Below are 288358 nucleotides of genomic sequence, written 5' to 3'. Positions count from 1 at the left end.
TGATGACAGTCAGCCATTGTCTGGCCAGGGCAGTGTACAGGACGAGGTAGCGGGCGAACAGGAGGAGGAGGAGGACGAGGAGGATGATGGGGATGATTATATTTTTAATGAGGAAGCTTTTCCGGGGCCACTGGAAATTGTTGGCGCGGCAAGGCCGGGTTCTGGTTTTTGGAGGGACACAAGTGACGTGGATTTGCCTGAAACTGCCCCTCAACCAAGCACAACCGCAGATTTGAGAACTGGAACTTTGGCCCACATGGCGGATTATGCCTTACGTATCCTCAAAAGGGACACACGCATTACTAAAATGATGAACGATGACGATTACTGGTTGGCCTGCCTCCTTGATCCTCGCTATAAAGGCAAATTGCAAAATATTATGCCACATGAGAACTTGGAAATAATATTAGCAACCAAACAATCAACTCTTGTTGACCGTTTGCTTCTGGCATTCCCTGCACACAGCGCCGGTGATCGTTCTCACACGAGCTGCAGGGGGCAGCAGACCAGAGGAGTTAGAGGGGCAGAAGTCAGAAGTGGCGTTGGCCAGAGGGGTTTTCAGACCAGGTTGTGGAGTGATTTTGCTATGACCGCAGACAGGACAGGTACTGCAGCATCAATTCAAAGTGACAGGAGACAACATTTGTCCAGTATGGTTACAAACTAATTTTCATCCCTTATCGACGTTCTCCCTCAACCGTCATTCCCATTTGATTACTGGGCATCCAAATTAGACACCTGTCCAGAATTGGCAGAATATGCATTGCAGGAGCTTGCTTGCCCGGCAGCTAGTGTCCTATCAGAAAGAGTATTCAGTGCTGCAGGTTCAATACTAACAGAAAAAAGGACTCGTCTAGCTACCCAAAATGTAGATGATCTAACCTTCATTAACCCCTTAGTGACAGAGCCAATTTGGTACTTAATGACCGAGCCAATTTTTGCAATTCTGACCACTGTCACTTTATGAGGTTATAACTCTGGAACGCTTCAATGGATCCCGCTGATTCTGAGATTGTTTTTTCGTGACATATTGTACTTCATGTTAGTGGTAACATTTCTTCGATATTACTTGCGATTATTTATGAAAAAAACGGAAATATGGCGAAAATTTTTAAAATTTTGCAATTTTCAAACTTTGTATTTTTATGCCCTTAAATCAGAGAGATATGTCACGAAAAATAGTTAATAAATAACATTTCCCACATGTCTACTTTACATCAGCACAATTTTGGAAACAAAATTTTTTTTTGTTAGGGAGTTATAAGGGTTAAAAGTTGACCAGCAATTTCTCATTTTTACAACACCATTTTTTTTTAGGGACCACATCACATTTGAAGTCATTTTGAGGGGTCTATATGATAGAAAATAATGAAGTGTGACACCATTCTAAAAACTGCACCCCTCAAGGTTCTCAAAACCACATTCAAGAAGTTTATTAACCCTTTACGTGCTTCACAGGAACTGAAACAATGTGGAAGGAAAAAATGAACATTTAACTTTTTTTTTGCAAACATCTTAATTCAGAACCATTTTTTTTATTTTCACAAGTGTAAAAACAGAAATGTAACCATAAATTTTGTTATGCAATTTCTCCTGAATACTCCAATACCCCATATGTGGGGGTAAACCACTGTTAGGGCGCACCGCAGAACTTAGAAGTGAAGGAGCGCCGTTTTACTTTTTCAATGTTGAATTGGCTGGAATTGAGATTGGATGCCATGTCGCGTTTGGAGAGCCCCTGATGTGCCTAAACAGTGGAAACCCCCAACAAGTGACACCATTTTGGAAACTAGACCCCTTAAGGAACTTATCTAGATGTGTGGTGAGCACTTTGAACCCCCAAGTGCTTCACAGAAGTTTATAACGTAGAGCCGTGAAAATAAAAAAATCGCTTTTGTTTACACAAAAATGATCTTTTTGCCCACAAATTCTTATTTTCACAAGGGTAACAGGAGAAATTAGACCACAAAAGTTGTTGTGCGATTTCTCCTGAATACGTCGATACCCCATATGTGAGGGTAAACCACTGTTTGGGCGCACCGCAGAGCTTGGAAGTGAAGGAGCGCCGTTTTACTTTTTCAATGTAGAATTGGCTGGAATTGAGATTGGACGCCATGTCGCGTTTGGAGAGCCCCTGATGTGCCTAAACAGTGGAAACCCCCCACAAGTGACACCATTTTGGAAACTAGACCCCTTAAGGAACTTATCTAGATGTGTGGCGAGCACTTTGAACCCCCATGTGCTTCACAGAAGTTTATAATGTAGAGCCGTGAAAAAAAAAAATCGCATTTTTTCTACAAAAATGATCTTTTTGCCCACAAATTTTTATTTTCACAAGGGTAACAGGAGAAATTAGACCACAAAAGTTGTTGTGCAATTTCTCCTGAGTACGCTGATACCCAATATGTGGGGGTAAACCACTGTTAGGGCGCACCGCAGAGCTTGGAAGAGAAGGAGTGCCGTTTTACTTTTTCAATGTAGAATTGGCTGGAATTGAGATCGGACGCCATGTCGCGTTTGGAGAGCCCCTGATGTGCCTAAACAGTAGAAATCCCCCACAAGTGACCCCATTTTGGAAACTAGACCCCCCATGGAACTTATCTAGATGTGTGGTGAGAACCTTGAATGCCCAAGTGCTTCACAGAAGTTTATAATGCAGAGCCGTGAAAATAAAAAATATTTTTTTTTTCCACAAAAAAGATATTGTAGCCCCCAAGTTTTTATTTTTACAAGGGTAACAAGAGAAATTGGACCCCAAAAGTTGTTGTCCAATTTGTCTTGAGTATGCTGGTACCCCATATGTGGGGGTAAACCACTGTTTGGGCGCACGGCAGAGCTCGGAAGGAAGGAGCGCCGTTTTGGAATGCAGACTTTGATAGAATGGTCTGCGGGTATTATGTTGCATTTGCAGAGCCCCTGATGTACCTAACCAGTAGAAACCCTCCACAAGTGACCCCATTTTGGAAACTAGACCCCCAAGGAACTTATCTAGATGTGTGGTGAGAACTTTGAATGCCCAAGTGCTTCACAGAAGTTTAGAATGCAGAGTCGTGAAAATAAAAAATATTTTTTTTTTCACAAAAAAGATTTTGTAGCCCCCAAGTTTTTATTTTCACAAGGGTAACAGGAGAAATTGGACTGCAATAGTTGTTGTCCAATTTATCCCGAGTACGCTGATGTGCCATATGTGGGGGTAAACCACTGTTTGGGCGCACGGCAGAGCTCGGAAGGGAAGGAGCGCCTTTTTGGAATGCAGACTTTGATAGAATGGTCTGTGGGCATTATGTTGCGATTGCAGAGCCCCTGATATACCTAAACTGTAGTAACCCCCCACAAGTGACCCCATTTTGGAAACTAGACCCCCCAAGGAACTTATCTAGATGTGTGGTGAGAACTTTGAATGCCCAAGTGCTTCACAGAAGTTTAGAATGCAGAGTCGTGAAAATAAAAAATATTTTTTTTTTTCACAAAAAAGATTTTGTAGCCCCCAAGTTTTTATTTTAACAAGGGTAACAAGAGAAATTGGACCCCAGAAGTTGTTGTCCAATTTATCCCGAGTACGCTGATGCTCCATATGTGGGGGTAACCCACTGTTTGGGCGCACGGCAGAGCTCAGAAGGGTGGGAGCACCATTTGACTTTTTGAGCGCAAAATTGGCTGTCGTGTTTGGAGACCCCCTGATGTACCTAAACAGTGGAAACCCCCCAATTCTAGCTCCAACCCCTAACCCTAATCCCAACCTGATCCATAATCCTAATCACTAACCCTAACCATAATCACAACCCTTACCCCAAAACAACCCTAATGTCAACCCTAACCATAACCCTAATCAAAACCCTAAATCCAACACACCCCTAATCCTAATCTCAACCCTAACCTCAAACCTAACCCTAATCCCAATACACCCCTAATCACAACCCTAACCTTAACCCTAATCCCAAACCTAACCCTAATCCCAAGCGTAACCCTAATGCCAACCCTAACCCTAATACCAACCCTAATCCAAACCCTAAACCTAATCCCAGCTCTAACCCTAACTTTAGCCCCAACCCTAGCCCTAACTTTAGCCCCAACCCTAACCCTAGCCCTAAGGCTACTTTCACACTTGCGTTGTTTGGCATTCCGTCGCAATCCGTCGTTTTGGACAAGAAACGGATCCTGCAAATGTGCCCGCAAGATGCGTTTTTTGCCCATAGTATTGCCGACGGATCGTGACGGATGGCCACACGTCGCGTCCGTCGTGCACTGGATCAGTTGTGTTTTGGCGGAGCGTCGGCACAAAAAAACGTTCAATGAAACGTTTTTTTGTACGTCGCATCCGCCATTTCTGACCGCGCATGCGTGGCCGTAACTCCGCCCCCTGCTCCCCAGGACATAGATTGGGCAGCGGATGCGTTGAAAAACTACAGCTGCTGCCCACGTTGTGCACAATTTTCACAACGTGCGTCGGTATGTCGGGCCGACGCATTGCGACGGCCCCGTACCGACGTAAGTGTGAAAGAAGCCTAACCCTAAATTTAGCCCCAACCCTAACCCTAAATTTAGCCCCAACCCTAACCCTAAATTTAGCCCCAACCCTAGCCCTAACCCTAGCCCTAACCCTACCCCTAACCCTAGCCCTACCCCTAACCTAACCCTACCCCTAACCTAACCCTACCCCTAACCCTAACCTAACCCTACCCCTAACCTAACCCTACCCCTAACCTAACCCTAGCCGTAACCCTACCCCTAACCCTAACCTAACCCTACCCCTAACCTAACCCTAGCCGTAACCCTACCCCTAACCTAACCCTAGCCCTAACCCTACCCCTACCCTAACCCTACCCCTAACCCTACCCCTACCCCTAACCCTACCCTAACCCTAGCACTAACCCTACCCCTACCCTAACCCTAACCCTACCCCTAACCCTAACCCTACCTCTAACCTAACCCTAGCCCTAACCCTAACCCTACCCCTAACCCTACCCCTAACCCTAACCCTACCCCTAACCCTACCCCTAACCCTACCCCTAACCCTAACCCTAATTTTAGCCCTAACCGCTGTTCTCCTGCCGGCCGGCAGATGGAGACAGATGACGGGCGCACTGGGCATGCGTCCGCCATGTTCTTCTGCCGGCGGCCAGGAGGAGCAGCAAGAGGATCCAGGGACCTAGGTGAGTATGCTAGGGTCCCCGAATCCCCCTATTTCTCTGTCCTCTGATGTGCGATCACATCAGAGGACAGAGAATTACACTTTACTTTTTTTTTTTTTTTTTTTTTTTTTTTGCGGTCGCCGGTAAACAGTTAATTACCGGCGATCGCAAAACAGGGGTCGCTAAAACCGACCCCCGATCATGCTCTTTGGGGTCTCGGCTACCCCAGGCAGCCGAGACCCCAAAGATTCTCCCGGTGCCGGCCGGCGGGCGCACTGCGCATGCGCCCGCCATTTTGAAGATGGCGGCGCCCACCGGGAGACACGAGGAGCATCGGGGGAGCTAGGTGAGTATTGGGGGGCCACCTGGGACCCCTTTTCTCTGTCCTCCGATGTGCGATCACATCGGAGGACAGAGAAATTAAAAAGAGATCGCTTTTTTTTTTTTTTTTTTTTTTTTTTGCGATCGCCGGTAAACGGTTAATTACCGGCGATCGCAAATGCGGGGAGGGTTAAAAACCCCCCGAATCATGTTCTCTGGGGTCTCGGCTACCCTCGGCAGCCGAGACCCCGGAGAAAATCGGCCTGTGGGGGGCGCTATACACTTTTTCCACAGCGCCGTTAATTAACGGCGCTGTGGTTTAAGTACCCTTAGCGGCCGCCGTTAAAAGGCGTATCGGCGGTCGCTAAGGGGTTAAAATGAACCACAACTGGATTTCGAAATCTTTTGCCCCACCTTGCCCGGCTGACACCTAGCTTTCCTATGAAAAGGTCTTGCCTGTGGACTATTCTGAATGACTTTTCCAATCTCGTAATTTTCTGCACCTGATTGTCCAGCATACGACATGTTTACACCTCACTAAATGGCCAAACTCCCCACACGGGGCCGTGGTATCGCCACTTGGCGCCAGCACCCGTGAGAGTGCTGTTTGTCTGAAGAGGTGGGTGTGCCCGCTTTTGGTCGACGGCACTGCCACTGGGTCCCTCATAGTACAATAAAGTGTCTCTGGCGGTGGTGGTGCGCACCCAACGTCAGACACACCGTTGTAATATGAGGGGCCCTGGGCCTGTAACGCCGGCCACAAGACAGTTCCCCCCCCCCAGCTCAAACAGTGCTCTAACACTTGCAAAATTATCTCTCACAGCTCTACCAATGTTTAGTCTATGCGCTGACATCCTTCAGTGCCTGGCACTGACAATACCATTGTATTGACATTTTTGTTATGTTAGGCCTTCGAAGACTGTCTGCGGTCCCTCCTTCCACTAGGCCTCCACTGACCATTGTACTGCTGCCCGTGTACCCCTGGAACCAATTTTAAATTGCCAACAGCCCTATTTTTTATGTTAGGCCTTCGAAGCCTGTCTGCAGTCCCTCCTTCCACTAGGCCTCCACTGACCATTGTACTGCTGCCCTTGTACCACTGGAACCAATTTTAAATTGCCAACAGCCCTATTTTTTTATGTTAGGCCTTCGAAGCCTGTCTGCGGTCCCTCCTTCCACTAGGCCTCCACTGACCATTGTACTGCTGCCCGTGTACCCCTGGAACCAATTTTAAATTGCCAACAGCCCTATTTTTTTATGTTAGGCCTTCGAAGCCTGTCTGCGGTCCTTCCTTCCACTAGGCCTCCACTGACCATTGTACTGCTGCCCTTGTACCACTGGAACCAATTTTAAATTGCCAACAGCCCTATTTTTTTATGTTAGGCCTTCGAAGCCTGTCTGCGGTCCCTCCTTCCACTAAGCCTCCACTGACCACACCACTGCTGCCCGTGTACCCCTGGAACTAATTTAAAATTGCCGACAGCCAGCCCAATTTTATTATGTTAGGCCTTTGAAGCCTGTCTGCGGTCCGTTCTTTCTACTACTACTACACCGACCAGGCCACTGCTGCCCGTGTTCCCCTGGAACCAATTTAAAATTGCCTACAGCCATCTGTTATTATGTTAGGCCTTCGATGCCTGTTTGCGGTCACTCCTTCCACTAGGCCTCCACTGACCACACCACTGCTGCCCGTGTACCCCTGGAACCAATTTAAAATTGCCTACAGCCAGCCCAATTTTTTTATTTTAGGCCTTCGATGCCTGTCTGCGGTCCGTTCTTTCTACTACTACTACACTGACCAGGCCACTGCTGCCCGTGTTCCCCTGGAACCAATTTAAAATTGCCTACAGCCATGTGTTATTATGTTAGGCCTTCGATGCCTGTTTGCGGTCACTCCTTCCACTAGGCCTCCACTGACCACACCACTGCTGCCCGTGTACCCCTGGAACCAATTTAAAATTGCCTACAGCCAGCCTAATTTTATTATGTTAGGCCTTCGAAGCCTGTCTGCGGTCCGTTCTTTCTACTACTACTACACTGACCAGGCCACTGCTGCCCGTGTTCCCCTGGAACCAATTTAAAATTGCCTACAGCCATGTGTTATTATTTTAGGCCTTCGATGCCTGTCTGCGGTCACTCCTTCCACTAGGCCTCCACTGACCACACCACTGCTGCCCGTGTACCCCTGGAACCAATTTAAAATTGCCGACAGCCAGCCCAATTTTATTATGTTAGGCCTTTGAAGCCTGTCTGCGGTCCGTTCTTTCTACTACTACTACACTGACCAGGCCACTGCTGCCCGTGTTCCCCTGGAACCAATTTAAAATTGCCTACAGCCATCTGTTATTATGTTAGGCCTTCGATGCCTGTTTGCGGTCACTCCTTCCACTAGGCCTCCACTGACCACACCACTGCTGCCCGTGTACCCCTGGAACCAATTTAAAATTGCCTACAGCCAGCCCAATTTTTTTATTTTAGGCCTTCGATGCCTGTCTGCGGTCCGTTCTTTCTACTACTACACTGACCAGGCCACTGCTGCCCGTGTTCCCCTGGAACCAATTTAAAATTGCCTATAGCCATCTGTTATTATGTTAGGCCTTCGATGCCTGTCTGCGGTCACTCCTTCCACTAGGCCTCCACTGACCACACCACTGCTGCCCGTGTACCCCTGGAACCAATTTAAAATTGCCTACAGCCAGCCCAATTTTATTATGTTAGGCCTTCGAAACCTGTCTGCGGTCCGTTCTTTCTACTACTACTACACTGACCAGGCCACTGCTGCCCGTGTTCCCCTGGAACCAATTTAAAATTGCCTACAGCCATGTGTTATTATGTTAGGCATTCGATGCCTGTCTGCGGTCACTCCTTCCACTAGGCCTCCACTGACCACACCACTGCTGCCCGTGTACCCCTGGAACCAATTTAAAATTGCCTACAGCCATCTGTTATTATGTTAGGCCTTCGATGCCTGTCTGCGGTCAATCCTTCCACTAGGCCTCCACTGACCACACCACTGCTGCCCGTGTACCCCTGGAACCAATTTAAAATTGCCTACAGCCATCTGTTATTATGTTAGGCCTTCGATGCCTGTCTGCGGTCAATCCTTCCACTAGGCCTCCACTGACCACACCACTGCTGCCCGTGTACCCCTGGAACCAATTTAAAATTGCCTACAGCCATCTGTTATTATGTTAGGCCTTCGATGCCTGTCTGCGGTCACTCCTTCCACTAGGCCTCCACTGACCACACCACTGCTGCCCGTGTACCCCTGGAACCAATTTAAAATTGCCTACAGCCATCTGTTATTATGTTAGGCCTTCGATGCCTGTCTGCGGTCAATCCTTCCACTAGGCCTCCACTGACCACACCACTGCTGCCCGTGTACCCCTGGAACCAATTTAAAATTGCCTACAGCCATCTGTTATTATGTTAGGCCTTCGAAGCCTGTCTGCGGTCCTTCCTTCCAATAGTTCTCCACTGACCAGACCAATGCTGGCCGTGTACACCTGGAACCCAGCTGAAAGTGCATGTAGCCTCCTTTTTTTCTTTGTTTTATATTTAGAAAGCCCAGATGAACTACGCTGTGCAACGGTTCAAGCTACCCAGTCGACATTTCTTTTGCGAGAAAAGCCATCCCAGCCCTCCAGCGGCATGAAAAAGTCTGCATTGTCATAGCACTCAGGCAATCAAACAGTAGAAAGGTGCACCTGACAAGAGACGCATGGACCAGTAGGCATGTCCACAAAAAGTTACGTGTCCATTACGGCGCACTGGGTTAATGTGTTGGATGCATGGTCCACAGGGGACAGCCTACAAAGTCTGTCTGCAGTCCCTAATTCCAATTTTCCTCCGCTGACCACACCACTGCTGCCCGTGTACCCCTGGAACCAATTTTACAGTGTCTACAGCCTAATTTTGTTATGTTAGGCCTACTACGCCTGTCTGCGGTCCCTCTTTCCAATACTCGTCCACTGACCACACCACTGCTGCCCGTGGACCCCTGGAACCTATTTTTAATTGCATAGAGCATCCTTTTTTTAATAGTAGGCGTACAAAGTCTGTCTGCGGTCCACTATTGAAATTGTCCTCCACTGCCCAGAGCACTGCTGCTTGTGTACCCCTGTAACTTTTTTAAGCTGCAGTGAGCCACATTTTTGGTTTAAGTCCTACTACCTGTGTCTGTCTGCGCCACTCAATTCAGCTGTGTTCCTTTGAAAAAAGCTGAGCGTCAATAGTCTTGTTTTCAGCCTCTAGGAATTTTAAAACTGCATTGGGGGTACAACTTTGGTAGGGCCTACTAACGGTGTCTGCCTCCCCAAGGTGTGCCCCAGGTTTCCTCGCCATTGCTTCGATCTTAATGCTCTCGTTTAGTAGTTGTTGGAAACTACACTGCATTAGGCCTACAAATTGGGTATGGGGTGTAGAGAGATGGTGTGTTCCACTCCAAGGTGTTCCCCAGATTTCCTCTCCATTGTTTCGATCTTCATGCTCTCGTTTAGTAGTTGTTGGAAACTACACTGCATTAGGCCTACAAATTGGGTATGGGGTGTAGAGAGATGGTGTGTTCCACTCCAAGGTGTTCCCCAGGTTTCCTCGCCAATGCTTCGATCTTCATGCTCTCGTTTAGTAGTTGTTGGAAACTACACTGCATTAGGCCTACAAATTGGGTATGGGGTGTAGAGAGATGGTGTGTTCCACTCCAAGGTGTTCCCCAGGTTTCCTCTCCATTGTTTCGATCTTCATGCTCTCGTTTAGTAGTTGTTGGAAACTACACTGCATTAGGCCTACAAATTGGGTATGGGGTGTAGAGAGATGGTGTGTTACACTCCAAGGTGTTCCCAGGTTTCCTCTCCATTGCTTCGATCTTCATGCTCTCGTTTACTAGTTGTTGGAAACTACACTGCATTAGGCCTACAAATTGGGTATGGGGTGTAGAGAGATGGTGTGTTCCACTCCAAGGTGTTCCCCAGGTTTCCTCGCCAATGCTTCGATCTTCATGCTCTCGTTTAGTAGTTGTTGGAAACTACACTGCATTAGGCCTACAAATTGGGTATGGGGTGTAGAGAGATGGTGTGTTCCACTCCAAGGTGTTCCCCAGGTTTCCTCGCCAATGCTTCGATCTTCATGCTCTCGTTTAGTAGTTGTTGGAAACTGCACTGCATTAGGCCTACAAATTGGGTATGGGGTGTAGAGAGATGGTGTGTTCCACTCCAAGGTGTTCTCCAGGTTGCCTTTCCTGAGCTTCGATCTTCCGGCTCTCGTTTAGTAGTTGTTGGAAACTACACTGCATTAGGCCTACAAATTGGGTATGGGGTGTAGAGAGATGGTGTGTTCCACTCCAAGGTGTTCCCCAGGTTTCCTGTCCATTGCTTCGATCTTAATGCTCTCGTTTAGTAGTTGTTGGAAACTACACTGCATTAGGCCTACAAATTGGGTATGGGGTGTAGAGAGATGGTGTGTTCCACTCCAAGGTGTTCCCCAGGTTTCGTCCACATTGCTTCGGTCTTCCGACTCTCGTTTAGTAGCTGTAGAAAACTACACTGCATTAGGCCTACAAATTGGGTATGGGGTGTAGAGAGACGGTGTGTTACACTCCAAGGTGTTCCCCAGGTTTCGTCCACATTGCTTCGATCTTCCGACTCTCGTTTACTAGTTGTTGAAAACTACACTGCATTAGGCCTACAAATTGGGTATGGGGTGTAGAGAGATGGTGTGTTACACTCCAAGGTGTTCTCCAGGTTGCCTTTCCTGAACTTCTATCTTCAGGCTCTCATTAAATTGTGGTTAAATGGAACAACTGCATTTGGCGTACTAGTTGGTTTGGGGCCTACTATCGGTGTCTGCCACTCCTTGCTGTTCTCTTGGTTTCCTGTCCTGAAATTCCATTTTCAGGCTCTCGTTAAGTAGTTGTTAATGTTAGACTGCATTTGGCCTACTAGTTGGGTTGGGGCCTACTATCGGTGTCTGCCACTCCTTGCTGTTCTCCTCCACTGAACAAAGCTGTGCCGCCTGTTTACTACGGTTGCCAATTTTGAACTGCATTTCGACTACTTACTGATTTGGGCCTACTCTCTGTGTCAGCCTCTCATTCCAGTTGTCCTACACTGCAATGCCCCCTGGTTAGTCCTGTGTTACCAATTTTGAACTGCATTTAGCCAACTTTATTCTTTGGGCCTATATCTGTGTTTCCTCCTCATCCTGCTCATTGCCCAGCCAGTGATAGATGAGTCTGCTGGTACATTGACCCATAACGCAAAATTCCCCGTGCACGCTACACAGCAAGATTGTGACCCTGCTGAAAGTCAGGTTCCTCTTCCCGCATACCATACCACCTTACAAGGGGACAAAGAGGAAGGTGAAGATGAAAGTGCAGGTTCCTTCATCAGGTGGGGGGAGGAATACTAGTTGGCGACGTCACTGGCACAGGGCCTCTCATAGTACGCAAAAGTGTTGCTGCCGGTGGGAGGCGCCCCCGCCGTGCAAACACACCGCTGTACTTTGAGGGGCCCTGTGCCAGTGCCAATGCCAACGAGTGGGCCCCCCCTGCTTGCTCAGGATCACAGCACTTGCAAAGTTGAAATACTTACCTCTCCCTGCTCCACTGCCGTGACGTGGTCCAGATTTACTGGGCCCACTAATTACTTGAACCAGCCCTACCCCCCACAACTTTAGCCAAATGAACCCCAATTTCAAATGCCTTCCAATTATTATAAGCTAAATTACGATTGACAAGCTTCTGTAACAAGAATGGATGTTTTTGCCATTAAAATGGGCAGTGTAGGTGTTTTCCTGGCCTCCACTCACTGCCGACTATGCTCCCCCATTGACTTGCATTGGGTTTCGTGTTTCGGGCGATACCCGACTTTTCGCCATAATCGGCCGATTCCACTCGACTCGACTTCTAAGATAGTCTTCTAAAAAGGTCAAGGTCGCTCAACCCTACAGAATGGTGTTCCAGGTCCTTCGTGCGAATTCCTTGTTTGTGAAGGGGTCAAAGTGTCTCTTTGGAGTTCAGGAGGTTTCATTTTTGAGGTTCATTTTTTCCCCTTCTACTATCGAGATGGACCCTGTTAAAGTCCAGGCCATTTACGATTGGACTCAGCCGACATCTGTGAAGAGCCTGCAAAAGTTCCTGGGCTTTGCTAATTTTTATCGGCGCTTCATCGCTAATTTTTCTAGTGTTGCTAAACCATTGACTGATTTGACCAAGAAGGGTGCTGATGTGGTCAATTGGTCTTCTGCAGCTGTAGAGGCTTTTCAGGAGTTGAAGCGTCGTTTTTCTTCTGCCCCTGTGTTGTGCCAGCCAGATGTTTCGCTCCCGTTTCAGGTTGAGGTTGATGCTTCTGAGATTGGAGCAGGGGCTGTTTTGTCGCAAAGAAGTTCTGATGGCTCGGTGATGAAGCCATGTGCTTTCTTTTCTAGAAAGTTTTCGCCTGCTGAGCACAATTATGATGTTGGTAATCGAGAGTTGTTGGCCATGAAGTGGGCATTCGAGGAGTGGCGACATTGGCTTGAAGGAGCCAAGCATCGCGTGGTGGTCTTGACAGATTACAAGAATTTGACTTATCTTGAGTCTGCCAAACGGTTGAATCCGAGACAGGCTCGATGGTCGTTATTTTTCTCCCGTTTTGATTTTGTGGTTTCGTACCTTCCAGGCTCTAAGAATGTGAAGGCTGATGCCCTGTCAAGGAGTTTTGTGCCTGACTCTCCGGGTTTTCCTGAGCCGGCGGGTATTCTCAAAGAGGGGGTAATTTTGTCTGCCATCTCCCCTGATTTGCGGCGGGTGCTGCAAAAATTTCAGGCTGATAGACCTGACCGTTGCCCAGCGGAGAGACTGTTTGTCCCTGATAGATGGACTAGTAGAGTTATCTCTGAGATTCATTGTTCAGTGTTGGCTGGGCATCCTGGAATCTTTGGTACCAGAGATTTGGTGGCTAGATCCTTTTGGTGGCCGTCTTTGTCACGGGATGTGCGTTCTTTTGTGCAGTCCTGTGGGACTTGTGCTCGGGCTAAGCCCTGCTGTTCTTGTGCCAGTGGGTTGCTTTTGCCCTTGCCACTCCCGAAGAGGCCCTGGACGCATATTTCTATGGATTTTATTTCGGATCTCCCCGTCTCTCAAAAGATGTCGGTCATTTGGGTGGTTTGTGATCGCTTTTCTAAGATGGTCCATTTGGTACCCTTGTCTAAATTGCCTTCCTCCTCTGATTTGGTGCCATTGTTTTTTCAGCATGTGGTTCGTTTACATGGTATCCCGGAGAACATCGTCTCGGACAGAGGTTCCCAGTTTGTTTCGAGGTTTTGGCGGTCCTTTTGTTCTAAGATGGGCATTGATTTGTCTTTTTCTTCGGCTTTCCATCCTCAGACAAATGGCCAAACTGAACGAACTAATCAGACTTTGGAGACATATCTGAGATGCTTTGTTTCTGCTGATCAGGATGATTGGGTGTCCTTCTTGCCTTTGGCTGAGTTCGCCCTTAATAATCGGGCCAGCTCGGCTACTTTGGTTTCGCCTTTTTTCTGTAATTCTGGTTTCCATCCTCGTTTCTCTTCAGGGCAGGTTGAGCCTTTGGACTGTCCTGGTGTGGATACGGTGGTGGACAGGTTGCAGCAGATTTGGACTCATGTGGTGGACAATTTGACATTGTCCCAGGAGAAGGCTCAACGTTTCGCTAACCGCCGGCGCTGTGTTGGTCCCCGACTTCGTGTTGGGGATTTGGTTTGGTTGTCATCTCATCATGTTCCTATGAAGGTTTCCTCTCCTAAGTTTAAGCCTCGTTTCATTGGTCCATATAAGATTTCTGAGGTTCTCAATCCTGTGTCATTTCGTTTGGCCCTTCCAGCTTCTTTTGCCATCCATAATGTGTTCCATAGGTCGTTATTGCAGAGATACGTGGCGCCTATGGTTCCCTCTGTTGATCCTCCTGCCCCGGTGTTGGTCGAGGGGGAGTTGGAGTATGTGGTGGAGAAGATTTTGGATTCTCGTATTTCGAGACGGAAACTCCAGTACCTGGTCAAGTGGAAGGGTTATGGTCAGGAAGATAATTCCTGGGTTTTTGCCTCTGATGTTCATGCTGCCGATCTGGTTCGTGCCTTTCATTTGGCTCATCCTGATCGGCCTGGGGGCTCTGGTGAGGGTTCGGTGACCCCTCCTCAAGGGGGGGGTACTGCTGTGAATTCTGTTTCCGAACTCCCTCCTGTGGTCATGAATGGTACTTCGGCGAGTTCTGTCCATGGACTCCCTCTGGTGGCTGTGAGTGGAGCTGCTGCTTCTGAGGTTCCTTCCACAGGTGACGTAGTTTATTCTTTGGCTGGCTGTTCTATTTAACTCCACTCAGATAGTTACTCCATGCCAGCTGTCAATGTTCTTGTACTGGTTCAGTTCACTCTTATAATAATAATCTTTATTTTTATATAGCGCTAACATATTCCGCAGCGCTTTACAGTTTGCACACATTATCATCACTGTCCACGATGGGGCTCACAATCTAGAATCCCTATCAGTATGTCTTTGGAATGTGGGAGGAAACCGGAGTGCCCGGAGGAAACCCACGCAAACACTGAGAGAACATACAAACTCTTGGATCTTTCTGGTGACCTGTCTACTCCAGCAGAAGCTAAGTCCCTGCTAGTTATTATTTGTTCGTTGTTTCCTTGTCCAGTTGGCTATCATGATTTTGCCTTGCTAGCTGGAAGCTCTGGGATGCAGAGTGGCACCTCCGCACCGTGAGTCGGTGCGGAGGTCTTTTTGCACACTCTGCGTGGTCTTTTGTAGTTTTTTGTGCTGACCGCAAAGATACCTTTCCTATCCTCAGTCTGTTTAGTAAGTCTGGCCTCCCTTTGCTGAAACCTGTTTCATTTCTGTGTTTGTGACTTTCATCTTAATTCACAGTCAACATATGTGGGGGGCTGCCTTTTCCTTTGGGGAATTTCTCTGAGGCAAGGTAGGCTTTATTTTCTATCTTTGGGGCTAGTTAGCTCTTAGGCTGTGAAGAGGCGTCTAGGTCGTGTTAGGTACGCTCCACGGCTATTTCTAGTTGTGTGATAGGATTAGGGGTTGCGTTCAGCAGAGCTCCCACTTCCCAGAGCTTGTCCTGTATGAGTTTAACCATCAGGTCGTTCCGGGTGCTCCTAACCACCAGGTCCCTAACAGGGGAGCTCCCTGAATACATATATACAATATACAGAGATACATGATAAGATCCTGTCTGCAGCCACCACTAGGGGGAGATCCCTGTATACAGAGAGACATGATAAAATCCTGTCTGCAATCACCAGTAGGGGGAGCTCCCTGTATACAGAGATACATGATAAGATCCTGTCTGTAGTCACCACTAGGGGGAGCTCCCTGTATTCAGAGATACATGATAAGATCCTGTCTGCAGCCACCACTAGGGGGAGCTCACTGTATACAGAGATACATGATAAAATCCTGTCTGCAGTCAAAAGTAGGGGGAGCTCCCTGTATACAGAGATACATGATAAGATCCTGTCTGTAGTCACCACTAGGGGGAGCTCCCTGTATTCAGAGATACATGATAAGATCCTGTCTGCAGCCACCACTAGGGGGAGCTCCCTATATACAGAGATACATGATAATATCCTGTCTGCAGTCACCACTAGGGGGAGCTCCCTGTATACAGAGATACATGATAAGATCCTGTCTGCAGTCACCACTAGGGGGAGCTCCCTGTATACAGAGATACATGATAAGATCCTGTCTGCAGCCACCATTAGGGGGAGCTCCCTGTATATAGAGATACATGATAAGATCCTGTCTGCAGTCACCACTAGGGGGAGCTCCCTGTATACAGAGATACATGATAAGATCCTGTCTGCAGTGACCACTAGGGGGAGCTCCCTGTATACAGAGATACATGATAAGATCCTGTCTGCAGTCACCACTAGAGGGAGCTCCTTGTACACAGAGATACATGATAAGATCCTGTCTGCAGTCACCACTAGCGGAAGCTCCCTGTACACAGAGATATATGATAAGATCCTGTCTGCAGTCACCACTAGGGGAAGCTCCCTGTACACAGAGATATATGATAAGATCCTGTCTACAGTCACCACTAGGGGGAGCTCCCTGTATACAGAGATACATGATAAGATCCTGTCTGCATTCACCACTAGAGGGAGCTCCCTGTATACAGAGATACATGATAAGATCCTGTCTGCAGCCACCAATAGGGGGAGCTCCCTGTATACAGAGATACATGATAAGATCCTGCCTGTAGTCACCAGTAGGGGGAGCTCCCTGTATACAGAGATACATAATAAGATCCTGTCTGCATCCACCACTAGGGGGAGCTCCCTGTACACAGAGATACATGATAAGATCCTCTCTGCATCCACCACTAGCGGGAGCTCCCTGTATACAGAGATACATGATAAGATCCTGTCTGCAGTTACCACTAGGGGGAGCTCCCTGTATACAGAGATACATGATAAGATCCTGTCTGCAGCCACCACTAGGGGGAGCTCCCTGTATACAGAGATAATTGATAAGATCCTGTCTGCAGCCACCACTAGGGGGAGCTCCCTGTATACAGAGATACATGATAAGATCCTGTCTGCAGCCACCACTAGGGGGAGCTCCCTGTATACAGAGATACATGATAAGATCCTCTCTGCAGCCACCACTAGGGGGAGCTCTCTGTAAACAGAGATACATGATAAGATCCTGTCTGCAGCCACCACTAGGGGAAGCTCCTTGTATACAGAGATACATGATAAGATCCTGTCTGCAGCCACCACTAGGGGAGCTCCCTGTATACAGAGAAACATGATAAGATCCTGTCTGCAGTCACCACTAGGGGAAGCTCCCTGTACACAGAGATACATGATAAGATCCTGTCTGCAGTCACCACTAGGGGGAGCTCCCTGTACACAGAGATACATGATAAGATTCTGTCGGCAGCCACCACTAGGGGGAGCTCCCTGTATACAGAGATGCATGATAAGATCCTGTCTGCAGTCACCACTAGAGGGAGCTCCTTGTATACAGAGATACATGATAAGATCCCGTCTGCAGTCACCACTAGGGGGAGCTCCCTGTATACAGAGATGCATGATAAGATCCTGTCTGCAGTCACCACTAGAGGGAGCTCCTTGTATACAGAGATACATGATAAGATCCCGTCTGCAGTCACCACTAGGGGGAGCTCCCTGTATACAGAGATACATGATAAGATCCCGTCTGCAGTCACCACTAGGGGGAGCTTCCTGTATACAGAGAAACATGATAAGATCCTGTCTGCAGTCACCACTAGGGGAAGCTCCCTGTACACAGAGATACATGATAAGATCCTGTCTGCAGCCACCACTAGGGGGAGCTCCCTGTATACAGAGAAACATGATAAGATCCTGTCTGCAGTCACCACTAGGGGAAGCTCCCTGTACACAGAGATACATGATAAGATCCTGTCTGCAGTCACCACTAGGGGGAGCTCCCTGTACACAGAGATACATGATAAGATTCTGTCGGCAGCCACCACTAGGGGGAGCTCCCTGTATACAGAGATGCATGATAAGATCCTGTCTGCAGTCACCACTAGAGGGAGCTCCTTGTATACAGAGATACATGATAAGATCCCGTCTGCAGTCACCACTAGGGGGAGCTCCCTGTATACAGAGATGCATGATAAGATCCTGTCTGCAGTCACCACTAGAGGGAGCTCCTTGTATACAGAGATACATGATAAGATCCCGTCTGCAGTCACCACTAGGGGGAGCTCCCTGTATACAGAGATACATGATAAGATCCCGTCTGCAGTCACCACTAGGGGGAGCTTCCTGTATACAGAGATACATGATAAGATCCTGTCTGCCGTCACCACTAGGGGGAGCTCCCTGTATACAGAGATACATGATAAGATCCTGTCTGCATTCACCACTAGAGGGAGCTCCCTGTATACAGAGATACATGATAAGATCCTGTCTGCAGCCACCAATAGGGGGAGCTCCCTTTATACAGAGATACATGATAAGATCCTGCCTGTAGTCACCAGTAGGGGGAGCTCCCTGTATACAGAGATACATAATAAGATCCTGTCTGCAGCCACCACTAGGGGGAGCTCCCTGTATACAAAGATACATGATAAGATCCTCTCTGCATCCACCACTAGGGGGAGCTCCCTGTACACAGAGATACATGATAAGATCCTGTCTGCAGCCACCACTAGGGGGAGCTCCCTGTATACAGAGATACATGATAAGATCCTGTCTGCAGCCACCACTAGGGGGAGCTCCCTGTATACAGAGATACATGATAAGATCCTGTCTGCAGCCACCACTAGGGGGAGCTCCCTGTATACAGAGATAATTGATAAGATCCTGTCTGCAGCCACCACTAGGGGGAGCTCCCTGTATACAGAGATACATGATAAGATCCTGTCTGCAGCCACCACTAGGGGGAGCTCCCTGTATACAGAGATACATGATAAGATCCTGTCTGCAGCCACCACTAGGGGGAGCTCCCTGTATACAGAGATACATGATAAGATCCTGTCTGCAGCCACCACTAGGGGGAGCTCCCTGTATACAGAGATAATTGATAAGATCCTGTCTGCAGCCACCACTAGGGGGAGCTCCCTGTATACAGAGATAATTGATAAGATCCTGTCTGCAGCCACCACTAGGGGGAGCTCCCTGTATACAGAGATACATGATAAGATCCTCTCTGCAGCCACCACTAGGGGGAGCTCTCTGTAAACAGAGATACATGATAAGATCCTGTCTGCAGCCACCACTAGGGGAAGCTCCTTGTATACAGAGATACATGATAAGATCCTGTCTGCAGCCACCACTAGGGGAGCTCCCTGTATACAGAGATTCATGATAAGATCCTGTCTGCAGCCACCACTAGGGGGAGCTCCCTGTATACAGAGAAACATGATAAGATCCTGTCTGCAGTCACCACTAGGGGAAGCTCCCTGTACACAGAGATACATGATAAGATCCTGTCTGCAGTCACCACTAGGGGGAGCTCCCTGTACACAGAGATACATGATAAGATTCTGTCGGCAGCCACCACTAGGGGGAGCTCCCTGTATACAGAGATGCATGATAAGATCCTGTCTGCAGTCACCACTAGAGGGAGCTCCTTGTATACAGAGATACATGATACGATCCCGTCTGCAGTCACCACTAGGGGGAGCTCCCTGTATACAGAGATACATGATAAGATCCCGTCTGCAGTCACCACTAGGGGGAGCTTCCTGTATACAGAGATACATGATAAGATCCTGTCTGCCGTCACCATTAGGGGGAGCTCCCTGTATACATATATATGTGATAAGATCCTGTCTGCAGTCACCACTAGAGGGAGCTCCCTGTATACAGAGATACATGATAAGATCCCATCTGCAGTCACCACTAGGGGGAGCTTCCTGTATACAGAGATACATGATAAGATCCTGTCTGCCGTCACCATTAGGGGGAGCTCCCTGTATACATATATATGTGATAATATCCTGTCTGCAGCCACCACTAGGGGGAGCTCCCTGTTTACAGAGATACATGATAAGATCCTGTCTGCAGCCACCAGTAGGAGGAGCTCCCTGTATACAGAGATACATGATAAGATCCTGTCTGCAGCCACCACTAGGGGGAGCTCCCTGTATACAGAGATACATGAGAAGATCCTGTCTGCAGTCACCACTAGGGGGACCTCCCTGTATACAGAGATGCATGATAAGATCCTGTCTGCAGCCACCACTAGGGGGAGCTCCCTGTATACAAAGATACATGATAAGATCCTCTCTGCATCCACCACTAGGGAGAGCTCCCTGTACACAGAGATACATGATAAGATCCTCTCTGCATCCACCACTAGCGGGAGCTCCCTGTATACAGAGATACATGATAAGATCCTGTCTGCAGTTACCACTAGGGGGAGCTCCCTGTATACAGAGATACATGAGAAGTTCCTGTCTGCAGTCACCACCAGGGGGAGCTCCCTGTATACAGAGATACATGATAAGATCCTCTCTGCATCCACCACTAGGGGGAGCTCCCTGTATACAGAGATGTATGATAAGATCCTCTCTGCATCCACCACTAGGGGGAGCTCCCTGTATACAGAGATACATGATAAGATCCTGTGTGCAGCCACCACTAGGGAGAGCTCCCTGTATACAGAGGTACATAAGATCCTGTCTGCAGCCACCACTAGGGGGAGCTCCCTGTATACAGGGATACATGATAAGATCCTGTCTGCAGCCACCACTAGGGGGAGCTCCCTGTAAACAGAGATACATGATAAGATCCTCTCTGCATCCACCACTAGGGGGAGCTCCCTGTATACAGAGATGCATGATAAGATCCTCTCTGCATCCAGCACTAGGGGGAGCTCCCTGTATACAGAGATACATGATAAGATCCTGTGTGCAGCCACCACTAGGGAAAGCTCCCTGTATACAGAGATACATGATAAGGTCCTGTCTGCAGCCACCACTAGGGGGAGCTCCCTGTATACAGGGATACATGATAAGATCCTGTCTGCAGCCACCACTAGGGGGAGCTCCCTGTACACAGAGATATATGATAAGATCCTGTCTGCAGCCACCACTAGGGGGAGCTCCCTGTATACAGAGATACATGATAAGATCCTGTCTGCAGTCACCACTAGGGGGAGCTCCTTGTATACAGAGATACATGATAAGATCCCGTCTGCAGTCACCACTAGGGGGAGCTCCCTGTATACAGAGATACATGATAAGATCCTGTCTGCAGCCACCACTAGGGGGATCTCCCTGTATACAGAGATACATGATAACATCCTGTCTGCAGTCACCACTAAGGGGAGCTCCCTGTATACAGAGATACATGATAAGATCCTCTCTGCATCCACCACTAGGGTGAGCTCCCTGTATACAGAGATGCATGATAAGATCCTCTCTGCATCCACCACTAGGGGGAGCTCCCTGTATACAGAGATACATGATAAGATCCTGTCTGCAGTCACCACTAGGGGGAGCTCCCTGTATACAGAGATACATGATAAGATCCTGTCTGCAGTCACCACTAGAGGGAGCTCCCTGTATACAGAGATACATGATAAGATCCCATCTGCAGTCACCACTAGGGGGAGCTCCCTGTATACAGAGATACATGATAAGATCCTGTCTGTAGTCACCACTAGGGGGAGCTCTCTGTATACAGAGATACATGATAAGATCCTGTCTGCAGCCACCACTAGGGGGAGCTCCCTGTATACAGAGATACATGATAACATCCTGTCTGCAGTCACCACTAGGGGGAGCTCCCTGTATACAGAGATACATGATAAGATCCTGTCTGCAGCCAGCACTAGGGGGAGCTCCCTGTATACAGAGATACATGATAACATCCTGTCTGCAGTCACCACTAGGGGGAGCTCCCTGTATACAGAGATACATGATAAGATCCTGTCTGTAGTCACCACTAGGGGGAGCTCCCTGTATACAGAGATACATGATAAGATCCTGTCTGCAGTCACCACTAGGGGGAGCTCCCTGTATACAGAGATACATGATAAGATCCTGTCTGCAGTCACCACTAGAGGGAGCTCCCTGTATACAGAGATACATGATAACATCCTGTCTGCAGTCACCACTAGGGGGAGCTCCCTGTATACAGAGATACATGATCAGATCCTGTCTGTAGTCACCACTAGGGGGAGCTCTCTGTATACAGAGATACATGATAAGATCCTGTCTGCAGCCACCACTATGGGGAGCTCCCTGTATACAGAGATACATGATAACATCCTGTCTGCAGTCACCACTAGGGGGAGCTCCCTGTATAAAGAGATACATGATAAGATCCTGTCTGTAGTCACCACTAGGGGGAGCTCTCTGTATACAGAGATACATGATAACATCCTGTCTGCAGTCACCACTAGGGGGAGCTCCCTGTATACAGAGATACATGATAAGATCCTGTCTGCAGCCACCACTAGGGGGAGCTCCCTGTATACACAGATACATGATAAGATCCTGTCTGCAGCCACCACTAGGGGGAGCTCCCTGTATACAGAGATACATGATAAGATCCTGTCTGCAGCCACCACTAGGGGGAGCTCCCTGTATACAGAGATACATGATAAGATCCTGTCTGCAGTCACCACTAGGGGGAGCTCCTTGTATACAGAGATACATGATAAGATCCCGTCTGCAGTCACCACTAGGGGGAGCTCCCTGTATACAGAGATACATGATAAGATCCTGTCTGCAGCCACCACTGGGGGGAGCTCCCTGTATACAGAGATACATGATAACATCCTGTCTGCAGTCACCACTAGGGGGAGCTCCCTGTATACATAGATACATGATAAGATCCTGTCTGCAGCCACCACTAGGGGGAGCTCCCTGTATACAGAGATACATGATAAGATCCTGTCTGCAGCCACCACTAGGGGGAGCTCCCTGTATACAGAGATACATGATAATATCCTGTCTGCAGCCACCACTAGGGGGAGCTCCTTGTATACAGAGATACATGATAAGATCCTGTCTGCAGTCACCACTATAGGGGGAGCTCCTTGTATACAGAGATACATGATAAGATCCCGTCTGCAGTCACCACTAGGGGGAGCTCCCTGTATACAGAGATACATGATAAGATCCTGTCTGCAGCCACCACTAGCGGGAGCTCCCTGTATACAGAGATACATGAGAAGATCCTGTCTGCAGCCACCACTAGGGAGAGCTCCCTGTATACAGAGATACATGATAACATCCTGTGTGCAGCCACCACTAGGGAGAGCTCCCTGTATACAGGGACACATGATAAGATCCTGTCTGCAGCCACCACTAGGGGGAGCTCCCTGTATACAGAGATACATGATAAGATCCTGTGTGCAGCCACCACTGGGGAGAGCTCCCTGTATACAGAGATACATGATAAGGTCCTGTCTGCAGCCACCACTAGGGGGAGCTCCCTGTATACAGGGACACATGATAAGATCCTGTCTGCAGCCACCACTAGGGGGAGCTCCCTGTACACAGAGATATATGATAAGATCCTGTCTGCAGCCACCACTAGGGGGAGCTCCCTGTATACAGAGATACATGATAAGATCCTGTCTGCAGTCACCACTATAGGGGGAGCTCCTTGTATACAGAGATACATGATAAGATCCCGTCTGCAGTCACCACTAGGGGGAGCTCCCTGTATACAGAGATACATGATAAGATCCTGTCTGCAGCCACCACTAGGAGGAGCCCCCTGTATACAGAGATACATGATAAAATCCTGTCTGCAGTCACCACTAGGGGAGCTCCCTGTATACAGAGATACATGATAAGATCCTGTCTGCAGCCACCACCAGGGGGAGCTCCCTGTATACAGAGATACATGATAAGATCCCCTCTGCAGCCACCACTAGGGGGAGCTCCCTGTATACAGAGAATACATGATAAGATCCTGTCTGCAGCCACCACTAGGGGGAGCTCCCTGCATACAGAGATACATGATAAGATCCTGTCTGCAGCCACCACTAGGGGGAGCTCCCTGTATACAGAGATACATGATAAGATCCTGTCTGCAGTCACCACTAGGGGGAGCTCCCTGTATACAGAGATACATGATAAGATCCTGTCTGCAGCCACCACTAGGGGGAGCTCCCTGTATACAGAGATACATGATAAGATCCTGTCTGCAGCCACCACTAGGGGGAGCTCCCTGTATACAGAGATACATGATAACATCCTGTCTGCAGTCACCACTAGGGGGAGCTCCCTGTGTACAGAGATACATGATAAGATCCTGTCTGCAGCCACCACTAGGGGGAGCTCCCTGTATACAAATACATGATAAGATCCCGTCTGCAGTCACCACTAGGGGGAGCTCCCTGTATACAGAGATACATGATAAGATCCTGTCTGCAGCCACCACTAGGGGGAGCTCCCTGTATAAAGAGATACATGATAAGATCCTGTCTGCAGCCACCACTAGGGGGAGCTCCTTGTATACAGAGATACTTGATAAGATCCTGTCTGCAGTCACCACTATAGGGGGAGCTCCTTGTATACAGAGATACATGATAAGATCCCGTCTGCAGTCACCACTAGGGGGAGCTCCCTGTATACAGAGATACATGATAAGATCCTGTCTGCAGCCACCACTAGCGGGAGCTCCCTGTATACAGAGATACATGAGAAGATCCTGTCTGCATCCACCACTAGGGGGAGCTCCCTGTATACAGAGATGCATGATAAGATCCTCTGTGCAGCCACCACTAGGGAGAGCTCCCTGTATACAGAGATACATGATAACATCCTGTGTGCAGCCACCACTAGGGAGAGCTCCCTGTATACAGAGATACATGATAAGGTCCTGTCTGCAGCCACCACTAGGGGGAGCTCCCTGTATACAGGGACACATGATAAGATCCTGTCTGCAGCCACCACTAGGGGGAGCTCCCTGTATACAGAGATACATGATAAGATCCTGTGTGCAGCCACCACTAGGGAGAGCTCCCTGTATACAGAGATACATGATAAGGTCCTGTCTGCAGCCACCACTAGGGGGAGCTCCCTGTATACAGGGACACATGATAAGATCCTGTCTGCAGCCACCACTAGGGGGAGCTCCCTGTACACAGAGATATATGATAAGATCCTGTCTGCAGCCACCACTAGGGGGAGCTCCCTGTATACAGAGATACATGATAAGATCCTGTCTGCAGTCACCACTATAGGGGGAGCTCCTTGTATACAGAGATACATGATAAGATGCCGTCTGCAGTCACCACTAGGGGGAGCTCCCTGTATACAGAGATACATGATAAGATCCTGTCTGCAGCCACCACTAGGGGGAGCTCCCTGTATACAGAGATACATGATAACATCCTGTCTGCAGTCACCACTAGGGAGAGCTCCCTGTATACAGAGATACATGGTAAGATCCTGTCTGCAGCCACCACTAGGGGGAGCTCCCTGTATACAGAGATACATGATAACATCCTGTCTGCAGTCACCACTAGGGGGAGCTCCCTGTATACAGAGATACATGATAAGATCCTGTCTGTAGTCACCACTAGGGGGAGTTCTCTGTATGCAGAGATACATGATAAGATCCTGTCTGCAGCCACCACTAGGGGGAGCTCCCTGTATACAGAGATACATGATAACATCCTGTCTGCAGTCACCACTAGGCGGAGCTCCCTGTATACAGAGATACATGATAAGATCCTGTCTGTAGTCACCACTAGGGGGAGCTCTCTGTATACAGAGATACATGATAAGATCCCGTCTGCAGTCACCACTAGGGGGAGCTCCCTGTATACAGAGATACATGATAACATCCTGTCTGCAGCCACCACTAAGGGGAGCTCCCTGAATACAGAGATACATGATAAGATCCTGTCTGTAGTCACCACTAGGGGGAGCTCTCTGTATACAGAGATGCATGATAAGATCCTGTCTGCAGCCACCACTAGGGGGAGCTCCCTGTATACAGAGATACATGATAACATCCTGTCTGCAGTCACCACTAGGGGGAGCTCCCTGTATACAGAGATACATGATAAGATCCTGTCTGTAGTCACCACCAGGGGGAGCTCTCTGTATACAGAGATATATGATAAGATCCCGTCTGCAGTCACCACTAGGGGGAGCTCCCTGTATACAGAGATACATGATAAGATCCTGTCTGCAGCCACCACTAGGGGGAGCTCCCTGTATACAGAGATACATGATAACATCCTGTCTGCAGTCACCACTAGGGGGAGCTCCCTGTATACAGAGATACATGATAAGATCCTGTCTGCAGCCACCACTAGGGGGAGCTCCCTGTATACAGAGATACATGATAACATCCTGTCTGCAGTCACCACTAGGGGGAGCTCCTTGTATTCAGAGATACATGATAAGATTCTGTCTGCAGCCACCACTAGGGGGAGCTCCCTGTATACAGAGATACATGATAACATCCTGTCTGCAGTCACCACTAGGGGGAGCTCCCTGTATACAGAGATACATGATAAGATCCTGTCTGCAGCCACCACTAGGGGGAGCTCCCTTTATACAGAGATACATGATAAGATCCTGTCTGCAGCCACCACTAGGGGAAGCTCCCTGTATACAGAGATACATGATAAGATCCTGTCTGCAGCCACCACTAGGGGGAGCTCCCTGTATACAGAGATACATGATAAGATCCTGTCTGCAGCCACCAGTAGGGGGAGCTCCTTGTATGCAGAGATACATGATAAGATCCTGTCTGCAGCCACCACTAGGGAGAGCTCCCTGTATACAGAGATACATGATAACATCTTGTCTGCAGTCACCACTAGGGGGAGCTCCCTGTATACAGAGATGCATGATAAGATCCTGTCTGCAGTCACCACTAGGGGGAGCTCCCTGTATACAGAGATACATGATAACATCCTGTCTGCAGTCACCACTAGGGGGAGTTCCCTGTATACAGAGATACATGATAAGATCCTGTCTGCAGCCACCACTAGGGGGAGCTCCCTGTATACAGAGATACATGATAAGATTCTGTCTGCAGCCACCACTAGGGGGATCTCCCTGTATACAGAGATACATGATAAGATCCTGTCTGCAGCCACCACTAGGGGGAGATCCCTGTATACAGAGATACATGATAAGATCCTGTCTGCAGTCACCACTAGGGGGAGCTCCTTGTATACAGAGATACATGATAAGATCCCGTCTGCAGTCACCACTAGGGGGAGCTCCCTGTATACAGAGATACATGATAAGATCCTGTCTGCAGCCACCACTAGGGGGAGCTCCCTGTATACAGAGATACATGATAACATCCTGTCTGCAGTCACCACTAGGGGGAGCTCCCTGTATACAGAGATACATGATAAGATCCTGTCTGCAGCCACCACTAGGGGGAGCTCCCTGTATACAGAGATACATGATAAGATCCTGTCTGCAGCCACCACTAGGGGGAGCTCCCTGTATACAGAGATACATGATAATATCCTGTCTGCAGCCACCACTAGGGGGAGCTCCTTGTATACAGAGATACATGATAACATCCTGTCTGCAGCCACCACTAGTGGGAGCTCCCTGTATACAGAGATACATGATTAGAAGTAAGACAGGCAATTAACAGTAAAAAGAAAGCATTTGCACTACTAAAGCAGGATGGCACCATTGAAGCTCTAAAAAACTATAGGGAGAAAAATACTTTATCTAAAAAACTAATTAAAGCTGCCAAAAAGGAAACAGAGAAGCACATTGCTAAGGAGAGTAAAACTAATCCCAAACTGTTCTTCAACTATATCAATAGTAAAAGAATAAAAACTGAAAATGTAGGCCCCTTAAAAAATAGTGAGGAAAGAATGGTTGTAGATGACGAGGAAAAAGCTAACATATTAAACACCTTCTTCTCCACGGTATTCACGGTGGAAAATGAAATGCTAGGTGAAATCCCAAGAAACAATGAAAACCCTATATTAAGGGTCACCAATCTAACCCAAGAAGAGGTGCGAAACCGGCTAAATAAGATTAAAATAGATAAATCTCCGGGTCCGGATGGCATACACCCACGAGTACTAAGAGAACTAAGTAATGTAATAGATAAACCATTATTTCTTATTTTTAGTGACTCTATAGCGACAGGGTCTGTTCCGCAGGACTGGCGCATAGCAAATGTGGTGCCAATATTCAAAAAGGGCTCTAAAAGTGAACCTGGAAATTATAGGCCAGTAAGTCTAACCTCTATTGTTGGTAAAATATTTGAAGGGTTTCTGAGGGATGTTATTCTGGATTATCTCAATGAGAATAACTGTTTAACTCCATATCAGCATGGGTTTATGAGAAATCGCTCCTGTCAAACCAATCTAATCAGTTTTTATGAAGAGGTAAGCTATAGACTGGACCACGGTGAGTCATTGGACGTGGTATATCTCGATTTTTCCAAAGCGTTTGATACCGTGCCGCACAAGAGGTTGGTACACAAAATGAGAATGCTTGGTCTGGGGGAAAATGTGTGTAAATGGGTTAGTAACTGGCTTAGTGATAGAAAGCAGAGGGTGGTTATAAATGGTATAGTCTCTAACTGGGTCGCTGTGACCAGTGGGGTACCGCAGGGGTCAGTATTGGGACCTGTTCTCTTCAACATATTCATTAATGATCTGGTAGAAGGTTTACACAGTAAAATATCGATATTTGCAGATGATACAAAACTATGTAAAGCAGTTAATACAAGAGAAGATAGTATTCTGCTACAGATGGATCTGGATAAGTTGGAAACTTGGGCTGAAAGGTGGCAGATGAGGTTTAACAATGATAAATGTAAGGTTATACACATGGGAAGAGGGAATCAATATCACCATTACACACTGAACGGGAAACCACTGGGTAAATCTGACAGGGAGAAGGACTTGGGGATCCTAGTTAATGATAAACTTACCTGGAGCAGCCAGTGCCAGGCAGCAGCTGCCAAGGCAAACAGGATCATGGGGTGCATTAAAAGAGGTCTGGATACACATGATGAGAGCATTATACTGCCTCTGTACAAATCCCTAGTTAGACCGCACATGGAGTACTGTGTCCAGTTTTGGGCACCGGTGCTCAGGAAGGATATAATGGAACTAGAGAGAGTACAAAGGAGGGCAACAAAATTAATAAAGGGGATGGGAGAACTACAATACCCAGATAGATTAGCGAAATTAGGATTATTTAGTCTAGAAAAAAGACGACTGAGGGGCGATCTAATAACCATGTATAAGTATATAAGGGGACAATACAAATATCTCGCTGAGGATCTGTTTATACCAAGGAAGGTGACGGGCACAAGGGGGCATTCTTTGCGTCTGGAGGAGAGAAGGTTTTTCCACCAACATAGAAGAGGATTCTTTACTGTTAGGGCAGTGAGAATCTGGAATTGCTTGCCTGAGGAGGTGGTGATGGCGAACTCAGTTGAGGGGTTCAAGAGAGGCCTGGATGTCTTCCTGGAGCAGAACAATATTGTATCATACAATTATTAGGTTCTGTAGAAGGACGTAGATCTGGGTATTTATTATGATGGAATATAGGCTGAACTGGATGGACAAATGTCTTTTTTCGGCCTTACTAACTATGTTACTATGTTACTATGTTACTATGATAACATCCTGTCTGCAGTCACCACTAGGGGGAGCTCCCTGTATACAGAGATACATGATAACATCCTGTCTGCAGTCACCACTAGGGGGAGCTCCCTGTATACAGAGAAACATGATAACATCCTGTCTGCAGTCACCACTAGGGGGAGCTCCCGGTATACAGAGATACATGATAACATCCTGTCTGCAGTCACCACTAGGGGGAGTTCCCTGTATACAGAGATACATGATAAGATCCTGTCTGCAGCCACCACCAGGGGGAGCTCCCTGTATACAGAGATACATGATAAGATCCTGTCTGCAGCCACCACTAGGGGGAGCTCCCAGTATACAGAGATACATGATAAGATCCTGTCTGCAGCCACCACTAGGGGGAGCTCCCTGTATACAGAGATACATGATAACATCCTGTCTGCAGTCACCACTAGGGGGAGCTCCCTGTATACAGAGATACATGATAAGATCCCGTCTGCAGTCACCACTAGGGGGAGCTCCCTGTATACAGAGATACATGATAAGATTCTGTCTGCAGCCACCACTAGGGGGAGCTCCCTGTATACAGAGATACAAGATAAGATTCTGTCTGCAGCCACCACTAGGGGGAGCTCCCTGTATACAGAGATACATGATAAGATCCTGTCTGCAGTCACCACTAGGGAGAGCTCCCTGTATACAGAGATACATGATAAGATCCTGTCTGCAGCCACCACTAGGGGGAGCTCCCTGTATACAGAGATACATGATAAGATCCTGTCTGCAGCCACCACTAGGGGGAGCTCCCTGTATACAGAGATACATGATAAGATTCTGTCTGCAGCCACCACTAGGGGGAGCTCCCTGTATACAGAGATACATGATAAGATCCTGTCTGCAGCCACCACTAGGGGGAGCCCCCTGTATACAGAGATACATGATAAGATCCTGTCTGCAGCCACCACTAGGGGGAGCTCCCTGTATACAGAGATACATGATAAGATCCTGTCTGCAGCCACCACTAGGGGGAGCTCCCTGTATACAGAAATACATGATAAGATCCTGTCTGCAGTCACCACTAGGGGGAGCTCCCTGTATACAGAGATACATGATAAGATCCTGTCTGCAGCCACCACTAGGGGGAGCTCCCTGCATACAGAGATACATGATAAGATCCTGTGTGCAGCCACCACTAGGGGGAGCTCCCTGTATACAGAGATACATGATAAGATCCTGTCTGCAGTCACCACTAGGGGGAGCTCCCTGTATACAGAGATACATGATAAGATCCTGTCTGCAGCCATCACTAGGGGGAGCTCCCTGTATACAGAGATACATGATAACATCCTGTCTGCAGTCACCACTAGGGGGAGCTCCCTGTATACAGAGATACATGATAAGATCCTGTCTGTAGTCACCACTAGGGGGAGCTCTCTGTATACAGAGATACATGATAAGATCCTGTCTGCAGCCACCACTAGGGGGAGCTCCCTGTATACAGATACATGATAAGATCCTGTCTGCAGCCACCACTAGGGGGAGCTCCCTGTATACAGAGATACATGATAAGATCCTGTCTGCAGTCACCACTAGGGGGAGCTCCCTGTATACAGGGATACATGATAAGATCCTGTCTGCAGCCACCACTAGGGGGAGCTCCCTGTACACAGAGATATATGATAAGATCCTGTCTGCAGCCACCACTAGGGGGAGCTCCCTGTATACAGAGATACATGATAAGATCCTGTCTGCAGTCACCACTAGGTGGAGCTCCTTGTATACAGAGATAAATGATAAGATCCCATCTGCAGTCACCACTAGGGGGAGCTCTCTGTATAAAGAGATACATGATAAGATCCTGTCTGCAGCCACCACTAGGGGGAGCTCCCTGTATACAGAGATACATGATAACATCCTGTCTGCAGTCACCACTAGGGGGAGCTCCCTGTATACAGAGATACATGATAAGATCCTGTCTGCAGCCACCACTAGGGGGAGCTCCCTGTATACAGAGATACATGATAACATCCTGTCTGCAGTCACCACTAGGGGGAGCTCCCTGTATACAGAGATACATGATAAGATCCTGTCTGTAGTCACCACTAGGGGGAGCTCTCTGTATACAGAGATACATGATAAGATCCTGTCTGCAGCCACCACTATGGGGAGCTCCCTGTATACAGAGATACATGATAACATCCTGTCTGCAGTCACCACTAGGGGGAGCTCCCTGTATACAGAGATACATGATAAGATCCTGTCTGTAGTCACCACTAGGGGGAGCTCTCTGTATACAGAGATACATGATAAGATCCCGTCTGCAGTCACCACTAGGGGGAGCTCCCTGTATACAGAGATACATGATAAGATCCTGTCTGCAGCCACCACTAGGGGGAGCTCCCTGTATACAGATACATGATAAGATCCTGTCTGCAGCCACCACTAGGGGGAGCTCCCTGTATACAGAGATACATGATAAGATCCTGTCTGCAGCCACCACTAGCGGGAGCTCCCTGTATACAGAGATACATGAGAAGATCCTGTCTGCATCCACCACTAGGGGGAGCTCCCTGTATACAGAGATGCATGATAAGATCCTCTGTGCAGCCACCACTAGGGAGAGCTCCCTGTATACAGAGAAACATGATAAGATCCTGTGTGCAGCCACCACTAGGGAGAGCTCCCTGTATACAGAGATACATGATAAGGTCCTGTCTGCAGCCACCACTAGGGGGAGCTCCCTGTATACAGGGACACATGATAAGATCCTGTCTGCAGCCACCACTAGGGGGAGCTCCCTGTATACAGAGATACATGATAAGATCCTGTGTGCAGCCACCACTAGGGAGAGCTCCCTGTATACAGAGATACATGATAAGGTCCTGTCTGCAGCCACCACTAGGGGGAGCTCCCTGTATACAGGGACACATGATAAGATCCTGTCTGCAGCCACCACTAGGGGGAGCTCCCTGTACACAGAGATATATGATAAGATCCTGTCTGCAGCCACCACTAGGGGGAGCTCCCTGTATACAGAGATACATGATAAGATCCTGTCTGCAGTCACCACTATAGGGGGAGCTCCTTGTATACAGAGATACATGATAAGATCCCGTCTGCAGTCACCACTAGGGGGAGCTCCCTGTATACAGAGATACATGATAAGATCCTGTCTGCAGCCACCACTAGGGGGAGCTCCCTGTATACAGAGATACATGATAACATCCTGTCTGCAGTCACCACTAGGGAGAGCTCCCTGTATACAGAGATACATGATAAGATCCTGTCTGCAGCCACCACTAGGGGGAGCTCCCTGTATACAGAGATACATGATAAGATCCTGTCTGCAGCCACCACTAGGGGGAGCTCCCTGTATACAGAGATACATGATAACATCCTGTCTGCAGTCACCACTAGGGGGAGCTCCCTGTATACAGAGATACATGATAAGATCCTGTCTGTAGTCACCACTAGGGGGAGCTCTCTGTATGCAGAGATACATGAGAAGATCCTGTCTGCAGCCACCACTAGGGGGAGCTCCCTGTATACAGAGATACATGATAACATCCTGTCTGCAGTCACCACTAGGGGGAGCTCCCTGTATACAGAGATACATGATAAGATCCTGTCTGTAGTCACCACTAGGGGGAGCTCTCTGTATACAGAGATACATGATAAGATCCCGTCTGCAGTCACCACTAGGGGGAGCTCCCTGTATACAGAGATACATGATAACATCCTGTCTGCAGCCACCACTAGGGGGAGCTCCCTGAATACAGAGATACATGATAAGATCCTGTCTGTAGTCACCACTAGGGGGAGCTCTCTGTATACAGAGATACATGATAAGATCCTGTCTGCAGCCACCACTAGGGGGAGCTCCCTGTATACAGAGATACATGATAAGATCCTGTCTGTAGTCACCACTAGGGGGAGCTCTCTGTATACAGAGATACATGATAACATCCTGTCTGCAGTCACCACTAGGGGGAGCTCCCTGTATACAGAGATACATGATAAGATCCTGTCTGTAGTCACCACCAGGGGGAGCTCTCTGTATACAGAGATATATGATAAGATCCCGTCTGCAGTCACCACTAGGGGGAGCTCCCTGTATACAGAGATACATGATAAGATCCTGTCTGCAGCCACCACTAGGGGGAGCTCCCTGTATACAGAGATACATGATAACATCCTGTCTGCAGTCACCACTAGGGGGAGCTCCCTGTATACAGAGATACATGATAAGATCCTGTCTGCAGCCACCACTAGGGGGAGCTCCCTGTATACAGAGATACATGATAACATCCTGTCTGCAGTCACCACTAGGGGGAGCTCCTTGTATTCAGAGATACATGATAAGATCCTGTCTGCAGCCACCACTAGGGGGAGCTCCCTGTATACAGAGATACATGATAACATCCTGTCTGCAGTCACCACTAGGGGGAGCTCCCTGTATACAGAGATACATGATAAGATCCTGTCTGCAGCCACCACTAGGGGGAGCTCCCTTTATACAGAGATACATGATAAGATCCTGTCTGCAGCCACCACTAGGGGGAGCTCCCTGTATACAGAGATACATGATAAGATCCTGTCTGTAGTCACCACTAGGGGGAGCTCTCTGTATACAGAGATACATGATAAGATCCCGTCTGCAGTCACCACTTGGGGGAGCTCTCTGTATACAGAGATACATGATAAGATCCCGTCTGCAGTCACCACTAGGGGGAGCTCCCTGTATACAGAGATACATGATAACATCCTGTCTGCAGCCACCACTAGGGGGAGCTCCCTGAATACAGAGATACATGATAAGATCCTGTCTGTAGTCACCACTAGGGGGAGCTCTCTGTATACAGAGATACATGATAAGATCCTGTCTGCAGCCACCACTAGGGGGAGCTCCCTGTATACAGAGATACATGATAAGATCCTGTCTGTAGTCACCACTAGGGGGAGCTCTCTGTATACAGAGATACATGATAACATCCTGTCTGCAGTCACCACTAGGGGGAGCTCCCTGTATACAGAGATACATGATAAGATCCTGTCTGTAGTCACCACCAGGGGGAGCTCTCTGTATACAGAGATATATGATAAGATCCCGTCTGCAGTCACCACTAGGGGGAGCTCCCTGTATACAGAGATACATGATAAGATCCTGTCTGCAGCCACCACTAGGGGGAGCTCCCTGTATACAGAGATACATGATAACATCCTGTCTGCAGTCACCACTAGGGGGAGCTCCCTGTATACAGAGATACATGATAAGATCCTGTCTGCAGCCACCACTAGGGGGAGCTCCCTGTATACAGAGATACATGATAACATCCTGTCTGCAGTCACCACTAGGGGGAGCTCCTTGTATTCAGAGATACATGATAAGATCCTGTCTGCAGCCACCACTAGGGGGAGCTCCCTGTATACAGAGATACATGATAACATCCTGTCTGCAGTCACCACTAGGGGGAGCTCCCTGTATACAGAGATACATGATAAGATCCTGTCTGCAGCCACCACTAGGGGGAGCTCCCTTTATACAGAGATACATGATAAGATCCTGTCTGCAGCCACCACTAGGGGGAGCTCCCTGTATACAGAGATACATGATAAGATCCTGTCTGCAGCCACCACTAGGGGGAGCTCCCTGTATACAGAGATACATGATAAGATCCTGTCTGCAGCCACCAGTAGGGGGAGCTCCTTGTATACAGAGATACATGATAAGATCCTGTCTGCAGCCACCACTAGGGAGAGCTCCCTGTATACAGAGATACATGATAACATCTTGTCTGCAGTCACCACTAGGGGGAGCTCCCTGTATACAGAGATGCATGATAAGATCCTGTCTGCAGCCACCACTAGGGGGAGCTCCCTGTATACAGAGATACATGACAACATCCTGTCTGCAGTCACCACTAGGGGGAGCTCCCTGTATACAGAGATACATGATAAGATCCTGTCTGCAGCCACCACTAGGGGGAGCTCCCTGTATTCAGAGATACATGATAAGATCCTGTCTGCAGCCACCACTAGGGGGAGCTCCCTGTATACAGAGATACATGATAAGATCCTGTCTGCAGCCACCACTAGGGGGAGCTCCCTGTATACAGAGATACATGATAAGATCCTGTCTGCAGTCACCACTAGGGGGAGCTCCTTGTATACAGAGATACATGATAAGATCCCGTCTGCAGTCACCACTAGGGGGAGCTCCCTGTATACAGAGATACATGATAAGATCCCGTCTGCAGCCACCACTAGGGGGAGCTCCCTTTATACAGAGATACATGATAACATCCTGTCTGCAGTCACCACTAGGGGGAGCTCCCTGTATACAGAGATACATGATAAGATCCTGTCTGCAGCCACCACTAGGGGGAGCTCCCTGTATACAGAGATACATGATAAGATCCTGTCTGCAGCCACCACTAGGGGGAGCTCCCTGTATACAGAGATACATGATAATATCCTGTCTGCAGCCACCACTAGGGGGAGCTCCTTGTATACAGAGATACATGATAAGATCCTGTCTGCAGTCACCACTATAGGGGGAGCTCCTTGTATACAGAGATACATGATAAGATCCCGTCTGCAGTCACCACTAGGGGGAGCTCCCTGTATACAGAGATACATAATAAGATCCTGTCTGCAGCCACCACTAGAGGGAGCTCCCTGTATACAGAGATACATGAGAAGATCCTGTCTGCATCCACCACTAGGGGAAGCTCCCTGTATACAGAGATGCATGATAAGATCCTCTGTGCAGCCACCACTAGGGAGAGCTCCCTGTATACAGAGATACATGATAACATCCTGTGTGCAGCCACCACTAGGGAGAGCTCCCTGTATACAGAGATACATGATAAGGTCCTGTCTGCAGCCACCACTAGGGGGAGCTCCCTGTATACAGGGACACATGATAAGATCCTGTCTGCATCCACCACTAGGGGGAGCTCCCTGTATACAGAGATACATGATAAGATCCTGTCTGTAGTCACCACTAGGGGGAGCTCCCTGTATACAGAGATACATGATAAGGTCCTGTCTGCAGCCACCACTAGGGGGAGCTCCCTGTATACAGGGACACATGATAAGATCCTGTCTGCAGCCACCACTAGGGGGAGCTCCCTGTATACAGAGATACATGATAACATCCTGTCTGCAGTCACCACTAGGGGGAGCTCCCTGTATACAGAGATACATGATAAGATCCTGTCTGCAGCCACCACTAGGGGGAGCTCCCTGTATACAGAGATACATGATAAGATCCTGTCTGCAGCCACCACTAGGGGGAGCTCCCTGTATACAGAGATACATGATAATATCCTGTCTGCAGCCACCACTAGGGGGAGCTCCTTGTATACAGAGATACATGATAAGATCCTGTCTGCAGTCACCACTATAGGGGGAGCTCCTTGTATACAGAGATACATGATAAGATCCCGTCTGCAGTCACCACTAGGGGGAGCTCCCTGTATACAGAGATACATGATAAGATCCTCTCTGCAGCCACCACTAGCGGGAGCTCCCTGTATACAGAGATACATGAGAAGATCCTGTCTGCATCCACCACTAGGGGGAGCTCCCTGTATACAGAGATGCATGATAAGATCCTCTGTGCAGCCACCACTAGGGAGAGCTCCCTGTATACAGAGATACATGATAACATCCTGTGTGCAGCCACCACTAGGGAGAGCTCCCTGTATACAGAGATACATGATAAGGTCCTGTCTGCAGCCACCACTAGGGGGAGCTCCCTGTATACAGGGACACATGATAAGATCCTGTCTGCAGCCACCACTAGGGGGAGCTCCCTGTACACAGAGATATATGATAAGATCCTGTCTGCAGCCACCACTAGGGGGAGCTCCCTGTATACAGAGATACATGATAAGATCCTGTCTGCAGTCACCACTAGGGGGAGCTCTCTGTATACAGAGATACATGATAAGATCCCGTCTGCAGTCACCACTAGGGGGAGCTCCCTGTATACAGAGATACATGATAACATCCTGTCTGCAGCCACCACTAGGGGGAGCTCCCTGAATACAGAGATACATGATAAGATCCTGTCTGTAGTCACCACTAGGGGGAGCTCTCTGTATACAGAGATACATGATAAGATCCTGTCTGCAGCCACCACTAGGGGGAGCTCCCTGTATACAGAGATACATGATAAGATCCTGTCTGTAGTCACCACTAGGGGGAGCTCTCTGTATACAGAGATACATGATAACATCCTGTCTGCAGTCACCACTAGGGGGAGCTCCCTGTATACAGAGATACATGATAAGATCCTGTCTGTAGTCACCACCAGGGGGAGCTCTCTGTATACAGAGATACATGATAAGATCCTGTCTGCAGCCACCACTAGGGGGAGCTCCCTGTATACAGAGATACATGATAACATCCTGTCTGCAGTCACCACTAGGGGGAGCTCCCTGTATACAGAGATACATGATAAGATCCTGTCTGCAGCCACCACTAGGGGGAGCTCCCTGTATACAGAGATACATGATAACATCCTGTCTGCAGTCACCACTAGGGGGAGCTCCTTGTATTCAGAGATACATGATAAGATCCTGTCTGCAGCCACCACTAGGGGGAGCTCCCTGTATACAGAGATACATGATAACATCCTGTCTGCAGTCACCACTAGGGGGAGCTCCCTGTATACAGAGATACATGATAAGATCCTGTCTGCAGCCACCACTAGGGGGAGCTCCCTTTATACAGAGATACATGATAAGATCCTGTCTGCAGCCACCACTAGGGGGAGCTCCCTGTATACAGAGATACATGATAAGATCCTGTCTGTAGTCACCACTAGGGGGAGCTCTCTGTATACAGAGATACATGATAAGATCCCGTCTGCAGTCACCACTAGGGGGAGCTCTCTGTATACAGAGATACATGATAAGATCCCGTCTGCAGTCACCACTAGGGGGAGCTCCCTGTATACAGAGATACATGATAACATCCTGTCTGCAGCCACCACTAGGGGGAGCTCCCTGAATACAGAGATACATGATAAGATCCTGTCTGTAGTCACCACTAGGGGGAGCTCTCTGTATACAGAGATACATGATAAGATCCTGTCTGCAGCCACCACTAGGGGGAGCTCCCTGTATACAGAGATACATGATAAGATCCTGTCTGTAGTCACCACTAGGGGGAGCTCTCTGTATACAGAGATACATGATAACATCCTGTCTGCAGTCACCACTAGGGGGAGCTCCCTGTATACAGAGATACATGATAAGATCCTGTCTGTAGTCACCACCAGGGGGAGCTCTCTGTATACAGAGATATATGATAAGATCCCGTCTGCAGTCACCACTAGGGGGAGCTCCCTGTATACAGAGATACATGATAAGATCCTGTCTGCAGCCACCACTAGGGGGAGCTCCCTGTATACAGAGATACATGATAACATCCTGTCTGCAGTCACCACTAGGGGGAGCTCCCTGTATACAGAGATACATGATAAGATCCTGTCTGCAGCCACCACTAGGGGGAGCTCCCTGTATACAGAGATACATGATAACATCCTGTCTGCAGTCACCACTAGGGGGAGCTCCTTGTATTCAGAGATACATGATAAGATCCTGTCTGCAGCCACCACTAGGGGGAGCTCCCTGTATACAGAGATACATGATAACATCCTGTCTGCAGTCACCACTAGGGGGAGCTCCCTGTATACAGAGATACATGATAAGATCCTGTCTGCAGCCACCACTAGGGGGAGCTCCCTTTATACAGAGATACATGATAAGATCCTGTCTGCAGCCACCACTAGGGGGAGCTCCCTGTATACAGAGATACATGATAAGATCCTGTCTGCAGCCACCACTAGGGGGAGCTCCCTGTATACAGAGATACATGATAAGATCCTGTCTGCAGCCACCAGTAGGGGGAGCTCCTTGTATACAGAGATACATGATAAGATCCTGTCTGCAGCCACCACTAGGGAGAGCTCCCTGTATACAGAGATACATGATAACATCTTGTCTGCAGTCACCACTAGGGGGAGCACCCTGTATACAGAGATGCATGATAAGATCCTGTCTGCAGCCACCACTAGGGGGAGCTCCCTGTATACAGAGATACATGACAACATCCTGTCTGCAGTCACCACTAGGGGGAGCTCCCTGTATACAGAGATACATGATAAGATCCTGTCTGCAGCCACCACTAGGGGGAGCTCCCTGTATTCAGAGATACATGATAAGATCCTGTCTGCAGCCACCACTAGGGGGAGCTCCCTGTATACAGAGATACATGATAAGATCCTGTCTGCAGCCACCACTAGGGGGAGCTCCCTGTATACAGAGATACATGATAAGATCCTGTCTGCAGTCACCACTAGGGGGAGCTCCTTGTATACAGAGATACATGATAAGATCCCGTCTGCAGTCACCACTAGGGGGAGCTCCCTGTATACAGAGATACATGATAAGATCCCGTCTGCAGCCACCACTAGGGGGAGCTCCCTTTATACAGAGATACATGATAACATCCTGTCTGCAGTCACCACTAGGGGGAGCTCCCTTTATACAGAGATACATGATAAGATCCTGTCTGCAGCCACCACTAGGGGGAGCTCCCTGTATACAGAGATACATGATAAGATCCTGTCTGCAGCCACCACTAGGGGGAGCTCCCTGTATACAGAGATACATGATAATATCCTGTCTGCAGCCACCACTAGGGGGAGCTCCTTGTATACAGAGATACATGATAAGATCCTGTCTGCAGTCACCACTATAGGGGGAGCTCCTTGTATACAGAGATACATGATAAGATCCCGTCTGCAGTCACCACTAGGGGGAGCTCCCTGTATACAGAGATACATGATAAGATCCTGTCTGCAGCCACCACTAGAGGGAGCTCCCTGTATACAGAGATACATGAGAAGATCCTGTCTGCATCCACCACTAGGGGAAGCTCCCTGTATACAGAGATGCATGATAAGATCCTCTGTGCAGCCACCACTAGGGAGAGCTCCCTGTATACAGAGATACATGATAACATCCTGTGTGCAGCCACCACTAGGGAGAGCTCCCTGTATACAGAGATACATGATAAGGTCCTGTCTGCAGCCACCACTAGGGGGAGCTCCCTGTATACAGGGACACATGATAAGATCCTGTCTGCAGCCACCACTAGGGGGAGCTCCCTGTATACAGAGATACATGATAAGATCCTGTCTGTAGTCACCACTAGGGGGAGCTCCCTGTATACAGAGATACATGATAAGGTCCTGTCTGCAGCCACCACTAGGGGGAGCTCCCTGTATACAGGGACACATGATAAGATCCTGTCTGCAGCCACCACTAGGGGGAGCTCCCTGTATACAGAGATACATGATAACATCCTGTCTGCAGTCACCACTAGGGGGAGCTCCCTGTATACAGAGATACATGATAAGATCCTGTCTGCAGCCACCACTAGGGGGAGCTCCCTGTATACAGAGATACATGATAAGATCCTGTCTGCAGCCACCACTAGGGGGAGCTCCCTGTATACAGAGATACATGATAATATCCTGTCTGCAGCCACCACTAGGGGGAGCTCCTTGTATACAGAGATACATGATAAGATCCTGTCTGCAGTCACCACTATAGGGGGAGCTCCTTGTATACAGAGATACATGATAAGATCCCGTCTGCAGTCACCACTAGGGGGAGCTCCCTGTATACAGAGATACATGATAAGATCCTCTCTGCAGCCACCACTAGCGGGAGCTCCCTGTATACAGAGATACATGAGAAGATCCTGTCTGCATCCACCACTAGGGGGAGCTCCCTGTATACAGAGATGCATGATAAGATCCTCTGTGCAGCCACCACTAGGGAGAGCTCCCTGTATACAGAGATACATGATAACATCCTGTGTGCAGCCACCACTAGGGAGAGCTCCCTGTATACAGAGATACATGATAAGGTCCTGTCTGCAGCCACCACTAGGGGGAGCTCCCTGTATACAGGGACACATGATAAGATCCTGTCTGCAGCCACCACTAGGGGGAGCTCCCTGTACACAGAGATATATGATAAGATCCTGTCTGCAGCCACCACTAGGGGGAGCTCCCTGTATACAGAGATACATGATAAGATCCTGTCTGCAGTCACCACTATAGGGGGAGCTTCTTGTATACAGAGATACATGATAAGATCCCGTCTGCAGTCACCACTAGGGGGAGCTCCCTGTATACAGAGATACATGATAAGATCCTGTCTGCAGCCACCACTAGGGGGAGCTCCCTGTATACAGAGATACATGATAACATCCTGTCTGCAGTCACCACTAGGGAGAGCTCCCTGTATACAGAGATACATGATAAGATCCTGTCTGCAGCCACCACTAGGGGGAGCTCCCTGTATACAGAGATACATGATACCATCCTGTCTGCAGTCACCACTAGGGGGAGCTCCCTGTATACAGAGATACATGATAAGATCCTCTGTGCAGCCACCACTAGGGAGAGCTCCCTGTATACAGAGATACATGATAACATCCTGTGTGCAGCCACCACTAGGGAGAGCTCCCTGTATACAGAGATACATGATAAGGTCCTGTCTGCAGCCACCACTAGGGGGAGCTCCCTGTATACAGGGACACATGATAAGATCCTGTCTGCAGCCACCACTAGGGGGAGCTCCCTGTATACAGAGATACATGATAAGATCCTGTCTGTAGTCACCACTAGGGGGAGCTCCCTGTATACAGAGATACATGATAAGGTCCTGTCTGCAGCCACCACTAGGGGGAGCTCCCTGTATACAGGGACACATGATAAGATCCTGTCTGCAGCCACCACTAGGGGGAGCTCCCTGTATACAGAGATACATGATAAGATCCTCTGTGCAGCCACCACTAGGGAGAGCTCCCTGTATACAGAGATACATGATAACATCCTGTGTGCAGCCACCACTAGGGAGAGCTCCCTGTATACAGAGATACATGATAAGGTCCTGTCTGCAGCCACCACTAGGGGGAGCTCCCTGTATACAGGGACACATGATAAGATCCTGTCTGCAGCCACCACTAGGGGGAGCTCCCTGTATACAGAGATACATGATAAGATCCTGTCTGTAGTCACCACTAGGGGGAACTCCCTGTATACAGAGATACATGATAAGGTCCTGTCTGCAGCCACCACTAGGGGGAGCTCCCTGTATACAGGGACACATGATAAGATCCTGTCTGCAGCCACCACTAGGGGGAGCTCCCTGTATACAGAGATACATGATAACATCCTGTCTGCAGTCACCACTAGGGGGAGCTCCCTGTATACAGAGATACATGATAAGATCCTGTCTGCAGCCACCACTAGGGGGAGCTCCCTGTATACAGAGATACATGATAAGATCCTGTCTGCAGCCACCACTAGGGGGAGCTCCCTGTATACAGAGATACATGATAATATCCTGTCTGCAGCCACCACTAGGGGGAGCTCCTTGTATACAGAGATACAGTGGGGCAAAAAAGTATTTAGTCAGTCAGCAATAGTGCAAGTTCCACCACTTAAAAAGATGAGAGGTGTCTGTAATTTACATCATAGGTAGACCTCAACTATGGGAGACAAACTGAGAAAAAAAAATCCAGAAAATCACATTGTCTGTTTTTTTAACATTTTTTTTGCATATTATGGTGGAAAATAAGTATTTGGTCAGAAACAAAATTTCATCTCAATACTTTATAATATATCCTTTGTTGGCAATGACAGAGGTCAAACGTTTTCTGTAAGTCTTCACAAGGTTGCCACACACTGTTGTTGGTATGTTGGCCCATTCCTCCATGCAGATCTCCTCTAGAGCAGTGATGTTTTTGGCTTTTCGCTTGGCAACACGGACTTTCAACTCCCTCCAAAGGTTTTCTATAGGGTTGAGATCTGGAGACTGGCTAGGCCACTCCAGGACCTTGAAATGCTTCTTACGAAGCCACTTCTTCGTTGCCCTGGCGGTGTGCTTTGGATCATTGTCATGTTGAAAGACCCAGCCACGTTTCATCTTCAATGCCCTTGCTGATGGAAGGAGGTTTGCACTCAAAATCTCACGATACATGGCCCCATTCATTCTTTCATGTACCCGGATCAGTCGTCCTGGCCCCTTTGCAGAGAAACAGCCCCAAAGCATGATGTTTCCACCACCATGCTTTACAGTAGGTATGGTGTTTGATGGATGCAACTCAGTATTCTTTTTCCTCCAAACACGACAAGTTGTGTTTCTACCAAACAGTTCCAGTTTGGTTTCATCAGACCATAGGACATTCTCCCAAAACTCCTCTGGATCATCCAAATGCTCTCTAGAAAACTTCAGACGGGCCCGGACATGTACTGGCTTAAGCAGTGGGACACGTCTGGCACTGCAGGATCTGAGTCCATGGTGGCGTAGTGTGTTACTTATGGTAGGCCTTGTTACATTGGTCCCAGGTCTCTGCAGTTCATTCACTAGGTCCCCCCGCATGGTTCTGGGATTTTTGCTCACCGTTCTTGTGATCATTCTGACCCCACGGGGTGGGATTTTGCGTGGAGCCCCAGATCGAGGGAGATTATCAGTGGTCTTGTATGTCTTCCATTTTCTAATTATTGCTCCCACTGTTGATTTCTTCACTCCAAGCTGGTTGGCTATTGCAGATTCAGTCTTCCCAGCCTGGTGCAGAGCTACAATTTTGTTTCTGGTGTCCTTTGACAGCTCTTTGGTCTTCACCATAGTGGAGTTTGGAGTCAGACTGTTTGAGGGTGTGCACAGGTGTCTTTTTATACTGATAACAAGTTTAAACAGGTGCCATTACTACAGGTAATGAGTGGAGGAAAGAGGAGACTCTTAAAGAAGAAGTTACAGGTCTGTGAGAGCCAGAAATCTTGATTGTTTGTTTCTGACCAAATACTTATTTTCCACCATAATATGCAAAAAAAATGATAAAAAAACAGACAATGTGATTTTCTGAATTTTTTTTTTCTCAGTTTGTCTCCCATAGTTGAGGTCTACCTATGATGTAAATTACAGACGCCTCTCATCTTTTTAAGTGGTGGAACTTGCACTATTGCTGACTGACTAAATACTTTTTTGCCCCACTGTACATGATAAGATCCTGTCTGCAGTCACCACTATAGGGGGAGCTCCTTGTATACAGAGATACATGATAAGATCCCGTCTGCAGTCACCACTAGGGGGAGCTCCCTGTATACAGAGATACATGATAAGATCCTCTCTGCAGCCACCACTAGCGGGAGCTCCCTGTATACAGAGATACATGAGAAGATCCTGTCTGCATCCACCACTAGGGGGAGCTCCCTGTATACAGAGATGCATGATAAGATCCTCTGTGCAGCCACCACTAGGGAGAGCTCCCTGTATACAGAGATACATGATAACATCCTGTGTGCAGCCACCACTAGGGAGAGCTCCCTGTATACAGAGATACATGATAAGGTCCTGTCTGCAGCCACCACTAGGGGGAGCTCCCTGTATACAGGGACACATGATAAGATCCTGTCTGCAGCCACCACTAGGGGGAGCTCCCTGTACACAGAGATATATGATAAGATCCTGTCTGCAGCCACCACTAGGGGGAGCTCCCTGTATACAGAGATACATGATAAGATCCTGTCTGCAGTCACCACTGTAGGGGGAGCTTCTTGTATACAGAGATACATGATAAGATCCCGTCTGCAGTCACCACTAGGGGGAGCTCCCTGTATACAGAGATACATGATAAGATCCTGTCTGCAGCCACCACTAGGGGGAGCTCCCTGTATACAGAGATACATGATAACATCCTGTCTGCAGTCACCACTAGGGAGAGCTCCCTGTATACAGAGATACATGATAAGATCCTGTCTGCAGCCACCACTAGGGGGAGCTCCCTGTATACAGAGATACATGATAACATCCTGTCTGCAGTCACCACTAGGGGGAGCTCCCTGTATACAGAGATACATGATAAGATCCTGTCTGTAGTCACCACTAGGGGGAGCTCTCTGTATGCAGAGATACATGATAAGATCCTGTCTGCAGCCACCACTAGGGGGAGCTCCCTGTATACAGAGATACATGATAACATCCTGTCTGCAGTCACCACTAGGGGGAGCTCCCTGTATACAGAGATACATGATAAGATCCCGTCTGCAGTCACCACTAGGGGGAGCTCCCTGTATACAGAGATACATGATAACATCCTGTCTGCAGCCACCACTAGGGGGAGCTCCCTGAATACAGAGATACATGATAAGATCCTGTCTGTAGTCACCACTAGGGGGAGCTCTCTGTATACAGAGATACATGATAAGATCCTGTCTGCAGCCACCACTAGGGGGAGCTCCCTGTATACAGAGATACATGATAACATCCTGTCTGCAGTCACCACTAGGGGGAGCTCCCTGTATACAGAGATACATGATAAGATCCTGTCTGCAGTCACCACTAGGGGGAGCTCCCTGTATACAGAGATACATGATAAGATCCTGTCTGCAGTCACCACTAGGGGGAGCTCCCTGTATACAGAGATACATGATAAGATTCTGTCTGCAGCCACCACTAGGGGGAGCTCCCTGTATACAGAGATACATGATAAGATCCTGTCTGCAGTCACCACTAGGGGGAGCTCCCTGTATACAGAGATACATGATAAGATCCTGTGCAGCCACCACTAGGTGGAGCTCCCTGTATACAGAGATACATGATAAGATCCTGTCTGCAGCCACCACTAGGGGGAGCTCCCTGTATACAGAGATACATGATAAGATCCTGTCTGCAGTCATCACTAGGGGGACCTCCCTGAATACAGAGATACATGATAAATTCCTGTCTGCAGTCACCACTAGGGGGAGCTCCCTGTATACAGAGATACATGATAAGATCCTGTGCAGCCACCACTAGGTGGAGCTCCCTGTATACAGAGATACATGATAAGATCCTGTCTGTAGTCATCAGTAGGGGGAGCTTCCTGTATACAGAGATACATGATAAGATCCTGTCTGCAGTCACCACTAGGGGGACATCCCTGAATACAGAGATACATGATAAGATCCTGTCTGCAGTCACCACTAGGGGGAGCTCCCTGTATACAGAGATACATGATAAGATCCTGTGCAGCCACCACTAGGGGGAGCTCCCTGTATACAGACATACATGATAAGATCCTGTCTGCAGCCACCACTAGGGGGAGCTCCCTGTATACAGAGATACATAAGATCCTGTCTGCGGCCACCACTAGGGGGAGCTCCCTGTATACAGAGATACATGATAAGATCCTATCTGCAGTCACCACTAGGGGGAGCTCCCTGTATACAGAGATACATGATAAGATCCTGTGCAGCCACCACTAGGTGGAGCTCCCTGTATACAGAGATACATGATAAGATCCTGTGCAGCCACCACTAGGTGGAGCTCCCTGTATACAGAGATACATGATAAGATCCTGTCTGCAGCCACCACTAGGGGGAGCTCCCTGTATACAGAGATATATAAGATCCTGTCTGCGGCCACCACTAGGGGGAGCTCCCTGTATACAGAGATACATGATAAGATCCTGTCTGCAGTCACCACTAGGGGGAGCTCCCTGTATACAGAGATACATGATAAGATCCTGTGCAGCCACCACTAGGGGGAGCTCCCTGCATACAGAGATACATGATAAGATCCTGTCTGCAGCCACCACTAGGGGGAGCTCCCTGTATACAGAGATACATGATAAAATCCTGTCTGCAGTCACCACTAGGGGGAGCTCCCTGTATACAGAGATACATGATAAGATTCTGTCTGCGGCCACCACTAGGGGGAGCTCCCTGTATACAGAGATACATAAGATCCTGTCTGCAGCCACCACTAGGGGAAGCTCCCTGTATACAGAGATACATAAGATCCTGTCTGCAGTCACCACTAGGTGGAGCTCCCTGTATTCAGAGATACATGATAAGATCCTGTCTGCAGCCACCACTAGGGGGAGCTCCCTGTATACAGAGATACATGATAATATTCTGTCTGCGGCCACCACTAGGGGGAGCTCCCTGTATACAGAGATACATAAGATCCTGTCTGCAGTCACCACTAGGTGGAGCTCCCTGTATTCAGAGATACATGATAAGATCCTGTCTGCAGCCACCACTAGGGGGAGCTCCCTGTATACAGAGATACATGATAAGATCCTGTCTGCAGCCACCACTAGGGGGAGCTCCCTGTATTCAGAGATACATGATAAGATCCTGTCTGCAGTCACCACTAGGGGGAGCTCCCTGTATACAGAGATACATGATAAGATCCTGTCTGTAGTCATCAGTAGGGGGAGCTCCCTGTATACAGAGATACATGATAAGATCCTGTGCAGCCACCACTAGGTGGAGCTCCCTGTATACAGAGATACATGATAAGATCCTGTCTGCAGCCACCACTAGGGGGAGCTCCCTGTATACAGAGATACATGATAAGATCCTGTCTGCAGTCACCACTAGGGGGACCTCTCTGAATACAGAGATACATGATAAGATCCTGTCTGCAGTCACCACTAGGGGGAGCTCCCTGTATACAGAGATACATGATAAGATCCTGTGCAGCCACCACTAGGTGGAGCTCCCTGTATACAGAGATACATGATAAGATCCTGTCTGTAGTCATCAGTAGGGGGAGCTTCCTGTATACAGAGATACATGATAAGATCCTGTCTGCAGTCACCACTAGGGGGACCTCCCTGAATACAGAGATACATGATAAGATCCTGTCTGCAGTCACCACTAGGGGGAGCTCCCTGTATACAGAGATACATGATAAGATCCTGTGCAGCCACCACTACGGGGCGCTCCCTGTATACAGAGATACATGATAAGATCCTGTCTGCAGCCACCACTAGGGGGAGCTCCCTGTATACAGAGATACATAAGATCCTGTCTGCAGCCACCACTAGGGGGAGCTCCCTGTATACAGAGATACATGATAAGATCCTATCTGCAGTCACCACTAGGGGGAGCTCCCTGTATACAGAGATACATGATAAGATCCTGTGCAGCCACCACTAGGTGGAGCTCCCTGTATACAGAGATACATGATAAGATCCTGTGCAGCCACCACTAGGTGGAGCTCCCTGTATACAGAGATACATGATAAGATCCTGTCTGCAGCCACCACTAGGGGGAGCTCCCTGAATACAGAGATACATGATAAGATCCTGTCTGCAGCCACCACTAGGGGGAGCTCCCGGTATACAGAGATACATGATAAGATCCTGTCTGCAGTCACCACTAGGGGGAGCTCCCTGTATACAGAGATACATGATAAGATCCTGTCTGCAGTCACCACTAGGGGGAGCTCCCTGTATACAGAGATACATGATAAGATCCTGTGCAGCCACCACTAGATGGAGCTCCCTGTATACAGAGATACATGATAAGATCCTGTCTGCAGTCACCACTAGGGGGAGCTCCCTGTATACAGAGATACATGATAAGATCCTGTGCAGCCACCACTAGATGGAGCTCCCTGTATACAGATACATGATAAGATACTGTCTGCAGTCACCACTAGGGGGAGCTCCCTGTATACAGAGATACATGATAAGATTCTGTCTGCAGCCACCACTAGGGGGAGCTCCCTGTATACAGAGATACATGATAAGATCCTGTCTGCAGTCACCACTAGGGGGAGCTCCCTGTATACAGAGATACATGATAAGATCCTGTGCAGCCACCACTAGATGGAGCTCCCTGTATACAGAGATACATGATAAGATTCTGTCTGCAGCCACCACTAGGGGGAGCTCCCTGTATACAGAGATACATGATAATATTCTGTCTGCGGCCACCACTAGGGGGAGCTCCCTGTATACAGAGATACATAAGATCCTGTCTGCAGTCACCACTAGGTGGAGCTCCCTGTATTCAGAGATACATGATAAGATCCTGTCTGCAGCCACCACTAGGGGGAGCTCCCTGTATACAGAGATACATGATAAGATCCTGTCTGCAGCCACCACTAGGGGGAGCTCCCTGTATTCAGAGATACATGATAAGATCCTGTCTGCAGTCACCACTAGGTGGAGCTCCCTGTATTCAGAGATACATGATAAGATCCTGTCTGCAGTCACCACTAGGGGGAGCTCCCTGTATACAGAGATACATGATAAGATCCTGTCTGCAGTCACCACTAGGGGGAGCTCTCTGTATACAGAGATACATGATAAGATCCTGTGCAGCCACCACTAGGTGGAGCTCCCTGTATACAGAGATACATGATAAGATCCTGTCTGCAGTCACCACTAGGGGGAGCTCTCTGTATACAGAGATACATGATAGGATCCTGTCTGCAGTCACCACTAGGGGGAGCTCCCTGTATACAGAGATACATGATAAGATCCTGTCTGCAGTCACCACTAGGGGGAGCTCTCTGTATACAGAGATACATGATAAGATCCTGTGCAGCCACCACTAGGGGGAGCTCCCTGTATACAGAGATACATGATAGGATCCTGTCTGCAGCCACCACTGGGGGGAGCTCCCTATATACAGAGATACATGATAGGATCCTGTCTGCAGCCACCACTAGGGGGAGTTCCCTGTATACAGAGATACATGATAAGATCCTGTCTGCAGCCATCACTAGGGGGAGCTCCCTGTATACTGAGATACATGATAAGATCCTGTCTGCAGCCACCACTAGGGGGAGCTCCCTGTATACAGAGATACATGATAAGATCCTGTCTGCAGCCACCACTAGGGGGAGCTCCCTGTATACAGAGATACATGATAAGATCCTGTCTGCAGTCACCACTAGGGGGAGCTCCCTGTATACAGAGATACATGATAATATTCTGTCTGCGGCCACCACTAGGGGGAGCTCCCTGTATACAGATATACATGATAAGATCCTGTCTGCAGCCACCACTAGGGGGAGCTCCCTGTATACAGAGATACATGATAAGATCCTGTCTGCAGCCACCACTAGGGGGAGCTCCCTGTATACAGAGATACATGATAAGATCTTGTCTGCAGCCACCACTAGGGGGAGCTCCCTGTATACAGAGATACATGATAAGATCCTGTCTGCAGTCACCGCTAGGGGGAACTCCCTGTATACAGAGATACATGATAAGATCCTGTCTGCAGCCACCACTAGGGGGAGCTCCCTCTATACAGAGATACATGATAAGATCCTGTCTGCAGCCACCACTAGGGGGAGCTCCCTGTATACAGAGATACATGATAAGATCCTGTCTGTAGTCACCACTAGGGGGAGCTCCCTGTATACAGAGACACATGATAAGATCCTGTCTGCAGCCACCACTAGGTGGAGCTCCCTGTATACAGAGATACATGATAAGATCCTGTCTGCAGCCACCACTAGGGGGAGCTCCCTGTATACAGAGATACATGATAAGATCCTGTCTGCAGCCACCACTAGGGGGAGCTCCCTGTATACAGAGATACATGATAAGATTCTGTCTGGAGACACCACTAGGGGGAGCTCCCTTTATTCAGAGATACATGATAAGATCCTGTCTGCAGCCACCACTAGGGGGAGCTCCCTGTATACAGAGATACATGATAAGATCCTGTCTGCAGTCACCACTAGGGGGAGCTCCCTGTATACAGACATACATGATAAGATCCTGTCTGCAGCCACCACTAGGGGGAGCTCCCTGTATACAGATACATGATAAGATTCTGTCTGCAGCCACCACTAGGGGGAGCTCCCTGTATACAGAGATACATGATAAGATTCTGTCTGGAGACACCACTAGGGGGAGCTCCCTGTATACAGAGATACATGATAAGATCCTGTCTGCGGTCACCACTAGGGGGAGCTCCCTGTATACAGAGATACATGATAAGATCCTGTCTGCAGCCACCACTAGGGGGAGCTCCCTGTATACAGAGATACGTGATAAGATCCTGTCTGCAGCCACCACTAGGGGGAGCTCCCTGTATACAGAGATACGTGATAAGATCCTGTCTGCAGCCACCACTAGGGGGAGCTCCCTGTATTCAGAGATACATGATAAGATCCTGTCTGCAGCCACCACTAGGGGGAGCTCCCTGTATACAGAGATACATGATAAGATCCTGTCTGCAGCCACCACTAGGGGGAGCTCCCTGTATTCAGAGATACATGATAAGATCCTGTCTGCAGTCACCACTAGGTGGAGCTCCCTGTATTCAGAGATACATGATAAGATCCTGTCTGCAGCCACCACTAGGGGGAGCTCCCTGTATACAGAGATACATGATAAGATCCTGTCTGCAGTCACCACTAGGGGGAGCTCCCTGTATACAGAGATACATGATAAGATCCTGTCTGCAGTCACCACTAGGGGGAGCTCTCTGTATACAGAGATACATGATAAGATCCTGTGCAGCCACCACTAGGTGGAGCTCCCTGTATACAGAGATACATGATAAGATCCTGTCTGCAGTCACCACTAGGGGGAGCTCTCTGTATACAGAGATACATGATAGGATCCTGTCTGCAGTCACCACTAGGGGGAGCTCCCTGTATACAGAGATACATGATAAGATCCTGTCTGCAGTCACCACTAGGGGGAGCTCTCTGTATACAGAGATACATGATAAGATCCTGTGCAGCCACCACTAGGGGGAGCTCTCTGTATACAGAGATACATGATAGGATCCTGTCTGCAGTCACCACTAGGGGGAGCTCCCTGTATACAGAGATACATGATAAGATCCTGTCTGCAGTCACCACTAGGGGGAGCTCCCTGTATACAGAGATACATGATAAGATTCTGTCTGGAGACACCACTAGGGGGAGCTCCCTGTATACAGAGATACATGATAAGATTCTGTCTGCAGCCACCACTAGGGGGAGCTCCCTGTATACAGAGATACATGATAAGATCCTGTCTGGAGACTCCACTAGGGGGAGCTCCCTTTATTCAGAGATACATGTTATTATGTAAGTCTACATCTTCACAACAGCGTCTCAGAATGAACAAGAAGCTGAGGTTTGGGTTCCACCTTACAACTTTTCTGTTCACCAAATGTGATGAATAGATTTGACATTAACCCTTTCACTGCCATAGGGCACCAGACATTAGCATCCTTGCACTCATTAGTCCTTGCACTGTTCCAGATCACTAGGGGGCCACACACTGACCCCTTCATTGATGTGTAGCCTCCGAATTCTCTGGTTTGTGCAGTTCACACCTCTTCCAAGTCTGAAGCCCACAGTATAAGTAGTAATGTTAGCGGCGCCCCCTGGTGGCTGCCGGCAGCACAGTCACACTTCAGTCTGCGCTGCTGCACAGAGCATGGACTTCTGGCTGCAGAAGAGGCACAAGGACCTGGAGAGCGGAGACATCGACCACCAGCACCATTATCTGCGGGGTCCTGCAGGCTGCGGAGCGGGGGGAGCAGGTGCAGGCGCTGGGGGGCAAGGAGGCGATCCGACAACACCACGGCTGCTGGGAGCGATAGACAATCCTATAGGGTCATTCAAAAATGCATCGTGCTGATATATAGGGGCATCGACTGTATTTATAGGGGGAGAAGAGAATTGGTGTTATATAGGGTCCTCAGTGCATATATGGGGGTCTGCATAGTGTTATATAGGGGTCTTCATAGTGTTATATAGGGGTCTTCATAGTGTTATATAGGGGTCTTCATAGTGTTATATAGGGGTCTGCATAGTGTTATATAGGGGTCTTCATAGTGTTATATAGGGGTCTGCATAGTGTTATATAGGGACTGGTGATACGTCTTTATAGTGCTAGATAGACAGTGACTGTGTATGGGGGATTGCAGGAGGTCAGGGCATTTTTGAGTACTTGGGGGTCTTTGCACTCTATATAGGGGTCTTTACACTCTATATAGGGGTCTTTACACTCTATATAGGGGTCTTTGCACTCTATATAGGGGTCTCTGCTGTGTGCATTGCCCCGTGCGCCCTATGAGGGGTCAGTAGTTTTATACCAGCGGTGATAGGCATACAGTGCAGTGTGGGGGTCTTCCCAATCTCTTCTGGGGGTGTCTGGCACACTGCAGCCGATCGCTGACGCCAGGATTTAAGGACCAAGGAATCACCGGACAATTCACACTCGGCGTCTCTAACAGGTGAGTGATAGCGACATTACATCCACTAATCATCATCACTGCCGGATACAGCAGAGCCGAGTGTGTGACACCGGGAGAATCGGGGTAAGTCTGAGCGCAGGCAATGTGCTAGATGTCATCTGCAGTCCCATGTAAGACCACAGATAACAGTGATAACTCTCTGAGCACAGATAATGTAGATGTCACCTGCAGTCCTATGTAACACCACAGATAACACAGTGATAACTCTCTGAGTACAGATAATGTAGTAGATGTCACCTGCAGTCCTATGTAACACCACAGATAACAGTGATAACTTTCTGAGTACAGATAATGTAGAGGTCACCTGCAGTCCTATGTAACACCACAGATAACACAGTGATAACTCTCTGAGTACAGATAATGTAGTAGATGTCACCTGCAGTCCCATGTAACACCACAGATAACACAGTGATAACTCTCTGAGTACAGATAATGTAGTAGATGTCACCTGCAGTCCTATGTAACACCACAGATAACAGTGATAACTTTCTGAGTACAGATAATGTAGAGGTCACCTGCAGTCCTATGTAACACCACAGATAACACAGTGATAACTCTCTGAGTACAGATAATGTAGTAGATGTCACCTGCAGTCCTATGTAACACCACAGATGACACAGTGATAACTCTCTGAGTACAGATAATGTAGTAGATGTCACCTGCAGTCCTATGTAACACCACAGATAACACAGTGATAACTCTCTGAGTACAGATAATGTAGTAGATGACATCTGCAGTCCTATGTAACACCACAGATAACACAGTGATAAGTCTCTGAGTACAGATAATGTAGTAGATGACACCTGCAGTCCTATGTAACACCACGGATAACACAGTGATAACTCTGAGTACACATAATGTAGTATATGTCACCTGCAGTCCTATGTAACACCACAGATAACACAGTGATAACTCTGAGTACAGATAATGTAGTAGATGTCACCTGCAGTCCTATGTAACACCACAGATAAGACAGTGATAACTCTCTGAGCACAGATAATGTAGTAGATGTGACCTGCAGTCCTATGTAACACCACAGATAACACAGCGATAACTCTCTGAGTACAGATAATGTAGTAGATGTCACCTGCAGTCCTATGTAACACCACAGGTAACAGTGATACCTCTCTGAGCACAGATAATGTAGTAGATGTAACCTGCAGTCCTATGTAACACCACATATAACACAGTGATAACTCTCTGAGTACAGATAATGTAGTAGATGTCCCCCGCAGTCCTATGTAACACCACAGATAACACAGTGATAACTCTGAGTACAGATAATGTAGTAGATGTCACATGCAGTCCTATGTAACACCACAGATAACACAGTGATAACTCTCTGAGCACAGATAATGTAGTAGATCTGACCTGCAGTCCTATGTAACACCACAGATAACACATTGATAACTCTCCGAGCACAGATAATGTAGTAGATCTGACCTGCAGTCCTATGTAACACCACAGATAACACAGTGATAACTCTCTGAGTACAGATAATGTAGTAGATGTCCCCCGCAGTCCTATGTAACACCACAGATAACACAGTGATAACTCTCTGAGCACAGATAATGTAGTAGATGTCACATGCAGTCCTATGTAACACCACAGATAACACAGTGATAACTCTCTGAGCACAGATAATGTAGTAGATCTGACCTGCAGTCCTATGTAACACCACAGATAACACAGTGATAACTCTCTGAGTACAGATAATGTAGTAGATGTCACCTGCAGTCCTATGTAACACCACAGATAACACAGTGATAACCCTCTGAGTACAGATAATGTAGTAGATGTCACCTGCAGTCCTATGTAACACCACAGATAGAACAGTGATAACTCTGAGTACAGATAATGTAGTAGATGTGACATGCAGTCCTATGTAACACCACAGATAACACATTGATAACTCTCCGAGCACAGATAATGTAGTAGATGTCACCTGCAGTCCTATGTAACACCACAGATAGCACAGTGATAACTCTGAGTACAGATAATGTAGTAGATGTCACATGCAGTCCTATGTAACACCACAGATAGCACAGTGATAACTCTCTTAGTACAGATAATGTAGATGTCACCTGCAGTCCTATGTAACACCACAGATAACACAGTGATAACTCTCTGAGTACAGATAATGTAGTAGATGTCACCTGCAGTCCTATGTAACACCACAGATAACAGTGATAACTCTCTGAGTACAGATAATGTAGTAGATGTCACCTGCAGTCCCATGTAACACCACAGATGACACAGTGATAACTCTCCGAGCACAGATAATGTAGTAGATGTGACCTGCAGTCCTATGTAACACCACAGATAACACAGTGATAACCCTCTGAGCACAGATAATGTAGTAGATGTCACCTGCAGTCCTATGTAACACCACAGATAGCACAGTGATAACTCTGAGTACAGATAATGTAGTAGATGTGACATGCAGTCCTATGTAACACCACAGATAACACATTGATAACTCTCCGAGCACAGATAATGTAGTAGATGTCACCTGCAGTCCTATGTAACACCACAGATAACACAGTGATCACTCTCTGAGTACAGATAATGTAGTAGATGTCACCTGCAGTCCTATGTAACACCACAGATAGCACAGTGATAACTCTGAGTACAGATAATGTAGTAGATGTGACCTGCAGTCCTATGTAACACCACAGATAGCACAGTGATAACTCTCTTAGTACAGATAATGTAGATGTCACCTGCAGTCCTATGTAACACCACAGATAACACAGTGATAACTCTCTGAGTACAGATAATGTAGTAGATGTCACCTGCAGTCCTATGTAACACCACAGATAACAGTGATAACTCTCTGAGTACAGATAATGTAGTAGATGTCACCTGCAGTCCCATGTAACACCACAGATGACACAGTGATAACTCTCCGAGCACAGATAATGTAGTAGATGTGACCTGCAGTCCTATGTAACACCACAGATAACACAGTGATAACCCTCTGAGCACAGATAATGTAGTAGATGTCACCTGCAGTCCTATGTAACACCACAGATAGCACAGTGATAACTCTGAGTACAGATAATGTAGTAGATGTGACATGCAGTCCTATGTAACACCACAGATAACACATTGATAACTCTCCGAGCACAGATAATGTAGTAGATGTCACCTGCAGTCCTATGTAACACCACAGATAACACAGTGATCACTCTCTGAGTACAGATAATGTAGTAGATGTCACCTGCAGTCCTATGTAACACCACAGATAGCACAGTGATAACTCTGAGTACAGATAATGTAGTAGATGTCACCTGCAGTCCTATGTAACACCACAGATAGCACAGTGATAACTCTCTTAGTACAGATAATGTAGATGTCACCTGCAGTCCTATGTAACACCACAGATAACACAGTGATAACTCTCTGAGTACAGATAATGTAGTAGATGTCACCTGCAGTCCCATGTAACACCACAGATGACACAGTGATAACTCTCCGAGCACAGATAATGTAGTAGATGTGACCTGCAGTCCTATGTAACACCACAGATAACACAGTGATAACTCTCTGAGTACAGATAATGTAGTAGATGTCACCTGCAGTCCCATGTAACACCACAGATGACACAGTGATAACTCTCCGAGCACAGATAATGTAGTAGATGTGACCTGCAGTCCTATGTAACACCACAGATAACACAGTGATAACTCTCTGAGTACAGATAATGTAGGCAATGTCACCTGCAGTCCTATGTAACACCACAGATAACACGGTGATAACTCTCAGTACAGATAATGCAGTCCTATGTAACACCACATGTGACAGCTATGATGTGCCTTTATTCTGTATGTATCCCATGATTACACACGCGGCGTTCTTTAGTGATACATTGTAATTCTGCAGCCTCAGAGCTGCGCTCCTGCTCCTGCTTTTTTGGAACATGTCCGTTGGGCCCTAATTAGAAGCAATGTGAATCCAGAAGAATTTCGCCTTTGATCCGTTCACTGTCTGATGCTCAAATGACAGAAACATAATTAGTAAATACCGCGCCGTTAATAAATAAATATAAATAATTAACATTAGAGCTTGGACCATCACAGTTCGGGTCAATGTGAAGTGGTCGGACGGCTTTTACATTTTTTTTTAATTATTATTTATTTATTTTCCGCACCATCTCAGATGCGCACACATTGCCGACAGGACAGGACTCGCCCAATTCCCCTCCTTTTCATAAAAGTTCAGGAAAGTGAGATATGAGATGTCTCGGCCAAGTCTCTGCAGTTCTGATCACTTTTCTTGGGTCTTGTTCACGTCTCTCAGGTTTTGGTCATGGCTCTTTTCTTTGGTGACATCTCAGATCTTGGTCGCATCTCTCCAGTCTTGGACATGTGTCTCTTGTCTCGGTCATGTTTCTTGGGTCTTGGTCACGTCTCTCAGGTTTTGGTCATGGCTCTTTTCTTTGGTGACATCTCAGATTTTGGTCGCATCTCTCCAGTCTTGGACATGTGTCTCTTGTCTCGGTCATGTTTCTTGGGTCTTGGTCACGTCTCTCAGGTTTTGGTCATGGCTCTTTTCTTTGGTGACATCTCAGATTTTGGTCGCATCTCTCCAGTCTTGGACTTGTGTCTCTTGTCTCGGTCATGTTTCTTGGGTCTTGGTCACGTCTCTCAGGTTTTGGTCATGGCTCTTTTCTTTGGTGACATCTCAGATCTTGGTCGCATCTCTCCAGTCTTGGACATGTGTCTCTTGTCTTGGTCATGTTTCTTGGGTCTTGGTCACGTCTCTCAGGTTTTGGTCATGGCTCTTTTCTTTGGTGACATCTCAGATTTTGGTCGCATCTCTCCAGTCTTGGACATGTGTCTCTTGTCTCGGTCATGTTTCTTGGGTCTTGGTCACGTCTCTCAGGTTTTGGTCATGGCTCTTTTCTTTGGTGACATCTCAGATTTTGGTCGCATCTCTCCAGTCTTGGACATGTGTCTCTTGTCTCGGTCATGTTTCTTGGGTCTTGGTCACGTCTCTCAGGTTTTGGTCATGGCTCTTTGGTGACATCTCAGATTTTGGTCGCATCTCTCCAGTCTTGGACATGTGTCTCTTGTCTCGGTCATGTTTCTTGGGTCTTGGTCACGTCTCTCAGGTTTTGGTCATGGCTCTTTTCTTTGGTGACATCTCAGATCTTGGTCGCATCTCTCCAGTCTTGGACATGTGTCTTTTGTCTCGGTCATGTTTCTTGGGTCTTGGTCACGTCTCTCATGGTCACGTCACCGCTGTGCTCTGCTTTACGGCCGGCCGGCGCTGACAGTCAGTGCGGGAAGGTGACGCCGGGGGACGTGACATACACCGGAATGTAAGTATGTAGTGTTTTATTTTTTTTATATTTACAATGGTAACCAGGGTAAACATCGGGTTACTAAGCGCGGCCCTGTGCTTAGTAACCCGATGTTTACCCTGGTAACCCAGGGACTTCGGCATCGTTGGTCGCTGGAGAGCTGTCTGTGTGACAGCTCTCCAGCGACCACACAACGACTTACCAACGATCACGGCCAGGTCGTATTGCTGGTCGTGATCGTTGGTAAATCGTTTAGTGTAACGGTACCTTAAGAGGTCTGAAGGAAACCCAGAGGGTCTGGAGGGGATAGTGGTGTCTGGAAGTTGCTGAAGTTCTGGAGGGGACGCGGTGACCTGGAGGATAGACAGGAGTCTGGAAAGAGACAAAAAAGCCTAAAGAGGACAGAGGAGTCTGAAAGAGACAGTAGGTCCTGAAGGAGACTGAATTGCCTGTTGGGGCATTGTATTCTTCAGGAAACAATTCTGGAGGGGACAGAGGAGTCTGAAAGGAAAGAGAAATCTGAAATCTATAGAGATGTCTGGAAAGGGAAGAGGCATCTGGAGAGGACAGAGGAGTCTGAAAGGAAAGAGGAGTTTAGAGAAGATAGAGGTACATGGAAGGGGCAGAGATGCCTGGAGAGGACCGAAGAGACTAAGGGACAGAGGAGTTTGAAAGGGGACAGACAAGTCTTTAGGAGATGTATGTCTTGACTATACGTCATGAAAGGACAGAGGAACATGGGGGAAGAGGAGTCTGAAAGAAAGAAGAGTCTGGAGAGAACAGGAACCTGCAAAACAAAGGAGTATGGAAGGGACGGATGAGTCTGTAGGAAGAAAAGAGAGACCTGGTAGAGACAGAAGAGTCTAGAAGGAAGAGCAGAGTCTGGAGGTGGACACTGGGGTCTGGAAGTGACTATCTGGAGGTGACTGAGGAATGTGAAGGGGACTTGTGTGTCTTGAGGAGATAGGGAGTTTGGAGAGGACAGAAGAGTCTGGAGCAGGAAAGAGTCGCCTGTGGGTAATGAAGGAGTCTGGAGGTGGATAGAGGAGTCTGGAAGTAGCCAAGGAGTGTGGGGGAGGACGGAGAGAAGTCTGAACAGGACTGAGAAGTCTGGAGGAGGAAAGGGGAATGTGGAGGGGAATGAGATGTGTTCAGGGGGACAGAGGAGACTGGAGGGGGAAAGAAGAGTCTGGAGAGGACAGAAGATTGCAGGAGTCTGGAGGAGGACCTAGGAGTCTGTAGGGTATAGGTGAGCCTGGAGTTGGCCATAGGGGTCTGGAGGCCAATACTCGTGTTTGATCTGGGACAGAGGAGATTGGAAGTGACAGAAGATTTGGAAGATAGGAGTTTGGAGGGCAGCAGAGTGGTCTGAAGCAAAGTGTAAGGTGCAGAGGTTGAAGGCGATTTGAGAGCACCTGCACACTTGGCCAGGCTGAGTATCCATATTTATCGGTGATGCAGCAGACATCTGCTGATTGAACATGCCAGCAACCAGCGGCAGACATAAGAGGGTCCGTGTGCAAAAATAGTACATGGGCCCACCTTTGTGTCAGTGGCAAAAGATGCTTACTGCTTTGGAGGTGGTCGGGGCCCCTTTGCCTCTTGGGCCTTTGTGCGGCTACACAGGATACACCAATGGTATGTCCAGTCCACCCATGCCAGCAACCATGCCAGGAACAGGTCAGCAACTATGTAGTTATGTGTAGTCTAACCCTGAACGTATTCCCCAGTCAGACTGAATGTAATTCCATATGTCCGTCCAGAGTCGTCTCATCGCCTCAATCCATAAAACCAGTGCACAAGCTGTATTCAGAAATGTATTGGCCCAGTCCTTACATTTCAGCTTCTGTGTATTCCTCAGTGGTGGTCGGGCTCGGCCTCCTCACTTCAACCATGTCTCTGAGCACTGAGCACCTTGTACTTCTGTGTCTTGCTCAGTGGTGGTCGGGCTCAGCCTCCTCACCTCGGCCATGTCTCTGAGCACTGAGCACCTTGCACTTCTGTGTCTTGCTCAGTGGTGGTCAGGCTCGGCCTCCTCACCTCGGCCATGTCTCTGAGCACTGAGCACCTTGCACTTCTGTGTCTTGCTCGGTGGTGGTCGGGCTCAGCCTCCTCACCTCGGCCGTGTCTCTGAGCACTGAGCACCTTGTACTTCTGTGTCTTGCTCAGTGGTGGTCGGGCTCAGCCTCCTCACCTCGGCCGTGTCTCTGAGCACTGAGCACCTTGCACTTCTGTGTCTTGCTCGGTGGTGGTCGGGCTCGGCCTCCTCACCTCGGCTGTGTCTCTGAGCACTGAGCACCTTGTACTTCTTTGTCTTGCTCAGTGGTGGTCGGGCTCGGCCTCCTCACCTCAGCTGTATTTCTGAGCACTGAACACCTTATATTTTTGTGTCTTCCTCAGTGGTGGTCGGGCTCGACCTCCTCACCTCGGCCGTGTCTCTGAGCACTGAGCGAACAGATAAGCAGTAAGAGAAAATATATTATTATTATTTTTTATATAGCACCATTAATTCCATGGTGCTGTACATGAGAAGGGGTTACATACAGGGTTATAGAGATCGTTTACAGTAAACAAATTTACAGTGACAGACTGATACAGAGGGGAGAGGGCCCTGTCCTTGCGGACTTACATTTTACGGGATAATGGGGAAGAGACAGAAAGTTGGGGGTGCAGCAGTTCTGGTGGTGGTGAGGCGGCAGTTCTGGTGGTGGTGAGGCGGCAGCTCTGGTGGTGGTGAGGCTGCAGCTCTGGTGGTGAAGAGGCGGCAGCTCTGGTGGTGGTGAGGTGGCAGCTCGGGTGGTGGTGAGGCGGCAGGTCTGGTGGTGGTGAGGTGGCAGCTCTGGTGGTGAGGCAGCAGCTCTGGTGGTGGTGAGGTGGCAGCTCTGGTGGTGAGGCAGCAGCTCTGGTGGTGGTGAGGCGGCAGCTCTGGTGGTGGTGAGGCGGCAGCTCGGGTGGTGGTAAAGCGGCAGCTCTGGTGGTTGGTGAGGCGGTAGCTCTGGTGGTGGTGAGGCGACAGCTCTGGTGGTGGTGAGGCGGCAGCTCGGGTGGTGGTGAGGCGGCAGCTCTGGTGGTGGTGAGGCAGCAGCTCTGGTGGTAGTGAGGCGGCAGCTCTGGTGGTGATGAGGCGGCAGCTCTGGTGGTGGTGAGGCGGCAGCTCTGGTGGTGGTGAGGCGGCAGCTCTGGTGTTGGGTGGTGAGGCGACAGCTTGGGTGGTGGTGAGGCGGCAGCTTGGGTGGTGAGGCGGCAGCTCGGGTGGTGGTAAGGCGGCAGCTCTGGTGGTTGGTGAGGCGGCAGCTCTGGTGGTGGTGAGGCGGCAGCTCGGGTGGTGGTGAGGCGGCAGCTTTGGTGGTGATGAGGCGGCAGCTCTGGTGGTGATGAGGCGGCAGCTCTGGCGGTGATGAGGCGGCAGCTCTGGTGGTGGTGAGGCGGCAGCTCTGGTGGTGGTGAGGCGGCAGCTCTGGTGTTGGGTGGTGAGGCAGCAGCTCGGGTGGTGGTGAGGCGGCAGCTCGGGTGGTGGTGAGGCGGCAGCTCGGGTGGTGAGGCGGCAGCTCGGGTGGTTGGTGAGGCGGCAGCTCTGGTGGTTGTGAGGCGGCAGCTCTGGTGGTGGTGAGGCGGCAGCTCTGGTGGTGAGGCGGCAGCTCAGGTGGTGGTGAGGCAGCAGCTCTGGTGGTGGTGAGGCGGTAGCTCTGGTGGTGGTGAGGTGGCAGCTCTGGTAATGATGAGGCGGCAGCTATGGTGGTGGTGAAGCGGCAGCTCTGGTGGTGGTGAGGCGGCAGCTCTGGTGGTGAGGCAGCAGCTCGGGTGGTGGTGAGGCAGCAGCTTGGGTGGTGAGGCGGCAGCTCGGGTGGTTGGTGAGGCGGCAGCTCTGGTGGTTATGAGGCGGCAGCTCTGGTGGTGGTGAGGCGGCAGCTCTGGTGGTGAGGCGGCAGCTCTGGTGGTTATGAGGCGGCAGCTCTGGTGGTGGTGAGGCGGCAGCTCGGGTGGTGAGGCGGCAGCTCGGGTGGTTGGTGAGGCGGCAGCTCTGGTGGTTATGAGGTGGCATCTCTGGTGGTGGTGAGGCGGCAGCTTGGGTGGTGAGGCGGCAGCTCGGGTGGTTGGTGAGGCGGTAGCTCTGGTGGTGGTGAGGTGGCAGCTCTGGTGGTGAGGCGGCAGCTCTGGTGGTGGTGAGGCGGTAGCTCTAGTGGTGGTGAGGGGGCAGCTCTGGTGGTGAGGCGGTAGCTCTGGTGGTGGTGAGGCGGCATCTCTGGTGGTGGTGAGGCGGCAGCTCGGGTTGTGAGGCGGCAGCTCTGGTGGTGGTGAGGCGGTAGCTCTGGTGGTGGTGAGGCGGCAGCTCTGGTGGTGAGGCGGTAGCTCTGGTGGTGGTGAGGCGGTAGCTCTGGTGGTGGTGAGGGGCCAGCTATGCTGGTGGTGAAGCGGCAGCTCTGGTGGTGGTGAGGCAGCAGCTCTGGTGGTGGTGAGGCGGTAGCTCTGGTGGTGGTGAGGGGGCAGCTATGCTGGTGGTGAGGCGGCAGCTCTGGTGGTGGTGAGGCAGCAGCTCTGGTGGTGGTGAGGCGGCAGCTCTGGTGGTGGTGAGGCGGCAGCTCTGGTGGTGAGGCGGCAGAATGATTATTGCAGGCTGTAGACATACAATAAGGTGTATTGTTGTACTAGGGAGTTGAGTGACCCACTGTGGGGTTCTTTCTCTCCTGGTACTCATTAGTTATGTGACAGGTAGTAAATCGTGATAGCCGCTATAACTGTACAGCAGAGCCAAATCCTGACAGTGTAAATTGCATGCAGTTTTAGTATTGGGCACAGTACAGCTCTTGCCCAAATGTGCCCAGACCCCAGAATCCCTTTAAAAGTAGCCATACTCCTTCCATAGAGTAATATAGGATTTATATAACTGATTTGTCATGAGGATTTTCATGACGCTTCCATTTAAAGGAGCCCTGACAATCTATGGGGGACGGACTGTCCGGCCTCAGTATACAGATCCATCACCCATAGACTATAATGCATCAGTGTGATGGACACGTGATAGAAGCTGCTGCACCGGCCATGAGGAGCCGGGGACAGCCTCTGTACTAAGCGGTAATCAATCCATTATATTGTTACATGTTTTACTGATAATGACAGGAGGTTTTCCTCATGTTATCATCCCTCTGTTATCATTACTGCCCTGACTGGTGTATGGGGCCCGGTGGGCAGAGGGGGTCCGCATCGGACCCCGTCTCTTCTGCTCACCGAGCCCCAGCGGCAGGCGGCTTCTATCGTGAACCCACGTCCGAGACGCAGGTTCAGTTAAAGCCACCAGCCAATCAGAGGCTGGCAGCTGACGTCGTTGTCATTGGCCGGCGAGTGCGCGCTGAAACGCCGGGAGGGATCTTCGCCGCAGGAGCGCGGCAAGGTAAGAAGAAAGGTTTTTTTTATTGAAAGCGGCAAGCCGCAATGTCTCAGGATGGAGACAAGGGGGCAGAATTGGAGACAGGAGGGGCAGAATGGAGACACGAGGGCAGAATGGATACACGAGGGCAGAATGGATACACTGGGGCAGAATGGAGACACGAGGGCAGAATGGATACACTGGGGCAGAATGGAGACACTGGGGCAGAATGGAGACAAAGGGGCAGAATGGAGACAAAGGGGCAGAATTGGAGACACGAGGGGCAGAATGGAGACACGAGGGCAGAATGGAGACACTGGGGCAGAATGGAGACAAAGGGGCAGAATGGAGACAAAGGGGCAGAATTGGAGACACGAGGGGCAGAATGGAGACACGAGGGCAGAATGGAGACACGAGGGGCAGAATGGAGACACTGGGGCAGAATGGAGACACTGGGGCAGAATGGAGACACTGGGGCAGAATGGAGACACTGGGGCAGAATGGAGACATGAGGGGCAGAATGGAGACAAGGGGGCAGAATGGAGACAAGGGGGCAGAATGGAGACATGAGGGGCAGAATGGAGACAAGGGGGCAGAATGGAGACAAGGGGGCAGAATGGAGACACTGGGGCAGAATGGAGACAAGGGGGCAGAATTAGAGACAGGAGGGGCAGAATGGAGACACTGGGGCAGAATGGAGACACTAGGGCAGAATGGAGACAAGGGGCAGAATGGAGACATGAGGGGCAGAATGGAGACAAGGGGGCAGAATGGAGACAAGGGGGCAGAATTAGAGACAGGAGGGGCAGAATGGAGACACTGGGGCAGAATGGAGACACTGGGGCAGAATGGAGACACTGGGGCAGAATGGAGACATGAGGGGCAGAATGGAGACAAGGGGGCAGAATGGAGACAAGGGGGCAGAATGGAGACACGGGGGCAGAATGGAGACATGAGGGGCAGAATGGAGACAAGGGGGCAGAATGGAGACAAGGGGGCAGAATGGAGACAAAGGGGCAGAATGGAGACAAGGGGGCAGAATTAGAGACAGGAGGGGCAGAATGGAGACACTGGGGCAGAATGGAGACACTGGGGCAGAATGGAGACATGAGGGGCAGAATGGAGACAAGGGGGCAGAATGGAGACAAGGGGGCAGAATGGAGACAAGGGGGCAGAATGGAGACACTGGGGCAGAATGGAGACAAGGGGGCAGAATTAGAGACAGGAGGGGCAGAATGGAGACACTGGGGCAGAATGGAGACACGAGGGCAGAATGGATACACTGGGGCAGAATGGAGACACTGGGGCAGAATGGAGACACTGGGGCAGAATGGAGACAAGGGGCAGAATGGAGACAATGGGGCAGAATTAGAGACAGGAGGGGCAGAATGGAGACAAGGGGGCAGAATGGAGACATGAGGGGCAGAATGGAGACAAGGGGGCAGAATGGAGACAAGGGGGCAGAATGGAGACACTGGGGCAGAATGCAGACATTGGGGCAGAATGGAGACACTGGGGCAGAATGGAGACAGTGGGGCAGAATGGAGACACGGGGCAGAATGGAGACAGGGGGCAGAATGGAGACAAGGGGGCAGAATTAGAGACAGGAGGGGCAGAATGGAGACACTGGGGCAGAATGGAGACACGAGGGCAGAATGGAGACACTGGGGCAGAATGGAGACACTGGGGCAGAATGGAGACATGAGGGGCAGAATGGAGACAAGGGGGCAGAATGGAGACAAGGGGGCAGAATGGAGACAAGGGGGCAGAATGGAGACACTGGGGCAGAATGCAGACATTGGGGCAGAATGGAGACACTGGGGCAGAATGGAGACAGTGGGGCAGAATGGAGACATGGGGAAAGAATGGAGACAAGAGGGAAGAATTGGAGACACTGGGGCAGAATGGAGACACTGGGGCAGAATGGAGACATGAGGGGCAGAATGGAGACAAGGGGGCAGAATGGAGACGCGGGGCAGAATGGAGACACTGGGGCAGAATGGAGACACTGGGGCAGAATGGAGACATTGGGGCAGAATGGAGACATGAGGGGCAGAATGGAGACACTGGGGCAGAATGGAGACACTGGGGCAGAATGGAGACACTGGGGCAGAATGGAGACACGGGGCAGAATGGAGACATTGGGGCAGAATAAAGACACGGGGCAGAATGGAGACACTGGGGCAGAATGGAGACACTGGGGCAGAATGGAGACACTGGGGCAGAATGGAGACACTGGGGCAGAATGGAGACACTGAGGCAGAATGGAGACATGAGGGGCAGAATGGAGACACTGGGGCAGAATGGAGACACTGGGGCAGAATGCAGACACTGGGGCAGAATGGAGACATTGGGGCAGAATAAAGACACGGGGCAGAATGGAGATACTGGGGCAGAATGCAGACACTGGGGCAGAATGGAGACATTGGGGCAGAACAAAGACACTGGGGCAGAATGGAGACATGAGGGGCAGAATGCAGACATGGGGCAGAATGCAGACACTGGGGCAGAATGGAGACACTGGGGCAGAATGGAGACAAGGGGGCAGAATGGAGACACATGGGGCTGAATGTTGACACTGGGGGCAGAATGGAGACACTGGGGCAGAATGGAGACACTGGGGCAGAATGCAGACACTGGGGCAGAATGGAGACACTGGGGCAGAATGGAGACATGAGGGGCAGAATGGAGACATGAGGGGCAGAATGGAGACACTGGGGCAGAATGGAGACAAGGGGGCAGAATGCTGACACTGAGGCAGAATGGAGACACTGAGGCAGAATGGAGACATTGGGGCAGAATGGAGACACTGGGGCAGAATGGAGACACTAGGGCAGAATGGAAACACGGGGGGCAGAATGGAGACACTGGGGCAGAATCGAGATACGGGGGCAGGATGGAGACACGGGGGCAGGATGGAGACATGGGGGCAGGATGGAGACACAGGGCACAATGGAGACAAGGGGGAAGAATTGGAGACACGAGGGGCAGAATGGAGATATGAGGGGCAGAATGCAGACACGGGGCAGAATGGAGACACAAGGCAGAATGGAGACACGGGGCAGAATGGAGACAAGGGGCAGAATGCAGACATGGGGGCAGAATGGAGACATGAGGGGCAGAATGCAGACGGGGCAGAATGCAGACGTGGGGCAGAATGCAGACACGGGGCAGAATGGAGACACAGGGGGCAGAATGGAGACAAGGGGGCAGAATGGAGACACGGGGCAGAATGGAGACAGTGGGGCAGAATGGAGACATAGGGGGCAGAATGGAGACATAGGGGGCAGAATGGTGACACGGGGCAGAATGGAGACGGGATAGAATGGAGACGCGGGGCAGAATGGAAACAAGGGGCAGAATGGAGACACAGGGGGCAGAATGGAGACACGGGGCAGAATGGAGACAGATCGGGCATGAATATGGGGCAGGATCATGGGACAGATGAGGCAGGATGGAGACAGATGGTGTAGGATGGAGACAGATGGGGCAGGATCATGGGGCAGGATGGGACATCACATGGTGGCAGGATAGGAGAACATATGGCTGGAGCCAGGAATGAGACACACGGGGGCCAGTATGGGGAATATTGTTACCATAGGGGCTAATTAAGGGATATTATTACTGCAGTAATGTATTTATTTTATTTTTTTAGGATACTGTTTTAAATGGGGGTGGGGCGGTCCTGTTACTGTGCAGAGCAACACTGTTGCTTTTTTTCTTCATCTGTTGTAGTTTAGAATTTGGGAAAAAAATAAGTAATGTGTTCTGAAAGCGGTGCTCTAGATAACTGTTATTTCCTGCAGAGACGAGCCCTGGCTGGATGAAGTGACGGCGGTCTGTGCTGGATGAAGATTAAAAGCAAAGATGAAGGACTTCACCTAGAGACGTCACTGGTGAGTCAGTGTGTTACCTATACACTGATGCTATACACTGTATACTATATACAGAGGTCCTGTGTACAATGTCACCAGTGATCACTGAATTACCTTTACATTATACACTATATACAGAGCACCAGTGTATAAAGTCACCGGTGATCACTGTATTACCTGTACACAGACACTGCATACTAAGTACAGATCTCCTGTGAATAATGGCACTTACAGTTAGGGCCAGAAATATTTGGACAGTGACACAATTTTCGCGAGTTGGGCTCTGCATGCCACCACATTGGATTTGAAATGAAACCTCTACAACAGAATTCAAGTGCAGATTGTAACGTTTAATTTGAAGGGTTGAACAAAAATATCTGATAGAAAATGTAGGAATTGTACACATTTCTTTACAAACACTCCACATTTTAGGAGGTCAAAAGTAATTGGACAAATAAACATAACCCAAACAAAATATTTTTATTTTCAATATTTTGTTGCAAATCCTTTGGAGGCAATCACTGCCTTAAGTCTGGAACCCATGGACATCACCAAACGCTGGGTTTCCTCCTTCTTAATGCTTTGCCAGGCCTTTACAGCCGCAGCCTTCAGGTCTTGCTTGTTTGTGGGTCTTTCCGTCTTAAGTCTGGATTTGAGCAAGTGAAATGCATGCTCAATTGGGTTTAGATCTGGAGATTGACTTGGCCATTGCAGAATGTTCCACTTTTTGGCACTCATGAACTCCTGGGTAGCTTTGGCTGTATGCTTGGGGTCATTGTCCATCTGTACTATGAAGCGCCGTCCAATCAACTTTGCAGCATTTGGCTGAATCTGGGCTGAAAGTATATCCCGGTACACTTCAGAATTCATCCGGCTACTCTTGTCTGCTCTTGTGTCATCAATAAACACAAGTGACCCAGTGCCATTGAAAGCCATGCATGCCCATGCCATCACGTTGCCTCCACCATGTTTTACAGAGGATGTGGTGTGCCTTGGATCATGTGCCGTTCCCTTTCTTCTCCAAACTTTTTTCTTCTCATCATTCTGGTACAGGTTGATCTTTGTCTCATCTGTCCATAGAATACTTTTCCAGAACTGAGCTGGCTTCTTGAGGTGTTTTTCTGTCTATTTTTGGTATTGATGAATGGTTTGCATCTAGATGTGAACCCTTTGTATTTACTGTCATGGAGTCTTCTCTTTACTGTTGACTTAGAGACAGATACACCTACTTCACTGAGAGTGTTCTGGACTTCAGTTGATGTTGTGAACGGGTTCTTCTTCACCAAATTAAGTATGCGGTGATCATCCACCACTGTTGTCATCCGTGGACGCCCAGGCCTTTTTGAGTTCCCAAGCTCACCAGCCAATTCCTTTTTTCTCAGAATGTACCCAACTGTTGATTTTGCTACTCCAAGCATGTCTGCTATCTCTCTGATGGATTTTTTCTTTTTTTTCAGCCTCAGGATGTTCTGCTTCACCTCAATTGAGAGTTCCTTTGACCGCATGTTGTCTGCTCACAGCAACAGCTTCCAAATGCAAAACCACACACCTGGAATCCACCCCTGACCTTTTAACTACTTCATTGATTACAGGTTAACGAGGGAGACGCCTTCAGAGTTAATTGCAGCCCTTAGAGTCCATTGTCCAATTACTTTTGGTCCCTTGAAAAAGAGGACGCTATGCATTACAGAGCTATGATTCCTAAACCCTTTCTCCGATTTGGATGTGGAAACTATCATATTGCAGCTGGGAGTGTGCACTTTCAGCCCATATTATATATATAATTGTATTTCTGAACATGTTTTTGTAAACAGCTAAAATAACAAAACTTGTGTCACTGTCCAAATATTTCTGGCCCTAACTGTATGTTGATATTAGTATTATGTATTATTATATTATACTGATCAGTATTGTAGTATTCAGTCACTATGTGGTGGTAATATGTTGTCCGGCCATGGTGTGGAGGTATTTGTTCCTTATATGTGCTATTATTTGGTCAGTATGTGGTGGTAATATGTGGTCTGGTCAAGGTGCGGTGGTATTTGTCCCCTGTATGTGGTATTATTGGTGATCATATGGTGGTAATATGTGGTCTGGTCATGGTGCGGTGGTATTTGTCACATGTATGTGGTATTGGTAATTTTAAAAATTGAAAAACAAATAAAAATATACCTAAATTGTATTGGATACTTTAACAAATGTTTAATAGGTTAGAGTAGGGTAGGGCCCAACCTTGTCGTGGTGGCGGCTTTAAAAATCTTTTGACTGTGGACAGTTCATGGGGTGGAGGCGGGGCTGAGATGGAGCCTGGGCGGAGTCTCAAGGGGGCCCCGAAAATTTTGCCAGTATGGGGCCCTAAAATTCCTAGTGGCAGCCCTGTCTGTTATTGTTATCTCTCCTCCTGTAGTAGTGAATACAGGACCTTTTCCTTGTGTTACCATCCTTCTGTTTCTGTTCTCTCTTCTATAAAAGTAAATACAGGACTTTTTCCTTATGTTACCCCTACTCTATTTCTGTTATCTCTTCAGTAAAAGTGAATGCACAAACTTTTCTCATGTTATCACCCCTCTGTTTCTGCTACCTAATGTGTAAAGATGAATATGGGAACTTTTCTTCTTACCCCAGATTTGTTTCTGTTATCTTTTCTGCAAAAGTGAATACCAAAACATTTCTTCATGTTACCACCCCTCTGTTACTGTTCTTTTTTTGTTAAACATTAACACTGAAATTTTTTTTTTCATTTTAGCAACTCTCTGTTTCTGTGATTTCTTCTCCTTTTTAAAAATGAATACAGAAACGTTTCTTCATGTTATCACCCCTCTATTTCTGTAATCTCTTCTCATGTAGAAGTGAATTCAGAATCTTTTCTTTATGTTATCACCCCTCTGTTTGTTATCTCTCCTCTTGTAAAAGTGGATGCAGGAACTTTTCTCGATGTTACCATCCCTCTTTTTCTGTCATCTCTTCTGTAAAAGTGGAAACAGGAACTTTGCGCGATGTTTCCAACCTTCTTTTTCTGTCATCTCTTCTGGAAAAGTAGATAAAGAAACTTTTTACTGTGTTACCATCCCTCTTTTTCTGTTGTCTCTTCTGTAAAAATGGATACAGGAACTTTTTTCCGTGTTACCATTCCTCATTTTCTGTTATCTCTTCTGTAAAAGTGGATGCAGGAATTTTGTCAATGTTACCATCCCTCTTTTTCTGTTATCTCTTCTGTAAAAGTGGATACAGGAACTTTTCTCGATGTTACCATCCTTCTTTTTCTGTCATCTATTTGTAAAAGTGGATACAGGAACTTCCCCGTATTACCATCCTTCTTTTACTGTCATCTCTTCTGTAAAAGTGGATACAGGAACTTTCCTCTGTGTTACCATCCTTCTTTTTCTGTCATCTCTTCTGTAAAAGTGGATACAGGAACTTTTCTCTGTGTTACCATCCCTCTTTTTCTGTTATCCCTTCTGTAGATGTGGATACAGGGACTTTTCTTCCTGTTACTACCACTCTGTTTCTGTTATCTCTTTGTTAAAATTGAATACAGGGACTTTTCTCATGTTACCACCCCCAACTCCCGATTCTGTTATTGTTTCACTTGTAAATGTGATTACAGGAACTTTTTATCATGTTATCTTTTCACTTTTGGCAATTAGGGAGTATATGAGCCCTCTGATGTACCGAGGACTGTATTTTCCACTAATGGAGTGGGAAGATGAGCAGTTATACATCTAAGCACCAGACCTATTGACATTAAATCTTTCATCAGCCTTGATCATAAGGGACATATATGACTTCAATTATCACTACAGATATTCTTTGGCTAACCATGCCTCCATTCATTGTGGTTCTAGCATTCAGAACTTCAGGTTATCACAGAACCATGCACTTAATTTTCCTTAAAAAAAGAATAAAGATGGCTGCACAAAGTGGCATAACAGGGTTAATTGTCTTCTCTTACCGGGTCTGTGGAAAGGGTATTCGCTAATATAACCGGCTATTAACCAGGGAATGCAATGTGATTTAATGAGGTGGCCTGACCCTCTGTGAATGTATTATCCCGCACCCCCTCCGGCAAGATTACACTCAGCCAAGTAACCACTTGCTAAAACCCTCATCGTGCACAGAGTAAATAACGGATCTATTATGTCTGACAGAAAACAATCAAAGTCCATAAAAGAGCAAACATGGAACAATCCATCACCATCATCCTCCGCATCTGCGCCCCATCAGGATGGATTATCGCAATCTGCTTCATACGACCCCAAACCATCATATTAAATTAATTGTAAACATCGGATTGTGGTGAAACAATCACATCATCAATATTTATAGGTCACCTTTATACTTTCATCATTTCTTGTATCAAGAAAGGAAAAAGATGACATCAAACAGGTGATGCGTAGGAACATTTATTAATGACTGTGCCCCTCTGGGAATCTCCCCCACAATTACCCACAGTCCTGACCGCACGGGCGACCACAACCAAACACTATATGATCATTTCCCGGGAAAGGCAAAGACGATGACATAAAGGAGACAGAATCCCAGGGAGGGAGAACACAAAGTGCAGTCACCGCAACGAGGACCTGTCAGAGTCACGTCAAATGCTCCGATGTCACAAGTTCTAATAATATTAACCAAGGCTGGTGATGAACATTCACTGTCCACACAGCTGGAATAGGCAGGATTCATGTCTAATGTCTGACTCTGTCAATGAATGATCATAATAAATTATCCTTGAAAAAGTAGGATATTAATAATCCTATAACAAAGCTAACTATGTACATATATTACATCCTGTATTATACCCCAGAGCTGCACTCACTATTCTGCTGGTGCAGTCACTGTGTACATACATTACATTACTGATCCTGAGTTACATCCTGTATTATACCCCAGAGCTGCACTCACTATTCTGCTGGTGCAGTCACTGTGTACACACATTACATTACTGATCCTGAGTTACATCCTGCATTATACTCCAGAGCTGCACTCACTATTCTGCTGGTGCAGTCACTGTGTACATACATTACATTACTGATCCTGAGTTACATCCTGTATTATACCCCAGAGCTGCACTCACTATTCTGCTGGTGCAGTCACTGTGTACATACATTACATTACTGATCCTGAGTTACCTCCTGTATTATACTCCAGAGCTGCACTCACTATTCTGCTGGTGCAGTCACTGTGTACATACATTACATTACTGATCCTGAGTTACATCCTGCATTATACTCCAGAGCTGCACTCACTATTCTGCTGGTGCAGTCACTGTGTACATACATTACATTACTGATCCTGAGTTACATCCTGTATTATACCCCAGAGCTGCACTCACTATTCTGCTGGTGCAGTCACTGTGTACATACATTACATTACTGATCCTGAGTTACCTCCTGTATTATACTCCAGAGCTGCACTCACTATTCTGCTGGTGCAATCACTGTGTACATACATTACATTACTGATCCTGAGTTACATCCTGTATTATACCCCAGAGCTGCACTCACTATTCTGCTGGTGCAGTCACTGTGTACATACATTACATTACTGATCCTGAGTTACATCCTGTATTATACCCCAGAGCTGCACTCACTATTCTGCTGGTGCAGTCACTGTGTACATACATTACATTACTGATCCTGAGTTACATCCTGTATTATACCCCAGAGCTGCACTCACTATTCTGCTGGTGCAGTCACTGTGTACATACATTACATTACTGATCCTGAGTTACCTCCTGTATTATACTCCAGAGCTGCACTCACTATTCTGCTGGTGCAGTCACTGTGTACATACATTACATTACTGATCCTGAGTTACATCCTGTATTATACCCCAGAGCTGCACTCACTATTCTGCTGGTGCAGTCACTGTGTACATACATTACATTACTGATCCCGAGTTACATCCTGTATTATACTCCAGAGCTGCACTCACTATTCTGCTGGTGCAGTCACTGTGTACATACATTACATTACTGATCCTGAGTTACATCCTGTATTATACTCCAGAGCTGCACTCACTATTCTGCTGGTGCAGTCACCGTGTACATGCATTACATTACTGATCCTGAGTTACATCCTGTATTATACTCCAGAGCTGCACTCACTATTCTGCTGGTGCAGTCACTGTGTACATACATTACATTACTGATCCCGAGTTACATCCTGTATTATACTCCAGAGCTGCACTCACTATTCTGCTGGTGCAGTCACTGTGTACATACATTACATTACTGATCCCGAGTTACATCCTGTATTATACCCCAGAGCTGCACTCACTATTCTGCTGGTGAAGTCACTGTGTACATACATTACATTACTTATGCTGAGTTACATCCTGTATTATGCCTCAGAGCTGCACTCACTATTCTGCTGGTGCAGTCACTGTGCACATACATTACATTACTGATCCTGAGTTACCTCCTGTATTATACTCCAGAGCTGCACTCACTATTCTGCTGGTGCAGTCACTGTGTACATACATTACATTACTGATCCTGAGTTACATCCTGTATTATACCCCAGAGCTGCACTCACTATTCTGCTGGTGCAGTCACTGTGTACATACATTACATTACTGCTCCTGAGTTACATCCTGTATTATACTTCAGAGCTGCACTCACTATTTTGCTAGCTGCTGTTAATCATTCCTCCCTTTGACAGTGTGAAATTATGTACGTCCTGAGTATCCTTTTATTACAGTTGTCATGAGTGAGTCAGAAGCTGCAAGCAGTCACACTGCATCTGGCTGCAGAAGGTCTCTGTATTTGGCCTTTCAGACACCTTCTTAACCATTCTGGCTATTTGATCCAGTGGCAACCTCCCTCTGGCTCTAATTGACATACCTGGACCAGGGTGTTTATAGACTCCCAGCCTGCTGCTGGTAGTTGCTGATGATATTTCCATTTCCACCTGTTGAGGCTTGGAGTTATAGCAGTCAGCTATCTTCCTCTCTGGTGCTGTTGGAGGACGTCTGTGTTACCTCTCTGAGTCTGCTCAAGATAAGTGTTCCCCATGTTCGCCTATCCCAACTGTCTTTAGCGGTAGTGGGGATTGACTAGTCCACACCCCATCATTCCCTAAGTAGGCCTTAGGGCTTATACGTGCGAGAAACTCGGATGAGTCTCGCATGTCAATACCTGGCACTGCACCCGCCGCTATGCGGCCGCACGCTCCGATCTGAGTGCCGGGTGCAGTGTCAGGCATTGACGTGCGAGACTCATCCGAGTTTCTCGCAGGTGAGTATGAGCCCTTATCGTCAGTATCAGGCAGGGATTAGGTTCCTGCTCGGCGATAGATGCAGAACCTATATAGGGACGTTTAGGGCAGACAGGGTGAGGTTAGATCTGCCTAGGGGTCTCCACTCCCCCTTTCCCCAGTATTGTGCCCCTTTCCCCTCATCCCTTGGTGTTGCACTTAGTCTTTCCTACAGTGTGTATGACAACAGTGAGTAGTAATAACACACGAGTGGTAGACGGTTGTGGACTAATACCCAGATGATGCTGTATGAAGCTTGTATTATCAGTTCTGGTACAATCTCCCGGTGTAGACAATGGTCGCAGTCTGGTGATCAGCAGTGCAGGATTTACATTACACCTCATACAGTACAGCTCATCTGCAGATTCTTCTCTTTCTATTCCTGGTCCTCTTCCAATATTTATTACCAATTTTTTGCACAGATGCTAAAATCCACAAATCATCCCATAAACTGGCCTTCTCCTAAGAAGATTTCCTGTTGTACAATGGTAAGAACGGGCATCTTTATTTCCGAAGGAACGACACCCCAACATCCATGCAGACAATCCCCCCATGCTGGCGCTTACTGTCGGGTTAGTTCACAGCTGATTGCTGGAGGTTCCAGCAGAAGAACTTTCATCCTCTTATTATTATAACTCCTAAGGGTATGTTCACATTGCATCTTTTTACGACACTTTTTGAGCTAAAAAAAAAGCCTGAGAAACGCCAAAGAAATACTCTAAGAACGAACAACTTCAGTTTTAGTTAAGAGCGACCTCCTGTTCAGGCTTTAGAGCTTCTTCCAAGCAAATTAGACTTTAAGGAGAAGCCAAGTGTATAAAAGCGACAGGTGCCTTCTTCAGCTGATTTGTGCTATGACGACTTCTCTACTTACAATACAGGTGAATGGGAAGTCAAAAAAGATGCCCAGAAGTTGCCCAGCCATTTTCTGGCACATTTTGCTGTAATTTCTGCTGCAATGAAATATGAGCTTTTTCTTCATTGCTTAATAGAGTTGAACAGTCATTAAAGACTATTTAGAGCATTTTTAGCTGCAATGAGACAGATTTTCCCCAGACATTGGAGATCAATCACCATTCCTTCTATGTTGGAATGGGTTGAGGCGGTAGATAACCTTATTCTCATGGAAGAGCTCATAGTCTCTGACCGTTGGCTGAACTTGGACTCATTCGAATATATAAGAGCTTGGTTACCCTTGACATCATTCAGAAATTCATCTGAATTTAGCACTTGGCTAACATCGCCATTCTAGTGATGATGAGCCAATTAATATCACACTCAGAATATGCAAAATTCCCCTCCCTATACCTCCCTCCTGTGTTGGCCTTTGTGTCCCCCCGATTCTCCCCTATCGTGTCTCGTCATCTGAATACAACAATTTATTCACATAACATGATGCAATGTTTCAATACCAATTGTTGCACTATACGTTCCCTGTCCAAATAAGTATATGCTGGTTACTATACTTACATTTTGATTATACCTGTTGTGCAACCTGAATTTGATTTTGATGAATGTTGAAACATCAATTGTTAATAATAACTTCAATAAAAATAGATTGAACCATAAAAAGTCATTAAAATGCAAGAAAACCGCCCCCGGTGTATACAAACGTAGAGCAGTTTAAGGGAATCTGGGCGCTGATATACGGGCCACACTAATCCTCAATACAGTATTAAAAGCCACCTATAGCATTGGGCACCTTATAGTCCTCCATTCATTATTATGAGTCCCACTCTCAGGACTGACACTTGCAGGATATCACCTCTGATCCAGCTCTCAGGAGTGACACTTGCGGGATATCACCTCTGATCCGGCTCTCAGGAGTTACACTTGCGGGATATTACCTCTGATCCAGCTCTCAGGAGTGACACTTGCGAGATATCACCTCTGATCCTGCTCTCAAGAGTGACACTCGCAGGATATCACCTCTGATCCGGCTCTCAGGAGTGACACTTGCAGGATATCACCTCTGATCCGGCTCTCAGGAGTGACACTTGCGGGATATCACCTCTGATCCGGCTCTCAGGAGTGACACTCGTGGGATGTCACCTCTGATCCTGCTCTCAAGAGTGACACTCGCAGGATATCACCTCTGATCCGGCTCTCAGGAGTGACACTCGTGGGATGTCACCTCTGATCCTGCTCTCAAGAGTGACACTCGCAGGATATCACCTCTGATCCGGCTCTCAGGAGTGACACTTGCGGGATATCATCTCTAATCCAGCTCTCAGGAGTGACACTTGCAGGATATCATCTCTAATCCTGCTCTCAGGAGTGACACTTGTGAGATATCACCTCTGATCCGGCTCTCAGGAGTGACACTCGTGGGATGTCACCTCTGATCCGGCTCTCAAGAGTGACACTTGCGGGATATCATCTCTAATCCAGCTCTCAGGAGTGACACTTGCAGGATATCATCTCTAATCCAGCTCTCAGGAGTGACACTTGTGAGATATCACCTCTGATCCGGCTCTCAGGAGTGACACTGGCAGGATATCACCTCTGATCCGGCTCTCAGGAGTGACACTTGCGGAATATCACCTCTGATCCGGCTCTAAGAAGTGACATTCGCAGGATATCACCTCTGATCCGGCTCTCAAGAGTGACACTCGCAGGATATCACCTCTGATCCGGCTCTCAGGAGTGACACTTGCGGGATATCATCTCTAATCCAGCTCTCAGGAGTGACACTTGCAGGATATCATCTCTAATCCAGCTCTCAGGAGTGACACTTGTGAGATATCACCTCTGATCCGGCTCTCAGGAGTGACACTGGCAGGATATCACCTCTGATCCGGCTCTCAGGAGTGACACTTGCGGGATATCACCTCTAATCTGGCTCTCAGGAGTGACACTGGCAGGATATCACCTCTGATCCGGCTCTCAGGAGTGACACTTGCGGGATATCACCTCTAATCTGGCTCTCAGGAGTGACACTTGCAGGATATCACCTCTGATCCGGCTCTCAGGAGTGACACTTGCGGAATATCACCTCTAATCCGGCTCTCAGGAATGACACTTGCGGGATATCACCTCTGATCCGGCTCTCAGGAGTGACACTTGCGGAATATCACCTCTGATCCGGCTCTCAGGAGTGACACTTGTGGGATATCACCTCTGATCCGGCTCTCAGGAGTGACACTTGCGGGATATCACCTCTGATCCGGCTCTCAGGAGTGACACTTGCGGGATATCACCTCTGATCTGGCTCTAAGAAGTGACATTCGCAGGATATCACCTCTGATCCAGCTCTCAGGAGTGACACTTGTGGGATATCACCTCTGATCCGGCTCTCAGGAGTGACACTCGCAGGATATCACCTCTGATCCAGCTCTCAGGAGTGACACTTGCGGGATATTACCTCTGATCCTGCTCTCACGAGTGACACTTGTGGGATATTACCTCTGATCCTGCTCTCAGGAGTGACACTCGCAGGATATCACCTCTGATCCAGCTCTCAGGAGTGACACTTGCGGGATATCACCTCTGATCTGGCTCTAAGAAGTGACATTCGCAGGATATCACCTCTGATCCAGCTCTCAGGAGTGACACTTGTGGGATATCACCTCTGATCCGGCTCTCAGGAGTGACACTCGCAGGATATCACCTCTGATCCGGCTCTCAGGAGTGACACTTGCAGGATATCACCTCTGATCCGGCTCTCAGGAGTGACACTTGCGGGATATCACCTCTGATCCGGCTCTCAGGAGTGACACTTGCAGGATATCACCTCTGATCCGGCTCTCAGGAGTGACACTTGCGGGATATCACCTCTTATCCTGCTCTCCGGAGTGACACTTGCGGGATATCACCTCTGATCCGGCTCTCAGGAGTGACACTTGCGGGATATCACCTCTTATCCTGCTCTCCGGAGTGACACTTGCGGGATATCACCTCTTATCCTGCTCTCAGGAGTCACACTTGCGGGATATCACCTCTTATCCTGCTCTCAGGAGTGACACTTGCGGGATATCACCTCTGATCCGGCTCTCAGGAGTGACACTTGCGGGATATCACCTCTTATCCTGCTCTCCGGAGTGACACTTGCGGGATATCACCTCTGATCCGGCTCTCAGGAGTGACACTTGCGGGATATCACCTCTTATCCTGCTCTCAGGAGTGACACTTGCAGGATATCACCTCTGATCCGGCTCTCAGGAGTGACACTCGCAGGATATCACCTCTGATCCGGCTCTCAGGAATGACACTTGCAGGACATCACCTCTGATCCTGCTCTCAGGAGTGACACTTGCGGGATATCACCTCTGATCCTGCTCTCAGGAGTGACACTTGTGGGATATCACCTCTGATCCGGCTCTCAGGAGTCACACTTGCAGGATATCATCTCTAATCCAGCTCTCAGGAGTGACACTGGCAGGACATCACCTCTGATCCTGCTCTCAGGAGTGACACTCGCAGGACATCACCTCTGATCCTGCTCTCAGGAGTGACACTTGCGGGATATCACCTCTTATCCTTCTCTCCGGAGTGACACTTGCGGGATATCAACTCTGATCCTGCTCTCAGGAATGACACTTGCAGGACATCACCTCTGATCCTGCTCTCAGGAATGACACTTGCGGGATATCACCTCTTATCCTTCTCTCCGGAGTGACACTTGCGGGATATCAACTCTGATCCGGCTCTCAGGAGTCACACTTGCGGGATGTCACCTCTTATCCTGCTCTCCGGAGTGACACTTGCGGGATATCACCTCTTATCCTGCTCTCAGGAGTCACACTTGCGGGATGTCACCTCTTATCCTGCTCTCCGGAGTGACACTTGCAGGATATCACCTCTGATCCTGCTCTCCGGAGTGACACTTGCGGGATATCACCTCTTATCCTGCTCTCAGGAGTCACACTTGCGGGATATCACCTCTTATCCTGCTCTCAGGAGTGACACTTGCGGGATATCACCTCTGATCCGGCTCTCAGGAGTGACACTTGCGGGATATCACCTCTTATCCTGCTCTCCGGAGTGACACTTGCGGGATATCACCTCTGATCCGGCTCTCAGGAGTGACACTTGCGGGATATCACCTCTTATCCTGCTCTCAGGAGTGACACTTGCAGGATATCACCTCTGATCCGGCTCTCAGGAGTGACACTCGCAGGATATCACCTCTGATCCGGCTCTCAGGAATGACACTTGCAGGACATCACCTCTGATCCTGCTCTCAGGAGTGACACTTGCGGGATATCACCTCTGATCCTGCTCTCAGGAGTGACACTTGTGGGATATCACCTCTGATCCGGCTCTCAGGAGTCACACTTGCAGGATATCATCTCTAATCCAGCTCTCAGGAGTGACACTGGCAGGACATCACCTCTGATCCTGCTCTCAGGAGTGACACTCGCAGGACATCACCTCTGATCCTGCTCTCAGGAGTGACACTTGCGGGATATCACCTCTTATCCTTCTCTCCGGAGTGACACTTGCGGGATATCAACTCTGATCCTGCTCTCAGGAATGACACTTGCAGGACATCACCTCTGATCCTGCTCTCAGGAATGACACTTGCGGGATATCACCTCTTATCCTTCTCTCCGGAGTGACACTTGCGGGATATCAACTCTGATCCGGCTCTCAGGAGTCACACTTGCGGGATGTCACCTCTTATCCTGCTCTCCGGAGTGACACTTGCAGGACATCATCTCTGATCCGGCTCTCAGGAGTGAAACTTGCAGGATATCACCTCTGATCCGGCTCTCAGGAGTCACACTTGCGGGATGTCACCTCTTATCCTGCTCTCCGGAGTGACACTTGTGGGATATCACCTCTGATCCGGCTCTCAGGAGTGACACTTGCAGGATATCACCTCTGATCCGGCTCTCAGGAGTCACACTTGCGGGATGTCACCTCTTATCCTGCTCTCCGGAGTGACACTTGCAGGATATCACCTCTGATCCGGCTCTCAGGAGTGACACTTGCAGGATATCACCTCTGATCCGGCTCTCAGGAGTGACACTTGCAGGATATCACCTCTGATCCGGCTCTCAGGAGTGACACTTGTGGGATATCACCTCTGATCCGGCTCTCAGGAGTGACACTTGCAGGATATCACCTCTGATCCGGCTCTCAGGAGTGACACTTGCAGGATATCACCTCTGATCCGGCTCTCAGGAGTGACACTCGCATGGATCATTACGGTAGCACCTTGAGTAACCTTTTCTGTCCACTGATTTCATTACTACGTTCTTGGCAGGATGTTGTAAGAAACTAATGGCAGCTGCTATATTTGCAGCAGTAATACTAAGTAATTTGAGCAGGAAAAGCGGTGTGGGCAGTTTATTTAGTTAACATAATGCTAAACTGGGAAAATGCAAAAAAAAAAATCGCAGTATTTTTTTCATTACTATTTTTCTTTTCATTCTATTTAGTTCTAACTAAGGATGTAAAGAAATCTGTGTGTCTCAGGACCTCAGTCACTTATTCTCTTCGCTGTCATATGTGGAAACCAGATGATTGGCTGCAGCAGGAGCATACCCGCCCCCGCGGAGCCAGCTGAAGTGATAATAAAAAAAGTGATAATAAAAAAAAAAGAACTGCATATTTGCTTTTCTTTTTTAAGTCATTCATGGCAGGGAATAAATTATTGTATATTTTAACAGATTGGACTTTTATAGAATTAGCAATACCAAGTAGGATTGAACATTTTTTTTCTCTTTTTTTTTTAGCAAAGTTATATGATTACTTACATTTTTTAGTAGGCTTAACCTTGCAATTTATGGGGAAGCTTCACAATTTCATATGAAGCATTGCATATTGTAAAGATTCATAGCAGTGCCAACATCCAACATGGCACATGCAGGAAATGCAGTAAATGCAGTCTTCTGTCTATTATGCCAACACATCAGTATCAGGACATAGCATGTTTGGGGAATGGGGGGTTAATCGTATGACGGTGAGGGCGACATCCTAAGACTAACCACTTAATGTGCTGTGGTTTTTATTGATAGTGGCATCTAGGGGGTGAAATGCAATGATCAGCGCTCCTGGACTAATTTCTTACATCAGGACCCCAAAAGTGACATATAAAGAATGTGTGTTACATCTTGGGAAGAGATTAATATGAGTGAAACGTGCAGAGACAGAAACGGTAACAGCACTTTATCCATGTATTGCCACAAGGCTCCAAAAATAATAGCCAAAAATAGCCAAATACTCCCCACATCCAGTGCCAGGCTATGTGCAGCATCAGTAACAGCCCCAGTGTCCTACTCATCAATGATCATAAATGGGAATTTCAGGTCACTGCAGATACAAGCAGGAAACAAAGCAGACAAAGGAAACCAAGGATATTAACAAACGGATTAGGAAGAAAAATTTCCTTTTCTTCAATCTGCTTGCATAATTTCCAATATTTTCCAGAAAATGCTTTCTTGTATTCTGCGTTCATATGCTCAGCACAGCACCGCTCCTCCTGTCCTCGCTCTCTCTCTATATACATAAAGCTCTGGAAAAAATGAAGAGACCACGGCACAATGTTCAGTTTCTCTGATTTTTCTCTTTATATTTTTGAGTAAAATGTAAATTGTTCTTTTATTCTATAAACTACTTACAACATGTCTCCAAAGTTCCAAGCAATACATTTTGTATTTAGTTTCTGAAAATGAGAAATGGTCAAAATAAAAAAAGCTTTGCTTGCAGACCTCAAATAATGCAAAAAAGCAAGTGCATAATCATTTAGAAACAACAATACTAATGTTTTATCTCAGGAAGAGTTCAGAAATCAATATTTTGTGGAATAACCATGATTGTTAATCCCATCTTTCATGTCTTGGCAGCTTTCCACCAGTCTCTCACACTCTCCTGGGTGACCTTATGCTGCCCCTGGTACAATAATGTCAGCAGTTCTTCTTAGTTTGTGGCTTGTGACTATCCATCATCCTCCTGATTATATTCCAGAGGTTTTCAGTGGGGTTCAGGTCTTTAGATTGGGCGGCCATGACAGGGATGTGATGTGGTGGTCCTTCATCCACACCTTGACTGACCTAGCTGTGTGGCATGGCGCATTGTCCTGCTGGAAAAACTAGTCCTCAGAGTTGGGGAACATTGCCTGAACAGAAGGAATCATAGATTCATACGTCCTTCACAAAGATTAACCTGCCCAATTCCAGCCTTGCTGAAGCCTCCCCAGATCATCACCGATCCTTCACCAAATGTCACAGTTGGTGCAAGACACTCTGGCTTGTACGCCTCTCCAGGTCTTCGTCTAACCATTAGAAGACCAGGTGTTGGGCAAAGCTGAAAATTAGACTCATCAGAGAAGATTACCTTACTCCAGTCCTCTATGGTCCAATCCTTATGGTCTTTGACTGTTACCATCGCCGCTGCCTCGCGCCGTCATTCCGTCACCGCTGCCCCGCGCTGTTGTTCTGTTCCACGTCGCCGCTCCACCGCTGCTGTGCCCAGGTTCCGCTGTCCTCTCATCTCTGGTCCGGGCTCTGCTTCCGGTCTTGCGCTCTCCGCCCGTCCTGCCTCTGGGCCTGAGAGCGCCGGCTCCTCCTCTGCTGCTGTGCGTTCCAGGCGATCCACTTCCGGGTCCAGGCACGTCTCTGCCTCTCCAGCACTTCCGGTGTCCTGCTCCTCTGCAGGTATGCGGTGTTTGCACAGGCGCTCTGGGTTTCCCAAAGGGCGCAGGCGCACCTTTTCTGTTACCTCTTCCTGGGATCATCTAGGTCAGTCTTCCAGGTAACCAATCCCTTCCCTGCCTCTACTATAAGAGGTGGGTCCTTCCGCTTCCTGGTGCCTGATTGTTTTAGCCTTTACTATTGCGTCCGGTCCTCCTGTTCCCTGTGCAGCGTACTTCCTCCGTTAGCGTCTTTGCTCCGTTTTTCCCGTCCTTTCCATCTCTTGGTTTCCTTTCCAGTTCTTCTGGTTTCCCAGTTCCCGTTGCTAACTTTTACCTTTTGTTTCTTCCCTCAGCATTGCTCCGTTCCGATCTTCCAGCCCTCCTGACAGCTCCCTGTATACCCGTTCCACCCGCCAGTATCCACTCTCCAGCATCTGCAGTATCTTTGCTTCCCTTCCTTCCTGGAGCCGTCCCTCTTGGTATCTACACCGTGGGTAAGTGACCTCTGGGCCTGCTCCGTACGGTCCCTGTATAGGGGTCGGTTCCACCCTAGGTCCTCTCGCCCAGGGGTAGATCTTCCCACGGTCCAGAGGGTCCACTCTAGTTCTATTCTGTTCGCTATATTGACAAACTTCAGCCTGGCTCTCCTTTGCTTCTCATTGATGAAAGGCTTTTTTCTAGCTTTACATGACTTGAGTCCTGCCTCTAGGAGCCTGTTACGAACTGTTCTTGCCGTGCTCTTCACCCCATCTGCCATTTGCCATTCCTTTAGTAGGTCACTAGATGTCATCCTGCGGTTGCTGAGTGACTTTCGAATAAGATGACGGTCATCCCGATCAGTGGAGAGTCGTTTTTGCCCTCTGCGGTCTGTAGCTTTGTTGTCCCCAATGTCTGCTGCTTGACCTCATTGTAATTGACTGCCGTCTTAGAAATTTTAAGGATGGAGGCCAGACATGGAGAGAAGCGGATTTTCATAAAACTGTGCATTGGGTTTTCATTTTTGCCAGAGCTGTATATATACACTGCTGCACAGTACCACTCCTCCTGTCCTGTATATATACACTGCACAGTACCGCTCCTCCTGTCCTGTATATATACACTCACAATACCACTCCTCCTGTCCTATATATACAGTGGGGCAAAAAAGTATTTAGTCAGTCAGCAATAGTGCAAGTTCCACCACTTAAAAAGATGAGAGGCGTCTGTAATTTACATCATAGGTAGACCTCAACTGTGGGAGACAAACTGAGAAAAAAAATCCAGAAAATCACATTGTCTGTTTTTTTAACAATTTATTTGCATATTATGGTGGAAAATAAGTATTTGGTCAGAAACAAACAATCAAGATTTCTGGCTCTCACAGACCTGTAACTTCTTCTTTAAGAGTCTCCTCTTTCCTCCACTCATTACCTGTAGTAATGGCACCTGTTTAAACTTGTTATCAGTATAAAAGGACACCTGTGCACACCCTCAAACAGTCTGACTCCAAACTCCACTATGGTGAAGACCAAAGAGCTGTCAAAGGACACCAGAAACAAAATTGTAGCCCTGCACCAGGCTGGGAAGACTGAATCTGCAATAGCCAAGCAGCTTGGAGTGAAGAAATCAACAGTGGGAGCAATAATTAGAAAATGGAAGACATACAAGACCACTGATAATCTCCCTCGATCTGGGGCTCCACGCAAAATCCCACCCCGTGGGGTCAGAATGATCACAAGAACGGTGAGCAAAAATCCCAGAACCACGCGGGGGGACCTAGTGAATGAACTGCAGAGAGCTGGGACCAATGTAACAAGGCCTACCATAAGTAACACACTACGCCACCATGGACTCAGATCCTGCAGTGCCAGACGTGTCCCACTGCTTAAGCCAGTACATGTCCGGGCCCGTCTGAAGTTTGCTAGAGAGCATTTGGATGATCCAGAGGAGTTTTGGGAGAATGTCCTATGGTCTGATGAAACCAAACTGGAACTGTTTGGTAGAAACACAACTTGTCGTGTTTGGAGGAAAAAGAATACTGAGTTGCATCCATCAAACACCATACCTACTGTAAAGCATGGTGGTGGAAACATCATGCTTTGGGGCTGTTTCTCTGCAAAGGGGCCAGGACGACTGATCCAGGTACATGAAAGAATGAATGGGGCCATGTATCATGAGATTTTGAGTGCAAACCTCCTTCCATCAGCAAGGGCATTGAAGATGAAACATGGCTGGGTCTTTCAACATGACAATGATCCAAAGCACACCGCCAAGGCAACGAAGGAGTGGCTTCGTAAGAAGCATTTCAAGGTCCTGGAGTGGCCTAGCCAGTCTCCAGATCTCAACCCTATAGAAAACCTTTGGAGGGAGTTGAAAGTCCGTGTTGCCAAGCGAAAAGCCAAAAACATCACTGCTCTAGAGGAGATCTGCATGGAGGAATGGGCCAACATACCAACAACAGTGTGTGGCAACCTTGTGAAGACTTACAGAAAACGTTTGACCTCTGTCATTGCCAACAAAGGATATATTACAAAGTATTGAGATGAAATTTTATTTCTGACCAAATACTTATTTTCCACCATAATATGCAAATAAAATGTTAAAAAAACAGACAATGTGATTTTCTGGATTTTTTTTTCTCAGTTTGTCTCCCATAGTTGAGGTCTACCTATGAAGTAAATTACAGACGCCTCTCATCTTTTTAAGTGGTGGAACTTGCACTATTGCTGACTGACTAAATACTTTTTTGCCCCACTGTATACACTGCACAGCACCACTCCTCTTGTCCTGTATATATACACAGCACAGTACCACTCCTCCTGTCCTGTATATATACACAGCACAGTACCACTCCTCCTGTCCTGTATATATACACCGCACAGTACCACTCCTCCTGTCCTGTATATATACACTGCACAGTACCACTCCTCCTGTCCTGTATATATACACTGCACAGTACCACTCCTCCTGTCCTATATATATACACTGGGTGTAATTTTTAGTATGGGTATTATTATAGATACAGTGCCATGAAAAAGTATTCATACCCCGTGAAGTTTTTCACATTTTTTCACTTCACTCCCACAATATTTAAACATTTTTTATTGAGATTTTCTGTGATACTACACAATGTAGTAAGTATTTGTGATGTGTAAATGATACAGGATTTTCTAATTATTTTATAAATATAAATCTGATAATTGTGCCTTGCATTTGTATTCAGCCCCTGAGTCAGTACTTTGTAGGACCAGCTTTCCCTGCAGTCTTTTGGGTTCTGTCCCATTAAAAATAGTCTGGGTGAAATGGTGGATGAGGATGAGGAAAAAGCCAATGTGCTAAATGACTTTTTTTCATCAGTATTTACAAAAGAAAATCCCATGGCGGACAAAATGATCAGTGATAACAAAAATTCCACATTAAATGTCACCTGCTTAACCCAGCAGGAAGTGCGGCGGCGTCTAAAAATCACTAAAATTGACAAATCTCCGGGCCCGGATGGGATACACCTTCGAGTACTGCAGGAATTAAATACAGTCATTGATAGACCATTATTTTTAATCTTTATACATAGTAACATAGTAACATAGTTAGTAAGGCCGAAAAAAGACATTTGTCCATCCAGTTCAGCCTATATTCCATCATAATAAATCCCCAGATCTACGTCCTTCTACAGAACCTAATAATTGTATGATACAATATTGATCTGCTCCAGGAAGACATCCAGGCCTCTCTTGAACCCCTCGACTGAGTTCGCCATCACCACCTCCTCAGGCAAGCAATTCCAGATTCTCACTGCCCTAACAGTAAAGAATCCTCTTCTATGTTGGTGGAAAAACCTTCTCTCCTCCAGACGCAAAGAATGCCCCCTTGTGCCCGTCACCTTCCTTGGTATAAACAGATCCTCAGCGAGATATTTGTATTGTCCCCTTATATACTTATACATGGTTATTAGATCGCCCCTCAGTCGTCTTTTTTCTAGACTAAATAATAGACTGTTATTATAGACTCCATAATAACAGGGTCTGTACCACAGGACTGGTGTATAGCAAATGTGGTGCCAATATTCAAAAAGGGGACAAAAACTGAACTCGGTAACTATAGGCCAGTAAGCTTAACCTCTACTGTGGGTAAAATCCTGGAGGGCATTCTAAGGGACGCTATACTGGAGTATCTGAAGAGGAATAACCTCATGACCCAATATCAGCACGGGTTTACTAGGGACCGTTCATGTCAGACTAATCTGATCAGCTTCTATGAAGAGGTAAGTTCCGGACTGGACCAAGGGAACCCAGTGGATGTAGTGTATATGGACTTTTCAAAAGCTTTTGATACGGTGCCACACAAAAGGTTGATACATAAAATGAGAATAATGGGGATAGGGGAAAATATGTGTAAGTGGGTTGAGAGCTGGCTCAGGGATAGGAAACAAAGGGTGGTTATTAATGGAGCACACTCGGACTGGGTCGCGGATAGCAGTGGGGTACCACAGGGGTCAGTATTGGGCCCTCTTCTTTTTAACATATTTATTAATGACCTTGTAGGGGGCATTCAGAGTAGAATTTCAATATTTGCAGATGACACTAAACTCTGCAGGGTAATCAATACAGAGGAGGACAATTTTATATTACAGGATGATTTATGTAAACTAGAAGCTTGGGCTGATAAATGGCAAATGAGCGTTAATGGGGATAAATGTAAAGGTACCGTCACACTTAGCGACGCTGCAGCGATACCGACAACGATCCGGATCGCTGCAGCGTCGCTGTTTGGTCGCTGGAGAGCTGTCACACAGACCGCTCTCCAGCGACCAACGATGCCGGTAACCAGGGTAAACATCGGGTAACTAAGCGCAGGGCCGCGCTTAGTAACCCGATGTTTACCCTGGTTACCATCCTAAAAGTAAAAAAAAACAAACAGTACATACTTACCTACAGCCGTCTGTCCTCCAGCGCTGTGCTCTGCACTCCTCCTGTACTGTCTGTGTGAGCACAGCGGCTGGAAAGCAGAGCGGTGACGTCACCGCTCTGCTTTCCGGCTGACCGACGCTCACAGCCAGTACAGGAGGAGAGCAGAGCACAGCGCTGGAGGACAGACGGCTGTAGGTAAGTATGTAGTGTTTGTTTTTTTTTACTTTTAGGATGGTAACCAGGGTAAACATCGGGTTACTAAGCGCGGCCCTGCGCTTAGTTACCCGATGTTTACCCTGGTTACCAGTGAAGACATCGCTGAATCGGTGTCACACACGCCAATTCAGCGATGTCTACGGGGAGTCCAGCGACGAAATAAAGTTCTGGACTTTCTTCCCCGACCAGCGACAGCACAGCAGGGGCCTGATCGCTGCTGCCTGTCACACTGGACGATATCGCTAGCGAGGACGCTGCAACGTCACGGATCGCTAGCGATATCGTCTAGTGTGACGGTACCTTAAGGTCATGCACTTGGGTAGAAGTAATAAGATGTACAATTATGTGCTTAATTCTAAAACTCTGGGCAAAACCGTCAATGAAAAAGACCTGGGTGTATGGGTGTATGACAAACTCATATTCAGTGGCCAGTGTCAGGCAGCTGCTACAAAGGCAAATAAAATAATGGGATGCATTAAAAGAGGCATAGATGCTCATGAGGAGAACATAGTTTTACCTCTATATAAGTCACTAGTGCGACCACACTTAGAATACTGTGCACAGTTCTGGTCTCCGGTGTATAAGAAAGACATAGCTGAACTGGAGCGGGTGCAGAGAAGAGCGACCAAGGTTATTAGAGGACTGGGGGGTCTGCAATACCAAGATAGGTTATTACACTTGGGGCTATTTAGTTTGGAAAAACGAAGACTAAGAGGTGATAAATATATGAGGGGACAGTACAAAGACCTTTCTGATGATCTTTTTAATCATAGACCTGAGACAGGGACAAGGGGGCATCCTCTACGTCTGGAGGAAAAAAGGTTTAAGCATAATAACAGACGCGGATTCTTTACTGTAAGAGCAGTGAGACTATGGGACTCTCTGCCGTATGATGTTGTAATGAGTGATTCATTACTTACATTTAAGAGGGGACTGGATACATTTCTGGAAAAGTATAATGTTACAGGGTATATACACTAGATTCCTTGATAGGGCGTTGATCCAGGGAACTAGTCTGATTGCCGTATGTGGAGTCGGGAAGGAATTTTTTTCCACAATGTGGAGCTTACTCTTTGCCACATGGTTTTTTTTGCCTTCCTCTGGATCAACATGTTAGGGCATGTTAGGTTAGGCTATGGGGTGAACTAGATGGACGTAAAGTCTTCCTTCAACCTTAATAACTATGTTACTATGTTACTATGTATCTTCAGCTTTGCTCATCTACAGGTGACATTCTCCCTTCCTCTTTCCCCGTCTCGCTCAGTGACATTGGATGGAGACGGCTGTGATCAGTGATTTTCACGTCTTGTCTCAGATTCTCTGGGATTTGGGTCTGGACGGTGACTACACCAATCACACACAGAAATATGGTCTGATCTACACTGTCCATTGTGGCTCTGGCAGGATGTTGAGGGTCGTGGTCCTGCTGGAAGGTGAACCTACACCCCAGTCTCCTGCCTCCTACAGCCTCTAATACATTTTCTTTCAGGATTATCCTGTATTTAGCTCTATCCATCTCTCCATCACCTCTGACCAGTTTCCCCGCCCTGCTGAAGAAAAGCCTCCACAAATCAGGAAGCTGCCACCACCATGTGTGACGGTGGGGATGGTGTTTTCAGGTTAATGTGCAGTGTGCATTTTCCGTCACACATAGCGTTTTGCATTTAGCCCAAAAATTTCTCCTTTGGTCTCATCTGAGCAGATCACCTTCTTCCACAAGCTGACTGTGTTGCCTAAATGGCTTTTTGCAAACTGCAAGCAGGACTTCTTATGGCTTTCAAATATGGTTTCTTCTTGCCACTGCTCAATAAAGGCCAGATTTGTGGAGCATGCAACTAAAAGTTGTCCTGTGGACAGATTCTCCCACCTAAACTGTGGATCTCTGCAGCTCCTCCAGTGACCATGGACCTCTTCGCTCCTTCTCTAATTAGTGCTGTCCTTGCTTAGGATGTTAGTTTTGGTGGATGGCCATGTCATTGTAGGTTTGCAGTTGTGCCATACTCCTTCCATTTTTGGATGATGGATTGCATAGACCTTGGCTATTTTCTATAACCTATCCCTGCTTTACTCTTCTCCAAAACTTTATCCCTGACCTGTCTGGTGGGCTCCTTGGTTTTCATAATGCTGTTTGATCCTTGATGTTCTCACACAATCCTCTGAGGCCTTCACCAAGGTGATGCAATGTGCTAATTTTGGAGGGAATTGGTCACTCAGCATTTTATTTAAAGGTATCAGGCTACAGGGGGCTGAATACAAATGCACCTCATAATTATCAGATTTATATTTTAAAAATATGTAGAAAACTGTGCATCATTTCCTTTACTCTTCAGAAATATTTAATACGGTACTTTGTGTTGGTGTCACATAAAATCTCAATAAAATTTGTTTGTGTTTGTGAGTGTAATGTGGAAAAATGTACAAAAGTTCATGGGGTATGAAGACTTTTCACGGCACTGTACAGGTGCTTCTCACAAAATTAGAAGATCGTTATTTTTTTTTCAGTTCTTCAATACAAAAAGTGAAACTCGTATATTATATAACGTCATTACAGAGTGATCTATTTCATGTGTTTATTTCTGTTAATGTTGATGATTATGGCTTGCAGCCAATAAAAACCCAAAAGTCATTATCTCAGTAAATTAGAATGCTTTATAACAGCTTGAAAAATTATTGTAAAATCCAAAATGTTGTCCTACTGAAATGTATGTTCAGTAAATGCCCTCAATACTTGCTTGCGGCTCCTTTTGCATCAATTACTGTATCAATGCGTGGAGGCGATCAGCCTGTGGCGCTGCTGAGGGGTTATGGAAGCCCAGGTTGCTTTGATAGCAGCCTTCAGTTCGTCTGCATTGTTGGGTCTGGAGTCTCTCATCTTCCTCTTGACAATACTGTATAGATTCTCTATGGGGTTAAGGTCAGGCGAGTTTGCTGCCAATCAAGCCCAGTGATACTGTTGTTTTTACACCAGTTATTGGTACTTTTGGCTGTGTGGATAGGTGCCAAGTCCTGCTGGAGAATGAAGCTATGTGCCCACGTTGCAGAAATTCTGAGGAAGTGTCCGCAGCATTTCCGCAACTCCCTGCTGTGGGTAAAATGCATGTGGAATTCGCATGCGTTTTCCCTCAAAACACAAGGGTTTTGCAAGCGTTTTTAGCTTGCAGAATGCTTGCGTTTTCCAAGCGATTTGAAGCATCACTTGCAAAAGTGATTGACAGGTTGGTCATAGTGCATAGTGCTTGACAAGTGTGACCAACTTTTTACTATTGTTGCTGCATCAATAGTAAAAGATGGAATGTTAAAAATAAATAATATAAAATAAATATTGTTATTCTCACCTTCCGACGGCTCTGATCAGGGCCGGACTGGCCATCTGGCAATTCTGGCAAATGCCAGAAGGGCCAGTCTGGTCGTGGGCCGCCTTGTCTGCTACATTGTTAACAGAATCGGTGTTCTCAAGATACCCATACTGTTAAGAGTTGTGATGGAGCACAAAGTCGCTGACTCCGTCACTTGCCCCAGCAGCCACGGGTATCATTAGAAATATTGGTCTTGTAGAAAATCTTCCTTTCCTCCATCCAGTGTAATATTAGTAATATATCCCATCTGGTTCATCGGGATGAGGATAAATGGGCCTGTGCGATTTCAAATGCCAGGACTGAATTTCAGCCCCAGTCCATACCTGGCCCCGATCTCCTCAGCGGCGCTCCCAGAACGTTACGTTCCCAGGGATGCTTTGCGCGAAGGACCTTTGTGACCTCACAGTCACGTGACCATGACGTCATCCCAGGTGATCTGCGCAATGCATCCCTGGGAACGGAAGCCGCCGCGTGCACCGCTGAGAAGCGGGAGAACTCCAGGAGCCATCAGAAGGTAAGTATATCAATATTTTTTATTTTAATTCTTTTCTTTACAAGAATATGGTTCCCAGGGCCTGAAGGAAAGTCTTCTCTCTTCCAGATCCTGGGTACCATCCGCACATGAAGCGCTCACTTTACGCATGATGGGCATAGCCACATGCGTAAAGTGAGCGTTTCAATGCAATAATCCTATGGCTGCGGAATCACCGCGATTCTGCAGAAATAATGAATATGCTGCGGATTTTACCGCTGTTTGATTCTGCAGTGGGAAAATCTGCAGCATGGGCACAGCAATTGCGGAATCTCATAGGATTGCATGGGAATGCGTTTTTTAAGCGTTTCCACTGCGGCAAAAGACGTGGCAGCAATGCATAAAAAAGGAAAAGTGGGCACACAGCCTGACATGTCCATCTTCAAAAAGCTTGTCGGCAGAGGGAAGCATGAAGTGCTCTACAATGTCCTGGTAGACGGCTGCGCTGACTTTGGTCTTGATAAAACCCAGTGGACCTACACCAGCAGATGACATGGCTCCCCAAACCATCACTGACTGTGGAGGCTTCACACTAGACCTCCAGCAGCTCGGATTGTGGCCTCCACTCTTCCTCCAGACTCCGGGACCTTGATTTCCAAATGAAATGCAACATTTACTCTCTTCTGAACACAACACCTTGGACCACTGACAACAGTCTGGTTCTTCTTCTCCTTGGCCCAGGTAAGACGCTTCAGCCCTTGTCTATTGGTCATGATGAGTGGCCGGACACAAGGAATGCGACACTTGTAGTCCATGTCCTGGAGACGTCTGTGTGTGGTGAAGCAATGACCCCAGCAGCAGTCCGCTCCTTGTGAATCTCCCCCACATTACTGAATGGCCTTTTCTTAATCCTTTCCAGGCTGCGGTTATCCCGGTTGCTTGTGCACCTTTTTCTACCACACTTACCTTCCACTCCACTCTCCATTAATATACTTGGATACAGCACTCTGTGAACAGCCGGCTTGTTTAGCAATGACCTTTTGTGGCTTCCCCTCCTTGTGGAGTGTGTCAGTGACGCCTTCTGGACATCTGTCAGGTCAGCAGTCTTCCCCATGATTGTGGAGCTACTGAAAAAGACTGAGGAACCTTTATAAACTCTTAGGAGCCTTTACAGGTGATTATTGTTAATTATTCTAATTTACTGAGATAATGACTTTTGGGTTTTCATTGGCTGTAAGCCATAATCATCAACATTAACAGAAATAAACACGTGAAGTAGATCACTCTGTGTGTAATGACTCTATAGAATGTAGGAAATTCACTTTTTGTATTGAAGAACTGAAATAAACTAATTTTTTTATGATATTTTAATTTTGTGAGAAGCCCCTGTGTGCTGCGGTACCACTGAGCCTGTGTATCTAAACCTATCATGCACCATGTGATACAGTCAGCGGGACAATGTTCTTATTAGGCTGCGGTCACTTATTACTGCAGCGCCTCAGGCCATGTACTTGGCATTAACCATTTGGTGTTCGCCCCTGCACACTGCTCAGATACTCTCCACTGACTTTTAAAGAATTCCCACAATGCAGTGCATGGAGTCAATGAACTCATCATTATAAATGGTGCATAGATGATGAAGTCTCTGTGACATCTGTAACACTGTGTTCACACCTGGACATTCTGTGAATTACCAGGCGCGGTCATGTGACCAGTGATCCTGTGATCCTGAGCCACAGCCAGATCCTTGTTTCCTGCTGATTCCTGCAGATCATCACTTTGCTGACCTCTGGATCTGCAGAGCATTGCTGCATTGTACAATCTGTTATGTCCGGTCACAGGAGATTCTTTTTATCATCCGCGTCCTTACAATATATTGTATCAGCTTTTTTAGCCCACAGTCTTGGGTCAGTCATTAACCTGCACAGAAACAAATTAATAACTAAGATGTGAGAGAAAGAGGAGGGGGGCTGAGGACCGGAAGGGGCGACCCGAGGAACGATTCTCCTGTCATGTTGGATAAGTTATAATATTCCGTATATTTAATTATGGGCTTCAGGCTGAATCCTCTCATCTCCTTATCTGTGATCACACAGGAATGATCCCAGCCCTACTACAAAGAATCAAATATGTCTACTCGGTGCTGTGTGTTCAAACCTCCACAAATGTCTTTGTACATTACATTACTGATCCTGAGTTACCTCCTGTATTATACTCCAGAGCTGCACTCACTATTCTGCTGGTGCAGTCACTGTGTACATACATTACATTACTGATCCTGAGTTACATCCTGTATTATACTCCAGAGCTGCACTCACTATTCTGCTGGTGCAGTCACTGTGTACATACATTACATTACTGATCCTGAGTTACATCCTGTATTATACCCCAGAGCTGCACTCACTATTCTGCTGGTGCAGTCACTGTGTACATACATTACATTACTGATCCTGAGTTACCTCCTGTATTATACTCCAGAGCTGCACTCACTATTCTGCTGGTGCAGTCACTGTGTACATACATTACATTACTGATCCTGAGTTACATCCTATATTATACCCCAGAGCTGCACTCGCTATTCTGCTGGTGCAATCACTGTGTACATACATTACATTACTGATCCTGAGTTACCTCCTGTATTATACCCCAGAGCTGCACTCACTATTCTGCTGGTGCAGTCACTGTGTACATACATTACATTACTGATCCTGAGTTACCTCCTGTATTATACCCCAGAGCTGCACTCACTATTCTGCTGGTGCAGTCACTGTGTACATACATTACATTACTGATCCTGAGTTACCTCCTGTATTATACCCCAGAGCTGCACTCACTATTCTGCTGGTGCAGTCACTGTGTACATACATTACTGATCCTGAGTTACCTCCTGTATTATACTCCAGAGCTGCACTCACTATTCTGCTGGTGCAGTCACTGTGTACATACATTACATTACTGATCCTGAGTTACCTCCTGTATTATACTCCAGAGCTGCACTCACTATTCTGCTGGTGCAGTCACTGTGTACATACATTACATTACTGATCCTGAGTTACCTCCTGTATTATACTCCAGAGCTGCACTCACTATTCTGCTGGTGCAGTCACTGTGTACATACTTTACATTACTGATCCTGAGTTACATCCTGTATTATACTCCAGAGCTGCACTCACTATTCTGCTGGTGCAGTCACTGTGTACATCCATTACATTACTGATCCTGAGTTACCTCCTGTATTATACTCCAGAGCTGCACTCACTATTCTGCTGGTGCAGTCACTGTGTACATACATTACATTACTGATCCTGAGTTACCCCCTGTATTATACTCCAGAGCTGCACTCACTATTCTGCTGGTGCAGTCACCGTGTACATACATTACATTACTGATCCTGAGTTACCTCCTGCATTATACCCCAGAGCTGCACTCACTATTCTGCTGGTGCAGTCACCGTGTACATACATTACATTACTGATCCTGAGTTACCTCCTGCATTATACCCCAGAGCTGCACTCACTATTCTGCTGGTGCAGTCACTGTGTACATCCATTACATTACTGATCCTGAGTTACATCCTGCATTATACCCCAGAGCTGCACTCACTATTCTGCTGGTGCAGTCACTGTGTACATCCATTACATTACTGATCCTGAGTTACCTCCTGCATTATACCCCAGAGCTGCACTCACTATTCTGCTGGTGCAGTCACTGTGTACATCCATTACATTACTGATCCTGAGTTACCTCCTGCATTATACCCCAGAGCTGCACTCACTATTCTGCTGGTGCAGTCACTGTGTACATCCATTACATTACTGATCCTGAGTTACCTCCTGCATTATACCCCAGAGCTGCACTCACTATTCTGCTGGTGCAGTCACTGTGTACATACATTACATTACTGATCCTGTGTTACATCCTGTATTATACTCCGGAGCTGCACTCACTATTCTGCTGGTGCAGTCACTGTGTACATACATTACATTACTGATCCTGTGTTACATCCTGTATTATACCCCAGAGCTGCACTCACTATTCTGCTGGTGCAGTCACTGTGTACATACATTACATTACTGATCCTGAGTTACATCCTGTATTATACTCTGGAGCTGCACTCACTATTCTGCTGGTGCAGTCACTGTGTACATACATTACATTACTGATCCTGAGTTACCTCCTGTCCAGAGCTGCACTTCCTATTCTGCTGGTGCAGTCACTGTGTACATACATTACTGATCCTGAGTTACATCCTGTATTATACCCAGAGCTGCACTCACTATTCTGCTGGTGCAGTCACTGTGTACATACATTACATTACTGATCCTGAGTTACCTCCTGCATTATACCCCAGAGCTGCACTCACTATTCTGCTGGTGCAGTCACTGTGTACATACATTACATTACTGATCCTGAGTTACCTCCTGTCCAGAGCTGCACTTCCTATTCTGCTGGTGCAGTCACTGTGTACATACATTACTGATCCTGAGTTACATAATGCATTATACTCCAGAGCTGCACTCACTATTCTGCTGGTGCAGTCACCGTGTACATACATTACATTACTGATCCTAAATTACCTCCTGTATTATACCCCAGAGCTGCACTCACTATTCTGCTGGTGCAGTCACTGTGTACATACATTATATTACTGATCCTGAGTTACATCCTGTATTATACTCCAGAGCTGCACTCACTATTCTGCTGGTGCAGTCACTGTGTACATACATAACATTACTGATCCTGAGTTACCTCCTGTATTATACCTCAGAGCTGCACTCACTATTCTGCTGGTGCAGTCAGTGTATACATACATTACATTACTGATCCTGAGTTACATCCTGTATTATAACTCAGAGCTGCACTCAATATTCTGCTGGTGCAGTCAGTGTGTACATACATTACATTACTGATCCTGAGTTACATCCTGTATTATACTCCAGGGCTGCACTCACTATTCTGCTGGTGCAGTCTCTGTGTACATACATTACATTACTGATCCTGAGTTACATCCTGTATTATACCCCAGAGCTGCACTCACTATTCTGCTGGTGCAGTCATTGTGTACATACATTACTGATCCTGAGTTACATCCTGTATTTTTCCCCCGAGCTGCACTCACTATTCTGCTGGTGCAGTCACTGTGTACATATATCACATTACTGATCCTGAGTTACATCCTGTGTTATACTCCAGAGCTGCTCTCACTATTCTGCTGGTGTAGTCACTGTACATACATTACTGATCCTGAGTTACCTTCTGTATTATACTGCAGAGCTGCACTCACTATTCTGCTGGTGCAGTCACTGTGTACATACATTACATTACTGATCCTGAGTTACCTCCTGTATTATACTCCAGAGCTGCACTCACTATTCTGCTGGTGCAGTCACTGTGTACATACATTACATTACTGATCCTGAGTTACTTCCTGTATTATACCCCAGAGCTGCACTCACTATTCTGCTGGTGCAGTCACTGTGTACATACATTACATTACTGATCCTGAGTTACATCCTGTATTATACTCCAGAGCTGCACTCACTATTCTGCTGGTGCAGTCACTGTGCACATACATTACATTACTAATCCTGAGTTACCTCCTGTATTATACCCCAGAGCTGCACTCACTATTCTGCTGGTGCAGTCACTGTGTACATACATACATTACATTACTGATCCTGAGTTACATCCTGTATTATACTCCAGAGCTGCACTCACTATTCTGCTGGTGGAGTCACTGTGTACATACATTACATTACTGATCCTGAGTTACCTCCTGTCCAGAGCTGCACTCCCTATTCTGCTGGTGCAGTCACTGTGTACATACATTACTGATCCTGAGTTACCTCTTGTATTATACTCCAGAGCTGCACTCACTATTCTGCTGGTGCAGTCACTGTGTACATACATTACATTACTGATCCTGCGTTACCTCCTGTATTATACTCCAGAGCTGCACTCACTATTCTGCTGGTGGAGTTACTGTGTACATACATTACTGATCCTGAGTTACATAATGCATTATACTCCAGAGCTGCACTCACTATTCTGCTGGTGCAGTCACCGTGTACATACATTACATTACTGATCCTAAATTACCTCCTGTATTATACCCCAGAGCTGCACTCACTATTCTGCTGGTGCAGTCACTGTGTACATACATTATATTACTGATCCTGAGTTACATCCTGTATTATACTCCAGAGCTGCACTCACTATTCTGCTGGTGCAGTCACTGTGTACATACATTACATTACTGATCCTGAGTTACCTCCTGTCCAGAGCTGCACTTCCTATTCTGCTGGTGCAGTCACTGTGTACATACATTACTGATCCTGAGTTACATCCTGTATTATACCCAGAGCTGCACTCACTATTCTGCTGGTGCAGTCACTGTGTACATACATTACATTACTGATCCTGAGTTACCTCCTGCATTATACCCCAGAGCTGCACTCACTATTCTGCTGGTGCAGTCACTGTGTACATACATTACATTACTGATCCTGAGTTACCTCCTGTCCAGAGCTGCACTTCCTATTCTGCTGGTGCAGTCACTGTGTACATACATTACTGATCCTGAGTTACATAATGCATTATACTCCAGAGCTGCACTCACTATTCTGCTGGTGCAGTCACCGTGTACATACATTACATTACTGATCCTAAATTACCTCCTGTATTATACCCCAGAGCTGCACTCACTATTCTGCTGGTGCAGTCACTGTGTACATACATTATATTACTGATCCTGAGTTACATCCTGTATTATACTCCAGAGCTGCACTCACTATTCTGCTGGTGCAGTCACTGTGTACATACATAACATTACTGATCCTGAGTTACCTCCTGTATTATACCTCAGAGCTGCACTCACTATTCTGCTGCTGCAGTCAGTGTATACATACATTACATTACTGATCCTGAGTTACATCCTGTATTATACTCCAGAGCTGCATTCACTATTCTGCTGGTGGAGTCACTGTGTACATACATTACATTACTGATCCTGAGTTACCTCCTGTCCAGAGCTGCACTCCCTATTCTGCTGGTGCAGTCACTGTGTACATACATTACTGATCCTGAGTTACCTCTTGTATTATACTCCAGAGCTGCACTCACTATTCTGCTGGTGCAGTCACTGTGTACATACATTACATTACTGATCCTGCGTTACCTCCTGTATTATACTCCAGAGCTGCACTCACTATTCTGCTGGTGGAGTTACTGTGTACATACATTACATTACTGATCCTGAGCTACATCCTGTATTATACCCCAGAGCTGCACTCACTATTCTGCTAGTGCAGTCACTGTGTACATACATTTTACATTACTGATCCTGAGTTACATCCTGTATTATACTCCAGAGCTGCACTCACTATTCTGCTGGTGCAGTCACTGTGTACATACATTAGTGATCCTGAGTTACATCCTGTATTATACTCCAGAGCAGCACTCACTATTCTGCTAGTGCAGTCACTGTGTACATACATTACATTACTGATCTTGAGTTACATCCTGTATTATACTCCAGAGCTGCACTCACTGTTCTGCTGGTGCAGTTACTGTGTACATACATTACATTACTGATCCTGAGTTACATCCTGTATTATACTCCAGAGCTGCACTCACTATTCTGCTGGTGCAGTCACTGTGTACATACATTACATTACTGATCCTGAGCTACATCCTGTATTATACTCCAGAGCTGCACTCACTATTCTGCTGGTGCAGTCACTGTGTACATACATTACATTACTGATCCTGAGTTACATCCTGTATTATACTCCAGAGCTGCACTCACTATTCTGCTGGTGCAGTCACTGTGTACATACATTACATTACTGATCCTGAGTTACCTCCTGTATTATACTCCAGAGCTGCACTCACTATTCTGCTGGTGCAGTCACTGTGTACATACATTACATTACTGATCCTGAGTTACATCCTGTATTATACCCCAGAGCTGCACTCACTATTCTGCTGGTGCAGTCACTGTGTACATACATTACATTACTGATCCTGAGTTACCTCCTGTATTATACTCCAGAGCTGCACTCACTATTCTGCTGGTGCAGTAACTGTGTACATACATTACATTACTGATCCTGAGTTACATCCTGTATTATACCCCAGAGCTGCACTCACTATTCTGCTGGTGCAGTCACTGTGTACATACATTACATTACTGATCCTGAGTTACATCCTGTATTAGGGTATGTTCACACGTTCAGGATTTCCATCCTTTTTTTTTCCTGACTGTTTTTTAAAAAACTGCAGCTCTTGGCAGAAAACGCAGGTCCTTTTTTTGGTCCTTTTTTGGTCCGTTTTTGATGCGTTTTTTGATGCGTTTTTTTGATGCAGTTTTCTAGCCAGAGTCTGTGTGTTTTCTAGGAATTTTTTTAGGGTTAAAATGGCTGAAAATACCCTAACCCTACCCCTACCCCTAACCCTACCCCTAACCCTAACCCTACCCCTAACCCTACCCCTAACCCTACCCCTAACCCTACCCCTACCCCTAACCCTAACCCTACCCCTAACCCTAACCCTACCCCTAACCCTACCCCTACCCCTATTCTAACCTTAGTGAAAAAAAAAAAAAAAAAAATTCTTTATTTTTTTTATTGTCCCTACCTATGGGGGTGACAAAGTGGGGGGGGTGTCATTTACTATTTTTTTATTTTGATCACTGAGATAGGTTATATCTCAGTGATCAAAATGCACTTTGGAACGAATCTGCCGGCCGGCAGATTCGGCGGGCGCACTGCGCATGCGCCCGCCATTTTGCAAGATGGCGGCGCCCAGGGAGAAGACGGCCGGACGGACACCGGGACGCCGGGTGAGTATAAGGGGGGGAGATTAGGGCACGGGGGGGGCATCAGAGCACTGGGGGGGGGGCATCGGAGCACTGGGGGGGGGCATCGGAGCACGGGGGGGCGGGATCGGAACACGGGGGGGCAGCCACACTCCGCCCACGCACTTCCGCCCGCTCCCCGCACTTCCTGCTGCAGCGGTTCTGCACATCAAACCGCAGTAAAACCCGCAGATATATTTTTGATCTGCGGGTTTTACTGCGGTTTGGACCTCACAATGGAGGTCTATGGGTGCAGAACCGCTGCGGCTCCGGAAAAAGAATTGACATGCTCCTTCTTTTTTCCGGGAGCTATTCAGCGCGTCTTTTTTTTTACAATTTCCGGACCATGTGCACAGTGTGTCCTGTTTTCCATAGGGTACAGTGTACTGTACCCTGCATGGAAAACAGCTGCGGAACTGCAGCGGCAAAACCGCCGCGGTTCCGCGGTAAAAAACGCACTGTGTGAACATGGCCTTATACTCCAGAGCTGCACTCACTATTCTGCTGGTGCAGTCACTGTGTACATACATACATTACTGATCCTGAGTTACCTCCTGTATTATACTCCAGAGCTGCACTCACTATTCTGCTGGTGCAGTCACTGTGTACATACATTACATTACTGATCCTGAGTTACATCCTGTATTATACCCAAGAGCTGCACTCACTATTCTGCTGGTGCAGTCACTGTGTACATACATTACTGATCCTGAGTTACATCCTGTATTATACTCCAGAGCAGCACTCACTATTCTTCTAGTGCAGTCACTGTGTACATACATTACATTACTGATCCTGAGTTACATCCTGTATTATACCCAAGAGCTGCACTCACTATTCTGCTGGTGCAGTCACTGTGTACATACATTACATTACTGATCCTGAGTTACATCCTGTATTATACTCCAGAGCAGCACTCACTATTCTGCTAGTGCAGTCACTGTGTACATACATTACATTACTGATCCTGAGTTACATCCTGTATTATACCCAAGAGCTGCACTCACTATTCTGCTGGTGCAGTCACTGTGTACATACATTACATTACTGATCCTGAGTTACATCCTGTATTATACTCCAGAGCTGCACTCACTATTCTGCTGGTGCAGTCACTGTGTACATACATGACATTACTGATTCTGAGTTACCTCCTGTATTATACCCCAGAGCTGCACTCACTATTCTGCTGGTGCAGTCACTGTGTACATACATTACATTACTGATCCTGAGTTACATCCTGTATTATATTCCAGAGCTGCACTCACTATTCTGCTGGTGCAGTCACTGTGTACATACATTACATTACTGATCGTGAGTTACATCCTGTATTATACTCCAGAGCTGCACTCACTATTCTGCTGGTGCAGTCACTGTGTACATACATTACATTACTGATCCTGAGTTACCTCCTGTATTATACTCCAGAGCTGCACTCACTATTCTGCTGGTGCAGTCACTGTGTACATACATTACATTACTGATCCTGAGTTACCTCCTGTATTATACCCCAGAGCTGCACTCACTATTCTGCTGGTGCAGTTACTGTGTACATACATTACATTACTGATCCTGAGTTACATCCTGTATTATACTCCAGAGCTGCAGTCACTATTCTGCTGGTGCAGTCACTGTGTACATACATTACATTACTGATCCTGAGTTACATCCTGTATTATACTCCAGAGCTGCAGTCACTATTCTGCTGGTGCAGTCACTGTGTACATACATTACATTACTGATCCTGAGTTACCTCCTGTATTATACTCCAGAGCTGCGCTCGTTATTTTCTGATGCTTGATGCAGTGTAATATAGGCCTGCATTGAATAAACACAATTCCATAATATTTTTTGCTTTTTGTCAGGTGTGTATTTTTCCTTTTGCGTCGCCGTTGTATGAGACCGGTCTCGTCCTTCCCGTCCGCTCTGGAGCTGTGTGAGGACTTGTTTTTCGTGCTGTGATCTGACGTTGTTAGTGATACTAATCTGCGGCACATATGTGTTGTTTTAATCGTTTTTTATTTCTATGTTTTATTATTATTTTTTATTCAGGTGAAGCGACAACATGTGTTTAGCTTTTTTTTGTTCCCGTTTCGTGATTTGATCGTTGTGATAGAGCGGACCTTCTCCTTTACTGCAGTGATGGAGTCTGTCCTATACTGAGCTGCATCTATAGACAGCGGTGGTGACGCAGTGATGGACAGGACGCTGCGGAGAGATACCGCCATCCCGTGCTGCGTCCTTACATGAGACTGGAAACCACAACCCTACAGGCATCCCCGCGGCGGTGTCTGCCCCTGCGTCAGTAACGGGTTAATTCTTCGTTTCCCCCACCGGCTCGCTTACAGGCTAATCGCAGAGGGAAATGTGTAAATTCGGCTTATCTGGGACATCTCCTTTTTCCGATGGTTCGGTAAACTCCGCTAAGCTGTTGTGATTTCGCTTTCACGCTCCTGTCCTTGCATTTTTCCAGTCCAATTAGGTTATTACTAAGGCTAAATGAGGCATGGCGCCTCTGAAAGTCACACCGTCACCCGGTGATTGGCGAGGCCTATCCGACTGTGACTGCCGCTGAACTCTCCCTCCCTACAATATCACCTTCACATTCTAAAGGCCTGAAGAAGGCGGCCGGGGCGTGATGTCATACCGACCCCCGGATAACGTGGCGCCCACATAGACAGATGTGGAATGTGGAAGCTTCTGTTTCCATGGTAACAGACAACAAACAAACCCTGTGTAGTCAGATCAGCAGGCATTCTCGCTTGTATTTTTGCCTTACTTTGGGCTTCAGATAATTTGGTAGATATTGGGAAGGAGTGACACGTAGAAGAGTGCAGGACTGCAGGATCAGACTGCACGGGGTCTGTTGGATGTCTGTTGCCATGGAGACGCATAAGTCTGCATCTGAGCTGTACATACAGAGAGATTCAGGCTGCAGTGAAAACACAAATAGGATATAATCGCCTCTTGTTACTCACATAGGTGACAGATTATAGATGGCTGAGGTCCGACACACAAATCTCACCGATCGCCATCCTGACCGGGCAGAGCTGTGGCCCGGCATAGAATACAATGGCATATAGCAAGATACAAAGGGCAAAGCGTCCAAACTCATAGCGGCACCATCCCAAAATAACAGCTGTCCTTCATCCTCTGAAAATCCCTGCTAATGGGGCACTGTGCATGCTACTGTTATGGGGCACTGTGCATGCTACTGTTATGGGGCACTGTGCATGCTACTGTTATGGGGCACTGTGCATGCTACTGTTATGGGGCACTGTGCATGCTACTGTTATGGGGCACTGTGCATGCTACTGTTATGGGGCACTGTGCATGCTACTGTTATGGGGCACTGTGCATGCTACTGTTATGGGGCACTGTGCATGCTACTGTTATGGGGCACTGTGCATGCTACTGTTATGGGGCACTGTGCATGCCACTGTTATGGGGCACTGTGCATGCTACTGTTATGGGGCACTGTGCATGCTACTGTTATGGGGCACTGTGCATGCTACTGTTATGGGGCACTGTGCATGCCACTGTTATGGGGCACTGTGCATGCTACTGTTATGGGGCACTGTGCATGCCACTGTTATGGGGCACTGTGCATGCCACTGTTATGGGGCACTGTGCATGCCACTGTTATGGGGCACTGTGCATGCTACTGTTATGGGGCACTGTGCATGCCACTGTTATGGGGCACTGTGTATGCTACTGTTATGGGGCACTGTGCATGCTACTGTTATAGGGCACTGTGCATGCTACTGTTATGGGGCACTGTGTATGCTACTGTTATGGGGCACTGTGCATGCTACTGTTATGGGGCACTGTGCATGCTACTGTTATGGGGCACTGTGCATGCCACTGTTATGGGGCACTGTGCATGCTACTGTTATGGGGCACTGTGCATGCCACTGTTATGGGGCACTGTGCATGCCACTGTTATGGGGCACTGTGCATGCCACTGTTATGGGGCACTGTGCATGCCACTGTTATGGGGCACTGTGCATGCTACTGTTATGGGGCACTGTGCATGCTACTGTTATGGGGCACTGTGCATGCCACTGTTATGGGGCACTGTGTATGCTACTGTTATAGGGCACTGTGCATGCCACTGTTATGGGGCACTGTGCATGCTACTGTTATGGGGCACTGTGCATGCCACTGTTATGGGGCACTGTGTATGCTACTGTTATGGGGCACTGTGCATGCTACTGTTATGGGGCACTGTGCATGCTACTGTTATGGGGCACTGTGTATGCTACTGTTATGGGGCACTGTGCATGCTACTGTTATAGGGCACTGTGCATGCTACTGTTATGGGGCACTGCGCATGCTACTGTTATAGGGCACTGTGCATGCTACTGTTAAGTCTAACCTCTATTGTTGGTAAAATATTTGAAGGGTTTCTGAGGGATGTTATTCTGGATTATCTCAATGAGAATAACTGTGTAACTCCATATCAGCATGGGTTTATGAGAAATCGCTCCTGTCAAACCAATCTAATCAGTTTTTATGAAGAGGTAAGCTATAGGCTGGACCACGGTGAGTCATTGGACGTGGTATATCTCGATTTTTCCAAAGCGTTTGATACCGTGCCGCACAAGAGGTTGGTACACAAAATGAGAATGCTTGGTCTGGGGGAAAATGTGTGTAAATGGGTTAGTGACTGGCTTAGTGATAGAAAGCAGAGGGTGGTTATAAATGGTATAGTCTCTAACTGGGTCGCTGTGACCAGTGGGGTACCGCAGGGGTCAGTATTGGGACCTGTTCTCTTCAACATATTCATTAATGATCTGGTAGAAGGTTTACACAGTAAAATATCGATATTTGCAGATGATACAAAACTATGTAAAGCAGTTAATACAAGAGAAGATAGTATTCTGCTACAGATGGATCTGGATAAGTTGGAAACTTGGGCTGAAAGGTGGCAGATGAGGTTTAACAATGATAAATGTAAGGTTATACACATGGGAAGAGGGAATCAATATCACCATTACACACTGAACGGGAAACCACTGGGTAAATCTGACAGGGAGAAGGACTTGGGGATCCTAGTTAATGATAAACTTACCTGGAGCAGCCAGTGCCAGGCAGCAGCTGCCAAGGCAAACAGGATCATGGGGTGCATTAAAAGAGGTCTGGATACACATGATGAGAGCATTATACTGCCTCTGTACAAATCCCTAGTTAGACCGCACATGGAGTACTGTGTCCAGTTTTGGGCACCGGTGCTCAGGAAGGATATAATGGAACTAGAGAGAGTACAAAGGAGGGCAACAAAATTAATAAAGGGGATGGGAGAACTACAATACCCAGATAGATTAGCGAAATTAGGATTATTTAGTCTAGAAAAAAGACGACTGAGGGGCGATCTAATAACCATGTATAAGTATATAAGGGGACAATACAAATATCTCGCTGAGGATCTGTTTATACCAAGGAAGGTGACGGGCACAAGGGGGCATTCTTTGCGTCTGGAGGAGAGAAGGTTTTTCCACCAACATAGAAGAGGATTCTTTACTGTTAGGGCAGTGAGAATCTGGAATTGCTTGCCTGAGGAGGTGGTGATGGCGAACTCAGTCGAGGGGTTCAAGAGAGGCCTGGATGTCTTCCTGGAGCAGAGCAATATTGTATCATACAATTATTAGGTTCTGTAGAAGGACGTAGATCTGGGTATTTATTATGATGGAATATAGGCTGAACTGGATGGACAAATGTCTTTTTTCGGCCTTACTAACTATGTTACTATGTTACTATGTTATAGGGCACTGTGCATGCTACTGTTATGGGGCACTGCGCATGCTACTGTTATGGGACACTGCGCATGCTACTGTTATGGGGCACTGTGCATGCGACTGTTATGGGGCACTGTGCATGCTACTGTTATGGGGCACTGTGCATGCGACTGTTATGGGGCACTGTGCATGCCACTGTTATGGGGCACTGTGCATGCTACTGTTATGGGGCACTGTGCATGCCACTGTTATGGGGCACTGTGCATGCCACTGTTATGGGGCACTGTGCATGCTACTGTTATGGGGCACTGTGCATGCCACTGTTATTGGGCACTGTGCATGCTACTGTTATGGGGCACTTTGCATGCTACTGTTATGGGGCACTGTGCATGCTACTGTTAGGGTAAGCGCGCATGTGCTCCCACCCTCTTAAAGGGTCAAGTGTGCACTTGCTATTTCCTTCCCAGCCAATATCTGTGGGACATTATATATATATATTGCTTCCTCCCAACTTGGGAGGTGCCTGGGCAACCTTTCTGTTTACAGTCTATGTTGTGCAAGGTCGCATGCCAGTACAAGTCCTGTTTGCTGCACTCTGATGCAAATCCTGCCTGCTGCACTCTGATGCAATTCCTGCTACACAGACACACACACTGTATGCTACACACACTGTATGCTACACACACTCCATGCTATACAGACACACACACTCCATGCTATACAGACACACAGACTGTATGCTACACACAGACTGTATGCTACACACACTGTATGCTACACACACTGTATGCTATACAGACACACACACTCCATGCTATACAGACACACACATTGTATGCTACACACACTCCATGCTATACAGTCACACACTGTATGCAACCAGGGCCGTATTTAGAGTTTCTGCTTCCCTAGGCACTTTTAGTGCTGCCTCCCCCTTTGGTAAGTATGACACTATCAACAGTGACTTGGCAAGAATCGCTGTTGTGAAAGTCGCCTTTTGCAGTAGATCGGGCAGTTTTTCTGCATCTGCCGCGTAACGGATCACTTACGGCAACACTGCGTTTGCTTTCATTCATTCCCTATGGGATTTGCGGCACTTGCTGTGATCTGGGAAATGCGGTACCATACCTCCCAACTTTTGAAGAAGGGAAAGAGGTATAAAGACTGCAGCGCACTACGTGCGCCGCGGCAAATTTTAGGCCACACCTCTGACCACACCCATTTCACAATTAGTCACACCATATGCAAGTCTCAACCACACCCATTTATCACTGCTGATCACACTGTTTCATATACAATAATTATAACCCCAAAAAATATGGCCACACAGTGCTCCATACTGTATAATGGCCACACATGATGCTCAATACTGTATAATGGCCACACATGATGCTCCATACTGTATAATGGCCACACATGATGCTCAATACTGTATAATAGCCACACATGATGCTCCATACTGTATAATGGCCACACATGATGCTCCTTACTGTATAATGGCTATGCAGTGCTCCACATACTGTAAAATGGCCACACATGATGTTCCATACTGTATAATGGCCACACAGTGCTCCATATTGTATAATGGCCACACATGATGCTCTATACTGTATAAGGGCCACACATGATGCTCAATACTGTATAATGGCCACACATGGGAAAGCGAAGAGTCTCCCTAAGCTAGAAGATCGTTGGGTACAGCCGGGACCAGCTGCTTGGAAAGAATCACCAAACCAGGGATTCAAGCTTGAGGGAGGCTAATTTGCATATTCCAGGTGCCTTCTGGGAAAGCGAAGAGTCTCCCTAAGCTAGAAGATCGTTGGGTACAGCCGGGGCCAGCTGCTTGGAAAGAATCACCAAACCAGGGATTCAAGCTTGAGGGAGGCTAATTTGCATATTCCAGGTGCCTTCTGGGAAAGCGAAGAGTCTCCCTAAGCTAGAAGATCGTTGGGTACAGCCGGGACCAGCTGCTTGGAAAGAATCACCAAACCAGGGATTCAAGCTTGAGGGAGGCTAATTTGCATATTCCAGGTGCCTTCTGGGAAAGCGAAGAGTCTCCCTAAGCTAGAAGATCGTTGGGTACAGCCGGGACCAGCTGCTTGGAAAGAATCACCAAACCAGGGATTCAAGCTTGAGGAGGCTAATTTGCATATTCCAGGTGCCTTCTGGGAAAGCGAAGAGTCTCCCTAAGCTAGAAGATCGTTGGGTACAGCCGGGACCAGCTGCTTGGAAAGAATCACCAAACCAGGGATTCAAGCTTGAGGAGGCTAATTTGCATATTCCAGGTGCCTTCTGGGAAAGCGAAGAGTCTCCCTAAGCTAGAAGATCGTTGGGTACAGCCGGGACCAGCTGCTTGGAAAGAATCACCAAACCAGGGATTCAAGCTTGAGGGAGGCTAATTTGCATATTCCAGGTGCCTTCTGGGAAAGCGAAGAGTCTCCCTAAGCTAGAAGATCGTTGGGTACAGCCGGGACCAGCTGCTTGGAAAGAATCACCAAATTTTTGCCTGTAGGACATTATTGCAAGAGAGCTTGGCTGAGTAGATTACACAAGAAGGAAAACACACAGCAAGTCAGCAGGATCTAGGAGCAACATGGCAGATGTGACAACCTACATGGTGAGCTGCAGCATGTGCTACATGTTCACAGATCGACCAGAAGAAGAATTAAATTTCACCTGTCAGAAGTGTAGACTAGTGGCCCTTTTAGAAGAAAAGGTGCGGGGTCTGGAAGAAAGAATAGCAACTTTGAAACTCATCAAAGAGAATGAAGACTTTCTAGACAGAACAGAAGCATCTCTACTGGTCACAGAAGGTGCAAAAAGTGTCAGAGAACCTCCAAAAGCAGATGAGTGGAAGCATGTGACCAAAAGAAGCAAGAAGACCATGGAGAAATCACCAACCACACAACTGAAGAACCGATATCAAATCTTTGTAGAGGATGAAGATGGCACACCTAAGAATGAAGCAATACCAGCAAGCAAAAAAGAAAAGGGCACACAGCAACAAGTGACAGCAAAAAGTACAGCCAAGAAGCAATGAAGAGTGGTGGTGGTGGGAGACTCACTACTGAGAGGCACAGAAGCAGCCATCTGCAGACCGGACATAACTGCAAGAGAAGTATGCTGCCTTCCAGGTGCGATGATCAAGGATGTGACCGATAGGATACCAAAGCTCTTCAGCTCCAAGGACGTCCACCCATTTCTTCTGATACATGTTGGCACCAATGACACGGCAAGGAAGGACCTACCGACAATCTGCAAAGACTTTGAAGAGTTGGGGAAGAAAGTAAAGGAACTGGATGCACAGGTAGTTTTTTCTTCTATCCTTCCAGTAGACGGGCATGGCACCAGGAGATGGAACAGGATCCTTGATGCAAACAACTGGCTAAGACGATGGTGCAGACAACAAGGATTTGGATTCCTGGACCACGGTGTGAATTACTTGTACGATGGACTCCTCGCCAGAGACGGACTACACCTCAACAAACCTGGGAAACACACATTCGCCAGAAGACTCGCTACACTCATCAGGAGGGCGTTAAACTAGAAGAAGAGGGAACGGGAAGAAAAACATTAGACTTGAACAAAGAAGATCCAGGAAAACATACTCAGAAGGGAGGTAAGAACATTTCTAAAACAATCCACAGCGAGGAGATTGGAACAAAACAAAATCCTCTAAACTGCATGCTTGCAAACGCCAGAAGCCTGACAAACAAGATGGAAGAACTAGAAGCAGAAATATCTACAGGTAACTTTGACATAGTGGGAATAACCGAGACATGGTTAGATGAAAGCTATGACTGGGCAGTTAACTTACAGGGTTACAGTCTGTTTAGAAAGGATCGTAAAAATCGGAGAGGAGGAGGGGTTTGTCTCTATGTAAAGTCTTGTCTAAAGTCCACTTTAAGGGAGGATATTAGCGAAGGAAATGAGGATGTCGAGTCCATATGGGTCGAAATTCATGGAGGGAAAAATGGTAACAAAATTCTCATTGGGGTCTGTTACAAACCCCCAAATATAACAGAAACCATGGAAAGTCTACTTCTAAAGCAGATAGATGAAGCTGCAACCCATAATGAGGTCCTGGTTATGGGGGACTTTAACTACCCGGATATTAACTGGGAAACAGAAACCTGTGAAACCCATAAAGGCAACAGGTTTCTGCTAATAACCAAGAAAAATTATCTTTCACAATTGGTGCAGAATCCAACCAGAGGAGCAGCACTTTTAGACCTAATACTATCTAATAGACCTGACAGAATAACAAATCTGCAGGTGGTCGGGCATCTAGGAAATAGCGACCACAATATTGTACAGTTTCACCTGTCTTTCACTAGGGGGACTTGTCAGGGAGTCACAAAAACACTGAACTTTAGGAAGGCAAAGTTTGACCAGCTTAGAGATGCCCTTAATCTGGTAGACTGGGACAATATCCTCAGAACTAATAATACAGATAATAAATGGGAAATGTTTAAGAACATCCTAAATAGGCACTGTAAGCGGTTTATACCTTGTGGGAATAAAAGGACTAGAAATAGGAAAAACCCAATGTGGCTAAACAAAGAAGTAAGACAGGCAATTAACAGTAAAAAGAAAGCATTTGCACTACTAAAGCAGGATGGCACCATTGAAGCTCTAAAAAACTATAGGGAGAAAAATACTTTATCTAAAAAACTAATTAAAGCTGCCAAAAAGGAAACAGAGAAGCACATTGCTAAGGAGAGTAAAACTAATCCCAAACTGTTCTTCAACTATATCAATAGTAAAAGAATAAAAACTGAAAATGTAGGCCCCTTAAAAAATAGTGAGGAAAGAATGGTTGTAGATGACGAGGAAAAAGCTAACATATTAAACACCTTCTTCTCCACGGTATTCACGGTGGAAAATGAAATGCTAGGTGAAGTCCCAAGAAACAATGAAAACCCTATATTAAGGGTCACCAATCTAACCCAAGAAGAGGTGCGAAACCGGCTAAATAAGATTAAAATAGATAAATCTCCGGGTCCGGATGGCATACACCCACGAGTACTAAGAGAACTAAGTAATGTAATAGATAAACCATTATTTCTTATTTTTAGGGACTCTATAGCGACAGGGTCTGTTCCGCAGGATTGGCGCATAGCAAATGTGGTGCCAATATTCAAAAAGGGCTCTAAAAGTGAACCTGGAAATTATAGGCCAGTAAGTCTAACCTCTATTGTTGGTAAAATATTTGAAGGGTTTCTGAGGGATGTTATTCTGGATTATCTCAATGAGAATAACTGTTTAACTCCATATCAGCATGGGTTTATGAGAAATCGCTCCTGTCAAACCAATCTAATCAGTTTTTATGAAGAGGTAAGCTATAGACTGGACCACGGTGAGTCATTGGACGTGGTATATCTCGATTTTTCCAAAGCGTTTGATACCGTGCCGCACAAGAGGTTGGTACACAAAATGAGAATGCTTGGTCTGGGGGAAAATGTGTGTAAATGGGTTAGTAACTGGCTTAGTGCTAGAAAGCAGAGGGTGGTTATAAATGGTATAGTCTCTAACTGGGTCGCTGTGACCAGTGGGGTACCGCAGGGGTCAGTATTGGGACCTGTTCTCTTCAACATATTCATTAATGATCTGGTAGAAGGTTTACACAGTAAAATATCGATATTTGCAGATGATACAAAACTATGTAAAGCAGTTAATACAAGAGAAGATAGTATTCTGCTACAGATGGATCTGGATAAGTTGGAAACTTGGGCTGAAAGGTGGCAGATGAGGTTTAACAATGATAAATGTAAGGTTATACACATGGGAAGAAGGAATCAATGTCACCATTACACACTGAATGGGAAACCACTGGGTAAATCTGACAGGGAGAAGGACTTGGGGATCCTAGTTAATGATAAACTTACCTGGAGCAGCCAGTGCCAGGCAGCAGCTGCCAAGGCAAACAGGATCATGGGGTGCATTAAAAGAGGTCTGGATACACATGATGAGAGCATTATACTGCCTCTGTACAAATCCCTAGTTAGACCGCACATGGAGTACTGTGTCCAGTTTTGGGCACCGGTGCTCAGGAAGGATATAATGGAACTAGAGAGAGTACAAAGGAGGGCAACAAAATTAATAAAGGGGATGGGAGAACTACAATACCCAGATAGATTAGCGAAATTAGGATTATTTAGTCTAGAAAAAAGACGACTGAGGGGCGATCTAATAACCATGTATAAGTATATAAGGGGACAATACAAATATCTCGCTGAGGATCTGTTTATACCAAGGAAGGTGACGGGCACAAGGGGGCATTCTTTGCGTCTGGAGGAGAGAAGGTTTTTCCACCAACATAGAAGAGGATTCTTTACTGTTAGGGCAGTGAGAATCTGGAATTGCTTGCCTGAGGAGGTGGTGATGGCGAACTCAGTCGAGGGGTTCAAGAGAGGCCTGGATGTCTTCCTGGAGCAGAACAATATTGTATCATACAATTAGGTTCTGTAGAAGGACGTAGATCTGGGGATTTATTATGATGGAATATAGGCTGAACTGGATGGACAAATGTCTTTTTTCGGCCTTACTAACTATGTTACTATGTTACTATGATGCTCCATACTGTATAATGGCCACACATGATGCTCCATACTGTATAATGGCCACACAGTGCTCCACACTGTATAAAGGCAACACATGATGCTCCATACTGTATAATGGCCACACATGATGCTCCATACTGTATAATGGGCAGCCACACATGATGCTCAATACTGTATAATAGCCACACATGATGCTCAATACTGTATAATGGCCACACATGAAGCTCCATGCTGTATAATGGCCACATATGCTTCATACTGTATAATGGCCACATATGATGCTCAATACTGTATAATAGCCACACATGATGCTCAATACTGTATAATGGCCACACATGATGCTCCATACTGTATAATGGCCACATATGATGCTTCATACTGTATAATTGCGACACATGATGCTCAATACTGTATAATAGCCACACATGATGCTCCATACTGTATAATGGCCACATACGATGCTCCATACAGTATAATGGCCACACAGTGCTCCATACTGTATAAAGGCAACACATGATGCTCCATACTGTATAATGTCCACATATGATGCTCCATACTGTATAATGTCCACATATGATGCTCCACGCATAATGTATAATGGCCCACCCCCCTCCCATCCTGTATTCATGGCTCATCTCCCCCCCATGCATGGCTCATCGGCTCCCCGCTCCCATCATGCATGGCTCATCTCCCCCCCTGTATGCATGGCTCATCTCCCCCCCTCCAATCCTGTATGCATGGCTCATCTCCCCCCTCCAATCCTGTATGCATGGCTCATCTCCCCCTACTCCCTGTATGCATGGCTCATCGGCTCCCCGCTCCCATCATGCATGGCTCATCTCTCCCCCCCTCCTGTATGCATGGGTGGCTCATCTCCCCCCCCCCTGTATGCGTGGCTCATGTCACCCTCCCTGTATGCATGGGTGGCTCTGGCTCATCTCCCATCCCCCTGTACGCGTGGCTCATGTCCCCCTCCCTGTATGCAGGGGTGGCTCTGGCTCATCTCCCATCCCCCCTATGCGTGGCTCATGTCCCCCTCCCTGTATGCAGGGGTGGCTCTGGCTCATCTCCCATCCCCCGCTATGCGTGGCTCATGTCCCCCTCCCTGTATGCAGGGGTGGCTCTGGCTCATCTCCCATACTCCCCCTGTATGCGTGGCTCATCGCCGGCCCGGCTCCCATCTTGCATGGCTCGTCATCTCTCCCCACTGGCCAGCCGCCCCCAGGCTCCATCATGGCTCATCTTCATTGGCTGAGGCTCCCCGCCGCTACGCACTCCCATCCTATGGCTCGGCTCGCTGCTCCCCATCCACGGTCCTTCTTCATCCTCCCCCCGCCGTCCTCCCACCCTGGCTGTCACATCATACTCACCGTCCTTTCTACACCGCGCGGAACGGAATCCTCTTTCTCCACCTCTGTCCCAGCGGCGGCACAGCACCCTCGTCCTGTGTGAGCGGTCAGGTGGTACCGCTCATTAAGGTCATGAATATGCACATATTCATGACCTTAATGAGCGGTACCACCTGACCGCTCACACAGGACAAGCTGCCGCCGGCCGACGCGGAGACCAGACCAGGCATCGCTGGAGCTAGCTAGGTGAGTATGTATGATGACTCACAACTCATGACCACTCATACACACTGTATGATGTCGGGGCTGTGCCGCCGCTGGGACAGAGATGGAGAAAGAGGATTCCGTTCCGCGCGGTGTAGAAAGGACGGTGAGTATGATGTGACAGCCAGGGTGGGAGGACGGCGGGGGGAGAATGAAGAAGGACCGTGGATGGGGAGCAGCGAGCCGAGCCATAGGATGGGAGTGCGTAGCGGCGGGGAGCCTCAGCCAATGAAGATGAGCCATGATGGAGCCTGGGGGCGGCTGGCCAGTGGGGAGAGATGACGAGCCATGCAAGATGGGAGCCGGGCCGGCGATGAGCCACGCATACAGGGGGGTATGGGAGATGAGCCAGAGCCACCCCTGCATACAGGGAGGGGGACATGAGCCACGCATAGCGGGGGATGGGAGATGAGCCAGAGCCACCCCTGCATACAGGGAGGGGGACATGAGCCACGCATGGGGGGGATGGGAGATGAGCCAGAGCCACCCCTGCATACAGGGAGGGGGACATGAGCCACGCGTACAGGGGGGGTACGGGAGATGAGCCAGAGCCACCCCTGCATACAGGGAGGGGGACATGAGCCACGCATAGGGGGGATGGGAGATGAGCCAGAGCCACCCCTGCATACAGGGAGGGGGACATGAGCGACGCATAGGGGAGGGATGGGAGATGAGCCAGAGCCACCCCTGCATACAGGAAGGGGGACATGAGCCACGCGTACAGGGGGGGGTACGGGAGATGAGCCAGAGCCACCCCTGCATACAGGGAGGGGGACATGAGCCACGCATAGGGGGGATGGGAGATGAGCCAGAGCCACCCCTGCATACAGGGAGGGGGACATGAGCCACGCGTACAGGGGGATGGGAGATGAGCCAGAGCCACCCATGCATACAGGGAGGGTGACATGAGCCACGCATACAGGGGGGGGGAGATGAGCCACCCATGCATACAGGAGGGGGGGAGAGATGAGCCATGCATGATGGGAGCGGGGAGCCGATGAGCCATGCATACAGGGAGGAGGGGGAGATGAGCCATGCATACAGGATTGGAGGGGGGGAGATGAGCCATGCATACAGGATTGGAGGGGGGGAGATGAGCCATGCATACAGGGGGGGAGATGAGCCATGCATGATGGGAGCGGGGAGCCGATGAGCCATGCATGGGGGGGGGAGATGAGCCATGAATACAGGATGGGAGGGGGGTGGGCCATTATACATTATGCGTGGAGCATCATATGTGGACATTATACAGTATGGAGCATCATATGTGGACATTATACAGTATGGAGCATCATGTGTTGCCTTTATACAGTATGGAGCACTGTGTGGCCATTATACAGTATGGAGCATCATGTGTGGCCATTATACAGTATGGAGCATCATGTGTTGCCTTTATACAGTGTGGAGCACTGTGTGGCCATTATACAGTATGGAGCATCATATGTGGCCATTATACAGTATGGAGCATCATGTGTGGCCATTATACAGTATGGAGCATCATGTGCGGTCATTATACAGTATCGAGCATCATGTGTGGCTATTATACAGTATTGAGCATCATGTAGAGCCATTATACAGTATTGAGCATCATGTGTGACCCTTATACAGTATAGAGCATCATGTGTGGCCATTATACAATATGGAGCACTGTGTGGCCATTATACAGTATGGAACATCATGTGTGGCCATTATACAGTATGTGGAGCACTGCATAGCCATTATACAGTAAGGAGCATCATGTGTGGCCATTATACAGTATTGAGCATCATGTGTGGCCATTATACAGTATGGAGCACTGTGTGGCCATATTTTTTGGGGTTATAATTATTGTATATGAAACAGTGTGATCAGCAGTGATAAATGGGTGTGGTTGAGACTTGCATATGGTGTGACTAGTTGGGAAAGAGGTGTGGCCTAAAATTTGCCGCGGCGCACATAGTGCGCTGCAGTCTTTATACCTCTTTCCCTTCTTCAAAAGTTGGGGGGCATGGTACCGCATTTCCCAGATCACAGCAAGTGCCGCAAATCCCATAGGGAATGAATGAAAGCAAACGCAGTGTTGCCGTAAGTGATCCGTTACGCGGCAGATGCAGAAAAACTGCCCGATCTACTGCAAAAGGCGACTTTCACAACAGCGATTCTTGCCAAGCCACTGTTGATAGTGTCATACTTACCAAAGGGGGAGGCAGCACTAAAAGTGCCTAGGGCAGCAGAAACTCTAAATACGGCCCTGGCTTTGGATATATGAGTATATATGATTATAGAGGAGTATACATGCAAGTGAGATCTACATGATATATATATTTCTATCAGACTATAAATCTGGTATCGCTCTAATCGCACCGACCCGAAGAATAAAGTTGCCTTATCACTTATACCACATGACGGACGGCGTAAAAAATATATAAAACCAATTCTTCACCTGCTGTTGATTTTTTCATTCTGCCTCCGAAAGATCGCAGTAAGGCTCGGTACACATTTATCCTGCGCACTGCGCTGAGCGCTTCCACCTGAGTTTCCGTGTAAATCTCTGAAATACGTGATTCAGACAGATTCCCCGGTGGAAGATTCCCTATAGTGAGGAAGATGGAGGCACTGTGGATGCCATAAGACCTGTGATCTGGCGGTGTCCATCTTTTTAGTCATACACAAAAGCGCAGTCAGCCAGTTTTGTGCACCTCTGAAAAGAAGGACACCACTGAACAGAGGCCAGATGGAGTCCAGAGTAACTCTGCTGCCTCATTATAGTGAGTGGATCCCTTGGGGGTTTCATCAGAATCACTTCACTCAGAGATTTAGATAGAAACCCCAAAGTAAGTGCTCAGCGTAGAGCGCCGGATAACTGTGATCCCAAACGTTATGTAAAATGTTCCCAATAAAAGCTTCAACTCAATCCACAAAAAAAGCAAATCCTCACTCAGATCCGTCATCTGTTAATGGAAATATAGGGGCTTCCATGTTACTGCTAGTACAAAGGCTCTGGAAAAGTGTTATGGCTACTCACCCCCCTAAAATAAATTCTGCGCTCCCAAATTCAAATGCCCCCTTCCCTTCTGAGCCCCACAGTGTACCTAAACCACATATATTATCCACACTAGATGGTGGCCCAATTCTAATGCATCAGGTATTCTAGAATATGTATGTAGTTTATTTGTGAAGATTTCAGAATAATGCAATGAATACACAGGATTCGGCCGGCTGGGCGCGACCAATTAGCGAAGCGTGGTTCAAATCCCACGCAAATTCGTGTCCGGACTGTGTCTGTCGCTGATTGTTTGCGGCCGGGCGTGACCAATCAGTGAAGCCAGGGCCGGCTCCAGGTTTTTGAGTGCCCCGGGCGAAATAGTCTCACAGCCCACGTAGCATATAACACAGCCCACGTAGTATATAGCACAGCCACGTAGTATATAGCACAGCCCACGCAGTATATAACACAGCCCACGTAGTATATAGCACAGCCCACCTAGTATATAGCACGTCCCACGCAGTATATAATACAGCCCACGTAGTATAGAACACAGCCACGTAGTATATAGCACAGCCACGTAGTATATTGCACAGCCACATAGTATATAACACATCCCATGTAGTATATAGCACAGCCACGCAGTATATAACACAGCCCACGCCGTATATAACACAGGCCACGCAGTATATAACACAGCCCACGTAGTATATAAAACAATCCACATAGTATATAACACAGCCCACGTAGTATATAGCAATGTGGGCACCACATCCCTGTTAAAAAAATAATTAAAATAAAAAATATACTCACCTTCCGGCGGCCCCCGTATCCAGCCCAGGCCTTTAGCGATGCTCCTCGCGACGCTCCGGTCCCAAGAATGCATTGTGGCAATAACACATGATGATGTAGATGTCTCATGAGACCGCTACATCATCATGGGTCGTTGCCGCAATGCATTCTTGGGACCGGAGCATCTCGAGGAAAGGCTGCCACGGATGCCGGAAGGTGAGAATATAATGATCTTTTTAATTATTATTTTTAACATTATATGTTTTTACTATTGATGCTGCATAGGCACCATCAATAGTAAAAAGTTGGTGACACAGGGTTAATGGCAGCATTAATGGACTGCGTTACACTGCATTATGCTGCGGTGTAACGCAGTCCGTTTAACGGACTTCTGAAACGCTATGTGGGCGCTGACTGGAGGGGTGTATGAAGGGGGCACTGACTGGAGGGGAGTAGGGAGGGGCCAATTCGCGACCGGACTGTGCCTGTTGCTGATTGGCCGGCCGCGACCAATCAGCGATGCGGGATTTCCGTGACAGACAAGCAGACAGAAGTGGACCTTAGATGATTATATAGATAGACTAGATGGTGGCCTGATTCTAACGCATCGGGTATTCTAGAATATGTATGTCCACGTAGTATATTGCCCAGTCATATAGTATATTGCCCAGTCACATAGTATTTTGCCCAGTCACGTAGTATAATGCTCCATGCAGTTATGGCCCCATAGATGCTCCATATAATGCTCCATGCAGTTATGGCCCCATAGATGCCCCGTATAATGCTCCATGCAGTTATGGCCCATAGATGCCCCATATAATGCTCCATGCAGTTATGGCCCCATAGATGCCCCATATAATGCTCCATGCAGTTATGGCCCCATAGATGCCCCATATAATGCTCCATGCAGTTATGGCCCCATAGATGCCCCATATAATGCTCCATGCAGTTATGGCCCCATAGATGCCCCATATAATGCTCCATGCAGTTATGGCCCCATAGATGCCCCATATAATGCTCCATGCAGTTATGGCCCCATAGATGCTCCATATAATGCTCCATGCAGTTATGGCCCCATAGATGCCCCATATAATGCTCCATGCAGTTATGGCCCCATAGATGCTCCATATAATGCTCCATGCAATTATGGCCCCATAGATGTCCCATATAATGCTCCATGCAGTTATGGCCCCATAGATGCCCCATATAATGCTCCATGCAGTTATGGCCCCATAGATGCCCCATATAATGCTCCATGCAGTTATGGCCCCACAGATGCTCCATATAATGCTCCATGCAGTTATGGCCCCATAGATGCTCCATATAATGCTCCATGCAGTTATGGCCCCATAGATGCTCCATATAATGCTCCATGCAGTTATGGTCCCATATATGCTCCATATAATGCTCCATGCAGTTATGGCCCCATAGATGCCCCATATAATGCTCCATGCAGTTATGGCCCCATAAATGCTCCATATAATGCTCCATGCAGTTATGGCCCCATAGATGCTCCATATAATGCTCCATGCAGTTATGGCCCCATAGATGCTCCATATAATGCTCCATGCAGTTATGGCCCCATAGATGCTCCATATAATGCTCCATGCAGTTATGGCCCCATAGACGCTCCATATAATGCTCCATGCAGTTATGGCCCCATATAATGCTACATGCAGTTATGGCCCCATAGATGCCCCATATAATGCTCCATACAGTTATGGCCCCATAGATGCCCCATATAATGCTCCATACAGTTATGGCCCCATAGATGCCCCATATAATGCTCCATGCAGTTATGGCCCCATAGATGCTCCACATAATGCTCCATGCAGTTATGGCCCCATAGATGTCCCACATAATGCTCCATGCAGTTATGGCCCCATAGACGCTCCATATAATGCTCCATGCAGTTATGGCCCCATATAATGCTACATGCAGTTATGGCCCCATAGATGCCCCATATAATGATCCATGCAGTTATGGACCCATAGATGCTCCACATAATGCTCCATGCAGTTATGGCCCCATAGATGTCCCACATAATGCTCCATGCAGTTATGGCCCCATAGACGCTCCATATAATGCTCCATGCAGTTATGGCCCCATATAATGCTACATGCAGTTATGGCCCCATAGATGCCCCATATAATGATCCATGCAGTTCTTTATGGCCCCATAGACGCTCGTTACAGCATTGTGCCACATGTAATGCTGCTGCTGCAATAGAAAAAAAAATCATATACTCTCCTCTCGTCGCTGCTCCACAGCGTCCCTTCTCTCCATAGATGCTCCATATAATGCTCCATGCAATTATGGCCCCATAGATGTCCCATATAATGCTCCATGCAGTTATGGCCCCATAGATGCCCCATATAATGCTCCATGCAGTTATGGCCCCATAGATGCCCCATATAATGCTACATGCAGTTATGGCCCCATAGATGCCCCATATAATGCTCCATGCAGTTATGGCCCCATACATGCCCCATATAATGCTCCATGCAGTTCTTTATGGCCCCATAGACGCTCGTTACAGCATTGTGCCACATGTAATGCTGCTGCTGCAATAGAAAAAAAAATCATATACTCTCCTCTCGTCGCTGCTCCACAGCGTCCCTTCTCTCCGCACTGACTGTTCAGTCAGAGGTCGGCGCGCACACTAATACGTCATCGCACCCTCTGACCTGCACAGTCACTGCAAGAGGACGGGAAGACGGAGCGGCGCCCGACGGATGGAACGCTGTCCCTGCCTGTTCCATGGTACCGCAGCTTCTTCGCTCCTGCGCGAGAAGGACCTGCCATGACGTAACGGTCACATGACCGTGACGTCATTGCAGGTCCTTCTCGTGCAGGCGCGCAGGGCCTGTGATGACGTCACCGTCACATGACCGTGACGTCATGGAAGGTCCTTCTCGTGCAGGCGCGCAGGGCCTGTGATGACGTCACCGTCACATGACCGTGACGTCATGGAAGGTCCTTGTCGCATACCATCCTTAGCATCGGAACATCGCGAAGAGCGGGAAGGGTGAGTATATGATGATTTTTTATTATTATTTTTAACATTAGATCTTTTTACTATTGACGCTGCATAGGCAACATCAATAGTAAAAACTTGGTCACACAGGGTTAATAGCGGCGGTAACGGAGTGAGTTACCCGCGGCATAACGCGGTCTGTTACCGCCAGCATTAACCCTATGTGAGCGGTGATTGGAGGGGAGTATGGAGCGGGGGCCGGGCAGTGACTGTGAGGAGGAAGGAGCGGCCATTTTCTTCCGGACTGTGCCCGTCGCTGATTGGTCGTGGCTGTTTTGCCGCGACCAATCAGCGACTTGGATTCCATGACAGACAGAGGCCGCGAGGCCCGCGACCAATGAATATCTGTGACATAAAGACAGACAGAAAGACGGAAGTGACCCTTTGACAATTATATAGCAGATGTTTGGCATTTCTGTAGTGATGAGAGCCCGCCAAATTTATCGGTGTATGTATCTAGAAGCACAGGCTGGGCATAACGTACTGGTCGCTATAAGGTAGTGGTCACTAGAGTGTACTGGTCACTACAACGACATTTTGCATTTTTCACTCAGCAACATCCACTGCTGCGTGTTTTTGGAAAACACCCATGGAGTCCAAATCATTACTACACTTGTAGATAAATTCCTAAAGGGGTATCATTTCCAAACTGGGGTCACTTGAGGGGGGTTTCTGCTTTTATGGCATTTAGGGCCTCTTTATTTAGAGTTTGGAAACTATTCTAAAATAATTTGTGGGGTATAATACAGGATGTAACTCAGGATCAGTAATGTAATGTATGTACACACGGACTGCTCCAGCAGAATAGTGAGTGCAGCTCTGGGGTATAATACAGGATGTAACTCAGGATCATTAATGTAATGTATGTACACAGTGACTGCACCAGCAGAATAGTGAGTGCAGCTCTGGAGTATAATACAGGATGTAACTCAGGATCAGTAATGTAATGTATGTACACAGTGACTGCACCAGCAGAATAGTGAGTGCAGCTCTGGAGTATAATACAGGATGTAACTCAGGATCAGTAATGTAATGCATGTACACAGTGACTGCACCAGCAGAATAGTGAGTGCAGCTCTGGAGTATAATACAGGATGTAACTCAGGATCAGTAATGTAATGTATGTACACAGTGACTGCACCTTCAGAGTAGTGAGTGCAGCTCAGCTGCTGCTCATTGTGTTGATTGTGGGTGCGGTCGCTGCTGAACCTGCAGTGTGCTCCTGAGCTCCAGAGAACCACCATCTCTCCACCCGGGGACCTGCTCTCTCTCTTACCCAGGGAGGGAGTGGGTTTCCTGGGATGAGTGAGGGAGCCAAGTCCCAGGCTTCTGCTTCCCGGACCAGGCTGGCGGGGGGCAGAAGGAACCAGCAACCAGCCTGCACATCAGAGGATTCGGGGGTGAGACGCTCCACCAGGAGTCGCAGCAATGTGGCTCCTACTCCCCCCAGGTCTGCAGAGACCCAGAGAAGCCGCAAGGCTTCCATGGAGGAGAAGCCTGCTAGCGTGCATGATAGCGGTCCTTCCGGAGGAAAGGTGAGTGCTCACGGAGGTGAGGCCGACCTCACTGAGGAGGGTTGGGCGCTGCAGAGACCCCGGGAGTCTGTGTCCACCTATGCCTCCCGGGTCATGAGCCACCTTCGTGAGTATGAAGATGCTAGCAAGACCTTGAGAAGGCTCCGGGAGGAGCTGCGCTGCACAAGCGCTAAAGCTGCAGGCGCCTCCAGACCCAGGAAGACGCAATTCCAGGCGGAGGTAAAGATTCTGAAGCTTGAAATTAATGACCTGGAGGTAAGAAAAACATTTATTCGAGAAAAAAGTGGACCATTTAAAGAAAAGCTTATAAATGAAGACAGATTCAGAGAAATGGCTGATAACAGAGAGCAAAGGCAGATGGGGCTGCAGCCTGAGTGCCAGGTGGATGATGATGATGATGAGGAGGAGGATGACCAGCAGAAAGCTCCACCTGGCAGCCCTCTTAGCCACTCAGAGGCCACGTGCAGCGAGCTCCCTGCTGGACAGGCGACAATGACATCTCGTCGCAGTTCTGCTGGCTCTGGGGAGGACAGTGACATCGGCCAGGGAGGGGCGCTAATGGCAGAGATCAAGCTGCTGGAGTCCCCAGTGTGCCTTCAGAACTTCCATCTTGGTGATGATTTACCAGAGGAGGCACCTGGGGGCCAGAAGAAAAAGGCAAAGAAAACCACCAAGCCAAAGCTGCAGGAAGCGGTAAGCTATGTATATGCCCCCCTCCCTGTACCCCCTGAGTCGGCTGCAGGGTCAGCTCGCTGTATAAGCCCCGTTGCCCAGCCCAGCCCGGGTTCTGCTGTGGATCCGGTGCAAAGGCGCGGGGAGATTACAGAGCACGGTAATGAGGCGCAGAGCTCCGTCTCTGCTTGTAGTAGCGGGGACGTAGCAGCAGGTGCATCAGCCGAAAGGCTGGACAGTGAGGGCGGCCCGGCGGCGGGCATACGATCAGGCCACGATACTGTGGTCCGCTCCTCAGTGGGAGGGGGGAGCGGCCCGGTGTCGGGGGCAGCTCCGGTAGCCTCGGTGCCCCTGAATACTGTTGCCGCTGATCACTTAGTTGAGGGGCGGCGGCAGTGTGAGGGGGTTACCGGGGCTGGGAGTTCCGGTCTTCCCAAAGTCCTATTTTGTGTTGGTGCCGCTGGTCAACAAGATCCTAAGGATCAGCGGTGCCCCACAGCAGCTAAAGATCAACGACGCCTGGTAGCAACCATGAAGCAGCGGAAAATATTAACTAATGATGCGGAGGGCACACAAAAAACCAGGGGTGAGGTCACCTCCAGTTCTGTGGAGGAGACTCAGCCCCTTGTGCCTGATGATGCGGAGGCCAAAGTGTCACCCCCTGTTGTCACTGGTCCAGCAGGAGTGAATGTGGTGGTGGGTATGGATGCAGAAAACTCTTTGTCTAGTGGTGTGGTTGCTGGTTTGGTAGAGGGTGAGGGGGTTATGGAGGTGGGTAATGGTGATGCTGATGGTGTGGATGTGGTCACTGGTCCGGTTGCCCCCCCGGTGGTGGCAGCGCCTGTCAGGAGTTATGCCGCTGTCACCTCCGGGGGAAATAGGGCATCCTCCTCGTCTCCGGGCTCTGGGGACGGCATGTTGCAACGGCGTCTCCTGGAGGCTCTAAAGAGGGGGGAGAGATCACTAATAGTAGAGGGTCGAGAGGTTGATCTATCCTTCTGGATAGAGAGGCATGGCCTCGGGGCCTTCCGAGAGCAAAGAGGGGGGGATACAGTGTGGTCCCTCCCAACAGCCGGGCCGGGTAGTGTGCGTAGGAATGTGGTCCGTCTTCAGTGGAGGGGCAATGATGCGTGTCCTCCAAGGTCTAAAGTTGTGGAGCTCCTGCTGAGGATGGGCTTTAGTGCGATTGACATCTACGCCTTGATACATCCCTATTCCACACCTAATTTTGATGTCAGCTTTGTTCGGCCGGAGGGGCTTGAGCTCTTCTGGTCGAACTATGAGTTGACAAAAAATGAGCCCGGCTGGCGAGACTTTGCCGTTCAGGTGGTGTCTCGCCAAAACCAAGTCAAGAAAGTGACCGTGATGACTTGTAACGAGTCACTTTCTTGTTATGACATCATGACGTGGCTTGGCCGGTATGGAGAGGTGGTAGAAATGCCAAAGAAAAACCGTGACGAGTTTGGTATCTGGTCAGGGGCCTGGACGTTTATGGTAAAACTTAAGCGTTCAGGTGGTACGGTTGCCCACATACCATCATCTGCCTTCCTGGGTAGGGATCGTATCCTGGTCTTCTACCAGGGGCAACCGAAGCTCTGTCACAAGTGCGGCGACCCCACACACTTCAGCGCAAACTGCACTGTGCAGAAGTGTGCATTGTGTGGGGATATCGGCCATCTTGCTGCATCTTGTGTGGAGATTAGGTGTCACCTGTGTGGTGAGTTAGGTCACCCATTCAGCCGTTGTCCTCGCTCCTTCGCTAATGCAGTCGTGACCCCGGTGGGAGAAAGCCGTGAGGCTGATTCTGCTGGGGAAGGGACTAGCAGGGGTGAGGGAGCTGAGGGGCCAAGGAAGAAAAGCAATAAAAAGACGCCTGCACAGCTAAGGCGTCTAGACAAGCGCAGACAGGATAGGGAGCTGGGCGAGCCTCGTACTACTGGGGCGGCCCCTGTCCTGGATGCCAGTCTTGCTGCTGAGGCCCCGAGGGATGATGAGTTGGATGAGGAGGTCAGGAGGATCCACAGGGAGGAAAGTGCCACTGCCTCAGAGTCCTCCCATTATGAAAGTATGGATGAGGATAATAGGCAGTGGCTAGAGGACAAGCGTAAGCTCGGCACCAAAAAGAAGAGAAAGAAGGGAGATAAAACATCTTCTCCCGCTCTGACCAAGGTACCTAAGGAAGGAAAAACCGACTCCCCTCTGGTTGGTCTTTCTAACCGGTTCCAAGCCCTTGAAAACATCTCTTCCTCTGAGGAGGAAGCTGAGGGTGAGGTTCTGGCTTCGGCGGGGCTCACAGGGGACGCCGAGTCTCCTCCTTCTGGGAATGTAAGATCCTTGGAAGGAGGGACTGGCCCAGAGTCCGGAGACGAGGACCAAAAAAATAAAAAACACGTGGGAATGGATACTTCATTGTCATTAAAGAGGGGGAAGGATTCCTCCTCTGAGGCAGAGGATAAGGGGAGTGGGAAAAAGAAAGCCATCTAACTCAATCACCAGTGATGGCGGTACCCACTCCGTTGACGCTGGCGTCCATTAATGTCGCCAGCATAAAGTCAAATACAGCTAGATTTGCGGCCTTTGATTTTCTCAGCCGGGTTGAAGCTGACATTTTCTTTTTGCAAGAGACCAGGCTGCCAAACATGGCAGATGTGTTTAAAGCTAAGAGGGAGTGGAGACTCGGGCCCTCCTATTGGTCTCTTGCGGCCGAGCCGTATAGCGGAGTGGCGGTCCTTTTTACCGCACCGGTGGAATGCCGACGGGTTATTGAGTTAGAAATGGGGAGGTGCCTGATCTTAGATGTCCTCATGAAGGGACAAGAGCTCCGGCTCATCAACATTTATGGTCCCCAATCTAAGTGGGACCGGAAGTGTCTCTTTATGAGGATCAAGCCCTACCTTTTTACAAGTCGGCAGGTTGTCTTTGGAGGGGACTTCAATGCTGTCACGAGGCCCCGAGATAGAGGAGGTTCCAGAGACAAGCTGACTTATGATAGCGTCGCCCTTAATAGTATAGCTAGTGAGGCTCGCCTGGTGGATGTCCACATTCGGCACACCCCAGGCCACGAGGGGTTCACCTATCATAGAGGTAACTGTAGGTCCAGAATAGATAGGTTTTATTTAAAGGAGGAAGCTGTCTCTTCAGCAGTGTCTGTTGTTGAGGTGGAGTTCTCCGACCACTGTTTAATTTTGTTTTCTCTGAATGTTACAGAGACCCTCCGGATGGGAAGAGGCTTTTGGAGGCTCAATTCGTCTCTCTTGGAAGAAGCGGAGATAAGACAGTCCTTTGAGGAATTTCTTCAGGGCCAGGTACCATTACTGGATCTTTGTAGTAGTAAGTCAGAGTGGTGGGAGATGTTTAAGGAAAGGGTGGCGAGATTCTTCCGCCAGCTCTCGAGCCTCAGGAGTCTGAACAGGTACCGTCTGTATCAGGGTCTGAGGAGGAAACTCGAGCATCTTGTCTCAACTGGAGGTAGCCGCGAGGAGATCTCCAGAGTGAAATCTTTGCTTATGAGGTGTCAGTACGATAGACACGCATCTTTGGTTTTTGAGAGGGATTACGGGAAGTACCGCTCGCCCGACCCTTACAGAAACTGCAGGATGTCAGTGAATAGTAAAGTGGTTACAGGACTGGTCGACACTGCGGGGTCCCTGAGACGATCCAGATCAGGGATCCTGGAGGTTGTCAGATCCTTCTACTCGCACCTCTTGGGGAAGAGGGATCTTGATTGGGATGAGATGTCGGCTTTCCTGGCTGAAGCTGTCCCCGAACCAGGGGTAGACCCCTCTCTTGACGTTTTGACAGAAATGATCAGGGAAGAGGAAGTTCAGTTGGCGATTGAAGGGCTTGCCCCCAAAAAATCGCCTGGTCCAGATGGCTTAACATCTGAATTCTATAAGACCTTTAAGGACGTTTTGGTTCCCCTCTTGACTGAGGTATTCAATGAGTGTCTTTCCTCGGGCATTCTGCCGAAGTCAATGAGGAGGTCTGCTCTGATCATCTTGTCAAAGGGTAAGGACCCGTCTTGCATTGGGAACTGGCGTCCCATAGCGCTTCTCAATGCAGACAGGAAGGTTCTGGCAAAGGTGCTGTTTAATCGGCTGGTGAAATTTGCACCCCGACTCCTTTCGGGGGCCCAGCATTGCTCTGTTCCAGGCCGCAGCACATTTAGTGCTGTGCTCAGTGTCCGAGAGGCAGTGGAGCAGGGTAGGGCTGGTCACTGGAAGGGGTACATGCTGTCACTGGACCAGGCAAAAGCGTTTGATCGGGTTAATCATGAGTACCTCTGGTTCGTCCTTCTGAGATATGGCCTGCCCGGGGGGTTTGTTGATTGGCTTAAGACCTTGTACAGTGGGGCAGAGAGTTTCCCGCTTGTGAATGGTTGGATTGGCAGCTCTTTTGAGGTTGGGTCCGGTGTTCGACAGGGTTGTCCCTTGAGCCCGCTGCTGTACGTGTTTGCGATTGACCCTCTTCTTAGGAGGGTGGAGCGTGGACCGTTGGCCGGGATCGGGATGGACCGGGCAGCACCGGAAGCCACTCTGAGGGTGGTGGCGTATGCCGATGATGTCACTGTGTTTGTTTCCTCTCATGAGGAGGCAGGGTGGCTGATGTCAGAGGTAGATCGCTACTCGGAGGCATCCGGGTCCAAGATCAACCGGGATAAGTGTCAGAGTCTCTGGCTGGGAGGAGGAGATCCTGGTTTTGATCTCCCGGACACCCTTCCAGGACCCAAAGTCTCTGCAAAAGTCCTTGGCATCGAATTTGGCCAGGGGGATTACCCCAAACAAAATTGGGACAGCAGGCTAGAGATCGCCACTCAGAAGGTGAACCAATGGAAGGGTTGGTCTTTGACCCTAAGGGAAAGGGTAAACCTGATCAAAACTTACCTGCTCCCTTTACTGATTTATCTGGGCAGTGTATGCATCTTGCCGGAATCTCTCTGGACTCGGGTCTACAGTTTGTTCTTCCAACTGTTATGGGGGAATAGACTGAACCTGGTCAAGAGGGAGGTTACTTACCGTACGAGGAGACTAGGAGGGTTGGGTATGGTCAACCCTGTGGTATTCCTTGTGGATACCTTCATTAAGATCAATATCGCAAACCTCTGGAAAGAAAGGGCTCCTCCGTGGGTATTCTCCTGTAGGGGATGGTTTCAGCCTTTCTTCCAGGAATGGGAGACAGGAGGGCAAGTGAAGGATCTTCGCACACCGCATGGACATCTTCCGGCTTACGCTACCTTGGTTCTGAAGGTAATTCGTCGGTGGGGTCTGGGAATGTGGGAGATCAGGACTCTGCCAAGGAAACTCCTTGACAATAGGGTTCTGTTGACCCATTTCCAGAGGCCTCTGGCGCTCAGGGACTGCCCAAGTCGGGATCTTGGGGTGGGTTTGCATCTTTTGAATTCTATCAGGATCCCCTCGAAGTTTTGGGACTTAGCTTGGCGCTGCTTCCATGGGAAACTGTGTGTGAGGGACAATCTGAAGTGTAGGAGCTCTGAGGACAGGAATTGTCCTCGGGAGCATTGTGGTACCTTGCTGGAAAGCATGGACCACTTCCTGCTTCATTGTCCCTTCAACACAGAGGTGTACAACAGGGTGGGCGCCTTCATTGGCTGGTCTCGGCTGGCCGGTCTCTCCTATGCGGAATGGGCCTATGGAGCATTTGGAGACCTTGGTGGTCGGGACCGCTGCACCTTATTTCTAGTTAGCGCAGTGGTTAGGTATCACACGTGGAACGCACGGTGCTTAGTATCGACGCAACGAAAAATCCTCCCAGTGGAAGATGTGTTTAGGACCATACTCGGTGACCTGGTGAAGGTGCGCTCTCTGGAGTATGGGAGACTGGGCGCACGGAGGGCCGCTCTCCTCTGGAGGGGCTTTTCTTTTAGTGTGCCCTAGTCTGGTCATCTCCTTTCCTGGTGGTGGGCTGATGCTGACACTGTAGATTTTTGTTTTGTTTGATCAGTATACAGTGATGTAGGGCTGCAGGCGCCGAACTTGGGCTTCGTGATTTGTAATTATTGTGGTGTGTGCTGCTGTATATAATGTATATATTGTATATAGGGATATAGATTTGGGTGTAGGTGTTAGGTTGGGTGGTGGGAAAAGGGGGGAGGTGGGATTATCTTGTGGGACTATGGGACACTGGGTTGTTTGGGGGAAAACTGGCACTGCCTGATCTGGCCTATGGACGTTGGACATGGACTGAGGCATGAGACGCAGGACCAGCTCTCAGGTCAGTGCGGGGGGTTGGGAATGAAGGATAGCTTAGTATTGTATATATTTGTAGTTATTTTATTTAAAAAAAAAAAGTTCATGTATATAGTTTTTGTTTGCCATTGTTTATTTTATTTGTTATTTTTGTTTGGTGACCGGACCAGAAGGTCAAAGTAGTTATTCTGTATATACTGTATAATATGTGTGAGAGGAGAGAATGAGCGGCTGGACCAGTGTTCAGTATACTGTTTATTTTCTGGCTAATATTTTTGTTATGTTTTCTGCTATTATTATTGTTATGTTTTTCATTTTTATAATAAAAGATCTACAGGATGTAACTCAGGATCAGTAATGTATGTATGTACACAGTGACTGCACCAGCAGAATAGTGAGTGCAGCTCTGGGGTATGATGCAGGAGGTAACTCAGGATCAGTAATGTAATGTATGTATACAGTGACTGCACCAGCAGAATAGTGAGCGCAGCTCTGGGGTATAATGCAGGATCGGACTCAGGATCAGTAATGTAATGTATGTACACAGTGACTGCACCAGCAGAATAGTGAGTGCAGCTCTGGGGTATAATACAGGAGGTAACTCAGGATCAGTAATGTAATGTATGTACACACGGACTGCTCCAGCAGAATAGTGAGTGCAGCTCTGGTGTATAATACAGGATGTAACTCAGGATCAGTAATGTAATGTATGTACACACGGACTGCTCCAGCAGAATAGTGAGTGCAGCTCTTGACCGCGTATCGCCAAAACAGGGTCTTTCCCGTACTCAATCTTCCTGACCCCCACCCCATCCCCAGGGGGCCATTCTCCCCTTCTCCTGTAAATTTAAATTAAACACCAACACGTAAATTTCTTTGGATAATTTTGGCCACAGCGGCCATTTTATTAAACAAACAATAACATAAATAACAACATATATACCATATGTAAAAAACCTGGAGGGGAGGGTTCTTGGGGGTAAGAAATCTGGCTCAAAAATAGGCATAAAGCCACCACCAACTTTAAAACCAAACACTTCTTTACCCTCAGCCGTGACCACCAGCTCAAGGGCACCATGTAACCCATTTCGGGCAAACCAAAACCCCAAAGCTCCCGAGGTAAATTCCCCGTCCAGAGCCCGTAAACAAAAGCCAGATCAACCCCGTAAAAACGTCATCACCACCTCCAAGAACCCCACCCCCCGCCAAAACTGCCACTGTGACAATGATAACGAAAACTCCCCTCTGGCAATAACTGATTAAAAAACCGAGATGAGAAAAAACCCAACTCCCCGGCTACCCCTCCATCAAACTGTTCACTTAAACTAATCCACAATAAAGGGAGGGAGGGTGGGCTTCTCTCCTGATGATTCACCTCACAAGTGATCCTTCCCGCACTTCTCCAGCCCCTGCCTCCTTTCCCCACTAGGTCCACCCCTTATTCAAAAATTTCCACCAATCACCTATAAGATCCCTTTTTTTATTCAAAACTCTAAAACTCCCTTCTTGGCAACGCAGTCATGTGGGGGCTTTCATCCAGCTGCGCCCATTACAGCCCCCCTTCTTGACCGCGTATCGCCAAAACAGGGTCTTTCCCGTACTCAATCTTCCTGACCCCCACCCCATCCCCAGGGGGCCATTCTCCCCTTCTCCTGTAAATTTAAATTAAACACCAACACGTAAATTTCTTTGGATAATTTTGGCCACAGCGGCCATTTTATTAAACAAACAATAACATAAATAACAACATATATACCATATGTAAAAAACCTGGAGGGGAGGGTTCTTGGGGGTAAGAAATCTGGCTCAAAAATAGGCATAAAGCCACCACCAACTTTAAAACCAAACACTTCTTTACCCTCAGCCGTGACCACCAGCTCAAGGGCACCATGTAACCCATTTCGGGCAAACCAAAACCCCAAAGCTCCCGAGGTAAATTCCCCGTCCAGAGCCCGTAAACAAAAGCCAGATCAACCCCGTAAAAACGTCATCACCACCTCCAAGAACCCCACCCCCCGCCACACACGAACAGCCCTGACCACCTCAGGCTCGTGAGTGCCCCACCGCCACCAAAGCTCTCTCGACTCCTTCCTGTAGCCCGAGTGCCCATAAATCCATACCAACATCATTAAGATGCACTCCATCATCCCTCCAATAATTGCCAATCCCATCCTCCAGCTCCAAATGTCTAACGGCAATACCCCCGTTCCGAGACACAAATCCTGCCACCGCCCTATTCAGCTTCACCCGGGCTCTATTGATCCCTCTATGGGACCGTACATCACGCCACTTCCGCCTTGGTACAATGTCCGACCACACCGTCACAACACCCGGGAAAGATACCCACAACCGTAAAAAATCAAAACGAATGTCTCTGATCAACTCCCTCACTGGCCTAACTCCCAAATCATTTCCTCCAAGGTGAACCACCAAAATGTCCGGGGGTCGATCCAATCTAGCGGCGTTGGCAACTGCCGGCAACAAACTCCGCCATAACATACCCCGGAATCCCAACCATCTAATAACCACCGAATCCCTTACAAAGCCTAATTGCCTACCATTTCGCCTGACATCCGCACGAAGCGCACCCCAATGAACAAATGAATGTCCGATAATCCATGCCAGGAGGGAGGTTCGACCTGAAAAAACACAACAATGATTAACACCATAACAAGGCTCTCTCCCCCACAGACCTAATTCCTAATATAAGACAGATATCGATCCGAACTCCATCTGCCTATTCTTTTGATAACATCAACGCCTAGGCCCAGACCATCCGCCTCGGACGCAGCACCAATTCGAAATGAATGCGACCCGAAATTCTTCGGGTCAACACCCAACGATCCCAAACCCCTCTTCAACAGCGCCGTAAATTGGTAGCGCGACAAAAATTCCCCGTTCTGATGTCGTAACAAAGGGCCTGCCCTCAGTGCCGACAGACGCCAATAAGATTCCAAACAGTGCTGCGGGCACATCCCGCTACCGTCAACTCTCCCCAGCACCACTCGCCTACCCCTACCAAGCTGATCAGTCTTAGAACGCCTGATCCAAAATACAATACCTCCTGCCCAAAAGTCAACATCTTCCGCTAACAGACCACCCACCTTATTTTTATTTGGGGACACCAGCTCCCCCAGGCGCAAAGCGCCAAAGAACGCTAAAGAGAAGGCTAACCTAAACAATACAACCTCAAACTGCGAACTACAAATACCGCCCAAAGCCTCCCCAAGCCGTTCCAGCATACCAAAAGAAATCGGCCTACGCTTATCAAAAGACACATTGCCCTTCCGAAAACCCTTCAAAGCCTGCCTTATCAAAAAATCTTTTGTCAGATCAGCTGAACCTTGCAACCGAAAACCAAAGGCCAGACCCGCAACAACTTTGTTTAACCTCGAAACGGACCATCCCCATTCGGCCGCCTTACCCATCAAAGCCAGCAGAGCCATAATCTTATCGCCGTCGGATTCCACTGGGCCGCATTGGACCAACCAACCTTCCCACATCTCCCACGCCGCTGCATAATCCGACCATGTCCTGCTCGACAGTGAGGCCTGTATCAAGCGACCTCCCCTTCCGCAACAATCTGCCACAGATGCGAAGGACATCCCGCTCCTGTAGGTTCCGAATCTGGCGCCAGTTCCCGGAATCGGTCCCACTGAAAACGAGATAAAGCATCAGCTATATTGTTTTGGACACCTGGTACATGCACCGCCGAAATCCACGAATTCAATTCCAAACACCTCAACACCAATTCCCTAACCAACCTAATCACGGGGGGAGAAGAGGAAGATAAACTGTTGATAACTGACACGACACTCAAGTTATCACAATGGAATCGTACCCGACGATCCTTAAAATTCTCGCCCCAAATAAACGCTGCCACTACAATTGGGAACAACTCCAACAATGCCAAATTTTTGGTTAGCCCGTTTTGCCGCCATTCTTCCGGCCACACTCCGACACTCCATTTGCCTGCACAGTAGGCGCCATAACCGGCTCCCCCTGCTGCGTCCGTATAAATTTCACAATCAAAGGCGTTCAAATCCTCCTGCTGAATCAATGATCTGCCATTATAATTTTCCAAGAAACGCTGCCAAACCAACAGATCGTCCTTGTGCTCCCGGCTCAAACGTATGAAATGATGAGCTGCACGGACTCCCGCCGTAGCTCTGGACAACCTTCGGCAAAAAATCCGGCCCATAGGCATGATCCGGCACGCAAAATTTAAGCGCCCTAGCAACGACTGTAACTCCTTCAACGTCACTTTCCTCAATTTTCCGATTCTGGACACCTCCTGCTTCAGCAACAACAATTTGTCGTCGGGCAACCTGCATTCCATCTTTCTAGAATCGATAAGAATCCCGAGAAAACTTAAGACCGTACAGGGACCCTCTGTTTTCTCCTGCGCCAAAGGGACCCCGAAATGCCCGGACACCCATTCCATGGTGGCCAATAAATTACCGCAAACCGCAGAGTCCGGGGGGCCCACAAACATGAAGTCATCCAAATAATGAATGACCGAAGCAACATCAGAAACGTCTCTAACAACCCATTCCAAAAAAGTACTGAAAGTTTCAAACAACGAGCAAGAAATGGAACAGCCCATCGGCAAACACCTGTCTAAATAAAATTCTCCATTCCAAAAACAACCTAGTAACGGAATGCTCTCCGGATGTACCGGCAGAAGCCGAAAGGCAGACTCGATGTCTGTCTTCGCCATCAAGGCCCCCGCTCCGTACATACGAACCCATTGCACTGCCGCATCGAACGACGTGTATACAACCGAGCATAATTCCTCCGCAATGCCATCGTTAACAGAACAACCTTTTGGGTACGATAGGTGCTGGATTAAACGAAACTTATTTGGCTCCTTCTTGGGCACCACCCCCAATGGAGAAACGATCACCCCTTCCATAGGCAGCGAACTAAACGGGCCCGCCATTCTTCCTAACTCCACCTCTTTTGCTAACTTACTCGAAACAACATCCGCATGTAAACTTGCTGACCTCAGATTTTTTGTAGAAAAGGGGACCGTATGATTCGGGTGAGGAATCCTAAAACCTTCAGCAAAACCGTCCCTAATCACCACCGCCTTCAACCGGTCCGGATATCTACTTAGATAAGGGGCCATCTTTTGAAGCCTCACCGGCGTCACCCCCATGACCGCTACCCCCTGCTGGCTTGCCCCTTGCTTTTCTGAAACATTTTGAAGCCCCGTGTGAAGCTCCGCTACAATGGGAACACACGTGCTTAAACCTGCAGGTATTGCCATACTTGCACTGGCCGTCATTGAACTGCCAGCACGTTCCCGTTTTTTCCTTCGCCCCTTGATACCCCTGTCCTCCTCCTCCCCCTTGTCCTGATTGCTGACTACTACTCCCCGCGCCCCCTTGAAAGGACTGCCCGTACCTCACAGGGGCCATCACCTTCAGCCACAATCCAATGTCCTTATGCTCCCATTTTATCTCAGGCCTAACCGCCTTCCGCTGCCTGAATTGTTCATCGTAACGCTGCCAAGCCTGGCCCCCATACGTACGATGTGCCTCACCAATAGAATCAAAGTAACAGAAAAGACCCGAGCAATTTTCCGGGAATTTTTCTCCTATCACACTGGCCAAGATAGCAAAAGCCTGTTGCCAATTAACAAACGTTTGCGGAATCAGGCGCCAACGCCTTTTTTCCTCCTCTTCCTTTTTGCTATCATCTTTTTTCCCTTTGTCCAGATTAAATTTTTCCAAAGGGAGGAGGGAGAAAATCTCGACAAATTCATCCTTCCAGATCTTCTCCTTCACCTCCTTCTTTAAATGGGCACCGAGGGGACCCTCAAAGCACACAAAGACCTCCCCTTTTGCCCGATCATCCAACTTTATCTCATCCTTCTTACCCGTCTCCGTTTGAACCGACACTGACACCCCAGCTGCCTGGGCCGACGCGGCCGCCCCAGACCTCACTAATTCACCGGAGCCCCCTCCCCCGGCTGTACTAACAGGATCCACCAACCAAGCCCCAGCAGGTGACCCTCCCATATTACTTGCTGGCCCCGCGTCCAATCGCCTCAAAATATGCGACATACCTGCCAAAAGCTCTCTAACGCCAGGAAGCCCAGAACCAGCGTCCCCTACCCCCTCCACTAACCCCACCGTACCCGGCACCGAAATAGGAATAGACATGTACTCACGAGGCTGCGCAGGTGCTGTGTCCCCACCAGCCGTGTCTCCGGAATCCCGCTGTTCGCCATCTTCTGGATGTTCGCTCTCAGATCCGGGGTCGTCGCTGCCGCTGAATTGCCCCAGGCCCGCGCCCCTGGCCTCCACGTCACCAGGGGGGACCGAGACTGGCGATACACTCCTGTCGCTGGACCTCCTGGCGGATCTTGACCTGACGGCTGTTTGCAATCCACCTCGGCCTCCTGGCCTACTTGCCCGACCGGCACCTGCCCCACGACCAACGCGTCCCGGGCCCAGCTGAACCACCGATGCCAGCCTGCCCGTCGCCCTACTCTGTCGTCTCGTGCCGCTGCCAGGCCCACCTAGGGGAGGTGAGCCCGCCGCTGTCACCGCTGCTCCATGGCTCCCCCTCACTGCTGCCGTCGCTGGACTCCTGGCTCCTCCTGTTGTCGCCGCCGCTGACTGTGCTGTAAGTCTGCTGTTCCTGGCGCCGCTGGGGGGCGCCGCACTTCCCCTCGATCCCGGACTAGGCCGCACTACCTGTGCGGCCCTCACCGCTGACGTCGCTGTGCTCCCTTCTCCTCCTGACTCTGCCGCCGCTGCCCGCGCTGTGCTCCGGCTGCTTCTGGCACCGCTAGAGGGCGCCGCACCGCCGCTCGCTCCCGGACTAGGCCGCACTTCCGTTGCGGCCCTGGCTTCCGCTGCGGCCCTGGCATCGGGCCGTGCCTGGCTGGTCGCCGCTCCACGTCGCCGCCTCGCGCCGGCAGAGCCGCCGGGTGGATTCCTGCCGGAGGGGGGGACGGGCAGGATGGTCGCGCCGCGTCCCGCAGCCCCCGCAGGGTCCCCGGAGGGGCTCCGCGGCCTGCGCCTGCCGCGCGGTGACATGTCGGGGGACAATCTTTCTGGGGGCCGGGTTCTCCTGGTCCTGCTGCCCCGGCTCCCGCAGTCGCCCAGCAGCCTGGTGAGCTGCTCTTCCAGCCATCCATCGCTCCTGGACCTGGATTCCCTGCGCAGCTGCTCCACGAGGCTGTCTATGGAGGCCATGGTGAGTAGCTGCACACTTCTTCTCTCCTGATGATTCACCTCACAAGTGATCCTTCCCGCACTTCTCCAGCCCCTGCCTCCTTTCCCCACTAGGTCCACCCCTTATTCAAAAATTTCCACCAATCACCTATAAGATCCCTTTTTTTATTCAAAACTCTAAAACTCCCTTCTTGGCAACGCAGTCATGTGGGGGCTTTCATCCAGCTGCGCCCATTACAGCCCCCCTTCTGGAGTATAATACAGGATGTAACTCAGGATCAGTAATGTAATGTATGCACACAGTGACTGCACCAGCAGAAGAGTGAGTGCAGCTCTGGGGTATAATACAGGATGTAACTCAGGATCAGTAATGTAATGTATCTACACAGTGACTGCACCAGCAGAATAGTGAGTGCAGCTCTGGGGTATAATACAGGATGTAACTCAGGATCAGTAATGTAATGTATGTACACAGTGACTGCACCAGCAGAATAGTGAGTGCAGCTCTGGAGTATAATACAGGATGTAACTCAGGATCAGTAATGTAATGTATGTACACAGTGACTGCGCCAGCAGAATAGTGAGTGCAGCTCTGGAGTATAATACAGGATGTAACTCAGGATCAGTATTGTAATGTATGTACACAGTGACTGTACCAGCAGAATAGTGAGTGCAGCTCTGGGGTATAATACAGGATGTAACTCAGGATCAGTATTGTAATGTATGTACACAGTGACTGCACCAGCAGAATAATGAGTGCAGCTCTGGAGTATAATACAGGAGGTAACTCAGGATCAGTAATGTAATGTATGTACACAGTGACTGCACCAGCAGAATAGTGAGTGCAGCTCTGGGGTATAATACGCGAGGTAACTCAGGATCAGTAATGTAATGTATGTACACAGTGACTGCACCAGCAGAATAGTGAGTGCAGCTCTGGGGTATAATACAGTAGGTAACTCAGGATCAGTAATGTAATGTACTGTATGTACACAGTGACTGCACCAGCAGAATAGTGAGTGCAGCTCTGGGGTATAATACAGGATGTAACTAAGGATCAGTAATGTAATGTATGTACACAGTGACTGCACCAGCAGAATAGTGAGTGCAGCTCTGGAGTATAATACAGGAGGTAACTCAGGATCAGTAATGTAATGTATGTACACAGTGACTGCACCAGCAGAATAGTGAGTGCAGCTCTGGGGTATAATACAGGATGTAACTCAGGATCAGTAATGTAATGTATGTACACAGTGACTGCACCAGCAGAATAGTGAGTGCAGCTCTGGGGTATAATACAGGATGTAACTCAGGATCAGTAATGTAATGTATGTACACAGTGACTGCACCAGCAGAATAGTGAGTGCAGCTCTGGAGTATAATACAGGCTGTAACTCAGGATCAGTAATGTAATGTATGTACACAGTGACTGCACCAGCAGAATAGTGAGTGCAGCTCTGGAGTATAATACAGGATGTAACTCAGGATCAGTACTGTAATGTATGTACACAGTGACTGCACCAGCAGAATAGTGAGTGCAGCTCTGGGGTATAATACAGGAGGTAACTCAGGATCAGTAATGTAATGTATGTACACAGTGACTGCACCAGCAGAATAGTGAGTGCAGCTCTGGAGTATAATACATGATGTAACTCGAGATCAGTACAGGATGTCATGTGTGTGTGTATATATATATATATATATATATATATATATATATATATATATATATATATATATATATATATATACACATATATATATATGTATATATATATATATATATATATATATACACATACACTATATAATTGTCTAAGGGTCACTTTCCTCTTTCTGTCTGTCTGTCCTTCTGTCTGTCTTTCTGTTACGGATATTCATTGGTCGCGGCCTCTGTCTGTCATGGAATCCAAGTCACTGATTGGTCTCGCCAGCTGCCTGTCATGGCTGCCGCGACCAATCAGCGACGGCCACAGTCCGATTAGTCCCTCCCTACTCACCTGCAGTCAGCACCCGGCCCCCGCTCCATACTCTCCGCAGTCACCGCTCACACAGGGTTAATGCCGCGGGTAACTCACTCCGTTACCGCCGCTATTAACCCTGTGTGACCAAATTTTTACTATTGATGCTGCCTATGCAGCGTCAATAGTAAAAACATCTAATGTTAAAAATAATAAAAAAATAAAAAATCATTATATACTCACCTTCCGCCACCTTTCCCGCTCCTGGCTATGCTCCGGTGACCACTCCATGCAAGCGGCAGGTTCCGGTGGCAAAGATGGTATGGGAGAAGGACCTGCCATGACGTCACGGTCATGTGACCGAACTACAAGGGGCCCTCGGAAGGTGAGTATGTTTATTTTTTATTTTTTAACCTGTAACATACGTGGCTATTCAATATACTACGTCACTGGGCAATATACTACGTGACTGGGCAATATACTACGTGACTGGGCAATATACTACGTGACTGGGCAATATACTACGTGGCTGGGCAATATACTACGTGACTGGGCAATATACTACGTGGCTGGGCAATATACTACGTGACTGGGCAATATACTACGTGACTGGGCAATATACTACGTGGCTGGGCAATATACTACGTGACTGGGCAATATACTACGTGGCTGGGCAATATACTATGTCACTGGGCAATATACTACGTGGCTGGGCAATATACTACGTGACTGGGCAATATACTACGTGACTGGGCAATATACTACGTGGCTGGGCAATATACTATGTCACTGGGCAATATACTACGTGGCTGGGCAATATACTACGTGGCTGGGCAATATACTACGTGACTGGGCAATATACTACATGGCTGGGCAATATACTACGTCACTGGGCAATATACTACGTAACTGGGCAATATACTACGTGACTGGGCAATATACTACGTGACTGGGCAATATACTGCGTGACTGGGCAATATACTACGTGGCTGGGCAATATACTACGTGACTGGGCAATATACTACGTGGCTGGGCAATATACTATGTCACTGGGCAATATACTACGTGGCTGGGCAATATACTACGTGGCTGGGCAATATACTACGTGACTGGGCAATATACTACATGGCTGGGCAATATACTACGTCACTGGGCAATATACTACGTAACTGGGCAATATACTACGTGACTGGGCAATATACTACGTGGCTGGGCAATATACTACGTGACTGGGCAATATACTACGTGACTGGGCAATATACTACGTCACTGGGCAATATACTACGTGGCTGGGCAATATACTACGTGGCTGGGCAATATACTACGTGACTGGGCAATATACTACGTGGCTGGGCAATATACTACGTGACTGGGCAATATACTACGTGGCTGGGTAATATACTACGTGGCTGTGTAATATACTACGTGACTGGGCAATATACTACGTGGCTGGGCAATATACTACGTGGCTGGGTAATATACTACGTGACTGGGCAATATACTACGTGGCTGGGCAATATACTACATGGCTGGGTAATATACTACGTGGCTGGGCAATATACTACGTGGCTGGGCAATATACTACGTGGCTGGGTAATATACTACGTGACTGGGCAATATACTACGTGGCTGGGCAATATACTACATGGCTGGGTAATATACTACGTGGCTGGGCAATATACTACGTGGCTGGGCAATATACTACGTGGCTGGGTAGTATACTACGTGGCTGGGCAATATACTACATGGCTGGGTAATATACTACGTGGCTGGGCAATATACTACGTGGCTGGGCAATATACTACGTGGCTGGGTAGTATACTACGTGACTGGGCAATATACTACGTGACTGGGCAATATACTATGTGACTGGCCAATATTCTACGTGGCTGGGCAATATACTACGTGGCTGGACAATATACTACGTGACTGGCCAATATACTACATGGCTGGGCAATATACTACGTGGCTGGGCAATATACTACGCGGCTGGGTAATATACTACGTGGCAGGGCAATATGCTACGTGGCTGGGCAATATACTACGTCACTGTTATGACCTGGTGGTTAGGAGCACCCGGCACGACCTGATAGTTAAACTCACACAGGACAAGCTCTGGAATGTGGGAGCTCTGCTGACCGCAGGCCCTAATCCTATCACAACAACTAGAAATAGCCGTGGAGCGTTCCCGAGTCTCCCTAGACGCCTCCTCACAGCCTAAGAACTAGCTAGCCCTAGAGATAGAAAATAAAGCCTACCTTGCCTCAGAGAAATTTCCCCAAAGGAAAAGGCAGCCCCCCACAAATATTACTCACGGTGCGGAGGTGCCACCCTGCATCCCAGAGCTTCCAGCTAGCAAGACAAAATCATGAAAGCAAGCTGGACTAGAAAACCAAGAACAGAAAATAACAATCGGGAACTTAGCTTCTGCAGGAGTAGACAGGTCTCCAGAAGATCCAAGAGCGACTGAACCAGCACAGGAACATTGACAGCTGGCCTGGAGTAACGATCTGAGTGGAGTTAAATAGAGCAGCCAACCAAAGGATAAACCACGTCACCTGTGTAAAGAACCTCAGAAGCAGCAGCTTCACTCACAGCCACCAGAGGGAGTCCATGGACAGAACTCGCCGAAGTACCATTCACGACCACAGGAGGGAGTTCGACAACAGAATTCACAACACGTCACTGGGCAATATACTACGTGACTGGGCAATATACTACGTGACTGGGCAATATACTACGTGACTGGGCAATATACTACGTGGCTGGGCAATATACTACGTCACTGGGCAATATACTACGTGGCTGGGCAATATACTACGTGACTGGGCAATATACTACGTCACTGGGCAATATACTACGTGACTGGGCAATATACTATGTGGCTGGGCAATATACTACGTGGCTGGGCAATATACTACGTGGCTGGGCAATATACTATGTGGCTGGGCAATATACTACGTGACTGGGCAATATACTACGTGGCTGGGCAATATACTACGTGGCTGTGCAATATACTACGTCACTGGGTAATATACTACGTGGCTGTGCAATATACTGCGTCACTGGGTAATATACTACGTGGCTGGGCAATATACTACGTGGCTGGGCAATATACTACGTGGCTGGGCAATATACTATGTGGCTGGGCAATATACTACGTGGCTGTGCAATATGCTGCGTCACTGGGTAATATACTACGTGGCTGTGCAATATACTACGTCACTGGGTAATATACTACGTGGCTGTGCAATATACTGCGTCACTGGGCAATATACTACGTGGCTGGGCAATATACTACGTGGACATGCATATTCTAGAATACCCGATGCGTTAGAATCGGACAACCATCTAGTATGTATATATATATATATATATATATATATATTTATATATATATATATATATACTAACCTCAAATTTGTATACAAATAAAGTCTGTTATTTGTAAACTGGTTAGAGATTATCGCAGGTTAACACGGCCATTAGATTTGTGCTGTTGAGAGGTGAGGAGGAGGCTGTGCTGCAGATTATTAGTGTGGAGGCCTTTTGATGCAGGGGTATAGTGGTGCCTGGGTTGTGCGGGCTGATGGATGGCCTGAAGGAGCAGCGTCTTCCATTTATTTGGCAGGTGTCCGGCTCTGCAGCGAGTCCACCTGCCATCCTAATGAAGGACATTGCTGTTTACTTATTTCTGGAGTGGAGAGCCCGGTGGCAGAGGCAGGAGGCACGAGTGTGATTTGCAGGGGTGGACGAGGGCTCCCGCAGAGGCTTTGTTTGCTCTCGGTACCCTCTGAATAATTTATTGTGGCTGATGTTTGTTTGTTCCGTGAATGTTATAGGAGAGATCATCCATTTATCCGGGCGGTAAATCAATGCTCTGACGCACGTCACATTACCGGGGCTTTTCAACAGTCAACTCATTAACCATCAATTCTGTTAGATTTTTGAAACTGGAATTGAGTTTTAATGGAAGCAATCACCTATGAAACCCAATACTGAGCGACTCTCAGAATATCTAAAATGCAACTTTACTCTGAGATGAAAGGCTGAAAAATACTTTCCTTCTCCATTATCTTCTCAAAACGGCTCAGGAGCAGCGCTCCTCCAACTAATGTATTTCTAATGTAGATGAATGATACAAATTATTCCTCTCATTTATTCACTGTTCACCCTATATCTGCTAGACAATAGTTTATAATTTGTCTCCAGGGCCGATTATAGCTTTTCTGCTGCCTAAGGCATAAAATGTCAATGGCGCCCCTCCCCAAAGTGCAATTTAAACATGCATTGGACAAACAATTCCTTCATTTTTGGGGGGAGGGTTTCTTCTAGGGTATCTATTCATTATTATTTAATAACTTGTGATCGATTTAATTATGTTTAGTACATGCTGGAATACCATTCTATTGCTGCACTTAGCACAAATCACTGCACCAGAACCAACATCAGTGCAGGAATACGGCACCAGCATCACTAACAAAATATTAATAAAGCACCAGAATCACCATCAGTACATGAAAACATCCCCAGATCTATCATCAGTACATAGATACATCATTAGAATCATCATTAGCACAGGAATACAGCACCAACGTCACTATCATAATATTAATAAAGCACCAGAATCGCCATCAGTACATGAAAACATCGTCAGATCAATCGTCAGTGTCATCATTAGTATAGGAATACAGCACCAGAACCATCATTAATACATGAAAAAAAATTACTGAAATTACCAACAGTAAATTAATGCATCACCAGAATCATGAGCAGTACATGAATATAGCACCAGAAACATCAATAGGTGAAAACAGCAACAGGACCATCATCAGTAAATTAATAAAGCATCAACAGTGTCATCAGTTTTGGAATACAATTCATAAATTGCCAAATGGCAAATAGATATCTAACTAAAGATTCTTAGATTAAAATATAATTTTTTTAATTAAATCAAATTTGTTCTAATAATTGTGCATTATTTTAAAATCACAGTGTCTATGTATTGATTGATTTATGTCCTAACCAATTGTTAGCCACTGGGGGTGAGTATCTTTTCTCCCTTCACAGTGGGCTTGCTATGGACAATTTCACTTTCTATTAGTTTTCTTTGGGGGATAAGTATTATTCAATGCTTCCCCTGTCAGTGAAGTTGCTGTGACATGGATAGCACCATCCATCTGACTGATATTAAGTTGGAGTTGTTCGGGTGGCCTTAAAGTTATGTGAATGAATGAGTTATGTTCGTCCCTTTACTACACCGTTGAAAATACATCTCCAATAAATATCGGATCGATGCAAACCCCAATATTCATCACTAACCACTGGCTCCAGAGAGTCTGAGACAAATCCTTTGAACACAGGAAGCTCTTGCGTTGGAAGTATATTTCTCCACATCTAAGTATACGAATTCTTGCCTTTTTGGCTGGTTCTTATCAGATTCCTTGCTGTAATTTCCTGTTCATGGCAGGAGATACTTACTTCAACGAAGTTTGAAGTGTCAGCTTTTTCGCACTTCCCCAGTATTAATTAATCCCATATGTTCAGTGTGAGGGTGAAATATCTCCTCTCCGGAGATGTCTTCATGTATGGATTTTATAATTTTTTCTCTACAATACTTGGTAACAAATCTCCCCACTCATAACTCACATCTCAAAAAACTTTACCATACAATAAATGCTCTTCCTCACAAGACGTCCCAGAAATGGTAGATGTCAGCTGTGTATACGGCTCCTACCATCTCCAGAGAAGTGACCCCTCACCTGGAAGAGGGCAGAGAGCCAATATCTTTACGAGACAGACAGTCAATAGTCCAGACGTATCTCCAATATGTAGACATGACAGACACTCAGTGACCCAGAAGACGGATACAGGGAGATGATAGAGCGGCGAGAATGCATTACTTACATGTGTAGTTTCCTGGATGTATGATCGATGAGCTAAATAAATCACTTAGAAGGACGCCGGTCTATCTATTGTACCCTGCTACCAACCACTTGAGCTGGAGATTGTTTACTGTCCTGTTTTTCAGTGGAATGAATGACAGAAAGGGCAGAGAAATCCTAGACCCCAAGGATTTATGTAGCCACGTAAAGGGTCAGCTCATCTTTGGCTTTCGTGAAGGTAATAACTGCTATTAGGTCCCGGCCAGCTGAGGCGAGGTTACAAAAACCATCACGTGCAGTTGTGCTATGAGGTTTCCCTAACCCCCATTAATTTCTAAAAGAACCGTCCAATACGGGCAATAGGACTAAGAATGAAAGAAAACACACCTTTGTTATGCAGTTATACAACAATTTCTACTCTTCTTCATCAACTGCAGCAGGGGCGGGAACCTTTTTTCAGGTGAAGGCGATTTGGATATTTATGCCATTGTTTGCTGACTATACACAATTATTAACTTAGACATTATTCTGTTATATTTTATGAACTAACCCTAATGTGATGGTGGAGCCGCTTCTCTTTGGTGCGGCTGTGGTGTTATGTGGTATGGATGATGTCGCTTCATAGCTGCTTTTCCAGATTTGTGTTGGTCTGGAGCGTAGTCAACTCTTTGTGATAGAATCATTGAATCCTAGAATGGTAGAGTTGGTAGGGACCTCCTGGGTCATCTGGTCCAACCCCCGGCTCAAAGCAGGATTCACTAAGTCCCCCCAGACAGATGTCAGTCCAGCCTCTGTTTGAAGACTTCCATTGAAGGAGAACTCACCACCTCTCATGGCCGCCTGTTCCACTCATTGATCCCCCTCACTGTCAATAGTTTTTTTCTAATATCTAATCTGTGTCTCCTCCCATACAGTTTCCTCCCATTGCTTCTAGTCTTTCCTTGTGCAAATGAGAATAAAGATGATACTTCTACACTGTGACAGCCCTTCAGATATTTGTAGACAGCTATTAAGTCTCCTCTCAGTCTTATTTTTTGCAGCTAAACATTCCCAGATCCTGTAACCGTTCCTCATAGGACATGGTTTGCAGACTGGTCACCATTCTGGTCGTTCTTCTCTGAACTTGCTCCAGGTTGTTGATGTATTTTTTTAAATGTGGTGCCCAAAACTGGACACAGTATTCCAGATCAGGTCTGACCAAAGAGGAGTAGAGGGCAATAATGACTTCATGTGATCTAGACTGTATGCTTCTGTTAATACATCCCAGAATTGTATTTTACTTTTTTGCTGCTGCATCACACTGTTGACTCATGTTCAGTCTGTGATCTATTAGTATACCCAAGTCCTTTTCACATGTGCTGTTGCTTAGCCCTATTCCTCCCATTCTGTATAAACTTTTTTCATTTTTATTGCCCAGATGTAGTACTTTGCATTTTTCATTGTTAAAAACCATTCTGTTAGTTGCTGCCCACTGCTCCAGTTTATTTATATCTTTTTGAATCCTCTCTCTCTCTTTTCTAGTATTAGCTATCCCTCCTAGCTTTGCGTCATCAGCAAATTTAATTAGTGAACCCTCAATTACTTCATCTAAATCATTGATAAAGATGTTGAACAATACAGGGCACAGGACAGAGCCCTGTGGTCCCCACTTGAGACATTCTTCCAACTGGATGTGCAGCCATTTAAGACCACTCTTTGGGTCCGATCACTAAACCAGTTAGGAATCCACCTAACAGTTGCCTTGCCCATTCCATACTTAGTAATTTTTTCAATAAGGATTGTGTGAGATACTTTGTCAAATGCTTTGCTGAAGTCAAGATATACTATATCTACAGCATTTCGCTGATCCACCCAGTCAGTGATTCTGTCATAGAAGGAAATTATGTTAGTCTGACATGACTTATTAGTTACAAAGCCATTGTGACTCTGGTTAATCACTTCATTCTTATCCAGGTACTTACATACATGTTGTTTAATAATTTGTTCAAAGTCAGACTCACTGGCCTATAGTTCCCAGGGTCCACCTTATTCCCCTTTTTGAAGATAGGAACAACATTTGCTTTTCTCCAGTCTTCTGGGACTTCTCCTGTTCTCCAAGAAATTTCAAAGGTTATGGATAGTGGTTCAAATTTTTTTTTCCGCTATCTCCTTCAGTAATCTGGGGTGTAATTCATCTAGACCTGGAGACTTGAATTTATTTATGTTAGCCAAGTGTTTCCTCACTATCTTTCTGTTTATAGATATCCTGGATTATTCTATTCCTTTAATAGGATAGTGTAGATCAGTTGATGTTACATTTCCTTTCTGATAAAAAACAGATGCAAAATAGGAAATTAAAAGTTTGGCCTTCTCAACATCCTTTCTTACCATTCCATCATTTTCATGCACATTTCAAGAACTAGCAGCAGTAAGTTGTACTGAAGACAAACGCATATTACACATTTACATTGGAGGTCTCCTCAATAGTGGGAAATTAATCACTGCCGACGTAACATTTATACAACTAACAGTGGGAAGTCTAAAGTATGTACATCACATAGAAGACACCGAGACTGCAGTATAAACATCACACAGGAGTCACCAAGACTGCTCTATATAGATCACATAGGAGACGCTGAGACTGATGAATATACATCACATAGGAGACACTGAGACTGCAGTATAAACATCACATAGGAGACACCAAGACTGCTCTATATAGATCACAAAGAAGACACCAAGACTGCTCTATATAGTTCACATAGAAGACACCAAGACTGCTCTATATAGATCACATAGGAGACGCTGAGACTGATGTATATACATCACATAGGAGACACTGAGACTGCAGTATAAACATCACATAGGAGACACTGAGACTGCAGTATAAACATCACATAGGAGACACCAAGACTGGTCTATATAGATCACATAGAAGACACCAAGACTGCTCTATATAGATCACATAGGAGACGCTGAGACTGCAGTATAAACATCACATAGGAGACTCTGAGACTGCTGTATATACATCTCAAAGGAGACACACGAGACTGCCATTTATACATCACGCAGGAGACACGGAGACTACTGTATATACATCACATAGGAGACGCTGACACTGATGTATATACATCACGTTGGAGACACCAAGACAGCTGTTGAGTCCTGACTCCTGAATGCTACATGTGCATGCTTTACAGGAAAATTAATTGGCCAGTGCAGGGAAAACCAGGTCTAACAGCAAGGGCACTGTGGCTCATTGCGAATCTGTCCCAGGGCCGGACCAAATTATATTGCTGGCTGTAAATGGTATTGTATGAGAACAGCAGACCTGTATATTTACAGTCTATGTGATGTGTGTTATTAAATCTTATTTGTTTTTTAATTAACTGCTCTCAGCTGATTTATGACTTCAAATCATATCAAAGGAGAGCTGAACTTTTCTGTGATCATAAATCATTAGAGAAAAACCTCAGTAAAGAGAATTTAAAAATCTCACCTTTGAACGAGCTTACGGACAGATTCTTCGTTACCTCATTCTGCAGCCTGTAATATACATAAAGGCTGTAGAAGGCAAATTACACCACTTTTTATTAAGAAACCCAATTGCAAAAATGATTTTTAGTCCAGAATAGATTAAGTTTAAAAAATGCAAAAAGCGATCTATATCTACGTCCATTAACAAACCCCTCTTATGGAAGTCCCATTCTGAGGGTCTGATGTCACTTTACAGCCCAGGATTTTTTTTTATGAGAATGATGTCTGAGATCGGCAGATGCAAAGCTATTACTCCTCTATTATCAGCAATGCACCTTATGGCTCTGGGGCTTTGTGGCTGCCATATAACCTCACAGTACTGAATTCAGGCAGGAATTCCCTGTACAAAATTTGGTTCTTTGGAGCCACTGAGACCACAGACGTCTCCCAGAAGGGAAAGTGTATATTGTAGTTATAAAAAGACGAATCATATCCCTGCGGAAAGAAAAGAAACTGCGGGGGGAGAGCGGCGGGGTCTCACATAATGCAGGATACTTAGAGATCTTCACACAGAAGAACCTGCAGGATTCTGGTCTTCTCTGCATTACCAAAGCAAAAAACACAAAAAGAAAGGTGAAAAAAAGGCCAAAAAAATGAACAAATCTTTATTAAATATATAAATAGCAACACAAGGGATACAACAATAGTGGGTAAAAATCATGTACAGTACGCATGGAGCGAACACGCACCACACATCAGCAGCCAGGCAAAGCGCATAGAGGGTAAGAGGTACTCCTAGGTACTACATGCTCCATATAGAAGCTACTCGGCATAGTATATATGTGACTGGAGCCCATAACCAGACGATATACAAATAGTATCCAAAAAGCGCCTTACCAGCTGCAGACGTGGGGAGAGCGCCGACTCCAAACGCCCCCTGAGGAAGGACATCTCTGAAACGCGCGTCGGGGTGGGTTTGGAGTCGGCGCTCTCCCCACGTCTGCAGCTGGTAAGGCGCTTTTTGGATACTATTTGTATATCGTCTGGTTATGGGCTCCGGTCACATATATACTATGCTGAGTAGCTTCTATATGGAGCATGTAGTACCTAGGAGTACCTCTTACCCTCTATGCGCTTTGTCTGGCTGCTGATGTGTGGTGCGTGTTCGCTCCATGCGTACTGTACATGATGTTTACATCTTTTTACCCACTATTGTTGTATCCCTTGTGTTGCTATTTATATATTTAATAAAGATTTGTTCATTTTTTTGGACTTTTTTGCACCTTTCTTTTTGTGATTTTTGCTTTGGCAATATTTGGTGTTTCCTGTGACATCCTTTATACAGGCGCTGGCTACCTCTTACCAATATTATTTTATTTCATCATGAGTGGAGGGTTTACTAGATTTCGCCTGTGTTGTTTTCCTTTACATCTTCTCTGCATTACTCTGTTAACTCTTTAGCTCCCGTGTTGTAAAGTTTGAAAAGACTCCTGTGTAATGTAAATTATGCACCATTTTCAAACAGGAGTCATGTAGAAATGCAAGACCTCAGCAAAGCTCTCTTCCAGGTCACGTAACTTCCAGGTACCTGGTCAGATTCCCATAATCAGAAGGCCAAGCCTGGGGCACCGGGAGTGCGAAAGGTGCGAAAAGTGGAATGTTCTCCATGTGCATACAACGTTTCCGTATTCAGGGATTTAAATTATTCTAAACAATACTTACACTGCCTGTATTATACTCCAGAGCTGCACTCACTATTCTGCTGGTGCAGTCATTGTGTACATACATTACATTACTGATCCTGAGTTACGTCCTTCATTATACCCCAGAGTTGCACTCACTATTCTGCTGGTGCAGTCACTGTGTACATACATTACATTACTGATCCTGAGTTACATCCTGTATTATACTCCAGAGCTGCGCTCACTATTCTGCTGGTGCAGTCACTGTGTACATACATTACTGATCCTGAGTTACGTCCTGTATTATACTCCCAGAGCTGCACTCACTATTCTGCTGGTGCAGTCACTGTGTACATACATTACATTACTGATCCTGAGTTACATCCTGTATTATACTCCAGAGCTGCACTCACTATTCTGCTGGTGCAGTCACTGTGTACATACATTACTATACCCCAGAGCTGCACTCACTATTCTGCTGTTGCAGTCACTGTGTACATACATTACATTACTGATCCTGAGTTACCTCCTGTATTATACTCCAGAGCTGCACTCACTATTCCGCTGGTGCAGTCACTGTGTACATACATTACATTACTGATCCTGAGTTACATCCTGTATTATACTCCAGAGCTGCACTCACTATTCCGCTGGTGCAGTCACTGTGTACATACATTACATTACTGATCCTGAGTTACCTCCTGTATTATACTCCAGAGCTGCACTCACTATTCCGCTGGTGCAGTCACTGTGTACATACATTACATTACTGATCCTGAGTTACCTCCTGTATTATACTCCAGAGCTGCACTCACTATTCCGCTGGTGCAGTCACTGTGTACATACATTACATTACTGATCCTGAGTTACATCCTGTATTATACCCCAGAGCTGCACTCACTATTCTGCTGGTGCAGTCACTGTGTACATACATTACATTACTGATCCTGAGTTACATCCTGTATTATACCCCAGAGCTACACTCACTATTCTGCTGGGGCAGTCACTGTGTACATACATTACATTACTGATCCTGAGTTACCTCCTGTATTATACCCCAGAGCTGCACTCACTATTCTGCTGGTGCAGTCACTGTGTACATACATTACATTACTGATCCTGAGTTACATCCTGTATTATACTCCAGAGCTGCGCTCACTATTCTGCTGGTGCAGTCACTGTGTACATACATTACTGATCCTGAGTTGCCTCCTGTATTATACTCCAGAGCTGCGCTCACTATTCTGCTGGTGCACTCACTGTGTACATACATTACTGATCCTGAGTTGCCTCCTGTATTATACTCCAGAGCTGCGCTCACTATTCTGCTGGTGCAGTCACTGTGTACATACATTACATTACTGATCCTGAGTTACATCCTGTATTGTACTCCAGAGCTGCACTCACTATTCTGCTGGTGCAGTCACTGTGTACATACATTACATTACTGATCCTGAGTTACATCCTGTATTATACTCCAGAGCTGCACTCACTATTCTGCTGGTGCAGTCACTGTGTACATACATTACATTACTGATCCTCAGTTACCTCCTGTATTATACCCCAGAGCTGCACTCACTATTCTGCTGGTGCAGTCACTGTGTACGTACATTACATTACTGATCCTGAGTTACATCCTGTATTATACCGCAGAGCTGCACTCACTATTCTGCTGGTGCAGTCACAGTGTGCATACATTACATTACTGATCCTGAGTTACACCCTGTATTATACCCCAGAGCTGCACTCACTATTCTGCTGGTGCAGTCACAGTGTGCATACATTACATTACTGATCCTGAGTTACACCCTGTATTATACCCCAGAGCTGCACTCACTATTCTGCTGATGCAGTCACTGTGTACATACATTACTGATCCTGAGTTACACCCTGTATTATACTCCAGAGCTGCACTCACTATTCTGCTGGTACAGTCACTGTGTACATACATTACATTACTGATCCTGAGTTACATCCTGTATTATACTCCAGAGCTGCACTCACTATTCTGCTGGTGGAGTCACTGTGTACATACATTACATTACTGATCCTGAGTTACCTCCTGTATTATACCCCAGAGCTGCACTCACTATTCTGCTGGTGCAGTCACTGTGTACATACATTACATTACTGATCCTGAGTTGCATCCTGTATTATACTCCAGAGCTGCACTCACTATTCTGCTGGTGCAGTCACTGTGTACATACATTACATTACTGATCCTGTGTTACCTCCTGTATTATACCCCAGAGCTGCACTCACTATTCTGCTGGTGCAGTCGCTGTGTACATACAGTACATTACTGATCCTGAGTTACACCCTGTATTATACCCCAGAGCTGCACTCACTATTCTGCTGGTGCAGTCACTGTGTACATACATTACATTACTGATCCTGAGTTACATCCTGTATTATACCCCAGAGCTGCACTCACTATTCTGCTGGTGCAGTCACTGTGGACATACATTACATTACTGATCCTGAGTTACATCCTGTATTATACCCCAGAGCTGCACTCACTATTCTGCTGGTGCAGTCACTGTGTACATACATTACATTACTGATCCTGAGTTATCTCCTGTATTATACCCCAGAGCAGCACTCACTATTCTGCTGGTGCAGTCACGGTGTACATGCATTACATTACTGATCCTGAGTTACATCCTGTATTATACTCCAGAGCTGCACTCACTATTCTGCTGGTGCAGTCACTGTGTGAATACATTACATTACTGATCCTGAGTTACCTCCTGTATTACACTCCAGAGCTGCACTCACTATTCTGCTGGTGCAGTCACTGTGTACATACATTACATTACTGATCCTGAGTTACATCCTGTATTATACTCCAGAGCTGCACTCTCTATTCTGCTGGTGCAGTCACTGTGTACATACATTACTGATCCTGAGTTTCATCCTGTATTATTCTCCAGAGCTGTACGCACTATTCTGCTGGTGCAGTCACTGTGTACATACATTACATTACTGATCCTGAGTTACATCCTGTATTATACCCCAGAGCTGCACTCACTATTCCGCTGGTGCAGTCACTGTGTACATACATTACATTACTGATCCTGAGTTACCACCTGTATTATACTCCAGAGCTGCACTCACTATTCCGCTGGTGCAGTCACTGTGTACATACATTACATTACTGATCCTGAGTTACCTCCTGTATTATACTCCAGAGCTGCACTCACTATTCCGCTGGTGCAGTCACTGTGTACATACATTACATTACTGATCCTGAGTTACATCCTGTATTATACCCCAGAGCTGCACTCACTATTCTGCTGGTGCAGTCACTGTGTACATACATTACATTACTGATCCTGAGTTACATCCTGTATTATACCCCAGAGCTGCACTCACTATTCTGCTGGGGCAGTCACTGTGTACATACATTACATTACTGATCCTGAGTTACCTCCTGTATTATACCCCAGAGCTGCACTCACTATTCTGCTGGTGCAGTCACTGTGTACATACATTACATTACTGATCCTGAGTTACATCCTGTATTATACTCCAGAGCTGCGCTCACTATTCTGCTGGTGCAGTCACTGTGTACATACATTACTGATCCTGAGTTGCCTCCTGTATTATACTCCAGAGCTGCGCTCACTATTCTGCTGGTGCAGTCACTGTGTACATACATTACTGATCCTGAGTTGCCTCCTGTATTATACTCCAGAGCTGCGCTCACTATTCTGCTGGTGCTGTCACTGTGTACATACATTACATTACTGATCCTGAGTTACCTCCTGTATTATACCCCAGAGCAGCACTCACTATTCTGCTGGTGCAGTCACGGTGTACATGCATTACATTACTGATCCTGAGTTACATCCTGTATTATACTCCAGAGCTGCACTCACTATTCTGCTGGTGCAGTCACTGTGTGAATACATTACATTACTGATCCTGAGTTACTTCCTGTATTACACTCCAGAGCTGCACTCACTATTCTGCTGGTGCAGTCACTGTGTACATACATTACATTACTGATCCTGAGTTACATCCTGTATTATACTCCAGAGCTGCACTCTTTATTCTGCTGGTGCAGTCACTGTGTACATACATTACATTACTGATCCTGAGTTACATCTTGTATTATACTCCAGAGCTGCACTCACTATTCTGCTGGTGCAGTCACTGTGTACATACATTACTGATCCTGAGTTTCATCCTGTATTATTCTCCAGAGCTGTACTCACTATTCTGCTGGTGCAGTCACTGTGTACATACATTACATTACTGATCCTGAGTTACATCCTGTATTATACTCCAGAGCTGCACTCACTATTCTGCTGGTGCAGTCACTGTATACATACATTACATTACTGATCCTGAGTTACATCCTGTAGATCTTTTATTATAAAAATGAAAAACATAACAATAATAATAGCAGAAAACATAACAAAAATATTAGCCAGAAAATAATCAGTATACTGAACACTGGTCCAGCCGCTCATTCTCTCCTCTCACACATATTATACAGTATATACAGAATAACTACTTTGACCTTCTGGTCCGGTCACCAAACAAAAATAACAAATAAAATAAACAATGGCAAACAAAAACTATATACATGAACTTTTTTTTTTTAAATAAAATAACTACAAATATATACAATACTAAGCTATCCTTCATTCCCAACCCCCCGCACTGACCTGAGAGCTGGTCCTGCGTCTCATGCCTCAGTCCATGTCCAACGTCCATAGGCCAGATCAGGCAGTGCCAGTTTTCCCCCAAACAACCCAGTGTCCCATAGTCCCACAAGATAATCCCACCTCCCCCCTTTTCCCACCACCCAACCTAACACCTACACCCAAATCTATATCCCTATATACAATATATACATTATATACAGCAGCACACACCACAATAATTACAAATCACGAAGCCCAAGTTCGGCGCCTGCAGCCCTACATCACTGTATAATGATCAAACAAAACAAAAATCTACAGTGTCAGCAGCAGCCCACCACCAGGAAAGGAGATGACCAGACTAGGGTACACTAAAAGAAAAGCCCCTCCAGAGGAGAGCGGCCCTCCGTGCGCCCAGTCTCCCATACTCCAGAGAGTGCACCTTCACCAGGTCACCGAGTATGGTCCTAAACACATCTTCCACTGGGAGGATTTTTCGTTGCGTCGATACTAAGCACCGTGCGTTCCACGTGTGATACCTAACCACTGCGCTAACTAGAAATAAGGTGCAGCGGTCCCGACCACCAAGGTCTCCGAATGCTCCATAGGCCCATTCCGCATAGGAGAGACCGGCCAGCCGAGACCAGCCAATGAAGGCGCCCACCCTGTTGTACACCTCTGTGTTGAAGGGACAATGAAGCAGGAAGTGGTCCATGCTTTCCAGCAAGGTACCACAATGCTCCCGAGGACAATTCCTGTCCTCAGAGCTCCTACACTTCAGATTGTCCCTCACACACAGTTTCCCATGGAAGCAGCGCCAAGCTAAGTCCCAAAACTTCGAGGGGATCCTGATAGAATTCAAAAGATGCAAACCCACCCCAAGATCCCGACTTGGGCAGTCCCTGAGCGCCAGAGGCCTCTGGAAATGGGTCAACAGAACCCTATTGTCAAGGAGTTTCCTTGGCAGAGTCCTGATCTCCCACATTCCCAGACCCCACCGACGAATTACCTTCAGAACCAAGGTAGCGTAAGCCGGAAGATGTCCATGCGGTGTGCGAAGATCCTTCACTTGCCCTCCTGTCTCCCATTCCTGGAAGAAAGGCTGAAACCATCCCCTACAGGAGAATACCCACGGAGGAGCCCTCTCTTTCCAGAGGTTTGCGATATTGATCTTAATGAAGGTATCCACAAGGAATACCACAGGGTTGACCATACCCAACCCTCCTAGTCTCCTCGTACGGTAAGTAACCTCCCTCTTGACCAGGTTCAGTCTATTCCCCCATAACAGTTGGAAGAACAAACTGTAGACCCGAGTCCAGAGAGATTCCGGCAAGATGCATACACTGCCCAGATAAATCAGTAAAGGGAGCAGGTAAGTTTTGATCAGGTTTACCCTTTCCCTTAGGGTCAAAGACCAACCCTTCCATTGGTTCACCTTCTGAGTGGCGATCTCTAGCCTGCTGTCCCAATTTTGTTTGGGGTAATCCCCCTGGCCAAATTCGATGCCAAGGACTTTTGCAGAGACTTTGGGTCCTGGAAGGGTGTCCGGGAGATCAAAACCAGGATCTCCTCCTCCCAGCCAGAGACTCTCACACTTATCCCGGTTGATCTTGGACCCGGATGCCTCCGAGTAGCGATCTACCTCTGACATCAGCCACCCTGCCTCCTCATGAGAGGAAACAAACACAGTGACATCATCGGCATACGCCACCACCCTCAGAGTGGCTTCCGGTGCTGCCCGGTCCATCCCGATCCCGGCCAACGGTCCACGCTCCACCCTCCTAAGAAGAGGGTCAATCGCAAACACGTACAGCAGCGGGCTCAAGGGACAACCCTGGCGAACACCGGACCCAACCTCAAAAGAGCTGCCAATCCAACCATTCACAAGCGGGAAACTCTCTGCCCCACTGTACAAGGTCTTAAGCCAATCAACAAACCCCCCGGGCAGGCCATATCTCAGAAGGACGAACCAGAGGTACTCATGATTAACCCGATCAAACGCTTTTGCCTGGTCCAGTGACAGCATGTACCCCTTCCAGTGACCAGCCCTACCCTGCTCCACTGCCTCTCGGACACTGAGCACAGCACTAAATGTGCTGCGGCCTGGAACAGAGCAATGCTGGGCCCCCGAAAGGAGTCGGGGTGCAAATTTCACCAGCCGATTAAACAGCACCTTTGCCAGAACCTTCCTGTCTGCATTGAGAAGCGCTATGGGACGCCAGTTCCCAATGCAAGACGGGTCCTTACCCTTTGACAAGATGATCAGAGCAGACCTCCTCATTGACTTCGGCAGAATGCCCGAGGAAAGACACTCATTGAATACCTCAGTCAAGAGGGGAACCAAAACGTCCTTAAAGGTCTTATAGAATTCAGATGTTAAGCCATCTGGACCAGGCGATTTTTTGGGGGCAAGCCCTTCAATCGCCAACTGAACTTCCTCTTCCCTGATCATTTCTGTCAAAACGTCAAGAGAGGGGTCTACCCCTGGTTCGGGGACAGCTTCAGCCAGGAAAGCCGACATCTCATCCCAATCAAGATCCCTCTTCCCCAAGAGGTGCGAGTAGAAGGATCTGACAACCTCCAGGATCCCTGATCTGGATCGTCTCAGGGACCCCGCAGTGTCGACCAGTCCTGTAACCACTTTACTATTCACTGACATCCTGCAGTTTCTGTAAGGGTCGGGCGAGCGGTACTTCCCGTAATCCCTCTCAAAAACCAAAGATGCGTGTCTATCGTACTGACACCTCATAAGCAAAGATTTCACTCTGGAGATCTCCTCGCGGCTACCTCCAGTTGAGACAAGATGCTCGAGTTTCCTCCTCAGACCCTGATACAGACGGTACCTGTTCAGACTCCTGAGGCTCGAGAGCTGGCGGAAGAATCTCGCCACCCTTTCCTTAAACATCTCCCACCACTCTGACTTACTACTACAAAGATCCAGTAATGGTACCTGGCCCTGAAGAAATTCCTCAAAGGACTGTCTTATCTCCGCTTCTTCCAAGAGAGACGAATTGAGCCTCCAAAAGCCTCTTCCCATCCGGAGGGTCTCTGTAACATTCAGAGAAAACAAAATTAAACAGTGGTCGGAGAACTCCACCTCAACAACAGACACTGCTGAAGAGACAGCTTCCTCCTTTAAATAAAACCTATCTATTCTGGACCTACAGTTACCTCTATGATAGGTGAACCCCTCGTGGCCTGGGGTGTGCCGAATGTGGACATCCACCAGGCGAGCCTCACTAGCTATACTATTAAGGGCGACGCTATCATAAGTCAGCTTGTCTCTGGAACCTCCTCTATCTCGGGGCCTCGTGACAGCATTGAAGTCCCCTCCAAAGACAACCTGCCGACTTGTAAAAAGGTAGGGCTTGATCCTCATAAAGAGACACTTCCGGTCCCACTTAGATTGGGGACCATAAATGTTGATGAGCCGGAGCTCTTGTCCCTTCATGAGGACATCTAAGATCAGGCACCTCCCCATTTCTAACTCAATAACCCGTCGGCATTCCACCGGTGCGGTAAAAAGGACCGCCACTCCGCTATACGGCTCGGCCGCAAGAGACCAATAGGAGGGCCCGAGTCTCCACTCCCTCTTAGCTTTAAACACATCTGCCATGTTTGGCAGCCTGGTCTCTTGCAAAAAGAAAATGTCAGCTTCAACCCGGCTGAGAAAATCAAAGGCCGCAAATCTAGCTGTATTTGACTTTATGCTGGCGACATTAATGGACGCCAGCGTCAACGGAGTGGGTACCGCCATCACTGGTGATTGAGTTAGATGGCTTTCTTTTTCCCACTCCCCTTATCCTCTGCCTCAGAGGAGGAATCCTTCCCCCTCTTTAATGACAATGAAGTATCCATTCCCACGTGTTTTTTATTTTTTTGGTCCTCGTCTCCGGACTCTGGGCCAGTCCCTCCTTCCAAGGATCTTACATTCCCAGAAGGAGGAGACTCGGCGTCCCCTGTGAGCCCCGCCGAAGCCAGAACCTCACCCTCAGCTTCCTCCTCAGAGGAAGAGATGTTTTCAAGGGCTTGGAACCGGTTAGAAAGACCAACCAGAGGGGAGTCGGTTTTTCCTTCCTTAGGTACCTTGGTCAGAGCGGGAGAAGATGTTTTATCTCCCTTCTTTCTCTTCTTTTTGGTGCCGAGCTTACGCTTGTCCTCTAGCCACTGCCTATTATCCTCATCCATACTTTCATAATGGGAGGACTCTGAGGCAGTGGCACTTTCCTCCCTGTGGATCCCCCTGACCTCCTCATCCAACTCATCATCCCTCGGGGCCTCAGCAGCAAGACTGGCATCCAGGACAGGGGCCGCCCCAGTAGTACGAGACTCGCCCAGCTCCCTATCCTGTCTGCGCTTGTCTAGACGCCTTAGCTGTGCAGGCGTCTTTTTATTGCTTTTCTTCTTTGGCCCCTCAGCTCCCTCACCCCTGCTAGTCCCTTCCCCAGCAGAATCAGCCTCACGGCTTTCTCCCACCGGGGTCACGACTGCATTAGCGAAGGAGCGAGGACAACGGCTGAATGGGTGACCTAACTCACCACACAGGTGACACCTAATCTCCACACAAGATGCAGCAAGATGGCCGATATCCCCACACAATGCACACTTCTGCACAGTGCAGTTTGCGCTGAAGTGTGTGGGGTCGCCGCACTTGTGACAGAGCTTCGGTTGCCCCTGGTAGAAGACCAGGATACGATCCCTACCCAGGAAGGCAGATGATGGTATGTGGGCAACCGTACCACCTGAACGCTTAAGTTTTACCATAAACGTCCAGGCCCCTGACCAGATACCAAACTCGTCACGGTTTTTCTTTGGCATTTCTACCACCTCTCCATACCGGCCAAGCCACGTCATGATGTCATAACAAGAAAGTGACTTGTTACAAGTCATCACGGTCACTTTCTTGACTTGGTTTTGGCGAGACACCACCTGAACGGCAAAGTCTCGCCAGCCGGGCTCATTTTTTGTCAACTCATAGTTCGACCAGAAGAGCTCAAGCCCCTCCGGCCGAACAAAGCTGACATCGAAATTAGGTGTGGAATAGGGATGTATCAAGGCGTAGATGTCAATCGTACTAAAGCCCATCCTCAGCAGGAGCTCCACAACTTTAGACCTTGGAGGACACGCATCATTGCCCCTCCACTGAAGACGGACCACATTCCTACGCACACTACCCGGCCCGGCTGTTGGGAGGGACCACACTGTATCCCCCCCTCTTTGCTCTCGGAAGGCCCCGAGGCCATGCCTCTCTATCCAGAAGGATAGATCAACCTCTCGACCCTCTACTATTAGTGATCTCTCCCCCCTCTTTAGAGCCTCCAGGAGACGCCGTTGCAACATGCCGTCCCCAGAGCCCGGAGACGAGGAGGATGCCCTATTTCCCCCGGAGGTGACAGCGGCATAACTCCTGACAGGCGCTGCCACCACCGGGGGGGCAACCGGACCAGTGACCACATCCACACCATCAGCATCACCATTACCCACCTCCATAACCCCCTCACCCTCTACCAAACCAGCAACCACACCACTAGACAAAGAGTTTTCTGCATCCATACCCACCACCACATTCACTCCTGCTGGACCAGTGACAACAGGGGGTGACACTTTGGCCTCCGCATCATCAGGCACAAGGGGCTGAGTCTCCTCCACAGAACTGGAGGTGACCTCACCCCTGGTTTTTTGTGTGCCCTCCGCATCATTAGTTAATATTTTCCGCTGCTTCATGGTTGCTACCAGGCGTCGTTGATCTTTAGCTGCTGTGGGGCACCGCTGATCCTTAGCATCAGGATCTTGTTGACCAGCGGCACCAACACAAAATAGGACTTTGGGAAGACCGGAACTCCCAGCCCCGGTAACCCCCTCACACTGCCGCCGCCCCTCAACTAAGTGATCAGCGGCAACAGCATTCAGGGGCACCGAGGCTACCGGAGCTGCCCCCGACACCGGGCCGCTCCCCCCTCCCACTGAGGAGCGGACCACAGTATCGTGGCCTGATCGTATGCCCGCCGCCGGGCCGCCCTCACTGTCCAGCCTTTCGGCTGATGCACCTGCTGCTACGTCCCCGCTACTACAAGCAGAGACGGAGCTCTGCGCCTCATTACCGTGCTCTGTAATCTCCCCGCGCCTTTGCACCGGATCCACAGCAGAACCCGGGCTGGGCTGGGCAACGGGGCTTATACAGCGAGCTGACCCTGCAGCCGACTCAGGGGGTACAGGGAGGGGGGCATATACATAGCTTACCGCTTCCTGCAGCTTTGGCTTGGTGGTTTTCTTTGCCTTTTTCTTCTGGCCCCCAGGTGCCTCCTCTGGTAAATCATCACCAAGATGGAAGTTCTGAAGGCACACTGGGGACTCCAGCAGCTTGATCTCTGCCATTAGCGCCCCTCCCTGGCCGATGTCACTGTCCTCCCCAGAGCCAGCAGAACTGCGACGAGATGTCATTGTCGCCTGTCCAGCAGGGAGCTCGCTGCACGTGGCCTCTGAGTGGCTAAGAGGGCTGCCAGGTGGAGCTTTCTGCTGGTCATCCTCCTCCTCATCATCATCATCATCCACCTGGCACTCAGGCTGCAGCCCCATCTGCCTTTGCTCTCTGTTATCAGCCATTTCTCTGAATCTGTCTTCATTTATAAGCTTTTCTTTAAATGGTCCACTTTTTTCTCGAATAAATGTTTTTCTTACCTCCAGGTCATTAATTTCAAGCTTCAGAATCTTTACCTCCGCCTGGAATTGCGTCTTCCTGGGTCTGGAGGCGCCTGCAGCTTTAGCGCTTGTGCAGCGCAGCTCCTCCCGGAGCCTTCTCAAGGTCTTGCTAGCATCTTCATACTCACGAAGGTGGCTCATGACCCGGGAGGCATAGGTGGACACAGACTCCCGGGGTCTCTGCAGCGCCCAACCCTCCTCAGTGAGGTCAGCCTCACCTCCGTGAGCACTCAGCTTTCCTCCGGAAGGGCTGCCATCTTGCACGCTAGCAGGCTTCTCCTCCATGGAAGCCTTGCGGCTTCTCTGGGTCTCTGCAGACCTGGGGGGAGTAGGAGCCACATTGCTGCGACTCCTGGTGGAGCGTCTCACCCCCGAATCCTCTGATGTGCAGGCTGGTTGCTGGTTCCTTCTGCCCCCCGCCAGCCTGGTCCGGGAAGCAGAAGCCTGGGACTTGGCTCCTTCACTCATCCCAGGAAACCCACTCCCTCCCTGGGTAAGAGAGAGAGCAGGTCCCCGGGTGGAGAGATGGTGGTTCTCTGGAGCTCAGGAGCACACTGCAGGTTCAGCAGCGACCGCACCCACAATCAACACAATGAGCAGCAGCTGAGCTGCACTCACTACTCTGAAGGTGCAGTCACTGTGTACACACATTACATTACTGATCCTGAGTTACATCCTGTATTATACTCCAGAGCTGCACTCTCTATTCTGCTGGTGCAGTCACTGTGTACATACATTACATTACTGATCCTGAGTTACATCTTGTATTTTACTCCAGAGCTGCACTCACTATTCTGCTGGTGCAGTCACTGTGTACATACATTACTGATCCTGAGTTTCATCCTGTATTATTCTCCAGAGCTGTACTCACTATTCTGCTGGTGCAGTCACTGTGTACATACATTACATTACTGATCCTGAGTTACATCCTGTATTATACTCCAGAGCTGCACTCACTATTCTGCTGGTGCAGTCACTGTATACATACATTACATTACTGATCCTGAGTTACATCCTGTATTATACCCCAGAGCTGCACTCACTATTCTGCTGGTGCAGTCACTGTGTGACAGAGACTCATTATACATGAGGAGAATGTGCTGTGTCTCTGATAATTGCATTTAGTAATTGTTACTTTTCTCATTTTTTAGGGCAATGGCTTTCACCTGACGATTTGTTGCAGTAACCCGAGGACTGCGATGGCATTATCCACATTGGAGACATTACCACTACAGCGACAGCCTCTCCTCCACTTCTTCCACTGTAGAAATGAGGCCGTGGGCCTCCACAATCCATAGCAGGGACAGCAGCATTCAGCTTTCACAGCCCCTGCCTGACATTGTGCTTCATGCCACAAGTTCTCGGTCTCCTTCTTCTGACCCAAGACACCACAAAGGAGAAGGATGAATCACTACATCCGCTGCTTGCTGCTGCTCAGCCTCGTACTGGACACGGCCACCTATGGACCCAACACCAGAGCCCAGAAGAAGGGAGACATCATACTCGGTGGCCTGTTCCCCATTCATTTTGGAGTTAACTCTAAGGATGAGATCTTGGAGTCCAGACCGGAGTCCCTGGAATGTAACAGGTAATGGATGTGCGATCTCGGGGTGAAGAGTGGACATGTTTAGAGTTTATTTCTTCTGCCTTGTGTGACTGAAGACCAGGTAGGTATGTGCAGAAACTTGTACAGACTGTATGGAAGATTCTAAAACAATTATGGCAAATTTCAGCATTTCCTGGTAAAACCCTTGTTGGCAAGCCCAGCAGTCAGATGGTTCCTCTAGTTGATGATGAGGTTTGCGCACTTGTCAGGAGGAATTTTGCTCCACTCCTCTTTGCAGATCATCTCTAAATTATTAAGATTTTGAGGCCGTCGCTTGGTAACTCGGAGCTTCACCTCCCTCCATAAGTTTTCTATGGGATGAAGGTCTGGAGACTGGCTAGGCCACTCCATGACCTTAATGTGCTTCTTTTTGAGCCACTCCTTTGTTGCCTTGGCTGTATGTTTTGGGTCATTGTCTTGCTGGAAGACTCAGCCATGACCCATTTTTAATGTCCTGGCGGAGGGAAGGAGGTTGTCACTCAGGATTTTACGGTACATGGCTCCATCCATTGTCCCATTGATGCGGTGAAGTAGTCCTGTGCCCTTAGCAGAGAAACACCCCCAAAACATGTTTCCACCTCCATGCCTGACAGTGGGGATGGTGTTCTTTAGGTCATAGGCAGAATTTCTCTTCCTCCAAACACGGTGAGTTGAGTTAATGCCAAAGACCTCAATTTTTGTCTCATCTGACCACAGCACCTTCTCCGAATCACTCACAGAATCATCCAGGTGTTCATTGGTAAAATTTAGATGGGCCGCACATGTGCCTTCTTGAACAGGGGGACCTTGCGGGCACTGCAGGATTTTAAACCCTTACAGTGTAATGTGTTACCAATGGTTTCTTGGTGACTGTGGTTCCAGCTGCCTTTGGATCATTAACAAGTCCCCCCCCGTGTAGTTTTAGGCCGATCTCTCACCTTCCTCATGACCAAGCATACCCCACGAGGTGAGAATTTGAATGATGCCCCAGATCGATGTCGATTGACAGTCATTTTGTATTTCTCCTATTTTCTTACTATTGCACCAACAGTTGTCTCCTTCTCTCCCGGCGTCTTATGATTTTGTAGCCCATTCCAGCTTTGTGCAGGTCTATGGTCTTGTCCCTGACGTCCTTATAAAGCTCTTTGGTCTTGCCCATGTTGTAGAGGTTAGAGTCTCACTGATTAATTGAGTCTGTGGACAGGAGTCTTTTATGAAGGTGACTATGTGAGACAGCTGTCATTAATGCAGGTAACGAGTTGATTAGGAGCGTCTGACTGGTCTGTAGCAGCCAGAACTCTCAATGGTTGATAGGGGATCAAATACTTATTTCTCACTGCAAAATGCAAATAAATTTATATAATTTATACAATGTGATTTTCTGGATTTTATTTTTGATATTCTGTCTCTCAATGTTAAAATTAACCGACCCTTAAAATTATACACTGTTCATGTCTTTGTCAGTCGGCAAACTTACAAAATCAGCAAGGGATCAAATACTTATTTCCCTCACTGTATGTTCCATTTCACATTTTCTTCCAGCTCCGACATGTGAATGCTTTACAGTGATTACAATGATTTGTCACTGGAAAGAGAAGAGGTGAGCTGTGATATCATCTATTGTGAATGGTGGATCCTGAGTTATCTACTGTATATAGAGGTGTTATCAGTCATTGTACAGGAGGAGGAGGTGAGCTGTGATATCATCTATTGTGAATGGTGGATCCTGTGTTATCTACTGTATATAGAGGTGTTACCAGTCATTGTACAGGAGGAGGAGGAGGTGAGCTGTGACCTCACCTATTGTGAATGGTGGATCCTGTGTTATCTACTGTATATAGAGGTGTTATCAGTCATTGTACAGGAGGAGGAGATGAGCTGTGGCGTCACCTGTTGTGAATGGTGGATTCTGTGTTATCTCCTGTATATAGAGGTGTTATCAGTCATTGTACAGGAGGAGGAGGAGGAGGTGAGCTGTGACGTCACCTTATTGTGAATGGTGGATCCTGTGTTATCTACTGTATATAGAGGTGTTATCAGTCATTGTACAGGTGGAGGAGGTGAGCTGTGACATCACCTATTGTGAATGGTGGATCCTGTGTTATCTACTGTATATAGAGGTGTTATCAGTCATTGTACAGGAGGAGGAGGTGAGCTGTGACGTCACCTGTTGTGAATGGTGGATTCTGTGTTATCTCCTGTATATAGAGGTGTTATCAGTCATTGTACAGGAGGAGGAGGTGAGCTGTGACATCACCTATTGTGAATGGTGGATCCTGTGTTATCTACTGTATATAAAGGTGTTATCAGTCATTGTACATGAGGAGGAGGTGAGCTGTGACATCACCTATAGTGAATGATGGATCCTGTGTTATCTACTGTATATAGAGGTGTTATCAGTCATTGTACAGGAGGGAGGAGAAGGTGAGCTGTGACATCACCTATTGTGAATGTTGGATCCTGTGTTATTACTGTATATAGAGGTGTTATTAGTCATTGTACAGGAGGAGGAGGTGAGCTGTGACATCACCTATAGTGAATGGTGGATCCTGTGTTATCTACTGTATATAGAGGTGTTATCAGTCATTGTACAGGAGGAGGAGGTGAGCTGTGACGTCACCTGTTGTGAATGGTGGATTCTGTGTCATCTCCTGTATATAGAGGTGTTATCAGTCATTGTACAGGAGGAGAAGGTGAGCTGTGACATCACCTATTGTGAATGGTGGATCCTGTGTTATCTACTGTATATAGAGATGTTATTCGTCATTGTACAGTAGGAGGTGAGCTGTGACATCACCTATTGTGAATGGTGGATCCTGTGTTATCTCCTGTAAATAGAGGTGTTATCAGTCATTGTACAGGAGGAGGAGGTGAGCTGTGACATCACCTATTGTGAATGGTGGATCCTGTGTTACCTACTGTATATAGAGGTGTTATCAGTCATTGTACAGGAGGAGGTGAGCTGTGACATTACCTATTGTGAATGATGGATCCTGTGTTATCTACTGTATATAGAGGTGTTATCAGTCATTGTACAGGAGGAGGAGGAGGTGAGGTGTGACATCACCTATTATGAATGGTGGATCCTGTGTTATCTACTGTATATAAAGGTGTTATCAGTCATTGTACAGGAGGAGGAGGTAAGCTGTGACATCAACTATTGTGAATGGTGGATCCTGTGTTATCTACTATATATAGAGGTGTTATCAGTCATTGTACAGGAGGAGGAGGTGAGCTGTGACGTTACCTGTTGTGAATGGTGGATTCTGTGTTATCTACTGTATATAGAGGTGTTATCAGTCATTGTACAGGAGGAGGAGGTGAGCTGTGACATCACCTATTGTGAATGGTGGATCCTGTGTTATCTACTGTATATAGAGGTGTTATCAGTCATTGTACAGGAAGAGGAGGAGGTGAGCTGTGACATCACCTATTATGAATGGTGGATCCTGTGTTATCTACTGTATATAAAGGTGTTATCAGTCATTGTACAGGAGGAGGAGGTAAGCTGTGACATCAACTATTGTGAATGGTGGATCCTGTGTTATCTACTATATATAGAGGTGTTATCAGTCATTGTACTGGAGGAGGAGGTGAGCTGTGACATCACCTATTGTGAATGGTGGATCCTGTGTCATCTACTGTATATAGAGGTGTTATCAGTCATTGTACAGGAGGAGGAGGTGAGCTGTGACATCCCCTATTGTGAATGGTGGATCCTGTGTTATCTTCTGTATATAGAGGTGTTATCAGACATTGTACAGAAGGAGGAGGTGAGCTGTGACATCACCTATTGTGAATGGTGGATCCTGTGTTATCTACTATATATAGAGGTGTTATCAGTCATTGTACAGGAGGAGGAGGTGAGCTGTGACATCACCTATTGTGAATGGTGGATCCTGTGTTATCTACTAGTATAGAGGTGTTATCAGTCATTGTACAGGAGGAGGAGGTGAGCTGTGACATCACCTATTGTGAATGGTGGATCCTGTGTTATCTTCTGTATATAGAGGTGTTATCAGACATTGTACAGGAGGAGGAGGTAAGCTGTGACATCAACTATTGTGAATGGTGGATCCTGTGTTATCTACTGTATATAAAGGTGTTATCAGTCATTGTACAGGAGGAGGAGGTAAGCTGTGACATCAACTATTGTGAATGGTGGATCCTGTGTTATCTACTATATATAGAGGTGTTATCAGTCATTGTACTGGAGGAGGAGGTGAGCTGTGACATCACCTATTGTGAATGGTGGATCCTGTGTCATCTACTGTATATAGAGGTGTTATCAGTCATTGTACAGGAGGAGGAGGTGAGCTGTGACATCCCCTATTGTGAATGGTGGATCCTGTGTTATCTTCTGTATATAGAGGTGTTATCAGACATTGTACAGAAGGAGGAGGTGAGCTGTGACATCACCTATTGTGAATGGTGGATCCTGTGTTATCTACTATATATAGAGGTGTTATCAGTCATTGTACAGGAGGAGGAGGTGAGCTGTGACATCACCTATTGTGAATGGTGGATCCTGTGTTATCTACTAGTATAGAGGTGTTATCAGTCATTGTACAGGAGGAGGAGGTGAGCTGTGACATCACCTATTGTGAATGGTGGATCCTGTGTTATCTTCTGTATATAGAGGTGTTATCAGACATTGTACAGGAGGAGGAGGTAAGCTGTGACATCAACTATTGTGAATGGTGGATCCTGTGTTATCTACTGTATATAAAGGTGTTATCAGTCATTGTACAGGAGGAGGAGGTAAGCTGTGACATCAACTATTGTGAATGGTGGATCCTGTGTTATCTACTATATATAGAGGTGTTATCAGTCATTGTACAGGAGGAGGAGGTGAGCTGTGACGTTACCTGTTGTGAATGGTGGATTCTGTGTTATCTACTGTATATAGAGGTGTTATCAGTCATTGTACAGGAGGAGGAGGTGAGCTGTGACATCACCTATTGTGAATGGTGGATCCTGTGTTATCTACTGTATATAGAGGTGTTATCAGTCATTGTACAGGAAGAGGAGGAGGTGAGCTGTGACATCACCTATTATGAATGGTGGATCCTGTGTTATCTACTGTATATAAAGGTGTTATCAGTCATTGTACAGGAGGAGGAGGTAAGCTGTGACATCAACTATTGTGAATGGTGGATCCTGTGTTATCTACTATATATAGAGGTGTTATCAGTCATTGTACTGGAGGAGGAGGTGAGCTGTGACATCACCTATTGTGAATGGTGGATCCTGTGTCATCTACTGTATATAGAGGTGTTATCAGTCATTGTACAGGAGGAGGAGGTGAGCTGTGACATCCCCTATTGTGAATGGTGGATCCTGTGTTATCTTCTGTATATAGAGGTGTTATCAGACATTGTACAGGAGGAGGAGGTGAGCTGTGACATCACCTATTGTGAATGGTGGATCCTGTGTTATCTACTATATATAGAGGTGTTATCAGTCATTGTACAGGAGGAGGAGGTGAGCTGTGACATCACCTATTGTGAATGGTGGATCCTGTGTTATCTACTAGTATAGAGGTGTTATCAGTCATTGTACAGGAGGAGGAGGTGAGCTGTGACATCACCTATTGTGAATGGTGGATCCTGTGTTATCTTCTGTATATAGAGGTGTTATCAGACATTGTACAGGAGGAGGAGGTGAGCTGTGACATCACCTATTGTGAATGGTGGATCCTGTGTTATCTACTATATATAGAGGTGTTATCAGTCATTGTACAGGAGGAGGAGGTGAGCTGTGACATCACCTATTGTGAATGGTGGATCCTGTGTTATCTACTAGTATAGAGGTGTTATCAGTCATTGTACAGGAGGAGGAGGTAAGCTGTGACATCAACTATTGTGAATGGTGGATCCTGTGTTATCTACTATATATAGAGGTGTTATCAGTCATTGTACAGGAGGAGGAGGTGAGCTGTGACGTTACCTGTTGTGAATGGTGGATTCTGTGTTATCTACTGTATATAGAGGTGTTATCAGTCATTGTACAGGAGGAGGAGGTGAGCTGTGACATCACCTATTGTGAATGGTGGATCCTGTGTTATCTACTGTATATAGAGGTGTTATCAGTCATTGTACAGGAAGAGGAGGAGGTGAGCTGTGACATCACCTATTATGAATGGTGGATCCTGTGTTATCTACTGTATATAAAGGTGTTATCAGTCATTGTACAGGAGGAGGAGGTAAGCTGTGACATCAACTATTGTGAATGGTGGATTCTGTGTTATCTACTATATATAGAGGTGTTATCAGTCATTGTACTGGAGGAGGAGGTGAGCTGTGACATCACCTATTGTGAATGGTGGATCCTGTGTCATCTACTGTATATAGAGGTGTTATCAGTCATTGTACAGGAGGAGGAGGTGAGCTGTGACATCCCCTATTGTGAATGGTGGATCCTGTGTTATCTTCTGTATATAGAGGTGTTATCAGACATTGTACAGGAGGAGGAGGTGAGCTGTGACATCACCTATTGTGAATGGTGGATCCTGTGTTATCTACTATATATAGAGGTGTTATCAGTCATTGTACAGGAGGAGGAGGTGAGCTGTGACATCACCTATTGTGAATGGTGGATCCTGTGTTATCTACTAGTATAGAGGTGTTATCAGTCATTGTACAGGAGGAGGAGGTGAGCTGTGACATCACCTATTGTGAATGGTGGATCCTGTGTTATCTTCTGTATATAGAGGTGTTATCAGACATTGTACAGGAGGAGGAGGTGAGCTGTGACATCACCTATTGTGAATGGTGGATCCTGTGTTATCTACTATATATAGAGGTGTTATCAGTCATTGTACAGGAGGAGGAGGTGAGCTGTGACATCACCTATTGTGAATGGTGGATCCTGTGTTATCTACTAGTATAGAGGTGTTATCAGTCATTTTACAGGAGGAGGAGGTGAGCTGTGACATCACCTATTGTGAATGGTGGATCCTGTGTTATCTACTGTATATAGAGGTGTTATCAGTCATTGTACAGGAGGAGGAGGTGAGCTGTGACATCACCTATTGTGAATGGTGGATCTTGTGTTATCTACTAGTATAGAGGTGTTATCAGTCATTGTACAGGAGGAGGAGGTGAGCTGTGATATCACCTATTGTGAATGGTGGATCCTGTGTTATCTACTGTATATAGAGGTGTTATCAGTCATTGTACAGGAGGAGGAGGTGAGCTGTGACGTCACCTATTTTGAATGGTGGATCCTGTGTTATCTACTGTATATAGAGGTGTTATCAGTCATTGTACAGGAGGAGGAGGTGAGCTGTGACATCACCTATTGTGAATGGTGGATCCTGTGTTATCTACTATATATAGAGGTGTTATCAGTCATTGTACAGGAGGGGGAGGTGAGCTGTGACATCACCTATTGTGAATGGTGGATCCTGTGTTATCTACTATATATAGAGGTGTTATCAGTCATTGTACAGGAGGAGGAGGTGAGCTGTGACATCACCTATTGTGAATGGTGGATCCTGTGTTATCTACTGTATATAGAGGTGTTATCAGTCATTGTACAGGAGGAGGAGGTGAGCTGTGACATCACCTATTGTAAACGGTGGATTCTGTGTATCTACTGTATATAGAGGTGTTATCAGTCATTGTACAGGGGGAGGAGGTGAGCTGCGACATCACCTATTGTGAATGGTAGATACTACTTTTTGTATTATACATTATATATACTGTAGAGGTGTTACCTTTCATTGGACTTGTGAAACTGTTGATCAGTCTTCTCTACAAAACAATAAGTTTGAGTCTGCAATAAGGGCTCTAGATGGTGAGATTTTTTATTAATATATAGATAGTGATAGGAAAAATAAAAAAAAGTTTATCAAACATTTGTTTAACATAAAAAAACTAATTAAAACAATTGATGATTTTCTGTTGATACCTTCCCTTTATGAGCTCTGTGGTTTGGCTTTTGACCAAGCGTTGGGCAGCCAGTCCTCATTGCCAGTGGTTGATCTCTCCAACTGTTTTGACACTATGTCCATGGTGCTCTGCCCATTATGCTCTCTCCACGATACTCTGTCCAGGAAACTCTGCCCATGTTACTCTATCATTGATTCTCTGTCGATGGCGCTCTGTCCAGGATACTGTGCCCAGGATACTCTGTCCATGGTCCTCTGTCCAGGATACTGTGCCCAGGATACTCTGTCCATGGTCCTCTGTCCAGGATACTGTGCCCAGGATACTCTGTCCATGGTCCTCTGTCCAGGATACTGTGCCCAGGATACTCTGTCCATGGTCCTCTGTCCAGGATACTGTGCCCAGGATACTCTGTCCATGGTCCTCTGTCCAGAATACTGTGCCCAGGATACTCTGTCCATGGTCCTCTCTCCAGGATACTGTGCCCAGGATACTCTGTCCATGGTCCTCTGTCCAGGATACTGTGCCCAGGATACTCTGTCCATGGTCCTCTGTCCAGGATACTGTGCCCAGGATACTCTGTCCATGGTCCTCTGTCCAGGATACTGTGCCCAGGATACTCTGTCCATGGTCCTCTGTCCAGGATACTGTGCCCAGGATACTCTGTCCATGGTCCTCTGTCCAGGATACTGTGCCCAGGATACTCTGTCCATGGTCCTCTGTCCAGGATACTGTGCCCAGGATACTCTGTCCATGGTCCTCTGTCCAGGATACTGTGCCCAGGATACTCTGTCCATGGTCCTCTCTCCAGGATACTGTGCCCAGGATACTCTGTCCATGGTCCTCTGTCCAGGATACTGTGCCCAGGATACTCTGTCCATGGTCCTCTGTCCAGGATACTGTGCCCAGGATACTCTGTCCATGGTCCTCTGTCCAGGATACTGTGCCCAGGATACTCTGTCCATGGTCCTCTCTCCAGGATACTGTGCCCAGGATACTCTGTCCATGGTCCTCTGTCCAGGATACTGTGCCCAGGATACTCTGTCCATGGTCCTCTCTCCAGGATACTGTGCCCAGGATACTCTGTCCATGGTCCTCTGTCCAGGATACTGTGCCCAGGATACTCTGTCCATGGTCCTCTGTCCATGATACTCTGCCCATGGTGCTCTGTCCATGATACTCTGCCCATGATACTTTGCCCATGGTGATCTGCCCATGATACTCTGTCCATGGTGATCTGCCCATGATACTCTGCCTATGGTGCTCTGCCCATGGTTCCCCTAGATTACCGACTAGACTGACTAGACTCACAGCCCTCTGACTTGGCTCTTATGGCCCAACATTAGTAGCGTACACTGGGGCCTCACCACAAAGGCTTCTTTGACAGTGCCTTGATCCTGGACGATCCTACCATATCTGGAGTGTTTGATTGGTTGTAGTATTAGTGGAGTATCAGAGGCAGACATGAAAAACAGAGGGCCCCAGTGCAGGAACATTATAAGGGGCCCTGTATAGTAACATTAGCATGTGGAGTTTATTGCATGCGTTCACTTAATTGCTTCTTTATATAGTTGTGATTTATACAGTAGCTGTGCCCATTAGTCATGTGCCATAGTCACATGACCGCATTGGCCAATCACTTAGGTGCTGATAGAACCTTGTCACATGACTGAGAGAAGTGTCGCCACTCAGAATGATACATCACTGCGTATTGTTTTCGGATTTACAGTACAGTAATAGTTTTATCAACCTATAGATAAGTGTTTTCTTTTAAATACATTGAGCACTCATGTTAATCATAGAAAATCCCTTTAATTTTGAATACTTGATGGTTGAGGCCAACAAACCTATCATGACTTCATAAATGCCAACTGACCTGGCTTTGGAAACAGTTCTGGAAAATTTGCACCAAAAAGGCAGATTGTACATACACCCTAGCCCCAATTGGTCTTTCAAGGTAGGATTTGTCTTGCTCCTGTTAGGGACCGTGGTCAGGACAATATCTCCTTGAAATTGCCAGTGTTGATGCTGGACTTATTATGGGCGCTCTGCACCATCGGGCTATTTACACTCATTATAATATCTGCGGATGATAATTGTCAGACAGAAATAAAACCATTTAGGAAACAAGTCATGGATGTGTGTTATGGAGCCGTTTCCTCCTCGGCTGCACATCAAGCGCAGATGTCCAGGGATCAAAGCTGGTTGGGTCTTAGTGACGGTTCCCGCGCTAACATTTGTCCTTGAAAACCCTAGAAAATGGGGGTGAGTAACACTAGGTATAATAGATATTAACATGCAGCCCCCTGGGCTATAGAGAGGCACACAGTGAAGCATGTGGGAAGTTCAAGCTAGGAGTGCTGTTGGTGCACATAGGAATCGGTGAGAAAAGATGAGTACAAAGTTCTATTTTTTTTAGCTTAACCCTTTCCCATCCCAAAAGAATTAAAAAAGGCCACCATTGGAAGCCCAAAAAATCAGCAATTTGGTGGAATTTGAATTTTGGTGGTAATCTGTAGCGAAATTGAGTCACTATGACCCGTGCCAGTACATGAAGGGGATTGCCACAACAAAAGGTGACTGGTGTCTGAGTGTGAGAGACTGTCAAGGGTGTTCTACAAGAATGTCCAAAGTTGAAGACACAAAAGAGCACAGTGAGGTCAAAAATAATCTGTTGTAAAAAAAATCATAGTAATAAGCAAATGCTAGTCAAAAGATGTAAAAAAAAACCAGGGTATTTAGTTGATACGTTTTTTTGCAAAAAAAAAATGTATACTAAGCTGCTCCACCAATCGTCAAGGTATACCCTTATAGAGCAGTCCTATCTGATGTATATACAGCTTAAATGCAAATGACCCACAGAGGAGTGATGGATTCCCCAGTCTTGTAGAAACAAGAGAACAATTATAGGCCCTTTTGACTAGCACTTGCTTATTACTGTGATTTTTTTTACAACAGAGTATTTTTGACCTCACTGTGCTCTTTTGTATCTTCAAGTTCTTTGGTGGTGTGAACGTGTTCCTACAGACTTGTTCGATGTGCAAGTAGCCCATGTGTTTTTGGTTCTAAGAATGTCCAAAGTGCAGACCAACTATTGCAGGGCATTGCTTCCATAAAGAGGTACTCCAGACATTTACATCCAGCAGTGTTGGTGTGTACTGCAAAGAAATTGACACAAAGACTGACAGAAGGATGGAAGTGCTGATGAGGAAATTGCCAGCAGATGATTGCAAGTGTTTACCTCTGATCATCTACACCTGTTGTTGCCTCATGTGAAACTGTAACCATAAAGCTTATTGCCTCCATGTGAATTAAAGGGAACCCAAATCATGATCCTCATGAATCAGAAGCTGGCTGCATGGTTGCAGAGAGGAGTATTCGTCTCTGAAATTGTCTGGCCTTTTACAGAACATATAGTTTGGGGGATTCAGCTGGGGGCCATAGACAGAGGGAAGACTAGTCTGGCGCCACCCACAGCCGTCTCGCTTGTCGAAGACCTGACAATTGCCACGACTCCTCCACTCAGTGAATAATTGCTCTGCTGTTCTATGGAAACTTGCCTTGCTGAGTTGTCTGTGTCTTGATTGACAGCTTGTCCAATCCTGTGATGGGCTTGCTGGGCTGTCGGTGCTTTGATTGACAGCTCAGGTGTTCAATCTGAGACAGGGAGGTAAGGGACTTTCTCCAGGTGTTCTGTGTTCTGGTGATCACATAGCTTTACCTGAGCTGTCTGCCCCTGATCCCTGTCAGATGTAGTTTGTGCTTCTTGGTGGGTGTTAGCCTGATTCTGTTGCTCTGAGTTCTGATCTTCTGCTGCCAGACCATTTGGACCGTGTTCTGACCACCCCTTTGTCTAGTCCTTCGGTTTTTGATCCACTAAGTCTTGTTATTGACCCTGGACTGTGACCTGACATACGATTTCGTCTTTTACCTTGGCTATCTACGTACTCTCTTGGTATTGACCCGGAAAGTCTGACTCTTCTGCCTCACAGTGTGTCCGTGATTAGTGACTAGTGTCACATCAATCACCTGGAGCGACGCTGGCAAAAAAACCTGAGCAGGGATGCCGCCGGACTAGTCTTGTGTCTGACTATGGTCCCAGCTGGATCTTGCAGGTAATGATTTGGGCAGTATGAATCAGCTGACAGGTTCCTTTTAAGTTGTTGGACTGTCTACCTTGTACAGTTCTATACTTCTGCCTGAGTAAGGAACTATTCTGCCACCATGGACCACACCATGTGTGTGATATATAAAAGGTGACATGGGTAAGCACGGGGTCAATGCCAGTAGCTCACATTCCCTGGTAAGGTGCATGAGAGCATAAAAGGAAGTGTTCATAGGGGAATGCCAACCTTTATCACTTATATAATGGTGCTCGGAGCCACACACATCAAAACGAACCAACGCCCTTACAAGTTGATGAAACTTTAACTAATAATAGTGCTATAATTAGCTATTAAGTAGAACGTTGCCCGAACCTCAAACAAATATTTATTTTTGCTTATTTCTCACGATTGCTTTGTCCCACTTTTTCTCTTTATTTGCAGATACAACTTCCGTGGTTTCCGCTGGTTACAAGCCATGATATTCGCGATTGAAGAAATTAACAACTCCACCACCCTGCTACCTAATATCACATTGGGATACAGGATCTTTGACACTTGTAATACCGTATCCAAGGCACTGGAGGCTACACTTAGTTTCGTGGCTCAAAACAAGATCGACTCTCTGAATCTGGATGACTTCTGTAATTGTTCAGAACATATGCCGTCCACGATCGCCGTAGTGGGAGCCACCGGTTCTGGAATATCTACTGCAGTAGCCAATCTGCTAGGACTTTTCCATATACCTCAGGTAAGAACAGAAAGGGGGATTCGATGCATTAAGTCAATGATCAAAGAAGATGTGAAAGTTCAGACAAAAAGTTGGAAAATACAAATAGTTCACAACCAACAAATTTACATACAGTGGTGGGAAAAGTGTTTGCCCCTTCCTGATTTCCTATTCTTTTGCGTGTTTGTCACACTTTGTTTCACATCACCAAACAAATGTAAATATCAGTCAAAGATAACACAAGTAATGACAAAATGCAGTTTATAAATGAAAGTCATTATGATTAAGGGAGAAAGAAGTCCAAACCTGCATGACCAAATGTGAATAAGTGAATGCCCTCCTTAAAACATAAATTGTGGTTTATCACACCTTTGGGAAGCTGAGTTCATATTCCCTAGCCACACCGAGGCCTGATTACTGCTACACCTTTTCTCAATCAAGAAATCAAGCAAATAGGACATGCCTGACAAAGTGACGTAGACCAAAAGCTAGACATCATGCCGCGATTCAAAGAAATTCTGGAACAAAAGAGAAACAAAGTAATTTAGATCCATCAGGAAAAGGTTCTAAAGCCATTTCTCGAGCTTTGGGACTCCAGCGAACCACAGTGAGAGCCATTATTCACAAATGGCGAAAACATGGAACATTGGTCAACCTTCTCAGGAGTGGCCAGCCGACCAAATCACCCCAAGAGTGCAGCAATGACTCAACTAAGAGGTCACAAAAGACTCCACAACAATATCCAAAGAACCCCAGACCTCACTTGCCTCAGATAAGGTCAGTGTTCATGACTCCATCATAAGAAAGAGACTGGGCAAAAAAAGTCCTGCATGGCAGAGTTCCAAGATGAAAACCACTACTGAGCAATAAGAGCATAATTCTCATCTCCGTTTTGCCTAAAAACATCTTGATGATCCCCAAGACTTTTGGGCGAATACTCTGTCAGCTGATGAGATAAAAGTTCAAATTTTTGGATGGTGTATGTCCCATTATATCTGGCGTACAAGTTTCACAGCTTTTGAGAAAAGGAACATCATACCAACAATTAAATATGGTGGTGGTAGTGTGATGGTCTGGAGCTGTTTATCTGCTTCAGGACCAGGAACACTTGGAGTAGAACCATCTCATGGCGGATCACAAGGAAATGGACAGCATGTGACTTAAATATGAGGGTCTGAGCAAAGGGTCTGAAGACTTATGACCATGTGATATTTCAGTTTGACTTTTTTACTAAATTTGCAAAAATTACTACATTTCTGTTTTTTTTTCAGTCAAGATGGGGTGCAGAGTGCACAGTAACGTTAAATATAAATACCTTTTGTAATTTACCAAATTGCTGCAATTAAACAAACAGTGAAAAATTTAAAGGGGTCTGAATACTTTCTGTACCCACTGTATTTCTATCCAGCTGTCATTCTCGTGTTAGGAGAGCTTCCCGCCAGTCCGTGCATTGTGGTCCAAATTATATGGCTGTCTGATTGCGCCCTTAGTCCAACTGTCACTAACAATTTTCAGATCAGCAGTGGTCTGACTCTCTGGACTCTCAGAGTTAAATATCTTTAGGCTGGACCATAAATATTCGTAGAGTGCTGATCAGACTTTCGACACTATTGGACTTCAAAACTAATAGCCTATTGTTATGACAAATCGTAAATCTTAGATTGGCGGTGAGTTGAGTGTCTGCACCCTCAGATTTTAAAACTAAAAAACTAGGATTGACAGTCAGTATTTTGGTATTGATCGGACTCTCTGCACTCTTAGAATTTAAAATTGATGGTTTGCCATTAGATAGATCGCCAATATCAGATCGGTGTTGATTTGACTCTTTGCACTCTCGGACTTTAAAAATTGATGGCATATCATTAGGTTAATTTATTCATTATGTTATTGATTGCAGATTATTAGGGTTCTGACTCTCTGGACTCATGATGAATTGTTAGACTACCATAGATCACCAATGTTAAATCAATGGCATAGTTATCAACATTGGTTTCAATAGAATAGGTATGTTTAAGTCCCACCACCAGATGGAAATGGTATATGGACGTCACCATTCATTGTCAGAGTTTGCATAAACCTTGCCCATTTTCAGCCCAGCACAGCCACAACTTGGTCTCGGAAAATCATTACCGAGAAACGTCTGTACTGTTGGCAACTATGTGACAAAGTTCTGACTTGCGCATCAATTTTGATGATCGATGGTCCTGTATCATTAGGAGAGACCATTATTTTCAGGTAGGTCATTGATTTCAGAATAGTGGGGGTCCCCTTCTTCGCCACATCCCCTTCATTGTGTTCCAGGCACAACTCTGCCCGGGTGGAAGAGCCTGTACCTTGTATTGCAGCTCACTAGGACTTATTTCTTGAGCTTTAACACTCGGCACAGTGCCTGATCGGTACAAATGATGTGCAGCAACCTGTGGCCCCTTTGATCATCTGACCAATTCTTGGATTACTACCATTCTAATACTGAAAATATAGGCCTTCAGCTCCAAGGATGCCAGGAGTTTGATTTCCACCAGTCTGCCTTTATTATGAGTCTTCCTGATCATAAGACTTGGAATTACTATATTGGCTCACAGATACAAATGCAGAACACCGGGAGAGAAAAGTCTTCATAAAGCTATGCTATACCTTTGCCACAAACCGAAGGTTTAAGCTCCTACGGCCGACGGCAGCCATTATTGTCTGCCGGCTTTCGGACACGATCTCATAAATCGGCTTTTGCAGACTTTGCAAACAGTAATATCGTTAACCACAAACCACAATGTAATCAGGATTTTGGGGTCCCAATGGTCACCGTGACAGCCAGGAGCCTAACAAAACCCCCAAGGTCTGCCATTTTATAACTGCTTTTAGTCCCTAGACACAGATCTTAGTACCTACTGTAGTCCACTACCAGTGTATTAAACAGGTGATGGCACGTTAATTCTACCCCTCAGTCACTCCAGTATATATATATATATATATATATATATATATATACACACACACACACTAGATGGTGGCCCGATTCTAACGCATCGAGTATTCTAGAATATCTATGTATGTATGTATATAGCAGCCACATAGTATATAACACTGCCCACGTAGTATACAGCAGCCACGCAGTATATAACACAGCCCACATAGTATATAACACAGGCCACGCAGTATATAACACAGCCCATGCAGTATATAACTGCCCACATAGTATATAACACAGGCCACGCAGTATATAACACAGCCCACGCTGTTGTGCATTCTGTGGCCAAGCTCCCTCCTGTGGTCATGAGTGGTAGTGCGGCTGGTTCTGTTTATGAGCTTCCTTTGGTGGATGAGAGTGGTACTGCGGCTTCTGAGTTTCCTTCCTCAGGGGATGAGGTTAAGTCGTTAGGTGCTGCTCTATTTAACTCCACCTGGTGCTTTGATCCTGGCCTCCAGTCAATGTTCTAGTATTGGTCTTGCTTCCTCCTGGATCGTTCCTGTGGCCTCTTAATCCTGCATAAGCTAAGTTCTGCGTGTGTTATTTTTTGCTATATTTTCTGTCCAGCTTGCTATATTGGTTTTTCTTGCTTGCTGGAAGCCCTGAGACGCAGAGGGAGCACCTCCGTACCGTTAGTCGGTGCGGAGGGTCTTTTTGCCCCTCTGCGTGGTTGTTTGTAGGTTTTTGTGTTGACCGCAAAGCTATCTTTCCTATCCTATTCACTAAGTCGGGCCTCACTTTGCTAAATCTATTTCATCTCTGTGTTTGTATTTCATCTTTACTCACAGTCATTATATGTGGGGGGCTGCCTTTTCCTTTGGGGAATTTCTCTGAGGCAAGGTAGGCTTATTTTTCTATCTCAGGGCTAGTTAGTTTCTCAGGCTGTGCCGAGTTGCATAGGGAGCGTTAGGCGCAATCCACGGCTACCTCTAGTGTGGTGTGTTAGGATTAGGGATTGCGGTCAGCAGAGTTCCCACGTCTCAGAGCTCGTCTTTTGTTTTTGGTAATTGTCAGGTCACTTTGTGTGCTCTGTACCTCTATGTCCATTGTGGTTCTGAATTACCTGATCATAACAGTACTGGAGGCCCAAAGTACTAATGCTTCTCAATAGAGGGAAAAGAGAAGTTCTGAGACCATTTTTTTTTCTTTGCACTGTGTTCTGTCTCTCTTTTCCCCTTTACATCAGGGTGGTTCAGAACACAGGTATGGACATGGACATTCAAGGTCTGTTCTCTTTGATGGATAATCTCGCTATAAATGTACAGAATATTCAAGATTTAGTGGTTCAGAATCCTATTTTGGAACCTAAGATTCCTATTCCTGAGTTATTTTCTGGCGATAGAGCAAAGTTTTTGAATTTTAAAAATAATTGTAAACTATTTCTGGCTCTGAAACCCCGCTCCTCTGGTGATCCAGTTCAACAAGTTAAGATCATTATTTCTTTATTACGTGGCGACCCTCAAGACTGGGCATTTTCCCTTGCGCCAGGAGATCCTGCATTATGTAATATTGATGCGTTTTTTCTGGCGCTCGGATTGCTGTACGACGAACCCAATTCAGTGGATCAGGCAGAGAAAAATTTACTGGCTCTGTGTCAGGGTCAGGATGAGATAGAGATTTATTGTCAGAAGTTTAGAAAGTGGTCCGTGCTCACTCAATGGAATAACTGTGCGCTGGCAGCTATTTTCAGAAAGGGTCTCTCTGAAGACCTTAAAGATGTCATGGTGGGATTTCCTATGCCTGCTGGTCTGAATGAGTCTATGTCTTTGGCCATTCAGATCGGTCGACGCTTGCGCGAGCGTAAATCTTTGCACCATTTTATCTGAGCATGAACCTGAGCCTATGCAGTGCGATAGGACTTTGACCAGAGCTGAAAGGCAGGAACACAGACGTCAGAATGGGCTGTGTTTCTACTGTGGTGATTCCACTCATGCTATCTCTGATTGTCCTAAGCGCACTAAGCGGTTCGCTAGGTCTGCCACCATTGGTACGGTACAGTCGAAATTTCTTTTGTCCGTTACTTTGATCTGCTCTTTGTCTTCCTATTCTGTCATGGCATTTGTGGATTCAGGCGCTGCCCAGAATTTGATGGACTTGGAGTATGCTAGGCGCTGTGGGTTTGTCTTGGAGCCCTTGCAGTGTCCTATTCCATTGAGAGGAATTGATGCTACGCCTTTGGCCAAGAATAAGCCTCAGTATTGGACCCAGCTGACCATGTGCATGGCTCCTGCGCACCGGGAGGATATTCGCTTTCTGGTGTTGCATAATCTGCATGATGTGGTCGTGTTGGGGTTGCCATGGCTACAAGTCCATAACCCAGTATTAGATTGGAAATCAATGTCTGTGTCCACCTGGGGTTGTCAGGGGGTACATGGTGATGTTCCATTTCTGTCTATCTCATCATCCACCCCTTCTGAGGTCCCAGAGTTCTTGTCTGATTACCGGGATGTATTCGATGAGCCCAAGTCCGATACCCTACCTCCGCATAGGGATTGTGATTGTGCTATCGATTTGATTCCTGGTAGTAAGTTTCCTAAGGGTCGACTGTTTAATTTGTCTGTACCTGAGCACGCCGCTATGCGGAGTTACGTGAAGGAGTCTTTGGAGAAGGGTCATATTCGCCCGTCATCGTCGCCATTGGGAGCGGGTTTCTTTTTTGTGGCCAAGAAAGATGGTTCGCTGAGACCTTGTATTGATTACCGCCTTCTAAATAAAATTACGGTCAAATTTCAGTACCCCTTGCCGCTGCTGTCTGATTTGTTTGCTCGGATTAAGGGGGCTAGTTGGTTCACCAAGATAGATCTTCGTGGTGCGTATAATCTTGTGCGTATCAAACGGGGCGATGAATGGAAAACAGCATTTAATACGCCCGAAGGCCATTTTGAGTACCTGGTTATGCCATTCGGACTTTCTAATGCTCCATCAGTGTTTCAGTCCTTTATGCATGACATCTTCCGAGAGTACCTGGATAAATTCCTGATTGTATACTTGGATGATATTTTGGTCTTCTCGGATGATTGGGAGTCTCATGTGAAGCAGGTCAGAATGGTGTTCCAGGTCCTGCGTGCTAATTCTTTGTTTGTGAAGGGGTCAAAGTGTCTCTTTGGTGTTCAGAAGATTTCATTTTTGGGGTTCATTTTTTCTCCTTCTACTATCGAGATGGACCCTGTAAAAGTTCAGGCCATTTATGATTGGACTCAGCCAACATCTCTGAAGAGTCTGCAGAAGTTCCTGGGCTTTGCTAATTTTTATCGTCGCTTCATCGCTAATTTTTCTAGCATTGCTAAACCGTTGACTGATTTAACCAAGAAGGGTGCTGATGTGGTCAATTGGTCTTCTGCTGCTGTGGAGGCTTTTCAGGAGTTGAAGCGACGTTTTTCTTCCGCCCCTGTGTTGTGCCAACCAGATGTTTCGCTTCCGTTCCAGGTCGAGGTTGATGCTTCCGAAATTGGAGCAGGGGCTGTTTTGTCGCAGAGAGGTTCTGATTGCTCGGTGATGAAACCATGTGCCTTCTTTTCCAGGAAGTTTTCGCCTGCTGAGCGAAATTATGATGTTGGCAATCGAGAGTTGCTAGCCATGAAGTGGGCATTCGAGGAGTGGCGTCATTGGCTTGAAGGAGCTAAGCATCGCGTGGTGGTCTTGACTGATCACAAAAACTTGACTTATCTCGAGTCTGCCAAACGGTTGAATCCTAGACAGGCTCGTTGGTCGCTGTTTTTCTCCCGTTTTGACTTTGTGGTTTCGTACCTTCCGGGCTCTAAAAATGTGAAGGCGGATGCCCTGTCTAGGAGTTTTGTGCCCGATTCTCCGGGTTTGTCTGAGCCGGCGGGTATTCTCAAAGAGGGGGTAATTTTGTCTGCCATCTCCCCTGATTTGCAGCGGGTGCTACAAAAATTTCAGGCTAATAGACCTGACCGTTGCCCAGCGGAGAAACTGTTTGTCCCTGATAGGTGGACGAATAAAGTTATCTCTGAGGTTCATTGTTCGGTGTTGGCTGGTCATCCTGGAATCTTTGGTACCAGAGAGTTGGTGGCTAGATCCTTTTGGTGGCCGTCTCTGTCGCGGGATGTGCGTTCTTTTGTGCAGTCCTGTGGGATTTGTGCTCGGGCTAAGCCCTGCTGTTCTCGTGCCAGTGGGTTGCTTTTGCCCTTGCCGGTCCCGAAGAGGCCTTGGACGCATATCTCTATGGATTTTATTTCGGATCTCCCCGTCTCTCAAAGAATGTCGGTCATTTGGGTGGTTTGTGATCGCTTCTCTAAGATGGTCCATTTGGTGCCCTTGTCTAAATTGCCTTCCTCCTCTGATTTGGTGCCGTTGTTCTTCCAGCATGTTGTTCGTTTACATGGCATTCCAGAGAACATCGTTTCTGACAGAGGTTCCCAGTTTGTTTCGAGGTTTTGGCGAGCCTTTTGTGCCAGGATGGGCATTGATTTGTCTTTTTCCTCGGCTTTCCATCCTCAGACAAATGGCCAGACTGAACGAACCAATCAGACCTTGGAAACATATCTGAGATGTTTTGTTTCTGCTGATCAGGATGATTGGGTGTCCTTTTTGCCTTTGGCTGAGTTCGCCCTTAATAATCGGGCCAGCTCGGCTACTTTGGTTTCACCGTTTTTCTGCAATTCTGGGTTCCACCCTCGTTTCTCTTCAGGGCAGGTTGAGTGTTCGGACTGTCCTGGTGTGGATACTGTGGTGGATAGGTTGCAGCAGATTTGGACTCATGTAGTGGACAATCTGACTTTGTCCCAGGAGAAAGCTCAACGTTTCACTAACCGCAGGCGCTGTGTGGGTCCCCGACTTCGTGTTGGGGATTTGGTTTGGTTGTCATCTCGTTATATTCCTATGAAGGTTTCCTCTCCTAAATTTAAGCCTCGTTTCATTGGTCCATATAGGATTTCTGAGGTTCTTAATCCTGTGTCTTTTCGTTTGACTCTTCCGGCTTCCTTTTCCATCCATAACGTGTTCCATAGGTCATTGTTGCGGAGATACGTGGCACCTGTGGTTCCATCTATTGATCCTCCTGCTCCGGTTTTGGTTGAAGGGGAATTGGAGTATATTGTGGAGAAGATTTTGGATTCTCGTGTTTCGAGACGGAAACTCCAGTATCTGGTTAAGTGGAAAGGTTATGGTCAGGAAGATAATTCCTGGGTCTTTGCCTCTGATGTCCATGCTGCCGATCTGGTTCGTGCCTTTCATGTGGCTCATCCTGGTCGGCCTGGGGGCTCTGGTGAGGGTTCGGTGACCCCTCCTCAAGGGGGGGGGGTACTGTTGTGAATTCTGTGGCCAAGCTCCCTCCTGTGGTCATGAGTGGTACTGCGGCTGGTTCTGTCTATGAGCTTCCTTTGGTGGATGAGAGTGGTACTGCGGCTTCTGAGTTTCCTTCCTCAGGGGATGAGGTTAAGTCGTTAGGTGCTGCTCTATTTAACTCCACCTGGTGCTTTGATCCTGGCCTCCAGTCAATGTTCTAGTATTGGTCTTGCTTCCTCCTGGATCGTTCTTGTGGCCTCTTAATCCTGCATAAGCTAAGTTCTGCGTGTGTTATTTTTTGCTATATTTTCTGTCCAGCTTGCTATATTGGTTTTTCTTGCTTGCTGGAAGCTCTGAGACGCAGAGGGAGCACCTCCGTACCGTTAGTCGGTGCGGAGGGTCTTTTTGCCCCTCTGCGTGGTTGTTTGTAGGTTTTTGTGTTGACCGCAAAGCTATCTTTCCTATCCTCGGTCTACTCAGTAAGTCGGGCCTCACTTTGCTAAATCTATTTCATCTCTGTGTTTGTATTTCATCTTTACTCACAGTCATTATATGTGGGGGGCTGCCTTTTCCTTTGGGGAATTTCTCTGAGGCAAGGTAGGCTATTTTTCTATCTTCAGGACTAGTTAGTTTCTCAGGCTGTGCCGAGTTGCATAGGGAGCGTTAGGCGCAATCCACGGCTACCTCTAGTGTGGTGTGTTAGGATTAGGGATTGCGGTCAGCAGAGTTCCCACGTCTCAGAGCTCGTCTTTTGTTTTTGGTAATTGTCAGGTCACTTTGTGTGCTCTGTACCTCTATGTCCATTGTGGTTCTGTATTACCTGATCATAACACCACGCAGTATATAACACAGCCCATGCAGTATATAGCACAGCCCCCGCAGTATATAACACTGCCCACATAGTATATAACACTGCCCACGTAGTATACAGCAGCCACGCAGTATATAACACAGCCCACGCAGTATATAACGCAGCCCATGCAGTATATAACGCAGCCCACATAGTATATAACACAGCCCACGCAGTATATAACACAGCCCATGCAGTATATAACACTGGCCACGTAGTATATAGTAGCCACGCAGTATATAACACAGCCCACATAGTATATAGCAGTGTGGGCACCATATCCCTGTTAAAAAAAATAGTTAAAATAAAAAATTGTTATATACTCACCCGCCGGCATCCAGCGAAGCTGTCTTGATGCGCACGCTGCTGCCACCAGCTTCCGTTCCCAGAGATGCATTGCGAAATTACCCAGATGACTTAGCGGTCTCGCGAGACCGCTAAGTCTTCTGGGTAATTTCACAAAGCATCTCTGGGAACGGAAGCTGGCGGCAGCCGCGCGCGCATCGGCGGACGACGGAAGGTGAGAATAGCAGGTTTTTTTTTTTTTTAATTATTATTTTTAACATTAGATCTTTTTACTATTGATGCTGCATAGGCCGTATCTATAGTAAAAAGTTGGTCACACAGGGTTAATAGCAGCGTTAACGGAGTGCGTTACCCGCGGCATAACGCGGTCCATTAACGCTGCCATTAATCTGTGTCAGCGCTGACTGGAGGGGAGTATGGAGAGGGCACCGGGCACTGACTGTACGGAAGTAGGGAGGGACTAATTCTCGGCCGGACTGTGCCCGTCACTGATTGGCCGCGGCGTGGCAGCCGCGACCAATCAGCGACGCAGGATCTCTGTTACAGAGACGGAAGTACCCCTTAGACAATTATATATATATACACACACATATGTATATATATATATATATATATATATATATATGTGTGTGTATTATCCCACATCCCAGATATCACTGAAGTATTCCAGATACAAATATTTATTTATTCATTACATAGTGGAATGTTTTGAGAACAATAAAACAAAAATGATCAATGTAAATCAAAATTAATATCCCAAGGAGGTCTGGATTTGGAATGATGCTCAAAATTAAAGTGGTAAATCAAATTAGAGGCTGATCCAACGTCAGTGGAAATGCCTCAAGACAAGGAAATGATGCTCAGTAGTGTGTGTGGCCTCCAAGTGCCTGTATGACCTCCCTACAACGCCTGGGCATGCTCTTGATGAGGCGGTGGATGTTCTCCTGAGGGATCTTCTTCCAGACTTGGATTAAAGCATCTTACAACTCCTGGACAATGTGGTGTGGTTGGAATGGATGAGACATGATGTCACAGATGTGCTTGACTGGATTCAGGTCTGGGAAACGGGCGGGCCAGTCCATAGCTTCAATGCCTTCATCATGCAGGAACTGCTGACACACTCCAGCCACATGAGGTCTGGCATTGTCCTGCATTAGGAGGAACCCAGGGCCAACCGCACCAGCATATGGTCTCACAATGGATCTGAGGATCTCATTCCAGTAGCTAATGGCAGTCAGGGTACCTCTGGCGAGCACAAGGAGGGCTGTGCGGCCCTCCAAAGAAATGACTCCCCACACCATTACTGACCCACTGCCAAATTGGTCGTGCTGGAGGATGTTGCAGGCAGCAGAACATTTTCCACAGATTCTCCAGATTCTGTCACTCCTGTCACAGGTCCTCCTGTGTGGGTTGTAGAGACCGTCTCGTGCTACCGTACAGTACCTCTAGGGGCAAGATCAATGACAAAATGCAAAAGTGACCAAAACAACAGCCAAAAAGGATGAGAACAGAGAAATGGTCTGTGGTAACCCCCTGCAGAACCACTCCTTTATAGGGGTTGTCTAGTGAGGCCGTACTGGGCCACCGACCCTTCAAGGGGAGGCCGGCATGACAAGGAGACGTGGGATAATAAAGAGCGTTTTGTGCAAAGTGTAAATAGGGGGTTAATGTGAATGGTGGGATGATGAGGTCACTGATGGGGAGGGGACAGAGGGATTTGAAAAAGGCGGGCTTATAAAGGGGGGTAGCCATATCGGTGAGTCATCCAGTCAGGTACCCACCAGTTGAAAATCAGCTCACACCCACCCTCCCTTGTCTTTTCTAGTTAAAGTTTAGATCATGCCTGTTTGGGGGTCGAGATGGCTAGAGTCGATTTGGTTGGGTATGTACACTTTGCTAGCAAACTTTGTTATCATGTCATGGCAGCGTGGCGTGGGGGGAAGGTCCTCGAAGTTGGTGGAAATGGAAATGGTGGATTGGTAGGGGGGAGGATCTCACGAGGTCCTGGACTCCCCTAAGGAATTTCGGTTGGACGGGGTCTGTTCAATCCTATGGAAGGGTTAATCAAGGGACCCGTCAATTGTTTAGTGGTTCGGACAGGTTGGTTATCATCTGCCCCCGAGCTGGTGCTTAGCGACTTGACCTGGGGCCACGGTGGGCTGTTGGATACTTACGATTAGACGTTTGGGGCTTCGAGGACCACACCCCCTTTTGGACTTTATTGTTAAATCGTTTTGCTAAATGTTAATAAAAGGCTGCTGTGGCCATTTAATCCAATCTCAGTGTAAAGTTTTTTTATTCAACAATGGTCACCGCAACAGGTACTTGGAAAAAGAGTTTGGAGAAAGGGGGTTGGCTGGCGAGAAGGTTAAATTAACATCTAAGCTACTTTGACTCACGGATACCCTAATGTCATGCTAATTAGCAATCATTTCTACCTGTTGTCTGTCCCATTTGCACAACAGCAGAGAAATCGATTCACAATCAGTGTTGTTTCATAACTGGAAAGGTTGATTTCACAGAAGTGATTGACTTGGAGTTTACATTGTGCTGTCTAAGTGTTCCCTTTATTTTTTTTTAGAGCAGAGCATAACAGCTGTATTAACTATTTTGCAGCAGGGGATGAGGTTGCTGATCTCTTATTGGGCTGTTTAAATGGAACCTCTTACCTGAATTTGGCGGGACAGGTTTGCGGTCATATGGGCGGGGTTTTCGGGTGTTTGATTCACCCTTTCCTTACCCGCTGGCTGCATGCTGGGGTTGAAGGTCATGCTGTGTCCTCCGAAAGTACACGCCTGCGCAAGGCAATCTTGCAAACCTGTCCCGCCAAATTCAGGTGACAGGTTCCCTTTAACACCGCAGTGGTCACAAAGCAGTGCCTGCAGTGCTACTGAACAACTGACACATCATTGTACCGCCTGGATGCTGTGATCAGTAGTGTATACAGCATCTAAGGTGTTAGAATGTTTTACCATAAATGCAAAAATGAAAAACAGGGCAGTGCCTGTAGCGCTACTGAACTGATAATATGTTGTTAACCTCTTCAGATGCTGTGGTCAGTAGCAATTGCTTCATCTACGTCGTTAGAAATCCATTTTTGTCATAACTGCAATGATAAAATAAAAATTATCCACATTATAAAAGCCAAACCTGGCTGTGGTAGTAAGGGCCTGACTGCCCAATAGTGACCAGAGGGAAAATCTCTCATGTACGGCCACGATCACACAGTCAGTATTTTATGTCAGTATTTGTAGCCAAAACCAGGAGTGGGTGATAAATACAGAAGTGGTGCATATGTTTCTATTAGACTTTTCCTCTGATTGTTCCTCTCCTGGTTCTGGCTACAAATACTGATGTAAAATACTGACCAAATACTGATCATGTGAATGTGGCCTAAAACTAATCTTCAGCTTCCTTCTAAAAGTCCTCAGAGGTTGCTGGTTCTCTTCTGTGCTCATTGTATGCCCTCTGCACATACTCACTCGTGTCTCCTTTCACAGGTTAGTTATGCCTCTTCTAGTCGTCTTCTGAGCAACAAAAATCAGTTCAAATCTTTTTTGAGGACCATGCCCAATGACGAGCAACAAGCCACCGCCATGGCAGACATCATCGAATATTTCCAGTGGAATTGGGTGGGGACCATTGCCGCAGACGATGACTATGGCCGCCCGGGGATTGAGAAGTTTCGGGAAGAAGCAGAAGAGCGAGATATCTGCATAGATTTCAGTGAGCTCATCTCGCAGTATTCACCGATCGAGGAGATTGAAATACTGGTTGACCGCATCCAAAACTCAACCGCTAAAGTCATTGTGGTCTTCTCCAGCGGCCCTGACCTCGAACCCCTCATTAAGGAGATTGTTAGACGCAATGTCACTGGTCGCATCTGGTTGGCAAGCGAGGCCTGGGCCAGCTCGTCACTGATGGCCATCCCGGAATACTTCCATGTCATTGGCGGCACAATCGGCTTTGCGTTGCGGGCAGGACAGATTCCTGGGTTTCGCGAATTCCTACAAAAAGTGCACCCCAAAATGTCCAACAGCAATGGTTTTCTCAAAGAATTCTGGGAGGAAACTTTTAATTGTTACATGCCCGAGGGCTCAAAGAAGAATGTGGACAACGGTAACATTACGGCCTGTACGGGACAGGAGAACATCACCAGCGTGGAGACCCCGTACCTGGATTTTATCCATCTGCGGATATCTTACAATGTGTATTTAGCTGTATACTCCATCGCTCATGCACTGCAGGACATGTACACTTGTACACCCGGAAAAGGGCTCTTTGCCAATGGATCATGTGTAGATATGAAGAAGGTGGAAGCCTGGCAGGTAGGTGCTGAAGCTCTTCTAGCTGTTATGTCATGTTGGTAAGTACACCCATATGTGCACTGTGGTAATCCTCATCAGAAAGGATTTACAGGAGATTTCATTAAAAAAATTATCTATAACCTTATAATAGGCGTTGGGCCTTGGTCACACTATGGTCACACGATCAGGATTTGGGAGCCAAAACCAGGAGTGGGTCAAAAATGCAGAATGGGTGTACGTGTTTCTATTCTACTTTTCCTCTGATTTTAATTTACAAATAGTGATGTAAAATACTGACCAAATACTGATCGTGTGAGTGTAACCTTACAGTGACAAGGTTATTAAAAAAAATTTTTGTTTTTTTTCGTGATATGCGGGGCATACCTTTTATGGTATTTTTATATTCTTTTTTTTTTTGTTTGCCAATATTTAGTTAAGGTGGAGAACAAGGAAATACATGTCTGTTTTGCATATTTTTTTTTAGATTTTGTTCCTCTTTATATTTATATAATATATATATTATATATTTATACAGTATAATATATTTATATTTTGTTCCTTTTTTTTTATCATTTAGCTGTATATATCGGATATGTTATTTTTTATGTTTGTGATGTTTTAGGAGGAATTGCACGATATATGCCATTGTTTCCTCTGTGTCCGGGCTGCGGGTGGACTTGGACTGTGCAGGATGTTTCTAATCACTGTAAAATACAAATCATAACAACGTGAACTCGACAAATCTCATATTACTGGAGGTCAGGGAACGCCAGACACAAAGGGTCCATTTAAGACCCTCTTAGATTATCTAAACATCCACTGATTGGCTCTACACAGGCTGATCGGCCGCCGTGTATTGTTCTGTGTTCTTCTGGTTAATACAATTGTTCTGTACGCAAAGAATATCCTCGTTCTCGGCAGCACATATCCTGATCACAGGGGTCGATGTGCTGCCGAGAACAATGATTTCGATGTCGTCACAAACTACTCAGTCACTCGACAAATGTTTGTCAGGTGATCGCCCCCTGATAATCCGCACATCGCCCCCTGATAATCCGCACATCGTCCCCTGATAATCCGCACATCGCCCTCTGATAATCCGCACATCGTCTCCTGATAATTTGCACATCGTCTCCTGATAATCCGCACATCGCCCCCTGATAATCTGTACATCGCCCCCCGATAATCTGCACATCGCCCCCTGATAATCTGCACATCGCCCCCTGATAATCCGCACATCGTCCCCTGATAATCCGCACATCGTCTCCTGATAATTTGCACATCGTCTCCTGATAATCCGCACATCGCCCCCTGATAATCTGCACATCGTCCCCTGATAATCCGCACATCGTCCCCTGATAATCTGCACATTGTCCCCTGATAATCCGCACATCGTCCCCTGATAATCTGCACATCGTCCCCTGATAATCCGCACATCGTCCCCTGATAATCTGCACATCGTCTCCTGATAATCTGCACATCGCCCCCTGATAATTTGCACATCGTCTCCTGATAATTTGCACATCGTCCCCTGATAATCCGCACATCGTCCCCTGATAATCTGCACATCGTCCCCTGATAATCTGCACATCGTCTCCTGATAATCTGCACATCGCCCCCTGATAATCTGCACATCGTCCCCTGATAATCTGCACATCGTCCCCTGATAATCTGCACATCGTCCCCTGATAATCTGCACATCGCCCCCTGATAATCTGCACATCGTCCCCTGATAATCCGCACATCGTCCCCTGATAATCTGCACATCGCCCCCTGATAATCCGCACATCGTCCCCTGATAATCCGCACATCACCCCCTGATAATCTGCACATCGCCCCCTATAATCTGCACATCGTCCCCTGATAATCTGCACATCGCCCCCTATAATCCGCACATCCGCGCTTCTGACCACCTGGTTACCATGGATACATCCTGTAGAATATCTCACGACGGGTCGCACATGCTCATTAGATCCCGGCTGTTCTTCTATAGGGGGCTCCTCACTGCAGAGGATGGACATGGCCGCTGTGCGCCGCTCCTGTCACCTGAGGAACAGGCGGCCTCCCCTCCGACTGCCCATAACTACAAAAATGCAACTGGGCCTCATTTATATACTGTCTGACAGAGAATCAGCAACCAATCAGGCTCAAGATTCATTTTACCACAGCAACCAATCACAGCTCAGCTTTCATTTTACCTCAGCAACCTATCAGATCTTAGCCTCATATAGATTTCAGTGGTCACGTGGCCAGTACTGAAGGACCGCCCACTTCACACCGAGGAGAGACAGTGAAAGAGGAGTCAGAAAAAAGATGGAGGAAATTAGGGTGGATAATAAAGGAAGAAAATAAAAAACATCTATAAAAAACCTAATTAAGGGGATTTTTCACTATTTAGAACAGTGGTCTCCAAGAGTTTGCAGCCGTGTAAGTGAGTGTGATGCACCTCACACCCTACAGCACAATGGGACTGGGACAACCATTGTCTGTAAAGTGCCAGAGCGCAACCGGACAACAGCTCGGTCATGACTACTGCTCTACAGCACTTTACTGGTATATGAGGCTGCGGTTATCCCGGTTGCTTGTGCACCTTTTTCTACCACACTTTTTCCTTCCACTCCACTTTCCATTAATATACTTGGATACAGCACTCTGTGAACAGCCGGCTTCTTTAGCAATGACCTTTTGTGGCTTCCCCTCCTTGTGGAGTGTGTCAATGACTTCCTTCTGGACATCTGTCAGGTCAGCAGTCTTCCCCATGATTGTGGAGCTACTGAAACAGACCTCATATATGAGGCTGCGGTTCTCCTGGTTGCTTGTGCACCTTTTTCTACCACACTTTTTCCTTCCACTCCACTTTCCATTAATATCCTTGGATACAGCACTCTGTGAACAGCCGGCTTCTTTACCAATAACCTTTTGTGACTTCCCCTCCTTGTGGAGTGTGTCAGTGACTGACTTCTGGACATCTGTCAGGTCAGCAGTCTTCCCCATGATTGTGGAGCTACTGAAACAGACTACGGGACCTTTATAAACACTTAGGAGCCTTTACAGGTGTTTTTCCTAATTATTCTAATTTATTGAGATAATGACTTTTGGGTTTTCATTGGCTGTAAGCCATAATCATCAACATTAACAGAAATAAACATGTGAAATAGATCACCCTGTGTGTAATGACTCTATAGAATATAGGAGATTCACTTTTTGTATTGAAGAACTGAAATAAATTAATTTTTGATGATATTCTAATTTTGTGAGAAGCACCTGTACATTACATTACTTGACTTGCAGGACCGGAACTGAAAGCTTTTACTGTTGCTCGCTCTCACTTCCTGTGGACACACAAATTCCCAACGGTACTAAATGTAGAGGCAAATACCAGTAAAGTGCTGCAGAGCAGTAGTCATGGCCGAGCTGTTGTCCGGTTGCGCTCTGGCACTTTACAGACAATGGTTGTCCCAGTCCCATTGTGCCATAGGGTGTGAGGTGCATCACACTCACTTGTAGACCCCAGACCTCCGCTGCCTCCAGACCTCCGTCATCAGGAGCCGCCGTACACAATGCATGGGACATCAGGTTCTTTGTAACAGTCCAACCTTTACTAAACAGTCCAAGTTCATCAGGTGGGCACAGGTGGGATAGGGCACAGCAATTCGCACTTCCTTCCTCCCTAGTAGAACTCCTCTTCTGTCCTGCCAACCGTTCATTCTGGACTACCCCCAAGCCCGCAGACTCCATCAGCCTCACGGATTCGCAGGACACCTGAGACTGACCACATGCCCCCACATAATTCCCCTTCACCGACCTCGAGATGTTATAAGGCCAGGCCTGCTCCTTTGTACCTGGCCTGCCTCCACTTCCTATGGAGAGAGAAGCCACACCTCCACTTCCTATAAAAAGACAAGACCTGCCTCCACTTCCTATGGAGAGAGAAGCCACACCTCCACTTCCTATAAAAAGACAAGACCCGCCTCCACTTCCTATGGAGAGAGAAGCCACGCCTCCACTTCATATGGAGAGACAAGCTCAGCCCACACTTCCTATGGAGACAAGACCCGGCTCCACTTCCTGTGGAGAGACAAGCCCCGCCTCCACTTCCTATAAAAAGATAAGCCACGCCTCCAATTCCTATGGAAAGACAAGCCCTGCCAACACTTCTTATGGAGAGACAAGCTCAGCCCACACTCCCTATTGAGAGACAAGCCTTGCCCACACTTCCTATGGAGAGACAAGCCCCGCCCATACTTCCTATGGAGAAACAAGCCCCGCCCACACTTCCTATTGAGACACAAGCCTCACCCATACTTCCTATGGAGAAACAAGCCCCGCCCACACTTCCTATTGAGAGACAAGCCTTGCCCACACTTCCTATGGAGAGACAAGCCTTGCCCACACTTCCTATGGATAAACAAGCCCCGCCCATACTTCCTATGGAGAAACAAGCCCCGCCCACACTTCCTATTGAGAAGCAAGCCTCGCCCATACTTCCTATGGAGAAACAAGCCCCGCCCACATTTCCTATGGAGAAACAAGCCCCGCCCACACTTCCTATGGAGAAACAAGCCCCGCCCACACTTCCTATTGAGAGGCAAGCCCCGCCCACACTTCCTATGGATGTACTAATCCTCTGTGGATTGTACCTCACACCTCACATTGAGAGCAGTACACAGGAGCGAGACACCTAGCGGTTACATAGTTTTGGATAATAATATTTTTTATTTGTAAAGCGACAACATATTCCGCAGCATTTCCAATTTTGTTTATTAGAAAGTCAGTGACCGTCTTACATAGATCCTATTTATTTTATGACTATTGAAAGCCCTGGACCAAACATCCAGAAATCACACATTGATCGAATGCCGCCAAGAGAAAATGTACAAATGAGAATCTTCGTGTAACATCCTGACCACAGTCCTGGCCGGTCACATCTATACACTGCCCCATGGTTGCCCATCACAGATCCTGGTGGCCACATAGGGGTAAAGCCAGGAATCCTGGGTAATGGAGGGCACTGGTCACATCTGGGTGATGTCAGCCCTCGTCCCATTATTGTTCTGGCGGACGTTCCTGAAACCTTCAGATTCTGCCTAACATAATTATCTTGTGCATCAATTATCGGTGATGCGTTTCTTCCTGTCTTCAGAACACTTCATGTTGTTAATCCTCCATCTCTGTCCTGATTATTCCCCAAGATGCCGGATGGAGCATTATAATGAGCACGTGCAGAACACCCAATGTACAGGAGGACAGTATACAGGAGGACATTATACAGGAGGACAGTATACAAGACAGTATACAAGACAGTATACAGGAGCACAGTATACAGCACAGTATACAGGAGCACAGTATACAGGAGGACAGTATACAGGAGGACAGTATGCAGGAGGACATTATACAGGAGGACAGTATACATGAGCATAGTATACAGGAGGAAAGTATACAGGAGGACAGTATACAGGAGCACAGTATACAAGACAGTATACAAGACAGTATACAGGAGCACAGTATACAGCACAGTATACAGGAGCACAGTATACAGGAGGACAGTATACAGGAGGACAGTATGCAGGAGGACATTATACAGGAGCACAGTATGCAGGAGCACAGTCAGAATACAGGAGGACAGTACACAGGAAATAATAATTTTTATTTATATAGCGCCAACATATTCCGCAGCGCTTTACAAATTATAGAGGGGACTTGTACAGACAATATACATTACAGCATAACAGAAATACAGTTCAAGACAGATACCAGGAGGAGTGAGGGCCCTGCTGCTCGCAAGCTACAAACTATGAGGAAAAGGGGAGACACGAGAGGTGGATGGTAACAATTGCTTTAGTTATTCGGACCGGCCATAGTGTAAGGCTCAGGTGTTCATGTAAAGCTGCATGAACCAGTTACCTACCTAAGTATGTAGCAGTACAGACACCGAGGGCTATTAACTGCATAAAGTGTATGAGAACATGATACGAGGAACCTGATTATGGTAAAAAGTTTGAATTGGCCACATAGGGATAGTTAGGTTAATGCGTTGAGGCGGTGGCCAGTCTGAACAAATGCATTTTTAGGGCAGGACAGTATGCAGGAGGATGGTATACAGAAGGACAGTATGCAGGAACACAGTATACAGAAGGACGTTGTTCAGGACAGTACGCATTATCACAGTACGCAGGAGCACAATACACAGGAGGACAGTACACAATAGCACAGCACACAGGAGCACAGTACGCAGGAGCACAGTACGCAGGAGGACAGTACACAGGAGAACAGCACACAGGAGCACAGTACACAGGAGGACAGTACACAGGAGCACAGTACATAGGAGGACAGTACACAGGAGGACAGTACACAGGAGGACAGTACACAGGAGAACAGCACACAGGAGCACAGTACACAGGAGGACAGCACACAGGAGAACAGCACACAGGAGCACAGTACACAGGAGGACAGCACACAGGAGGACAGTACACAGGAGGTCAGTACACAGGAGCACAGTACGCAGGAGGACAGTACGCAGGAGAACAGCACACAGGAGCACAGTACATAGGAGGACAGTACACAGGAGGACAGTACACAGGAGGTCAGTACACAGGAGCACAGTACGCAGGAGGACAGTACACAGGAGAACAGCACACAGCAGCACAGTACATAGGAGGACAGTACACAGGAGGACAGTACACAGGAGGACAGTACACAGGAGAACAGCACACAGGAGCACAGTACATAGGAGGACAGTATACAGGAGGACAGCACACAGGAGGACAGCACACAATAGCACAGCACACAGGAGCACAGTACACAGGAGGACAGCACACAGGAGGACAGTACACAGGAGGACAGCACACAATAGCACAGCACACAGGAGCACAGTACACAGGAGGACAGCACACAGGAGGACAGTACACAGGAGGACAGCACACAATAGCACAGCACACAGGAGCACAGTACACAGGAGGACAGCACACAATAGCACAGCACACAGGAGCACAGTACACAGGAAGACAGTACACAGGAGAACAGTACGCAGGAGGACAGTACACAGGACAGCACACAGGAGAACAGTACACAGGAGGTCAGTACACAGGAGCACAGTACACAGGAGGACAGCACACAATAGCACAGCACACAGGAGGACAGTACACAGGAGGACAGCACACAGGAGGACAGTACACAGGAGAACAGCACACAATAGCACAGCACACAGGAGCACAGTACATAGGAAGACAGTACACAGGAGAACAGTACACAGGAGGACAGTACGCAGGAGGACAGTACACAGGGGCACAGTATACAGGAGGACAGTACGCAGGAGCACAGTACGCAGGAGGACAGTACACAGGAGAACAGTACACAGGAGAACAGTATACAGGAGCACAGTACACAGGAGCACAGTACACAGGAGCACAGTACACATGAGGACAGTATATAGGATTACAATATACAGGACAGTATACAGAAAGACAGTATATAGGATTACAGTATACAGGAGGCCTGCCTCCACTTTCTATGCAGACAAAAGCCCCACCCACATTTCCTATGGATGGACAAATCCGTTGTGGGCTCCCTCTAGTGGCGTCTGCACTTCTCCATCTTTTGGTGCCTGCAGTGCTCCCTTCTAGTGTTGTCGGCAGTGCTCCCTCTAGTGGTGTCTGAAGTGCTCCCTCCAGTGTTTCTGCAGTACTCCCTCTAGTGGTGTTTGCAGTGCTCCTTCTAGTGTTTTCTACAGTGCTCCCTCTAGTGGTGTCTGCAGTGCTCCCTCTAGTGGTGTCTGCAGTGCTCCCTCTAGTGGTGTCTGCAGTGCTCCCTCTAGTGGTGTCTGCAGTGCTCCCTCTAGTGGTGTCTGCAGTGCTTCCTCTAGTGGTGTCTGCAGTGCTCCCTCTAGTGTTTTCCGCAGTTCTCCCTCTAATGGTGTCTGCATTGCTCCCTCTAATGGTGTCTGCAGTGCTCCCTCTAGTGGTGTCTGCAGTGCTCCCTCTAGTGGTGTCTGCAGTACTCCTTCTAGTGGTGTCTGCAGTGCTCCCTCTAGTGTTTTCCGCAGTTCTCCCTCTAATGGTGTCTGCAGTGCTCCCTCTAGTGGTGTCTGCATTGCTTCCTATAATGGTGTCTGCAGTGCTCCCTCTAGTGGTGTCTGCAGTGCTCCCTCTAGTGGTGTCTGCAGTGCTCCCTCTAGTGGTGTCTGCAGTGCTCCCTCTAATGGTGTATGCAGTGCTCCCTCTAGTGTTTTCCGCAGTTCTCCCTCTAATGGTGTCTGCAGTGCTCCCTCTAGTGGTGTCTGCAGTGCTCCCTCTAGTGGTATCTGCAGTGCTCCCTCCAGTGGTGTCTGCAGTGCTCCCTCTAGTGGTGTCTGCAGTGCTCCCTCTAGTGGTGTCTGCAGTGCTCCCTCTAGTGGTGTCTGCAGTACTCCTTCTAGTGGTGTCTGCAGTGCTCCCTCTAGTGTTTTTTGTAGTGCTCCCTCTAGTGGTGTCTGCAGTGCTCCCTCTAGTGGTGTCTGCAGTGCTCCCTCCAGTGGTGTCTGCAGTGCTCCCTCTAGTGGTGTCTGCAGTGCTCCCTCTAGTGGTGTCTGCAGTACTCCTTCTAGTGGTGTCTGCAGTGCTCCCTCTAGTGTTTTTTGTAGTGCTCCCTCTAGTGGTGTCTGCAGTGCTCCCTCTAGTGGTGTCTGCAGTGCTCCCTCCAGTGGTGTCTGCAGTGCTCCCTCTAGTGGTGTCTGCAGTGTTCCCTCTAGTGGTGTCTGCAGTACTCCTTCTAGTGGTGTCTGCAGTGCTCCCTCTAGTGGTGTCTGCAGTGCTCCCTCCAGTGGTGTCTGCAGTGCTCCCTCTAGTGGTGTCTGCAGTGCTCCCTCTAGTGGTGTCTGCAGTACTCCTTCTAGTGGTGTCTGCAGTGCTCCCTCTAGTGTTTTTTGTAGTGCTCCCTCTAGTGGTGTCTGCAGTGCTCCCTCTAGTGGTGTCTGCAGTGCTCCCTCTAGTGGTGTCTGCAGTGTTCCCTCTAGTGGTGTCTGCAGTACTCCTTCTAGTGGTGTCTGCAGTGCTCCCTCTAGTGTTTCCTGTAGTGCTCCCTCTAGTGGTGTCTGCAGTGCTACCTCTAGTGGTGTCTGCAGTACTCCTTCTAGTGGTGTCTGCAGTGCTCCCTCTAGTGTTTTCTGTAGTGCTCCCTCTAGTGGTGTCTGCAGTGCTCCCTCTAGTGGTGTCTGCAGTGCTCCCTCTAGTGGTGTCCGCAGTTCTCCCTCTAATGGTGTCTACATTGCTCCCTCTAATGGTGTCTGCAGTGGTCCCTCTAGTGGTGTCTGCAGTGCTCCCTCCAGTGGTGTCTGCAGTGCTCCCTCTAGTGGTGTCTGCAGTGCTCCCTCTAGTGGTGTCTGCAGTACTCCTTCTAGTGGTGTCTGCAGTGCTCCCTCTAGTGTTTTCTGTAGTGCTCCCTCTAGTGGTGTCTGCAGTGCTCCCTCTAGTGGTGTCTGCAGTACTCCTTCTAGTGGTGTCTGCAGTGCTCCCTCTAGTGTTTTCTGTAGTGCTCCCTCTAGTGGTGTCTGCAGTGCTCCCTCTAGTGGTGTCTGCAGTGCTCCCTCTAGTGGTGTCTGCAGTGCTCCCTCTAGTGGTGTCTGCAGTTCTCCCTCTAATGGTGTCTGCATTGCTCCCTCTAATGGTGTCTGCAGTGGTCCCTCTAGTGGTGTCTGCAATGCTCCCTCTAGTGGTGTCTGCAGTGCTCCCTCTAGTGGTGTCTGCAGTACTCCTTCTAGTGTTGTCTGCAGTGCTCCCTCTAGTGGTGTCTGCAGTGCTCCCTCTAGTGGTGTCTGCAGTGCTCCCTCTAGTGGTGTCTGCAGTACTCCTTCTAGTGATGTCTGCAGTGCTCCCTCTAGTGTTTTCTGTAGTGCTCCCTCTAGTGGTGTCTGCAGTGCTCCCTCTAGTGGTGTCTGCAGTACTCCTTCTAGTGGTGTCTGCAGTGCTCCCTCTAGTGTTTTCTGTAGTGTTCCCTCTAGTGGTGTCTGCAGTGCTCCCTCTAGTGGTGTCTGCAGTGCTCCCTCTAGTGGTGTCTGCAGTGCTCCCTCTAGTGGTGTCTGCAGTTCTCCCTCTAATGGTGTCTGCATTGCTCCCTCTAATGGTGTCTGCAGTGGTCCCTCTAGTGGTGTCTGCAGTGCTCCCTCTAGTGGTGTCTGCAGTGCTCCCTCTAGTGGTGTCTGCAGTACTCCTTCTAGTGGTGTCTGCAGTGCTCCCTCTAGTGGTGTCTGCAGTGCTCCCTCTAGTGGTGTCTGCAGTGCTCCCTCTAGTGGTGTCTGCAGTACTCCTTCTAGTGGTGTCTGCAGTGCTCCCTCTAGTGTTTTCTGTAGTGCTCCCTCTAGTGGTGTCTGCAGTGCTCCCTCTAGTGGTGTCTGCAGTACGCCTTCTAGTGGTGTCTGCAGTGCTCCCTCTAGTGTTTTCTGTAGTGCTCCCTCTAGTGGTGTCTGCAGTGCTCCCTCTAGTGGTGTCTGCAGTGCTCCCTCTAGTGGTGTCTGCAGTGCTCCCTCTAGTGGTGTCTGCAGTTCTCCCTCTAATGGTGTCTGCATTGCTCCCTCTAATGGTGTCTGCAGTGGTCCCTCTAGTGGTGTCTGCAGTGCTCCCTCTAGTGGTGTCTGCAGTGCTCCCTCTAGTGGTGTCTGCAGTACTCCTTCTAGTGGTGTCTGCAGTGCTCCCTCTAGTGGTGTCTGCAGTGCTCCCTCTAGTGGTGTCTGCAGTGCTCCCTCTAGTGGTGTCTGCAGTACTCCTTCTAGTGGTGTCTGCAGTGCTCCCTCTAGTGATGTCTGCAGTGCTCCCTCTAGTGGTGTCTGCAGTGCTCCCTCTAGTGGTGTCTGCAGTGCTCCCTCTAGTGGTGTCTGCAGTGCTCCCTCTAGTGTTTTCTGCAGTGCTCCCTCTAGTGGTGTCTGCAGTGCTCCCTCTAGTGGTGTCTGCAGTGCTCTCTCTAGTGGTGTTTGCAGTGCTCCCTCTAGTGTTTTCTACAGTGCTCCCTCTAGTGGTGTCTGCAGTGCTCCCTCTAGTGGTGTCTGCAGTGCTCCCTCTAGTGGTGTCTGCAGTGCTCCCTCTAGTGGTGTCTGCAGTGCTCCCTCTAGTGGTGTCTGCAGTGCTCTCTAGTGTATTCCGCAGTTCTCCCTGTAGTGGTGTCTGCAGTGCTCCCTCTAGTGGTGTCTGCAGTGCTCCCTCTAGTGGTGTCTGCAGTGCTCCCTCTAGTGGTGTCTGCAGTGCTCCCTCTAGTGGTGTCTGCAGTGCTCCCTCTAGTGGGGTCTGCAGTGCTCCCTCTAGTGGTGTCTGCAGTGCTCCCTCTAGTGGTGTCTGCAGTGCTCCCTCTAGTGGTGTCTGCAGTGCTCCCTCTAGTGGTGTCCGCAGTACTCCTTCTAGTGGTGTCTGCAGTGCTCCCTCTAGTGTTGTGCTCCCTCTAGTGGTGTCTGCAGTGCTCCCTCTAGTGGTGTCTGCAGTGCTCCCTCTAGTGGTGTCTGCAGTGCTCCCTCTAGTGGTGTCTGCAGTACTGCTTCTAGTGGTGTCTGCAGTGCTCCCTCTAGTGGTGTCAGCAGTGCTCCCTCTAGTGGTGTCTGCATTGCTTCCTATAATGGTGTCTGCAGTGCTCCCTCTAGTGGTGTCTGCAGTGCTCCCTCTAGTGGTGTCTGCAGTGCTCCCTCTAGTGGTGTCTGCAGTGCTCCCTCTAATGGTGTATGCAGTGCTCCCTCTAGTGTTTTCCGCAGTTCTCCCTCTAATGGTGTCTGCAGTGCTCCCTCTAGTGGTGTCTGCAGTGCTCCCTCTAGTGGTATCTGCAGTGCTCCCTCCAGTGGTGTCTGCAGTGCTCCCTCTAGTGGTGTCTGCAGTGCTCCCTCTAGTGGTGTCTGCAGTGCTCCCTCTAGTGGTGTCTGCAGTACTCCTTCTAGTGGTGTCTGCAGTGCTCCCTCTAGTGTTTTTTGTAGTGCTCCCTCTAGTGGTGTCTGCAGTGCTCCCTCTAGTGGTGTCTGCAGTGCTCCCTCCAGTGGTGTCTGCAGTGCTCCCTCTAGTGGTGTCTGCAGTGCTCCCTCTAGTGGTGTCTGCAGTACTCCTTCTAGTGGTGTCTGCAGTGCTCCCTCTAGTGTTTTTTGTAGTGCTCCCTCTAGTGGTGTCTGCAGTGCTCCCTCTAGTGGTGTCTGCAGTGCTCCCTCCAGTGGTGTCTGCGGTGCTCCCTCTAGTGGTGTCTGCAGTGTTCCCTCTAGTGGTGTCTGCAGTACTCCTTCTAGTGGTGTCTGCAGTGCTCCCTCTAGTGGTGTCTGCAGTGCTCCCTCCAGTGGTGTCTGCAGTGCTCCCTCTAGTGGTGTCTGCAGTGCTCCCTCTAGTGGTGTCTGCAGTACTCCTTCTAGTGGTGTCTGCAGTGCTCCCTCTAGTGTTTTTTGTAGTGCTCCCTCTAGTGGTGTCTGCAGTGCTCCCTCTAGTGGTGTCTGCAGTGCTCCCTCTAGTGGTGTCTGCAGTGTTCCCTCTAGTGGTGTCTGCAGTACTCCTTCTAGTGGTGTCTGCAGTGCTCCCTCTAGTGTTTCCTGTAGTGCTCCCTCTAGTGGTGTCTGCAGTGCTACCTCTAGTGGTGTCTGCAGTACTCCTTCTAGTGGTGTCTGCAGTGCTCCCTCTAGTGTTTTCTGTAGTGCTCCCTCTAGTGGTGTCTGCAGTGCTCCCTCTAGTGGTGTCTGCAGTGCTCCCTCTAGTGGTGTCCGCAGTTCTCCCTCTAATGGTGTCTACATTGCTCCCTCTAATGGTGTCTGCAGTGGTCCCTCTAGTGGTGTCTGCAGTGCTCCCTCCAGTGGTGTCTGCAGTGCTCCCTCTAGTGGTGTCTGCAGTACTCCTTCTAGTGGTGTCTGCAGTGCTCCCTCTAGTGTTTTCTGTAGTGCTCCCTCTAGTGGTGTCTGCAGTGCTCCCTCTAGTGGTGTCTGCAGTACTCCTTCTAGTGGTGTCTGCAGTGCTCCCTCTAGTGTTTTCTGTAGTGCTCCCTCTAGTGGTGTCTGCAGTGCTCCCTCTAGTGGTGTCTGCAGTGCTCCCTCTAGTGGTGTCTGCAGTGCTCCCTCTAGTGGTGTCTGCAGTTCTCCCTCTAATGGTGTCTGCATTGCTCCCTCTAATGGTGTCTGCAGTGGTCCCTCTAGTGGTGTCTGCAGTGCTCCCTCTAGTGGTGTCTGCAGTGCTCCCTCTAGTGGTGTCTGCAGTACTCCTTCTAGTGTTGTCTGCAGTGCTCCCTCTAGTGGTGTCTGCAGTGCTCCCTCTAGTGGTGTCTGCAGTGCTCCCTCTAGTGGTGTCTGCAGTACTCCTTCTAGTGATGTCTGCAGTGCTCCCTCTAGTGTTTTCTGTAGTGCTCCCTCTAGTGGTGTCTGCAGTGCTCCCTCTAGTGGTGTCTGCAGTACTCCTTCTAGTGGTGTCTGCAGTGCTCCCTCTAGTGTTTTCTGTAGTGTTCCCTCTAGTGGTGTCTGCAGTGCTCCCTCTAGTGGTGTCTGCAGTGCTCCCTCTAGTGGTGTCTGCAGTGCTCCCTCTAGTGGTGTCTGCAGTTCTCCCTCTAATGGTGTCTGCATTGCTCCCTCTAATGGTGTCTGCAGTGGTCCCTCTAGTGGTGTCTGCAGTGCTCCCTCTAGTGGTGTCTGCAGTGCTCCCTCTAGTGGTGTCTGCAGTACTCCTTCTAGTGGTGTCTGCAGTGCTCCCTCTAGTGGTGTCTGCAGTGCTCCCTCTAGTGGTGTCTGCAGTGCTCCCTCTAGTGGTGTCGGCAGTACTCCTTCTAGTGGTGTCTGCAGTGCTCCCTCTAGTGTTTTCTGTAGTGCTCCCTCTAGTGGTGTCTGCAGTGCTCCCTCTAGTGGTGTCTGCAGTACGCCTTCTAGTGGTGTCTGCAGTGCTCCCTCTAGTGTTTTCTGTAGTGCTCCCTCTAGTGGTGTCTGCAGTGCTCCCTCTAGTGGTGTCTGCAGTGCTCCCTCTAGTGGTGTCTGCAGTGCTCCCTCTAGTGGTGTCTGCAGTTCTCCCTCTAATGGTGTCTGCATTGCTCCCTCTAATGGTGTCTGCAGTGGTCCCTCTAGTGGTGTCTGCAGTGCTCCCTCTAGTGGTGTCTGCAGTGCTCCCTCTAGTGGTGTCTGCAGTACTCCTTCTAGTGGTGTCTGCAGTGCTCCCTCTAGTGGTGTCTGCAGTGCTCCCTCTAGTGGTGTCTGCAGTGCTCCCTCTAGTGGTGTCTGCAGTACTCCTTCTAGTGGTGTCTGCAGTGCTCCCTCTAGTGATGTCTGCAGTGCTCCCTCTAGTGGTGTCTGCAGTGCTCCCTTTAGTGGTGTCTGCAGTGCTCCCTCTAGTGGTGTCTGCAGTGCTCCCTCTAGTGTTTTCTGCAGTGCTCCCTCTAGTGGTGTCTGCAGTGCTCCCTCTAGTGGTGTCTGCAGTGCTCTCTCTAGTGGTGTTTGCAGTGCTCCCTCTAGTGTTTTCTACAGTGCTCCCTCTAGTGGTGTCTGCAGTGCTCCCTCTAGTGGTGTCTGCAGTGCTCCCTCTAGTGGTGTCTGCAGTGCTCCCTCTAGTGGTGTCTGCAGTGCTCCCTCTAGTGGTGTCTGCAGTGCTCTCTAGTGTATTCCGCCGTTCTCCCTGTAGTGGTGTCTGCAGTGCTCCCTCTAGTGGTGTCTGCAGTGCTCCCTCTAGTGGTGTCTGCAGTGCTCCCTCTAGTGGTGTCTGCAGTGCTCCCTCTAGTGGTGTCTGCAGTGCTCCCTCTAGTGGGGTCTGCAGTGCTCCCTCTAGTGGTGTCTGCAGTGCTCCCTCTAGTGGTGTCTGCAGTGCTCCCTCTAGTGGTGTCTGCAGTGCTCCCTCTAGTGGTGTCCGCAGTACTCCTTCTAGTGGTGTCTGCAGTGCTCCCTCTAGTGTTGTGCTCCCTCTAGTGGTGTCTGCAGTGCTCCCTCTAGTGGTGTCTGCAGTGCTCCCTCTAGTGGTGTCTGCAGTGCTCCCTCTAGTGGTGTCTGCAGTACTGCTTCTAGTGGTGTCTGCAGTGCTCCCTCTAGTGGTGTCAGCAGTGCTCCCTCTAGTGGTGTCTGCAGTGCTCCCTCTAGTGGTGTCTGCAGTGCTCCCTCTAGTGGTGTCTGCAGTGCTCCCTCTAGTGGTGTCTGCAGTACTCCTTCTAGTGGTGTCTGCTGTTGTGAGTTCTGTTTTTGGGCTCCCTCTGGTGGTTATTGATGGTACTGGGTGACTTGTGTTCTCTGCGGTCTCTGGTGTCCACCTGTTCCATCAGGTTATGTGAGTTTCCTATTTAACCTGGCTTTTTTGTCATTTCCTCGCCGGCTATCAATGTAATCAGCGTGTCTTTTTACCTCGGCTCCCTGCGTCTGTTATCTTCAGGACAAGCTAAGTTTTGATTTTCCTGTTCCACGTTTTGCTTAATTTTTGTCTTAGTCCAGCTTGCAGATATGTGATTCCTTGCTGCTGGTTGCTCTAGTGGGCTGAAATTACTCCTCATGTTCCATGAGTTGGCACATGAGTTCAAGTAATTTCAGGATGGTTTTTCGAAGGGTTTTTCGCTGACCGCGCAGTTCACTTTTGTATCCTCTGCTATCTAGCTTTAGCGGGCCTCATTTTTGCTGATTCTATTTTCATAACTACGTATGTGCTTTCCTCTCATTTCACCGTTATTACATGTGGGGGGCTGCTATTTCTGTGGGGTGTTTCTCTGGAGGCAAGTGAGGTCTGTGTTTCTTCTGATAGGGGAAGTTAATCCTTCGGCTGGCGCGAGACGTCTAGGAATCATCGTAGGCACGTTCCCCGGCTACTGCTAGTTGTGTGTTTAGGTTCAGGATCGCGGTCAGCTCAGGTTCCATCACCCTAGAGCTTGTTTTGTTTTTGTGCTTGTCCTTTTGTGATCCCCTGCCATTGGGATCATGACAGTCTGCAGTACTCCTTCTAGTGGTGTCTGCAGTGCTCCCTCTAGTGTTTTCCGCAGTTCTCCCTCTAATGGTGTCTACATTGCTCGCTCTAATGGTGTCTGCAGTGCTCCCTCTAGTGGTGTCTGCAGTGCTCCCTCTAATGGTGTCTGCAGTGCTCCCTCTAGTGGTGTCTGCAGTGCTCCCTCTAGTGGTGTCTGCAGTGCTCCCTCTACTGGTGTCTGCAGTGCTCCCTCTAGTGGTGTCTGCAGTGCTCCCTCTAGTGTTTTCCGCAGTTCTCCCTCTAATGGTGTCTGCATTGCTCCCTCTAATGGTGTCTGCATTGCTCCCTCTAGTGGTGTCTGCAGTGCTCCCTCTAGTGGTGTCTGCAGTGCTCCCTCTAGTGGTGTCTGCAGTGCTCCCTCTAGTGTTTTCCGCAGTTCTCCCTCTAATGGTGTCTGCATTGCTCCCTATAATGGTGTCTGCAGTGCTCCCTCTAGTGGTGTCTGCAGTGCTCCCTCTAGTGGTGTCTGCAGTACTCCTTCTAGTGGTGTCTGCAGTGCTCTCTAGTGTTTTCCGGAGTTCTCCCTGTAGTGGTGTCTGCATTGCTCCCTCTAGTGGTGTCTGCAGTGCTCCCTCTAGTGGTGTCTGCAGTGCTCCCTCTAGTGGTGTCTGCAGTGCTCCCTCTAGTGGTGTCTGCAGTGCTCCCTCTAGTGGTGTCTGCAGTGCTCCCTCTAGTGGTGTCTGCAGTGCTCCCTCTAGTGGTGTCTGCAGTACTCCCTCTAGTGGTGTCTGCAGTGCTCCCTCTAGTGGTGTCTGCAGTGCTCTCTCTAGTGGTGTCTGCAGTGCTCCCTCTAGTGGTGTCTGCAGTGCTCCCTCTAGTGGTGTCTGCAGTGCTCCCTCTAGTGGTGTCTGCAGTGCTCCCTCTAGTGGTGTCTGCAGTGCTCCCTCTAGTGGTGTCTGCAGTGCTCCCTCTAGTGGTGTCTGCAGTACTCCCTCTAGTGGTGTCTGCAGTGCTCCCTCTAGTGGTGCCCGCAGTACTCCTTCTAGTGGTGTCTGCAGTGCTCCCTATAGAGTTGTGCTCCCTCTAGTGGTGTCTGCAGTGCTCCCTCTAGTGGTGTCTGCAGTGCTCCCTCTAGTGGTGTCTGCAGTGCTCCCTCTAGTGGTGTCTGCAGTGCTCCCTCTAGTGTTTTCTGCAGTGCTCCCTCTAGTGGTGTCTGCAGTGCTCCCTCTAGTGGTGTCTGCAGTGCTCTCTCTAGTGGTGTTTGCAGTGCTCCCTCTAGTGTTTTCTACAGTGCTCCCTCTCGTGGTGTCTGCAGTGCTCCCTCTAGTGGTGTCTGCAGTGCTCCCTCTAGTGGTGTCTGCAGTGCTCCCTCTAGTGGTGTCTGCAGTGCTCCCTCTAGTGGTGTCTGCAGTGCTCTCTAGTGTATTCCGCAGTTCTCCCTGTAGTGGTGTCTGCAGTGCTCCCTCTAGTGGTGTCTGCAGTGCTCCCTCTAGTGGTGTCTGCAGTGCTCCCTCTAGTGGTGTCTGCAGTGCTCCCTCTAGTGGTGTCTGCAGTGCTCCCTCTAGTGGGGTCTGCAGTGCTCCCTCTAGTGGTGTCTGCAGTGCTCCCTCTAGTGGTGTCTGCAGTGCTCCCTCTAGTGGTGTCTGCAGTGCTCCCTCTAGTGGTGTCCGCAGTACTCCTTCTAGTGGTGTCTGCAGTGCTCCCTCTAGTGTTGTGCTCCCTCTAGTGGTGTCTGCAGTGCTCCCTCTAGTGGTGTCTGCAGTGCTCCCTCTAGTGGTGTCTGCAGTGCTCCCTCTAGTGGTGTCTGCAGTACTGCTTCTAGTGGTGTCTGCAGTGCTCCCTCTAGTGGTGTCAGCAGTGCTCCCTCTAGTGGTGTCTGCATTGCTTCCTATAATGGTGTCTGCAGTGCTCCCTCTAGTGGTGTCTGCAGTGCTCCCTCTAGTGGTGTCTGCAGTGCTCCCTCTAGTGGTGTCTGCAGTGCTCCCTCTAATGGTGTATGCAGTGCTCCCTCTAGTGTTTTCCGCAGTTCTCCCTCTAATGGTGTCTGCAGTGCTCCCTCTAGTGGTGTCTGCAGTGCTCCCTCTAGTGGTATCTGCAGTGCTCCCTCCAGTGGTGTCTGCAGTGCTCCCTCTAGTGGTGTCTGCAGTGCTCCCTCTAGTGGTGTCTGCAGTGCTCCCTCTAGTGGTGTCTGCAGTACTCCTTCTAGTGGTGTCTGCAGTGCTCCCTCTAGTGTTTTTTGTAGTGCTCCCTCTAGTGGTGTCTGCAGTGCTCCCTCTAGTGGTGTCTGCAGTGCTCCCTCCAGTGGTGTCTGCAGTGCTCCCTCTAGTGGTGTCTGCAGTGCTCCCTCTAGTGGTGTCTGCAGTACTCCTTCTAGTGGTGTCTGCAGTGCTCCCTCTAGTGTTTTTTGTAGTGCTCCCTCTAGTGGTGTCTGCAGTGCTCCCTCTAGTGGTGTCTGCAGTGCTCCCTCCAGTGGTGTCTGCGGTGCTCCCTCTAGTGGTGTCTGCAGTGTTCCCTCTAGTGGTGTCTGCAGTACTCCTTCTAGTGGTGTCTGCAGTGCTCCCTCTAGTGGTGTCTGCAGTGCTCCCTCCAGTGGTGTCTGCAGTGCTCCCTCTAGTGGTGTCTGCAGTGCTCCCTCTAGTGGTGTCTGCAGTACTCCTTCTAGTGGTGTCTGCAGTGCTCCCTCTAGTGTTTTTTGTAGTGCTCCCTCTAGTGGTGTCTGCAGTGCTCCCTCTAGTGGTGTCTGCAGTGCTCCCTCTAGTGGTGTCTGCAGTGTTCCCTCTAGTGGTGTCTGCAGTACTCCTTCTAGTGGTGTCTGCAGTGCTCCCTCTAGTGTTTCCTGTAGTGCTCCCTCTAGTGGTGTCTGCAGTGCTACCTCTAGTGGTGTCTGCAGTACTCCTTCTAGTGGTGTCTGCAGTGCTCCCTCTAGTGTTTTCTGTAGTGCTCCCTCTAGTGGTGTCTGCAGTGCTCCCTCTAGTGGTGTCTGCAGTGCTCCCTCTAGTGGTGTCCGCAGTTCTCCCTCTAATGGTGTCTACATTGCTCCCTCTAATGGTGTCTGCAGTGGTCCCTCTAGTGGTGTCTGCAGTGCTCCCTCCAGTGGTGTCTGCAGTGCTCCCTCTAGTGGTGTCTGCAGTGCTCCCTCTAGTGGTGTCTGCAGTACTCCTTCTAGTGGTGTCTGCAGTGCTCCCTCTAGTGTTTTCTGTAGTGCTCCCTCTAGTGGTGTCTGCAGTGCTCCCTCTAGTGGTGTCTGCAGTACTCCTTCTAGTGGTGTCTGCAGTGCTCCCTCTAGTGTTTTCTGTAGTGCTCCCTCTAGTGGTGTCTGCAGTGCTCCCTCTAGTGGTGTCTGCAGTGCTCCCTCTAGTGGTGTCTGCAGTGCTCCCTCTAGTGGTGTCTGCAGTTCTCCCTCTAATGGTGTCTGCATTGCTCCCTCTAATGGTGTCTGCAGTGGTCCCTCTAGTGGTGTCTGCAGTGCTCCCTCTAGTGGTGTCTGCAGTGCTCCCTCTAGTGGTGTCTGCAGTACTCCTTCTAGTGTTGTCTGCAGTGCTCCCTCTAGTGGTGTCTGCAGTGCTCCCTCTAGTGGTGTCTGCAGTGCTCCCTCTAGTGGTGTCTGCAGTACTCCTTCTAGTGATGTCTGCAGTGCTCCCTCTAGTGTTTTCTGTAGTGCTCCCTCTAGTGGTGTCTGCAGTGCTCCCTCTAGTGGTGTCTGCAGTACTCCTTCTAGTGGTGTCTGCAGTGCTCCCTCTAGTGTTTTCTGTAGTGTTCCCTCTAGTGGTGTCTGCAGTGCTCCCTCTAGTGGTGTCTGCAGTGCTCCCTCTAGTGGTGTCTGCAGTGCTCCCTCTAGTGGTGTCTGCAGTTCTCCCTCTAATGGTGTCTGCATTGCTCCCTCTAATGGTGTCTGCAGTGGTCCCTCTAGTGGTGTCTGCAGTGCTCCCTCTAGTGGTGTCTGCAGTGCTCCCTCTAGTGGTGTCTGCAGTACTCCTTCTAGTGGTGTCTGCAGTGCTCCCTCTAGTGGTGTCTGCAGTGCTCCCTCTAGTGGTGTCTGCAGTGCTCCCTCTAGTGGTGTCGGCAGTACTCCTTCTAGTGGTGTCTGCAGTGCTCCCTCTAGTGTTTTCTGTAGTGCTCCCTCTAGTGGTGTCTGCAGTGCTCCCTCTAGTGGTGTCTGCAGTACGCCTTCTAGTGGTGTCTGCAGTGCTCCCTCTAGTGTTTTCTGTAGTGCTCCCTCTAGTGGTGTCTGCAGTGCTCCCTCTAGTGGTGTCTGCAGTGCTCCCTCTAGTGGTGTCTGCAGTGCTCCCTCTAGTGGTGTCTGCAGTTCTCCCTCTAATGGTGTCTGCATTGCTCCCTCTAATGGTGTCTGCAGTGGTCCCTCTAGTGGTGTCTGCAGTGCTCCCTCTAGTGGTGTCTGCAGTGCTCCCTCTAGTGGTGTCTGCAGTACTCCTTCTAGTGGTGTCTGCAGTGCTCCCTCTAGTGGTGTCTGCAGTGCTCCCTCTAGTGGTGTCTGCAGTGCTCCCTCTAGTGGTGTCTGCAGTACTCCTTCTAGTGGTGTCTGCAGTGCTCCCTCTAGTGATGTCTGCAGTGCTCCCTCTAGTGGTGTCTGCAGTGCTCCCTTTAGTGGTGTCTGCAGTGCTCCCTCTAGTGGTGTCTGCAGTGCTCCCTCTAGTGTTTTCTGCAGTGCTCCCTCTAGTGGTGTCTGCAGTGCTCCCTCTAGTGGTGTCTGCAGTGCTCTCTCTAGTGGTGTTTGCAGTGCTCCCTCTAGTGTTTTCTACAGTGCTCCCTCTAGTGGTGTCTGCAGTGCTCCCTCTAGTGGTGTCTGCAGTGCTCCCTCTAGTGGTGTCTGCAGTGCTCCCTCTAGTGGTGTCTGCAGTGCTCCCTCTAGTGGTGTCTGCAGTGCTCTCTAGTGTATTCCGCAGTTCTCCCTGTAGTGGTGTCTGCAGTGCTCCCTCTAGTGGTGTCTGCAGTGCTCCCTCTAGTGGTGTCTGCAGTGCTCCCTCTAGTGGTGTCTGCAGTGCTCCCTCTAGTGGTGTCTGCAGTGCTCCCTCTAGTGGGGTCTGCAGTGCTCCCTCTAGTGGTGTCTGCAGTGCTCCCTCTAGTGGTGTCTGCAGTGCTCCCTCTAGTGGTGTCTGCAGTGCTCCCTCTAGTGGTGTCCGCAGTACTCCTTCTAGTGGTGTCTGCAGTGCTCCCTCTAGTGTTGTGCTCCCTCTAGTGGTGTCTGCAGTGCTCCCTCTAGTGGTGTCTGCAGTGCTCCCTCTAGTGGTGTCTGCAGTGCTCCCTCTAGTGGTGTCTGCAGTACTGCTTCTAGTGGTGTCTGCAGTGCTCCCTCTAGTGGTGTCAGCAGTGCTCCCTCTAGTGGTGTCTGCAGTGCTCCCTCTAGTGGTGTCTGCAGTGCTCCCTCTAGTGGTGTCTGCAGTGCTCCCTCTAGTGGTGTCTGCAGTACTCCTTCTAGTGGTGTCTGCTGTTGTGAGTTCTGTTTTTGGGCTCCCTCTGGTGGTTATTGATGGTACTGGGTGACTTGTGTTCTCTGCGGTTTCTGGTGTCCACCTGTTCCATCAGGTTATGTGAGTTTCCTATTTAACCTGGCTTTTTTGTCATTTCCTCGCCGGCTATCAATGTAATCAGCGTGTCTTTTTACCTCGGCTCCCTGCGTCTGTTATCTTCAGGACAAGCTAAGTTTTGATTTTCCTGTTCCACGTTTTGCTTAATTTTTGTCTTAGTCCAGCTTGCAGATATGTGATTCCTTGCTGCTGGTTGCTCTAGTGGGCTGGAATTACTCCTCATGTTCCATGAGTTGGCACATGAGTTCAAGTAATTTCAGGATGGTTTTTCGAAGGGTTTTTCGCTGACCGCGCAGTTCACTTTTGTATCCTCTGCTATCTAGCTTTAGCGGGCCTCATTTTTGCTGATTCTATTTTCATAACTACGTATGTGCTTTCCTCTCATTTCACCGTTATTACATGTGGGGGGCTGCTATTTCTGTGGGGTGTTTCTCTGGAGGCAAGTGAGGTCTGTGTTTCTTCTGATAGGGGAAGTTAATCCTTCGGCTGGCGCGAGACGTCTAGGAATCATCGTAGGCACGTTCCCCGGCTACTGCTAGTTGTGTGTTTAGGTTCAGGATCGCGGTCAGCTCAGGTTCCATCACCCTAGAGCTTGTTTTGTTTTTGTGCTTGTCCTTTTGTGATCCCCTGCCATTGGGATCATGACAGTCTGCAGTACTCCTTCTAGTGGTGTCTGCAGTGCTCCCTCTAGTGTTTTCCGCAGTTCTCCCTCTAATGGTGTCTACATTGCTCGCTCTAATGGTGTCTGCAGTGCTCCCTCTAGTGGTGTCTGCAGTGCTCCCTCTAATGGTGTCTGCAGTGCTCCCTCTAGTGGTGTCTGCAGTGCTCCCTCTAGTGGTGTCTGCAGTGCTCCCTCTACTGGTGTCTGCAGTGCTCCCTCTAGTGGTGTCTGCAGTGCTCCCTCTAGTGTTTTCCGCAGTTCTCCCTCTAATGGTGTCTGCATTGCTCCCTCTAATGGTGTCTGCATTGCTCCCTCTAGTGGTGTCTGCAGTGCTCCCTCTAGTGGTGTCTGCAGTGCTCCCTCTAGTGGTGTCTGCAGTGCTCCCTCTAGTGTTTTCCGCAGTTCTCCCTCTAATGGTGTCTGCATTGCTCCCTATAATGGTGTCTGCAGTGCTCCCTCTAGTGGTGTCTGCAGTGCTCCCTCTAGTGGTGTCTGCAGTACTCCTTCTAGTGGTGTCTGCAGTGCTCTCTAATGTTTTCCGGAGTTCTCCCTGTAGTGGTGTCTGCATTGCTCCCTCTAGTGGTGTCTGCAGTGCTCCCTCTAGTGGTGTCTGCAGTGCTCCCTCTAGTGGTGTCTGCAGTGCTCCCTCTAGTGGTGTCTGCAGTGCTCCCTCTAGTGGTGTCTGCAGTGCTCCCTCTAGTGGTGTCTGCAGTGCTCCCTCTAGTGGTGTCTGCAGTACTCCCTCTAGTGGTGTCTGCAGTGCTCCCTCTAGTGGTGTCTGCAGTGCTCTCTCTAGTGGTGTCTGCAGTGCTCCCTCTAGTGGTGTCTGCAGTGCTCCCTCTAGTGGTGTCTGCAGTGCTCCCTCTAGTGGTGTCTGCAGTGCTCCCTCTAGTGGTGTCTGCAGTGCTCCCTCTAGTGGTGTCTGCAGTGCTCCCTCTAGTGGTGTCTGCAGTACTCCCTCTAGTGGTGTCTGCAGTGCTCCCTCTAGTGGTGCCCGCAGTACTCCTTCTAGTGGTGTCTGCAGTGCTCCCTATAGAGTTGTGCTCCCTCTAGTGGTGTCTGCAGTGCTCCCTCTAGTGGTGTCTGCAGTGCTCCCTCTAGTGGTGTCTGCAGTGCTCCCTCTAGTGGTGTCTGCAGTACTGCTTCTAGTGGTGTCTGCAGTGCTCCCTCTAGTGGTGTCTGCAGTGCTCCCTCTAGTGGTGTCTGCAGTGCTCCCTCTAGTGGTGTCTGCAGTGCTCCCTCTAGTGGTGTCTGCAGTGCTCCCTCTAGTGGTGTCTGCAGTACTCCTTCTAGTGGTGTCTGCAGTACTCCTTCTAGTGGTGTCTGCAGTGCTCCCTCTAGTGTTTTCCGCAGTTCTCCCTCTAATGGTGTCTACATTGCTCCCTCTAGTGGTGTCTGCAGTGCTCCCTCTAGTGGTGTCTGCAGTGCTCCCTCTAATGGTGTCTGCAGTGCTCTCTCTAGTGGTGTCTGCAGTGCTCCCTCTAGTGGTGTCTGCAGTGCTCCCTCTAGTGGTGTCTGCAGTGCTTTCTCTAGTGGTGTCTGCAGTGCTCCCTCTAGTGGTGTCTGCAGTGCTCCCTCTAGTGTTTTCCGCAGTTCTCCCTCTAATGGTGTCTGCATTGCTCCCTCTAATGGTGTCTGCAGTGCTCCCTCTAGTGGTGTCTGCAGTGCTCCCTCTAGTGGTGTCTGCAGTGCTCCCTCTAGTGGTGTCTGCAGTACTCCTTCTAGTGGTGTCTGCAGTGCTCCCTCTAGTGTTTTCTGTAGTGCTCCCTCTAGTGGTGTCTGCAGTGCTCCCTATAGTGGTGTCGGCAGTGCTCCCTCTAGTGGTGTCTGCAGTGCTCCCTCTAGTGGTGTCTGCAGTTCTCCCTCTAATGGTGTCTGCATTGCTCCCTCTAATGGTGTCTGCAGTGGTCCCTCTAGTGGTGTCTGCAGTGCTCCCTCTAGTGGTGTCTGCAGTGCTCCCTCTAGTGGTGTCTGTAGTACTCCTTCTAGTGGTGTCTGCAGTGCTCCCTCTAGTGGTGTCTGCAGTGCTCCCTCTAGTGGTGTCTGCAGTGCTCCCTCTAGTGGTGTCTGCAGTACTACTTCTAGTGGTGTCTGCAGTGCTCCCTCTAGTGATGTCTGCAGTGCTCCCTCTAGTGGTGTCTGCAGTGCTCCCTCTAGTGGTGTCTGCAGTGCTCCCTCTAGTGGTGTCTGCAGTGCTCCCTCTAGTGTTTTCTGCAGTGCTCCCTCTAGTGGTGTCTGCAGTGCTCCCTCTAGTGGTGTCTGCAGTGCTCTCTCTAGTGGTGTTTGCAGTGCTCCTTCTAGTGTTTTCCACAGTGCTCCCTCTAGTGGTGTCTGCAGTGCTCCCTCTAGTGGTGTCTGCAGTGCTCCCTCTAGTGGTGTCTGCAGTGCTCCCTCTAGTGGTGTCTGCAGTGCTCCCTCTAGTGGTGTCTGCAGTGCTCTCTAGTGTATTCCGCAGTTCTCCCTGTAGTGGTGTCTGCAGTGCTCCCTGTAGTGGTGTCTGCAGTGCTCCCTCTAGTGGTGTCTGCAGTGCTCCCTCTAGTGGTGTCTGCAGTGCTCCCTCTAGTGGTGTCTGCAGTGCTCCCTCTAGTGGTGTCTGCAGTGCTCCCTCTAGTGGTGTCTGCAGTGCTCCCTCTAGTGGTGTCTGCAGTACTCCCTCTAGTGGTGTCTGCAGTGCTCCCTCTAGTGGTGTCCGCAGTACTCCTTCTAGTGGTGTCTGCAGTGCTCCCTCTAGTGTTGTGCTCCCTCTAGTGGTGTCTGCAGTGCTCCCTCTAGTGGTGTCTGCAGTGCTCCCTCTAGTGGTGTCTGCAGTGCTCCCTCTAGTGGTGTCTGCAGTACTGCTTCTAGTGGTGTCTGCAGTGCTCCCTCTAGTGGTGTCAGCAGTGCTCCCTCTAGTGGTGTCTGCAGTGCTCCCTCTAGTGGTGTCTGCAGTGCTCCCTCTAGTGGTGTCTGCAGTGCTCCCTCTAGTGGTGTCTGCAGTACTCCTTCTAGTGGTGTCTGCTGTTGTGAGTTCTGTTTTTGGGCTCCCTCTGGTGGTTACTGATGGTACTGGGTGACTTGTGTTCTCTGCGGTCTCTGGTGTCCACCTGTTCCATCAGGTTATGGGAGTTTCCTATTTAACCTGGCTTTTTTGTCATTTCCTCGCCGGCTATCAATGTAATCAGCGTGTCTTTTTACCTCGGCTCCCTGCGTCTGTTATCTTCAGGACAAGCTAAGTTTTGATTTTCCTGTTCCACGTTTTGCTTAATTTTTGTCTTAGTCCAGCTTGCAGATATGTGATTCCTTGCTGCTGGTTGCTCTAGTGGGCTGAAATTACTCCTCATGTTCCATGAGTTGGCACATGAGTTCAAGTAATTTCAGGATGGTTTTTCGAAGGGTTTTTCGCTGACCGCGCAGTTCACTTTTGTATCCTCTGCTATCTAGCTTTAGCGGGCCTCATTTTTGCTGATTCTATTTTCATAACTACGTATGTGCTTTCCTCTCATTTCACCGTTATTACATGTGGGGGGCTGCTATTTCTGTGGGGTGTTTCTCTGGAGGCAAGTGAGGTCTGTGTTTCTTCTGATAGGGGAAGTTAATCCTTCGGCTGGCGCGAGACGTCTAGGAATCATCGTAGGCACGTTCCCCGGCTACTGCTAGTTGTGTGTTTAGGTTCAGGATCGCGGTCAGCTCAGGTTCCATCACCCTAGAGCTTGTTTTGTTTTTGTGCTTGTCCTTTTGTGATCCCCTGCCATTGGGATCATGACAGTCTGCAGTACTCCTTCTAGTGGTGTCTGCAGTGCTCCCTCTAGTGTTTTCCGCAGTTCTCCCTCTAATGGTGTCTACATTGCTCGCTCTAATGGTGTCTGCAGTGCTCCCTCTAGTGGTGTCTGCAGTGGTCCCTCTAATGGTGTCTGCAGTGCTCTCTCTAGTGGTGTCTGCAGTGCTCCCTCTAGTGGTGTCTGCAGTGCTCCCTCTAGTGGTGTCTGCAGTGCTCCCTCTAGTGGTGTCTGCAGTGCTCCCTCTAGTGGTGTCTGCAGTGCTCCCTCTAGTGGTGTCTGCAGTGCTCCCTCTAGTGTTTTCCGCAGTTCTCCCTCTAATGGTGTCTGCATTGCTCCCTCTAATGGTGTCTGCAGTGCTCACTCTAGTGGTGTCTGCAGTGCTCCCTCTAGTGGTGTCTGCAGTGCTCCCTCTAGTGGTGTCTGCAGTGCTCCCTCTAGTGTTTTCCGCAGTTCTCCCTCTAATGGTGTCTGCATTGCTCCCTCTAATGGTGTCTGCAGTGCTCCCTCTAGTGGTGTCTGCAGTGCTCCCTCTAGTGGTGTCTGCAATACTCCTTCTAGTGGTGTCTGCAGTGCTCTCTAGTGTTTTCCGGAGTTCTCCCTGTAGTGGTGTCTGCATTGCTCCCTCTAGTGGTGTCTGCAGTGCTCCCTCTAGTGGTGTCTGCAGTGCTCCCTCTAGTGGTGTCTGCAGTGCTCCCTCTAGTGGTGTCTGCAGTGCTCCCTCTAGTGGTGTCTGCAGTGCTCCCTCTAGTGGTGTCTGCAGTGCTCCCTCTAGTGGTGTCTTCAGTGCTCCCTCTAGTGGTGTCTGCAGTGCTCCCTCTAGTGGTGTCTGCAGTGCTCCCTCTAGTGGTGTCTGCAGTACTCCCTCTAGTGGTGTCTGCAGTGCTCCCTCTAGTGGTGCCCGCAGTACTCCTTCTAGTGGTGTCTGCAGTGCTCCCTCTAGTGTTGTGCTCCCTCTAGTGGTGTCTGCAGTGCTCCCTCTAGTGGTGTCTGCAGTGCTCCCTCTAGTGGTGTCTGCAGTGCTCCCTCTAGTGGTGTCTGCAGTACTGCTTCTAGTGGTGTCTGCAGTGCTCCCTCTAGTGGTGTCTGCAGTGCTCCCTCTAGTGGTGTCTGCAGTGCTTCCTCTAGTGGTGTCTGCAGTGCTCCCTCTAGTGGTGTCTGCAGTGCTCCCTCTAGTGGTGTCTGCAGTGCTCCCTCTAGTGGTGTCTGCAGTACTCCTTCTAGTGGTGTCTGCAGTACTCCTTCTAGTGGTGTCTGCAGTGCTCCCTCTAGTGTTTTCCGCAGTTCTCCCTCTAATGGTGTCTACATTGCTCCCTCTAGTGGTGTCTGCAGTGCTCCCTCTAGTGGTGTCTGCAGTGCTCCCTCTAATGGTGTCTGCAGTGCTCTCTCTAGTGGTGTCTGCAGTGCTCCCTCTAGTGGTGTCTGCAGTGCTCCCTCTAGTGGTGTCTGCAGTGCTTTCTCTAGTGGTGTCTGCAGTGCTCCCTCTAGTGGTGTCTGCAGTGCTCCCTCTAGTGTTTTCCGCAGTTCTCCCTCTAATGGTATCTGCATTGCTCCCTCTAATGGTGTCTGCAGTGCTCCCTCTAGTGGTGTCTGCAGTGCTCCCTCTAGTGGTGTCTGCAGTGCTCCCTCTAGTGGTGTCTGCAGTGCTCCCTCTAGTGGTGTCTGCAGTGCTCCCTCTAGTGTTTTCCGCAGTTCTCCCTCTAATGGTGTCTGCATTGCTCCCTCTAATGGTGTCTGCAGTGCTCCCTCTAGTGGTGTCTGCAGTGCTCCCTCTAGTGGTGTCTGCAATACTCCTTCTAGTGGTGTCTGCAGTGCTCTCTAGTGTTTTCCGGAGTTCTCCCTGTAGTGGTGTCTGCATTGCTCCCTCTAGTGGTGTCTGCAGTGCTCCCTCTAGTGGTGTCTGCAGTGCTCCCTCTAGTGGTGTCTGCAGTGCTCCCTCTAGTGGTGTCTGCAGTGCTCCCTCTAGTGGTGTCTGCAGTGCTCCCTCTAGTGGTGTCTGCAGTGCTCCCTCTAGTGGTGTCTTCAGTGCTCCCTCTAGTGGTGTCTGCAGTGCTCCCTCTAGTGGTGTCTGCAGTGCTCCCTCTAGTGGTGTCTGCAGTACTCCCTCTAGTGGTGTCTGCAGTGCTCCCTCTAGTGGTGCCCGCAGTACTCCTTCTAGTGGTGTCTGCAGTGCTCCCTCTAGTGTTGTGCTCCCTCTAGTGGTGTCTGCAGTGCTCCCTCTAGTGGTGTCTGCAGTGCTCCCTCTAGTGGTGTCTGCAGTGCTCCCTCTAGTGGTGTCTGCAGTACTGCTTCTAGTGGTGTCTGCAGTGCTCCCTCTAGTGGTGTCTGCAGTGCTCCCTCTAGTGGTGTCTGCAGTGCTCCCTCTAGTGGTGTCTGCAGTGCTCCCTCTAGTGGTGTCTGCAGTGCTCCCTCTAGTGGTGTCTGCAGTGCTCCCTCTAGTGGTGTCTGCAGTACTCCTTCTAGTGGTGTCTGCAGTACTCCTTCTAGTGGTGTCTGCAGTGCTCCCTCTAGTGTTTTCCGCAGTTCTCCCTCTAATGGTGTCTACATTGCTCCCTCTAGTGGTGTCTGCAGTGCTCCCTCTAGTGGTGTCTGCAGTGCTCCCTTTAATGGTGTCTGCAGTGCTCTCTCTAGTGGTGTCTGCAGTGCTCCCTCTAGTGGTGTCTGCAGTGCTCCCTCTAGTGGTGTCTGCAGTGCTTTCTCTAGTGGTGTCTGCAGTGCTCCCTCTAGTGGTGTCTGCAGTGCTCCCTCTAGTGTTTTCCGCAGTTCTCCCTCTAATGGTATCTGCATTGCTCCCTCTAATGGTGTCTGCAGTGCTCCCTCTAGTGGTGTCTGCAGTGCTCCCTCTAGTGGTGTCTGCAGTGCTCCCTCTAGTGGTGTCTGCAGTGCTCCCTCTAGTGGTGTCTGCAGTGCTCCCTCTAGTGTTTTCCGCAGTTCTCCCTCTAATGGTGTCTGCATTGCTCCCTCTAATGGTGTCTGCAGTGCTCCCTCTAGTGGTGTCTGCAGTGCTCCCTCTTGTGGTGTCTGCAGTGCTCCCTCTAGTGGTGTCTGCAGTGCTCCCTCTAGTGTTTTCCGCAGTTCTCCCTCTAATGGTGTCTGCATTGCTCCCTCTAATGGTGTCTGCAGTGCTCCCTCTAGTGGTGTCTGCAGTGCTCCCTCTAGTGGTGTCTGCAATACTCCTTCTAGTGGTGTCTGCAGTGCTCTCTAGTGTTTTCCGGAGTTCTCCCTGTAGTGGTGTCTGCATTGCTCCCTCTAGTGGTGTCTGCAGTGCTCCCTCTAGTGGTGTCTGCAGTGCTCCCTCTAGTGGTGTCTGCAGTGCTCCCTCTAGTGGTGTCTGCAGTGCTCCCTCTAGTGGTGTCTGCAGTGCTCCCTCTAGTGGTGTCTGCAGTGCTCCCTCTAGTGGTGTCTGCAGTGCTCCCTCTAGTGGTGTCTGCAGTGCTCCCTCTAGTGGTGTCTGCAGTGCTCCCTCTAGTGGTGTCTGCAGTACTCCCTCTAGTGGTGTCTGCAGTGCTCCCTCTAGTGGTGCCCGCAGTACTCCTTCTAGTGGTGTCTGCAGTGCTCCCTCTATTGTTGTGCTCCCTCTAGTGGTGTCTGCAGTGCTCCCTCTAGTGGTGTCTGCAGTGCTCCCTCTAGTGGTGTCTGCAGTGCTCCCTCTAGTGGTGTCTGCCGTACTGCTTCTAGTGGTGTCTGCAGTGCTCCCTCTAGTGGTGTCTGCAGTGCTCCCTCTAGTGGTGTCTGCAGTGCTCCCTCTAGTGGTGTCTGCAGTGCTCCCTCTAGTGGTATCTGCAGTGCTCCCTCTAGTGGTGTCTGCAGTGCTCCCTCTAGTGGTGTCTGCAGTACTCCTTCTAGTGGTGTCTGCAGTACTCCTTCTAGTGGTGTCTGCAGTGCTCCCTCTAGTGTTTTCCGCAGTTCTCCCTCTAATGGTGTCTACATTGCTCCCTCTAGTGGTGTCTGCAGTGCTCCCTCTAGTGGTGTCTGCAGTGCTCCCTCTAATGGTGTCTGCAGTGCTCTCTCTAGTGGTGTCTGCAGTGCTCCCTCTAGTGGTGTCTGCAGTGCTCCCTCTAGTGGTGTCTGCAGTGCTTTCTCTAGTGGTGTCTGCAGTGCTCCCTCTAGTGGTGTCTGCAGTGCTCCCTCTAGTGTTTTCCGCAGTTCTCCCTCTAATGGTGTCTGCATTGCTCCCTCTAATGGTGTCTGCAGTGCTCCCTCTAGTGGTGTCTGCAGTGCTCCCTCTAGTGGTGTCTGCAGTGCTCCCTCTAGTGGTGTCTACAGTACTCCTTCTAGTGGTGTCTGCAGTGCTCCCTCTAGTGTTTTCTGTAGTGCTCCCTCTAGTGGTGTCTGCAGTGCTCCCTCTAGTGGTGTCGGCAGTGCTCCCTCTAGTGGTGTCTGCAGTGCTCCCTCTAGTGGTGTCTGCAGTTCTCCCTCTAATGGTGTCTGCATTGCTCCCTCTAATGGTGTCTGCAGTGGTCCCTCTAGTGGTGTCTGCAGTGCTACCTCTAGTGGTGTCTGCAGTGCTCCCTCTAGTGGTGTCTGTAGTACTCCTTCTAGTGGTGTCTGCAGTGCTCCCTCTAGTGGTGTCTGCAGTGCTCCCTCTAGTGGTGTCTGCAGTGCTCCCTCTAGTGGTGTCTGCAGTACTCCTTCTAGTGGTGTCTGCAGTGCTCCCTCTAGTGATGTCTGCAGTGCTCCCTCTAGTGGTGTCTGCAGTGCTCCCTCTAGTGGTGTCTGCAGTGCTCCCTCTAGTGGTGTCTGCAGTGCTCCCTCTAGTGTTTTCTGCAGTGCTCCCTCTAGTGGTGTCTGCAGTGCTCCCTCTAGTGGTGTCTGCAGTGCTCTCTCTAGTGGTGTTTGCAGTGCTCCTTCTGGTGTTTTCCACAGTGCTCCCTCTAGTGGTGTCTGCAGTGCTCCCTCTAGTGGTGTCTGCAGTGCTTCCTCTAGTGGTGTCTGCAGTGCTCCCTCTAGTGGTGTCTGCAGTGCTCCCTCTAGTGGTGTCTGCAGTGCTCTCTAGTGTATTCCGCAGTTCTCCCTGTAGTGGTGTCTGCAGTGCTCCCTCTAGTGGTGTCTGCAGTGCTCCCTCTAGTGGTGTCTGCAGTGCTCCCTCTAGTGGTGTCTGCAGTGCTCCCTCTAGTGGTGTCTGCAGTGCTCCCTCTAGTGGTGTCTGCAGTACTCCCTGTAGTGGTGTCTGCAGTGCTCCCTCTAGTGGTGTCCGCAGTACTCCTTCTAGTGGTGTCTGCAGTGCTCCCTCTAGTGTTGTGCTCCCTCTAGTGGTGTCTGCAGTGCTCCCTCTAGTGGTGTCTGCAGTGCTCCCTCTAGTGGTGTCTGCAGTACTGCTTCTAGTGGTGTCTGCAGTGCTCCCTCTAGTGGTGTCAGCAGTGCTCCCTCTAGTGGTGTCTGCAGTGCTCCCTCTAGTGGTGTCTGCAGTGCTCCCTCTAGTGGTGTCTGCAGTGCTCCCTCTAGTGGTGTCTGCAGTACTCCTTCTAGTGGTGTCTGCTGTTGTGAGTTCTGTTTTTGGGCTCCCTCTGGTGGTTACTGATGGTACTGGGTGACTTGTGTTCTCTGCGGTCTCTGGTGTCCACCTGTTCCATCAGGTTATGGGAGTTTCCTATTTAACCTGGCTTTTTTGTCATTTCCTCGCCGGCTATCAATGTAATCAGCGTGTCTTTTTACCTCAGCTCCCTGCGTCTGTTATCTTCAGGACAAGCTAAGTTTTGATTTTCCTGTTCCACGTTTTGCTTAATTTTTGTCTTAGTCCAGCTTGCAGATATGTGATTCCTTGCTGCTGGTTGCTCTAGTGGGCTGAAATTACTCCTCATGTTCCATGAGTTGGCACATGAGTTCAAGTAATTTCAGGATGGTTTTTCGAAGGGTTTTTCGCTGACCGCGCAGTTCACTTTTGTATCCTCTGCTATCTAGCTTTAGCGGGCCTCATTTTTGCTGATTCTATTTTCATAACTACGTATGTGCTTTCCTCTCATTTCACCGTTATTACATGTGGGGGGCTGCTATTTCTGTGGGGTGTGTCTCTGGAGGCAAGTGAGGTCTGTGTTTCTTCTGATAGGGGAAGTTAATCCTTCGGCTGGCGCGAGACGTCTAGGAATCATCGTAGGCACGTTCCCCGGCTACTGCTAGTTGTGTGTTTAGGTTCAGGATCGCGGTCAGCTCAGGTTCCATCACCCTAGAGCTTGTTTTGTTTTTGTGCTTGTCCTTTTGTGATCCCCTGCCATTGGGATCATGACAGTCTGCAGTACTCCTTCTAGTGGTGTCTGCAGTGCTCCCTCTAGTGTTTTCCGCAGTTCTCCCTCTAATGGTGTCTACATTGCTCGCTCTAATGGTGTCTGCAGTGCTCCCTCTAGTGGTGTCTGCAGTGCTCCCTCTAATGGTGTCTGCAGTGCTCTCTCTAGTGGTGTCTGCAGTGCTCCCTCTAGTGGTGTCTGCAGTGCTCCCTCTAGTGGTGTCTGCAGTGCTCCCTCTAGTGGTGTCTGCAGTGCTCCCTCTAGTGGTGTGTGCAGTGCTCCCTCTAGTGGTGTCTGCAGTGCTCCCTCTAGTGGTGTCTGCAGTGCTCCCTCTAGTGGTCTCTGCAGTGCTCCCTCTAGTGGTGTCTGCAGTGCTCCCTCTAGTGGTGTCCGCAGTGCTCCCTCTAGTGGTGTCCGCAGTACTCCTTCTAGTGGTGTCTGCAGTGCTCCCTCTAGTGTTGTGCTCCCTCTAGTGGTGTCTGCAGTGCTCCCTCTAGTGGTGTCTGCAGTGCTCCCTCTAGTGGTGTCCGCAGTACTCCTTCTAGTGGTGTCTGCAGTGCTCCCTCTAGTGTTGTGCTCCCTCTAGTGGTGTCAGCAGTGCTCCCTCTAGTGGTGTCTGCAGTGCTCCCTCTAGTGGTGTCTGCAGTGCTCCCTCTAGTGGTGTCTGCAGTGCTCCCTCTAGTGGTGTCTGCAGTACTCCTTCTAGTGGTGTCTGCTGTTGTGAGTTCTGTTTTTGGGCTCCCTCTGGTGGTTACTGATGGTACTGGGTGACTTGTGTTCTCTGCGGTCTCTGGTGTCCACCTGTTCCATCAGGTTATGGGAGTTTTCTATTTAACCTGGCTTTTTTGTAATTTCCTCGCCGGCTATCAATGTAATCAGCGTGTCTTTTTACCTCGGCTCCCTGCGTCTGTTATCTTCAGGACAAGCTAAGTTTTGATTTTCCTGTTCCACGTTTTGCTTAATTTTTGTCTTAGTCCAGCTTGCAGATATGTGATTCCTTGCTGCTGGTTGCTCTAGTGGGCTGAAATTACTCCTCATGTTCCATGAGTTGGCACATGAGTTCAAGTAATTTCAGGATGGTTTTTCGAAGGGTTTTTCGCTGACCGCGCAGTTCACTTTTGTATCCTCTGCTATCTAGCTTTAGCGGGCCTCATTTTTGCTGATTCTATTTTCATAACTACGTATGTGCTTTCCTCTCATTTCACCGTTATTACATGTGGGGGGCTGCTATTTCTGTGGGGTGTTTCTCTGGAGGCAAGTGAGGTCTGTGTTTCTTCTGATAGGGGAAGTTAATCCTTCGGCTGGCGCGAGACGTCTAGGAATCATCGTAGGCACGTTCCCTGGCTACTGCTAGTTGTGTGTTTAGGTTCAGGATCGCGGTCAGCTCAGGTTCCATCACCCTAGAGCTTGTTTTGTTTTTGTGCTTGTCCTTTTGTGATCCCCTGCCATTGGGATCATGACAGTCTGCAGTACTCCTTCTAGTGGTGTCTGCAGTGCTCCCTCTAGTGTTTTCCGCAGTTCTCCCTCTAATGGTGTCTACATTGCTCGCTCTAATGGTGTCTGCAGTGCTCCCTCTAGTGGTGTCTGCAGTGCTCCCTCTAATGGTGTCTGCAGTGCTCTCTCTAGTGGTGTCTGCAGTGCTCCCTCTAGTGGTGTCTGCAGTGCTCCCTCTAGTGGTGTCTGCAGTGCTCCCTCTAGTGGTGTCTGCAGTGCTCCCTCTAGTGGTGTCTGCAGTGCTCCCTCTAGTGGTGTCTGCAGTGCTCCCTCTAGTGTTTTCCGCAGTTCTCCCTCTAATGGTGTCTGCATTGCTCCCTCTAATGGTGTCTGCAGTGCTCCCTCTAGTGGTGTCTGCAGTGCTCCCTCTAGAGGTGTCTGCAGTGCTCCCTCTAGTGGTGTCTGCAGTGCTCCCTCTAGTGTTTTCCGCAGTTCTCCCTCTAATGGTGTCTGCAGTGCTCCCTCTAGTGGTGTCTGCAGTGCTCCCTCTAGTGGTGTCTGCAGTACTCCTTCTAGTGGTGTCTGCAGTGCTCTCTAGTGTTTTCCGGAGTTCTCCCTGTAGTGGTGTCTGCATTGCTCCCTCTAGTGGTGTCTGCAGTGCTCCCTCTAGTGGTGTCTGCAGTGCTCCCTCTAGTGGTGTCTGCAGTGCTCCCTCTAGTGGTGTCTGCAGTACTCCTTCTAGTGGTGTCTGCAGTGCTCTCTAGTGTTTTCCGGAGTTCTCCCTGTAGTGGTGTCTGCATTGCTCCCTCTAGTGGTGTCTGCAGTGCTCCCTCTAGTGGTGTCTGCAGTGCTCCCTCTAGTGGTGTCTGCAGTGCTCCCTCTAGTGGTGTCTGCAGTGCTCCCTCTAGTGGTGTCTGCAGTGCTCCCTCTAGTGGTGTCTGCAGTGCTCCCTCTAGTGGTGTCTGCAGTGCTCCCTCTAGTGGTGTCTGCAGTGCTCCCTCTAGTGGTGTCTGCAGTGCTCCCTCTAGTGGTGTCTGCAGTGCTCCCTCTAGTGCTGTCTGCAGTGCTCCTTCTAGTGGTGTCCGCAGTACTCCCTCTAGTGGTGTCTGCATTGCTCCCTCTAGTGGTGTCCGCAGTACTCCTTCTAGTGGTGTCTGCAGTGCTCCCTCTAGTGTTGTGCTCCCTCTAGTGGTGTCTGCAGTGCTCCCTCTAGTGGTGTCTGCAGTGCTCCCTCTAGTGGTGTCTGCAGTACTGCTTCTAGTGGTGTCTGCAGTGCTCCCTCTAGTGGTGTCTGCAGTGCTCCCTCTAGTGGTGTCTGCAGTGCTCCCTCTGGTGGTGTCTGCAGTGCTCCCTCTAGTGGTGTCTGCAGTGCTCCCTCTAGTGGTGTCTGCAGTGCTCCCTCTAGTGGTGTCTGCAGTACTCCTTCTAGTGGTGTCTGCAGTACTCCTTCTAGTGGTGTCTGCAGTGCTCTCTCTAGTGTTTTCCGCAGTTCTCCCTCTAATGGTGTCTACATTGCTCCCTCTAGTGGTGTCTGCAGTGCTCCCTCTAGTGGTGTCTGCAGTGCTCCCTCTAATGGTGTCTGCAGTGCTCTCTCTAGTGGTGTCCGCAGTGCTCCCTCTAGTGGTGTCTACAGTGCTCCCTCTAGTGGTGTCTGCAGTGCTCCCTCTAGTGGTGTCTGCAGTGCTCCCTCTAGTGTTTTCCGCAGTTCTCCCTCTAATGGTGTCTGCATTGCTCCCTCTAATGGTGTCTGCAGTGCTCCCTCTAGTGGTGTCTGCAGTGCTCCCTCTAGTGGTGTCTGCAGTGCTCCCTCTAGTGGTGTCTGCAGTGCTCCCTCTAGTGTTTTCCGCAGTTCTCCCTCTAATGGTGTCTGCAGTGCTCCCTCTAGTGGTGTCTGCAGTGCTCCCTCTAGTGGTGTCTGCAGTACTCCTTCTAGTGGTGTCTGCAGTGCTCTCTAGTGTTTTCCGGAGTTCTCCCTGTAGTGGTGTCTGCATTGCTCCCTCTAGTGGTGTTTGCAGTGCTCCCTCTAGTGGTGTCTGCAGTGCTCCCTCTAGTGGTGTCTGCAGTGCTCCCTCTAGTGGTGTCTGCAGTGCTCCCTCTAGTGGTGTCTGCAGTGCTCCCTCTAGTGGTGTCTGCAGTGCTCCCTCTAGTGGTGTCTGCAGTGCTCCCTCTAGTGGTGTCTGCAGTGCTCCCTCTAGTGGTGTCCGCAGTACTCCCTCTAGTGGTGTCTGCATTGCTCCCTCTAGTGGTGTCCGCAGTACTCCTTCTAGTGGTGTCTGCAGTGCTCCCTCTAGTGTTGTGCTCCCTCTAGTGGTGTCTGCAGTGCTCCCTCTAGTGGTGTCTGCAGTGCTCCCTCTAGTGGTGTCTGCAGTACTGCTTCTAGTGGTGTCTGCAGTGCTCCCTCTAGTGGTGTCTGCAGTGCTCCCTCTAGTGGTGTCTGCAGTGCTCCCTCTAGTGGTGTCTGCAGTGCTCCCTCTAGTGGTGTCTGCAGTGCTCCCTCTAGTGGTGTCTGCAGTGCTCCCTCTAGTGGTGTCTGCAGTACTCCTTCTAGTGGTGTCTGCAGTACTCCTTCTAGTGGTGTCTGCAGTGCTCTCTCTAGTGTTTTCCGCAGTTCTCCCTCTAATGGTGTCTACATTGCTCCCTCTAGTGGTGTCTGCAGTGCTCCCTCTAGTGGTGTCTGCAGTGCTCCCTCTAATGGTGTCTGCAGTGCTCTCTCTAGTGGTGTCTGCAGTGCTCCCTCTAGTGGTGTCTACAGTGCTCCCTCTAGTGGTGTCTGCAGTGCTCCCTCTAGTGGTGTCTGCAGTGCTCCCTCTAGTGGTGTCTGCAGTGCTCCCTCTAGTGTTTTCCGCAGTTCTCCCTCTAATGGTGTCTGCATTGCTCCCTCTAATGGTGTCTGCAGTGCTCCCTCTAGTGGTGTCTGCAGTGCTCCCTCTAGTGGTGTCTGCAGTGCTCCCTCTAGTGGTGTCTGCAGTGCTCCCTCTAGTGTTTTCCGCAGTTCTCCCTCTAATGGTGTCTGCATTGCTCCCTCTAATGGTGTCTGCAGTGCTCCCTCTAGTGGTGTCTGCAGTGCTCCCTCTAGTGGTGTCTGTAGTACTCCTTCTAGTGGTGTCTGCAGTGCTCCCTCTAGTGTTTTCCGCAATTCTCCCTCTAATGGTGTCTGCAGTGCTCCCTCTAGTGGTGTCTGCAGTGCTCCCTCTAGTGGTGTCTGCATTGCTCTCTCTAGTGGTGTCTGCAGTGCTCCCTCTAGTGGTGTCTGCAGTGCTCCCTCTAGTGGTGTCTGCAGTGCTCCCTCTAGTGGTGTCTGCAGTGCTCCCTCTAGTGGTGTCTGCAGTGCTCCCTCTAGTGGTGTCTGCAGTGCTCCCTCTAGTGGTGTCTGTAGTACTCCTTCTAGTGGTGTCTGCAGTGCTCCCTCTAGTGTTTTCCGCAATTCTCCCTCTAATGGTGTCTGCAGTGCTCCCTCTATTGGTGTCTGCAGTGCTCCCTCTAGTGGTGTCTGCAGTGCTCTCTCTAGTGGTGTCTGCAGTGCTCCCTCTAGTGGTGTCTGCAGTGCTCCCTCTAGTGGTGTCTGCAGTGCTCCCTCTAGTGGTGTCTGCAGTACTGCTTCTAGTGGTGTCTGCAGTGCTCCCTCTAGTGGTGTCTGCAGTGCTCCCTCTAGTGGTGTCTGCAGTGCTCCCTCTAGTGGTGTCTGCAGTGCTCCCTCTAGTGGTGTCTGCAGTGCTCCCTCTAGTGGTGTCTGCAGTGCTCCCTCTAGTGGTGTCTGCAGTACTCCTTCTAGTGGTGTCTGCAGTACTCCTTCTAGTGGTGTCTGCAGTGCTCTCTCTAGTGTTTTCCGCAGTTCTCCCTCTAATGGTGTCTACATTGCTCCCTCTAGTGGTGTCTGCAGTGCTCCCTCTAGTGGTGTCTGCAGTGCTCCCTCTAATGGTGTCTGCAGTGCTCTCTCTAGTGGTGTCCGCAGTGCTCCCTCTAGTGGTGTCTACAGTGCTCCCTCTAGTGGTGTCTGCAGTGCTCCCTCTAGTGGTGTCTGCAGTACTCCCTCTAGTGTTTTCCGCAGTTCTCCCTCTAATGGTGTCTGCATTGCTCCCTCTAATGGTGTCTGCAGTGCTCCCTCTAGTGGTGTCTGCAGTGCTCCCTCTAGTGGTGTCTGCAGTGCTCCCTCTAGTGGTGTCTGCAGTGCTCCCTCTAGTGTTTTCCGCAGTTCTCCCTCTAATGGTGTCTGCAGTGCTCCCTCTAGTGGTGTCTGCAGTGCTCCCTCTAGTGGTGTCTGCAGTACTCCTTCTAGTGGTGTCTGCAGTGCTCTCTAGTGTTTTCCGGAGTTCTCCCTGTAGTGGTGTCTGCATTGCTCCCTCTAGTGGTGTCTGCATTGCTCCCTCTAGTGGTGTCTGCAGTGCTCCCTCTAGTGGTGTCTGCAGTGCTCCCTCTAGTGGTGTCTGCAGTGCTCCCTCTAGTGGTGTCTGCAGTGCTCCCTCTAGTGGTGTCTGCAGTGCTCCCTCTAGTGGTGTCTGCAGTGCTCCCTCTAGTGGTGTCTGCAGTGCTCCCTCTAGTGGTGTCTGCAGTGCTCCCTCTAGTGGTGTCTGCAGTGCTCCCTCTAGTGGTGTCTGCAGTGCTCCCTCTAGTGGTGTCCGCAGTACTCCCTCTAGTGGTGTCTGCATTGCTCCCTCTAGTGGTGTCCGCAGTACTCCTTCTAGTGGTGTCTGCAGTGCTCCCTCTAGTGTTGTGCTCCCTCTAGTGGTGTCTGCAGTGCTCCCTCTAGTGGTGTCTGCAGTGCTCCCTCTAGTGGTGTCTGCAGTACTGCTTCTAGTGGTGTCTGCAGTGCTCCCTCTAGTGGTGTCTGCAGTGCTCCCTCTAGTGGTGTCTGCAGTGCTCCCTCTAGTGGTGTCTGCAGTGCTCCCTCTAGTGGTGTCTGCAGTGCTCCCTCTAGTGGTGTCTGCAGTGCTCCCTCTAGTGGTGTCTGCAGTACTCCTTCTAGTGGTGTCTGCAGTACTCCTTCTAGTGGTGTCTGCAGTGCTCTCTCTAGTGTTTTCCGCAGTTCTCCCTCTAATGGTGTCTACATTGCTCCCTCTAGTGGTGTCTGCAGTGCTCCCTCTAGTGGTGTCTGCAGTGCTCCCTCTAATGGTGTCTGCAGTGCTCTCTCTAGTGGTGTCTGCAGTGCTCCCTCTAGTGGTGTCTACAGTGCTCCCTCTAGTGGTGTCTGCAGTGCTCCCTCTAGTGGTGTCTGCAGTGCTCCCTCTAGTGGTGTCTGCAGTGCTCCCTCTAGTGTTTTCCGCAGTTCTCCCTCTAATGGTGTCTGCATTGCTCCCTCTAATGGTGTCTGCAGTGCTCCCTCTAGTGGTGTCTGCAGTGCTCCCTCTAGTGGTGTCTGCAGTGCTCCCTCTAGTGGTGTCTGCAGTGCTCCCTCTAGTGTTTTCCGCAGTTCTCCCTCTAATGGTGTCTGCATTGCTCCCTCTAATGGTGTCTGCAGTGCTCCCTCTAGTGGTGTCTGCAGTGCTCCCTCTAGTGGTGTCTGTAGTACTCCTTCTAGTGGTGTCTGCAGTGCTCCCTCTAGTGTTTTCCGCAATTCTCCCTCTAATGGTGTCTGCAGTGCTCCCTCTAGTGGTGTCTGCAGTGCTCCCTCTAGTGGTGTCTGCATTGCTCTCTCTAGTGGTGTCTGCAGTGCTCCCTCTAGTGGTGTCTGCAGTGCTCCCTCTAGTGGTGTCTGCAGTGCTCCCTCTAGTGGTGTCTGCAGTGCTCCCTCTAGTGGTGTCTGCAGTGCTCCCTCTAGTGGTGTCTGCAGTGCTCCCTCTAGTGGTGTCTGTAGTACTCCTTCTAGTGGTGTCTGCAGTGCTCCCTCTAGTGTTTTCCGCAATTCTCCCTCTAATGGTGTCTGCAGTGCTCCCTCTAGTGGTGTCTGCAGTGCTCCCTCTAGTGGTGTCTGCAGTGCTCTCTCTAGTGGTGTCTGCAGTGCTCCCTCTAGTGGTGTCTGCAGTGCTCCCTCTAGTGGTGTCTGCAGTGCTCCCTCTAGTGGTGTCTGCAGTGCTCCCTCTAGTGGTGTCTGCAGTGCTCCCTCTAGTGTTTTCCGCAGTTCTCCCTCTAATGGTGTCTGCATTGCTCCCTATAATGGTGTCTGCAGTGCTCCCTCTAGTGGTGTCTGCAGTGCTCCCTCTAGTGGTGTCTGCAGTGCTCCCTCTAGTGGTGTCTGCAGTGCTCCCTCTAGTGGTGTCTGCAGTTCTCCCTCTAGTGTTTTCCGCAGTTCTCACTCTAATGGTGTCTGCATTGCTCCCTCTAATGGTGTCTGCAGTGCTCCCTCTAATGGTGTGTGCAGTGCTCCCTCTAGTGGTGTCTGCAGTGCTCCCTCTAGTGGTGTCTGCAGTGCTCCCTCTAGTGGTGTCTGCAGTGCTCCCTCTAGTGTTTTCCGCATTTCTCCCTCTAATGGTGTCTGCATTGCTCCCTCTAATGTTGTCTGCAGTGCTCCCTCTAGTGGTGTCTGCAGTGCTCCCTCTAGTGGTGTTTGCAGTGCTCCCTCCTGTGGTGTCTGCAGTGCTCCCTCTAGTGGTGTCTGCAGTGCTCCCTCTAGTGGTGTCTGCAGTGCTCCCTCTAGTGGTGTCTGCAGTACTCCTTGTAGTGGTGTCTGCAGTGCTCCCTCTAGTATTTTTTGTAGTGCTCCCTCTAGTGGTGTCTGCAGTGCTCCCTCTAGTGGTGTCTGCAGTGCTCCCTCCAGTGGTGTCTGCAGTGCTCCCTCTAGTGGTGTCTGCAGTGCTCCCTCTAGTGGTGTCTGCAGTACTCCTTCTAGTGGTGTCTGCAGTGCTCCCTCTAGTGTTTTTTGTAGTGCTCCCTCTAGTGGTGTCTGCAGTGCTCCCTCTAGTGGTGTCTGCAGTGCTCCCTCTAGTGGTGTCTGCAGTGCTCCCTCTAGTGGTGTCTGCAGTGCTCCCTCTAGTGGTGTCTGCAGTGCTCCCTCTAGTGGTGTCTGCAGTGCTCCCTCTAGTGGTGTCTGCAGTGCTCCCTCTAGTGGTGTTTGCAGTGCTCCCTCTAGTGGTGTGTGCAGTGCTCCCTCTAGTGGTGTGTGCAGTGCTCCCTCTAGTGGTGTCTGCAGTGCTCCCTCTAGTGGTGTCTGCAGTGCTCCCTCTAGTGGTGTCTGCAGTGCTCCCTCTAGTGGTGTCTGCAGTGCTCCCTCTAGTGGTGTCTGCAGTGCTCCCTCTAGTGGTGTCTGCAGTGCTCCCTCTAGTGGTGTCTGCAGTGCTCCCTCTAGTGGTGTCTGCAGTGCTCCCTCTAGTGGTGTCCGCAGTACTCCTTCTAGTGGTGTCTGCAGTGCTCCCTCTAGTGTTGTGCTCCCTATAGTGGTGTCTGCAGTGCTCCCTCTAGTGGTGTCTGCAGTGCTCCCTCTAGTGGTGTCTGCAGTGCTCCCTCTAGTGGTGTCTGCAGTACTGCTTCTAGTGGTGTCTGCAGTGCTCCCTCTAGTGGTGTCTGCAGTGCTCCCTCTAGTGGTGTCTGCAGTGCTCCCTCTAGTGGTGTCTGCAGTACTCCTTCTAGTGGTGTCTGCAGTGCTCCCTCTAGTGGTGTCTGCAGTGCTCCCTCTAGTGGTGTCTGCAGTGCTCCCTCTAGTGGTGTCTGCAGTACTCCTTCTAGTGGTGTCTGCAGTGCTCCCTCTAGTGGTGTCTGCAGTGCTCCCTGTAGTGTTTTCTGTACTGCTCCCTCTAGTGGTGTCTGCAGTACTCCTTCTAGTGGTGTCTGCAGTGCTCCCTCTAGTGTTTTCTGCAGTGCTCCCTCTAGTGGTGTCTGCAGTGCTCCCTCTAGTGGTGTCCGCAGTTCTCCCTCTAATGGTGTCTGCATTGCTCCCTCTAGTGGTGTCTGCAGTGCTCCCTCTAGTGGTGTCTGCAGTACTCCTTCTAGTGTTTTCTGCAGTGCTCCCTCTAGTGTTTTCTGCAGTGCTCCCTCTAGTGGTGTCTGCAGTGCTCCCTCTAGTGGTGTCTGCAGTGCTCCCTCTAGTGGTGTCTGCAGTGCTCCCTCTAGTGGTGTCCGCAGTTCTCCCTCTAATGGTGTCTGCATTGCTCCCTCTAATGGTGTCTGCAGTGCTCCCTCTAATGGTGTCTGCAGTGCTCCCTCTAGTGGTGTCTGCAGTGCTCCCTCTAGTGGTGTCTGCAGTGCTCCCTCTAGTGGTGTCTGCAGTGCTCCCTCTAGTGGTGTCTGCAGTGCTCCCTCTAGTGGTGTCTGCAGTGCTCACTCTAATGGTGTCTGCATTGCTCCCTCTAATGGTGTCTGCAGTGCTCCCTCTAGTGGTGTCTGCAGTGCTCCCTCTAGTGGTGTCTGCAGTGCTCCCTCTAGTGGTGTCTGCGGTACTCCTTCTAGTGTTTTCTGCAGTGCTCCCTCTAGTGTTTTCTGCAGTGCTCCCTCTAGTGGTGTCTGCAGTGCTCCCTCTAGTGGTGTCTGCAGTGCTCCCTCTAGTGGTGTCCGCAGTTCTCCCTCTAATGGTGTCTGCATTGCTCCCTCTAATGGTGTCTGCATTGCTCCCTCTAGTGGTGTCTGCAGTGCTCCCTCTAGTGGTGTTTGCAGTGCTCCCTCCTGTGGTGTCTGCAGTGCTCCCTCTAGTGGTGTCTGCAGTGCTCCCTCTAGTGGTGTCTGCAGTGTTCCCTCTAGTGGTGTCTGCAGTACTCCTTCTAGTGGTGTCTGCAGTGCTCCCTCTAGTGTTTTTTGTAGTGCTCCCTCTAGTGGTGTCTGCAGTGCTCCCTCTAGTGGTGTCTGCAGTGCTCCCTCCAGTGGTGTCTGCAGTGCTCCCTCTAGTGGTGTCTGCAGTGCTCCCTCTAGTGGTGTCTGCAGTACTCCTTCTAGTGGTGTCTGCAGTGCTCCCTCTAGTGTTTTTTGTAGTGCTCCCTCTAGTGGTGTCTGCAGTGCTCCCTCTAGTGGTGTCTGCAGTGCTCCCTCTAGTGGTGTCTGCAGTGCTCCCTCTAGTGGTGTCTGCAGTGCTCCCTCTAGTGGTGTCTGCAGTGCTCCCTCTAGTGGTGTCTGCAGTGCTCCCTCTAGTGGTGTCTGCAGTGCTCCCTCTAGTGGTGTCTGCAGTGCTCCCTCTAGTGGTGTCTGCAGTGCTCCCTCTAGTGGTGTCTGCAGTGCTCCCCCTCGTGGTGTCTGCAGTGCTCCCCCTCGTGGTGTCTGCAGTGCTCCCCCTCGTGGTGTCTGCAGTGCTCCCTCTCGTGGTGTCTGCAGTGCTCCCTCTCGTGGTGTCTGCAGTGCTCCCTCTCGTGGTGTCTGCAGTGCTCCCTCTCGTGGTGTCTGCAGTGCTCCCTCTAGTGGTGTCTGCAGTGCTCCCTCTAGTGGTGTCTGCAGTGCTCCCTCTCGTGGTGTCTGCAGTGCTCCCTCTCGTGGTGTCTGCAGTGCTCCCTCTCGTGGTGTCTGCAGTGCTCCCTCTCGTGGTGTCTGCAGTGCTCCCTCTCGTGGTGTCTGCAGTGCTCCCTCTCGTGGTGTCTGCAGTGCTCCCTCTAGTGGTGTCTGCAGTGCTCCCTCTAGTGGTGTCTGCAGTGATCCCTCTAGTGGTGTCTGCAGTGCTCCCTCTAGTGGTGTCTGCAGTGATCCCTCTAGTGGTGTCTGCAGTGCTCCCTCTCGTGCTGTCTGCAGTGCTCCCTCTCGTGGTGTCTGCAGTGCTCCCTCTCGTGGTGTCTGCAGTGCTCCCTCTCGTGGTGTCTGCAGTGCTCCCTCTAGTGGTGTCTGCAGTGCTCCCTCTCGTGGTGTCTGCAGTGCTCCCTCTAGTGGTGTCTGTAGTGCTCCCTCTAGTGGTGTCTGCAGTGCTCCCTCTAGTGGTGTCTGCAGTGCTCCCTCTAGTGGTGTCTGCAGTGCTCCCTCTCGTGGTGTCTGCAGTGCTCCCTCTAGTGGTGTCTGCAGTGCTCCCTCTCGTGGTGTCTGTAGTGCTCCCTCTAGTGGTGTCTGCAGTGCTCCCTCTAGTGGTGTCTGCAGTGCTCCCTCTCGTGGTGTCTGCAGTGCTCTCTCTCGTGGTGTCTGCAGTGCTCCCTCTAGTGGTGTCTGCAGTGCTCCCTCTAGTGGTGTCTGCAGTGCTCCCTCTAGTGGTGTCTGCAGTGCTCCCTCTAGTGGTGTCTGCAGTGCTCCCTCTCGTGGTGTCTGCAGTGCTCCCTTTAGTGGTGTCTGCAGTGCTCCCTCTCGTGGTGTCTGTAGTGCTCCCTCTAGTGGTGTCTGCAGTGCTCCCTCTAGTGGTGTCTGCAGTGCTCCCTCTAATGGTGTCTGCAGTGCTCCCTCTAGTGGTGTCTGCAGTGCTCCCTCTAGTGGTGTCTGCAGTGCTCCCTCTAGTGGTGTCTGCAGTGCTCCCTCTAGTGGTGTCTGCAGTGCTCCCTCTAGTGGTGTCTGCAGTGCTCCCTCTAGTGGTGTCTGCAGTGCTCCCTCTAGTGGTGTCTGCAGTACTCCTTCTAGTGGTGTCTGCAGTGCTCCCTCTAGTGTTTTTTGTAGTGCTCCCTCTAGTGGTGTCTGCAGTGCTCCCTCTAGTGGTGTCTGCAGTGCTCCCTCCAGTGGTGTCTGCAGTGCTCCCTCTAGTGGTGTCTGCAGTGCTCCCTCTAGTGGTGTCTGCAGTACTTCTTCTAGTGTTGTCTGCAGTACTCCCTCTAGTGGTGTCTGCAGTGCTCCCTCTAGTGGTATCTGCAGTGCTCCCTCCAGTGGTGTCTGCAGTGCTCCCTCTAGTGGTGTCTGCAGTGCTCCCTCTAGTGGTGTCTGCAGTGCTCCCTCTAGTGGTGTCTGCAGTACTTCTTCTAGTGGTGTCTGCAGTGCTCCCTCTAGTGTTTTTTGTAGTGCTCCCTCTAGTGGTGTCTGCAGTGCTCCCTCTAGTGGTGTCTGCAGTGCTCTCTCTAGTGGTGTCTGCAGTGCTCCCTCTAGTGGTGTCTGCAGTGCTCCCTCTAGTGGTGTCTGCAGTGCTCCCTCTAGTGGTGTCTGCAGTGCTCCCTCTAGTGGTGTCTGCAGTGCTCCCTCTAGTGGTGTTTGCAGTGCTCCCTCTAGTGGTGTGTGCAGTGCTCCCTCTAGTGGTGTCTGCAGTGCTCCCTCTAGTGGTGTCTGCAGTGCTCCCTCTAGTGGTGTCTGCAGTGCTCCCTCTTGTGGTGTCTGCAGTGCTCCCTCTAGTGGTGTCTGCAGTGCTCCCTCTAGTGGTGTCTGCAGTGCTCCCTCTAGTGGTGTCTGCAGTGCTCACTCTAATGGTGTCTGCAGTGCTCCCTCTAGTGGTGTCTGCAGTGCTCCCTCTAGTGGTGTCTGCAGTGCTCCCTCTAGTGGTGTCTGCAGTGCTCCCTCTAGTGGTGTTTGCAGTGCTCCCTCTAGTGGTGTCTGCAGTGCTCCCTCTAGTGGTGTCTGCAGTGCTCCCTCTAGTGGTGTCTGCCGTGCTCCCTCTAGTGGTGTCTGCAGTGCTCCCTCTAGTGGTGTCTGCAGTGCTCCCTCTAGTGGTGTCTGCAGTGCTCACTCTAATGGTGTCTGCATTGCTCCCTCTAATGGTGTCTGCAGTGCTCCCTCTAGTGGTGTCTGCAGTGCTCCCTCTAGTGGTGTCTGCAGTGCTCCCTCTAGTGGTGTCTGCGGTACTCCTTCTAGTGTTTTCTGCAGTGCTCCCTCTAGTGTTTTCTGCAGTGCTCCCTCTAGTGGTGTCTGCAGTGCTCCCTCTAGTGGTGTCTGCAGTGCTCCCTCTAGTGGTGTCCGCAGTTCTCCCTCTAATGGTGTCTGCATTGCTCCCTCTAATGGTGTCTGCATTGCTCCCTCTAGTGGTGTCTGCAGTGCTCCCTCTAGTGGTGTTTGCAGTGCTCCCTCCTGTGGTGTCTGCAGTGCTCCCTCTAGTGGTGTCTGCAGTGCTCCCTCTAGTGGTGTCTGCAGTGCTCCCTCTAGTGGTGTCTGCAGTACTCCTTCTAGTGGTGTCTGCAGTGCTCCCTCTAGTGTTTTTTGTAGTGCTCCCTCTAGTGGTGTCTGCAGTGCTCCCTCTAGTGGTGTCTGCAGTGCTCCCTCCAGTGGTGTCTGCAGTGCTCCCTCTAGTGGTGTCTGCAGTGCTCCCTCTAGTGGTGTCTGCAGTACTCCTTCTAGTGGTGTCTGCAGTGCTCCCTCTAGTGTTTTTTGTAGTGCTCCCTCTAGTGGTGTCTGCAGTGCTCCCTCTAGTGGTGTCTGCAGTGCTCCCTCTAGTGGTGTCTGCAGTGCTCCCTCTAGTGGTGTCTGCAGTGCTCCCTCTAGTGGTGTCTGCAGTGCTCCCTCTAGTGGTGTCTGCAGTGCTCCCTCTAGTGGTGTGTGCAGTGCTCCCTCTAGTGGTGTCTGCAGTGCTCCCTCTAGTGGTGTCTGCAGTGCTCCCTCTAGTGGTGTCTGCAGTGCTCCCTCTAGTGGTGTCTGCAGTGCTCCCCCTCGTGGTGTCTGCAGTGCTCCCCCTCGTGGTGTCTGCAGTGCTCCCCCTCGTGGTGTCTGCAGTGCTCCCTCTCGTGGTGTCTGCAGTGCTCCCTCTCGTGGTGTCTGCAGTGCTCCCTCTCGTGGTGTCTGCAGTGCTCCCTCTTGTGGTGTCTGCAGTGCTCCCTCTAGTGGTGTCTGCAGTGCTCCCTCTAGTGGTGTCTGCAGTGCTCCCTCTCGTGGTGTCTGCAGTGCTCCCTCTCGTGGTGTCTGCAGTGCTCCCTCTCGTGGTGTCTGCAGTGCTCCCTCTCGTGGTGTCTGCAGTGCTCCCTCTCGTGGTGTCTGCAGTGCTCCCTCTCGTGGTGTCTGCAGTGCTCCCTCTAGTGGTGTCTGCAGTGCTCCCTCTAGTGGTGTCTGCAGTGATCCCTCTAGTGGTGTCTGCAGTGCTCCCTCTAGTGGTGTCTGCAGTGATCCCTCTAGTGGTGTCTGCAGTGCTCCCTCTCGTGCTGTCTGCAGTGCTCCCTCTCGTGGTGTCTGCAGTGCTCCCTCTCGTGGTGTCTGCAGTGCTCCCTCTCGTGGTGTCTGCAGTGCTCCCTCTAGTGGTGTCTGCAGTGCTCCCTCTCGTGTCTGCAGTGCTCCCTCTAGTGGTGTCTGTAGTGCTCCCTCTAGTGGTGTCTGCAGTGCTCCCTCTAGTGGTGTCTGCAGTGCTCCCTCTAGTGGTGTCTGCAGTGCTCCCTCTCGTGGTGTCTGCAGTGCTCCCTCTAGTGGTGTCTGCAGTGCTCCCTCTCGTGGTGTCTGTAGTGCTCCCTCTAGTGGTGTCTGCAGTGCTCCCTCTAGTGGTGTCTGCAGTGCTCCCTCTCGTGGTGTCTGCAGTGCTCTCTCTCGTGGTGTCTGCAGTGCTCCCTCTAGTGGTGTCTGCAGTGCTCCCTCTAGTGGTGTCTGCAGTGCTCCCTCTAGTGGTGTCTGCAGTGCTCCCTCTAGTGGTGTCTGCAGTGCTCCCTCTCGTGGTGTCTGCAGTGCTCCCTTTAGTGGTGTCTGCAGTGCTCCCTCTCGTGGTGTCTGTAGTGCTCCCTCTAGTGGTGTCTGCAGTGCTCCCTCTAGTGGTGTCCGCAGTGCTCCCTCTAGTGGTGTCTGCAGTGCTCCCTCTAATGGTGTCTGCAGTGCTCCCTCTAGTGGTGTCTGCAGTGCTCCCTCTAGTGGTGTCTGCAGTGCTCCCTCTAGTGGTGTCTGCAGTGCTCCCTCTAGTGGTGTCTGCAGTGCTCCCTCTAGTGGTGTCTGCAGTGCTCCCTCTAGTGGTGTCTGCAGTGCTCCCTCTAGTGGTGTCTGCAGTACTCCTTCTAGTGGTGTCTGCAGTGCTCCCTCTAGTGTTTTTTGTAGTGCTCCCTCTAGTGGTGTCTGCAGTGCTCCCTCTAGTGGTGTCTGCAGTGCTCCCTCCAGTGGTGTCTGCAGTGCTCCCTCTAGTGGTGTCTGCAGTGCTCCCTCTAGTGGTGTCTGCAGTACTTCTTCTAGTGGTGTCTGCAGTACTCCCTCTAGTGGTGTCTGCAGTGCTCCCTCTAGTGGTATCTGCAGTGCTCCCTCCAGTGGTGTCTGCAGTGCTCCCTCTAGTGGTGTCTGCAGTGCTCCCTCTAGTGGTGTCTGCAGTGCTCCCTCTAGTGGTGTCTGCAGTACTTCTTCTAGTGGTGTCTGCAGTGCTCCCTCTAGTGTTTTTTTGTAGTGCTCCCTCTAGTGGTGTCTGCAGTGCTCCCTCTAGTGGTGTCTGCAGTGCTCTCTCTAGTGGTGTCTGCAGTGCTCCCTCTAGTGGTGTCTGCAGTGCTCCCTCTAGTGGTGTCTGCAGTGCTCCCTCTAGTGGTGTCTGCAGTGCTCCCTCTAGTGGTGTCTGCAGTGCTCCCTCTAGTGGTGTTTGCAGTGCTCCCTCTAGTGGTGTGTGCAGTGCTCCCTCTAGTGGTGTCTGCAGTGCTCCCTCTAGTGGTGTCTGCAGTGCTCCCTCTAGTGGTGTCTGCAGTGCTCCCTCTTGTGGTGTCTGCAGTGCTCCCTCTAGTGGTGTCTGCAGTGCTCCCTCTAGTGGTGTCTGCAGTGCTCCCTCTAGTGGTGTCTGCAGTGCTCCCTCTAGTGGTGTCTGCAGTGCTCCCTCTAGTGGTGTCTGCAGATAAGCAGAGTTTTATCATCCTCCCTGATATCAGTGTAAAGTCATTATGTTAACACTTTTCAGTGCGGAACACTGGACCTACAGCAATGTGACAGTGTGAATAAAGGACAAGGACCGGGCTGAACTCATTCCCTCATCGCACTGTACATAAAGCAGCAGGAAATTCTGTATATTTATATCTCCAGGTCATCCTGGTATACAAAGTAACACAAGAAGTGTGAAGTGTGCGTGTATCGCAGTGTACACCGTATCCTGCGCTGTGAGGGCGGACGCTTCCCTTACACTTTTGTTTTTATATTTTACCGGATCTGATACTTAGAGCCGTGTTTACAGAATGGAAGTGAAGGCAGATACTGAGAAAACAAGAAACCTGCCAACACTCCAAGCCATACTGTCTGCACAACAAAGCCCTGCCTAACCTATAGTCCTGTATGTGACCTGACCGCAGCTAGAGTGCAGCTCTGAGGCCCACGAGTAACAGAAACTGATTATCAAATCCTGCACAGAACATTGCATACACAGTGACTGCACCAGCAGAATAGTGAGTGCAGCTCTGGAGCAAAATACAAAATATATCTCAGGATCAGTAATGTAATGTATGTACACAGTGACCGCACAAGCAGAATAGTGAGTGCAGCTCTGGAGCAAAATACAAAATATATCTCAGGATCAGTAATGTAATGTATGTACACAGTGACTGCACCAGCAGAATAGTGAGTGCAGCTCTGAAATATAATACAGGAGGTAACTCACGGTCAGTAATGTAATGTATGTACACAGTGACTGCACCAGCAGAATAGTGAGTGCAGCTCTGGAGTACAATACAGGATGTAACTCAGGATCAGTAATGTAATGTATGTACACAGTGACTGCACCAGCAGAATAGTGAGTGCAGCTCTGGAGTATAATACAGGATGTAACTGAGGATCAGTAATGTATGTACACAGTGACTGCACCAGCAGAATAGTGAGTGCAGCTCTGGAGTATAATACAGGAGGTAACTCAGGATCAGTAATGTAATGTATGCACACAGTGACTGCACCAGCAGAATAGTGAGTGCAGCTCTGGAGAATAACACAGGATGTAACTCAGGATCAGTAATGTAATATATGTACACAGTGACTGCACCAGCAGAATAGTGAGTGCAGCTCTGGAGTATAATACAGGATGTAACTCAGGATCAGTAATGTAATGTATGCACACAGTGACTGCAGCAGCAGAATAGTGAGTGCAGCTCTGGAGTCTAATCTTTCAATTATCTTTCTATTATTACAGATTACCAGAGCAGATAAGTCTTTTCCATTACTGACGTTCACTTCTCTTTTTCTTTTAGGTCCTGAAACACCTTCGGCACCTTAATTTCACTAATAACATTGGGGAGCAGGTAGACTTCAATGATTTTGGGGACTTGGTGGGGAATTACACTATCATTAATTGGCACCTGACGAAGGAGGACGGCTCAGATGAAGTCGTGTTTGAAGACATCGGCCACTATAATGTCTACGCCAAAAAAGGCGAGCGCCTGTTCATCAATGAGAGCAAAATATTATGGAGCGGATTCTCCCGAGAGGTAAGCAGCCATGATGTGTGTACATAGGGGCCGCTTCATGATTACAGCCTATAGCATTATCCCCTCCACCATCTGTACAGGGGGCACAATGCAGTCAGGGGGTAACGTCCTCCTGGAATCACCAAACCCAGACTCCTCCATCAGAGAAGTGCGATCCGTCACTGCACAGAACCCGTTTCCTCCAGAGTCCAGTGGTGGCGGATTTACAGCGCTCCATCCGACGCTCGGCATTGTGCTTGGTGATGTACGGCTGCATGCAGCTGCTCGCCCATGAAGCTCCCGGTGGGGCACAGTGTTTGTGCTGATACCAGAAGTGGTCTAGACACTGCAGTTATGGGGTCAGCAGAGCGGTGGAGACTTTTCTGCCCTCTGCTCCTTAGCATTTGCCCCCACCCCACTCTGTAATGTTGTGAGTAGAGATGGGCAGACCGATCAGTTAAGAGACCAGAACAGGTCCCAAACATCCAGTGTTTGCCACGCTGTCTTGTGCAGGACAGAGTGGCAAAGCACCGCTTCTAATCAGCGGTGAAATCATCAGAGAGCCGCGGTTCCCATGCTTTCAAATGACAGCGTGAGTGCACAGCTGTGATCGGAGGTATAGAGTTCACCTCCAGTCTTCGGCGTGGGCTGATCGGACTACTGCTCTCATCAGCCGACACCAGCTGCCACTGATAACAGTGAGAGCAGGAGCAGCTGATGGGAGTATTCATCAGCCGTTGCTGCGCTGTAAAGAAATACATTTAAAAAAAGGCGTGGGTTCCCCTGTATTTTCTATATTATCTATAACCAGCCAAGCAAAACTCACAGCTGGGGGCTGCAATCCTCATCTGTCAGCACTAGCAAGACTAGTTATCAAGAAGAGAGGGGTCCCCACGCCATATTTTTAATTATTTAAATAAATAATTTTTGACAACCAGCTAAGCTAAAACAGATAGCTGGGGGCTGGTATTCTCATGCTGGTAAGGGGCCATGGATATTCCCCCACCCCCCCCCCCCCCCCGCCTAATAATAGCAGTCCGCAGCCGCCAAGAAAAGGAAAATCGATACACCAATTCTGGTGCTTTGCCAAGCTCTTCCCACTTGCCCTGTAACCGTGGCAAGTGGGGTTTATATTTTTGTGGTTGATGTCAACTTTGTATTGTCAGGTGACATCAAGCCCACGGCTTAGTAGTGGAGAGACGTCTATAAGACACCTATCAATTACTAATCCTATAGTTACACGGTAAATAAAGAAACAGCCAGAATAAAGTTCTTTATTAGAAATAAAACAAAACACAGTTTTCCATTTTTTTTTTAAATCACAAACAGTTATACTCATCAAACGCCTATTCCACCGAAGCCCTCGTCTCCTGTAATAAACCAAAAATAAAAATCAACAATATCCCGCACCTGCCCGTCATTCTGTCCCACACCATTGATTGGAGGTAAACTTTATAAACTGTGACCAGCGGTGATGAATTTACCACCGTTTGGCCAATAACCGATTTTCGGGGAGGCCGAACCCGAACAGTAACACGGACTTCCTGGTGAAGTCGGTGTTCGGTGTCCGTACTCGGACAGTGGGTGTTTGGTACGGACAACGTACCGGGTTTCGCCCATCTCTAGTTATTATTATTATTGTTATAGCGCCATTTATTCCATGGCGCTTTACAAGTTACGGGGTCTTCACTTCTATGTTATCACTCACAGGTGATTCATGGGGAAGAGGTGTCATGGTCGGACTTGTTACCTAGTAGCTGCTATTACTGCACCGCGTTGGTATCAGTGAGCCGTGAAGGCAGTTGGCATGGCGGGGGGCCCAGGGGGGATCGAGGGGTTAGATGTGATGCACCTGGGGCGAGGGGCTGCAGGTTATATACTGAGAGCAATGATATTGAAGGAAAATCTGAATTCAGTGAGTAAGACGTGCAGCCACGAACATCTCTCTATACAGAGCACCTTGTGCTGTTACCTTTGCTGCTCACTTTCAGCCATTCTCAGGGTAACATTTCATGTGTATGTATCGCCACCTGCTGGACGTTATCAATATAACAACTCATATTCATATATCGCCACCTGCTGGACATTATCAATGTAACAACTCATATTCATATATCGCCACCTGCTGGACATAATCAGTGTGACAGCTCATGTTCTTATATCGCCATCTTCTGGACATTTTCACTTATTACAGCTGTCAGATACTAAATCATTTTATTCTCTCCAGGTTCCTTTTTCCAACTGCAGCAGAATCTGCCAGGAAGGCACCAGGAAGGGCATCATCGAAGGAGAACCCACCTGCTGTTTTAGCTGTGAGGACTGTCCAGACGGGGAGTACGCAGATGAGACAGGTAATAGGATAAGTGAAGGTTCCTCGTTGTGGTGCTGGAGGTCACGTCTACCTTCCCCTGAGCGATACATGGGGGAATAAAAATATCAAAGAAGCTGGAAATCCAGAGTAGTTACGGCTGAATGCTGGGAAATGGCTCTAACTTATTCATTGGATGCACAGAAATAGTGAAAAAAAAATTGACAAGCAATTTTGATTATGAATTTAATTTCTTATTTTTATTTACATTTATTTTTTATTTCATTTTTATATCCACTCAGCACTGGAATTTTTGATAAAATACTTTTTTATTAGCAAAATTCCATAAAATAACCACCATGAGAAAGCACATTACAAATGCATGGCGCCTGGAGAACGCTCTAATATGGAAGTCACAATAGAGGCGGAACAGCAGCGAGATAATAACTGAGGTTAATCAGGAACGTGAGAACATATTAATTGTGACTTAGGATGTAGTGAGACACAAAGTGAATAAATACCGTCCCCATGTCACAGACCTCTCCACTCACAGCGTGTGAACCAGCAGCTCTAATCCGTGGAGATAAGATTGTCATCTGATGACTACTACTCTCAGTGTACGCCTGGTATCGATAATAGCAGCGAGAGCAGGAAACGCTGAGGAGAGTGTTCACCAGACGGCTCCAGAGCATAGTGAGAAATATGTACTAACCAGCTGAGGGAAAACAAACAGCGGGGCGCTGGCGTTATTATTCTGGGAAGGGGCCAACATCCATGATGCTTCCCAGGCTATTAATATTAATCCACAGCTGTCTGTGTAGCCTTTGCGGGTAATTAAAATGGAGGACGCCCTGAAAAATGATATGGGGTTCCCCTATATTTAATAACCAGCAAAACATAAAAAACTGAGTACGCAGATACCCCATAGGTGGGGGTAAACCACTGTTTGGGCGCATGGCAGAGCTCGGAAGGGAAGGAGCGCCATTTGACTTTTCAATGCAAAATTGACTGGAATCGAGATGGGACGCCATGTCGCATATGGAGAACCCCTGATGTGCCTAAACATTGAAACCCCCAAAAGTGACACCATTTTGGAAAGTAGACCCCCTAAGGAACTTATCTAGATGTGTGGTGAGCACTTTGACCCACCAAGTGCTTCACAGAAGTTTATAATGTAGAGCCGTAAAAATAAAAAATCATATTTTTTCACAAAAATTATATTTTTGCCCCCAATTTTTTATTTTCCCAAGGGTAACAGAAGAAATTTTACCCCAAAAGTTGTTGTCCTATTTGTCCTGAGTACGTTGATACCCCATATGTTGGGGTAAACCCCTGTTTGGGCGCATGGGAGCGCTCAGAACGGAAGGAGCACTGTTTTACTTTTTCAACACAGAATTGGCTGGAATTGAGATCGGACGCCATGTCCCGTTTGGAGAGCCCCTGATGTGCCTAAACAGTGGAAACCCCCCAATTATAACTGAAAACCTAATCCAAACACTCCCCTAACCCTAATCCCAACAGTAACCCTAACCACACCCCTAACCCTGACACACCCCTAACCCTAATCCCAACCCTAACCACACCCCTAACTCGAACACGACCCTAACCCTAACCCCAACACACCCCTAATCCCAACCCTAATCACATCCCTAACCCTAATCTAACCTTAACCCTTTAGCCCTAAACCTAACCCTAATGGGAAAATGGAAATAAATACATTTTTTTATTTTATTATTTTTCCCTAACTAAGGGGGTGATGAAGGGGGGTTTGATTTACTTTTATAGCGAGTTTTTTGTTAGCGGATTTTTATGATTGGCAGCTGTCACACACTGAAAGACGCTTTTTATTGCAAAAAAAAATATTTTTTGTGTCTCAATATTTTGAGAGCTATAATTTTCCATATTTTGGTCAGAGTCATGTGAGGTCTTGTTTTTTGCGGGACGAGTTTACATTTTTATTGGTAACATTTTCGGGCACGTGACATTTTTTGATCGCCTTTTATTCCGATTTTTGTGAGGCAGAATTACCAAAAACCAGCTATTCATGAATTTCTTTTGAGGGAGGCGTTTATACCGTTCTGCGTTTGGTAAAATTGATAAAGCAGTTTTATTCTTCGGGTCAGTACGATTACAGCGATACCTCATTTATATCATTTTTATGTTTTGGCGCTTTTATACGATAAAAACTATTTTATGGAAAAAATAATTATTTTTGCATCGGTTTATTCTGAGGACTATATATTTTTTATTTTTTCAATAATGATGCTGTATGGCGGCTTGTTTTTTGCGGGACAAGATGACGTTTTCAGCGGTACCATGGTTATTTATATCCATCTTTTTGATCACATATTATTCCACTTTTTGTTCGGCGGTATGATAATAAAGCGTTGTTTTTTGCCTCTTTTTTTTTTACGGTGTTCACTGAAGGGCTTAACTAGTGGGACAGTTTTATAGGTCGGGTCGTTACGGACGCTGCAATACTAAATATGTGCACTTTTATTGTTTGTTTTTTTTTATTTAGATAAAGAAATATATTTATTGGAACAATATATATTTTTTATTTAGGAATTTCTTTTTACACATGTACCGTACTTTTCGGATGATAAGATGCACCGGCCTATAAGACGCACCCAGGTTTTAAAGGTGGAAAATAGGGAAAAATATATTTGAAGCAAAAAAGGTGGTAAAATATTTAATAACATAAACATACTATTATATGTGTTGTTATTATATATAATAGTATGTTATTATGTTGGAAGCTGCGGGACCAGTGTGGTGGCTGTAAAGTACTATGTGAGACGCTGGATGGTGAGTATAAGAATGGGGGCACAGGGCTTATATTTAAAGCACCACTCCAGCACTGAAAAATAACACTGGAGTGCTGCTTTGAGATCCCATTGGGAGAACTATATCTCCCAGCATGTCCTGCAGAACCTATGGCATGCTGGGAATTATAGTTCACCACAGAAGTGGCAGAGTGCTTTATTGTGTGTTGTAGTGACTAAACTTTTAATTGTGGCAGCCAGTCACACTGTGGTGAGGTAAAATGCTGGAGCATCCCATCCCATGATACCACAGAGCGCTCCCTCTTGTAGCCTCTCCACAGCACAGGAGTAAGCTTGCAGATTGCAGTGTGGTGTCTGCAGGACCTGTGATGACATCAGAAGAGGGAGGGCTCTGTGCTGCCATGTGATGCTCCAGCCCGCCCACTCCTGACATCACACATCTCCTTGTGCTGGAGCACTCAGCACCCAGCACAGCCCCGGCAGGCAGGTATGAAGCGATCTTGTCTCCCCTGCCACCCTGCTGCTGCCCCCTCCTCCAGACTCACAGATCTCCTCAGCTGCTGCAGGAATCCAGCGCTGGGGAAACCATGTGTGTCCCTGTGAAGGAGTATTCATTTGCTGCTTTGGACTCACTGCTCAGCTGACAGGTGGGCGGGGAAGCAGCCAATGAATATTCACCGCACTTTAATGATCGGGTCCATGTGGTTTCCCCAGCCAGATTCCTGAAGCCCAGCAGGGACATTTTTCTGCCTCCTGCCTCCCAGTGCAATCCCACTTGCTGCTGCCCCCTCCCCACGTTACATCCCTACCATAAGACGCACACACACTTTCCTCTCAAATTTGGAGGAAAAAAAGTGTGTCTTATGGTCAGAAAAATACGGTAAATCTTTTTTTTTTTTAACTTTTTTACTTTGTCTCAGGGGGGACATGACTATATAGTGTCAGATCGCTGATCTGACACTTTGCAAAGCACTGTGTCAGATCAGCGATCTGACGTGCACTGCAGGAGGCTTGCCGGCACCTGCTCTCAGCTGGCGCTTGCAAGCCACCTCCCTGCAGGACCCGAAAGGAGCCCCATGGCCATTTTGGATCCGGGGCCTGCAGGGTGGAGATGCTCGGGACAGCGCGATCGCATCGCGTTGTTCCGAGGGTCTCAGGGAAGCACGCAGGGAGCCCCCTCCCTGCGCGATGCTTCCATATGCCGTTGGAACGCTGCAATCATGTTTGGGGGGTTAAAGTGCCGGGGGCATCAAGGGAGACTTAAGTTACAAACAGAATTCCAGTTATCACATTTAAATTTATATCATTATAAAAGAATTCAGCATGCGTATCAGTCACTATGTTGGAGAAAACTTATTGAGATCCAGATTGATATCACGCTGGCTTCCATTTTGGAAAACAGCGGGACAAGGGGGGCAATTTCAGAAGTGTATAGAGATTTATTAGATTAGATATTGGCTCCCTTCCAGACTAAAAACATCAGCTGTCAGCAGCCCCAGAAATGGTGTATCTATTAGATGCGCCAATTCTGGCGCTTAGCCTTTGCTATTTAAACTTGCCGTGGTGCATTGGCAAGTGGGGTAATGGTTTTGGGGTTGATGTCAGCTGTTTTATGGCCGCTGACATCAAGTTCAGGGATTAGTAATGGAAAAGTGTCTATAAGTCGCCCCGATTACTAACCCTGTAGTGAAAAGTAATAAAGACACAGAAAAAAGTCCTTTAATTCAACAAAACACAAATCCTGACAAATCCCCTCTTATTTACATAGAAATAAAAAATCTAAGTAATCCTCCCCTGTACACCAATAATCAATAAAATGATCCATAATGCTGATGTCCTATGACGAGCCCCAACTCTGCTACATCTGGCAGCATTGCTGAGCAGTGACAAATGTTACCGCCCAGCAACCAGATCACACTGAGCTGAGCATGAGAACGCGGCTGCGCATGACTGGCGGTGAAGTCATTAAGGTCACACGCACGCGCGTTTTCACCCTCATTTCAGTGTGGTCTGGTTTAAATAATTTTTTAAAAACAGCGTAGAGACCCCTTTATTTTTGATAACCAGCCAAGATTAAGCTGACAGCTGAGGGTTGCAGCTGTCTGCTTTACCTGTGCTTGTTATCAAGAATAGAGGGGAACACATGTTTTTATGTTGTTTTAAAGAGTCACCGACATTTCAATTGTTATTTCATAAATCAATAATACACATGGAAATAAGAAACTTTGTAATAAATGGTATCGGAGAAATCTGCTTCTATCTCCTCCTGGACTGGTCATTGACTCTCAATTCATGGGTAAAATCTGCATTCAGCGAAGATAAATGTTCCGATCACTGAGGGAGGAGATGACCGTTGGTGATCTTACAATCCTATGGAGGATGAAGAGCTAGAAGCTGTCCTGAAGCGTCAGTTACAAATTTCCATAGAACTTTATGAGCACCAACTGTCATCTCCTACCTCAGTAATGGGAACGTTTGTCTTCACTGAATGTAGATTTAACTTATGAACTGAAAGTGAATGATCAGTCTGGGAGGAGAAAAAAGCAGATTTCTCTAATAACATATATGACAAGTTTGCTTATTTTCATGTGTATTATTGATTAAAAAAATAATAAAGCAACAGTTCGTACGGGAGCCCTGATCCGCGACACTAGGAGACACATTGACTTCCTGCATTTAGGTTATCACTGAAGGAAAGTTCTTCTCTTTTTCTCTCCTCACAGTTCCGTAAGTCGAAACACAAAATTCTTGTTGGAGAAATGGAAGTTGCATATAAAACTCAGCGGGAGTGTCGCATTGGCGAGATTTATTACTGTGGTTTCTGATGTGTTTTTTTTTCGTGTCACAGTTTTTGACATTATGACTAATTTGTGTCTCCTCTTTTGTGCCAGATGCGAGCGCCTGTGAGAAATGCGCCATGGATTACTGGTCCAACGAAAACCACACGTCCTGCATCGCCAAAGAGATCGAGTTCCTGTCATGGACCGAACCCTTTGGGATCGCGCTCACCATGTTTGCCATCCTGGGGATATGTCTCACCTCCTTTGTCTCCAGTGTCTTCATCAAGTTCCGCAATACTCCCATCGTGAAGGCCACCAACCGGGAGCTCTCGTACCTCCTGCTCTTCTCCCTGTTATGCTGCTTCTCCAGCTCCTTGTTCTTTATCGGGGAGCCCGAGGACTGGACATGTCAGTTACGGCAGCCCGCATTCGGGATCAGCTTCGTCTTGTGCATCTCCTGCATCTTAGTGAAGACCAACCGAATCTTGCTGGTCTTTGAGGCCAAAATACCCACCAGCTTTCAGAGGAAATGGTGGGGCCTCAACCTCCAGTTCCTTCTGGTGTTCCTGTGCACCTTCGTCCAGATTGTGACCTGTATTATCTGGCTTTATTCCGCACCCCCAAAGAGCGCCAAAAATCATGAAGATGAGATCATTTTTGTCATCTGTAACGAGGGATCGTTGATGGCTCTCGGCTTTCTCATCGGCTACACTTGCCTCCTTGCGGCCATTTGCTTTTTCTTCGCCTTCAAAGCCAGAAAATTGCCAGAAAATTTCAACGAAGCCAAGTTCATTACATTCAGCATGCTCATCTTCTTCATCGTTTGGATCTCCTTCATCCCAGCTTACGTTAGCACCTATGGGAAATATGTGTCGGCCGTTGAGGTCATTGCCATCCTGGCTTCCAGTTTTGGCTTGCTGACTTGCATTTTCTTTAATAAAGTGTACATCATTTTGTTCAAACCCTCCAGGAACACCATTGAGGAGGTCCGCTGCAGCACGGTGGCTCACGCTTTCAAAGTGGCAGCAAGAGCCACTCTGAGACGTAGCAACGTCTCACACAAAAGGTCTAACAGCTTAGGGGGGTCGTCAGGTTCTACTCCGTCATCTTCTGTAAGCAGCAAAAGCAACCACGATGAACACTCCTCGGCAGCGGAGCGAGCCAGGAGCTGCAAGCAGAAGGTGAGCTTCGGCAGTGGAACGGTCACTTTGTCTCTGAGCTTTGACGAACCTTCCAAAAATTCTGTGCCTAACAAGAGTATGAAGCCCAAAAACTCGCTGGAGGCAAAGAACAGCGACGACAGCCTGATGAGACACAAAGCCTTGCTCCCCTTGCAGAACAGCGATGTAGGCAGTGAATCCAGCTTCAGAACAGCCTCAAATATCGACGAGTCTGAATCCCAGGACTATACCGGGCAGGCCAACATGGACAAACCGAGCATGGCGGCTTCTTCCACCCGTGAAGAGAAGAGTGAAGCTGATGGAGCAATCACAGACAACAAGATAAACTCCTAATAACGCCCTGTAGGATCGATCAGTTCAGACCTTGAGGACAGTCCGTGGTGGTCAAAGACTTTCTTCGGGAAGATGAAGGACGGTGCTTCAAAGCATTGTAGGATCCTCAAAAGGAACATTCACCACATGTGGGGGAGACTTTGCTGTCTTTCTGTGTATTGATGTGTAAAGGACATGTAGGATGACGTACTTGTAATGTTTCGGTAAACTCGCATATCCCTTCTGCTGCCAACGTGATGGTCTGTAAGTTGTGGCTTCATTGTCGGGGGCAGCATCTTCCCGTGACAATATCTTATCCCTTTACTGGTGAGAACTTGTTCCTGTTACGTCCTACGTGCATCCGACCTCCTCAGCAGGATGTACGTGTAGCCCTCTGCAGTCTTCTCTCCCCTATTATATATGATAATCTAGTGGTCACTTTCTGTGCTAATTTATTGGTTTGCACATTTCGCGGTGGCTCAGTGGTCAGAGTTCTCACAGCGTAATGCTGGGCTCATGGGGATGATTCCAGGACCCCATTTCCAAGGAGTGGGCATAGTATATCCCAAAATCCAAACATACTCTCTGAATCACGTCCCCGGTACCACAGATCCGAATGTCTTCTCATTGTTTTAGTGCAGCAACATGATGACATTTAATAAAAAACATTACATTATCTTCTGCTTCTCGTTCTTCACAAAGTCTCCATCTGTAACAAGAACCAGACCAAATCCGTCACCTGCGCGCCCCTCATTCCAGAAAGCATCGATATATGGACCCCGAACCAAAAATTATGGGGTGATGAGAGAGTGGCAGTGAGTGGACATCCACAGTGCCCCCATAATAATAGTGATATCCACAGTGTCCCCATAATAACAGTGATATCCACAGTGCCCCCATAATAACAGTGATATCCACAGTGCCCCCATAATAACAGTGATATCCACAGTGTCCCATAATACTGGCTATTGGGCACGCTGCAGCGACGCAATTAACTACTCCCACTCAGGCAGGAACAATAATTATCAATGCCACCGTCACTACAACGACTCCCAAATACCCAGAACAAGGTATGCCGCCACCAGCTTCGATTAAACAGGTCCGAAGCTAACCCAAAACAGTAGCGTAATTCCCTTCAGAAGACTTAGGGTACGTTTTAGAGCAGGAAGAACGAAAACTAGTAATTTGAATATTTTACTCCGAAAATTTGTACAAGGTAATTATAAAAATAACAGGGGTTAAATGAGAAATTAATACTTACATGTGTTCAGGACATTGCAGGCAACCAGGCTAGTGGGCAGAGTTCCCAAATATCCCAGTTCATCAGGGCTGGCAGTAAGGGCTCCTCAGGTAAGACTGACTGCTGGGTGCCTTGCCTAAAACTTATAGCTCAGCCTGGTGACATCACTAAAAGGGTTGGTTTCCTCGGACCCTCCCCTTTCCTCAAACTTACCAAATTTAACACAAAGTTTTATAATGCTCGTATCTCTGCTCCAGAACATGTCAGAATCCCAGCACACCCCTCATTCTTTTTATTTTACAATTGGCTTTCTATTGGTAGCAAGTTTGGACTAGTTGAGACACACAGTTCCGGAGAAATCCGTACTTTTTTACCTGTTGGAATTAGAGGCTCGCGCTTACAGTGGCTGATAGATCCGCCGATGGAGATTCGCAAAATGGACTTATTATTTTCCTAGCCTAAATTGTTGGCCCAATATCTTACAATAACAGGACAAAGAACCGCATGTCTTGAGAGGGATATCAGACCAGTTCTAGCTGGCACAACTGTCCTTTGCAACTACAGCGGTCGTATAAATTCTTTAGGTGGCAGGGAATTAGTAAGTTGCCCAGAATCAGGAATTTGCAGCTAGAAGAAATAAAAACCTCTTCTACACACACATTCCAGAAAGCAAAACACAGAGCGAAGGGGGGTCAACTCCCACCCTATATCTGCTGGCATGAGAAACTAAAACTTATATTATAAAAACTTATATTATACATTATCCACACAGTCTCCATAACAGTGATATCCACAGTGCCCCCATAATAACAGTGATATCCACAGTGCCCCATAATAACAGTGATATCCACAGTGCCCCCATAATAACAGTGATATTGACAGTGTCCCTGTCACGATTCACACCGTGACCGTCACCCCTACGTCACGGATCAGGGTGACTTTAGGCCAACAGATGGCTATCACATGTACAGGGGGGCTTATCTTAGTTATCCCTCCACTGCTACAATGTGATAAAAACACACACAAGGCTATTGACCTCTTAGTTTACAGCAGGGGCTTATTTTAGTTATCCTACTGCTCTGCAATATAACACGAACTGCAGGGATTTATGTATATCCCGCTTTACAGTTCCGCTTGAAAACTTGCAACTCTCTGGCGCCCCCCCTTACCCTCTGGTCAGATTAAGTACCGCACCAAGGGTAATGAGTCGCCAGAAAGGCTGCCTGCTTTGTACTGGCTATTGGGCACGCTGCAGCGAGGTGATATAACTACTCCCACTCAGGCAGGAACAACAATTATCAACGCCACCGTCGCTACAGCGACTCCCAAATACCCAGAACAAGGTATGCCGCTACCAGCTTCGATTAAACGGATCCAAAGCTAACCCAAAACAGTAGCGTAATTCCCTTCAGAAGACTTAGGGTACGTTTTAGAGCAGGAATAACGAAAACTAGTAATTTGAATATTTTACTCCGAAAGATTAGGCAGTGTTTTATCAAAATATTACAAGGATGTTACAAAAGAGACAATTGAAAATATGTACAAGGTAATTATAAAAAATAACAGGGGTTAAATAAGAAATTAACTCTTACATGTGTTCAGGACATTGCAGGCAACCAGGCTAGTGGGCGGAGTTCCCAAATATCCCAGTTCATCAGGGCTGGCAGTAAGGGCTCCTCAGGTAAGACTGACTGCTGGGTGCCTTGCCTAAAACTTATAGCTCAGCCTGGTGACATCACTAAAAGGGTTGGTTTCCTCGGACCCTCCCCTTTCCTCAAACTTACCAAATTTAACACAAAGTTTTATAATGCTCATATCTCTGCTCCATTACATGTCAGAATCCCAGCACACCCCTCATTCTTCTTATTTTACAATTGGCTATCTATTGGTACCAAGTTCGGGCTAGTTGGGGCACACAGTTCCGGAGAAATCCATACTTTTTTACCTGTTGGAATTAGAGGCTCGCGCTTACAGTGGCTGATGGAGATTCGCAAAATGGACTTATTATTTTCCTAGCATAAATCGTTGGCCCAACATCTTACAATAACAGGACAAAGAACCGCATGTCTTGAGAGGGATATCAGACCAGTTCTAGCTGGCACATCTGTCCATTGCAACTACAGCGGTAGTATAAATTCTTTAGGTGGCAGGGAATGAGTAAGTTGCCCAGAATCAGGAATTTGCAGCTAGAAGCAATAAAAACCTCTTCTACACAAACACATTCCAGAAAGCAAAACACAGAGCGAAGGGGGGTCAACTCCCACCCTATATCTGCTGGCATGAGAAACTAAAACTTATATTATAAAAACTTAGATCATACATTATCCTCACAGTCTCCATAACAACAGTGATATCCACAGTGTCCCCATAATAACAGTGATATCCACAGTGCCCCATAATAACAGTGATATCCACAGTGCCCCCATAATAACAGTGATATCCACAGTGCCCCATAATAACAGTGATATCCACAGTGTCCCCATAATAACAGTGATATCCACAGTTCCCCCATAATAACGGTGATATCAACAGTGCCCCCATAATAACAGTGATATCCACAGTGCCCCATAATAACAGTGATATCCACAGTGTCCCCATAATAACAGTGATATCCACAGTTCCCCCATAATAACAGTGATATCCACAGTGCTCCCCATAATAACTGTGATATCCACAGTGTCCCCATAATAACAGTGATATAGCCAGTGTCCCCATAACAGTGCATTAATGAGAACAAAAGCTTTAAAGGGAACCTGTCACCAGGTTGGCTGATACAAGTTACGGCCACCACCTTTCAGGGCTGATATTCAGTATATTCCACAATGCTGTATATCAACCTCCATCCCGACCTGGATGAACTGAAAAATATCTTTTATTATACTGACCTGCGGGGCGGGGCGGTCCGGTCTGATGGGTGTCACTTTTCTGGATCCAACGCCTCCCATCTTCTTGCGATGCCGTCCTCCTTCTTGATTTGTGTTGATGATGCATCCCTGCATTATCCTCACAGTCTCCCCGGCATTACGCTCCGGCGCAGGCGGACTTCTCTATCCTGTTGAGGGCAGAGGAAAGTCCTGCAGTGCACAGGCGCTGGGTCTCTCTGACCTCTCCCGACCCCTGCGCATCGCAGGATTTTGCTCTGCCCTCAACAGTGCAGAGAAGTACGCCTGTGCAGGAATGCGATGCCAGCGATGATGCAGGGATGCGTCAGCCACACAGATCAAGAAGGAGGGCGGCATCGCAAGAAGATGGGAGGCGCCAGACCAAGAAGAGCGACACCACTCGGACCGCCCCGCAGGTGAGTATAATGAAAGTTATTTTTCAGTTCTTGCAGGTCGGGATGGAAGTCGATATACTGCATTATAGAATATACTGTACATCAGCCCTGAAAGGCGGTGGCCGTAATTCGTATCAGGTTCCCTTTAATCTTCTTGCTGAGATTTGATGGTAAATTGTTACATTACATTTGTTTTGTTGAATTGCAGAAGATCCAGTTTCTCTGGTCCTTCTTCTCTCCTCTCTTCGCCCTCTTCTCTCTTCTTTCTTCTCTTCACCCTCTTCTCTTCTCCCTCTTCTCTTTTCTCTCCCTCCCTTCCCTCCTCTCTCTCTTCTTTCTTCTCTCTTCACTCTTCCCTTCTCTCTCCCCTCTCTCTTCTTACTTTTCTTGTCCCCCTGGGGCGCAATATCTCTATATATTTATTGGTTCCTGTATCTGCTGACTCATCTCTTCTTACATCGGTGACCTAAATATTTCTCACGTCCTCCAGGATATTATCTGTATTTGTTACATGTGACAGCAGAACATGGGTTGGGCATTGTTGACGTCTCAAGAAACGGTGGGTCCTGAGGAGATGTAGCCAACCCCAGATGCTGATGTCTTCACGGTCACTTTAGTTCAGCATTTTACAATGCTTCAGCACAAGTATACGTATAGTTCTTTCTTTGCAGAAAACTGGAAACAAGTGAAAAAGAACTGTGTAGAAACCATCTGTAGTGTGAACCCCTGACCTCTCCACTGACTCCAGAACCTTCTCATTCATTAACCCATTAGTGTGATGTAAGTGGAAGGAACGGACGCTGTGTGCAGGGGCGTAACGAGAAAAAGCCAGAGCCACTGCAATCTTCTAAATGACTGTAGCTGTAGGTCGGCTTGCTCCTTGGAGGATGGGTCATTTTTATTGGTACTATTTGGAGTGCATATACATGTTGTATTACCGTTTATTTTATTTTGGGAGGGGGGCCATGTTTTGTAAGTTGCCTAGAACATGGTCATACTCTCTAACTCAAGAATATTACAACTGAGAACATCCCCACAACTGAGAGCATCTTCCAACTAAGAGCATCCACCCAACTGAGAGCATCCCGCCAACTTACAGCATTCTCCAACAAAGAGCATCCCGCCAACTGAGGGCATCCCCACAACTGAGAGCATCCTCCAACTAAGAGCATCCACCCAACTGAGAGCATCCCGCCAACTTACAGCATTCTCCAACAAAGAGCATCCCGCCAACTGAGGGCATCCCCACAACTGAGAGCATCCTCCAACTAAGAGCATCCACCCAACTGAGAGCATCCCGCCAACTTACAGCATTCTCCAACAAAGAGCATCCCGCCAACTGAGGACATCCCCACAACTGAGAGCATCCTCCAACTAAGAGCATCCACCCAACTGAGAGCATCCCGCCAACTTACAGCATTCTCCAACAAAGAGCATCCCCCCAACTGAGGGCATCCACATCACTGAAGGGGGGCTTAATTGTCTCATCTCCAAATCCCACCTCACCACCTGTACGCTCGACCCCATCCCATCCCACCTCCTCCCCAACCTCACCGCCACTCTTATCCCATCCCTAACCCACCTCTTCAACCTATCACTAACTTCTGGCACCTTCAATTCTGCTTTCAAACATGCCACAATCACACCTATCCTTAAAAAGCCAACCCTCGATCCAACCGCTATGCCCAGCTATCTCTGCTCCCATTCGCTTCCAAACTCCTGGAGCAGCACGTCCACAAGGAACTTTCTTCCCACCTCTCATCTAACTTGCTCTTTGACAATTTACAATCTGATTTCCGCCCCCATCACTCAACTGAGACAGCCCTGACCAAAATCACTAACATTTTCTTCTGATGACTCTTCCATGAAGTCCATGTTTGTACAGGTGTCTCTGAACAGTAGAACAATGTACCACAACTCCAGACTCTGCTAAATATTTCTGAAGATCTTTTGTAGTCAAGCGGGGGTTCTGATTTACCTCTCTAGCAATCATACGAGCAGCTCTCACTGACTTTTTGATTGGTCTTCCAGACCTTATCTTGACCTCCATTGTTCCTGGTAACGGCTATTTCTTAATTACATCTCGAACTCAGGAAAGGGCAACGTGAAAACACTTTGCTATCTTCTTATAGCCTTCTCCTGCTTTGTGGACCTCCACCATTTTCATTTTGAGAGTGCTCAGCAGCTGTTTAGAAGGATCATATGGATTATAGCTGCTGGTTTTGGGCACAAGGTTAGAGGAGGCTGGGTTTTTATAAAGCTGGAAGTCTGCATCACCTGGCCTTTCCTAAAGATGATAGCGAAGAAGCCACAACCCTAACAGGCGAATTAAGGTCTGAAACCTGGCAGACGCGGTACTGATTAAGGTGCGCGTCTCTGACTGGGGAGCACATAGAGAGCAGCACGAAAAGGTGGTCTGTGCCAGATCCCCCCTAGCATCACTCCCCCTTAGTGATGCATTAATTGGAAGACCCCCAGCCGGCCAGTGGGCACTAGAGGGGAGGGGTCCTACGGCCACTCCTACAGGGGTTAAATCCAGGTGTCCGGCCGAGAACTTTCTCTTTCACTCTCGGCAGGACACCTGGAAGCTTTTGTCTGTCCCTGCTGTGATGTCGGACCCCCTTCTTGTTGAGGCCCTGCTGAAGAGAGCGGTGCAGGAAGGTGAGTTCTGGCTTCAGGCCGTTTTCATAGGCAGCAGGGCTCACCTCCCTGGGCCCTCTCCTGACCCCCTGCTCACTGTTCCCTTATCCGGTCCAGAAAATTTGTCCTCCCTCACGCCTGCGTCTCCGGGTCCCCCCCCCCCCAGGCCTAGGTCACCCCCGCTGCGTGCCAGCACGCCGGCTCCCGACGGGTTGGAGGTCGGAGCTGTACAGAGCCATGTGCGAAGGCTCTCTGCTGCCGGCTGTTCTCCCTTACCCCTCCGCCATCGGGCCCAGCTCACCTCCAATACCTTCGGGAGCACCAGCACCCTGCGGTCCGTCGTTTGGCCCGGCCCCAATCGCTGGGCAGGGGCCCCTCTCTGCGCCGCTGTCGGTGCCGGGCCCCTCGGCTGTAGATGGTCTGGGGGCCTCTCGAGGGCGGCGGGGTAGAGCCGGGCGTCGCACCCGTCGGAGGGTGGCCGGCATCTCCTCGCCGGCTCTGGTCCGGACTCCGGTGGGGGCAGAGGGCGGCGATGGGCAGCCGGCGCCGGTGGCTCCGTCCCGGCTGTGCAGGGCTACATCCGGCGGCGCCCGGCGGCGTGCGGTGTCGCCCCCTTCCCCGGCCGCTCCGGAGAGGCCGGTGGTGGCGCCGGGTGGCAGGCGATCCGCCCGCTTACCCCGCGCCCCGGAGCGGCTCCAGGTCGGGGAGGGGAGGGCCTCGCAGCTGCGGGCGTCTTCCGGAGGCCTCGGACACCGCTCGGAGTGCTGGGAGGCTCCGCCCAGCCACTTCCGGTCCCCGCCCACCCACTTCCGGTGGCGGCAGATCAGCGCTGACCACAGCGCTGGCCAGTCCTCGGTTGCCTTCCCTGCGGGCACATATACGCCGCCCGCAGGGGGTAACCTGGGGGCTGGTTTTAATCCCTCACTTTCCCCACAGTGCGCTGATCGGTCGAAATCGACCGATCAGCGTGCTGATTTGTCACCTGGTCTGACCTCCAGCCTACCCCAGGCAGACGCCGCACTGATGCCTGTACGGGGGTATCAGGGGTCAGGCCAGAGAGGTCACAGGGCGGCTGAAGAGCGCGTTGTTCGGTCCCATGGGACCGAGCAAGGCGCTCAACAGCCGCGCAGCGGGAATCACGGCGACATCGCAGTAAACGCACCAACCACAGACACATCCACACCTCCCCCCACTGCCCAAAACCTAAATAAAAATTATCCGGTAACCGCCGCCCCGTCAAATCCCAGCAATGGGGAGGAATATGGTTACCTACTGACGCCCCCCCCTTCCGATTAGCGTTACAGGACCAGCTACGGCCAATTATCCCCCTCTGTCTACTGATAGAATCCCCCCCATTGCACCGCATAATAACGGCGGATAACTCCCGTCGCCGTTCCCGCCACTCCTCTAAACGCCCCTCCCGTCACCGTCGCAGACGCAGCTCCCATAGGAGCCGCCGCAGATCCCGGGCCACAGGATGGCTGTCATCAGCAACATCCGAGGGGTCCGAGGTGTCGCTAAGTCCGGATAAGAGTCATCGTGCACGTGGCAAGTACTCTAAATCGCGGGCACCCTCTAGGGCTTTCAGCCGGGGAGAACAATCCCCCGCGGCTTCCAGCCACAACAACCACCACGCAGCGGGAGCCAGAGTTTCCCCGTCCTGCGACATCACCCTGTCAACATCTGCGGGGGTTCCTCCAGGATCGGTGTACACTCGTCCAGAATCACGCAGCGGTGAGTGTTAGCCAGGGAAGAACAATCCCCCGCGGCTTCCAGCCACGACAACTGCAATGCAGTCGCTGAAGACAGAGCCATTAATCCGCCACTATGTGGTAGTAATCGGGTTCCAACGCACGATATTCAGTGCATCGGCCAGCACATCGGCCAATCCCTCGCTGTAGCGGGAGCCAGAGTTTCCCCGTCCTGCGACATCCCCCCGTCAACATCTGCGGGGGTTCCTCCAAGATCGGAGCACACTCGTCCAGAGTCACACAGCGCACAGCGCAAGGGTAACGAGGAAATCTTATGTTACAGGGTTAACATAAAGGAAATGGAGCTAACTTCAGCGGTAAAGGAGTTACGCCTACAACTATCACATCCAAACGGATAAGTGGTGAACAAAGATCTGGATCAAAAATAGCTTTAACTATAGATCAGGAAACTAGACAGAAAATCAGGAGCAACGATTATATTGACATATGGTCGCTGTTATCAGCGGACCAACAAACGGTGGATAAAGCTAACGATAGGGTTTTCGATAGGGGGAGATCAAAAATCGGATTAACCATGAATAATTGGCTCCAGGCCTTCGCAGTATTGGGCTGTATTATGGGTGGCCCCCTGGCTAAAGCTTTACCCCAATAAGGAAGCGGCTCAGCAACTGCAATCAGGCTTCTCCGACGGGTTCTTTATTCCCTTTAGGCTAACAAGAACGCCAACCCTATCCGATAACCTAAAATCGGCTCGCGAATTCCCAAAATTCTTAGACAAAAATTAGGAAGGAGGTAGAATTGGGTAGAATAGCAGGCCCCTTTAAGTCGCTCCCCTTCAAAAACATTACAATTTCTCCGTTAGGCATCATACCAAAAAAGGAACCCGGTAAATACCGTTTAATCCATCATTTTCACCCAAAGGGCGATTCGGTTAACGATGCTATTTCCCCAGAAAAAGCTTCTGTCTCGTATGTGTCTTTCGATACAGCGGTAGAACTAGTCCGGGCAGCCGGACCAGGCGCCCTGCTAGCCAAATACGACATTGAATCGGCATTCCGTTTGCTACCCATGCACCCCGAATGTTTCCACCTTCTGGGCTGCAAAGTGGACCAACACTATTACTTCGACATGTGCCTCCCGATGGGATGTTCCATCTCATGTCACTATTTCGAGCTGTTCAGCACCTTCCTAGATTGGGTAGTTCAGTACGAAACGGGCAGTAAATCCCTAATTCACTACCTCGACGATTTCCTGTTCGTCGGCCCCAGTGATTTTAATCTCTGCTCCGATTTACAAGAAAAATTCAAATCTATCTCACTCAAATTCGCCGTGCCATTGTCACAAAAAAAAACAAAAAAAAAACCATGTAATGTATTGCCCTTCTTGGGCATCGAAATAGATACCAACATGATGGTGTTCCGCTTACCAGAGGATAGAATACAAAAAACCCAACAAATGTTGAAAGGCTTCCGCGAAGTTAAGAAGGTAACCCTACAGCAAATGCAGGCGTTATCGGGTTTACTGACGTTCGCCTGCCGCGTAATGCCGGCCGGCAGAGCATTCTCACGCAGACTATCTTTGGCAACAAAAGGCGCTTCTCAGCACGGCCATAGAATTAGGCTCACTCGTTCGCTAAAAGCAGATCTGCTGGTATGGCAGACGTTCCTACATTCGTATAACGGTCACACGTGCGTCATGGTTAGAGAGATCACAAGCAAAGAATTAGGGCTGACATTAGGGTGGAACAAAACAGAGGGTTTTGCAACAATCTATAAAAAACAATGGTGCCAATCTGGTTGGCCAGAGAATTGGACGACAACAAAGTGGGGGCAAGACCCGGCCCTATGGGAATTGTTTGCGGTAGTAGCAGCATTGGAGATATGGGCCGATCAGTTGAGAAACATGAACATTCGTTTCCAAACTAAAAATACAAAAACAGCGAAGAGTTTAAATCACATGTCTTCTTCATCCTTGCCCATACTCGCTCTCTTGCGCCGGCTAGCGATGATATGCCTTGAAAACAATATCTGGTGTAGAGCCACCGTGGTGGCGGAAGTAGATGATAATATCATTAACCCATTGTTGTTTTCCAATTGGCAGGCTTTCAGAATCCAGCTGCCCAACGCGCAACCCCTGGGTATCCTGTGTCCACTGTCCCTGTGGGATACAGTGGACAATCATTGATGCCCTTAATCCGGGCCTAGCAGGTGTATGGTAAGGCTTGGGAGGAGTGGCGCTCACTAATTCAGCCAGTTCAGCTGATGGCTGAGTGGTTAAGCTCTTTCACTGAAGAGTGGGAAACATGGGTTCTATCCCCAGTAAAAGTAAATTTCTTCTTTATTTATTGGTAGGCCAGTCGACGAATGCGACGGAGCACGAAGCGCGGTTACAAGCGAATTTTTATTACGGATGAGGGAAGGCTCGGCGTCGGGTACCTCGGCACAACGGAAATTATCGGGGCTAGCATTTTTCTTTCAACTATTGGGATGGGTAGACGTAACTAAGTCCTTCTGCATAAGACAAGCCATAAAAGGTGGGAAAAGGCTTCAGCCAAGCCAGGAATGTCGCCGCCCCATTTCACTGAGACTATTGCAGGAACTGATTGCTGCGTCGGAAGGAGGCCTAATTAATGAGGGCATAGTTATATGCAGCGACGCCCTGCGCATATATGCAGCGACGCCCTGCGCATCAGGGTTCGAAAGTCCAAATGCGATCCCACCGGGAGGGGCACATGGGTCCTAGTTGACTCTACAGATGGCCCAGCTTGTCCGCTAAAAATGGTTAGAAGATACGCCGGGATAAGACACGCTGGTAGATTTTTTCTTCACTCATACAGACGGGTCCCCTCTGACCAAGTACCAATTCCAGGCAATGTTCAAGCTATGCTTGGGAAAAACCGGTGCTAATCCAAAGGAGTACGGAACACATTCGTTCCGCATAGGGGCGGCCACAGCGGCAGCTAAGGCAGGAGTGTCAGAGGCCAAGGCGCAGAGAATGGGTCGCTGGAAGTCCGCATACTTCGCCAGATACATAAGACCCGACTTGCTTAATTAACATGTGTTGTCTCTTACAGGGGTTGAAGTTTGGGTTGTAGGAGATTCCTACGTTTACTGGGCCAAGGAGAGGGCCAAACTGCGGCCAGGAGGAACAAATCTTTACCTCCCGGGCATAAAAGTTAACTGGAGGGGTATCAGAGGCCTCCAGTGGAAACAGGTGTTCAAAGAGATGGTTGGCATAGCAAGGAGGGCGGAAAGCCCTGTGGTAATGGTGGTACACACGGGTGGCAATGACCTTGGCAAACAAAAGGTGGCCGAATTGTACAAATGGGTGACAACGGATATGGATTGGTTCAGCTGTCTTTACAGGAACATGATCCTGGTGTGGTCGGATATAACACCACGGGCCGTCTGGCGAAGAGCAAGAGATAAAAGAGCCATAGAACGGACAAGGGGTAAATTCAATGCTCGGATTGGAAAATATGTGAGAGGAAGAGGCGGTATCGTGATCCGTCACCTCCCGTTACAAGGGGATAACACGCCACAACTAAGACCGGACGGAGTTCACCTAACGGACATTGGCCTCGATATTTTTCTGTCTGGTTTACAGGATGGGGTTGAACAGGCCCTAACATCGAGGGGTGGGGTCGGAGTCCCGCGTAGATAATACACGGGATCCTCCGTGGCGGAAAAAGCGGAGGAGGGCAAAGGTCGTAACCGCTCGTTGGGCCAATTCCCCTGTCGATCACGGACAGGAGCTCGGCGCGAGCCGCTCGTTACGATATGTAATTGCCCTTTCTCCGATTATTTAATTAATAAACTGTGACCGACCTGTTCAACCCACCTAGGACTGTGTGTGTTTCATTACGGGACTGATGGGAGGGGGGAAGGCACTGGTTACGACACCCAGGTCTCCACAGTCTGGCAGACGCGGTACTGATTAAGGAACGCGTCTCTGACTGGGGAGCACATAGAGAGCTGCACGTAAAGGTGGTCTGTGCCAGATCCCCCCTAGCATCACTCCCCCTTAGTGATGCATTAATTGGAAGACCCCCAGCCGGCCAGTGGGCACTAGAGGGGAGGGGTCCTACGGCCACTCCTACAGGGGTTAAATCCAGGTGTCCGGCCGGGAACTTTCTCTTTCACTCTCGGCAGGACACCTGGAAGCTTTTGTCCCACCCACCCTCCCTTTTAAAGGCTAATTATGATACTAACCCGCAGGAGAATGTAAATGTGTGAATTATGTTGTAAGTTTAAAAAAAAAAAAAAAAAATTATTACGTATGTTGATAGAACTAACCCCTGGTAACCTTTATTAAGTCACAGCGGAAAAAGCGGAGGAGGGCAAAGGTCGTAACCGCTCGTTGGGCCAATTCCCCTGTCGATCACGGACAGGAGCTCGGCGCGAGCCGCTCGTTACGATATGTAATTGCCCTTTCTCCGATTATTTAATTAATAAACTGTGACCGACCTGTTCAACCCACCTAGGACTGTGTGTGTTTCATTACGGGACTGATGGGAGGGGGGAAGGCACTGGTTACGACACCCAGGTCTCCACAGTCTTGGTGAAAGTTATCTGAGTACACAAATCTCCAAGGGTGCCCAAACTTCTGCATCGACCCATTTTCCTTTTTTCAATTTGTAAAATATAAAAGATGACAATATATTTTTTGTTGCCTAAAATATAAAGAAAATGTGTCATCTTTACCTTTAAGCCTTTTAGATCATTTCAACTTCAACTGTTCGCGATAACTTAAGCAATTTGTCTATGGGTGCACAAACTTTTACATGCCACTGTATGTGCACTTATTATTGCACCTACTGTGTGTTACAATAACAATGCTCCTCTTACTGCTCCACATGATAATGGCCACCACTGTGCCCCTTGCATAGTAATAATACCACCACTGTGCCCCACATAATAATGCCACCACTGTGCCCGTTACATAGTAATAATACTACCACTGTGCCCCACATAATAATAATGCTACCACTGTGCCCCTTACATAGTAATAATACTACCACTGTGCCCCTTACATATTAATATTATCACTGTGCCCCACATAATAATGCCACCACTGTGCCCCTTACATAGTAAAAATACCACCATTGTGCCCCCAAATAATAATGCCCCACTGTGCCCCTTACATAGTAATAATACTACCACTGTGCCCCTTACATATTAATAATATTACCACTGTGCCCCACATAATAATGCCACCACTGTGCCCCTTACATAGTAATAATACCACCATTGTGCCCCCAAATAATAATGACACCACTGTGCCCCTTACATAGTAATAATACTACCACTGTGCCCCTTACATATTAATAATATTACCACTGTGCCCCACATAATAATGCCACCACTGTGTCCCTTACATAGTAATACCACCATTGTGCCCCCAAATAATAATGCCACCACTGTGCCCCTTGCATAGTAATAATACCACCATTGTGCCCCAAATAATAATGCTACCACTGTGCCCCTTACATAGTAATAATACTACCACTGTGCCCCACATAATAATGCTACCACTGTGACCCTTACATACAGTTAGGGCCAGAAATATTTGGACAGTGACACAATTTTCGCGAGTTGGGCTCTGCATGCCACCACATTGGATTTGAAATGAAACCTCTACAACAGAATTCAAGTGCAGATTGTAACGTTTAATTTGAAGGGTTGAACAATAATATCTGAAAGAAAATGTAGGAATTGTACACATTTCTTTACAAACACTCCACATTTTAGGAGGTCAAAAGTAATTGGACAAATAAACATAACCCAAACAAAATATTTTTATTTTCAATATTTTGTTGCAAATCCTTTGGAGGCAATCACTGCCTTAAGTCTGGAACCCATGGACATCACCAAACGCTGGGTTTCCTCCTTCTTAATGCTTTGCCAGGCCTTTACAGCCGCAGCCTTCAGGTCTTGCTTGTTTGTGGGTCTTTCCGTCTTAAGTCTGGATTTGAGCAAGTGAAATGCATGCTCAATTGGGTTTAGATCTGGAGATTGACTTGGCCATTGCAGAATGTTCCACTTTTTGGCACTCATGAACTCCTGGGTAGCTTTGGCTGTATGCTTGGGGTCATTGTCCATCTGTACTATGAAGCGCCGTCCAATCAACTTTGCAGCATTTGGCTGAATCTGGGCTGAAAGTATATCCCGATACACTTCAGAATTCATCCGGCTACTCTTGTCTGCTCTTATGTCATCAATAAACACAAGTGACCCAGTGCCATTGAAAGCCATGCATGCCCATGCCATCACGTTGCCTCCACCATGTTTTACAGAGGATGTGGTGTGCCTTGGATCATGTGCCGTTCCCTTTCTTCTCCCCATCATTCTGGTACAGGTTGATCTTTGTCTCATCTGTCCATAGAATACTTTTCCAGAACTGAGCTGGCTTCTTGAGGTGTTTTTCTGTCTATTTTTGGTATTGATGAATGGTTTGCATCTAGATGTGAACCCTTTGTATTTACTGTCATGGAGTCTTCTCTTTACTGTTGACTTAGAGACAGATACACCTACTTCACTGAGAGTGTTCTGGACTTCAGTTCATGTTGTGAACGGGTTCTTCTTCACCAAATTAAGTATGCGGCGATCATCCACCACTGTTGTCATCCGTGGACGCCCAGGCCTTTTTGAGTTCCCAAGCTCACCAGTCAATTCCTTTTTTCTCAGAATGTACCCAACTGTTGATTTTGCTACTCCAAGCATGTCTGCTATCTCTCTGATGGATTTTTTCTTTTTTTTCAGCCTCAGGATGTTCTGCTTCACCTCAATTGAGAGTTCCTTTGACCGCATGTTGTCTGCTCACAGCAACAGCTTCCAAATGCAAAACCACACACCTGGAATCCACCCCTGACCTTTTAACTACTTCATTGATTACAGGTTAACGAGGGAGACGCCTTCAGAGTTAGTTGCAGCCCTTAGAGTCCATTGTCCAATTACTTTTGGTCCCTTGAAAAAGAGGACGCTATGCATTACAGAGCTATGATTCCTAAACCCTTTCTCCGATTTGGATGTGGAAACTATCATATTGCAGCTGGGAGTGTGCACTTTCAGCCCATATTACATATATAATTGTATTTCTGAACATGTTTTTGTAAACAGCTAAAATAACAAAACTTGTGTCACTGTCCAAATATTTCTGGCCCTAACTGTAGTAATAATACTACCACTGTGCCCCTTACATATTAACCCCTTCATGACCCAGCCTATTTTGACCTTAATGACCTTGCCTTTTTTTGTAATTCTGACCAGTGTCCCTTTATGAGGTAATAACTCAGGAACGGTTCAACGAATCCTAGCGGTTCTGAGATTATTTTTTTTCGTGACATTTTGGGCTTCATGTTAGTGGTAAATTTAAGTCAATAATTTTTGCGTTTATTTGTGAAAAAAAAGGAAATTTGGCTAAAATTTAGAAAATTTAGCAATTTTCAAATTTTGAATTTTTATTCTGTTAAACGAGAGAGTTATGTGACACAAAATAGTTAATAAATAACATTTTCCACATGTCTACTTTACATCAGCACAATTTTGGAACCAAATTTTTTTTTTGCTAGGAAGTTATAAGGGTTAAAATTTGACCAGCGATTTCTCATTTTTACAGCAAAATTTACAAAACCATTTTTTTAGGCACCACCTCACATTTATAGTCAGTTTGAGGGGTCTATATGGCTGAAAATACCCAAAAGTGACACCATTCTAAAAACTGCACCCCTCAAGGTGCTCAAAACCACATTCAAGAAGTTTATTAACCCTTCAGGTGCTTCACAGCAGCAGAAGCAACATGGAAGGAAAAAATGAACATTTAACTTTTTAGTCACAAAAATGATGTTTTAGCAACAATTTTTTTATTTTCCCAATGGTAAAAAGAGAAACTGGACAACAAAAGTTATTGTACAATTTGTCCTGAATACGCCGATACCCCATATGTAGGGGGAACCACTGTTTGGGCGCACGACAGGGCTCGGAAGGGAAGGAGCGCCATTTGACTTTTTCAATGAAAATATTGGCTTCAATCACCCCCAGGTGCTTCACAAATTGATTCGTAAAAATGAAAAACTACTTTTTTTTTCACAAAAAATTTATTTTAGCCTCAATTTTTTCATTTTCACATGGGTAACAGGATAAAATGGATCCTAAAATGTGTTGGGCAATTTCTTCTGAGTACATCGATACCTCATATGTGGTCACAAACCACATGAAAAATTATCTCCATCGTTAGCGGACACCATGTCGCGTTTGGAGAGCCCCTGATGTGCCTAAACATTGGAGCTTCCCCACATGTGACCCCATTTTGGAAACTAGACCCCCAAAGGAACTAATCTAGATGTGTGGTGAGCACTTTGAACCCCCAAGTGCTTCACAGAAGTTTATAACGCAGAGCCGTGAAAATGAAAAATCATTTTTCTTTCCTCAAAAATTATTTTTTAGCCCACAATTTTTTATTTTCACAAGAGTAACAGGAGAAATTGGACCCCAATAGTTGTTGCCAAGTTTGTCCTGAGTACATTGATACCCCATATGTGGGGGTAAACCACTGTTTGGGCGCACGTCGGGGCTCAGAAGGGAAGTCGTGACTTTTGAAATGCAGACTTTGATGGAATGGTCTGCGGGCGTCACGTTGCGTTTGCAGAGCCCCTGATGTGCCTAAACAGTAGAAACCCCCCACAAGTGACCTCACTTTGGAAACTAGACCCCCAAGGAACTTATCTAGACATGTGTTGAGCACTTTGAACCCCCAAGTGCTTCACAGAAGTTTACAACGCAGAGCCGTGAAAATAAAAAATCAATTTTCTTTCCTCAAAAATTATGTTTTAGCCCGCAATTTTTTTTTTTCACAAGGGTAACAGGAGAAATTGGACCCCAATAATTGTTGCCCAGTTTGTCCTGAGTATGCTGGTACCCCATATGTGGGGGTAAACCACTGTTTGGGCACACGTCGGGGCTCGGAAGGGAGGGAGCACCATTTGACTTTTTTAATGCAAGATTGACTGGAATCAATGGTGGCGCCATGATGCGTTTGGAGACCCCTGATGTGCCTAAACAGTGGAAACCCCTCAATTCTACCTCCAACACTAACCCCAACACACCCCTAACCCTAATCCCAACTCTAGCCATAACCCTAATCACAACTCTAACCCCAACACACCCCTAACCACAGCCCTAACCCCAACACACCCCTAACCCTAATCCCAACCCTAACCCTAATCCTAACCCTAATCTCAACACACCCCTATCCCTAATCCCAACCCTAACCCTAATCCTAACTGTGACGCCCAGGAGACCGGGATACCCAGCACCGGACCAATGGGGTCTGTCTCTTGAGGGGGATGTCACGGGTGGCTTGACCCGGTGCTGTGGCCTCAGGCAATGCACAGTGTGAGGGGTATCGTGAGGGAACAGGCACTTACTTGATCAGCAGCAGGTTCTCCCAGCGGTGACGATCCCGATCCTGGATATTGGCTATTATCCAAATGAAAGACTGAGGCACTGAAACGTTTAACCAGTTTACTTCAACATAAAGGGATTTACAACCAGTCCTGTCACCGGAGTCTGTATGGGAACTCTGAGTTACTTTGACCCTGCCGGGGTCTTCGCCTCTTATTGTACGCAATTTCTGTGTGGCCCTGCTGCTGTATGTGAACTGGCTGCCGGCCCAATCTGTCCCCTCCGGGTCCTGGTTCGACGGGCAACCCGAGTCCTTTTATCGGCTTACCCCCTCCGGGAGTACCGCTGAACTCTGTGTCTGTTGCTGCGTCCGGCCCTAGTGAAGCTGATATCACCTCACGATTTTCCGGTTGCTGTATTATATATAATGAATACAGCCACGGATCCGGTATCCGTCTTTGCGCCTGTTCTGGGTAGTGATTAATGCTACCCGGTTCTCACAATGTCCTTTTTCTCTATCCCTCTTCTCCTCAGGCCGGTGATTTAGGCCTGGAAACAGTCACAGGGCTGTTAGAGATTCAACTGTATGACCTCTCACTATCAGCTCCTTAGCCCAACTGCCATTTCTTCTCTCAGACCAGAATGGATCAAGGGGAGTCTCTGGAGCTCCCCCTTCTGGCCGGAAGTGGTAGTGCAGTTTTGCTATCTTAGTATTTGTATTTATTGTCAGTAATTATTTTTGTGGCAAATACCCCTAGGGGTGCCACATTCCCCCTTAGTTAAGAACAGTACTCCGGGACTGTGGGACGATAACATTTTGAAATAACAATTAATATGTACAGAGTCTTAAAAATGAAAAGTTACAAAAATCACTCAAGGAAACAAAAATAGAGTTCTGTAAAAAGTCACTTCAAATAGCGTCCATTAATACAGTCCTATCCTTGAAGGTACTAGGAAAGGCACTGCACTTTGTGTCCAGGAATTTCGTTCCATTTTTCCAACGGAGTTGTCAATATAAAGTCTAAAGAAAGTTCAAAAAGAGCAAAAAGCAAAGTTCAAAAAGCAGTCTTTCCGGAGCTTTGATTTAGTGCCTCCGGGCTGATAACAAGTTCAAGAATATGCAAGAAGTTCATACAGACAAGTCTCTGTAGGCACTGGGCTTAAACGTTGCAGACTGATAACAATGACTATACTACATTTTCTGTTTAACTATATACGGCATAACATATATACAATTCACATTATGAGCTTTATAGTTGGTAATCTGCATACCTGGCCGGTAATTGACCCTGGGTACTACGCTGTGATCTACGTAATAGCGGTGTCTCTTCATGTGGTGTACTACTGTCTACTGCGGATGTAGTATCTGCCCGCTCTGCTAAAGATAATTCCATGACTATGGAGTTGGCAAGTCCACCGTGAATGGGATCACTCTGATCAGGAATCTGTTCTTCCTGGCCTGGAATCTCCTGTAGTACGGGGTCAGCCTCTTCCTGTCTTGGGACTTCTGGTGTTGGGTAAAAGGCCACCATGGGAACCACTACTGCACCATGGTATGTTAGTAGGGTTCTGGGAAAGTCTCCTATACAGGTGTGATACATTTCCTCTTCTTTTTCCTTTACTAGTTGAACCTGTATGGGTTGAATAACTTCTGGTTCTGGCTGGACAACTTCTGGCTCTTTCAATGCTTCTGGACATAATTTAAGATTGTCTCTTGACACTAGTACAGATGTTAAGCCTCCGTTTTTGCTAATGAGACACATTTTAGGATTATCCATTCTTGTTGGTAAAACTGTGTAGGGTACGGCTTCCCACTGATTGTCTAGTTTATTGGTTCGACGGTTTCTCTTGAGCACTTGGTCACCCGGTCTTAAAGGGGTCGCTAGAGCATTTTGGTTGAAAGTTCGCTCTTGTCTTTCTCTAGTTTGCTGAAGGCTTCTTTCCACACTCTCTTGCACTTGGCGATACTGCTTTTGCCGTATGATATCCCAATTGGAGTCTTGAACTTCTGCGTCTGGTTTCAGAATTCCCATTTCTAGATCGATTGGTAGTTGGCCGGGTCTTGCACGCATAAGGTAAGCTGGGGTGCAGTTGGTGGAGCTCACCGGGACATGATTATACAGATCCACCAAGTCAGGCAATTTCTCTGGCCATTGATTCCTTTCTGTCTCAGGTAAAGTCTTTAGTAGGTCTATTACAATATGGTTCATCTTCTCGCATAAGCCGTTTGTTTGTGGATGATAGGCCGTCGTCCGGATCTTTTTGCAACCATACATATTACAGAATTCTCTGAAGATCTCTGATTCAAAGGCTGTACCTTGGTCGGTGAGAACCTGTTCCGGATATCCATGGGGTCTACAAAAGTACGTTTGGAACGCTTTGGCTGCTGTTTTTGCTGTCAGATCTTTTACGGGTACTACTACCAAGAAGCGTGAATAATGGTCCACGATGGTCAAGGCATAGACATAGCCGGACCGGCTTGGTATTAACTTCACGTGGTCTATGGCTACAAGTTCAAGTGGTTGTTTGGTGATTATGGGCTGCAGTGGTGCTCTTTGGTTCTTTTGATCGTTTCTTCTGCGGTTGCACGGGCCACAATTTCTGCACCACTGTTCGATTGATTTTCTCATCCCGACCCAATAAAATCTTTCTCTTAGAAGTACTTCTAACTTTTTCCAACCGAAGTGACCAGCACCATTATGGTAAGCTTCGAAGACCATCTTCACATCTTGTTTAGGCACGATAATCTGCCAAACCAATTCATGTGTTTTCGGATTGGTGTACCTTCTACAGAGCTTCCCTTGATACAGGAACATTTTGCCTCTCTCTTTCCAGAGTTGATGCGTCTCTTCTGGGGCATCCTCATCGGGATATGCACTTTGCTCAGTTAACAGTTCCTTCACCAACTTCACAGCCGGATTGCTGTCTTGGGTGTCAGCCCATCTATGGTGTGCTAACGGATTAAAATTCACCTCTTGTTGTTTCTGATAGGTACTTGACTGATGATATTTTGCCTTGGGATGATGGAAGGCTGGTAGTTCAATTTCTTCAAGCTCCCCCATTTCTTCTTCTACATCTCTCAAGTGTGGCATCCGGGATAGGGCATCGGCATTTCCATTCTTGCGACCTGCTCGATACTTGATCTTGAAGTTGTAATTAGATAACCGGGCTATCCATCGCTGTTCTAACGCACCTAATTTGGCTGTGTCCAGGTGGGTCAACGGATTGTTGTCAGTATAGACAATAAATTCTGCAGCGGCCAGATAGTGTTTGAAACGTTCAGTCACAGCCCAAACTACTGCCAGTAGTTCCAATTTGAAGGAGCTATAATTTTCTGGATTTCTTTCAGTAGGCCGGAGCTTTCTACTTGCAAAGGCGATGACTTTCTCCCGACCTCCTTGCTTTTGTGACAGCACCGCTCCTAGTCCCACATTACTGGCATCGGTGTAGAGGATGAAAGGCTGATGGTAATCTGGGTATGCCAGAACCTCTTCTCCGGTTAGTGCCTTCTTTAGTTGTTCAAAGGAGTCTTCCCTTTCGTCGTTCCACTGGAAAGGAGGGTTTTGGTTTGAAGGTCTCTTCGTCTGCCCTACCAAGGCGTCTTGCAAGGGTGCTGCCAACTTGGTAAATCCTTTTATAAATCTGCGATAGTAACCCACCAATCCCAGGAATTTCCTCACTTCTTTTGTGCTGGTAGGTCTCGGCCAATCCCTTATGGCGGTTATTTTCTCGGGATCCGGTGCTACTCCCTTCGAACTCACGATGTGTCCCAGGTACTGTACCTTTGGCTTGAGAAGGTGACATTTGGATGGCTTGACTTTCATGCCATACCTGGATAAGGCTTCGAACACTTCTGCCAGATCTATTAAGTGTTGTTCGTAAGTCTTTGAGTAGACGATCACATCATCTAGGTACAGGAGGACGGTCTCGAAGTTCTTGTGTCCGAGGCAGCATTCCATCAGCCGCTGGAAGGTACCGGATGCGTTGCAGAGTCCGAACGGCATGCGATTAAATTCACTTAGACCCATTGGTGTGGTGAATGCCGTCTTTTCCTTATCTCTCTCAGCCACAGGGACTTGCCAATACCCGCTTGTTAAGTCTAAGGTGGAAAAATAATTAGCAGATTTCAAAGCAGTCAAGGACTCTTCTATCCTAGGCAAGGGGTAGGCGTCTTTATGGGTGATGTTATTAATCTGCCGGTAGTCTACGCACATTCTCATGGTTCCGTCCTTTTTTTTGACAATCACTAGAGGGGCCGCCCAGGGGCTACAGCTGTCTCTTATTACCCCGGCCTGTTTCATCTCCCTCAGCATATCTTTTTCACATTGATAGTGAGCGGGCGGTATGGGTCTATATCTTTCTTTTATTGGGGGATGGTCACCGGTGGGGATTGTGTGTTCTACCCCTTCTATCCGTCCGAAGTCCAATGGGTGTTTACTGAAGACTTGTTCATATTCCGTCACTAGCCTATACACCCCTTGTTTTTGATGGGTAGGTGTTGAATTTATGCCTACGTGTAGCTGTTGTCACCAATCCTCCAATTCTCCATCTGAGCCGTTGCCTTCCACCTGACAGGTTGGTTCTAAGGGCTCAATGGTTGTGATGGCATTGTTGTCAACAGTATATAGCTTTGCCACTGTAGCATACCTTGGCAAAGTGACCTCTTCCTCTCCACAGTTCAAAAGTCGTACCGGCACTCGTCCCCGGTGTACCTTGACTATCCCTCGTGCTGTGAGTATAGTGGGCCTGCTGTCGGTGTACACTGGTTCTATTAAGGCTTGATAATCACGTCCCTTAGTACCAATGGCTGCTCTACACCATACCAGCATTTCTGTTTTTGGTGGGATTACAATAGACGTTGGATCACTTACCCTCACACTGCCGATTTCTCCACCTGCAACTTCTACCTGTTGCCTTAACATCAATACTTTTATTTCCCTCCGGAGAACTCTCTGCCGGCAGGATTGGGCAGTTTCAGCAATTTGCTGTAAGACAGAAATGACTTCGGAAAAGCAGTTCTCTAACACATTCATTCCTATCAATACAGTGGGTTCACAGTTCCGCCGGTCAACATCAACAACAATTATACCCTGTTTCTTCAATTCTACTTTACCAATCTTTATGGTCATCTCCCTGAATCCTAGTTTCGGTACCAACTTACCATTACTGGCCCATATATCTAGTTCAACATCAGAGGGCCCTTTATCAATATCTGCATCAGCCCAGTACCTCTTATAAAGGATATACGGTATAGATGAAATCTGGGAACCTGTGTCCAGCAAAGCGTTGAGGGGAATTCCGTCCAGCACGATAGGGATAATGGGTCGTCCTCCGATGTACCTGTCGTGCCAGGGTGTTGGGCCTTGAAAGTTCATTCCTGCGAAGCGGCCCGCATTCCCAGGGGATTCCCGTTTAAATCACAATCTCGTGCAAAGTGGCCTGTCTGCTGGCAACGGCGGCAAATGGGCTGTCCATCCTGTTGGTAGCGGTCGCGGGGTCGTCCTCTCCATGTCGGGTATCTCCGGGGTCTCATCCATGGAACATCCTCTCTACAGTTTGCCAACTCCATCTTGGGTCCTCTCATCTCCTGCATGGTTTTAGCCATTGAAGCAACAACATCAGTTAAAGAGTCAAGCTTTTGTTGAAGAGCCTCATTAGTACTGGGCCCCAGGGGCTTAGCAATGGCCCCAGACATAGCTGATGTCACTGGCACTCCCTGTTGTTGAGGTGCCTCTGCCATGGGTTGCGCAGGATCCTGATCCCGAGGTGCCTCTGCCAGCTGGAGACGTATAGCGCTCTCCTTTAATTGGGCAAATGTCAATTCAGGGTTCTTAAAAACAAGCATGCTCACATGCCCCCGGTGAGAAGGGGTGTAGAGTCCCTCAATAAATTGATCTCTTAGCAGTTTATCCGCTCCGGTGTTAAAAATGGGTTCAGCCAGTGTAAGTGATTTAAGGGCTTCCTGCAGGTTTAAGGCAAAGTCTCTCACGCCCTCATTAACTTTTTGTTTGCAATTAAAGAATCGTATTTTAGCTTTGCTGCTGGCCGTGGTTTCAAATGTAGCTTTTAATCCAGCAAATATGCGTTCAACAGTGCCTTTTAGATCAGCTGCCCATGCTGTGACTTCTCGCTTAGCATGGCCACTTAACTGCATCATCAGGAGACTAACACGCTGAACTTCACCCACAGGGAACATGTCAAAATGGGCCAGCATCTTTTCTCTGAAATCGTCAAGGGTATTAGGCTCACCTTCATACATTGGAAGCCATGGGCCACCCGGGGTATATGGCATCAGCACCGGCATGATGGGCGCCACTCCTTGCACCGCTGCGCTACCAGACGCTCTATTGACACTCTGTCTTTCAGCTGCATTAGCGCCGCCGGGTGCTGCGGCGTCTCCGTGCTGCGACATACTGTGCCCCCTTAGTTAATCCGGACCCTTCCGGTCCTCCGCTTCCGTCGGGATAGTGTAGATTCGTTCCGCTGTGAAGCAGGATTGGTTTTCCCCTTGCTCTGACGTCAGAGCGCTCAGCTTGGTGCCGCCCACAATGACACGCCCCCTGCTGCTCCCGCCCGCCGCGCGCTCTGTAATGGCGGATTCTGAAGTTTTTCAGTTAGACTGGGGCTCAGGTAATGGCGTAGCTCAATTAACAGTCTCGTGCCTAACGGTTATGAAGTGATTACCTCAGGGGATGGCGGCCATCTTTACTCCATTATAACCAATGGGGAAAAGTCACTTTCAATAGTTTTCAATGGGGAATGGAATTTTCTTTAATAAAGTAAATTTTCAAGATTTTTCATCCAAGTTTTCACAGTTTTGGGCTCCAATCACGGCACACAATACCCGGTATACGGGCTGGCTAGATCCTGTTCGTAACGCCAATTGTGACGCCCAGGAGACCGGGATACCCAGCACCGGACCAATGGGGTCTGTCTCTTGAGGGGGATGTCACGGGTGGCTTGACCCGGTGCTGTGGCCTCAGGCAATGCACAGTGTGAGGGGACAGGCACTTACTTGATCAGCAGCAGGTTCTCCCAGCGGTGACGATCCCGATCCTGGATATTGGCTATTGTCCAAATGAAAGACTGAGGCACTGAAACGTTTAACCAGTTTACTTCAACATAAAAGGATTTACAACCAGTCCTGTCACCGGAGTCTGTATGGGAACTCTTAGTTACTTTGACCCTGCCGGGGTCTTCGCCTCTTATTGTGCGCAATTTCTGTGTGGCCCTGCTGCTGTATGTGAACTGGCTGCCGGCCCAATCTGTCCCCTCCGGGCCCTGGTTCAACGGGCAACCCGAGTCCTTTTATCGGCTTACCCCCTCCGGGAGTACCGCTGAACTCTGTGTCTGTTGCTGCGTCCGGCCCTAGTAAAGCTGATATCACCTCATGTTTTTCCGGTTGCTGTATTATATATAATGAATACAGCCACGGATCCGGTATCCGTCTTTGCGCCTGTTCTGGGTAGTGATTAATGCTACCCGGTTCTCACAATGTCCTTTTTCTCTGTCCCTCTTCTCCTCAGGCCGGTAATTTAGGCCTGGAAACAATCACAGGGCTGTTAGAGATTCAACTGTATGACCTCTCACTTTCAGCTCCTTGGCCCAACTGCCATTTCTTCTCTCAGACCAGAATGGATCAAGGGGAGTATCTGGAGCTCCCCCTTCTGGCCGGAGGTGGTAGTGCAGTTTTGCTATCTTAATATTTGTATTTATTGTCAGTAATTATTTTTGTGGCAAATACCCCTAGGGGTGCCACATAACCCTAATCCCAACACACCCCTAATCCTAACCATAACCCTAACCACAGCCTAATCTTAACCCTATTTCCAGTCCTAGCCCTAATTCCAACCCTAACCCTAATGCTATGTGCCCACGTTGCGGATTCGTGTGAGATTTTTCCACACCATTTTTGAAAAATCCGCAGGTAAAAGGCACTGCGTTTTAGCTGCGGATTTACCGCGGATTTCCAGTGTTTTTTGTGCGGATTTCACCTGTGGATTTCTATTGAGGAACAGGTGTAAAACGCTGCGGAATCCGCACAAAGAATTGACATGCTGCGGAAAACAGCGTTTCCGCGCGGTATTTTCCGCACCATGGGCACAGCGGATTTGGTTTTCCATAGGTTTACATGGTACTGTAAACCTGATGGAAAAATGCTACGAATCCGCAGCGGCCAATCCGCTGCGGATCCGCAGCCAAATCCGCTGTAGATCCGCAGCCAAATCCGCACCGTGTGCACATAGCCTAATTCTAACCCTAACCCTAGTTCTAACCCTAATTCTAGCCGTAACCCAAACCCTAACCCTAAGGCTAGGTTCACACTGCACTAGCAGCAGCCCATTCATCACATACGCTAACGGGCTGCTGCTAGCGCAAGTGCCGACGTTTGCATCGCGCTAGCACAGATAGAGCATCTGCTAGCTCTATCTGCGCTAGCAGTGACGGACCCGGAAATGCTGCAGCCCGCGTCTCCGGGTCCGTCACTCAATGACGGCACATCCCTAGCATACACCCATTGTGGGCGTGCGCTAGTGATGCGTCCGACATTGCTGTCAATGGCAGCCGTAACGGACTACGATACACCGCGTTTATGCCGCGGTGTAACGTAGTCCGTCTAACGGACTGCTTAGACACAGTGTGAACCAACCCTAACCCTAACCCTAGTGGGACAAAGAAAAAACAATTCTTTATTTTATTATTGTCCCTACCTATGGGGGTGATAAAGGGGGGGTTATTTTTTTTTTTGATCGCTGTGATAGAACCTATCACAGCGACCAAAATGTACCTGTAACGAATCTGCCGGCTGGCAGATGGCGGCGCCCATCGAACAGACAGATGGACACCGGGAGGGACACAGGTCGGTAAGTATGAGTAGGGGGGGTGATCGGACAGCGGGGGAAGGAGGAGCGGACAGCGGGGGGAGCGGACAGGAGGACGGAGGGGAGCGGAGGACAGCATTTGACAGGACGGAGGGGAGGAGATCGGTGGTGGTGGGGGGGTCAGATCACAATCTCCAGCAATGGCTGATGCTATTGCAGCATCGGCCATGATTGGATTGTAATATTTCACCAATATTCATTGGTGAAATATTACTATCGCTCTGATTGAAAGTGAAAGTGAAACGTCACTTTCAACAGCCAATCAGAGCGATCGCAGCCAGGGGGGGGGGAGGGCTCCCCTGGGCTAAAGTACAACTCCCCATCCCTGCAGGCCGGATGAAATTACAGTTAACCCTGTATTACATAGTAATAATACCACCACAGTGCCCCCACATAATAATGCCACCTTGGTGCCCCTTACATATTAGTAATACTACCACTGTGCCCCACATAATAATGTCACCACTAGTAATAAGGCCTCCTTTGTTCCCTCCAGATGGTGAAACTGAGCCCTTGAAACTATTAATGCCGAGTGCAAATGCCCTAGAAAATAGCCCCAACAAAGTAATAATGCCTCCATCCTCCTTTGATGGTCACACTACTCTGAGTGCCCCAATAATGCTTCTAAAGTGCCCAGCTAACACTTAATAATGTTCCCCGAGTCTCCACATGTTCCCTTAGTTCCCAGCATCGGTTATGTGAGCAGGCGGTCATGTATCCGCAGGTAGTGTCCTCATTGGCGCTCCTGCACAGGCGCACTTCTCTCTTCCCTGCCGAGGGCAGAGCACGGTACTGTGGTGCACATGTGCTGGAAACGGCTAAAGAGCGTGGATAACCTGTAGATGAAGCCGGCGCATGCTCACTACAGTGCTGTGCAGAGAGAAATGAGACTGCGCAGGAGTGCGATGGAGGACACAATCATCCACAAGAAGCAGGGAAGAAGGACGGCGATCGCAATAAGAAAGAGGCTGAGGACCAAGACCAGAGATGTCCACTGGACCGGATGGGGGTATAATAAGAGCTCTATTTTGTGCCTGGCGTAGAGGATTGGAGACTTGCATATAACATACTAGAATGCTGTAACAGAGGCTTACAGGTGTTGGCTGCTCCTCATAGGGGAAAACCTGGTGACATTTTCCCATAAGTCAGTAGGAATATGGCCCTCCTGGATAAGTCGGTGCCCAGACAGGGTCCTAACCCAAATCCACAAATAGAAAGAATCTGGCGTTCGAATGGGGGTTGTGGTGAAATCAGATGGAAAATGTATTACGGGGTCCAAACTGTGTGTAAAATACGCGACGTGTCAGTCTCACATACGCCTTTATCAAACATACAGTCCACACTGATGATCCTGAGAGATCCTGCTCAGGGTAAATAGTATAGCATCCTTCAGATGGCGTGCTGAAGAGGATTCACCAGGGTCCGACCATCGAGGCATAATGCAAGATTAGCCACTTGTGGTGCAGCGCGCTGCCAGCCCGGAGGAGGAAACGTGTCAGGTGAGCGCACGCCCGCACCGCACACTGCACTGAGAATCTGTGATCGGCCATTGCGCAGTGTGCAGAGTCTCACTCACACAAGGGAGCGGGCATTTTGCCACAGTCTCTGCAACTTCACAGTGTCACTTTCTGCCTAATAAAAGAAGCGGCCATGAGTCTGTAAGGGAGTTGCAGGATGCCTTTAATACGTCCTGGTTTTGTCTGTTTGTAATGTTATTTACCTAGGCTGATATATATATATATATATATATATATATATATATGTGCAACAGTATTATAGGGTAAGTGCAGTATTAAAATTAGCCCACTAAAGGGGGTATGTTAGGACCATATAGTGATAGTACGGTACATAGTTAATTTAGGAGAGGCCAGCTGTGGGCAAGATAGGAGCATTTTCTGAATGTAGTCAGTAGGGCCAGGGAGCCCAGATAGCTCAGCAGGGCCTTAGAGCCCGAGCCACACAGTGGGCCCGTAACGTTGAAAGCTAGAAACCCAGTTGTCCAAGGCCAGGGAACCAGAACTTGCAGCAGCACAGGAACGCAGGTGGCTCTATCATGTGGCAGCTTACTACGTGGGCACATGCCCTTATATCTGGGGCGAAGCAAAGTGGGGAACTCCTAAGAGTAGTAAAGCTGGGTAGGGAGGATGCTGCAGTAGCGGTCAAGACAGTACGATCCGGGAATGTGCTGACGGACATGAGGGAGAGCACAGGGAAAGTGAAGGATGTAAACCGAGTGGAACCCTATGTCGATGCTGTAACGGATTTGGATGTGCTGAAAAAAGAAACCAGTAAAGTTACCCGTTTAAAGTTGGGCAGGGGGATGATATATTATGTTTATACCTTTGCCTTTCTCTTTCGTCCCGGTGCTATATATTATCAGTGTTTGTATATTTGTTAACATATGACGGTACTGCTACACGATTTAGTGTATTACCACTCCTATACAATGGTACTGCTACACTGTCATGTGTGTTACCGTGTCTGGCTAAATGTATAAATGTGTAATGTTATACTATTGTAATGCTGTTATGTATAGTGTATAGGATAAGTGCAGTTATTGAATTGGCCACTAGATGGGGGCATTATAGTGTAAAGAGCTTCCAGCTAGGGTGTAGTGTAGGAAATGGTTAACATAGGAGGGGCTGCTGTGTGATAAGGATAGGAATGTTTCCTGGTACAAGGAGAAGGGCGCCCGAATAGTCCACATGGGATCTAGGTCTAGGACACCACAGCAGTCACGTAATGTTTAAGAAGAGGAGTATAGCCATTCAGAGTCTATAGGACCATACTTCTGTGGTGTCAAGCAGCACGATTGCAGCAGTTCATAGCTGGAGGAGGGAAGCGGTCTGGAATAGTACAGGGCGCAGATTGTTCAGCATGTGGCAGATTATTGCCTGGTTCGATGCTCTCAGAACTGGGACGAAACGGACTAGAGATTCCCCAGAGACAGTGAGTCTGAACAGGGAGAACACTGCGGTACTGCCTAAGGCGCTATTACCCAGTAATGTACTGGAGGACGTGGAACTGAGTGCAGGGAAAGAGCAAAATGAGAACTGCATGGGACTTGTTGATGTTACTGACAAGAATGTGCTGCCATGTTGTTCCAGTAAAGTTTCACATGTTGCATTTGAACCGGACTGTGTCTCAGTTCTTGTGAAGTCAGTTGCAGAAAGGCCTCAGCACCTCAGTGGTATCCAAGATGGCGCAGCGGGAGAAGACACAGGTATGCGGGTGAGAGAATGCTGTTTTCATGTAAGCGGAGGCCAGGGCAAAGATACACCGGAGTGTTCGGCCATGACTACGGCCCTGGAAAAGATACACCGGAGTGTTCAGCCATGACTGCAGCCCTGGCAAAGATACACCGGAGTGTTCAGCCATGACTACGGCCCTGGAAAAGATACACCGGAGTGTTCAGCCATGACTGTGGCCCTGGCAAAGATACACCGGAGTGTTCAGCCATGACTGCGGCCAGGGGAAAGATACACCGGAGTGTTCGGCCATGACTACGTCCCTGGCAAAGATACACCGGAGTGTTTGGCCATGACTGCGGCCCTGGCAAAGATACACCGGAGTGTTCGGCCATGACTACGGCCCTGGAAAAGATACACCGGAGTGTTCAGCCATGACTGCGGCCCTGGCAAAGATACACCGGAGTGTTCGGCCATGACTGTGGCCCTGGAAAAGATACACCGGAGTGTTCAGCCATGACTGCGGCCAGGGGAAAGATACACTGGAGTGTTCAGCCATGACTACGGCCCTGGAAAAGATACACCGGAGTGTTCGGCCATGACTGCGACCCTGGCAAAGATACACCGGAGTGTTCAGCCATGACTGCGGCCCTGGCAAAGATACACCGGAGTGTTCAGCCATGACTACGGCCCTGGAAAAGATACACCGGAGTGTTCAGCCATGACTACGGCCCTGGAAAAGATACACTGGAGTGTTCAGCCATGACTGCGGCCCTGGCAAAGATACACCGGAGTGTTCAGCCATGACTACGGCCCTGGCAAAGATACACCGGAGTGTTCAGCCATGACTACGGACCTGGCAAAGATACACCGGAGTGTTCAGCCATGACTGCGGCCCTGGCAAAGATACACTGGAGTGTTCGGCCATGACTGCGGCCCTGGCAAAGATACACCAGAGTGTTCAGCCATGACTGCGGCCCTGGCAAAGATACACCGGAGTGTTCGGCCATGACTACGGCCCTGGCAAAGATACACTGGAGTGTTCAGCCATGACTACGGCCCTGGCAAAGATACACCGGAGTGTTCAGCCATGACTGCGGTCCTGGCAAAGATACACCGGAGTGTTCGGCCATGACTACGGCCCTGGCAAAGATACACCGGAGTGTTCGGCCATGACTACAGCCCTGGCAAAGATACACCGGAGTGTTCGGCCATGACTACAGCCCTGACAAAGATACACCGGAGTGTTCAGCCATGACTGCGGCCCTGGCAAAGATACACCGGAGTGTTCGGCCATGACTACAGCCCTGGCAAAGATACACCGGAGTGTTCAGCCATGACTACGGCCCTGGCAAAGATACACCGGAGTGTTCGGCCATGACTACAGCCCTGGCAAAGATACACTGGAGTGTTCAGCCATGACTGAGGCCCTGGCAAAGATACACCGGAGTGTTCGGCCATGACTACAGCCCTGGCAAAGATACACTGGAGTGTTCGGCCATGGCTAGAGCCCTGGCAAAGATACACCGGAGTGTTCGGCCATGACTACAGCCCTGGCAAAGATACACTGGAGTGTTAGAGATTCAACTGTATGACCTCTCACTATCAGCTCCTTAGCCCAACTGCCATTTCTTCTCTCAGACCAGAATGGATCAAGGGGAGTCTCTGGAGCTCCCCCTTCTGGCCGGAAGTGGTAGTGCAGTTTTGCTATCTTAGTATTTGTATTTATTGTCAGTAATTATTTTTGTGGCAAATACCCCTAGGGGTGCCACATTCCCCCTTAGTTAAGAACAGTACTCCGGGACTGTGGGACGATAACATTTTGAAATAACAATTAATATGTACAGAGTCTTAAAAATGAAAAGTTACAAAAATCACTCAAGGAAACAAAAATAGAGTTCTGTAAAAAGTCACTTCAAATAGCGTCCATTAATACAGTCCTATCCTTGAAGGTACTAGGAAAGGCACTGCACTTTGTGTCCAGGAATTTCGTTCCATTTTTCCAACGGAGTTGTCAATATAAAGTCTAAAGAAAGTTCAAAAAGAGCAAAAAGCAAAGTTCAAAAAGCAGTCTTTCCGGAGCTTTGATTTAGTGCCTCCGGGCTGATAACAAGTTCAAGAATATGCAAGAAGTTCATACAGACAAGTCTCTGTAGGCACTGGGCTTAAACGTTGCAGACTGATAACAATGACTATACTACATTTTCTGTTTAACTATATACGGCATAACATATATACAATTCACATTATGAGCTTTATAGTTGGTAATCTGCATACCTGGCCGGTAATTGACCCTGGGTACTACGCTGTGATCTACGTAATAGCGGTGTCTCTTCATGTGGTGTACTACTGTCTACTGCGGATGTAGTATCTGCCCGCTCTGCTAAAGATAATTCCATGACTATGGAGTTGGCAAGTCCACCGTGAATGGGATCACTCTGATCAGGAATCTGTTCTTCCTGGCCTGGAATCTCCTGTAGTACGGGGTCAGCCTCTTCCTGTCTTGGGACTTCTGGTGTTGGGTAAAAGGCCACCATGGGAACCACTACTGCACCATGGTATGTTAGTAGGGTTCTGGGAAAGTCTCCTATACAGGTGTGATACATTTCCTCTTCTTTTTCCTTTACTAGTTGAACCTGTATGGGTTGAATAACTTCTGGTTCTGGCTGGACAACTTCTGGCTCTTTCAATGCTTCTGGACATAATTTAAGATTGTCTCTTGACACTAGTACAGATGTTAAGCCTCCGTTTTTGCTAATGAGACACATTTTAGGATTATCCATTCTTGTTGGTAAAACTGTGTAGGGTACGGCTTCCCACTGATTGTCTAGTTTATTGGTTCGACGGTTTCTCTTGAGCACTTGGTCACCCGGTCTTAAAGGGGTCGCTAGAGCATTTTGGTTGAAAGTTCGCTCTTGTCTTTCTCTAGTTTGCTGAAGGCTTCTTTCCACACTCTCTTGCACTTGGCGATACTGCTTTTGCCGTATGATATCCCAATTGGAGTCTTGAACTTCTGCGTCTGGTTTCAGAATTCCCATTTCTAGATCGATTGGTAGTTGGCCGGGTCTTGCACGCATAAGGTAAGCTGGGGTGCAGTTGGTGGAGCTCACCGGGACATGATTATACAGATCCACCAAGTCAGGCAATTTCTCTGGCCATTGATTCCTTTCTGTCTCAGGTAAAGTCTTTAGTAGGTCTATTACAATATGGTTCATCTTCTCGCATAAGCCGTTTGTTTGTGGATGATAGGCCGTCGTCCGGATCTTTTTGCAACCATACATATTACAGAATTCTCTGAAGATCTCTGATTCAAAGGCTGTACCTTGGTCGGTGAGAACCTGTTCCGGATATCCATGGGGTCTACAAAAGTACGTTTGGAACGCTTTGGCTGCTGTTTTTGCTGTCAGATCTTTTACGGGTACTACTACCAAGAAGCGTGAATAATGGTCCACGATGGTCAAGGCATAGACATAGCCGGACCGGCTTGGTATTAACTTCACGTGGTCTATGGCTACAAGTTCAAGTGGTTGTTTGGTGATTATGGGCTGCAGTGGTGCTCTTTGGTTCTTTTGATCGTTTCTTCTGCGGTTGCACGGGCCACAATTTCTGCACCACTGTTCGATTGATTTTCTCATCCCGACCCAATAAAATCTTTCTCTTAGAAGTACTTCTAACTTTTTCCAACCGAAGTGACCAGCACCATTATGGTAAGCTTCGAAGACCATCTTCACATCTTGTTTAGGCACGATAATCTGCCAAACCAATTCATGTGTTTTCGGATTGGTGTACCTTCTACAGAGCTTCCCTTGATACAGGAACATTTTGCCTCTCTCTTTCCAGAGTTGATGCGTCTCTTCTGGGGCATCCTCATCGGGATATGCACTTTGCTCAGTTAACAGTTCCTTCACCAACTTCACAGCCGGATTGCTGTCTTGGGTGTCAGCCCATCTATGGTGTGCTAACGGATTAAAATTCACCTCTTGTTGTTTCTGATAGGTACTTGACTGATGATATTTTGCCTTGGGATGATGGAAGGCTGGTAGTTCAATTTCTTCAAGCTCCCCCATTTCTTCTTCTACATCTCTCAAGTGTGGCATCCGGGATAGGGCATCGGCATTTCCATTCTTGCGACCTGCTCGATACTTGATCTTGAAGTTGTAATTAGATAACCGGGCTATCCATCGCTGTTCTAACGCACCTAATTTGGCTGTGTCCAGGTGGGTCAACGGATTGTTGTCAGTATAGACAATAAATTCTGCAGCGGCCAGATAGTGTTTGAAACGTTCAGTCACAGCCCAAACTACTGCCAGTAGTTCCAATTTGAAGGAGCTATAATTTTCTGGATTTCTTTCAGTAGGCCGGAGCTTTCTACTTGCAAAGGCGATGACTTTCTCCCGACCTCCTTGCTTTTGTGACAGCACCGCTCCTAGTCCCACATTACTGGCATCGGTGTAGAGGATGAAAGGCTGATGGTAATCTGGGTATGCCAGAACCTCTTCTCCGGTTAGTGCCTTCTTTAGTTGTTCAAAGGAGTCTTCCCTTTCGTCGTTCCACTGGAAAGGAGGGTTTTGGTTTGAAGGTCTCTTCGTCTGCCCTACCAAGGCGTCTTGCAAGGGTGCTGCCAACTTGGTAAATCCTTTTATAAATCTGCGATAGTAACCCACCAATCCCAGGAATTTCCTCACTTCTTTTGTGCTGGTAGGTCTCGGCCAATCCCTTATGGCGGTTATTTTCTCGGGATCCGGTGCTACTCCCTTCGAACTCACGATGTGTCCCAGGTACTGTACCTTTGGCTTGAGAAGGTGACATTTGGATGGCTTGACTTTCATGCCATACCTGGATAAGGCTTCGAACACTTCTGCCAGATCTATTAAGTGTTGTTCGTAAGTCTTTGAGTAGACGATCACATCATCTAGGTACAGGAGGACGGTCTCGAAGTTCTTGTGTCCGAGGCAGCATTCCATCAGCCGCTGGAAGGTACCGGATGCGTTGCAGAGTCCGAACGGCATGCGATTAAATTCACTTAGACCCATTGGTGTGGTGAATGCCGTCTTTTCCTTATCTCTCTCAGCCACAGGGACTTGCCAATACCCGCTTGTTAAGTCTAAGGTGGAAAAATAATTAGCAGATTTCAAAGCAGTCAAGGACTCTTCTATCCTAGGCAAGGGGTAGGCGTCTTTATGGGTGATGTTATTAATCTGCCGGTAGTCTACGCACATTCTCATGGTTCCGTCCTTTTTTTTGACAATCACTAGAGGGGCCGCCCAGGGGCTACAGCTGTCTCTTATTACCCCGGCCTGTTTCATCTCCCTCAGCATATCTTTTTCACATTGATAGTGAGCGGGCGGTATGGGTCTATATCTTTCTTTTATTGGGGGATGGTCACCGGTGGGGATTGTGTGTTCTACCCCTTCTATCCGTCCGAAGTCCAATGGGTGTTTACTGAAGACTTGTTCATATTCCGTCACTAGCCTATACACCCCTTGTTTTTGATGGGTAGGTGTTGAATTTATGCCTACGTGTAGCTGTTGTCACCAATCCTCCAATTCTCCATCTGAGCCGTTGCCTTCCACCTGACAGGTTGGTTCTAAGGGCTCAATGGTTGTGATGGCATTGTTGTCAACAGTATATAGCTTTGCCACTGTAGCATACCTTGGCAAAGTGACCTCTTCCTCTCCACAGTTCAAAAGTCGTACCGGCACTCGTCCCCGGTGTACCTTGACTATCCCTCGTGCTGTGAGTATAGTGGGCCTGCTGTCGGTGTACACTGGTTCTATTAAGGCTTGATAATCACGTCCCTTAGTACCAATGGCTGCTCTACACCATACCAGCATTTCTGTTTTTGGTGGGATTACAATAGACGTTGGATCACTTACCCTCACACTGCCGATTTCTCCACCTGCAACTTCTACCTGTTGCCTTAACATCAATACTTTTATTTCCCTCCGGAGAACTCTCTGCCGGCAGGATTGGGCAGTTTCAGCAATTTGCTGTAAGACAGAAATGACTTCGGAAAAGCAGTTCTCTAACACATTCATTCCTATCAATACAGTGGGTTCACAGTTCCGCCGGTCAACATCAACAACAATTATACCCTGTTTCTTCAATTCTACTTTACCAATCTTTATGGTCATCTCCCTGAATCCTAGTTTCGGTACCAACTTACCATTACTGGCCCATATATCTAGTTCAACATCAGAGGGCCCTTTATCAATATCTGCATCAGCCCAGTACCTCTTATAAAGGATATACGGTATAGATGAAATCTGGGAACCTGTGTCCAGCAAAGCGTTGAGGGGAATTCCGTCCAGCACGATAGGGATAATGGGTCGTCCTCCGATGTACCTGTCGTGCCAGGGTGTTGGGCCTTGAAAGTTCATTCCTGCGAAGCGGCCCGCATTCCCAGGGGATTCCCGTTTAAATCACAATCTCGTGCAAAGTGGCCTGTCTGCTGGCAACGGCGGCAAATGGGCTGTCCATCCTGTTGGTAGCGGTCGCGGGGTCGTCCTCTCCATGTCGGGTATCTCCGGGGTCTCATCCATGGAACATCCTCTCTACAGTTTGCCAACTCCATCTTGGGTCCTCTCATCTCCTGCATGGTTTTAGCCATTGAAGCAACAACATCAGTTAAAGAGTCAAGCTTTTGTTGAAGAGCCTCATTAGTACTGGGCCCCAGGGGCTTAGCAATGGCCCCAGACATAGCTGATGTCACTGGCACTCCCTGTTGTTGAGGTGCCTCTGCCATGGGTTGCGCAGGATCCTGATCCCGAGGTGCCTCTGCCAGCTGGAGACGTATAGCGCTCTCCTTTAATTGGGCAAATGTCAATTCAGGGTTCTTAAAAACAAGCATGCTCACATGCCCCCGGTGAGAAGGGGTGTAGAGTCCCTCAATAAATTGATCTCTTAGCAGTTTATCCGCTCCGGTGTTAAAAATGGGTTCAGCCAGTGTAAGTGATTTAAGGGCTTCCTGCAGGTTTAAGGCAAAGTCTCTCACGCCCTCATTAACTTTTTGTTTGCAATTAAAGAATCGTATTTTAGCTTTGCTGCTGGCCGTGGTTTCAAATGTAGCTTTTAATCCAGCAAATATGCGTTCAACAGTGCCTTTTAGATCAGCTGCCCATGCTGTGACTTCTCGCTTAGCATGGCCACTTAACTGCATCATCAGGAGACTAACACGCTGAACTTCACCCACAGGGAACATGTCAAAATGGGCCAGCATCTTTTCTCTGAAATCGTCAAGGGTATTAGGCTCACCTTCATACATTGGAAGCCATGGGCCACCCGGGGTATATGGCATCAGCACCGGCATGATGGGCGCCACTCCTTGCACCGCTGCGCTACCAGACGCTCTATTGACACTCTGTCTTTCAGCTGCATTAGCGCCGCCGGGTGCTGCGGCGTCTCCGTGCTGCGACATACTGTGCCCCCTTAGTTAATCCGGACCCTTCCGGTCCTCCGCTTCCGTCGGGATAGTGTAGATTCGTTCCGCTGTGAAGCAGGATTGGTTTTCCCCTTGCTCTGACGTCAGAGCGCTCAGCTTGGTGCCGCCCACAATGACACGCCCCCTGCTGCTCCCGCCCGCCGCGCGCTCTGTAATGGCGGATTCTGAAGTTTTTCAGTTAGACTGGGGCTCAGGTAATGGCGTAGCTCAATTAACAGTCTCGTGCCTAACGGTTATGAAGTGATTACCTCAGGGGATGGCGGCCATCTTTACTCCATTATAACCAATGGGGAAAAGTCACTTTCAATAGTTTTCAATGGGGAATGGAATTTTCTTTAATAAAGTAAATTTTCAAGATTTTTCATCCAAGTTTTCACAGTTTTGGGCTCCAATCACGGCACACAATACCCGGTATACGGGCTGGCTAGATCCTGTTCGTAACGCCAATTGTGACGCCCAGGAGACCGGGATACCCAGCACCGGACCAATGGGGTCTGTCTCTTGAGGGGGATGTCACGGGTGGCTTGACCCGGTGCTGTGGCCTCAGGCAATGCACAGTGTGAGGGGACAGGCACTTACTTGATCAGCAGCAGGTTCTCCCAGCGGTGACGATCCCGATCCTGGATATTGGCTATTGTCCAAATGAAAGACTGAGGCACTGAAACGTTTAACCAGTTTACTTCAACATAAAAGGATTTACAACCAGTCCTGTCACCGGAGTCTGTATGGGAACTCTTAGTTACTTTGACCCTGCCGGGGTCTTCGCCTCTTATTGTGCGCAATTTCTGTGTGGCCCTGCTGCTGTATGTGAACTGGCTGCCGGCCCAATCTGTCCCCTCCGGGCCCTGGTTCAACGGGCAACCCGAGTCCTTTTATCGGCTTACCCCCTCCGGGAGTACCGCTGAACTCTGTGTCTGTTGCTGCGTCCGGCCCTAGTAAAGCTGATATCACCTCATGTTTTTCCGGTTGCTGTATTATATATAATGAATACAGCCACGGATCCGGTATCCGTCTTTGCGCCTGTTCTGGGTAGTGATTAATGCTACCCGGTTCTCACAATGTCCTTTTTCTCTGTCCCTCTTCTCCTCAGGCCGGTAATTTAGGCCTGGAAACAATCACAGGGCTGTTAGAGATTCAACTGTATGACCTCTCACTTTCAGCTCCTTGGCCCAACTGCCATTTCTTCTCTCAGACCAGAATGGATCAAGGGGAGTATCTGGAGCTCCCCCTTCTGGCCGGAGGTGGTAGTGCAGTTTTGCTATCTTAATATTTGTATTTATTGTCAGTAATTATTTTTGTGGCAAATACCCCTAGGGGTGCCACATAACCCTAATCCCAACACACCCCTAATCCTAACCATAACCCTAACCACAGCCTA

At 48.3% G+C, this 288358-nt stretch overlaps 1 protein-coding gene across 1 annotated transcript; it reads left to right on the top strand.

The window, feature by feature from the left end:
- Nucleotides 1–53318: 53318 nt before the first annotated feature.
- Nucleotides 53319–249874, top strand: CASR (calcium sensing receptor). The gene is made up of 7 exons (XM_069760520.1): nucleotides 53319–53569; nucleotides 163560–163996; nucleotides 176433–176739; nucleotides 189587–190414; nucleotides 239617–239853; nucleotides 242060–242183; nucleotides 247818–249874. The coding sequence occupies exons 2-7, from the start codon at nucleotides 163812–163814 to the stop codon at nucleotides 249218–249220; spliced, it is 3084 nt and encodes a 1027-aa protein (XP_069616621.1). The 5' UTR covers nucleotides 53319–53569; nucleotides 163560–163811; the 3' UTR covers nucleotides 249221–249874.
- The last annotated feature ends 38484 nt before the right edge of the window (nucleotides 249875–288358 follow it).

Source organism: Ranitomeya imitator, chromosome 3 (genome assembly GCF_032444005.1).
Source record: "Ranitomeya imitator isolate aRanImi1 chromosome 3, aRanImi1.pri, whole genome shotgun sequence".
NCBI lineage: Eukaryota > Metazoa > Chordata > Amphibia > Anura > Dendrobatidae > Ranitomeya > Ranitomeya imitator.
Note: the sequence above shows the minus strand (reverse complement) of the source record. Positions and strands in the feature narration are given on the sequence as shown.

What these genes read in the sequence shown, in the direction of transcription:
- CASR (XM_069760520.1), top strand. Translation starts at nt 163,812, where the DNA reads ATGAATCACTACATCCGCTGCTTGCTGCTGCTCAGCCTCGTACTGGAC. An exon ending in AGAAGGTGGAAGCCTGGCAG is followed by an intron (nt 190,415 to 239,616) that starts GTAGGTGCTGAA and finishes TTTTTCTTTTAG; the next exon opens with GTCCTGAAACACCTTCGGCA. An exon ending in GGAGCGGATTCTCCCGAGAG is followed by an intron (nt 239,854 to 242,059) that starts GTAAGCAGCCAT and finishes TATTCTCTCCAG; the next exon opens with GTTCCTTTTTCCAACTGCAG.